Source organism: Lampetra fluviatilis, chromosome 6 (assembly GCF_964198595.1).
Source record: "Lampetra fluviatilis chromosome 6, kcLamFluv1.1, whole genome shotgun sequence".
In the NCBI taxonomy this organism is placed as follows: Eukaryota; Metazoa; Chordata; class Hyperoartia; order Petromyzontiformes; family Petromyzontidae; genus Lampetra; species Lampetra fluviatilis.
Window position 1 is genome coordinate 7,322,812 of NC_136280.1, and position 288,358 is coordinate 7,611,169.

Genomic DNA, 288,358 nt, shown 5'->3' on the forward strand with positions numbered 1-288,358 from the left:
TAAATGCTTACCCCGAGCTCTCATACTCTGATGGTGCATTGTCTTTGAGTTGTGCGCCTTTTGGCATCATCTGGTCCAACACCATGTGAGACTAGGCTCTAAGGAAAGCTGTCTCGGGTGTGGACCAATCAACTTCAAGGACAGTGCATACATTATCAGAGTTATGTTTTTTGTTTGCATTATGACTGCAGGAGTTATGGTCTATGCAAACATGACTCCTTGTAAAAAAAGGTGTCAGTTTTGTTGCCAGATAAAAGGGTAACAAGTAAACCCGTAAAAACAAAGTTTTTCACTATAAATCCTTTATATGCGTGGCGGCTAGAGTTCTCTCGTCGTCTGGCTTGAGATGGCTGCCACCTATGCGTCAGATGATTGTCTGCCACCATTAAGCAATTGGTAATTAAATATTTAATTTGTTTTCCCTAAACAGTGTAAAATTTTGGATTTTTTTTTTCACGAAAATTAATTGTCACACACAACGAGTCTGTGTGGAAAATGTCAGCTCGATTGGATCACGGGAAGTGGGTTAAAAAACGAGCGAAAGATTTGCACGGTCCTAAGCAAGCAAGCGAACTTAATATTAAGGATTTAAAAATATATTCGCCTGTGGAGGACGCGGGGATCGATCCCGCGACCTTTGGCATGGGAAGCGAGGGCGCTACCAACTGCGCTACTCCACCACAGCCTGTGGAGGTGTTACGCTCTGGGCTCTTACACTCTGACGTTCAGCCAAAGCCATGAATGCGTTCTATTTGAATATATGTAAAATATTTTTTTTTTGCCTAAAAAGTGTAAAATTTTGGGAATTTTTTTTCACGAACAATAATTGTCTGGCACAACGAGTCTGTGTGAAAAATGTCAGCTCGATTGGATCACGGGAAGTGGGTTAAAAAACGACCGAAAGATTTGCACGGTCCTAAGCAAGCAAGCAAGCACGCAAGCAAGCAAGCAAGCACGCGAACTTAATATAAAGGATTAAAAAAAACAATTATCAAACCTCCTTGTCCTTCACACTTAACGCCGTGGCTTGTGGATCCACAGCTGCTGGGTACTGGGCTCGTGGTTTAAGTGTGGCAGCAATTGACTTGCACCTCATGACGAGGGCTTTCACCAGGATGAAAATGACACTCCGGTTTAATACCTTGATGTGGAAATTAGCCTTATGAAACGCTTAGCCACCCAAAACAGGAGTTAAGCTCTGCCATCTAACCTCGCTTCGTGACAACATTTTCCAACTACAGTACGGTAATCATTAAGACTGTGATAATTGTGTAAGATATGCAAATGTGAATCGGATAGGGAAATCATGTACTTCACCCTTATCGGCTCACGAGCACTGCAATAGACAGGGAATACCACTGATTGTAACATTCCCACCCTCTGCGTGTTGTCTCCACAAGCATATCCAACAGATGTGTGTGTACAAGGGCAATGGTCAATTTCATTTCTAATATATCTCAACTTTGGATAGTGTCCATTTTCTGTACTTGATTTGACAAAAGGTGTTCGTGACCTCCGCATTTCTGCTGGGTGCAAACTCCATTGGACACTCTCCTCTCTCGTTTCACTCTCCGATGCAACATTTACCCATAACCCCCTCGTCCCTGCTTGTTTTAGCTACGTTTGCATTGAAGTCTCCCGCTACAGGTCGGACTCGAGCATGGATTTTCACAAGCTGGGATGCTGTGAATTTCACGGGTTTTACACACCGCACATGTGAAATACTGGGTCGTAATGATTAATTTCCCACGCGATTCAATGAATTGTCGCAACACATAGTTTTGATTTGATTCAGGAATCAATTCCTTATTTTAACATTGTTGTAAATGTAACCTCTAGTGGCTGGCTAAGTCACGTGAACTCATTACAGCGTGCACGTAAAAAAAATCCCATCGATTCTTAGAGGTGCAATTCAGTGCAAGTATTGTGAACTTAAACATCGATATTAACATGTGAATTCGTTACACCCAAAGTGCATATGCCCATGTGTTCTGCTGTAGTTGCTTCCCATTAGCATATACCGTAATGATTAATTTCCCACGCGATTCAATGAATTGTCGCAACACATAGTTTTGATTTGATTCAGGAATCAATTCCTTATTTTAACATTGTTGTAAATGTAGAAACCTCTAGTCGCTGGCTAAGTCACGTGAACTCATTACAGCGTGCACGTAAAAAAAAACCCCCATTGATTCTTAGAGGTGCAATTCAGTGCAAGTATTGTGAACTTAAACATCGATATTAAAAAGTGAATTCGTTACACCCAAAGTGCATATGCCCATGTGTTCCGCTGTAGTTGGTTACCATTAGCATATACTGTAGCGTGAGCATAAATATTTAAAAAATAATATTCTCATTGATGCCTCGGGGGTTATTACCATCCTTAATGCTACAGATTTGAGGCAGCTTAAGTGAAGAAAATATTCCACTGTATCACTCAACCATGACTCACAAATTAGCAATGCACTATGGTACTTGTAGATTGTAAAAAAAATAAGTTAAAACAGAGACTTTGTTAAAGGAAGGTTGTCTATCTTCGTTAACAAAAAAAGGGTTCGCTTTCCGACATTAACCATTTAAATAATGCACATTTTGTTGAAAGAATTTCCTGGAAAATATGCCTCTTTGGATTTCTTTGAATTGTTAACCACAAAGATGCTGTGATCAGATGGTTTCCAACGTCTCCTGCCAATTACTGTTATACACTATTATATAATTGTTATATATGTACTTTCTTGTAATGTTTTCTATATATTACAGTAATAATAATTGTTTTTAATATAATAAGGCATTTCCTGCGGGTACATTTTATGTATTTATGGAACTCATAGCCATATTTTAAAAAATAAACTTAAAATTGGTTTCACAGAGAGCTAACTTCCTACACATAGAACTGGCCTCCTACGCTCTTCAAGATGTTGTTTAAACATACTTTTAACATATTACTCTTAAAAGTTCCAATACTGTACAGCATCGTAGAGACACATTTTAAAATGTGTATTTCTGATTATAATTTATAAATATGCTTTACTGCCATTTACAGACATTGTGTAATCAATTCACAGATCCATATATTTATACTTGTGTAGTGGTGGTGTTGACGCGTGCCGACAGTGAGAGATCACGGGGCGGCGCGGGGTGCGTGGTTGTGCGCGCTGACACAAGGGGGGGAAATAGGATCGTGGGCAGCGCGCAGTGATTGGTCAACTGGGGTGGGTGCTCTCAGCGACGTCCGCATGAAGGACTATAAAGGGGGACGCGCGGGAGCACTCGGGGAGTTGTTAACCAGTCGAAGACCGAAGACGGAGTTCAAGAGGTAGGCCCTGAGACCCCTAGTCCCGCTGTCCTTGTGAGGGCCGGGGCCCTGTGTGGCTCGGAGGCGAGACTGTGGGACCCGTGGTCTGACGTCCATGTGGGCCGAGACTGTGGGACCCAGAGTCGAGACGGACACCCCGGCTGGGTGTGTTCCGAGAGGCTACGGGGCGTAAGAGCCCGTGTGGGTGTAGCCAGGGGAACCCCGTGGGTTAAGGCTGGAGTTAGCCACCCGTGTAATATAAGTTGGTGTTAATAAAAGAGTGTGCTACCCGTAAGGTCGTCTCCCGCCAAGTTCTTACATTACAACTGGCGTCAGAAGTAAACCTGTCTTCAAAAGGATGGATACTAGGAAGACTACCCGTACCCACGAGCGAGATCGGGAAGACGACGGCGTACCGGAGCCACAAACCTCGGAAATGCGAGGACGAGGAGTTGCCGCCGATGCAGCACTTCGCGGCGATGGCCGACGCTCCGCTCGCCTCCGACACCGGCCTACAGGATGCACACTCCCGCCTGGCGGAGTTGCTGCTCGCCACCACTTCAATTTTGGCAGAAATCACCATTTCAGCAGGCGGGAGGATGACTACGAGGTTGGAGGAGGGAGGGCGGCCGGAGGGATCCCGCCAGAATGCGCTTCGCGCCGAAAGTTTTGAAATTGGCGCCATTTTTGAGGGTCCACCATCGGTTGGCGGGAAGCGTGGACACCACGTGGTCGGAGACCTCCACTCTGCACAGCCCGCGTCATCGGCGCGCGCCAGAGCTCTCCACCATGCGCCTGCCGACGGAGCCGACATTTTCGTCAACCACAGCGGCGCACGGGAAAAGCATTCTTCGGAGGACGACGACCAGGTCTTCCAGCAACGACTGCCCGCGCTGACGGCGTTCAAGGCAGACGGGGGCGACTGGGGGGCCTTCAAACGAAGGTTCCTCGCACATCAAGAAATGTCGGGGTGGTCCGACACCACTGCCCTACGCGCGCTGCCAGCGACGCTCGACGACGACGCGCTTGCGGCCTTCACATCCGCCCCAAGGTCGTCCCGCTCAACGCTCCAGGCCGCGCTACATTTAATGGCTAAGGTGTTCGGACCGCCCTCGACCTGTCGCCACCAGTTCTACGAACGGCGCAAGATGGTTGGAGAAACTACGCTCGCCTATCGCACGGCGCTGTTCGCCCTGGCGGACGCCGCTTTTCCCCGCATGGACAAGGAGGGGAAGGACGCCATGGTGACAGAGCAGCTGCTGGCGTTGGCTCACGACCTGGGAGTCCCCATCAATACGGCGGACGAAATGGACATCTGCTCCTTGGGGATTGCTACAAGTATTCACGCACACGAGGTCCTCAAGCGCAAGCGGACGGTCGTCTGTGCATCAGCGGGGATCGCGGCACCTGCCGCGACGGTCGCCGAGCCTCAGACTGCTACGGCTCGGGAGGAGGCCTTCACCGTGTTGAGACCGGGGGAGTGGAGATCGGGAGGTCGTTCGCCCACACGTTCGTCCCGCAAGCTGGAGCAACCGAAACCTACGACGTCCCTCGTCATGTGTTACAACTGCGGCCTTCGGGGTCACGTCGCGTCCGGGTGCCGGGCTCCGCGTCAGCGCGCCACGGGACCACGTCCGGACGACAACCAAGGCCCCAAGTCGTCCCAGCTAACCCCGGCAAGTCGCGGCACCCCACACGCTTGGTCCACATACACGGCACACTCGGGTCGCCGCTTCGCGGTGGGGGGACCGCGTATGGGTACCGGGGATTCGGTTCGGCGAGGGGGGTTCGTACACGGCCCGAAAGCAGTCGAATGGTCCGAATTGGCCCACAGGATAGTGGCTGCGTCGGCCGGGTCGTCCGTGGTAACGGGTTTTATTGACGGGGTTGAGGTCCGGGTGCTGGTGGACACGGGTGCGTCAGCCACTATCATTTCGGACCTTATTTATAACATCCTCCCCGTCCAATGTCGACCCCTTTTGCCGGTGGACGTACCATTTTACGCGGCGAACGGGGGATCTTTGGGAATCATCGGACAGATTCGGGCGACTATTTGTATTGGCGATATCAAATTGGCGGGTCCTATTTTTGTATCATCATCTCTGGCAGTTCCTTGTTTACTGGGTACGGACTTTCTGGCTAAAATGCCCATTAAAATTCTCGTCGATCAGGCCTGCATTGAGCTTCCATCGGGACGGCGGGTTGCATTTTTGACGAGTCCTACAAAAATACGCACGGTTTGTGCAACGGTTCAGGCGCTGGCAACTCAGACTGTACGGGTGCCCCCGGGATCGCAAATGTTGGTACCCCTTCGATTGAGAAAACCCCTCGGGGTGGATGCGGCGGAACAGGGTGTTCTGTTGGGGCCGTCAAACAGAGCTGTTGGGGGCCTCGACTTAGCGGTAGCTCAGACCATGGTGCGGGCGGACAGGGAGCCGTTCGTTATGGTTCTGAATACGGGGTCGCGGCCAGCCGTAATTACACAGGGCACGGTGCTGGCTCACGCGGCGCCGCTACCCGTCGATGAACAGCTCGTTGCACACGTGGATTCTGGCCTCGATACGCATCCTCCATTTGAGGAGGGGACAGAGTGGTTGGACTCGTTGTGTGCTGGGTCTAGTAACTTGTCTAGTGAGCAGTTGGGAGCGTTGAGGGGCCTGCTACTCGAATTCGCTGACGTGTTTAGCAGACACAAGTACGAGTTAAGGCTGGAGTTAGCCACCCGTGTAATATAAGTTGGTGTTAATAAAAGAGTGTGCTACCCGTAAGGTCGTCTCCCGCCAAGTTCTTACATTACACTTGCAAGGTATAATGGTTGTATCAACATTTATACACATCGTTCATATGCGGCTTCTCATATCTGATCAAGTAAAATCACGCAGAGGGAATACTAAGAGTTAAAAAAAATCCAGCCACAACTATAAATTCCAGCATACGTCATGCAAATTTTTGTTGTTGTTGAGGTTTCTTCATGTTCGTCCCTTGTTTTTCGTGAAATCAGCTCTCTATCGTAATTCAAAACAACTTTTTAAATATTGTAATGTGTCTATTAATCTTGGCTCACCTGACGTCAATGGAAACCGTGCACACTATCACAGAGGACTTAGGTCGGAGAACTGAGCCAAAAATTAAGTTTTGCAATTTTGGATTGCTTTCAGACGTGTGTATGTGTGGGAATCCCTCCTCATGGAAAGTCCACGTTATGCTGTTTAAACTCTCAGAAATCTAATACACCTCTCAATCATAACATCACTCACGTTGGGAATTTTACAGTTATTTTAGATGACTTGTTTTTCTGGCCCACATTTCTGGGTCCATGTTGTGCAGCATGATGGTCCCCACGAGTCTGGAAACCGAGGGGAAGACCTAAGACCAGATAAACTATTAAAATTATGATTTTTAAAATAATTTTATTTGATAAGTGACCTGGCCACAAATAATAGCTCAACGGTGTGGCTTATCACGTGGAAAATTAAATTTCTAAATGTGGAGAGAACATTTAAACTCCAAATATATAGGTGTCAGGGTCAGGATCGAATCAGGGCCCTCCTGAATACAAGGTGAGGTAGTTAAACCTCGCCACTATGGCAGGTAACCCTGGCAGATGGTTTTGTATACAATCTACAGCAGCTGCAGGATCAGGCAGCGGGGTCGAAAGCGCTGGTAAGGTGATTGCATCTACGGCTTTGTCCATGATGACATCTTGATGTTGTGCAAAGCCTCGCATGAATTCCAGGAAAAGTGTACAAAGTACTTTACTTTGTAGTCATATGTGTAACATGGGTTAATGGGGAATGTTAATTACGTAACACGTTTAAGACATTTACAGATAAATTGTTTGATAGTACACCCTCTAGCTACAAAAGTGTTTAACAACATAACCTTTAGAAATAGGTTTTTACCCTTTTAACTGGTACAAAATCTGACACCTTTATACAAGGCATCATGTTTGCAATAACCTCAACACAAGAAGTCAAAATGCAAACAAAAAGATACACCAATGGAGACTAGGCTCTAAAGAAAGCTGTCTCGGGTGTGGACCAATCAACTTCAAGGACAGTGCATATCATTATCATCATCAGAGTTGTTTCTTTTTGTTTGCATTTTGACTTCTTGTGTTGAGGTTATTGCAAACATGATGCCTTGTATAAAGGTGTCAGATTTTGTACCAGTGAAAAGGGTAAAAACCTATTACTATATTTTGCCACTGGTAAAGGAGATCTCATAACATAACCTTTATCTGTATGGCAGAAGTGAACATATTTAATAATTTACTTGCAAACTTTTGTAGAAAGGAAAGATGTCTCCTATGAATAAATAATGCCCTTCGTTTATTCAGGAAAGCCTTGAGACTCGTGGGATGTTTGGCCAATTCCATTAATGAGAGAGGAAACCAAAGTACCTGCAAACAATCCACCCAACAGGAAAACGCCGAAAGGGCTGCACAGATGATTAAATTCGTTGCTGTACTACCATCTCCTGGTCACCTCACAACCCACACATGTTACAGTACCCCCAGGCAGTCGTACATGCAAACATTAACCAGGCTCTACCATAAAATCCTCCTTGACAACAGTACTTCTGTGATCTGATGAGGTGCATTGAAGGTATTTTTACATCCTTGAAGAATAAATGTAGAAAATAAAGAATGAACTTAAAAGTATATTAAATCGTGACTTAAAGCTTTCGTGACTGCAGGAATTCATATTCTTTGGGTCTTTCGGTAAAGCCACGTAGATAGGAAAAATAAAATAAAAGTATATTGTTTAACACATAGGCTTTCGCGACCAATAATTAAGGTTTTGGGGTTAGATTGCGTAAAGATAAATTGTTAACCCACCACCACCATCCGACGCAGCAATTCAGTAAGGTTTGTCATGTAAACAAAACGTGCAAATAAGTTACGACTTTAGCACACCGATGCATTGCAAAGTAAACCCACAACATTTACCATTTAATTACGACGTTTCGCTGGTGATTACAACCAGCCTCATCTGGCGAATATGCCCGACAATAATTCTGAATGGTGAACGTATTTTCATTGAACATTAAAACGGTGAACGTGGTTAGGAAAATGTATGTGCTCTCGTATGTCCGAAAAGTATTGACCGACAGAAAGAGAAACAAGTATTCACACACAAAAACGTAACACACTCTGCGATGGCTCTTGTTTACAGCGCATACACATGATTACAAAACCGTGTGATTGTGCTTTCTCTGTTGTATATAACGCGAGAGATATCAGCGCTTGCTTACCCTACTTGTTACGGAACAATCTTAGATAACTAATCTATCAGTGAGTAAATAAAACAATGGGCACCTGTCAATCAATTTCGGTTTGTCTTTTCAATGGTTCATTCAACGACGAGCTTAAGATATACTCATTTTTAAATGTTACCGTGACACCGAACACAAAGTGTACGTTTACATGTAAAGTATATCATTGCGAGATAAACGTTAACATTGTTGATACATTTAATTCATGTGCAATACAGCATGTAATAATTTTAAGCTAAATATTTAAAGTAAAATTGGTGGACTGTATTTAATAACTGATAATAATGTACTGCTAAAATAATTAGTCCACTGCTAGATGCATATTTCCTAATGCCGTCTTGTTTGATCATACTTCACCAAGCTGCTCAGTTCTAGTAGATACACTGCTCCAACCCAGTGGTTTATTGAGATAATTATCGATTTACCTGTATACTATTAACCTTTCACAAATTCGCTTAATTGTCCACAAATTTTTAGATTTATTTTGCTACTCAAAACCTTAATTGTGGACTAAAATGTTGATGTTTAATGCATATAAGCGGGTGAGCAATTTTAAGTTTCCGACCACAGCAAATGTCTTCAATGAACACCAGAGGGAGCTGTGTGTCCTCAATGCTACCATATCGCAGCATCCCAGAAACGCAATGAAGCTCAAGTTATCTCGGCCAATTATATATATTTTTTTGACAGCCCATTGTAAATGTGAAGTCTGGTCGAACGACCTCATTGACTGACATGGCGTGGGAAGTCCTTAATCCAGCAGTGGATTACGGTGAGTTTAAAAACTATACAAAACTTTGGTTAGGTTCAATTGTTGCTGTAGATGTATTCACATTCTCAAAAGTTATTTGTATTTGATGTCCAAGGATTTTTCCACAAATTATTAAATTCACCTTTTTGTTGGTAGTGGTGATTCTGAAGAGACTACTCGAACGATATAAACTTTCCCATTTATGGTCTTCTCGCATAGATGCGGTACTTAAAAGTGATTCCCTTGCAGTCGATTTTGCAAACGAGATCCGGATCTCACCAATGGGCTCTCACATAGTTTTAATAGGAACAGAACTAATCCAATGGGGATTCAGTACAGGAAAAATAATAGTGCGTTTTTTTTACGTTGTGAATTATTAAAATATGCAAGCAAATACAGCTGTATCAGGTCATTCTCTCATACAATGAACATTAGTTTTAGATACTCTTTGGTTCTTTCGGTAAAGGCACGTAGGTATAAAATAAATAACGACGTTTCGGGCGCAACACAAGCGTCCATCATCAGGTGTGTTGCGCCTGAAACGTCGTGATTTATTTTATTTTATACCTACGTGACTCTCCCGAAAGAACCAAAGAGTATGGATTCCTGCAGTCACGAAGGCTTAAAATCAAGATTAGTTTTAGATTTTTACAAAAATGCGTACTGTAGTTAACATGGTAAAATCTTTGCAAGATGCAAAGGGTTTGTTTCGTCAACCCTTGTTATGCAATATAATACTTTATAGTAATGTTACGTGGAAAGCTAAAGTAGACGTATAATTTTGGCTTGTTGACTTTGAATAAGAAGGTGAAAAACGGACTGATTTAACACGAATTAGCACTCGTCATCATACCCCACATTATACATCAATTCTGATATGCATACAGAGAATTTAAAACATCACACAACATCCAAATGATATACGTCCCGAAGAAGTCACAATAACCGGAACGTCAGGACAATCCTTTAATCTGAAGTGACAATAAAACACACGCACCTGTTGATTAATATTTGTAATTAACATCTGTTATTTCTGCATTCGCTAGTAATACACGGATGGATCAGGGGCTCCACATAATACGGGTCGCGAGATTATTTAACCATACTTCACCCCGCTGATCAGCACAGGTTGGTGAAGGCAGTGCATCGATGGTGGGAGCATCGTGCATTACAAAGGGTATCGATACACTGCCCTCTTCTGCCTATGACGTAGCCCCACAAGCAGCCTATACCACCTGTATTTTTTCCATGGTCGTCGAAGACAGCTATTTAAATGACAACTTGCGCATGAGCGTTGAAAAACTGTGGATGCAATTCGATTGGCTTACGGCACGGTGGCGAGATTTGAACTACCTCGCCTGGTGTACAGGAGGTCGTTCGAACCCCACCACTGACGAAGCCTGTTTCGTTGGAGTTTGCGTGGTCTCTCCCTTCTCCCGTGGTCACGTGGACTTTTCTCCGGCGTCCTCCGGTTTATCCCCCTTCCACATTTTCGAATCAACACGCGTTTAGAGTGCTTCACTGCATGCTACTATAAATTTCCACGTGATAAGGCACTTCGTTGAGCTATCATTTGTATGATTTGTGACCAAGTCGCTTCTGCAAAAATATCTATATAGTTCAGTGGGCCTTATCTGGTCAAATAAAAAACGAAGTTTATAGTTGAACAAAAAAAATGCCACTTCCGTGATGCAGTCTTACAATATTGTGGCGCAAGGTTTTAAAAGGAGGATATTATCCGAGCAGACATTGAATGAAAGTTTAGCAAATGAGCCGTGTAGGCTCCACTTTTGTAAGGCGTACCTTGACCACGAGTGCCTGCCGTTAAAACACTCGGCTGTTCCGGAAAGCGTTCTACTTACTAAGCGTGGCCTTTGTGTTGCCATTGACATGCAGGTGGTGTACAGGATATCCACAATATGCCGGTCACCCACCGTTTAAGCCTCAGGTCGTGTTCGGTTTACCCGTGTTTGTTCAACCAGCACGTGTGCTGCAGGTGCTCGGTGGATAGATTCTTGGCGGCATCGTGAGAGACGGTGACGGCTTGCAGAGAGAGGCCTTCATTCAGCCGTGGATCGGTCACGGTTTATGATGTCTGTTCTCTTTGTTACAGGTCGTATCATATCGGATAATGAACAAGTAAAATGCCACGAAGAATGTGGTGGATGGTTTACCCTTTGTCATGCGAGTAATGGTGAAACGCACTGGTTTTCCTGAGTAAATTGTGACTCAAAGTGAATTCTGTGATTGATGTGACGGTGTGACGTTTTTGCACGTGATCCATCATAGTTCGTTTTGCAATGCAGCATATTTCAGGCCAAATCACCCCTGAATGTGCGCTCGATTGCTTTAGATCTCGGAAGCTAAGCTGGTCTCAGCCTGATTCCAACGTGGATGGATTCCCACCGAGGCGTGCATGGTGTTGCAGGCTTGCGCTGTATGGTGGGCAGGAGATGAGTGTTGAATATCACCCCCTCGTATGCGTGGGTTGTCTCCGGGAACTCCAGTTGCCACCACCCACGCGCCAACCATTCGTGAACGTAAATTTCGATTTAAAGCTTTCGTGACTGCAGGGATTCATCTTCTTGGTTATTTCGGTAAAGTACAATACCTTGTGCGTCGTGTCAACATCGCTACTAGGGAGACAAAGGCGGACGGGCGGGCGTGGTACTGGCCACCCACCCCCTCGAGTGCCGTTGCCAAAGAGTCTGTCAAGGTGTTGGGGGGGGGGAGCGGGGGCGATCTTCCGCAACTCATACAGACTGTGACAGGTTTCACCCGTCCCCACGAGGGTTCATGCACACGGGCTGTTTAGACGCTCGTCCGATTGCGTTAGCGCGCACGCCTGCCAAAGCGCACGCGTGTGCACACGTCGCTCAGAATTATCGGGGGCTTTTGTTGTTGTTGTTGTTGTTTTGTTTTTGCTTTTGCTGGGGGCGCTTGTGAACAGCGGTCGAGGAACGCGCGAGCCCCGGGGGCCAATGCGCATCACTTCGTTTTGCGGGTCACTGACACAAGAGGGCCCCCCGTGGCGAGAGGCGGTGGGGCTCAAATCGCCAAAAAAGACAAAGATCCCCCGTGAAACAGACTGTAGCGGCAAGTGCTGTTAGCGAGCACCTATAAAGGCCGGCACGGCACACGAGGGGGTGGGTGGCCAGTAACCACGCCCGGCCGCCTTTGTCTCCCTAGTGGCAATGTTTACTACACACCGCACCAGGTACTCATTTGAGGCTGAGTCGACCTAGGAGAGAGGCCCAGGACCGGTTCAGATAATCGTCAGTGGGTGTTGGCCGTGAACGGGAATCGAACTCGTGTAGCCAGGTTCGTAGCGCAGCGCGCTAACCGATACACGACCGCTCCCCACCATCACCATACCCATCCACTCACCACACCCACCCACTCGTCCACCCACTCACTCACCACACCCACTCACTCATCCACCCACTCATCCACCCACTCACCACACCCACCCACTCCCCCACTCACCACACCCACCTACTCACCACACCCACTCACTCACCACACTCATCCACTCACCACACCCACCTACTCACCACCCACTCACCACACCCACTCACCACACCCACCCACTCACCACACCCACTCACTCATCCACCCACTCACCACACCCACTCAACACATCCACCCACTCACTCACCCACTCAACCACTCACCACACCCACACTCGCCACATCCACCCACCTACTCACCACACCCACCCACTCACCACACCCACCCACTCACCCACTCACTACACCCACCACTCACCCACTCACCACATCCACCCAATCACCCACTCACGCACCCACTCACAACATCCACTCACTCACCCACTCACCACACCCACCCACTCACCACACCCACTCACCACAAGTCAAGAAGTCGTGCACGCTACATGTAGCCACAATCATCTTTAACGCTGCATTGTAGTCGTGGTGATGATGATGACGACGGCGATAATATTAATAACAAAGAACGCCATTAATTTTGACTTAAAACGTATCCTACATTAACATTAGCTGCTCCGCCCATCTAGAAACCTTTATAAACCGCTTGCCCTCGGAGGCTAACCTCCCTGTTCCTGATGACGACCGCTTGTGTTGCGATCGAAACGTCGTGATATTTCTACTCACTTTATTTTGTATTATTTTATTGTAAAAAAATATACATCTACGTGACTTTACCGAAATAACCGTAGGATATGAACGCCATCAAATGTTTGCAGGAGAGCCACGCGGAGTCGCGATCATCTCTGTCGCGTAAGAGCCCATAAATTGTTGGTGTGTTTAGCCACTTCCACGAATATGTTTTAGTACGTGGTGGGAAAGTGGAGTAGCCAGAGATAATGCAGATCTGTTGAGGCTTCAGCTGACGAAGAGTCAAGAACCCATCGCTATCTTCGGGACAATTCTTGAACGCGGCACACGAGTACAAACGACGACTACTTCACACGCCTTTTCTAAAGACGTAAAGTTGCATTCACCCATATCGCGTGTACACAACAGCCTCTTTAACGCCCCCTTTTAAAGCGTTTGGTCTGTTCGACTCAGATCTCTCCTTCTTCTTTCTCCGGGGGGACCGTTGCCCTGATCGGAACCTTCGAATCATTCATCGTCGCGCTTGTGTGGAGGGCTTCGCGCCGCGATAAATGTCAAAGCAGATGCGAGTGAATTCAGGAGGCGTTCCCGAATCATCACCCCGCGCCACGCGGTGTCTCCACGCGGGGCAGCCGCATGCATCTGCGGTGTCTGCATTGCCCGACAGCCCTGCAACCAAGCAGAAACAAATGTCAACACTTTCGTTACGCGTCGGTATTCTTGAGTCGTTGTCCGCTTGTTTTGCTAAAAAAAAATTTTAACCTGAGCTTACGAGTGGGCATTTAGCCCTGGCAATTGTCCACGAAAGGATAATCTGTTTATTTACTTTGATTGGAAGCTGAACTTGAAAGCGGAGCATTACAGGCTACTTAGTAAACTATGTTTATTTTCATGACTTTGCAATTGCTTAATTTTAAATTCTAGATTTGAAGCTTTCGTGACTGCAATGATTCATATTCTTGGGTTTTTTCGGTAAAGTCACGTAGGTAAAAAAAATAAATTAATAAAAGTTGTATTATATTATTTTATTTTTATTTGCTTAATTTTAAGTCCGTTCGAATGAACGGCACCACGTGAATGCTGCTGCTGCTGCGCTCCTTTTCGCACGGCACATGATCGTAGTGGTGTTTTTGTTTGCGTGCAAACTTTTGAATAACGATGAAACGCGCGCACACTAATTGGACCTCATGGCGGGACCTCGGGGTCCCGAATAAACGGAAGTTAAAATCGTAATTGATTAATGTATCTTCTTGGCTCTTTCGGTAAAGTCACGTAGAATGGAAATAATAAAATAATAAAAATACAACATAATAAAATAAATATTTTTATTATTATTATTTTATTACATAATAAAATATGTATTTTTATTTTTATTATTTTTTTATTTCACTTTCTACGTGACTTTAGCGAAAGAACCAAGAAGATGAATCCCTGCAGTCACGAAAGCTTTAAATCGATTAATGTATATTTGTCGACTCCGTCCCACCGCGCACATGAACGCCGCGACCCGCCTGGCGCGGATCATTGTGCTGTTGTCACGTCGTGTCCAAGCGCAGCAGCAGCGAGGACGAATGCGCAGAAGAGCTGAACAAGCGAATGCTGCACTCCATGCTCGGGTATGGGCAGGATCACAGGTCTTATCCAAAGCTGCTCAAACTGCATACACGACTTAAGTCCTCTATTTGTCATCACGGTATGCGTAACACAGTGAAACTGCTGTCTTATCGATTTAAAGCTTTTGTGACTGCAGGGATTCATCTTCTTGGTTCTTTCGGTAAAGTCACGTAGAATGGAAATAGTAAAATAATAAATCATAAATAATGTATTATGGTTTATTATTTTTTATTTTTTTATTTCCATTCTACGTGACTTTACCGAAAGAACCAAGAAGATGCTCTCTTATCGTAATTATTATTTGTGACCTACCAATGTCTGCAGCCAGGATCAATCGATGACAATCCTATTACCTGCAGATATTTAATAAATGAGCTGCGTTGCACCGTTAATTCCTCCTGTTTGATAATGCTTAGATTGTCCGTATGCATCTGTGCAGATACGTTTTTTTTGCGGTTAAGCCATAGTCCCCACATACCGCTCGTATCAATGCGGATAAGAGGAGCGGCGACCCACTACTCTGTAGAGTAACATTTGTATAAACGTTTGTTACAATATGAACAGCGCATTGAAAACGCGTACTATTCTATGTACTGTTTACAAAGTGCGTTCACAAATCCACACCGAGAAACACGATGATTGACAGAGGGGTGTAAATTATTTTTTCGATAGTGTATTTAAATAGAGGTACTGCAGGTAAGTAGTTTTCAGTTTAAAAGGCATCGTTTAACAAGGCAAACACTTGCCACCATCCTTCAAAACGCATTGGTGAAAAAGAGCAGCGTTTTTGTTACATTATAATATCATGTTTACGCGAGAGCCGGGGACCTAAGGGACCACGTGGTCCCGCCATGAGTTTCAATTATCGTGCGAACCTGAGTCATTGCGGTGTCATTTGAGTACCAGATAATGCCTCGTTAAAGATCCAGGACGATTCATATTCTTAGGTTTTTTTCGGTAAAGTCACGTAGGTAAAAAATTAAAATTAAAATTAATAAAAGTAAAATAAAATAAAAATCACGACGTTTCGGAGGCAACACAAGCTACGTGACTTTACCGAAAAAACCTAAGAATATGAATCCTTGCAGTCACGAAAGCTTCAAATCTAGAATCCAGGACGATTTGTCACGGTAAGCCACGCGCGGTGGTGGCGGCCTGTCTCCTGTTCATCACGATGATGTAATGGTGTCAATCTTCACATTTCTCTCTGGTGGGGGGGGAGGGGAAAGTCATTCCACAGGATAGGCGGTGCTCAATTCATCTGGCCCCTGAGAGGGGTGACGTTGTCGAGTCGACCTCAACTGGGGTTCAAACTCGCAACCGAGATCAACTGGGATTTTGAGTCACGCGATCTAACCACTGTACTGTTAACAACAACAACATTGCTGAAAAGTGGAAAATTCGACGAAAAATGGGCCCTGGTGAATGATCTCATTGTGGAACCAATAAAAGAGGGAGAGAGAGAAGCAGTCCAGGCCGTTATTGTAGTTGGCCAATGCTGTTGGAACTGTGCACTCCCAGAGTTGCCCTGGGGCCGAAGAGCTGTGGAAAGGAAACTTTAATTTTACGCGGAGATGCATATACATGGAGGGGCTGTATCGCCTGCGTTGCTATATTGTAGGATTTAAGTATCCACGAGAAGGCTTATTCTCGTGACTGGTAGGCTAGTCAGTCGATAAGGGCTAGATAGTGTGAAATAAATGGTGTAGGCCAATTGGTTTCAAAGACAATGCATTTTTGAAATTATATTATCAGAGCGTGTTTGTATGCAAGTTTGTCACAAGTAGGTGTGGTTAACGCGGACTTGATTCTTTGCAAAAGGTATCTATTTGGTGTCTTTGACATATTAACACCTGTTTTGTTTCCAGAAAGGGTAACACCTATTCTTCTTTTTCATAGTTTGATACTGGCAAACAAGGTCCCATGATAAATTCTGGTTGGCTAGTGTGCTCCACTCTGAAACCACTTGCTCCTCCTCCCCATTGTTTCATATGATCATTCTAGTTTTTTGCCACTTTTTTTTCCAGGAGTTTAGAGTAAATAAGTGTAATAATAACAACAACAACAACCATAATAATGTAAAGCTTTTTGTCAATCAATTTCTGGACAAAGACCTCCCCGCGCCGCGTCAGTCACGGAGGCTGTTTGACAGAGTCAGAAGTTTATTTCCCGAGCATGTTGAACTTCTTTCGCACCGTACGTAGCCCAACCGTGATAATCGGAGGTCGCGTTGAGCTAGGAAGCTCTCTTTCAAAGGGCGACTCGGCCGGCGGACAACATCAAAGGCATTCCACAATTACAATTCTGTACTTGACCGTGCCGGGCAGTCAGTGTCGGTAGGCGTTGAAGGGGGTGGAGGAGAAAGGCGATGGGTGGGAGTCGGACCATCACATTCCAGTGATGGAGCGAGCGCAGTGCCGAATATTGGGCCTCTCGCGACCCGCTCCTCCCACGCTTGCCCCGGTGCCAGTTGCCAATTTTTTTTCTTCTTCTTCTTCTTCTTCATAATTATCGTTTTATTATTAAACACGAGCCCTGGACAGAGCACGGACGACAAGCCCGAGGCCAGGTGCCCACGGAGAAAGGGGAACGTGATGGTGATTGGGCTCATTGCCCTACTAACGTAGGGGCATTGTTCAGGAACGTGGTATTTTAAGGGGAGGGGAAGATTAGTGAAGGGGAGTGGGGGGGGAGCCAGGGTCCAGCTGCCAAATATAACCATTACCAAGGCCGTAATTTTAATATAAATTGGGGACACACATCCCCCCCAATATTCAAATATGCTCAAAATGTCCCCCCCACCCCCAATATATTGCTATAAAATATATTTCTGTTTATATGATTCTGGTTATAGTTGTACTTTATTAATCCCTAATCTCTGCCATTACATACAATGAAACAAGAAAAGGTAAAAAAGAAAAAAACGGAGCAATGTAATACAATACACTATTTGACATTATTGTAAAAAATAAGTAAAAAGTCCATCTAATGTGTGAGTGAATTTTTGAATATTTTAGGCAAGAAATGGCAGGAAATTAGTTTTCCAATTTAGATTTTTTTTTTTCTGGAGGGGGACCCCCAGACCCCCTGGAAGATTCGGTCCCCCCCAATGTTGACTCCATGGCTACGGCCTTGACCATTCCACAAGCTTGACAGTTTTAGTAACATTTAAAGCATTGTTTAAGACCGGCATGGATGATGATGATGACGACTTTGTTGAGAGGAGGAAGGTGCAGTCTACACCCGAAATGACAAGTTTGTTCGTTGGTTACTCAAAGCGTAGCTGTCGAGAAGTGTGCAGGCGGTACAACTGCACTGCCCCCCCCCCTCCACCACCACGGACTAGAGGGGCCCAGGTGTCAGACTACGAAGAGGAGAGGGGGGGGCGGGCATTGGACAGGCAGCCCACATTTAAATCCTTGCGCAAAAGCCCATGGTAACGCCACCGTGCAAATGGGATGTGGGTTCTGTTTGCATATTTATTTCGTGACAAAGATCTATTGCTAAAGTGTCTGGTAAAAAAAAGTACGGTGCTACATTTGTATTATTTTCAGTAGTCTTATATCTCTAAAGTTTACTTAAACATTCACAATTGGATAAGGCATGGCTCTATTGTTCCTTAAGTAGTTTAAAAAATAATAATTAGCTAATGAATGTGGTAATGTAGAATCGGATGCCCTTCCATGCTTGTTCCGGCCAACGAAGCGTTCCTGTTCCTTCTTGCTGTAACGATACACGTCGCTGATTCTCCTCCAGCAGCACAAAGCAAAGCGCGCATTGCTTGAAATCAATTGCGCTCAAATGTGGCCTGGAAAATGCCGGATCTGCAGCGTATCCTTTTGTGCCCGCTTAATGCACCAATTGAATTACAGTGCGATGAAACGATGGTGTTCTCTGTGATCTGCATTCATAACGGCTGAAAGGAATATCCCAGGAGGAAGTCGAGTCGTCTCCGTGTCATTCAACGTGTGTGTGTGTGACAGCGCGACTAAGTGCAAACGAGGAGTCTCCGAGGACCCAGCTAGTTTAAAAGACGTTCGTTGTGTGAAAAATAAAATAAAAATGTTTTTACCCTTTCTGGAAATAAAAAAAAACAGGTGTCAAGATTTCGATTTAAAGCTTTCGTGACTGCAGGGATTCATCTTCTTGGTTCTTTCGGTAAAGTCACGTAGAAGGGAAGTAATAAAATAATAAAAATTAAACATAATAAAATAAAATATGTTATATTATTTTATTTTATTATGTTTTTAATAAAATAAAATATGTTATATTATTTTATTTTATTATGTTTTTTTTATTATTTTATTACTTCCCTTCTACGTGACTTTACCGAAAGAACCAAGAAGAGGTGTCAAGATGTTCAAACACCAAATAGAATCGTTTTGCAAGGAATCGAGTCTGCATTAACCACACAGTTCCCGTGGTCAACATGCAAACAAACATGCTCTGATAAGAATGATGATGCAATGTCTTTGAGTGCTGGACTCAGCTATTGACCCTCCTCCCATACTTGCGTTGTCTTTGTCCTGTTCGTCTTTTTGGCATTCTCTGGTCTGACACCGGTGAGACTCGGCCATAAAGAAAGCTGTCTCTGGTGTAGGCCAATCAGTATCAAAGACAATGAGTACATTATCATCAGAGCGTGCATGTTTGACACAAGTGCGTGTGGTTAACGCGGACTTTATTCCTTGCAAAAGGATTTTAATTTGGTGTTTGAATATCTTAACATCTGTGTTATTGCCAGAAACCGTATTTTTCATGGTTTGATCCTGGCAAAAAGAGGTCTCATGACGTTCACTGTGTTTGAACTTTATATTGCCCAAACGCTCTCGCTACAAAACTGCGTGTGCTGGAGCACACTCGCCACGGTGTGTGCTCTTGTTGTCCCACTCGCACCTCCGCTTAGTGCGGTTGGCTACGTACGGTGCAAAAGAAGTTCAACATACAGTACACACATACACAAGATGAAGAGCGCGCGAAGAAGCGTGGAGAGGCGCGTGTTTGCAATTACACTGAGAGACAGAGGGACACACGGAGCGGACAATATACCCAAGGGAGAGACGTCATATTGACCGTGACAAAAACAAAGTAAGTGGGCTTGGGCTGGCTGGAGGCGTCGCTGGAAGGGACGATGTCCGGTGGTCCAGACTAGCGACGGAGTGGTCGACAAAGGAGGGGACACACGCGAAGACGTCGACTGTGGAGATCGGAGCGACGAGATCTGTTCGTGCGCAGCAGGAGCGAACGCGGTTGATTTTTTTCCGCACCGCAAGATTGCGAGAGATGGCGACAACCTGGGGAGACTTAAATCCAGCAGCACGTAGCTCATGGTCAATGCTCGACAAACCAGAAACAAACCAAGTGATTTATTTTTTCGAATTCGGCAATAAACTCAATATTTCAAGAGGCGCAATGTACGTGAATGCGAGACGGTGGTTCTTAATTTTTTTTAAAACGTCACAAAGCGGTCCTCAAAGTGGCGCACGCGGCTCCGGAAGCAGCAGGTTGCCGATCTCGGCCCATGGTTATTGATAATGAAATCGGACCCATCCTAAACGCAGTACAAAATGAGGGGACAGGCGCATTGAGAAAATTCGATGGAATTTTTTTGTAATACAAATTCATAGGTGGCACACAACACAAGCAGACAAAATGTCAAAATCTCTGTGTACTCAGCATGTGGGTATTTATTTTTTATTTTACTTTTATTAATTTAAATTTTTATTTTTTACCTACGTGACTTTACCTAAAAAAACCTAAGAATGTGAATCCTTGCAGTCACGAAAGCTTCAAATCTAGAACTGTCATGCGAGTCATCTACCAATACTTCCACTTGCAAAATGAACAGCAAACACGCCACACTTCTGTTGAATAGCTTGACATGTTTTATCTCTGACTCGTTAAGTCCACAGTTGTCTCCTGGCTGGCCTACATCATGATCTTATTCGAATTTATATAGCGCCTTGCACAAGACGCTGAACAGAGACGTAACTATTTGTACAGCAGAATAGTGTGATGATGAGATGACTTGATGAGAGGGATGGTAGGACATGAATATGATGATATGATTACCAGCCATGGCCAATCAACTGCTCCCACCTCCCAAGATCCCACGGTGTCACAATCCACCCAACAACTGTGCACACGCTCATGGGATCGCTCCATCTACCTGGTGGACGTCCTCTCAGATGCATTCCATTCCTTGCCTGCCGCCCTCTCACTGGTCTTGATCAACGGCCATTATCGCTGCTTGCGACGTGTTCTGCCCAAAGCCGCACTAATATATATTAAAGTTAGGCCAGTCTAATATTCTGATTATTCTTTGGTACGTGTCATATGTGTTCACTGATCACCACCTCATGTGTTATAATGGCATACGTGCATTTACAGGGAATAGGCAAATTATAAACAAATGAGTAATAGGTGCAATATTACATCTACATTTTACTCAATTGAATGACCATACTCTATATATTTACAAATTGACAAAACAATTCTGGACCACTGAGGTATATATATACAAATATTTATCGTATCATAATTTACAGTGCATCGTCGGTCGACTCCTGGATGAATGCCTCCTCCATATGTGGGTTGTTGACCATACTTCACCACGCTGGTCAATGCAGATTGGTGAAGTGGGGGCCCTCGAACTGGGTCAGATGTGACTTGCCACTGATGTTAGCCGTGGCCGGGAATCAAACTCAGGTGACTTGGGTTTATAGCACAGCGGCAGCATGGTACAAATTCTTACACTTAGCAGGATCTCGTTCGTGTTATGCATGCGTAGACGTGCACAATTTCTGTGTAAACATTCAGTGGAAATCTCACGCAATGCTCTCTGCATTTAATGTTTTTTTTATTTTATATAAATACTTTTGCAGCCAACGTGCTACCTGTGGTGTGCAGGTTTAATGACTGGTATCGCTCGCCAATTATGTCAGCCCTGGCCGCAATTCCAACCCACGTGACCGAGTGGGTTGGATTTCAGCGCAGTGCGCTAACCGCTGCACCACCACTCCACCCATAAAAATAATATTTACGTGCAGGAAGATACGTGAGTACTTAGAACACATTTTTTATTAAATTCTTCTTCTTAGTCTTCAATCTTGACTTAAAGCTTCCGTGACTGCAGGAATTCATATTATTGGGTCTTTCGGTAAAATCACGTAGATAGGTTCAAAGAAAAAAAAATAACAAAAACCACGACGTCGTCTTCAGGAAAAGGGGGGGGGGGAGTCGGGGGAAGGGGCGGAGGCGCTTGCGTTGCGATCGAAACGTCGTAGTTTTTTGTTATTTTTTTTAACCTATCTACGTGACTTTACCGAAAGACCCAATCATATTCTTCTTCCTTTTTCGTGTGGTGTTTGAAAAAGAAAGCGCCAGGCTGCAATTGTATTTGAATGTTGTGAGCCATTCCACGACAGCTGAGTGGAGTTGGGTGGCCAGAACCACGCCCGGCCGCCTTTGTATCTCAAGTGGGGATGTTTGCACACCACACCGAGTACTAATTTGAGGCTGAGTCGACCCAGGGGAGGCCCAGTACCGGCTTAGCAATGGTCACCAGTGTTGGTGGCCGTGAGCGGGAATCGAACTCGGGTCGCCGGGTTCGTAGCCCAGAACGCCAAACGCTACGCCACCGCTCCCCAACACACAAAGACAAAGATCGCCCATATAGCCTGTACCAGACTGTAGGGGCAAGTGCTGTTAGCGAGCACCTATGAAGGCCGGCACGGCACACGAGGGGGGTGGGTGGCCAGCACCACGCCCGGCCGCCTTTGTCTCCCCAGTGGCGATGATTTTTACACACCGCACCCAGGCACTCATTTGAGGCTGAGTCGACCTAGGGGAGGCCCAGGACCGGCTTATCAATCGTCACCGGGTCGCCAGGTTCGTAGCGCAGCGCGCTAACCACTACACCACCGCTCCCCACACACACACACACATGCGCACATACAAATATCCACGCCACCTTCCACGCGTTGTTGTTGTTGGGACACCGTTGAGAGAGCAGTACCCACTGTCGTATACACGGAGAGAAAACCCGGCCGTTCCTTCGCCGTCGTGATTAAGTAGAAATTGTATTCATAATAATTCAATTCATAATTCCCCGTGCCATTGTGCGTATACTTACGTAGCAACCTACACACGGCCAGCAAATCCGCCAGGAATGTGCAATTCGTAAGATCCAATAAGCTTTACAACAGGGTTCATTTAAAACTGTAGGATTTGTTTCGCTTCCCTTACAGGATTAATACAATTTTCATTGCAGTATTATATTTATTTAATGCCAAGAATGTGTTGTGAAAGTATAAAACGCAGCAAATGGAGTGCGCGTATATAAGCTTCGTGTACATCGAATGTTCGAGGCCACAGCATCTGGAGACAACCGTTCGACTCGTCGACGCGACTAATATTAATTATTGCGGCGAGGAGAGACGGCACTTAGATCGACGAACATCTCCCACGTCGCCGCTAATTATAATTGTTTAGCACACCGGAAGGTCGCAACCGGTCCAAAGTTCGCGCATTGAAACAATTTCTGTGCTGGTGATCCTCGAGTTTGCGAGGCCAATAAAAGGACGCTATACATTAGCACAAGATAGTTTAAAGGTGGAGATAGGGGACGGAAGGTGATTTATTATGTTTTAGATTCGTGCTCTTGTTTGGACGCGTTCCGACTGTAATTATTGCAAAAGCATTTAATTATTATATAACATTACATAATATTAATATTATATTTAATTATTGACGGCCTTTTGCCAATCCGCTACCGGATTATGGCCGTGTCGGTCATGGGAGGTTTTGACCATACTTCACAAAGTTGGTTCAGTGCCACCCAGCACAAGTCTCGTGTGTGTGTGTGTTTAAATAATAACAACGGTGGTTGAAGCAGGATGCTGACGTTAGACCGGGAATAGCACAGCAAGCAGTATTCGTTGGGTCTTTCGGTAAAGTCACGTAGATAGTTTCAAAGATCGAACGTCGTCGTTTTTTGTTATTTTATTTGAACCTATCTCCGTGACTTTACCGAAAGACCCGAAGAATATGAATTCCTGCAGTCACGAAAGCTTTAAGTTAAGACAGCAAGCAGTGTTCTAACCACCGCGCCACCGCTACCAACCCCTCTCCATACCACCACCCACAGGCTGCAGCATGGAGACCGTGCAGGAGAAATTTCAAATGTGGGCGGGAAACATAAGCGCTGCATTACGGCGACAAAACGCATTGATATACAAAGTGAAACAAATGCTGTACTGACGAGAGGTGTGGTCATATGATCTGTCAAACTAAAAACTATTTTTTCAGAAGCGACTTGGTCACAAATGATGGCTCAACGAAGCGGCTTATCACGTGGACATTTGTCGTAGCCAAATACTCTAAACGCGTGTCAATTCTAAATGTGGAGGCAAAGACCTAAGGACCCGGAGAAAAATCCACGCGACCACGGGGAGAGAGACACGCAAACTCCAAATAGACAGGCAGCAGGCGTCAGGGTTAGGTTCGAAGCCACGACCTCCTGCATACCCGGCGAGGGAGTTAACATCTCGCTACCGCGGAGCCCCAAATATAGTATGACCTTAAACATATTCAATATAATTTGGGGCTGGAAGGGGTGGAGTGCTGGGACCAGTATTTTTTTTATTGGAGCGGAGAGGAGGCGATACCAGAGGTTGAAAACCCACTGGCATAGAAGCATTGTCGGTTGACTGTAATGCGCGCGTTGCTGTCAACGTGAACGCGCGCACACGAAGAAGCAACAGGAGAGATTTGAAAAATCTCCTCCTAATCATCATCATCATCAGCGAGGCGATGCGCTCACGTGCCCCCCGCGCGCGGTGAAGCGACACAACAACGCCGCATCGTTTCAACTTCATTTTGCAATCGTTTCAATCCGGGGTGTCGCCAAGGAAACCTGTTAAATGTTCTCCAACGCGACACTCATCCCGCGTGCCCTTTTGTTGCGCGCTTTTCCTTTAAATAAAAAAAAACATGCAACGCAGGCGCGCTGCGCGAAACGCGGAGCGCGGATTCGAGGTGCGCGACGGAGCACGGAGTGCCCTTTAACGGGACGAGCAGCCGCCGCGTTCTGGAAAACGGGGTCCAAAGCGAGCGCCTGTAGCAGCGATCCCTTAAAACGCAAACATCAGGGCTTTATTTCTCATATATTATGTTTTTACAGCTCCCCCCCCCCCAAAAAAAAAAAACTACCTTAACCCACAAGGACATTGCTCCTGACGTAGGGCAGAAATGTTTTCCAGTGTTGACATCTTCGACTGATGTTAAGCCATGGATATGTCTAATTATTAGCGCTTTGGAAAACGCGTTTAAAGCGACTGTAGCAGAGACTCGTGTATGTCCACTCTTACGTCTGACTTGAAAGACGTATCCAATCAGACCTTCATTTTCGCATGGAACATTTTCCGGGGCGACCAACCTCCAAATCTATCGGACGGCTTTCCCACATTTTTTCTAGATTTGAAGCTTTCGTGACTGCAAGGATTCATATTCTTAGGTTTTTTCGGTAAAGTCACGTAGGTAAAACATTAAAAATAATAAAAGTAAAATAAAATAAAAATAAAATAAAAATCACGACGTTTCGGAGGCAACACAAGCTTCCGTCTTCAGGTGGAACCGTCACAGCCACGACAGCTGTATCAAGTAAAAAAAAATATATATATTTTTCCACATTTTCTCGACAATGGGCGAAATATTTGACGTGTCTCAGATAACTCCGTCTGAAATTGCTCCCTGGGCATGTCTATAGTTTGTTCCCTCGTTTCTCCTTCGTCACCCTCGCCTAATCACTGCATCATATAATCTTTTAGGCCATGGAAATAATTGCCCGCAATTCTTGCCAACCTAGAGAATACAAAGCCGTGCGGATTGGTGATCGACCACCACCAGGGCCTGCGAGGAAATGGCAATGCTGAGTGTCACAACCCTCTCGTATACCTGGTGTGGGTTTGTCAGAATCGGAATATTTAGTTATGCTGAAGTAACCCGATGAGCCACGGAGATACTTTTTCACAGTAGAATGAACATCTGTGAAATGGAATGAAATAGTCAATCTTGATTTGAAGCTTTCGTGACTGCGGGAATCCATACTCTTTGGTTCTTTCGGTAAAGTCACGTAGGTAAAAAATAAATACAATAAATTACGACGTTTCGGGCGCAACACAAGCGTCCGAAACGTCGTGATTTATTTTATTTTATACCTACGTGACTTTACCGATATAACCAAAGAGTATGGAATGAAATGGCTTTTATATGAGCCCTGCCATAATATTGTAATAATTCATAACCAAATAATTTGAGCTGGGCTAACCGGTGGGCTAAAGTAGTGAACTTTTTGTCTTTTGTAAACGTGACACATCTTTTGCTGATTGGCCGTGTCGGGTGGTGGAGGGTTACGACACATTTATGAATAACGCGATCTAACCCAAAAACCTTTATTATCAATAATATTGGTCGTGGAAGCCTACGTGTTAAAGTATTACGTGTGTAAAACATTTTTTTATGTTAGACTTATATAGGTTAGATTCGTAACCCGATATAGCTGTCTTTATTTGCCTTCTATGGGCTTTAACATCCCACTCCACAGGAGACACATCACTGAGTTCACTGGCAACGGGGATCATTATCCGTGCACACATGAAGCCAAACACCGGTGAATGGGGTTAGCCAAACACGGCTAAGGAGAACCCTCGTGAAATGAGAGAGAGATCGTGCGGCAAATATATGAAACGTGTCATAAAAAAGCGAAGATAATAGCTAAACAAATGTAAGATCTAGTTAAATTGAACCCTGTTGGCACAGCATTCCCGGTTGTGGTGTGTGATGCAGACAACACATAGCAAATACATCTGGTAAGCCAGCGGTGTTTGTTTTAGCACGCTGATTGCCGATGAACCCCAGAATGGAAAAACCGGTGCAGAGTTTGAAACAAATGCTGCTGTGAACGCATGCAAGGCGTTTCTGAGGTATGTAATTGGTGGGATTCGATTATCTATTAACGCATCAATTACAGTGTGTTGTGTTGAATCCCTGATTCATGAATTGCACATGTTATGAATGAACATTTCAACTTTATTGCCAAGCTTATCATAACCACTGCAATATTACTCACGTAACCTATTGAAATCACGACGAAAAAATATTACAACATACTTGAGCATTACGAGACCTGAGATTCTTCAATCGCATCTATCACCAGCGCACGCACTTGCTGCTGATCTGTGCATACGCACTTGCTACATGTATAGACAAGCCTACGTGGAAGCTATCTCCCTCAAAGCCACAGAGCTCAATGTTTCACTCTCAAAGCTATATCGGCAATTACGGAATGTCAGAATTGTGTACGCTGTTAAGCTCTCGCAGCCACAAAGCCCACACATCATAGGCGGGGGGGGTGGGGGTGTGCACGACTGCATGGACTAACCTCCCACGGGGCATGGACTTCCAAAATCAGGGATCCGGATTATTTTTTGGTTTCTTTTTACACGAGCGTGCGTCTCGTGTGGTGTCCAAAACACGGTGAGGGAGGCGCGATTGGATTTTGAGAAGCCGGAGTTGAGTTGAAAGTGGAGCGCAAAAAGTGGAAGATGATGACACTTGGATGTGGTCATCTCCGTGCAGAGAAGTAACACGCGCAGCCCAGACAGGCGACAAGGGCAACAGAGAGAGAGAGAGAGAGGGGGGGGTGAGTCAGGGAGGAATTAAAGGAGACAGACCTCAGCAAGAGCAAGGGACACGGCACGTCGACCCGAAGCCACGAAGCCACGATGGAAGAAGAGAGCATGTCTCCGCTGAGGGCCGCCGCGTGGGAGGTGCCGTTCACTACAGGAGGTGCGAGCGAGACGGAGCCCAGCAGCGGTCACACCAACGGCGCACGGAGCCTCATGCTCCTCTGCTCGCACGAGAAGAACGGACCCCTGGTGCAAGCCAAGACCTCGCTGCACCCGTCCGTGAGCGCAGGTCATCTCAACAACCAGCAGCAGTACACGGAGCTGGCCAGCAACGAGGGCTTGGCCACGAGCGACCAATTCTGCTGGGTGGGGGATTTGGGAGAGCGCGCCTTGCGTGACAGCCAAGACGCGAGGCCCTCGTCAGACAGCGAAGAGGTGGCCCGGAGCTGCGACAGTGGAGGAGCAGGGGCAGGTGGAGATAGTGGCGGCGGTGGCGGCGTTGGTGATGGTGGTGATGGAGGAGAAGGAGGTGACGGGGAAGGCAAAGCAGTGGCCGAGGTCGTCGGGGCCGATCAGTCGGCGTCGTGCAACTCGGCTCCAGACGGCAACCCGCACGAGAAGACGCTCGTTGTGCACGGCCCGGAGGAGGCGAACGAGAGGGACACGTGGAGCAAGAAGATGGACTTTCTGCTGTCCGTCATCGGCTTCGCGGTGGACCTGGGCAACGTGTGGCGATTCCCGTACGTGTGCTACCAGAACGGAGGCGGTAAGCGGTCAGCCTTGTCCCTGATCACTTTATGAACACCCCCAGCACCGCCGCCGAGGCAGTTATGTACCCACGTGCGCTTCGCGATGGTCTTCAGCAGTTAGCGATAGGACTCGGCAATGATCTCCACGGCGCTTTTATAAGAGTTTCCACGGTGACAAAACACATGGGTACGAAAGTAAATGTATGGGGAGGGGGGTTGGTGGGTTTGTTGTCATCGCGCAGACGAGAGACTTGTTATACAACTGGACAAAACAAGGCATCGTTCACTGACTTTGACAGCGTGCTGCTGGGTGCGTGCGTGCGTGCGTGCGCACATCGACGCAACGGTGTCGGAGCAGACACAGGTCGGAGCTTGTTGCACGCTCGTTTGGGGGGGGTTTGTTTCCTTCTTAACCCCCCACCACACACACACAACACACACGGGGAAAGTTGCGTCACAGTTGCTCTTCCTTCTGTCTATCTGTGGTGGTAGTCGTTCAAACGGAGGTGGGTTTCATGCGAATCGAACCGCCGTGGTTTTGCGTCTTCTGCTCGCAACTTCGTACGTCGTGTGGAACGTCGCAACGCAACTTTGTAGAAAGTGATGCCTTAAGGAGCGCACGATAAATATATTTATTTTTAAGGCAGTGCTTTTTGACGAGTGTGTTGACTTGTTAATTGTGTTTGTGCACCACTGCCAAATCAGCGACAGCATCACCGAATGATTAGTTTTGTGCCCTAATGTAGAGTGGAGCAACTTAATGCGTGCCGTGTTATCGTAGATGTTACGTGGCAATAAAAATATGCATTATTGCATTGATTACGCAACATTGAAAATGAACCATACGGGAAATTAGTACAGATTCAACTATACTTGCTGCCCATGAAGGTAATTACTTTGAGTTCCTTCCGCGTAGAAAACGCATAACCGAATACATTTCAGTAATAAAATGTAAAAAAGAAAAACACCAAGCGTAAATAATACCCATCCTGGCGCAGCGTACAGGGCAGATTACTGACGATCGTACAGCGGCATGTATCAATGTATTACCTGGGTTACACCCTAACTTCATTGGCGAAGTAACATCCTTTGTTTTTGTTTGTATCAGGCGCCAGGGAGGATATTTAAGTAAAGCTTGTTCACGCACGCGGACAAGCCGTACGCCGGCAGAATGAATGTAAGAGGCGGAACCAGATTGTGTGTTCGTTATCATTTTCGTGACCGGATTTAGCTGAATTTCTTTTTTTTATGCCCCTTTTTTTGTAACCCGGAGCCCTCTTGCAGATGAGACTCTGTCCTGATGAGACTCTGTCCTGGTCTCTTGAGGTCTCGTCAGGCTTAGACAATATCAAGTGGAACCAAAGTTAGAGAGCGACGTGGATTTCGCCCGCAATGTGCAAGAATATTAAACAATAAATGTAAGTTTAAGATCAACGACAAAAAATAACGAGTGGAAACAATTAACAGGGCGAAATGTGAACAACAATAAAAAAAAACAGAAAGCAAATGCACACGGTATTTAGACGCGTTTATCGTTTAATTCAGTTTTTGAAACGACTCGCCAGAATTGGTAAAGGACGTGGCTCAGATTTCCCAGAGGCAACCGGAGAGCACGGGCTTAGATATCCCTTCACATGTATTTAAGAACGCACAATATTGTCTTCTTGTTACAAATGACACGAGATGAGATCAGCGATCAAAAGCGAATTTACGCTCAAATTTTCCAACCAATGAACCCAATGTTTCATCAATGACCGACCGAGGAGGTTACGCCAGATGAAGGAGCTCGCTCAGTGAATGTGCCAGGCAGCCAAAGCCACGTGGTGTTAAGCATTTGCGCAGTGGTTAGCTCGCTACTGCGCTACGAAACCACCAACCTAGAATTCGATTCCCAGCTACGGCTAATATCAGTGGCGAGTGATAACCAAGCCGGTCCCAGGCTTTCTGTCAACCCCGCCCTCCACAACCACGCCATTCACCAACTAGCACTGATCATTTGGGTGAAGTATGGTCAAACAACCCCCATGAACGACATGGCGTTAGGAGTGCTTCATTCAGCAGTGGATTGACAAATGTGCTGCAAGTTTTGTGAAAATTAATTAAAGTGGTGAAACGTTCTCTTGAGTTACACCATGATTTTAGGAACGCTCTCTCTCTCTCTGAAACTATACTTTCCCCCATGTCTCTTTGCAAAGTGTGTGTTTGTAGCCATGTCAAATGTGCACAAATGAACGAATCCGTTATGGGCCATTTCGCTGCATGCGCTCTTGTTGAATTTGTATAAAATGGTAATTCCGTGGCGAGATGCTTTTGTGTGTTGTGGCACCAAAGTGCGCATCGACTCTCCGCCGCAGCTGTCGGCTGCGCAAAGTTTGTGGGTGGTGCCACGCTTGTAAGGGGCGCTGCTGCGTGAATTAATGTACGTGTATGTACGTTGAACTTCTTTCGCACCGTGCGTAGGCAACTGCGCTAATCGTAGGTGCGGGGGAAGGACAACAAACTAAACACAAAAAAGCAGATCGAAAGGAATTCGTTTTAAAAAAAAAACAAGGTCAGGAAGATGGAAATCGATCTCCTGGCGAGGCAGTTGAAACAATGGTGCAAGTTTATGAAATCCCCCCTCGGCTCTTCTCGCCGCGGTTGTATAAATGGGTAAAACCAACAGCGTCAGTCGACTGGTGTGGGTAGTGCCACCTTCTCCAAGACCTCTCGGGCCAGCGTATGGGAAAGTGGGCCAAAGTCCGACCGGAGGGGCTTTGTAAACGGCACCCTAGCGTGAAGGGCCTTCTTGCGGCAGTAGGAGCGAACAACAACATCGCGTGGCTGCATCTTTGCCTTCTTGGGTCATATAGTAGTAGGTTTTTACCCTTTCAACTGGTACAAAAACTGACACCTTTATACAAGGCATCATGTTTGCAATAACCACAACACAAGCAGTCAAAATGCAAACAAAAAGAAACAACTTTGATGATGATAATGATATGCACTGTCCTTGAAGTTGATTGGTCCACACCCGAGACAGCTTTTCTTAAAGCTTAGTCTACATTGGTGTTGGACCAGATAACGCCTATCATTATCATCATCATCAGAGTTGTTTCTTTTTGTTTGCATTTTGACTGCTTGTGTTGTGGTTATTGCAAACATGATGCCTTGTATAGAGGTGTCAGTTTTTGTACCAGTTGAAAGGGTAAAAACCTATTACTATATTTTGCCACTGGTAAAGGAGGTCTCATAGTATATTCTTGTGTCATATTCTTAGGTTTTTTCGGTAAAGTCACGTAGGTAAAACATTAAAATTAATAATTACTTTTACGTAGGTAAAACATTAAAATGTATAATTACTTTTATTAATTTTAATGTTTTACCTACGTGACTTTACCGAAAAAACCTTAGAATATGAATCCTTGCAGTCACGAAAGCTTCAAATCTAGAATTCTTGTGTCATCTCCGTACGTCGAGCTCTACCAAGTCTGCGAGCCGAACTGTGTCCCAAGTTTGAGCACCGCAGCCGAAGTTTCGCGCGAGTTGCTTGCTCCACGTGTGTGAGTTGCGTCGCCTCTAATCGATGGTTCGTGTTTTCCCAGGGGCATTCCTGATCCCCTACTGCCTGATGGCCGTGTTCGGAGGCATCCCCCTCTTTTACATGGAGCTCGCCCTGGGACAGTTCCATCGAAACGGCGCGATTTCCATCTGGCGCCGCATCTGCCCCATCTTCAAAGGTTCGCTTCTTCCTCTCGAGTTCCATCCCCCACCCCCTCTCTCTCTCTCCATAAAAATGAATACTTTCTGCAATTACCACCGTCATCGCATATATATATACGAATGCTGCGTTGCAATGAGAGCAGCGGCACAGGTATCGAGTGTGCAGGCGGTGCAACTGCACTGGGGCCCGTGAGCCGGAGGGGTTCTGGGTGAAAGGCATGGGCGGAGTTTGCGGGTTGGGGAGCGCTGGGCACCTTTTATTAATTTATTGTCAGTATCTTAGCATTAAGATAAACATTTTAACTAATTATATGCGCCATCGATTCCTAATGCGAGGGACAAAGCGAACCCCCCCTCCGCCCCCCCAAATAGAAAAGTCAAATTCCGTCTATAGATGCCAAGGCAACACAGAATAGGGAAGGTGGACAGAGAGGAGGGCCTTGCATCAAGGCCCAGGTCAACCACCCCTTGACACCGAATTGGGGATTGTATGAAGGGATTTAAGATAAACGTCTTGACCAATTGCTTTTTTTCATAGGAATCAGAGGTCGCAACCTGGTACCCAATACCCGTACCCTACCCGATACCCGGCTACCCGTACCCGGCCGGGTACGGGTACGGGTAGCCGTTTGCGACTCTGGTGCGGCCGGGTACGGGTACGGGTAAGGAATCAAAACCCGTTTGCGACCTCTGATAGGAATGTAGAGGAGGCACTTTTTTTTTAGTCCAGATTGTGACTTGCAAGTGGGAGTAATGTTTACAATGAGGTTTATGACGAAAGGTAAAATATGCCGAGGGAATAGTGCCGTGTATAAATCTTTTTTCGTTAATTATATATCTTTTTTACATATGACTTCTTGCTATTTCGTGAATCATGTAAAGTCTAATGATGTTCCCGAAGGACTATAAAGATGAAATCTGGCACAAATATAGTAAAATATATGCTCGTAACAGTAATAACCGGAACAACTAGACTTTTAAAATGATAGACTTGTAAACACAACTCAGGGTTTGATTGGTTTCACTAACAGGGTAGATGCAGCCTACGGAACTACATCACGTTAAGTCTCACGCTAAACACTTACACACATATATGTCATTCCCATTATCAGTCAACTAAGTAATTTGTCTCCTTTGGAATGAGATGCTAAAACCCATAGAAAGCAAATGAAGACGGCTTCAATACAAGTCTAACATAAAAATGTCACAAACGTTACAGCTCAAATTATTTGGTTATGCATTATTATGATACCCTTTTCACAGATGTCCATTCGACTGGAGATCTGTGAAAAAGAGCTTCATGGTTCATCGGATTCCTTCAGGATAAATAGAGATTCTCACCATGAGTTAAAAATAAAAATACGTATCTCCTCTTTGCCGGATCAAACTTGGGTAGAGGTCAAACAGGACATTTGTTCAAGGCCCAAAACATCAGAGAGGGCCACGAAATACATTTCACGTTTTATTCAGATTTTTTTTACTTTTAATCCATGTCATTGATTTAATATTCACAACATAAGCAATACTATCTTTACTACCTTCATGAATTTCTGGGAAGGAGGGAGGCAGTCCCAAATCCAACCTCGCCTTTTCCCAATATGAAGTGGCGGCCACTTCTGCAGTCAGAGGTTCACATTTTCAATTGGACCCAAACTAAAACTGAACAATGTTTTATTTTACCAGGCGAGTCCCGCTGAGCTCTACAGCTCTTTTTCAGACGTGACCAGGCCACAAATGATAGCTCAACAAAGTGGCTTATCATGCGGAAATTCATAGCAGCCAAAATACTCTCAAGTATGGTGCATTCTTGTCGGCTCCAATGCAAAGGGCGTTGTTCGGTCCCGTCCTCCGTACACAAGGCTGCATACAGGGAGGTTCAGAGTGGGTTGGGAACAAATACCTGCTCGCATGAAATATAGGAATAGGATAATTTTAAAGTCACTAATACTACCAGTGCAATGATATTACATTATCCTAATATTCTATTTAACAGGGGCTCATCTTCTTGGTTCTTTCGGTAAAGTCACGTAGAAGGGAAATAATAAAATAATAAAAATAAAACATAATAAAATAATATAGTAAATTAAAATAATATAATAATACAATAATATAGAATATTTTTATTATTTTATTATTTCCCTTCTACGTGACTTTAGCGAAAGAACCAAGAAGATGAATCCCTGCAGTCACGAAAGCTTTAAATCGAAATTTAACAGGGGCTGTTTACAAAATACGTACTTTATGATAAGCGGGGTAGAGCGGTGGCAGAGTGGTTAGCACACTGTGCTGTGAAGCTGGTGACGCCAATTTTATTCTCAGCCTCTAACAACACGAGTGGCGAGTGATCAGGGTCACCCCCAATCACCAACCTGCACTGACCAGCCTTGTCAAGTTCAAATAGCCTCCACTACCAGCACGGCATGGGGAGGCCTTAATACAGAAGTAGATTGGAAAATGACTTTACAGTACATCATTGTTATAATTTGTGATAAGCGTGAGTATGCATACTTTTGGTAGCGTTTGAAATTTTATATTGATCTTACATATCACGTGCCTTAATCAATATACACAGACAAGTATACATCCCATGTGAAAGGTAATATCTATTTACACAAAACTGCACCGTTGAAATGTTTCGAATGAACAAAAAATCGCACCAAATAGACGATAAAATCTGACTTACGGCATCTTGAGGTGTTCGCTACGTCATAAAGCAAACACGGCGCACACATGTTAACAACATTTGAGCGGATTCTAGATTTGAAGCTTTCGTGACTGCAAGGATTCATATTCTTAGGTTTTTTCGGTAAAGTCACGTAGGTAAAAAATTAAAACTAATAAAAGTAAAATAAAATAAAAATCACGACGTTTCGGAGGCAACACAAGCTTCCGTCTTCAGGTGGAACCGTCACAGCACGATATTTTTTAAATTTTACTTTTATTAATTAAAATGTTTTACCTACGTGACTTTACCGAAAAAACCTAAGAATATGAATCCTTGCTATCGTGCTGTGACGGTTCCACCAGAAGATGGAAGCTTGTGTTGCCTCCGAAACGTCGTGATTTTTATTTTATTTACTTTTATTAATTAAAATTTTTACCTACGTGACTTTACCGAAAAAACCTAAGAATATGAATCCTTGCTATCGTGGCTGTGACGGTTCCACCAGAAGACGGAAGCTTGTGTGTTGCCTCCGAAACGTCGTGATTTTTATTTTATTTTACTTTTATTAATTTAAATTTTTTACCTATGTGACTTTACCGAAACAACCTAACAATTCGAGCGGATAACAACCGTACAAACGCAACGCTTTGGTCGTGCCTTGCCCCCCGCTGCGCTGTCGTTCGCCCCCCAGGCGTGGGCTTCGCCATCTGCATCATCAACTTTTACGTCGCCTTCTACTACAACACCATCATCGCCTGGGCCCTCTACTACCTCTACTCCTCGTTCACGTCCACGCTGCCCTGGACCAATTGCGACAACCCCTGGAACACGGTCAACTGCACGAGCTACTTCGACACGAGCGGAGTAGCCTGGGGCAAGCACTCCCGCTCCCCGGCTGAGGAGTTCTACACGTGAGTTTTTTTTTTAAAAGTGGAATTACAAAGTTCCTACCCTGGCACAAACAAACAGTTTCAACACACCCGCCACGTGTTTTGCGCGGCGCCGCCACGCCACGTGTGATCCATTGCGGTTTAGGGGTAAAAATAAAAAAAACGGGCGTCTTTGTTTGAGATGGAAGTTAGTGACCCCCCCCCCCCTCTCAGCTGAGGATAGGCGATCATTTCAGCTGCGCGTTGCACCTGTGATTAGCAGGGTTAGCTACGTACGCATACTTGTCAACGCCTTACAGACTAATTCATACCTTATTGATCACTCTGTGCCCTAATACATCTCAACGTTCATCCTACAAAGTCCCATCAAAAGGGAGAAACCAAAAAATGATAGACAATTATTTTGCCCGCATTGAAACGGCTGTATGTCATATGGACCTGGAAACTCAATTTCCCTGTACACGAATACAGGTAAACCGTATGGGTTGACAGGTGTGTGTACGGCGCAAAAGAAGTCCAACATAAAGATAAATATCCCCCGTATAGCCTTAACAGACTGTAGGGGCAAGTGCTGTTAGCGAGCACCTATGAAAGCCGGAACGGTACACGAGGGGGTGGGTGGCCAGCACCACGCCCGACCACCTTTGTCTCCCCAGTGGCGATATTTACACACCACACCAGGTACTCATTTCAGGCTGAGTCAACCTAGGGGAGGCCCAGGACCGGTTCAGATAATCGTCACTGGTGTTGGCCGTGAGCGGGAATCGAACCCGGGTCTCCAGGTTCATAGCGCAGCACGCTAACTGCTACACCACCGCTCCCCATAGAGATCCTCACTGAAATTTTTGTCCAACATACATACATACAGACACACGTGCATTACGAGAGACGGTCAACCGGTGGCAGTGTTTTGAAATTCACAAGCAGAACGAGGTACTTCGCACGCAGCCAATTGGGATCTCCATCCATGAGTGGTGCAAAATGAGGTGGTGTGCCTTTAACCAAATCACCCGGAGGGAGCCCGATTTCGTCAGAGCACAGAAGCTAAGCAGGTTTTGAGCCTGCTATTTGTTGGACAGCAGATGGCATGGCAGCAAAATCCGCTGTTGTACCGGTACCGCATGTCCATGTCCCCACGTATATACTCACCGCTCTTTTAAAAGCTGCTCCGGCCAACGTGAAGTGAGGTCACGACCATCACGCTGTGCGGAGGCCCCCATGCACATCTGGACAGACAAAGGAGCTGCACGTGGCTCGACAGGGCTCAACGTGTCAGCTTTAACACGGGGGAGCATTTGATTGGATGAATGATGTTGCTGTGGATGCTGGTGGAGGGTCGGGAAAGGGGTAGGTGCGTCCTGGGGGGATGCAAATGTAATATTTCACCGGCAAGGTACAGTGGGTTTATACAAACAAGAAAGTTAAGTCCTCAATTGAAGCATTAAAAAAACTAAAGCTGGAAGGCGTTCAGCTGGCTCGTGGCCAGCGCCGCTGAGACGCTGGGTTCAGTCCAGCAGTGGATTGACAATTGGCAACGGAAGTACAAAAGAGATGTACAGCAAATGATGATACTGTGCATGCAAAATGATGAACACGAGATGACATGGCTTTCTGTGCTCCCGCAACGAGAGTCAAACGCCTCCTTCAGTCGAGGCGATGGTAGACACACGAGGTATCCACCCTCTCACACCGGTTCGACTTGATGCAAGAGATATTCACCCTTGATCACCTAGGGATCACTAATGGCACACAGAAGGAGGACCCGGTCCCATGTTGCTGATTTTTTTCTGATCTGACCTTTCCTCCCCCCCCCCCAGCAAGCTATTTTACTTCACCATCCTCTTTCTTTCGTCTTTTTTGCGTTCCTCCTCCTCCTGCTGTAGTCTTCTCCTCTCCGTCTCCCCCTTGTTCGTGTTGCCTCCTGTCTTCTTCCTGCTCCATAGATCGCAGCTGGGGGGGGGGGGGGGGATGACCACGCTCTTGCGCGTGTGCGTCGCTCCTCTCAAAGCGACACGTCAAACACGAACCATGGTGGAGCAATTTCGGCCCTGCAAACCCAAACTGTGGACCGTACTGTAGACCACTGCAGTGTTTGCTCCCTTGAAACGGGGGGAATGCCAAAACTCCACGCCGTTGGTTATTGAGCTCCGGAACAGATTTCCACGTGCAAGCATAGTAAAGGATCTGGAGGGTTGCGCACTTTGGTTGATTGTTTTTGCATTGCCGTTGAAGAGACGTCAATCAGCTTTGCATGAACATCTCAAGCGGTGAGCGTGGCTTTCTCTTACAGTCACAACGTGCTGGAGATTCAGCACTCGAAAGGGCTCGGCGGTGTGGGTGGGCTCAGGTGGCAGCTCCTCCTCTGCCTCTTCCTCATCTTCACCATCGTTTACTTTAGCCTCTGGAAAGGAGTGAAAACCTCGGGCAAGGTAAGCGTCAGATTCTTCGAAAGTGGGGGCGGGGGTACGCGCTCCACAGATCCCTCGCGTCGTCCACGTTTGGCACAAAGTGATCGGCCGTTCACGCGGGGTGGAATACGTTTTCGGAGATTTGATTTGTGATTATCCTCCAAGGGCAATATCCGGTTTCATTTCAGGGGAGAAGAGATTGGTGATAAAATGCCGTGTGTTTTGGCTGTGGGAGCAAAAAAGGAAAATTGAAAGGACAAAACCTGGGCTTCGACAAAAATGTTAATAGGCCAACGATGAAAACCTTCTTGGGCCACTAACAGCTCGCACACTGCCTCTTAGAAACCCCACATTACGGAATCACCTATCACACTAGTCCAGTGAGACTCGGGGACCTAAAGTTGACGATTCCTAAAACCCAAAAAAAAGATTTAAGGGTTTTCTGGCATCAGCGGCAAGAAGGTGAAAAACAGTAACACCTAGAGAAACAAAAACCGGCCAAAATATCCCCAAAAATAACACGCTGTTCCCGAATGCTTCACATGCGTGCAATAGTTCTACTGGATTAGCAAACATGTGAAATCTTTAAAAATAAGAACATCCAAGATACAGTGCTCCTTATTCATAATCTAACGACTACCCTGGGATTGGGAGTCACTGACTTATATTGACCGTGTAGATTTATTTCAGGAACACAACATTTTTGTGGTCACGCATGCGGGAGTGTGCGCGTGTGGCTGAGTACACCCTCAACTTTGTGATGGTTTCGCAAATGATGACCAGATAGCAATCAGTTGCAGTGCACCTCCGATCACCACGGATGGCTACGTACGATGTGAAAGAAGTTCAACACACTCGCACCAGAACTTTTTTGCACGATTAAACTCCGCCCATCCAGTGGATCTCAGTAACCGACCTTGTCTCAGGGAATAATATTCTGTTAAAACCAAAGACACGATAATATACTTTAGTCAGAAAGCGCAAATAAAATATAAATGACTATATTTCCAAATATTCCAGTGAACTGTTGCCGTTGATAGTGAAGTTTGATATCTGTCCAGTGGAGCATCGGACACAGGTTTTGGTTAATTCAACGAGATAACACAACATGAACGGCGTGCGTGAGGGTTGCGACGAACAGCAAGCACAAACTTGAGCGAACATTTTTTCGCAGACCAAATTATGAAACGTGTGGGAGGCTGCTGACTTGCGAGGAACGTACGCCCGTGACATTTTAGTGGCGGAGTTTTCATGATCTCATCGAGCCTGTTTTTTTTTAATTGCCAATAACGTGGTAGATTTTTTTATGGAAAGAGGAAACATAGCCATGTCTCAATAATTATAATAATTTGCACTCATAAGGCGCCTTTCACAATGAAGCCTCAGGGCGCTGTGAATAAAAACAAGACATGTATAAAGGACGAACCAGGCGGCACGAGCAGGGCCCAACAAAGAGCAAATCTAATTAAGAAAAAATATATATTTTTAAGATAACGTTTAAGTTGGGACTAAAAAATGTCAACACTACCCGATATCCTGATCACCCAAAGGGAGGGAGCTCCTCTAAAGGCAAAATAAACGTGGTCAGGATAGTGGACACACCAACCACTTTCATTTACAGAGTGCTAAACACACGCCGTCGTATATTCATTTAAAGTGTTCCCACAACTCCTGACTGGAAACAACGTGAACGATCCTGCTTCGGAAAAGAAAACAACAACACTGACCTTTGAGTTGAGTTTTTATGGGAACATGAGTATGTGATTGTGTGGCTCAGACAGTGGCAGTAAATTAAATGCAAGTCCACGGGTGAACATTCCTGCCCAGCTACAGCCACAGGCAGCTTCTGTGGTCTGCAGGGGTGCAACTCCGGTGTAGGGAGCGAGAGGTGTTCACAATTCTTGACACAGGTGTGCTGTTGAAGGAGTGTAATTTCTGATTTTTAAAAAATATATAAAACTTGCACCACTTCCAGTACAGTATACAAACTACACGTCACATGGCCTAGAGGTCGCGAATTCAGCGCTCGTTGCAGAGCTCCACGTTTTGAATCGGACGGCTGCCCTGATTAATATACTACGGTGGGTGCATTAAACGTGACAATACACAGATCCCGTGACACCATTCGCAATAGGTAGGCCATTGTGTGCCGGTGTTACGGTCCACATTTTCCACATTTGAAGAGTTTCCTGCAACTTTCTCAATTGGGATTACACGTAGAAATAATGTGCCGCGCAGGGGAAGCTGCCGCTGGGGGGGGGGGGGGGCGCCCTGTTGAATGTGTTGAGTTTATCTTGTGATGGAAGTTGCTTATCTCGCTCTGAGACGCCCTCGCGTGAAGGGCACTCGACCAAAAACGAATCATCATTAGTACAGAAATACCTCAAGGCGCCATGATGTCCTCCCTCGAATCTACGGGGTTGCTGGCTGCGCCGGATGTTTACTCATTCACGGAACTCCCGTGCTGGGGTGTTGTGATCTCTGAGTAGGACAAGAGGACATCAGCAGCAACCATCTTTTGTTTTGGACTCACGCCCTCCCCCTCCTCCTTCTCTCTCTGCCGTACTGGAGTCACGCTGTTGTGCGCATGTTTAAATCGCCCGCCGGTCTGCCAGGTGGTGTGGGTGACAGCCACCTTCCCATACGTGGTGCTTTTCATCCTGCTCATTCGAGGCGCCACCTTGCCCGGAGCGTGGAGAGGAGTCCTCTTCTACCTCAAACCAAACTGGAAGAAGCTGCTGACTACAGAGGTGGGTCCCAGCCGTCGTTGCCTCGCTCAACTCTCAATGCGCTTGTGTGTGGGTTTGCGGCCCTGGTGTGATGGCTACAAGCTGGAGTTGAACACGCAGCCTTTCGCCACCAATATTATTCATCGTGAAGGTATTTAAGGTTAATTCTAGATTTGAAGCTTTCGTGACTGCAAGGATTCATACGCTTATGTTTTTCGGTAAAGTCACGTAGGTCACAAGCTTGGTGGTGTTTCATTCTTCACCTGAGGACGGCTGCTTGCGTTGTAGCCGAAACGTCGTGAGAATTATTTTATCATTTTTTTATTTTTATTATTTTATTATTTCCCTTCTACGTGACTTTACCGAAAGAACCAAGAAGATGAATCCCTGCAGTCACGAAAGCTTTAAATCGAAATTTCACGTAGGTAAAATAAATAAATATGTTTGCCTCACTCGAGACAGTAAATCTAGCTGTGACGGTCCCACCTGATGACAGAGACTTGTGTTGCCTCCGAAACGTCGTGATTTATTATTTTATTTCTATTATTATTTCTATTATTTTTTATTTGTTTTTACCTACGTGACTTTACCGAAAAACCTAAGAGTATTTGAGGTTAGATCGCGTAAATATGAATGTGTTGTTAACTCACCACCGCCCGACACAGCCAATAAGTAAGGTTTGTCACGTAAATGTTGCCACGAAAATTTGGCAAGTTGCAAAGGTTGTGTTTTACGCTCCACCACACCGGTGTGCTGAAAGAGAAACTAATTGGCACGTTTTGTTCACGCGACAAACCTCACTATTATATTCTTGGTTCTTTCGGTGAAGTCACGTAGAAAAAAAACATGCATAAATAAGAATTAAAAAATTATTAAAATGAAAGCAAAAAACACGACGTTTTGATCGCAACACTTGTTCATTGATGAAGACCGCTTGTGTTGCGATCGAAACGTCGTGGGTTTTTGCTTTTATTTTAATTTATTTTTTATTTAATTTTCCATCTACGCGACTTTACCGAAAGAACCAAGAATATGAATTCCTGCAGTCACGAAAATTTTAAGTCAAAGCCTTACTAATTGCCTGTGTTGGGTGTAGGTAGGTTTCACGACACATTTACACGATCTAACTCACAAGACACCGTTATTCTAACAAACTGGACTTGAAATCCAGAGGTCTGCCAGTTTGTTTCCTCCGGGCATGGCAAGTGAAACAACGATGGTGCAAGTTTCTGAAACCCTATCACCACTGCCAGCAGTATACATGGGTACACCGCATTTCGTCGATCTGCAGGTCGTGCGTAGTGGGGTAAAGTTTGGGTACTCCCACTTCTTCCAAGTCGTCTGCCCGTTGTACCAAATTAAGTACAAATATTCTCGAAAGGGGCTCTGTAAATTTCTAGATTTGAAGCTTTTCACCTGAAGACGGAAGCTTGTGTTGCCTCCGAAACGTCGTGATTTTTATTTTATTTTTTATTTTACTTTTATTAATTTAAAATTTTTACCTACGTGACTTTACCGATAAAACCTAAGAATATGGGCTCTGTAAAGTTCCCACGAGTTGAGGTCCTTCTGCCAAAAGTGGCGTTATCGGCACTTGCAGTGCAGGGCTGCACTTTTACCGTTTACAATGATCTACAAGTTCATATACAGCACAGCAGAGGTGGGACAAAGTCATTGTTATGCAAGTCCAAGTCGAGTCGCAAGTCATCAAATTCATGACTCGAGTCTGACTCGAGTCCAAGTCACATGACTCGAGTCCACATCTCATAGGTGGGACAAAGTCATTGTTATGCAAGTCCAAGTCGAGTCGCAAGTCATCAAATTCATGACTCGAGTCTGACTCGAGTCCAAGTCACATGACTCGAGTCCACACCTCTGCAGCACAGCGTAAATTCACTGCTTGGATAAGGTCCTCTACATAACCGTGAGAGTCAAGGGAGTTTTATCACCCTACCTCACCATACTGGTCAGTGCAAATTGGTGAATGCAGAAAGTGTACACGTGGGGAGAATAGAAGTTCAGTACAACAGTGGATTTTCTTGTTGCCTTACCCTCATCTGCCCATACCGTAGCCCCATAGCAGCCTATACCAGCCGGGCGTGCATGGGATGTAACCCATCCAAGCACAAATTAGGCTCAACGCTGCTTAGCGTTCGTGATCCGATGAGACCGGGCAGAGTCTGGACATGTTATTTACGTCACGGGTAAATAGAATTGTATAAATCATACTCTTAGGTGTTTTCGGTAATGTCACGTAGGTAAAAAAAAAATTATAATAATAAAAATAATTGAAATAATAATAGAAATTAAAAAATATTATTGCTATCATTTTTATTTTTATAATTATTTTTACCTACGTGACTTTACCGAAAAACCCTAAGAGTATGAATTCTTGCAGTCACGAAAGCTTCAAATCTAGAACGTATAAATCATCAATGATTTAATTAATTACAACTATGTACCGAATAAATAAATTACTAACATTGTATGCAATTGTTGTTTTCTTTAAAAAAAAAACATCTATTTAGTTTGTATTCTTTCAAACGTCATTTCAATCGTGCTCTCAGTGCGATCTCACGCTAGACGGCAAATCCATTGGTAGCACTCACGGATAATTATAAACCCACGTGCTCCGTTAGAAACGGCCCGCAGAAGTGGATTTCAAATACCTGGAGAAAAATACATTTCTGATTTTTTTTTTGCATGAGAAATCTTTGTCACGCGACAGCCAAAACCCAATTGTGTTAAACCTCAACCAACACCGAGGGGTGTTAAAAATATATTTATTTATTTATTTCGCGCGGTCATTGGTTGACTGGGCCACAAACCTCAACTCGTGACTGACACCTGGATCCCAATCCGTGATTTCAGCGGCGCTGGTCCTGAGCCACCTGAACACCTTTACCTTTATATATTTTATTATCTTGAGCACTTACATTGTTGATATAAACGCACTGTACCTTGCCTGAGAAACATTACACATAATCCCCCCCTCCCCCTCGGGCACACCTACTAAGCCTTCCCGACCCTCCACCATCCCTGACAACAACAACATCATCGTCATCGCAATGCCAACATGTCATTCATTAACTGTTGGGACTTCAACGTGAACATGCACAGCCCTTTTGTCAATGCACTGCTGCATGTGGGCCTCCATAAACCGTTTTGGTCACTGGGGTCACGACTAATCTATACGATTACAACTATTTTTTTTTTTACCTGGTAAGGCCCACTAAGCTATGCAGATTTTTTTTCAGAAGTGACCTAGTCACATATGATAGTTCTACGAAGTGGCTTATCGTGTGGAAATGTATAGCAGACAAATACTCCAAAACGCGTGTTTCTAAATGTGAAGGGAAAAACCGAAGGACCCGTAGAAAAATCCACACGACCACGGGGAGAATATGCAAACTTCAAATATACAGGCGTCAGGGTCTACCAGGCGACGTAGTTAACACTATGTAGCACCAATTTTGTTCCTGGGTAGTAAGTTTTATTTCGTAATTGCTTATGCCTAAAAAGTATAGAAAATGGCTATTATTCCACACAAATTTTGATTTTGTGAACAGGACAGTGATCTTTTGAAATTTGCCTATTTTAAATAAGAAAATGGGCGCATTTGTGTCTTTTTGTTCACATAAAGTCAGAAAAAACAACATATGAATCAAAATTAACATGAATTTATACTAAAGTAATAAAAAAATACAACAAAAGATTTAGAAGTGAGTAGTTTTTCGAGATTCACGATTATACACGAATCATCATCCAAATGTAGTCTCCCATTATGTTCTCGTTATATTGTCCTTGGTAGCGGCGTTCAAAGTCCAGCATATCCTGGTGAAAGTGTTCGCCTTGTTCCAACGAGTACGCTCCCATGTTCTCCTTGAATGTATCAAGATGAGCATCAAGGATATGGACTTTGAGGGACATCCTACAGCCCATTGTGCCGTAGTTCTTCACCAGAATCTCAACCAGCTCCACGTAGTTTTCGACCTTGTGATTGCCCAAGAAGCCACGAACCACTGCGACAAAGCTGTCCCAAGCCGCTTTCTCCTTACTAGTGAGCTTCTTGGGGAATTCATTGCACTCCAGGATCTTCTTTATCTGTGGTCCGACGAAGATACTTGTTTTGACCTTTGCCTCAGACAGCTTAGGGAAGAAGTCTTGAAGGTACGTGAAGGCTGCCGACTCCTTAACTACAGCTCTGACAAATTGTTTCATAAGGCCCAATTTGATGTGCAGTGGTGGCATCAGCACCTTCCGGGGGTCCACCAGTGGTTCCCACTTGACGTTGTTCCTCCCCACAAGGAACTCGGTCTACTGTGGCCAGGCCCGCCTGTGGTAGTGCGCCTTGGTGTCCCTGCTGTCCCAAAGGCAAAGATAGCAGGGAAACTTGGTAAAACCGCCTTGGAGACCCATCAGGAATGCCACCATATTGAAGTCTCCGATGACCTCCCAGCCATACTCATCATACTTCAAGGCGTCCAGCAAGGTCTTAATGCTGTTGTAATTCTCTTTGAGGTGCACCGAGTGAGCCAGGGGAAGAGATGGGTACTTGCTACCATTATGGAGCAGCACGGCTTTGAGGCTCCTGGATGAGCTGTCAATGAAGAGGCGCCACTCATTCTGGTTACAGGTGATTCCGATTGCCTCGAACAGACTGGTCACATTGTGGCAGAAGCAGAGCCCATCTTGACGGGTGAAGAAGCTGCAAAAAGGTTGGTGACGCTTCCTCTGATCTGCGACTTGCACACGTGTATCCAACAAGTTCCACTGCTTGAGCCGAGGCGTCAAAACCTCGGCATTAGACTTGGTGAGACCAAGATCTCTGATCAAGTCGTTGAGGTACTTTGGTCAGGGTTGTATGGGTTTTTCTCCTCAGCTCCACCTCTGAAATTTTCATGTGGATCTACAACGCCTTCCTCACTCTCTGACTTGCTGCTCTCTTCTAAAGACGGCTGCTCTCTCTCCGGAGAAGTGGGTACGGGGAGCTCATGGCAGTGTGGTACCGGGGCAATGGATTAAGGAAGGTCCGGATACGTGATAACAGGTGCATTCTTGCCAGTCCGACGTTTGGAAGGGTCCACCATGCAGAAGTAGCAGTTGCTTGAGTGGTCAGTGGGTTCCTGCCAAATCCTTGGGATAGCGAACTTTACGACTCTCTTTTCCCCTCTGTACTATCCTACAAAAATACATTTACTTCACCCATGACTAATGTGTAAGAGATTCTCGCAACATTTTTCATAAATGATATATTTTTTCAATTAAATTGTCAAACTTTTTTAAGTAAAAAACTTTTACAATTTAAAAAAATTTATAACATAAAATTCCGAGCAACAATTTTCCATCTTACCTTCCAGAGTTCTTTTGCATTGCTCGCAGGTGAAATTAGGTGCCCAGGGTTTGTCTTGATATCCAAGAGGCATGCCGAAATATGCCTTGTAGGCCTCACACATCTTAGCAGATGCTTCCACAGAGTACTTTTTCGCTCTGGTCTTGATAAATTGGCCGCAGACAGAGCAAAATGCGTCTGCCGGATGATTGCAGCCTCTTGATGCCATCTCAGAAAAATGCAGATATGTATCCACTTCGGCAGCTGGAACTAAACTGCAGAGGTGTGGACTCGAGTCATGTGACTTGGACTCGAGTCAGACTCGAGTCATGAATTTGATGACTTGCGACTCGACTTGGACTTGCATAACAATGACTTTGTCCCACCTATGAGATGTGGACTCGAGTCATGTGACTTGGACTCGAGTCAGACTCGAGTCATGAATTTGATGACTTGCGACTCGACTTGGACTTGCATAACAATGACTTTGTCCCACCTCTGCTAAACTGAACTGGTGGGCTTAAGGCCCCTGTATTTATACTACTATTTATATTACTCTAAAGTTCTAGAATGTTATAGAAGTTATTCCAAGTTTACTCAGCACTGAATCTATCTGGAATGTTCTGGAAAATAGGTAAATTTCAAAATATCACTGTCCTGGTCAAAAAAGCAACGTTTGTGGGGAATAATAGCCATTTTCTCTACTTTTGAGGCATAATCAATTAGAAGATAATACTTACTACCCAGGAACAAAAAAAAATTGTGACAGTGTAACATCTCATCACTGCGGCGTTTTTGGCCATACAGTACTTCACCACACCCGTAACCTTAATAGACTGTTGGGGCAAGTGCTGTTAGCGAGCACCTATGAAGGCCGGCACGGCATCAGAGGTGGTGGGTGGCCAGCACCACGGGAGTGGGAATAATTACACATTGAGGCTGAGTCAATCTATGGGAGACCTCGGACCGGTTAAGATAATCGTGATCGATGTTGCCCGTGAGTGGGAATCGAACTTGGATCGCCGCATTCGTAGTGCAGCGCGATAACCACTACACGACCGTCTAGCCGAAACAGACTTTTAGGGCAAGCGCTGTTCGCGAGCATCACTGAAGGCCACACGCACGCACACATTTGTGTAAATTGGACAATTGTGGACTTTGGCTGTGATGCTTTGGTAATCTGGTTGAGCGAGTGCAGTGAATAAGCTGGCAAACCCTAGATTTTTAATGCTGTGGGATTACCACCTCGACTAAATACTGAGCAATTGGTGCCAGGCAGGAGGTGCAGAGATGCGATCATTGGAACAAGCAATGGAGAATGCACGAGAAGAACAGTGTAAGGATTGCAGGTGCAACAATGTGGTGGTGGCTGTGCACATGACCTGTAATCCAAGCACTGTGGAGGTGAGAGGGTTCGTGGATCGCACGAAGAACCCCTCCTGTGTGCGTCTTGGTGCCATTACCTTGGCTCGCCATGAGAGGGCGAAATAGCGAACGTGGACTCCATCTGTTCCAACCTCACGGGATCAAGCGTTACCCACCTCCCACACGTGGGTTTCCACCGTGCGATTCAGTTGCCTCCCACACTTAAACGCTCATTAATTGCTCGATAACACCACGATGCGTAGAGGACCGCAGAGCTTTGAGCAAATTTTTTTGGTTGTTGGTGCCGGCTCACGGGGTGGCCGCCTTCCCCGCTTTGCGTGCGGTTCCTCGTGACCTGCGGGTCGTTCACTCTCGGAGCCGACGGAGCGAGCACTGTGCACGTGCACAAGTTGAAATCATCGTCGATTTATCTCACGCGGATTGGTCGGACATCTGCCAGGGGTTTGAAAAACGACTTCATATTTTACTGTGGTGACCGGCAGCGTGAAGGATGGAGGCCTTCATACAACAGTTTATCGACAAAGAGCTGTAAATAACGCGTGCAAAGATTATGGTTATTAACATTAAACACGTTTTTTTTTTCAAACGCACGTGTGGCGAGCCTGATATTCGCACCCCGTTTTCTTTTTGTGCCTATCCCGTCAGCTTATGATAATGTAGTTTGTAACTAATATAAATTCAAATTAATGGTTTTGATGCGATGTGTATTATGAAATAAAAAAAAATCCCAAACAGCGTTCACCTGCCTGGTGATCTATGTACTAAATCACAATGAGTGTGCGCCATCGAAAATATTCAAGTGGGGGGAATATGTTGCCCATCAATTGTACAAGTGCCTTTTTTTCATCTGCGCAGTTCAAACGGCTGCAGCTACACGCGAATTTAATTAACAGCGAGTGCTGATTTAATCACACATCTCATTAGGATAACATTTGCGGGACTGTGGTGCCTCTAAATGCACATTTCAATGAACAACAGCTTGATTATTAGTATTGTAAATCAAATGTGCGCATGCACACTGTGCTGCGGTCATGTTTCTTAAAACGCCGTACGAGTAACGCGATGGTATTGGACGCTGCCGTGGTTGTAGTGGTCAGCACACAGCACGTCGGACGTGAACTCCAGAGTTCACCGTCTGTTCATTCTCCCGGCTTGGCAGTTGTATTAATGTGGCAAGTTTATTAAAGCCCCCCTTTACGGCCAAGAAGTTTTTGTTAAATGGGTATAACCGCAGTTAGTCGATCCGGCAGTTAAACAATGGTGCAAGTTTATTAAAATCCTCTTCTCATGGGGCTGTATAAATGGGTTAAAACCAACAGTGTCAGTCGATCGGTGAGTCGTGGGTGTGTGTGGTGGGGTAAAGAGTGAGTAATCCCCACCGCCTCTTTTTGAAGACATCTGGTCCGGTGTGGAAGCGAGGAGGTGAAATAGCCTCGAGATGGGGCCCTGTTATTGCTCCCTCTTCAGTGGAGGCCCTCCTCTGCCAGCGGTGGCTTGAGCCAATAATCATTAATGCAGCGTGCGTGGAGAGAAAACAAAACGGCAATGCCGGGCAAGATTTACACCCCAAATATATGAATGCATTGAACGCCAAATTGCAATGTTCGTTGTACTTTGTAATTCACATGTTTTGTACTGCAATTCAAATGATAGAAAGCATGCTTTCTTAAAGAAAATGAAACTTAACATAATACACACAACAAATAATTCCTACACTTAAGCTACTGGATAATTGTCCCAGTAAATGAAATGCAATGTATTGATTGGTCATTGAATGTGATCGTGAGTGTAAAATCGACATGTCCTTCACGAAACGACGTATGGGGTTTTGTTGTTTTAAATACTTTGTCGCACATTGTCGAAGTTGCCTCGTGTGCAAAAGTGAGTGAAGCCTCCTCGTGTGGAATTAATGAAAATGCAACGCTTTGTTCCCAGCATGTTTCGTGCATTTGCTTTGCGTTACAAATTGCCTGATGCCATGCGCCAGTGCTTGTTAATCCTATAACAGGATTATGCTTAACAATCCGCATTCCTTTTCCAGGGCCGTGCTGCGAGTGTGCCCTTGTCAACCTCCACAGGAAAGCGAGTAAAACACAACTCAGATTCAAACTAATTTTTTGTACAATTTGTAAATAAATAAAAAATGAGGTTCGACGCTGAGCAGTAAAAGGGAAGGTGGGAAGCGAGAATTTCACCTTTTCAAACTGTGCTCGCTTATTTTTTACGAGACTTACACAAATGTGGAGACAATACTTCCCCGACTTAATCTTTTTCCTGAATGTTTTAAAAACGCAATTGTAAAGTTGAGCGACTTAAATAAAACCTTGATAAAATAGCAAGGTTTTTTTTCTTTTGTTCTTTATACTAATATACAGAGTTTTGTCCTAGTGTACAGTCAACGGTCAAGACTTTCTTTAACAACACTACACTACTCTGTCCACCTTGAAAATACCATGAAAAGACTTGTGTTTTTTCAAGGTGGACAATTTAGCGTTGACAGTCGAGCAACCCCCACGACCAGCACGACATGGCGAGGAGGCCTTCACCCAGCAGCAGATTGACAAACGGCAAAAAAAAATTCCATGTAATTATAAAATTCCATGTAATTTAAAAAATTCCATGTAATTTTAAAAATTCCATGTAATTTTTAAAATTCCATGTAATTTTAAAAATTCCATGTAATTTTTAAAATTCCATGTAATTTTTAAAAATTCCATGTAATTTTTAAAATTCCATGTAATTTTTAAAATTCCATGTAATTTTAAAAATTCCATGTAATTTTTAAAATTCCACGTAATTTTAAAAATTCCATGTAATTTTAAAAGTATTTATGTTTTATTCACACGCGATGGTGCTTGGTTTTGATGTTGTAATTACGCATCCCCCTTTCTTGATCTCTCTAGGTGTGGGTTGATGCTGCTGCTCAAATCTTCTTCTCCCTGGGGCCAGGCTTTGGAGTGCTCCTCGCTTTGGCCAGTTACAATAAGTTCAACAACAACTGCTATCGGTGAGAAAGTGGGCGCGTCAGCCTTTGGGATGCGTGTGCTGTGTTTTTTTTTAAAGTTACATCGCAGGCTTATCCCCAATTCTGTGCTGATTGTGGTATCGTCATCACGTGATGGCACGAAGGATCCATGTTTCACAGAACAATGCAAGCCTTTGTGTGAGAGAATGGCTTCGAGGAAGCGAGAGTTTCACAGTACTGTGAGAGAATGGCTTCGAGGAAGCGAGAGTTTCACAGTACTACCTTTGAGATTTCTTGAACACGTGACCTTGGTTTCACGAGAAATAGCGGGCGGCACTTTCTCACCCGATACGCCACTCAGAGTAATGTCCGCCGCGCGACAGGTACAGTGGCGTTTTTAATTACCGTAAGCTGGAATTAAGCAATATGAAATTTTATGTGATTCATCGCACAATCTTTTGTTAATTGTATGCCTTCTAAAAAATTGCGTATGTGGAGAAATGGCAAATCATGTTGTGGTTTAATTTGCAGCCGAGTGGAGTTTCTTCTTGATTTTAAAATGTAACCATTGCCACGAAGAAGTGATTGCCTTTCATACTGTTGCATTCTTCTGTTTGCATATAAGCTACCGATTATATTGAATTGTCTTAACGTGGTAGATTTGAAAGGCAACTGGAATATGTTGCAAACTCCCTTTTAAACGAAAAATGAATCGATAACGAAATTACTTAAGGTATCCAGTGAATTTTCATTTAAATTAAAATACAATTTTAACTTAGAGACGAATTATATTGAATATCTGTGTGCATACGCAATAACCGGCCAATTGGATGCTGTGTAATATCAAAAACTATTTGCCAACCAGGACAAGCAGTATATATATGTAATGCTATATGGTTAGATACACAATGTGACATCCAAAATACAGGGTTTGTTTTGGGTTAGATAACATAAATATAAATGTGTCGTTAAACTCGCCACCACCCGACAGCCAACTAGTAAGGGTTGTCACGTAAACAAAACATGCAAATTCGTGACTAGTACAGCAGAGTAAAATCCACAACATTTACAATCTGAGTACGACGTTTCGGCAGTAAGTACAACTAGCTTCATCAGGCGACAGCCAGATTTGTGGAGAAATCCTCCTGTTTCGTTCCTTAAATAGAAGGGTAGATGTGTGATGGCGTCATTTGTGAGCCCTTCTTGTGCGAAAAAACCCCTGTACTATGGATGATTTTGGTCGCGAAAGCCTACGTGTTAAACAATGCAACATTAGGTATTTTTAGTATTTACCATGTTTGTATAATGATTCGCTTTTTTACACATCACCGCCCTTCATGCCTGGGAGTGTCAGGTCTTTTACAACGAGATAAGTGACTGACGTCACGTGTCTCATCTCAACACATTTGAAAGGGCACCGCCAATGGCAGCTGTCCCTGTGCAGCAAAAAAAAAAACTCAGCACCTGACCTGCAAATGGGCATTAGTCTGCCAGTATGGGGGCGATCGTGGCTATGCGTTTACCCCAATCAATGAATTTGTGGGTATCTTTTTTAATCATATCCACTAATTACACGTGGATCCTTCTAATAGGCCTCTTCTTGTTGCAGGGATGCCTTGGTCACCAGCTCCGTAAACTGCTTCACCAGCTTCATGTCAGGTTTTGTAATCTTCACCGTGCTGGGCTACATGGCTGAGATGAGGAATGTGGAAGTTGAGGACGTTGCCAAAGACATGGGTATGATTGATTTATTTTCTCTCCTCAGGAAAAAAAAACGTCCAGAGAAACTTCCAACATTATACACACGCAGTGCAACTTCGAATCTACTCGGATGTCTCTTCAACATTTCCGATAACGGTTATATCGCCAATGTTGCCGCACCGTCTGACACACAGCCACTTTCGTTTGTCGACTTTTTTTTACCTTGCAGGACCGAGCCTGCTGTTCATAACATATCCGGAGGCTATTGCTAATATGATGGGGTCCACGTTCTGGGCCATCATCTTCTTCATGATGATGATCACCTTGGGGCTAGACAGCACGGTAAGTGAAGCAAAGGAACGCCATGTAGAGCCAATGCTGTAAAGTTACCGTGGTCAAAACGAGCTCGGAGGAGGACACACGGCACAGTCAGCGTTAAGCAAACTTTAAACCAATGATAAAGTGCAAGCCTGAATGAACAAAGATTCCGGTTCAAAATGTAATGATTTAATGCATTTTAATTTCCCTTACTGGTGTTAAATATTGTAGCGGCATGTTTTGACTCGATGGGAATTTATAAGAGCAGGCTGAACGTCACAGGGCTGTGTCGATGATGAAGGCCTGCAGCCTTTGAATGCTCCACAAATATGCTACGGCTCCACACTATTCAGTGGCAACAGCAAATCTCGTGCGGACGATTGGTTATTTTGCAAAGATTTACATTCAAAATCCCCCCTTAGCCCGAATGCATTTTGTCGACACGATCAGGGAAATATGAGAAGACATTAAATGCTTTGTCTGCAGCAGTGATCGCCGATAGATTTGTCACTGGATTTACCACGGCTGTTGCACCGTGCAACTCACAGGCGGACGCACAGACGTACACAAACGCATTGGCAATTTCCTCGCCACTTATTCTAGTGAGGAGATAAAAAATCACAATAAGCCTGAAACATCGCGAAAAGAGCACCGGGAGGTTGTTGCGCCACGCGCTTGCCTAAAGCGTTGCTTTCATTTCACCGGGCAATATAATTTTGCGTGGGGAAATCACCAAACGGGTAATAAAAAAACAAACCCGATGTCTATCGTGAACCGTCATTTCGACACCTCGTTAGATGGACGCTTCATCACAATGGCTGCAGAACGCCGAGCTCCCTTTGGCTGAAATGTCAAGCAAGCGTTTGTTGTGGTGTTTCTATCCTCCATTATTTGATGTTGGGATTTTGATATTGAATTTTTTTTAAGTTCTACTTTAAGATATGAAGAAGGCACATTTGTGGATTCTTAGAAAGAGTTAGCAAAAAAAAAACATTTTTTGTTAAACACACATGATGCATTTCAATTCTGATTTATACAAAATAATTTTTTCTTCATTTCCTGAAATAACAAAAATGGGAAAATATGCAGGTGCCATTTGGAAGAAATATTACTAAATTAATAAAATAAAATAAATACCTTGCAGGGTTAACTAGACTATGATGTTGCAAAGAGGACGTGTTAGCTATAACTTTAAGAATTTCACACTTGCCGTGCATATACTAAATAAAGTATATGTAGAATAATTAATATACGATAGAATGTAATGGCAATTGTTAGATATGTATAGAAGAGTCCAGCACACGTTGTCGACTTGCTGGAAGGTCGGCTTTTAGTCACACAGCAGTCCACACAGCAGCCCACACAGCAGTTCACACCGTCAGCAGACCACAGTCAGCAGTCAATACAGCAGCAGTCCACAGTCAACCGGTCCACGCAGCAGCCCACAGAGTCAGCAGTCCACATGAAAGGAGATCTCCAATGGACCTGGAGTTTTCCCCGGACCGACTCTTACATCCTCTCACGACCAATCTTTTAAGAACCTCCTTTCAGCCGTGAACCTCTCGGGGGAAGGGAGGGGGGTGGGAATAAAATGAAACCCCACTCCCACACATTCCACATTTGAACTCGCCAGCCGAGTCTCCTGGCCGCGTAGAAACAACCCATCGACCACTGCTCCCCCCCGCCCCACACACAGCGATGGGCCAGTGGGTAACTTAGAGCGGACAATTTGAACGCACGAACGCATGCGTTAGCTTCGGGAAATCATGTCATTTACTAATAGAAAAAAAAAACAGATCGCCTTTCGGCATCGTCTACACGTGAGATTATTCACCCCCTTAGCCCAGCGATTCGATAAATTGTCGCGATTGGAGCCGTTCCGATTCAGCTCAACGATCGAGTACATTTTTCCGTCCCATTCACTACACACTATCTCATTTGAAATGTTTTTAACACGTAGGGCTTTCGCGACCAATATCATCCATAATATTTGCCATATTTTACCCCCCCTCCCCCCCCAACACTCACAGACCCCTTTTTTCGGTCCGCACAGCGTTGCTCTCTCCATCATCCTGAACGAAACTGCAGTATTTCTACATTCATATAATTCACATGAATCCGAAGCAAGTGATTCTCAGCTCACAATTTTTACATTCTCGGGGGGGGGGGGGAGGGGGGGGTGAGGACCGTTCTCTCCATGCCGAGGTGAAACAAACCAGCCCGAGCAACGCGACAGCACTTTGCGTTCGACGAAAGAAGCAGCGGCGGCGATAAACGTTCGAAGTGATTTGCCGGAGGTCGCGCGGCTACCGTGAGACGATTTGAACTCGCATTCTGACATTCCTTCCCGGCGTGATGTGTCCAGTTCGGTGGTCTGGAGGCCATCATCACAGCTGTCATGGACGAATACCCCAGCCTCTTCTCCAAACGCAGGGAGTACTTCGTGCTGGGCCTGGTTACGATCTGTTTCATGGGTGCCCTCTCCACGCTCACCTATGTACGTACCCATGCACGCGCATCTGCGTCGTAGCAAAAAGAGAAGGTCGAGGTGGTCTGCCGCTCTGTGAGCCGGGGGTGGGGGGGGATGAGGTGCTCACCTCGAGTGTACAGCACCTGAGCCAGTGGTGGGAATTTTACATTCTTAATGTCATTCCCCCCCCCCCCTACATCCGCACCTCCAATTTGCGACGGTTGGCTACGCACGGTGCAAAGGAAGTTCAACATACATGCGTACTCAAACCATACATGCGGCCTCCCAGCCTGCCCTCATTTAATAATAAAACAAATATCGTACATTTGTTCTAGATTTGAAGCTTTCGTGACTGCAAGGATTCATACTCTTAGTTTTTTCGGTAAAGTCACGTAGGTAAAAAAAAAATGAAATTAAAATTATTCTATTTTTATAAATATTAATTTCATTTTTTTTTACCTACGTGACTTTACCGAAAAAACTAAGAGTATGAATCCTTGCAGTCACGAAAGCTTCAAATCTAGAACAAATGTACGATATTTGTTTTATTATTAAATGAGGGCAGGCTGGGAGGCCACCCCTCCTGGCTACTGCCATCCCGAACGTGTTGTCGATTTGCTGCACAGGCCCATCTCCGACAATCAGCTCAAATGTTTTGTTGCCAAAATGTCTCGCTGCGTGCACTGGTATGCACCAGTCTTCCGTGCGTTCAACCTGCAGCTAATTTGAAAGAAATGGCTTTTCGTATTTATTTTATTATTCAGCCGTTTCCTTACTTTAAAATGTCACGAGTTACTGTCATTCTGAGTGTCTGCTGTTTTCTTCCACGGTACTTTGAGCACGTGCTTGGCTACGTACGGCGCGAAATAAATCCAGCATCCAAACATGCATACGCATACATACACATGAATAGAGATATTCTTGCTGTCGATATTCATGTCCGCATAAACAATCGCTTGGCTCCCTGTGCACACTCGCTCGCTCGCTTGTGGTGTTTGTGATCGTGGTGGTGGTGGTCTGCAGGGCGGGGCGTACATCGTGAAACTGCTGGAGGAGTTCGGGTCAGGATGCTCCATCATCGGTATTGTCCTGCTGGAGGCCATCGCCGTGTCCTGGTTCTATGGTCAGTGACTGCGAGCCCGTCGTGCCGCGCCGGTTAACGTCACACCCCTTCTCCCGAGTGTCGGGTGGCATCCCGACCAGCCCCGGCCTCGCAGCTTGGGCACTCGTGGAATCTGCCCAGATCGCGAATTCGTGCGGGGCGCCCGCAAATGTATGAGGTTGCAGGGATAATCATTGGCAGAGCCAGGATTTTCAGATCGGGGGGGCAACCCCTCCAGCAACGAAAAATTATAGGAATTGTTAATAAATAAGGACTTGTCCCTTGCTTTTTATTCGACGTGTGTGCGACGATGGGGCAGCCATCGATCGAGGGTCGAATTCGAACCGCTTTGTGTGATCGGCATCGCGCTCGATGAAGGTGAATGCCTTCAGGGAAGTCGTGGACTGTACTGTATATGCAACTGCGCACAATTATGTGAGTCACTTATAACCGCTTTGCCGTTACTTATTGCCAATTATGGACTCAGACTATTGTCCTATTATCTCATAGAGTCCCTGGCACGTAATAATATGCTACACAGTGGCAGTGGGGGTCGCAAAATGCCGATTTATTACTAATAAACCCCAATGATCCGATCGAAATGAGGGATTTCGATCGGATCATTGGGGGGGGGGGGCACGTGCCACCCCATGGTCGAGTTCTACAGCGGGCTTTTTTGAACAGCCGCACACTTCGGGGTTTTCTGGCAATGTCTGGTGGTATATTCTTTGGTTCTTTCGCCAAAGTCACGTAGGTAGAAAATTATTAATAGATTCTACCTACGTGACTTTACCGAAAGAAACAAAGAGTATGGATTCCTGCAGTCACGAAAGCTTCAAATCTGGAGGTATATTTACCAAAGCTGTTATGGCGAGCCCCAAAATGTATGAGATACGGAGACGATTATTTCACAGTTCTGCAGGTGCACCGTAAGGGAAACACACTCGCGAGCCACGTGATGAGTAAACCGATGATAGAAAATGAAGAGTTACTTTCTGTGTTCACCTGGGGTAACATTCACGTTAAAGTTGAGCATGTTCTCCCCTTCAACAGTTTTGCATGATAAATGGTAACATTATTGGATATGTGAGTGCATTTTAGGATCTCGTTTTTAGCATTTTGCTATTTTATAGTTGACTGCACTATCCCCCTCATGCTTTTCTTTTCTTATGACCAAGCATTATTTTATCCAAAGTTTCTGTTTACGGACTACGTGGCAGCTTTGCCCATCTTACTAAACATGACCGAAGGTTAAATCAAGGTAAAAAAGTCGATGAATGTAAGAGAGAGAGAGAGAAAAAAGCTGATTCAGATTGTGTATCTCGAAAGACAACTACGTTTTAAATCGTTTGCGTTTGCCATCTTGGTTCGGATTAATTCCACGAAATGCAAAAGTGATCGCCGCGTGGTTTTATTTCTGTTTTCGTCCAGGCGTGAAGCGTTTCTGCGCCGACATCCACTCCATGCTGGGCTTCTCGCCCGGCTACTTCTGGCGGCTGTGTTGGGTGGCAATCAGCCCCCTCTTCCTCTCCGTGAGTTCCCCTTGCGTTGCGCACGCGCTCGAGAATGACATCTTCTTCACGCCTCAAGTTTTAATTTCGATTTAAAGCTTTCGTGACTGCAGGGATTCATCTTCTTGGTTCTTTCGGTAAAGTCACGTAGAAGGGAAGTAATAAAATATAATATTATTTTATTACATTATTATATATTATTATATTTTATTATAATATTATATTATTATTTTATTTTATATAATTTTATTATTTTATTTTATTATGTTTACTTTTTATTATTTTATTATTTCCCTTCTACGTGACTTTACCGAAAGAACCAAGAAGAGGCCTCAAGTATATTTCGCCGCAACCTGGGTGGAGAACTCGGGTAGACCAGAAGAGAGTGGAGAACTCGGGGAGAGACAGAATTGTGTCTCATTTGCACGAGTGACCCGGGCCACCAAAATGACAACAGCAGACTCTTGATTATACCACGCTCATGACAGGGAGGGTGGCCGCTGGTCATTAAAAATCGCGGATAATCCAAAAATATCCATTTTCCGCAAATCTCTATGGCCAAAAAACTACCGATTGACCGATCGATGATGCGCATGCTCAGTGATGACACTTTGCTGTCCCCGCGCAGAAGACTCCCGGCCACTTAGTGGATAGCAGAGCCACGCCAATCAGCATCGATCAATCTCCGCCCACTGTTGTAAAGATATGCAACTATTGTCCTGGAGAGGTGATCGCGTCGATTTCGGATTAAGCGGAGCACATATTTGTTCGGTTTAAGCACGTTACTTGAAATACATTTTTCCCCAAGAATAAGAATGTATAACTGTTTTTCAAATTGTTAATTTGGGCTGAAGGGAAAATCCATGAGTTGTTAATTTATTATTTGGTTCTTTCGGTAAAGTCACGTAGAAATAAAATAAATTTAATAATAGAATACGACGTTTCGATTGCAACACAAGCAGTCGTCATCAGGTATAACTAAATTTGAGAGAGAGACAAAACACAGACACCCAGAGAGACACAGTCTCTGTGTGTCTATGTTGTGTGTCTCTTTCTGTGTGCCTCTGTATTGTCTCTCTAATTTTAGACAGGGCAAATAATTTACACCCTAAACCAAAGCCACTTATACTGGGAAATAAAATCTCTTACGTAAAAATAAATTTCGAATGAATCGCAATTCATTTATAGCAATGTCACATTCATGAAAAATATATTTAAAAAATGCTCCGTACCGTACAATGGCCACCCACACATTTTCAAAAAATTTCCCCAACTTTCAAATGTATGGTGAAATGCCAGCAATATCCAAAGAATGCTAGACAGCATTACATTATAAAAATAACGATCACCTGTGACCCTTGGTCAGGCTTGCCTTTTCCGTGTCAGCTGTGGGGAATGTGTGACCATGCTTCCCCAAGCAGGTCGGTGGAGATTGGTGAAGGTGTGTTCAGAGGGGTTCCAGGCCCATTTGAGATAAATGCATCACGTGATTATAATTGTGCGTTTGTTTACTTCCCTGTGCAGTTCATCGTTGTCAGTTTTCTGACGGGATCCAAACCGCTCAAGCTGTTCGACTATAACTTCCCTGACTGGAGCATGATCCTGGGTTACTTCATCGCAGCATCGTCCTTCATGTTCGTGCCGTTGTACATGGCTTACAAGATCCTGATCACGCCTGGTACCCTCAAGCAGGTAAGGAAGTGGCTGTTCACAAATGCGCTGGTGGAACTTGAGAAAAATGTAAAGCGCGTTGAAAAGCACACGCCTGATCACCGGCGAGGCCTCTGGTCTTTGGGCCGTACTTGTACCGAGTAGGATCCTCTGTATTGTCATCACAATCAGATGTTTTCTATCCACCACTGGATGAAGGCCTTCCCACCCCATTGCACACCATCATGGACTTGCGTTGCCGCAATCCACGTAGCACCCCCTCAATGAGCTGATCTCATTGCTCCATCTGCATGGTGGTCGTTCTCTCCGGCATGGACCCTCCTTTGGCTGCGCTCTGATTTACATCTGCTCCACGTGCCGAGAACTTCGCTCTGTACCTGGGGTCACCGAGCCTTTGCATGCGCTCTGCAAAGACCACGGAATGCCCTCCCCAGCATTGGTGAGACAGGCGAGCTCACTCGCCCGGTTTAGGTCTTCTCGAAAGTCTCGGCTGTTTCGCCTGGCCTACACTTTCCACGTATGACCAGTTTCCCTGGATGAAATGCGCCTTACAACTGTAAATTATTTTTGTTTTTCCGTCACCATCTTCCCTTCCAATGATGCGTCCTGCCTAAAGGTGCCTTTCTTTAAAGTCAATGTGACGTTTCTCTGACGAGTGTATGTGGCTTCATCCACCCGTTTCCCTTTCTGTCCGAAGTCTTGACTAGCACAGTGAGGTATGGTCAAAGAAACCCTCCGCGTAGGCCGTGTATTAATCCAAGGCAAGAATCCAAGTCTCCAGAGAAGCCGGGTAGTCAAGCTAGTAACGCATACCAGTGGCGGCTCCTGCAAAATCTCTCAGGGGGGGGCAAATGTCTGGATGATTTATAAGGATAAGGTCCACCCATGCAATGGATTAATTAACAGCTTAAGCATGTAAAGGCAACTTCACTTCTTTAATATTAATCAAAAATAAAGTGACTCTTACAATACATCTTGTTTGTTTCTATACTCACTATTAATACAATCCACTAAAGTTTATTTTATTAAAGATTCCAATAGGTGGCGACAAATTATATTGTTGGATGAAACGTGCTTACGTATGATGACGTAAGCACGTTAGTGCGAGCCCTCCCGGAAGCCATAGAGAATGCATTGCAGCGCCCCCCGTTCGAAAAAAAACATCTTTGAATGTAAGTCTATGGGGCCACTCGGGGCGATTCTCAGCCAGAGTGAAATCGCCCAAAAAAAGGCGGTACTCCACAGAACGTGACATGACGCTGATTGGACTATATCCAGAGGCACAGTGATGGCTAGCGTGACTCTGTGGTTGAATGACATTGGTGGTGCGTCGCCCAATCGCCCTAATGAAGAAACCGCCCCTGACGCATACGGACAACGCGTAGCGGCTCGTAAGCCGCGTCAGCTGCCGTCGAATAAATGCCTTGCTGATCTCCGTTGTTTTTCCCGTTGCGCAGAGGCTGTACGCGAGCATCAAGCCCGAAGAGGGTGGGATCGTCAGGTCCCAGGAGCAAGTCAGAATGACTGTTATCCCGTGAACGTGCGGTCCTTTGAAAGGGGCTCCAGTTTTTTTTCTTTCGGTTGCATTCATGCAGTTTTTTTGTCATGAAGGAAATCCAGTAAGGTTGAGTCGTCTAGCTACCTTACAACGCTGCTCCGCTTTGGGAAATCTGTGCCATTTCCCTCCACTTGCTTTGCAAGGCGTTTCGCATGTCGATGATGATGTTAGCACTTAGGTGAGCCTGCAGAGGATGAAGCAGAGGTTGAACTAAAAGGGAATTGAAAGCAAACTAATGAAGTAATAAAAGTGAATGTTAACTCTTTTTACCGGAATGTATTTACACAGGTATAATTTAGTGTTATATTATACTTTCAGATATTTTAAATGTGAGGCTTTTTTTTTGGTTATTCTTCTGCTAAGTGCATATGCCCCGTTGTAATTAGGATCCGAACGCGATGTATTTTGGAATCCCGTCATGCCGCATCCGACTCGGCAACTCCGACGGTAAACAAAATGGCGGCGCTGGCTCCCAGAACCAACGGGAAATTGTCAGACGCTCAAATAAAACATTTGATGCGTGCATAAGATGGACAGCCGCACATTTGATGTAAGCACACCGTTTGCACCTTGGGTTGGGGTTTAGTTCCAAGATGAAAGTAACATTCAGAACGTTGAGAGGAAATAGTTTACCAAGTCGGCGGGGGGGGGACAGGCAAGCTTTTATCTCATCGCGTTTCATTTGCAAATACAAAAATAAATCAAGAACTGGAGATTTAAAAAAAGGTCATAAGTGTGGTTGGTGCAGCAAAGGTCAGCATTGCAAGTCTCTTGCACATGTTCGCATGTTCGCATGTTCACGTGCTACCACGTAGGTTTCGCAGTTTCGCTGTGTAGCTCTGCAATGTAATTTCGGGTCGTACCGCGTGTTGTTTGGCCTGAAGTCCGACGTTTCCCCCCCACACCCCCACGTGCTGGAAGCTGAATTGCAAAAGCTCCCCAGCACGTGTAGGGAAAATGTCGGACAGTATGCTGCTCAACGTGTGCTGTACAACCTGCAAACACATCTGAGATTGATCTACTTGGTCTTCACGAAGATGAAGTGGACAGGGGGCATTATAAACGTGTACTTGATACAACAGCACAGGCTCTTCGTGCTTTTGCCATGGCCCGACTACTCACGCGATGTTCTATTTACCCGCCGGGTTTATAGTGAAACGTGTCAGAGAGAGAGAGAGGTTTCCGATGTACGTCTTAGGCGCTGAGATTGTGTTCACCTTAAAGTCAGGATGTGTTCACATATTCTCAGCCAGTGCAATTTATGTTGGCTGCTCGACACAAATAAGGACACTTTAAATGACCGCTACTCTGATGCTGTTTTCGTCTGCCCATTGTATTTGTGCAATTAAAAACATATATAAACGTATATAACAATACAGTTAAGTGCCAATGATGAACATTTATTTATTATGATTTTATTAATAAAAGCCCCCATGCTTTGGGAGCTGTCAGTTCAGTATAACCTAACCTTAATGTCAACCTGTCTGTGTGTTTCATGCTACACCAATGTCAAGAAGACAACCTTGGGTTAAAGTTCTGGAAAGGGCAAATACATTTGTGGTGTAAGGAAGATAATTTTAAGATATTATGGTATATTCGTGTTATATGTGTAGTGTATTTGACTAAAATACACATAATTAAAAACTACGTAAGAACATTTTCCAAGGACTTTGCTGAATCTCCCTGGACAAAGAATCGTGAGTGTGGAAAAACAACGCACAGAGTGATCTAACAAGCTGAAATAAAATATTCGATTAAACTCATCCTATTACATCCTTATCATCACGTCTGCATTCTTTACTGAAATGCCATCTCGCAGGATGGAGTAAATTACTTGGAAATCCTACGAAAGCTTTTCTGTTAGTGGCCTCCTAATGGCCGTTGATTCTATTAATACGAGGCAATGGAATTAGTGTTAAAAAACAACAATGTTGCTCTGTATTATACAGCTGCGTTTATTACACTTTCGATAACGTTCAGGTCTGAACGTTCCTTGCGTTTCCCATGCCGATTGTAGGAAACGGCGTGAGAGAGACATGATACGTGGAGAAACATCGATGGGATTTGTATGCGAGCCAAGCGTAGTGTAATTGCTTACCGCTCTGTACGTGATATAAAACCAAACGTTAAGACTGTACCTTATCCTCAATACGTTGACAATTTATTTGAATATATCTGCATGAATGTTAACCCTGGTAAAAAAAATATCAATTTATGTACCTTATAATGTTGAACCGTATTGTAAGTAAAGAATTCTATCTGGTATGTGTGTGTGCGCGCGCATGTACGCATGTAAGCGTGTGCGCGTGTGTGTGAAAATTAAAATTGATGTGTAACGTTGTGAATTTGCATCATACTTAGTAATGTAGTAAGTTCCTCCGCCGATAAACAAAACATATATTAAAAACACAAAACGCTGATTATGTTGTGCTTGTTGAAATCGTGTTGAATCACATTGTCAAGAACCACAATTATGAAATCGGTGGAAAATTGCATCGATGTGCCCTGCGTCATCTGCTTCCTGCCGAAAAGGTTGTGTGCGTACCTTTTGAGCTTGTTCGACTCGGTTTACCGTGTCACAGTATTGAGGTCATCCCTTTATGTGGCAGCAAATTGTAGCCAGTGCCTCTATATTTCGACGTGACCTCAACGCGTAAAGTGTAAGGAACTCCTCTCGTGAGAAGCTGCGTGGACGCACAGTAAATTGTATTGCAATGCAGTGTTTCACAACGGCGCATTCCTCATGAGCATTAAAATAACCATGTGTCGCATTTAAACACTATAATATCCCAGAGTTTGGATAATAGGATACAAAAAGCACGCGATATTCAATTTGCGGGAGGTGTGCTCTGGGCTACATCAAGCGCGGCTCAATTTTATTTATGACCTCTTAAAGACCCCTGTTAAACATCAAAACAGGCCGGTATGAAAACCTCTGACAATTTATTTTTCATTCATGAGCCCCATATATATGTTTTTCTATATAAATGAACACAAACAGTGGGATCTGTGTCTTGCACCAGATGGCAAGCAAGAACAAAATTAGTATAATTGGGTAAACCACAAAAGCAAATTACGAATACCGTAAAATAAATGGTGTTCATCTGTGTACACTTACAGCACACTCAACAAATGAAAGAACATCTCTTAAGTATGACAGGAAACCTTGAGAAGAAAATAATATCATCGATAACTAATATAATTGCTTCGGGTTATCACCTACAGCAAGCAGAATGGCATTATCAATGTAACTCGTATCCTGTGAGAGACATTAACAACTATTAGTATTTGTGTGTAATTTGACCAAAAAAATGTTTAAGAATGTATCAAAACCAACATTTAAAACGCTCGCAATTCCCTGCAGACCCAGGGCATTCGAAATAAGCGAGCTAAAGAGCTCATTAGTTTGGTATTAGGAAAAAGTCTTGCGATGATGGATTTTTGAAGCTTGCCAGAGCTGAGTGCTGGCTAAGAGGACTGGAATCAAAATTGGGGTTGTGCTTATATTTACGATTGATTCAAAGTGGCAACAATGAAAACAATCCTACACCTGCAATCGTCAAGCACAGGCACAGTAATAATACAAAGTAAATTAATGAGAAGAAAATAACTGCCCTGTATGACCTTAAAGCGAATGAAACATCAACAGGCCGATGCACACATCTCCTACATGAAGGGGAAATGAACGATACGCCAAAGTGCGATTGTGACCATGTAACCCAAACTATGGACCATCTAGTAAACCACCGTAGTCCGTGCTCCTTCAACGAAGAAGGAATGGCAACGCGACACCAACTCTCACCTGAAGCCCTCTGGTCGTGGCTAGCAGAGCCAAACATTGGCATTTAGCTCATGAACACATTTCCATATGCAAGAAAATATTACCAAAATAAATACAAATGACCTTGGAATCAAGATGCATTGCACGCGAAATATGGTTTTAAAGAAATGTTTCATAACCTCAGCTTTATTTTCTCACGAGAAACATGATGCATAACTGAATACAATAAGCAATATAATCATCTTCCATTTCCAAAATATTGCATTAAATGTTAAATGTTGAGCACGACCTGAAGTTCGGTGAAGGATGTTGTTGAAATTTTTGTATAGCATATATATTTGCAACAATAGGCAATCATAGCCATACTGCATCAGTGAGTTGTATAAGGGTTAACCTGGTATACAGTTGCCCTGGTCTCCTGCACCAAAAGCGAAACGCTATTGCATCATGTCCATATTGGTTTCTACATCATCGTCAAATCAGCTTGCCCATGGTGACGTCGTGGCTGTGACAGCAACGACGTCTGATGGTAAAAACGCAACCCGAGCGCGGCAGTGCCTGTGTCCGGGGTAACGCGTGGTATCTGTCATTGTACATCAAAGGCTGGGAAGCCTTTTTTAAATCATTTATATTAAGTTCACTTGCTTGCTTGCTTGCGCGCTTACGACCGTGTAAATATTTCGGTCGTTTTTTAACCCACTTCCCGTGATCCAATCGAGCTGACATTTTGCACACAGACTCGTTGTGCGTGACAATTGATTTTCGTGAAAAAAATTTCCTAAATTTTCTACTTTTTAGGAATTTTTTTTCATTTTTAATTTAAAATACCAATGTGATAAAAATGAAACTCTTACTCAAGAAAAACATAAATGAATAATAAAATAAAACCGATGCCACGCATGTAAAGGATTTATAGTGAAAAACTTTGTTTTTATGGGTTAATTTTTCTACCTGAAGACCGAACAAGACTTTCAGATGCGTACTTTTTGGCGGGCAAGCTCACCGTTATTTAACACGCGCACAGCGCCGTTGCTTCTGTTACCGTGTTGCCAAGGTCGATGCAATAAATATATAAAAACTACTGTGTTGTTGCCAGGTATAAAAAAAACATTCCCCATCCAGTACCCGATTAGCAGCACTCGAATGCTTGCAGTGAGGAGATTGATATAATCTGTAGGCCGTTTCGAAGTGATAGGTCTCATATGGCTGAAGTCCAGATGAAATAAAGTCATGGGCCATATCGGGTCTGTGGACCAGATGTTCCCCATACATTGGTCTGCACAGATACCAGCAGTCTTGCTTAACACTGCTTCTCTGAGTCTGCCTACCGTAACGCTTATTTATCACTTGTACAATTACGCCATCCTTAATATCGTCGCGTAAAACTTTCAACGGCTGTGCACAGACTTATCTTGGAATTATTTACGTTTTTGTAAAAAAAAAAATAACTAGGGTAAGTAAATGCGCAACCAATGGCACAGCAAAACGTAGCAAGGACGTGTGTTTACAAACAGTTAAAGCGGTTTCACATTGGGATGAAAAATAAATAGAACAATATTTATTTTAAAAAAATAGTCAAAAGAAATTAAGACTCGGGTAAGTACCCATTGAGATTCGAAATAAGTTTTCTCCAAATGTCACAAATATTCATGAAAGCTATCCGCAAAGTCTTGAATGGGAAAATAAATTCGCGGCCTCATGATAACTGACGCCTAAGGCCAGGAGATGTTTCGTGGCATCTACTTGCAAAATCCTTAATTACTCAGGACACACGGAAAATATACTGAAGCTACAAAACTCTTGCCAAATCGCCTAGACTCGGCTTGATCTCAAGAGATCTCTGAAGCTAAGTATGGCACTTAAGTATTTTAGAGGTCATGTCCAGCTTGGTCGCTGAACATTTCATTGTTTTAAAGATAATGTGTCAGTGGATCCGGGTGTCGGCATACACACAACGATGCACGTGGAGACTTCTTCAAGGTAGGTTCCGTTCTATTACCAAACTCCAACTCCAAACCTCTACACAAAAGGCATCACACTCGGCTTCTCATTCCACGCTATGCATAAAGAGTGCACTTGTCCATAACTCCCAAAAAACTAGCACCGAGGAGAGACCAGGGGATGCGTATGCATGTAGGGTGGGTGGAGGTGGAGGGATTAGCAGAGGTGTCAATCACGGATGTTGAAATTCAACAGCACTGACCTACGTCTCTGGTTTATTGACCTGGTCAAGGCCTATTATACCATCAATAGGCTCGTGCTCTGGGTTATTATTCGTGCTTTTGGAGTTCCTGACCCTCTGCTCACAACAATTAAGTAACCGTCATGACGGTGGGCAGGCCCGGGTAAATCTGAATGACTGTGAGTCAAAGACATTCCCTGTTCACCTTGAGGTACGACAGGGATGTCCCCTGGCTCATGCATTAAAAACAAGTATTTCAACCACGTAGTTCGAGAAGCGTTTCCATGGCTGTAACAGAAGAATTTCCATCTGGTACAAATAAAATGGGAGACTGATTTATGTCCAAGTACAGTAAAGGGATGCTCCCTATTGGTCAACTAGGTATGCTGATAATCGGATAATTGCTGCTCACTTTGAAAACGAGTTGGAGTCTCAGCTGCTGAACCTGGAGCATGCCACCAAGAGACGGGGCCTTACCATTAGCCTCACCAAAACGAACACCTGCCTGGGTATTTTATGCCATCAAATACACCATCCTCTCAACTTTCCATAAGTTATGGGCCAGTTGTGGAGAAAGTATAGAAGTTTCTGGATCTGACCAACTACGGGTTGGCACCAGAGGTCTCACTCCGAATCAGTCGGGTGGCATTATCTTTTTATCAGCTCCATATTGTTATGTGGAAACTACCTGGCTTGTCACTCCACACAAAGCTTCGTGTCTTCTCGGCCACAGTTATGTTTTCTCTTCTCTACGCTTGTGTAATGTGGACTCTTCTAATGGCACATCTGCATTGGTTTTAAACATTCGGGCCGTCCTGCCTACGATCCGTCCTGGGATTAACCAGACTGCATTGTGTGAGGAGCTCTCAGATCCTTGAGATATCCGGGTGCAGTCCCATTGGTGAGCTCCTCCGGCAGGCGAGTCTGCATTGGCCGGGCCACGTAGCCTGTGTGCCCAACCACCGCATGCCCAAGCAGCTTCTGGATACAGGGGATTAAACGGGCATGGCAGAGGCAAGTGGAGAGATTGACTCATGTGGTACTGAAAGATGTGGAGCTGAGTGGTCTTGCCAAAGACCGGTACTAGCGGTGTCAAGATCTGCCTCTGTGGAGTAGGCTCGTGAATGACTCTACTGGGCATTGGAGGCAGTCGCCCTCCAACAACAAGGGAGGGTAGGGAGCGAGACAACAAAAAGCAGATCGTCAGGCAGCTAACACACAGCAAGTCGGCAAAGTGGAGAACGCAGGTGGTGCATCTGCCAGTCATCCTATTGAGTCAACCCATGGCACTTGGGTCTGTCCCGTGACCTCCTGCCAGCGAGCTTTCCACACTTAATGTGGCCTCAAAGTCCAACCTAGCACTGGCACAAGTGCTGTAGTGATGTCACCGCCACTTAGTGGCTAGTGGTGGCTCACTCTATTGCCTAACTATAATTCTTTAATAATGAATGGTAGATAGACACGCTGTAGATTAAGTCTAGTAATATGAGTATAAAAGCTGAGTGAGATGTAGATAAAACGTGCAGGTTTTAAAATAGCTATTGTTTAAAGTATACTGTACTGTATATTGCACATCTCAGTAAGCATGCTTCGTTAGCCCGACGTTCCCTGTTTGCTGAGATGTGTATATATGTAAACAACTTAAATACATTACTGGTTTTTCAGAAATTCTAAACGTGCAGGTTCGTAATAAGAATGCAAAAAATAAATCTAGAATATAAGGTAGGTGTCGTGAGCTCCCTCAAGGCAATAAATACATAAATAGCGAAATCTGGTGTGGACACAGAAATGGAACAGTGTTGTAAAAGCCTCAACACAGTTTCCCATAATGCTTAGGTGTATCTTCGGTGTTCTTATGGCCGTGGTGGCGAGATGTTAGCTACCTCGCCTGGTATACAGGAGGTAATGGGTTCAATACCGACCCTGATGCCTGTATAATTGGAGTTTGCATGTTCTCCCCGTGGTCCACATTTAGAAACACGCGTTTAGAGTATTTGGCTGCTATAAATTTCCACGTGATAAGCCACTTCGTTGGGCTATCATTTGTGGCCACGTCACTTCGGAAAAAGAGCTATATAGCTCAGTGGGTCTTACCTTGTAAAATAAAAAAAAATATGATAGTTTCGTTTTAGTCTATATTCTACATGATGATTGGAATGTTAACAGAACATGTATTTAATATATTGTAGTGTAACACATTATTTAGTGCTGCTGCTGCTGCTGCGTTGGTAGTGATGCACAAGCACAAATGAACAAAGATAAACTCAAGACAGTTATCAATAGCACCGCTTTCAAAATCTCAAAGATATTTTAGCCGGCGTGTCACGTGATGGCCCTTGAATGGCAGCGCCTCTCGTGCACCATGAAAAAGGGCCATTGCCCAAAACGTCACTTATCAAACATTTATTTTAAAGGCAGTACTGTCGTATTATTGACAAATGTATTGAGCCTCTTGTTGTTGTTGTTCTTATTCTTTCGTGTAGTATATTTTTTTAACAGTAACATAATGGATCTGTCATAGATTTTGACATATGAATTGCCATAAACCAGAGTCACTGATATTTTCTCATTAAAAAAAGTGATTATTTTGAATGTGCTTCGAGTGACTGCAGGGTCCACGTTAACTGAATAAGAATGATACAAGACTCACACATTGAAAAGCATCGATTTAGATGCAGGCGATTCAATGCATGTACCGCGAGCTTTCAAAAAATATATATATTAATCGATGCATTGTTGCATCATTGTACCGGTGATGTTTACTGCTGACATTTCTGGGTAAAAAAAACAAGTTGGAACTCAAGATTAATTTCACAAGCAAACGGTGCCAATTCAAAGTTTCACAAATGGCCTCAGTTCACATTCGACAAAAAAAAAAACACCCGATGGATCCCACCTTTTTAAAATCTACGTGTCTAAGTCTCTACCTTTTAATCTCTTTGTTTGCATACAAAAACTACGGCGAGGTTTAAGCTCGCAGTCCAAAAAAGGAATTCATCCCTGGGCTCATTTAATTTCCTTTGACGGGTATCTGTTGAACAGATATCCTGGCTGCGAGAAATAACACAATAATGGCACGGGATCATCGCTCAGAATAATGTATAAGCGGCCGTGCCTTTTGCAGGAAATTTGCTTCAAACGTGATTTGTGCTCAATCGAGAGTCAAATCTGATAAACGCTTGTCAAACGCAGGCAGTAAATGGAATGGTTTACATCTCTCCACTCGGTATCGGATGTGAAACAAAGCTGACCCTGCACATCCCACGCTAATGCCGAACAGGGCAGCCACACTTGAATTCTTCTGCCAAAAGTGGTTTGTGTCACCTTAGAACATTGTTTGGAAAAATAAATAAAAAGATGGTTATAAATGAAGGCAAATTGAAATTATTTATTTGCCCCACAGTTCCAACAAATTTGAAACGACCCATTTGATACGTTATTTAATATTGATATTTAATTTCCTCCCTTTTTTTGTACATCAAAACATTATTTCGTTCATATTTTAATGTCAGGAATTGTATCCGTGGAATAAGCAGATATTTTCAAATGCCCGTGAAAAAAATGTTGGGCGTTATTGATTCAATGCCCAACAATAAAACACATTTAACTCTGAAAAGTATACACATTTACCCACAGCGTTGTAAACGCTCGGTGATTGAATCTGCTTTATTGTATGCTCTCTGCTACTTTTGATTTATTAACTCTGTTGATTTTTTTTTAAGTGCTCGATAATATCAAAGGTGCAATTTTTCCCTTTTCAAAAACTTTGACAAAACAAGCTGCCATCACGAGCTTAACAGCGCTTGCCCAATCCACTTACGCCAATTGTTCACAAGACAATATCAATTGAAAACAGTAGCACGGAGGATCTAGTTGCATGGAATGTATTGGTATTCGACATTTTTCAGGGTTCTTATCCCGCTAATAAACATTCACGTACATCCTGCGTCTCATCATCATCATCAGCCACAATCGAGCCACTTCTGGATGGAAGGGCGCCGCAGTGGCGAGACGTTAAATATCTTAGCCTGGTATATATTTGGAATTTGCATGTTCTGCCCGTGGTCACGTGGATTTTTCTCCGGGTCTTCCAGTTTTCCCCTCCACATTTAGAATCAAATTCTAAGGTTTTCGGTAAAGTCACGTACGTAAAAAATTTAAATTTAAATGATTTTTTTTACCTACGTGACTTTACCGAAAACCTTAGAATATGAATCCGTGCAGTCACGAAAGCTTCAAATCTAGAAATTTAATCAACATCGCGCGTTCCCAGTATTTGGCCGCAATACATTTCCACTCGAAAAGCCACTTCGTTGAGCTATCATTTGTGATGACCAGGTCGCTTCTGAAAAAATAACCATAGAGCTCAGTGCGTCTTACCTGGTAAAATAAAAATAGTTTTAATAGTCCTCTTGGTTCTTTCGGTAAAGTCACGAAGAAGGAAAATAATAAAATAATACAAATAAAACATAATAAAATACAATTCTCACGACGTTTCGGCCACAACGCAAGCAGCCTTCCTCATTCTTCACCTGAAGACGGCTGCTTGCATTGTGGCCGAAACGTCGTGAGAATTATTTTATTACGTATTATTTTATTATTTTATTATTTTCCTTCTACGTGACTTTACCGAAAGAACCAAAAAGATGAATTCCTGCAGTCACGAAAGCTTTAAATCGAAGTTTTAATAGTTTTAAGCCTCCGCCCAAGCCGTTACAATCCCTCAGTCCCGCACAGCAACACTCCATCTAGCTTCTGACATACGAGCTGAACTCGTCGATTTTTATCTCAGGAATGTTCCGTCCTTTGGCTGCCAGTCCATCATTAGTCTCAACCACGAGCCCTCATCACTTCCAGCAACGTGCCCTGCCCAAGGCCACTTACGTTTCTGACGTATTCGAAGATCATAGCACAAGTATTGTCTCCTGCATAATACAGCTGCTGCTTTGGGCACATTGGTATGTTGTGTCTTCATTGTTAAGTTCAGTTTTCCAAAAAGCAGTCAAACCTTGTCTCATGTTGATTTTGGTCCTCCTTCAGTTATCGTCCTCGCTACACGTACGGTACTCTGATACGTGTTTTCAGTCCGTTTGTGTCCCTCCAACGGGTATGTTATACATTTGAACGTATTGGCGGAACACCGGTGCGTGGTATTAAAAAAGAGCACGTGTTTTTCGCAATAATAAAAAATAAAATTCCCGCGATTCGTAACCCCGGTCAGAGAATCTTGCAGGGCGCGTCAAAATACGTTCTCGCAAAGTTGAAGCAGCCAAAAGACGAACGTCTTTTCAAATTTTTTATTTGAGCCTCTTTTTCTGAGGACCGGCGTGTGTTTTGCCGCACCGGTGTACCCCCAATACTTCCATTTGGTTTACAGAACGTTGTTGCTTGTCAATTAAATTTTTGCTCAAATGTATCCGGAGCCCGCCTTTGCAGCCTTCTCGAATACGTTGTCCATCACCTCCTGGAATGGAAACAGCTGCACTGAAAATTGCACGACAAAAAAATATCGAAGTACATATTCACAAGCGAGTCAAGCAAAGTTATCCACGGCCACATTAGAAGATGACGTTGAAAAAAAGGCATTGGAGTAATGAAACCGTAAACATAAAGAGATAAGATATTAATCATCTCTGATTGGCTGTCGACATAGCCATGATGCCAGTCAATAGAATCCCTGTACACATATTTGTCCTGTACAAAACAAAGACACACAGTATAGCCTTAACAGACTGTGGAGGAAAGTGCTGTTAGCGAGCACCTATGAAGGCCAGCACAGCACACGAGGGGGTGGCTGACAGCACCACGCACGGTCGCCTTTGTCTCCCCAGTGGCGATGTTTACACACCGCACCAGGTACTCATCTGAGGCTGAATCGACATCGGGGAGGCAGAGGACCGGTTCAGATAAACGTCAATGGTGTTGGCCGTGAACAGGAATCGAACTCGGGTCACCGGGTTTCGTAGCGCAGTGCGCTACCTGCTACACTACCGCTCCTCACTTCATCCTGTACGCACACACACATACAGACGCGTCGGGTTAGAACATATTTCATTTACACATATCTGGAGCACGCTGAAGAAGGCATGTTTCAAAGTGTTCTGTATTAAAAGCAAAAGGCGCTGAGCTTGTTTGGCACAGAGACGTTGCTATGCTCTTTGGAGCTGTGAGCAGCAAATCTCCTCCTCTGTCGGTGAGCTCACGAACGCAAAAACTCCAGACCAGGTGACCCGACCCCATACAAGGGAGCTACTTCTGTTATCGTTAGACGCGTGCGCAAAAACGTTTGCTTTGGTTTATATACAAACTAGCTGTACTACCCGGATTTGCCCGGGACTTGGATCCACCACGCCCGGCCGCCTTTGTCTCCCCAGTGGCGATGTTCACACATCACAGCAGTTCTCACTTGCCGTGCAAAAAATAAATGCATTATTGAGCTCCCCCCAACCCCCCCCCCCCCCAAATGTGTATTTTCATACCCACATGGCAAATTTCAAGTTTGTTGCATGTCGGGAAGTACGCTAAACATTTTGAACAGACACACATATCCACAACTTTGCCTTTTACGCATATATATGGAGATAATGTCTTACCGAATGAGATAATATTTTCACAGAAAATGCACACTTTCGTCGATGCGTTGGTGAGGTTTTCAGGCAATGACTCTCCTGCACAGAAAAAGAGACCTGCTGTGAAGAAGGAGGACCACTGCCAATGCATTATCGCAGCAGCAGCAACAACAACAGCAAAAACCGATGCTGCTTCGTAGTTTGACCGGACACCCTGCACGGCACATTACAGACACGTGCCGAAGCGGTGAGAATATTGCAGGAGAACAAAGTCGGTGCACACCGTGCTGCCTTTCATGTTGTTGTGCCCCGAAATGCTTGCACATGCTAATGAATGCCCCCCCCCCGCTTCTATCCCTGCTAAATGACTTATTTATAATTATTTAACACCCCCCAACAAAGGGTCAGAGTGCACTGGCCGAATAATTAAATTTGCTTGCTGAGCATGTGCCTTTATTAATTTATTTAGTTGCTTGCCAAAAAAGCTTTTATCCTTTAAATCGTATCGGGGCGGGAACGTAACGCTAGCCCTGGCATCTCTTCGTCGTCACCTTTTTGACACACATCGTCCGTGGTGCACATCTTGCTTTAGTGTTTACTAAGCACAGCACTCTATTTTTTAGGTTTGCACTCAAAGAAGAAAAAAACTTTTACAGTTTTGCATTCAAGGATCAATATTAAGGTTTTTGTAATGCACCTGCACAGCCTCAACACACACACACACACCTCTAGAGAGACCTGCAATGTTGTTTATTTGAGTTCACCAGATTGATTTGTGTAGCAAAAAAACAGTCAAATTTTGCGTCTCACTTTGTGTAAAATCTGCGTGAAATAATTGTGGCAGTGAGTTCCATTGTGCAAGATTAATTCTTCGAAAACAAAAAAAAATTTGTAACACATTCGTCGATGACCCTGTGTGGCCTTAAAGGTGAAAACAAATAATGTAATGGACGTTATCTCCGGCAATGATCCTTCTGCGTAACACATTTCCCAAGACGTCACTGATGATATTTTTTCGTTTTTAAGGCAGTGTTCTTGACGAACGTGTTGACTTTTTTGTTGATGTTAATTGTGCTTCTGCACCACTGCCAACCCACCAGCAGCATCACCAAATGATATGTCTAAGAGAGGGATGATTGTACTAGTCTAGTAATAACAATAGAGTTAATTATTTAAGGCCCTTTTTTCAATCCACAGCTGGATGAAGTCCTTCCCACGTTTTACAGATAATTAAAACCTTCTGACCATACTTCACCACATTACATGAGTCGGGGTTGGAAAAGGCAGGCCCAGGACCGGTTCAGATACCACTTGTCACTGATGTTAGCCGTGCCTGGGAATCGAACTTATGTTGATGGCTTCATAGCTAAACCACTGTGCCACTGCTCTCAAAATAAGTCTGGCGTGTGTAATCAAATAACAACAATAATTTAGTGGAAGTATGATCATTTTGATGATGATATAATACTCTGGCATATCCAGCTATAGAAGCTAGACGAGCATCTTAATAACTACTCCAAAGACGCCTGCTTCAAATGTCGTGCACATGTTGAATGCATGAACCTGCTACCAGTAAGCTATTGTGCCTTCTCACGCTTAGGGTAAGATATAGATTAAATAAACCACCTGCATAATGATCCTTTCGACACTTTGCGTCGGTCTTTGTGTTACGTAAGTTTTGCCGTAGAGCTCACACAACACTATATAGCTGAGTAGGAGCAGTAAGTGCCATGTGCCCATAAGAAAGAGAACACTTATACCACTGAGTCTGATTGTAACCATGGCATTTTGCATAAAATATATGAAAACACTGTCTTCATGCCTGTCGTTATCAATGTAATAAAATCATAATTTAGATTGTTACTTATAATGACTGACATTGTCTTGGAAATCTACGGCCATATGTATATTTAACGCGCATCCAAAGGTCGAGACAAATATCCTCCTATAGCCTTTAACTGTCTGTTGGTGCAAGAGCTGTTAGTGAGCACCTATTAAGGCCGGCACGGCACATGGAAGGGGTGGATGGCCAGCACCATACACTGTCGCTTTTGTTTCCCTCGTGCTGATGTTTACACATTGAATACGATACTCATGTTAGTCCAAGTCGACCTAACCCCGAACCTGTTCATATATTCCCGACTGATATTGACTGTGAGCGGGAATCGAACCCAGCATACTGGGTTCTTAGCGCAGTGCGCTAACCACGACACTACCACTCCCCCACGTAGCGTGCATGCACGCGCAAGCCACAAATACGGGAGCTTAGACAGAGCGCTATTGTTGAAAATGTTAAAGTCTGCTACTTTTCTGATCATCTGAGGCTGCACTTTATGGCAATAACATCTATCTGTAAAAGATAAGACGTTAGGCGCTGTTTATAAGCCGCAAAGTCCTTTAGCTGATTTTTTTAGCAAATAACCTGTTCCAATATCAGCCGGTGCAGCATCGTGAGTGCCGCTTGCGTGCTAATCCTATCAAGTGCGCCCGCAAAATAGGAACTGTTATCTCGTTAGAAGAGAGGGGGGGGGGGGCTTTTGATATTTGTGTTGCATCTCTCCTCGCAATCTGCCGAGGAGTTATTTAGAGGATACCGTATATTTACGGGGAAAAAATTGGGGGGAGGGAGGGAGGAGTGGCCGAGGAAACTTTTCTTTGACATTTGAGTTGCGTTGAGCCTCGGAAAAGCCAATCGATGAAGAGATAATTTCGTGCAAACAGCGCTGACCCTCGTCTCTGACCTCTGCAATTTCTCTTTTGCCTGCATCGTTGGAGTATTACTTATGCTCGCAATTCAAGGGGCTAGTATTTGTTATAAGAGATTGTCATTGCACGATAAATGGCCGCGGTAATGGATGCGTTTCATTTCCTGTCACGTTTGTAGAAAAGCAGAACAGTTTAGTCTTACATATCAACACATTTTTTCTGATTTTCCCTTCCTCGCTTTTACCTTCCCATTTTGTACTTGCTTTAAAATTAATAAAATGCAATTTTCCTTATTTTTTTTTAAAGTTTGTTGCATTTTCCTACTTGGCTTTGTCGCTGTCAATTTACTTTGCCAAGATTACGTCGAATGATCTCATTCTTCAGAAAAATTCAAGGTAAAAAACATAATTCTCTATTCATAATTAATTCAGTCAGCCGTGCGTTTGATGAGTGATACAATTTTGGAAAACACTCGTTTTTAGCCTCTATTTGCTTTCGTAACGTGTTATGTCAATAATGGAAAGATAAACTGCAAACACAGTACAAATGAAACCTACAGAAAATGCATTACGTCATCGGCATCAGCTATGATATATTCGCTGCTGGATGACGGTATTCCCAAGTCATCGCCATTCTCACAGTGTACCGATGCAACAATACAATAACGACCGCCATTCGCCACTTAGTGGCTTTGACGTCACCACGATGCTTGTGCCAGGCTATGTGCACCTTGAGGCCACGTGAAGTGTTGAACGCCCACTGGCAGGTCACGGGGCAGACCCAGGTGCCACGGGTCGACTGACTGAGATGACTGGCTGATGCACCACCTGTGCCCCCTATTGTGCCAACTTGTTGTGCTTTAGCCACCCGCGCTCTGCTCGTTGTTGTGAGCGTTGCTCCTCCGCCCTCCGTTGTTGCTGGAGGGTGAATGCCTTCAACTGCCCAGTAGCAGCGGCCTTCACGAGCCTCCTCCACAGAGGCCGATCTTGACACCGCTGGTACCAGTCATAGGCAAGTCCACTCAGCTCTACATCCTCCTGTACCACATCACTCCATCTCTTCTCTAGCGCGTGCCGAGTTCGTTTAGTCCCCTCGATCCGGCCGAACAAAAGCTGTTTGGGCATGCAGTGATGGGGCATGCGGGCTACATGGCCCAGCCAACGCAGCCTTGCCTGCCAGAGGAGTTCACCGATGGGACTTTGTCCAGATCTTAAACCCAGGATTGATATATTACATTGCATGATTAAAACTACCAATTTGTAGGTGTACTGTACACAAATACATTCTTATTCTCTTTTAGGTGTAATTTACAATTTAATTAAATGCCTTGGAATTGTTTAACATTTTCACATACTGTACTTAAAAAAGTCAAAAGGTTTACAAAACTGATTCTTCCAAGTGCATAAACATACATCGTTTTCCCAACTGTCTTGATTCCTATCGCCAATTATTTGATTTCTTACAGCAGTCAGGGTTTGGTATACAAATGTAACTTCAAAATAAGCCAAGTAGTGCACTACAATAAGTTGGTTAGATTTTTAGCTAAATGAAATATTGAAGAATATAATATCACTCGACGATTATAATAAAAAAAACGAATCCACTAACTTACATGTATAGAATCATACACTCTCAGGGCCATTTTCTTTATTCAGGATTTGTTGATGTATAAAAAAAAACCCCAGGATAGTGTAAAAGGGAATACAGTAGAATTAATAATACGTTTTTATACAATTAATGCCATTTTGAAAAAAAAAATCACGAGCAGATGATTTTGGAAAATGTTATAAAGGTAGCTCCTATAAAGATGATTTCTGTACATGCAGTTAGGAAAAGCGATTTGCACTCTGAGACGCACTGGCTAAGAAACCGACTCCCCGGGCTGTACAAGCCTTCACTGCGTAACTTTTTTTGGTTTGTTTTATTTTGTACATATAAAACACAGTGCTTCGCGTCCAGTAATATTCTGCAATAAATCTTAGATAGCTCTCAATATGTGAAATGTATATAAAGCATAATAAACCACGATTTGTCCACTGCTGGACTATGTAAGCTGTCGCCATCTCTCACAATCTTGTGACGCAGCAATCCATCTCGTGCCTGCTGTCCGTGAGCTGCTCCATGTGCCTTCCGCCTTCAGGCCAGAGCAGAAATTATAGCCCATCCTTTAATTATACCGATTTATTTATATGGCTAATGTGAGTCACTAACGCAATAACCCCACCCATTTCAATTGGTTATCACATGAAGCCTTTGGAACCAAGAAAGTGATGCCAACTCAGGTGGTAGCCTACACTTAGTAAAATATCCAGTCTAGGCTCGTAGACTATTTGGTTGCTACTCAGTCTCAACCACCGGCCGTCAGCTATTGTAGCGATATCGCAGTAAGATGCATCAGCATTGCGTGTTCTCGAGAGAGAGAGGCTGACCCACAGCAGACAAAAAGGGAAATTACACCACTGAGGCCATACACTTGTATTTCTGACAGGTGTGACATTGAATTTTGACAGGATATTCGTCAGATGTTGATCATCATTATCATCAGCCATGGTCAATCCTCCGTTGGATGATGGCTTCCCAAGCCATCGCCATCAAATGCCTCGTTTGTTAGTTGTGCAATATTCCTTAAGGACCCTTGTCTCTTGGAAATTTGCCTCACTTGATACAGCAAATCTGGCTGTGACGGTGCCACCTGATGACGGAGACTTGTGTTGCCTCCGAAACGTCGTGATTTATTATTTTATTTCTATTATTATTTGTATTATTTTCAACATTTATTATTTATTTTTACCCACGTGACTTTACCGAAAAAACATAAGAGTATGAATCCTGTACTCGTTCTCTGCAATATTGACGTTTTTTTGTTGTTCCTGTTGTGCTCTCGCAGTACCACGGATCTCCCTTGTAAAATAACCGATAAAAAAAACTGTCCAAACGGGATCATCGGCGTAACAAATACAATTTACTTAAACAATCTGACGGCGATACTGCGATGTCATAATGATCTAATTCACTGCCTTGGTAGATGTCCTCTCGGATGTGTTCCATTCGTTGGCTGCCACTCCATGATTATTCTTCACGGTCGACCACACATATCCCCGTCTTTATCATGACCCTTTTTTTGCCAGTATCAAAGTATGAAAAGTGAAAATAGGTTTTGCCCTTTCTGGCAAAAAAACGGCCTTCTTTAGAAGGCTTTCTCTGGTGTAGGCCAATCAGTTTGAAAGAAAATGCATATATTCTCAAAGCATGATTGTTTGCGTGTTCACCACAAGTACCTGTGGTTAATGAAGACTTGATTACTTGCAAAATGTATCTCTTTGGTGCTTGAACATTTTAACACCTGTTTCATTTCCAGAGAGGGTAACAACTTATTACACTGGTCAACAAAATAAATAAAACATTTCTGGCCTGGACTTTTGCAGCTGTTTTAGACTAATTTCAGGGTGCTGATTCCAAATCTGATCTCAGATTTGCTCTATCACATCATTTTTATGCTATCGGCATACCCCATTTTCATTGATTTTACCAGAACTTAAATGTGTCACTTATGATTGAAAGTTGTTGCGAGTCAGTGACTGCTTTAGTGTTAAAATATGGTGTTGTATTTTTAGGAAAGTGTGTTTATAATATCATTTTATGTAGATATCCACATTTTTTAAATATTTTCCTTCTGCAGTTTTTATTGAAAAAGCTATATTTTATATCTCAAAAACCTGATGTGATAGACCAGATTTGGAATCAGCACCCCAAAATTACCTTAAAACCGTTGGAATACCTTATGCCAGAAAAAGTGTGTTGACCAGTGTTATTTTTCATACCCCTGTAGAGCGGTTGTGTCAGCTCACTTATCTTTACAGTTTGAGTGGTGTCATTAACCTGTGCATGCTTTCGCATCCACGTGTTCCTCCTCCTCTCGTGTATCTTCTCTATGCTTCTTAGCGCACTTTTTAGACGTTCTCATGGTTGATAGCCCAGAGGACCAGGTGTAAGGTAATTCCACCCATTTACACTTACATTTATATCTCTTTGTCAAAAAAAAGTTGCTAGTTTTGAAAGTGTAGAAACTAGTCTCCAATTGCCTCAACATTTAATGGTAACACCATGAAATGCAGCACTGTACACGAAATAAGCTTACAATAAACAAAACTGCCGTTTTCCATAAGCGCTTACACTTGCCAAAATAGACTTAAATACGCAGGAAATCACGATAGATTATTTTGGCGGAGTGTAAATGTTTTATTTTGGCAAAGAAGTTTGGTCAACTTCCCCCCTCCCCCCACGTGATTGGCACAGCCGGGGTTAGGCCTTTATCTAGCAGCGGATTGTTCATTATACAGGGTATCCAAAAAGTCCCTATTTTATTGAACGGATGGTATTTATAGGGATTTTACGGAAACCCTGTAATGTAGATTATTGTATGTTGTGCCCTATACATACAAGTCGCTTTGTTAAAACGTTAACATGTGTTCTTCACACAGCAGTATGCATGTTGAGATATTGTGATTACAATTGCAGTAACCAAAGTCAAATCAGTGCACATAGCCTAAGACATTTAAACATTATATTTTGTGTATTTTTATTGCACAGTCTGTCGTCGAAGACACGGAAACACTCGGTCATTTTTCCGATTTAAAGCTTTCGTGACTGCAGGGATTCATCTTCTTGGTATATATGCTCCAAGCATGGTGCTGTTTCATTCAGACGCTGTCGCCTCGACAGACCTGGTTTTCACCTGAGGACGGCTGCTTGCGTTGTGGCCGAAACGTCGTGAGAATTATTTTATTATGTTTTATTTGTATTATTTTATTACTTCCCTTCTACGTGACTTTACCGAAAGAACCAAGAAGACTCGGTCATTTCTTTTTTGTGGTCATCTAACAGCGCGGCCTTTCTTGTTGAACGCTTTAGGACTCTACAAACACAATGCAACAGCGCACGCTAGTGGTTGGACGAGACGTGATGATTAAAATAACAATATATTTAATTACTTATCTAGCGAGGAGAGCCACAATGATTCGTCGGACTCTCTTTCGGGAGGGTCGTGCATTGTTTTTTTATTTAAAGATGCGTTCAGCCAGTTAATGATGAGTTGTTTATACGCGATGCCCACGATAATGGAATTTCACAACAGCTGTGCACGGTGATCCACCACAGTGCCGGGTTACAGGCAAGCCACGTGCAGAGCCACCGCCAAAAGTAAGAGTTGCAGAAAGTGACTTCCAGGGGCAATCATAACAGCACAGTATATCCATGCTGGATGAATAACACCAATAATAATTAATTTATGGTCACAAATCACAATACCAAATCATCCTGAGCAGCATTGCCGGATGATCCTAGGGGCAAAAAACATATGCAACGGGCCCCGCGCTAAATGCTTTCAAGCTAATCAATTCCGGTTCAGTGATTCAGTGATTCTGCACTTGCTCTATTACTATAGTACTATACTGCCTTCAACTTTTATGAACGACAGGGTGTTCAAGGTTAGCGATTTGTCTATTATCTGGCTGTATAGCAAATGAAAACGTACAATTAGTTTACTAAGCAAGTAAAAAAAATAGTGTTTTCATATTTAAGTGTTTATTTATTTAGGGCCCCTTTATAACATATGCCCCGCACTCGCTTAATCCAGCACTGCTGAGCAGGGGTTGAGCCTTGATGCTGCCCTTAGGGGCCGTCCATAAATGACGTCACGCTATGTTGGCCGATTTTTGACCCCCCCTCCCCCCCTCGTCACACGGCGTCACAAAAAGTCAGACCCCCCCTCAAATATGACGTCTCAAAGCACTGCCCCCCCCCAAACATATTTCCATTTTGAAAATAAAACATGCTTCAAATCACTTTAAACTATTGTCATTGTAGTGCGTATTTAATGTGGCGCTGCACTCTGATGTATGATGTTGTAGGAGAAAACACGTATTAAAAAGGAGGCGTTGGAAAGCTGAAATTTAGCATAAAATTCACTTGGAAATATTCAACGTCTAACTAAAACTGCAGATGTTCAGAATATGATATTGAAATTATCTTATAATTATAAAATATTAAAAGTAATTATAACTATAAAAAATACTTGAAACTTTGTAGTAGAACGAAGCAAAATGGAGAGTACAATAATAACAATCACATATTCATTCCACAGAATGAAAAGCCCTGGTAGAATCATTAGAATCAAAATGTTTAATAACAATCATTCAAAAACATTACAAAATGTATGCTTCTCCATTCTCCCATGGAGAAGAAAAATGCTCCTTCATGGAATAAATAAAAGGTGACCTTAGTAAATTTAAATAATCAAATAATTAATAATGAAAATGAATACAATTAGTGTTGTTATTCGATGTAATTAATATTTATTTAAAGTTGCGCATTTTGATGTGACGTCACATTTCTCAAACCCCCCCTCGTCACACAACGTCACAAATGTCTGACCCCTCTCCCCCCCCCGGTGCGTGACGTCATTTATGGACGGCCCCTTATGGGTCTCACCACAACGCGTGCGGTGGCTCTTTGGCTGCCCCCTTGCGGGCAGTCGTTGGAAACCCCCCCCCCCCGTAAATCTTTAAACAATTCAACGTAAAGATAATCGATTCAATATGCCAGGGGGTGGGTCAATATGGAATGTCTTGATGGCAACAAAATGTGCATTCAAACTGTACTGTTAAATAATAACCAAGGGTGGCTAACAATTAATAGACGCAGTTTATTCCATCACTTTGTGTGTGTTTTTAAAGTCAGAATTTGTTTTGTCATCTACTGCATATACCTGCTGCTGTGTTTGTGTACAAGTAGCTCCGCGTGCATATTTTTTAACCCATAACAGTTTACCCCGTATTCTTGTACATGGACATTGCGTTTTCAGGTCCATACGGCGTACAGCCGTTTCAATACGGGGCACATTTATATTGTCTATTTGTTTGTGTTTCTCCCTTGTGATGAGACTTTGCAGGATGAACGTTGAGATTTATAAGGGGTGACCGATAAGGTCTGAATTGATCTGTAATAAGATAGGGCACTGATAAGGGGTTGACAGGCATGCGCGTGTGATGGGGCACTCGAGATATTTTGGTAAAAGATAAAAAAAACCCAAATGGCTCTTCTTCTTTGAAAGGTTGCCCGACCCCTACTCTCGACTCCACGGCACATACATTTGTGTGACACGCGTTGTGGGCAGTAGAGGGCAGTGCAGCCTCTAACCACCAACCCGCACTGACCCAGCGTCGTGGTGATTCCGGCAAAGTCTGATTTCATAACCTCCCCGCGCCCACCACCGTCTACACAAATCTCATCCAGCGGTGCACATGGGCATGCCAGCGACCTTGCAATTATAACAACAGCCGCCAAGGGTAGGGGAACACGCCTGAGAGGGCATCATCCACTGGTGGGTAATGAAACCACCTCGTTGTGCAGGAGCTAGATGGATTTTGATTGTCGCATCCGAATAAGAGTTGACGTTGGACTTAGGAAGGGCTTCTCCAGCAGTGGATAGACCATGGCTGATGACAATGATGATGCTAACCTACTGGAACATTGCTTCTGAGTGGCGCCGTCCCCTCTGGCTTTTTGGAGTGACCCTGCCACTTTATTAGACGAGTGCCATGGAATGCACTCCAATAGCAACAAAATCAATAGACATCCTCTCTGCAGTGCATTTTGTAATTGCATTGCTCCCCCCACCACCTCCTGCAGGAAGGGATATGCAAGTCACCACCACTGCAATGTTTAACATGTGTTTAACTCATCTCTGTCACGAATGCCCAATTATATTCTTGGTTCTTTCGGTAAAGTCAAATTTTCTTGCTGTGGATTTCACACCTGATGATGATTGCTTGTGTTGCAGTCGAAACGTCGTGATAATTTTTATTGTTTTATATTAATATTATTTTATTATTTCCCTTCTACGTGACTTTACCGAAAGAACAAAGAATATGAATCGTTGCAGTCACGAAAGCTTTAAATCAGAATGCCCAATTGTGAATGGCCAGTTCGTGTTGTACTGCCGGCTTGTGACCAGATCAAACGGGATGTGCTTCATCTCATCAGAATTCGGAAGCAAAGCAAGTTTGAGCCTGGAAAGTGCTTGGATGAGTGAACACCATTCATACAGCGGGCTGTTTGTTGTAGGCTCTCTTGTCACTTGAAGGGCAGTGTGGGAAAAAAATGTTGTAATGCACATCTATGGTCTCTGCCTTTATTGACCGGAATGAAGTATTAATTGAGAGGGCCCTCATCCAGCAGTAGATTGACAATAATGATGTGCACATCTACTGGTAGCACGGTTGGCTACGTACGGTGCGAAAGAAGTTCAACATACACACATACGTAACAGTTATGCACTGTGTTGTGCTGTGTCCATGCATAAAAAGCGTACATTTTACCAAATGTCTGGTAAAATACTCAATGTGAAGCAATGCTAAAGGAATAGTCGTAACAAGCGAGCTACATACAGAGCTAAATAGCTCATAGCGGCATTAATTATATATTTGATTCATTCCACATTGAACATTCCATCAGTTATTGAATTTATGGAACGTCCAATTGTTTCTTAAGTCATCTTTGGTGTGTTCCAGACCTCTATTGCTTCTGGAAGACAACTACTGATGTCTTCTTGGTTCTTTCGGTAAAGTCACGTAGAAGGGAAGTAATAAAATAATAAAAATAAAACATAATAAAATCATTCTCACGACGTTTCGGCCACAACTACTGATGTGTTCCAGACCTCTACCGCTTCTGGAAGATATCTACTGGTGAGTTTTAGACCTCTACTGCTTCTGGAAGACATAGACTGGTGTGTTCCAGACCTCTACCGCTTCTGGAAGACATCGACTCGTGTGTTCCAGACCGCTACCTCTTCTGGAAGACAGCTACTGATGTGTTCCAGACCTCTACCGCTTCTGGAAGACCACTACTGGTGTGTTTTAGACCTCTACTGCTTCTGGTAGACAGCTACTGGTCTGTTCGAGACCTCTACTGCTTCTGGAAGACAGCTACTGATGTGTCCCAGACCTCTACCGCTTTTGGAAGACATCGACTGGTGTGTACCAGACTTCTACTGCTTCTGGAAGACATCGACCGGTGTGTTCCAGACCTCTACCGCTTCTGGAAGACAGCTACTGGGGTGTTCCAGGCTTCTGCCGCTTCTGGAAGACATCGACTGGGGTGTTCGAGACCTCTACTTCTTCTGGAAGACATCGGCTGGTGTGTCCCAGGCTTCTGCTGCTTCTGGAAGACATGTCGAACACTTTCATGGGGTTCACACAACAGCAATAAAAACACGGGAAGACCCTCACATCTTGTCTACCAGGTAGAGTAGAATTCATCCGGTTGTTTTATTTCCACATCTCGTCTGCTGTCGTTGTTTGTACACCCCTCACCGGTAGAGAAGATATGTCGGATCCGGATCCAGCTGTCGCCGGTTCACCCCCCCCCCAAATCCCACCCCTCCTCCCTAACCCAACCCCTCCCAACATCCCCCCCACCCTTCCCCAACCCCCCCCACCCCCCAAGCCTTCCCAACCCCACCCCGACCTCACCCCTCCTCCCTAATCCAACCCCCCCCAACCCCCCCACCCTTCCCCAACACCCCCACCCCCCAAGCTTTCCTAACCTCAACCCTCCTCCTCAACCCCCCACCCTTCCAGGCCCCCCAACCTTCCCAACCCCAACCTCACCCCCCAACCCCACCCCTACCCCACCCCCCAACACCCCCACCTCCAACCCCCAACCCCACCCCAGCTTTGATAATCTGGAGCCAGAAGCGCCCGGGGTCACGTGACCGCGTGGGGGAGTGGTAGGGAGGTAGGGAGGAGGGTAGGGGGGAGGGTAGGGAGGAGGGGGGAGGAGGGGGTTAGGGGAGGGAGGAGGGGTTAGGGGAGGGAGGAGGGGGGTTAGGGGGGAGGGAGGAGGAGGGAGGGAGGAGGGGGTTAGGGGGGAGGGAGGAGGGGGTTAGGGGGGGGAGGAGGGGGTTAGGGGGGGGAGGAGGGGTGGAGGAGGGGGTTAGGGGAGGGAGGAGGGAGTTAGGGGGGGGAGGAGGGGGTTAGGGGAGGGGGAGGATTGGAGGGTGGGGGCCAAGGCACCGGGATCCGGGTTCCGCGAGCGGCTCCACCACCACCGCCGCCGCCGCCGTCGATCGATCGCTGCAGCCGCCGCCGCCACTGCCGCTGTTGTGAGCGCGCACGCCGCGCCGCAGGTAAATCGCAGCCGTGACAACTCCCGCGGCAGCCGCTTGTCGCTAGCCGCTCGTCGTTCATTGTTCGTTCGTTCGTTCGCCGCAGTCGTTTACCGTTGTGTCATTTCGCGACCCATTGTCGCCGCTGGAATGTTGGCGCGCGATTCGTCGTCTTCGTCGTCGCCTTCTCCGGCGTACCACCACGTCGGCTCGTGCCGCGGCTCCCGGCGATGTTGTTGAGTGGACACACACAACACACACTACACTACACACGTGCTGTGTGTGTGTTGCGTGTGTGTTGTGTGTGCTAACAGCACTTGCCCACACAGCCTGTTAAGGCTATACTGGAGTTGGTGTTGGTGGTGGTGGTGGGGGGATCTTTGTCTTTGCACTGACAGCTGCGGTTCCAGCCACGTGTTAAAGATGCACGCGTGTTTGTGTGACATTCGGGCGGATTGTCACCACAAGCACCGGGGGGGGGGGAGAGACAAAGGCGGCCGGGCGTGGTGCCGACCACCCACCCGCACGCTCGCAGCACTTGCCCCCAGCTGTGTCCGATGCTTCACGGGTGATCTTTGTATGGCATGACCAGCCCCCCCCCCTCACCTTGTTCAATCCACTGCTGGATGAGAGCCTCCACCATGTTTTCCTGAGCTTGTCAGTGCCGGTTTGTGAAGGCTGGGAGCATAGGGAGTAGAGTACAACAGTGGGGTTTGCTGCATGTTGACTGTACCTGGTCTCCGCTGTCCACTGCGTAGCACAGACACCGCGATCCGCCTATGGCAACCTGTGTGTGTGTGCTGATTGCCCATACAAACACTGTCCAGGGCCAAGCCGTCGCTGCTTAGCATCTTGAGGTGCGCCGCGGTGGCTAGGAGATGTTGAATACCTCGCCTGGTGTACAGAAGGTCGTGGGTTCGATCATGTCCCTGTAGAGATGTTAACCACCTCGCCAGGTGCACAGGAGGTCGTGGGTTTCCATCCTGACCCTGACTTTGTCAGCTGTATATTTGGAGTTTGCGTGTCTCTCTCTCATCATCATCACGGTGGCTAAGAGATGTTCACTACCTCGCCTGGTATACAGGAGGTCGTGGGTTTTAATCCCGTCCCTGACGCCTGCTGCTGAATATTTGGAGTTTGCGTGTCTCTCTCATCATCATCACGCTGGCTGAGATGTTAACTACCTCGCCTGGTACAGGAGGTCGTGGGTTTCCATCCCGACCCTGACTTTGCCTGCTGTGTATTTGGAATTTGCGTGTTCTCTCTCATCATCATCACAGTGGCTGAGGTGTTAACTACCTCGCCTGGTATTCAGGAGGTCGTGGGTTTCAATCCCGACCCTGACTTTGCCAGCTGTATATTTGGAGTTTGCGTGTCTCTCTCATCATCATCACAGTGGCTGAGATGTTAACTACCTCGCCTGGTATTCAGGAGGTCGTGGGTTTCAATCCCGACCCTGACTTTGCCAGCTGTATATTTGGAGTTTGCTTGTCTTTCTCATCATCATCACAGTGGCTGAGATGTTAACTACCTCGCCTGGTATTCAGGAGGTCGTGGGTTTCAATCCCGACCCTGACTTTGCCAGCTGTATATTTGGAGTTTGCTTGTCTTTCTCACGGTATCTAAGAGATGTTAACGACCTCACCTGGTATACAGGAGGTCGTGGGTTTCAATCCCGACCCTGACTTTGCCTGCTGTATATTTGGAGTTTGCGTGTCTCTCATCATCACGGTCAGCTAAGAGATGCTAACTACCTTGCCTGGTCTATAGGAGTTCGTGGGTTTCATTCCCGACCCTGACTTTGCCAGCTGTATATTTGGAGTTTGCGTGTCTCTCTCTCATCATCATTATCACGGTGGCTGAGATGTTAATTACCTCGCCGGGTATACAGGAGGTCGTGGGTTTTATTCCCGACCCTGACTTTGCCTGCTGTATATTTGGAGTTTGCGTGTCTCTCTCTCATCATCATCACAGTGGCTGAGATGTTAACTACCTCGCCTGGTATACAGGAGGTCGTGGGTTTCAATCCCGACCCTGACTTTGCCTGCTGTATATTTAGAGTTTGCGTGTCTCTCTCTCTCTACCCATGGTCGTGTGGATTTTTCACTAGATTCTCCGTTTTTTTCTCCCTCCCAAACACATTTAGAGTCGACAAGCGCTTAAGAGTATTTGGCTGCTATAAATTAACCACGCGATAAGCCACTTAGTTGAGCGATTGTTTGTGGCCAGGTCGCGCCTGAAAAAGAGCCACAGTGCGTGGGCCATCCCTGGTACAAAAAAAAAATACCAAAAATTGTTTACAGATCAGCCACGTGTTTCGGGTGATTTGGTCCTTGGCTGTATGATATAAACACCCGTGACATGTGTGCACCACACACATACACCTCTCACACGTACACACACGTGTACGTGTGTGTACGTGTGAGGGGTGTTTCGTGATGACGGGGAGTGGTGGCGCAGCGGTTGTTTGGTTGCTTGTCGCTGCTTCCTGGGTTGTTCGTTTCCCGGTTTCGGATAACACTGTACGGTAGTTAACGCCGCGTGCCACACATTACCAGGTCCCCCTTTCAGTTTCCTCCCCTACGGCGACTCGGCCATAAATGAGTGCGGCGTCGTGCCATCACTGGGGGAGATAAAGGCGGCCGGGCGATGTGATTGGACGCACCGCTACGCGTGCCATGTCGGCCTTCATAAGTGCTCTCCAATAATAGCACTTGGCTTGACAATCTCCACAGCTGCATGGCATGGCTGGATCGGTGTATACTGTATATTGCGTTCACGCGAGAAAGTTTTTATTCCGTCTATTTTAGAATCATCTCGTGGTATTGTGCATCGCGTTGTCTGTACACGAAGCTCCACTTAGCAGGGTGGTCCAGGTGTCTCGTGACCCTCGTTTAATTCTCTAAAAGCTTAATATTTTCAGAGTAAGGTTGGTTTAAAACAGAAATGAATATGCAAAGGAACAACATTTTTCGGGGTAATTTCATTGGGGGGTCACAAGACATCTGGACCCCCGCCCCATCCTTTTTTTTCCAAAAAGATGAGACGCCTTTTTTAAAATGAGACAGTTGTTTGAAATTGTGTAATCATACAATGTTGAACGCGAAAACAAGGAAGCATTATGTAATATTGATTCTTAGTTGTTTGATCATTTTTTCAAATGGCGTGTGTTCTGTCTCCCTGGCATTTGTTAACTCGTATGAAGTTTACCCGTTTTTTTTTTGGCCAGAGCTATTTCAAACCAAGGTTTTGAAAAAATTAACCCGTAAAAACAAAGTTTTTCACTATAAATCCTTTATATGCGTGGCATCGGTTTTATTTTATTATTCATTTCTGTTTTTCTTGAGTAAGAGTTTCATTTTTATCACATTGGTATTTTAAATAAAATATTTTTTTTTCCCTAAAAAGTGGAAAATTTAGGAAAAAATTTTTCACGAAAATAAATTGTCACGCACAACGAGTCTGTGTGCAAAATGTCAGCTCGGTTGGATCACGGGAAGTGGGTTAAAAAACGACCGAAAGATTTGCACGGTCGTAAGCGTGCAAGCAAGCAAGTGAACTTAATATAAAGGATTTAAAAAGAGACTCCAGCTCTCAATGGTCTCATAACTGCTCCATTCAATTACCGTATTATTACTGTGGTGGTGGTGCTTGCTGCTGGTGCTGGTGTTGATCTCGTTGTGTGTATTGTTGTCCCGGCATGTGTATCCTCAGGCTGTGTGCAGCAGCAATATACCCCGCCGTGTGCCCAGGGTAAATGGCGCTAGTGACGGTCCAGCGGTCTCCCACCCCGAGCACCACGTCCAGTCCCAGTGTATCGGTGAGCGATGATGACCCTGTGTCGGTGTGTGCACAATGTCATACCACGCTTACAATCCAACGTGACAGCCACACGGCCTGCAAGATCGCAGATGATCTATGATTTTCATATGCGAGGAAGAAAGGACTTTGCCTGAAATGTCATCTATTATATAATTTTACTTTTAAGGGGGCGTGATTGACGAATGTATATTTTAAACAATAATTTTCAGAGACGGTCCATGGTAATCATATACAATGCTTGGTGATTGTGGACAATGTGTGATGCTTGTATTCACTCCATCATGATTCGTAAGTACATAATGGTTGTAGACAATCCTTGACAATTGCAGACAATATATGATTTTGGATACTCTGATAATAGTAGGCAATCCTGTACCTAACCATAGGCACTGGCCATGAGTGTACATTCATGAACCTCAATGAAATAACATGGTGAGTGATACCAGTGAGCAATTAATGATTCAAATGAACAACCTACAGTACATAGTCTACAGATACACCTGCAAGACCCACAATGAACAATCAATGGAATACATGGCAACCCACAATTACGATTTAGCGTGCCATTATATACACACACAATACGTGTGTAAAGTACACATTATGTTTACACTACCTGTACTAAACATGCCAATTCAGAGTATACTGTACACACAGGAACAAATCGGCATTTGCCAGTACAGTTCAACTTTTCTTAACCTTCATATTATCCATACCCCTGAATAGATCTGGGCGTCTCAATATATACGTGCATTATTGGAACCTTATGGCGGTGATGCAGTAACTTTTAGTCTGTTGATGGTCAGCGATGCGGCAATCGACTCGTCTCGACGAGCTGTACACGATGCACTATTCAAAGTAGAATTTTTCGATAACAGATTTTTCATGCTAATATTTGGCGTTTCGGAGTAGCACTGATTTCGCGGAGTTAAGTACACCCCTGGAAAAAATTGTCCCAGAATTAAAATATTTAATTGCCTCGGCCATTGTGTATTATTTGGTACCCCGGGGTACCGCCATATACCTGGTGGGTAAGAGAAATATCCTGAACATTGCTGGCAAATTCATTGTATTGTCCACTATTATCTGGATTTGATGCGACCCTAACTGACCCCGAAGTGGTCTGCCAGAAGTATGGCCATTCTTCCTATGCTGATATGAGGAGAATCTGGAACTGACTTAAAATTCTGCCTCTTATCTGAGTTCTTCCTTATTTGTTTGAAATAGAAAAAAGGGTAATATGCAAGGGATAAACACAAAAGGTTCTGCTCATAGGGCCTCCAATTTCAACACACAAATGGATTTATTATTCATTATAACAAAAATTGTCATTTTAAAATGTTTGTCAATCAACGACTGGGTGACAGCCTTCCCCATGCTGTGTCGGTCATGGGGTCATGGGTTTATTTCAGGATGATGGTTGTGCTCAGGCCTGATTCAGATGTCACTTTCGACTGATTTTAGCCATGGCTGGGAATCAGACCCAGGCACATCAAACTTAGCAGGTTCATAGTGCAGCAAGCCAACTGCTACACAACCACTCATCTCATATGCAGTACATTGCCACCTTGTTATGTTAATTACTAATGTAGTGTTATTGTGTGTGTTTAATATTATTTAAAAGACTAAACAAATAAATACTTGTAAATATGTACCACAACGATTGCATACATTTGAGAGTATTTTACAGACAAGCTTCAACTACCATCTCCATTTGTTGTAGGTAGGCACTGTATTTTGTGTATGTTCTTTCATGTCCATGTATTCACGTGCGTCAGTTGGCCCTAGTAACGGCTAAACTATTACTTGTGTTACTTTTGTTGTCCATAGATACATTGGGCATTATTTGTTTTATTTTTGTTAAAGCATGGGCGTTTTTTTTCTTTCAGCAAACACAATTGTTCTTTTAAATGACTGTTCAAATTAACGACACATACTCACATGAGGCAAAATGAAAAACACCCTTGTCAAACTCTTTACTTTGGATATCAGTAAATTGAACTTTATCAAAGGGAGTAAGGAATCGCTCAACAAATGTTGGGTAAGCTGATTGAAGTAGCTATTCAGTACACCATTGGGAATATGTTTAAAAACAAAACTTGTTACAAAAGCCTTGTTTTAACTACAGTAATATTTTTTAGTTTGGTTATTTACACTGGTCAGTAATGACAGTTCATTGCTGTCAGATATCCTATAGATATTCATTACAGCCTCGGTTACACGTGTCACTTTACTGGTTGGATATGGTGCTCGTGAATGCAAAGTCATCTATTTTGTTTCCCCCGTGAAATATCTGAAATCCGGCTTTGGATTGACAAAGTGCTGTAAGTTATTATTCAGTTGTATCCTCTGAAATCTTTAAAATGTCAGTGTCGGTTGATAGTTCATATAATGAACAATTCATGTTGAGAGGTAAAATAAATTAAAGTTTCGAGTTTATCTTGTTTAACCAGGTAAGAACTCAAGATATCAGGATAAGTCTAATTTGCAAGAGTGACCTGGGTCGCAAACAATATTTGGGCCTGTTATATGCTTCTGTGCATTCAGCATGTATAAGCACGGAGACATCACAATGATACACTCCGTGACTCCTGACACAGTTATCTGGCTTGGCCACCTGCATGTGAAATTGTAGTTTTTTTTCTCTCCATCTACATCAGCCATACGAAAGAAGGAGCTCGCGAAGAAATGCAGCTGAAGAAAGCTTATTTCGTATAATCAATCGAGAAATCTTAAAGCAAATAAGGAAGTTTAAACATTGCACGTGCTAAACCACCAAACAGTGAGAAAAACTGAGTGCATTGATAAGCCTTCTAATTTCCTTTCACATGCCCTGCAACAGCACAGGTTGGGTGGGCGGGGATAAATGATATCTGCACAGTTTTCCGAATTTAATTTTTTTGGACCACAAATGTCAACACGCATGATACAGTTATTGTATTATACTAGTAGGAACCTCTTGGTTACACCAGCCCACAGGGGATTATTGTGTCCGTCCGTCCTGCATCAAAAAATGGGAGGGGGGAGGTTGGGGAGGGGCTGGGTGGGGAGGGGCTGGGTGGGGAGGGGCTAGGTTCTGAGGGTGGGGCTGGGTGGGGGGTGGGAGGGGTGGGGCTGGGTGGGGACGGGCTGGTCACCCCGTGGTGCCCTTATAAAACTCAACGTTTAACCTACTCACGTCGGCTTGTGCCCGCCCTTACAATGGGCCATATTTGCGGAATACACCACGCCGCCGTTGACCCTGGCCATTGACCGAGCAACCCAACGTTGCTACCAGCTCCCTCCGCAGGAATGTGTTTAAGGAATCACTTTTGTGATTGTTTGCTGTTGTAACTTGCTGACACGCCCATTCTGGACAATATGCGAAAAATTGCTTTGTAGCTCATCGGATTCCTCCTGCAGTCTCAATAAAGATTCTGATGTTTTAAAAGGAAAAACTAACTCACAAATAAGCCCTTTTCTAAACTGTATTAATGTGTTTTTTTTTGTAATTGAAAAAGAAGGCAAACAAAGTCCGCCCAAAAATGTGGTATGCATGTATAAATAAAGTGCTCGTAGTCATAAGGCTGGTTTTTTTAGTTGTCAAGGAAAATTGGCAGCGGGAGGCGTGCTTTTTCAAGGCCCTTGGTCTTAAATGCAAAACAGCCGCCTCGATGCCTTTTATTACATTTCTGCCCGACGCTACTGACAATTGGCGCAGAAGCAATCGTTCTACTGTAACTAATGTGAATATACACATTTTCTATGGTTATTGGGTTGGGTTAAAGATAACCAACTGCCACTTGATTTGAACATGGGATGGGCAGGGCTCTGTAAATATTTTTTTTTTAAAGGCAAGGCATGATTATTTTGATCATGAGTCAAGATTATTTTTAAAGGCCTGTCAGTTGTAAATGCCACGAGGCACATGTGATTACATAGCTTCTAAACAATTATCCAAATTTTTGTGAAATCAGAAGTACAGTATATTATATCAACAGGCCTTTAATGCAAACAGTTAGTGCTTTGTTTGTTTTCCACCCAGCCCATTTAATATTTTCGACAGTGTTTATACATTGCTGGCATGCTTAGCTGGTTATGCCTGATGGAATATTTTCTGTCAAGCTCTATTCACTCAGTTTAACACGTAGGCTTTCGCGACCAGTATTTATATTAAAGGTTTTTGGGTTAGATCGCGTTATTATTATCATCTATTCACTCAGATAATAATTAAACGAACGAAGGAAGGTGTAGTTTGGAATATTACACTTTACTTATAACACCACAGTATTTGTAATTATGGAGTATTTTGAATACTGTAAACTGTGTTTTTGCATGGAAGTGTTTACCCTCCATTTTGTCCTCCTGGGTCACATCGCCTTGAGGTGTCTACGTCCCGTGGTGGTCTGCAACGTGTGGGGTTTATCTCAATGCGAACAACAGTTTACACAATCTCTGGGCTCTCCGTGCATCGCGTTATTTCCAGCCGCTAAACTGCTTTTTGTGTTTAGTTGTCTTCCCCGACACCTCCGATTAGCACGGTTGGCTGCGTCATGGTGTGAAAGAGCTTCAATATCAATACGACAGTTTTTGCCGATGTAAGTTGTTGTTGGGTTTTTTTTCATTCATACGCCACTTTCGAGAGCGTGTAGCAAATTTCGATTTAAAGCTTTCCTGACTGCAGGGATTCATCTTCTTGGTTCTTTCGGTAAAGTCACGTAGAAGGGAAATAATAAAATAATAAAAATAAAACATAATAAAATAATTCTCACGACGTTTCGGCTACAACGCAAGCAGCCGTCCTTTCAGCGTGTAGCAACTTTGCAGGATTTGTTGTGGCACGTGAACATCGACCCGGAAGTGTTTTTTTCTTGTGTGTGACCTCGCTCTATGAAGTGCTCTATTGTTGCCGAAAACACCTGCCACTCGATGATGATCACCCGCCCACCGACTGTGCTTTAAACCTGCTTAGCTTTTGGGATCAAGCAAGATTTAATTCCGGGAGATGATAATCTTAGCATAACTAGTAAAAGAGGACATCATGCAATTATGGTGATGATAATTAATTGATGGACTCTCTTGCTTTCTTATCCCTAAGTGATTTATGTTATCATTTTTTTTTACACGTGGTGCTTGTTACTATTGGCGAATCAGGTTGTCGTTTGAGCTGAGAGTTTATTGATCATTGAAACGTATAACTCGCGAATGAATGTTTTTTTGTTTCTGTATGAAGAAAAAATGTGAAACAGATATGTTTTCCCCAGATGCCTCTAAGATTATATACACGTGTTTTTTAAATGAATGTCCGAGATGCCGTCGACTGAAGCGCCGTAGCAATGACATGGGCTCGTGTGCACATGCTCGATGGATTAGATAGTGGCAGCTTGAGGCGGCCTTCATCGAGCAGTGGATTGACCATGGCTGACGATAATAATGGCGACAGAGTCGAAGATTTTTGTGTATTCTTGAGAATGTAATTATTTGCCACGTTTCCTTTTTTATATTCAATCAATTGTCACGTAGAGCACTAAACAATACTTACCCAAAGTTTATCTTCAAATAAAAATCGCGTCTTTAAATGCCATTTATTTTTACGTCAAGCCAAAACACCCCCATGTACAGTCGTTTTGAATGAAGTACACTATCTGAATTCCAAGCTCTCGTGTAGTGGGGTTATTGACAACCATGCAGCTCGTGAAAAGATCCAAGTTTCATTTGTAGCCAGGAAATAAACTCATTCCTGCGGAGGAAGCTGGTAGGAACGTTGGGTTGGTCGGTCAATGGCCAGGGTCAACGGCGGCGTGGTGTATTCCGCAAATATGCCCGACTGTGAGGGCGGGCACAAGCCGGCGTGAGTAGGTTAAACGTTGAGTTTTATAAGGGCACCACGGGGTGACCAGCCCCTCCCCACCCAGCCCCACCCCTCCCACCCCCCACCCAGCCCCACCCAGCCCCACCCTCCCCACCCAGCCCCACAATCCCCACCCAGCCCCTCCCCACCCTCCCCTCTCCACCCAGCCCCACCCCTCCAATTTTTGGATGCACGACGGACGGACACAATAATCCTCTGTGGGCTGGTGTAACCAGGAGGTTCCTACCAATATGATGAGAGTTGTGAAGGGTCTTCTAGTGAAGTCACTAAAGATGCCGATATGCTCTCTCTTTTGTCCTTACTAACTGCTAAGTGTTCACAAGCGTTTTGGAAGTCACCAGCTGTGCACCAGGTCAGGAATAAGCCTAGAATTAAACTGTCGAACACATGCATTAGCTTTAACAGCTGTTGTAAAAATGTCGATATCGTTACAGTGCACTTGTGTTGTACTTAAATACACCCCCACAGTTTTATTACGGTTAGTGCATTATATGTTTTTAATAAATATATAAATGTGCCATCATTTTCAGCGCTTTGTCCATCCGCTGCTGGATGGAGGCCTCCTCAATGTATTTTCGTCAAGGGGGGAGGGGTAGTAATTGACCATGTGATTGTTCGTTGCGTTGGTCAGTGCAGGTTAGGTGTGGGACTCAGGGCCGCTGTTTGAAATCACGCGCCACTAACGTGAGATGTGGCTGAGAATCCAACTCGGGTTGCCACTCTTAGCGGCGCAGTGTGCTGAACGCTGACGCTGCCCCCTCCCCCGTTGATGTCAAATGGATTATAACGTGGATGCTAATGCGGTGTAATACATGTTGTTGCGCAGTTTATTTATGGTGCGATGGAAAAGCTAAAACACAAGTATTATCTTGTGCCAATGCTTCCCTGGAAATGTAAAGTCCTCTGCTGTTGGCTTTAAAATATCTGGTGACAACTTGCACGCAGCGTTGTTTGACTTGCCTGTACAAATGCTATTTACTCTTGAAATGTTTTGGAAAGTCCATTGCCTGCAGTTGCTTTGGGGTGGAGCTCTTTCTCATGAATAGCTACTGCTTCACTCCTGCTCCCTAGGTCTCTTTATCATAGAGTGCAGCATTAAGGCAATGGTAGGATTTCTTTGATCGATATATGGCTATGAAAAATGTATCATATTTTTTTAAATGAGCCAAGGTGACTAAATGCTCCTGTTGGAATTTCACCAGTTTTATGTGCAGCAAAATATTGCAATAAGCGTTGTACTGTACTTAATGTGCCCCTGATGTAAAACGTAATGCTGTAGCTGGAAGGTATTTAACAGTGAACACTTATACATTCAGTTCCTGTCAAAAGTCAACCGCGTCCCTGCTTGAACGTCCACGGTGCAGCTCCTCTGATGTGCGTTTGGGTTGTACTGCATGTTGTGTTCGGCACGATCTCTGACGTTTCGCTCCACGTGCCGGGGAGCCACGAGATCACGTGCAGTAAAACGTCTGACATGCCTAAAATCACGTGGTAGAACTCGCAACACATCGGAGCACAACAGCGAAGAACACATGTAGTGGTATTAGTAGTACACAGTGTGTTTATTATACTTTGTGGCTACATTTTAGTCTGGCTTAACATGCTGCTCTTTTTGACGAACATCACACTGAAGCTGTTGTCCGACTTCAGAGAATGAAAGAAAGGAACCATTGTGGTGTGATGGGCATGATCTTTGTGCAATTCAGGCACATGAAAGCAAAACGTTTGACATTGTCTGCCCAATATAAGAGTATTGAGAAACTTTTCTGTCAACTAAAGGGCAAATCTCATCGTTTGGCATAATAATCCAATTATTTCATTTTCATGGAATTTCATTTCTTACATTATGACAAAAATCAGTTTGTCATCATGCTTTCCAGTAACATTGAGGTTTTGCCGTAGTGTTGTTGAAGCACATACTATGTACAAGTTGGTATCTGGGTGAGCAAGATCTTCATAATGTAATGTCGGCTTGTTGAAGATTTATTGGGTCCAATCTGCACATTGGCTCTCAGAAGCAAGTCACCGCCCTTATGTGATTTCACAATTGCTATATGTTGGCCTTCACTTGTAAAATAATGTCTTGGGAGTATTTAAGCCCATATTTAACCAGACGGAACATTACTTTCATTAGTGGGTGCATTCATTTGATAATGGTATACTTCATTAAATCATTGAAGCATTGCCAAATACGGTGGCATGTACCTTCTTCTTTTAACGGGCTGATGGAGCCAAGCAAGTAAAACCACCGGTATAAATGATAATGGTTGCTTTGAAGTTCCTTGTTGCGTATTATTTTATTTAATACTATTTCCACTTTGGTTTCTATTGTCCCCCCCCCCCCCCAAATTTTTTGTATAAAATATGAGTTCTTGACACTGGTACGATGGAAATATTTCCATTCAGAGCTCCAGCAGCTAGCAATGCACCACTGTCGTAGAGAATGGCCGTGGAAGTTGATGTCAGAAAACGACTTGTCAAGTCGCTTCAATGGCACTCTTTATCCTTGTATGTGGCTGCAAGTCGACGATTTTTCGCATGTTGGTGACTGGGCTGAGACCGTCAAATGGCTGCACTTGAGAATCTGGACAAATCACAGATGGGTACATGAATGGGGCGCCATGGTGGTCGAGATGTTAATTAAATTTCCTGGCATACAGGAGGTTGTGGGTTTCAATTCCGACCTTGACACCTTTATATTTGGAATTTGCATGTTCAATGCGTGGTCGTGTGGATTTTTTTCCGGGTCCTCCGGTTTTTCCCTCCACATTTAGAAGCAAATGTTTAGAGCATTTGGCTGCTATAAATTCCCACCTGATAAACCACATTTTTGAGCTGTTATTTGTGATAGCCAGGTTGCTTCTGACAAAGAGCTATATAGTTCAGTGGGCCTTACCTGGGTGTTTAAATAGTTTATAGAATGATAAACTATGCCCACAGTGGTGCAGACCCCTTGTTATAGCATGGCATTAGTCCTCTTGGCCTTCCAGCTCCCTATTTCAATACCCAGCTTACATAATGCGTGTATCTGTTTTATCTGATGAACTCTGGAACAATGTGTGCGTTTTCATTCCTTCCATTTTGTTCATTTTCTGTGCATATAAAATGTAACAAATATCCGTAAAGACTAAGAGTTCTTAGGGGCCGTTCATAACTGACGTCACGCACCTAGGGGGGGGGGGTTGAGAAATGTGACGTAACATCAAAATGCGCAACTTTAAATAAATATAGGCAACACGTTCTACTTAATTAAATAGACTTTTTAATAAATGTTTTCTCCTACAACATCAGAGTGCAGCGCCACATTAAATACGCACTACAATGACAATAGTTTAAAGCGATTTGAAGCATGTTTTATTTTCAAAATGGAAATATGGTTTTGGGGGGGGGGGGGCAGAGCTTTGTGACGTCATATTTGAGGAGGGGGGGGTCTGACTTTTTGTGACGCCGTGTGACGAGGGGGGGGGGTCAAAAATCCGACAAAATCGCGTGACGTCATTTATGGACGGCCCCTAAATAAAGGGGAAACCCCCATCGGTTTGTTTGGCTAGAGGATGTCACAGTACTCGCGATTTCTACAGACAAACTACGGAGACACGAGTAACGTCCACATTCATGTTGTAGAATGATTGTTTTTAAGGACATAGGCCGCACATAAAAAATCGCAGGCAAGTAAGTGTGTTGCCAAGTGAGTCATACACTTCATACCTTTAAGCAGCAAATATGTAATTAATTTCTAGTAATTGGCGCTTCCACAATGGAGGGATTTCACAACAATAAGCTGTTGTCCACAAAGCACGGTTTGGCTTTTCATTAGACGCACAGTGTGTGTGTGGTGGTGTTTGTCTCTCTGCTGGCCACCCACCCCCTCGTGTACCGTTCCGGCCTTCATAGGTGCTCGCTAACAGCACTTGCCCCTACAGTCTGTTAAGGCTATACGGGGGATCTTTGTCTATCTTTGTCTCTCTGCGAATATAATGCACTCACTGTCACATGTCATTGCTTCCTTGGTTCCACTGCAGTATTTAGTGTTTCTTACACACTGAGACATCGTTATCTTTTGAACAAGCTTCAGTTACATGTCACATTATGCAGCTCCTAGTATTTGAAACAGTGAAAAGTTCAACGCACTGTGTATTTGTAATTCAATATCACGTTTATTTTTCCACCCTATTTGCCCATAAGTCGCGTTTGATGTTGAACAAACACATTTCTGTTATATGATATTTTAAAACATTTTTTATGAAAAGGTTATATGGTTGTCAACGAGTTCTTTCCCGTCTTCCCCCACCTGACCACTGTGTCCTATATATGACACGTGTGCACCATGTGTTGAGTTTTAATAAATACAATGTTATGACCCCTAAGCACTGTCTGCCGGCTTAGTAATTTGAGAGACTCGCCTATGTTTTAAAGGTGAGTTTTCAAGCACGATGCTTCTTTTGTTCGGGATTTCGTGTAGAAAATGGCACGGGCAGCCGAATGTATGATGTCATCGTAGTTTGACAAGGAGATCTGGTTTTATTCTCATGACTGTTGGCCGTGTGTGTTTACCTAACCCAGCGTTCTCTCCCCGTGGGATATATACAGCACTGTACCATGACCCCATTAAACAAAGCAATGGAGGTTGCACTTCAGTTTCACAAGTAAAACAACGTGGGTTGTAAAGTTACTGCAATGGTGACAGGAAACCAAAGCCTCGTGTTGGGTATACACCCGTGTAGAGATGTACAAGCCCTTTGCTCAATCCACTGCTGGGTGAGGCCCCACCCCCACGTGTTTGACCATACTTCACCGCCCTGGTGAGGTGCGGTTTAGTGAAAGATGTTGCGTAGATATTGGAGCATGGTCCCAGTGCAAACAAATATGTTGCTGCACTGCACTGCTGACATTGTAGTCCCGCAGCAGCCTGGACTATACTGTTCTTTGGTTCTTTCGGTAATGTCACGTATAAAGATAAAATAATAAATTAAATACTAGCATACGACGTTTCGATTGCAACACAAGCAATCATCATCAGGTATAAATGAAATAGAAACACAAAACTAGTATACTTAGAAATGTATTGTAATACAACAGAGAGTCGGATAACATAACAGTCAACACCCTACCTGGTTGATTACGTTCTTCCTGTTGCAATCGAAACGTCGTATGCTAGTATTTAATTTATTATTTTCTTTTACACGTGACTTTACCGAAAGAACCAAAGAGTAATTCCTGCAGTCACGAAAGCTCCAAATTAAGTTTGGACTTTACTGTGTCTCACGTCGTCAGCTCAAACCTCCCGTGAAGCACGTGACTTCTTCTGTGTGGCCACCCGTACTCTGAATCCCTCCCCTCTTGCCCCGCCCCCTGTGAAAACGCACACCTGCTTCGTGGGTGTGTCGAGGCCCAGTGTTACCCTCTTTCCTATTCTCATCCCATTTTTCCAGCCCCTTTGGTCCCATTTCTCCTTTCTTTCCTCCCTCTTATGCCCCATTCGTTTTTCTCTCTCTTTTTTTCACATACATTTTATCTCGATTTAAAGCTTTCGTGACTGCAGGGATTCATCTTCTTGGTTCTTTCGGTAAAGTCACGTAGAAGGCGCACTTCCCCCCTTCCAACCCAGCTTAAATATACGCTCCAAGCGTGGTGGTGTTTCATTCAGACGCTGTCTCCCCGACAGACCTGGTCTTCACCTGAGGACGGCTGCTTGCATTGTGGCCGAAACGTCGTGAGAATTATTTTATTATGTTTTATTTTTATTATTTTATTACTTCCCTTCTACGTGACTTTACCGAAAGAACCAAGAAGATACATTTTATCCTTGACTCTGTATGCTCGTGTGTTCAACTTTGCGCCGTACGTAGCCAACGGTGCTAATGGGATGTGCGGGGGGGAAAGGACAACAAGCTAAACGCAAAAAAGCAGTTGTAAAGAAATGAGTTTTCAATTTAGATTTAACAATGCATAGCTTCAGTGGCTTCCTAATATCGGAAGGAAGAGCCTTCCACACGGCCACAAAAGCACATTTGAAAGTGTGTTATGCATGTGGTAAAGAGTTGTTTGTATATCACATGTATACGTCTATGTACATATATATGGCAGCTGATATGGTGTCATGGTTAGCACACGTACTGGGCTTGCATTACAGAGGTCGCCAGTTCAATTCAATCTCACTGGCAAAGCCATTGAATTAATGGGACTGTTTCTTAAATCCCCTCTCCTCCACTCACCCCACACTGCAGTCTACCCACCAAGCATTATAATAAATAGGTACACCCCAGTTTGGCAGGTCACTTGCGCTGGGGTGTGATGGGGTAAAGTCCAGCTAACTCCCACCTCTTCCAAGACATCTGGCCAGCGTGAAACGCGATGAAACTTTCTATTTTTACCAGGTAATGCCCACTGAGCTATACAGCTCTGAAGTGTGAAAGGCCTCCACTAGAGGGAGCTCTAGACTGTTTCTTCTGGACAGCTCCCTCTGTGAAAATAAAACAGAAATTGTTTTCCTTTTTACGTAACTTTAAAAAAATTTGTTTTAGATCGCGTAAATATCAATGTGTCGTTAAACCTGCCACCACCCGACACAGCCAATTAGTCAGGTTGGTCAATTAAGCAAAACATGGCAATTTGTTACGATCTTGATTTGAAGCTTTCGTGACTGCAGGAATCCATACTCTTTGGTTCTTTCGGTAAAGTCACGTGGGTAGAAAAATAATAGATCACGACGTTTCGATCGCAACACAAGCAATCGTCATCAGGTGAGACAGACACAGTGGTTCTCCTGCTGTTCTCCTGCTGTGGTTGTCTCACCTGATGACGATTGCTCGTGTTGCGATCGAAACGTCGTGATCGATTAATTCTCTATCTACGTGACTTTACCGAAAGAACCAAAGAGTATGATTTGTTACACGAGTTCAGCACACCGGTATGTTGGAGAGTAAACCCACAACCTCCCAGTATGATGTTTCGCCAGTAATTACAACCAGCCTCATCAGGCGACATCCAGAGTTACTTTATGTTGAATTTACTGAACAGTATTCCAGTATTACATGCACATGTACAATATTGATTCTTATTTATGAGTGTAACAATGCTTCCATTCCTTGTTGAACCATAACACATTCTACGACACTCACCACATGTACAATTAAACATGGAGTTACAAGATACAATCAAATCGACTTACGAATGTGTCTCAGGAACGTAACCCGTTCATAAGTCGAGGACTGCCTGTACACTGTTTAACCTTAAGAAGCATTAGTACATTAGTGCATGATCACTGAATGTGTGCATCTGGACCCAGAGCTGTTTAAACTATAACAATGCGTCTCTTGCTGCACCATGCAGAGTTGCATATGTGTACATGAATCGTCTTTGAGAACCAACTGCATATCTCGTATTCACGAAAGTTTTAAGTCAATATTTAACTGCATATTTGTTGCCCGGTTTAACAGGGATGCTTCCTTTTGCATTTGTTTTCACAGGAGGTGGACAGTGGCGATGAAGAGCGTAGATCTCAGCATCGCAGGTATTTCTCATACCAAAGATAAGCTGAGCGGGGGAGACATGTTATGCACAGAGCACAGCATCTTTACCGCAACTACTGTGCTGTTCGACGCATCACCTTTGTGCCATATCTGGGACAATATTTCCTTTCCCGTTCCTATTACGTACGTGTACGTCGACAGTTTTTTTCTTCCGATTCCATTCTGAAGGCATTTGTGAATCGTCTTGAATGGGATCGGAAGAAAAAATAAAATAAAATAACTTTTATCGGTGCAGAGGTTCCCCAGAGGGCCATGAGGAGGAGGGAGTGTGACGCAGTTTGGCACCCGCTATAATCGAATGTGGTCATGTCGCTACAGTTCTCTGCGGTGAGTTCAATGTCTTTAAAGTCAACGGCGCTGTGCCTCTCTAAATAAAACCAACACTAACCGTTTGCACGTTCAAATGTTCAGCGGTGAACGGCACCCACTGTGCGTAACCAATGGGAAATGGTTATGCACAGAGACATACATCAAATATATATACAGGTACACAATACGTAAGTATATCGTTTATCACTCTCTGTCATTTCGCTGCTGGATGAAGGTCTCTGCATAGCGTGTCGAGATTGTTTGACCATACTTCACCCAAGCTGGGCTGGTCATTGTGGGTTGGTGAATCGGGTTGCCTGCCACCGACCTGTTAAGATATCACTCGCCACGGATGTCAGCCATGGCAGAGTACGCTCACCACTGAGTCTTCTGCTCCCCTGATATACGTGGAAGGTCAATCGGCTGCACAACATTGTGGGAAAAATCCACATTGCCAATCATCAAGGTGCACGTATATGGTACTATATGTAATGATAAGATGATAAGAGAAGCACTAAATCATTGCCTATCCTATGCACAGCCCTTTTATCAATCCTCCCCTAGATGATAGACTCCTCGTGCGTGTGTATGACATGTGCAGCTTGTAAGCGTAAGCACTGGGGAGACAAAGGCGTCCAGGCGTTATGTTGGCCACCACCCTCCCCTCGTGTCTCGTAGGTGCTACACGCTAACAGCCGTTGCCCCAACAGTCTGTTAAATGCACGAGGGATCGTTATATGATATGTACAGCTGTCCCCCCCCCCACCTCCTTGTTCAATCCACTGCTGGTTAACAGCCTCCCACCACGCCACCCTGTGCGGGGGTGGTGGGGTAATTTGATCATACTTCTTCACAATGGTCAATGTGTGTTGGTTAAGGCGCAGAGCATAGATGTGAATGCATACAAGTACAAAATAGACTTTGCAGCACTACTCTCTACTGCCCACCACGAAGCAGCCTATAGCATCTTGCTGTGCATGTTAGTTGCCCAACCAAGCACTTCCCAGGCTCAATTTTGCTATGCTTAGTTTGTTGTCCTTCCCCTGAACCTCTGATTAGCAAGGTTGGCTACGTACGGTGCGGAAGAAGTTCAACATGCATACATAGCTTCCGAAATCTGATGAGCTCAGGTGCTTTGGGTCTAATTTTGGGCGTAGGTACTCAAGCCTTAATCAGAAAATAAAAATGATAATACTCTTTAGGTCATGTTGTCTTTTTAAGGTTGGTGTGTTTGCAGCATATCGATTCTTTGTTTTGTACATTGTTGTTTTACGATATCGCTACTTCACCACTAGATGGCAGATTATAACAAACGTCCGAAGAAACAACATGCTTCACACATCGTGTTAACATCTCTTTCCTGTAAACAAAGCCACTGTTGATGTTTTAAGCATCTATGTCAGGGACATGCATTTGAAATCGGTGCATATAAAAAAAACCCCATAATTTATTCTTTATTATGTGTTAAATTGGGGCATATTTCACCTGGCCAAGTGGCTACGTGGTAGAGTGAGCTGATCGAATTCAGATCCTGATTGGTGGGTTGACTCAGCCCATCATCCCACCAGGGTCGATAAAATAGAAACAGCTTTGCGGGGAAGTCAATAATGATGATTCTATCGGGAGACTCGGCCCCACCAGAGGAATGTGGAAATTCCACCACTGGCTCAGAGCTGTCAACAGGAGATGAACACACCAGTGCTTATTTGAAAAGGATATCACTTTGACTGTGCACAGTGACGTTCCTTCATTTGTACAGCTTTGTGGTTAGAAAGTACAACACCTAAACTCTGTTGGATATCTTCTACTCACAGCCGCCCCTAACCTTCAACTGTATCCTCCCATGTCCTGCTAGCCAGAAAAACTTGTTTTTTAATACGTGGTATGAAATATTCTTGCTTCTTTATTCTTCTCATTTAACCTTCACATCTCTCAGATGTCCGCGGTGATGTCACTACCGCCACTTACGTGCACATGCGCGCCAGGAATCCAGGCGGAAAGCCAGCCAGCAAAACTTGTTTGGAATATACACTCGTATGATTTGATTACTTTAGCAGTATGTTCAACGTACCTGTGTTCTCACAACTCTTCCCATATAAGTATACGCAATTAAAATAGCATACTCTATATAATTTTCTACACTACATTGGCTTTTCATTTTTGTTGCATTGTTTACTAAAAATAAGTCTGCTATCACAGCTCTTGCATGGAGTGGTCATTAAAAACATGGTGTTTCGATCCTCTGCATTGCTCCTCTCAAGTAAAAAGCTTCTGTTTAAAGAAATCAATAGCCATGGTTGCCATGAGCATGCTAATGGGTTTTATTTAAAATTGAAATGCTCTTCTGGTTTGAAAAAGTAAGGTTAATATGTAACATCAGCACAGTAAATAAAATGTACAGTTTTTTGCTATCTATATAATGCACTTCATTTTTTTCTTTAACAAATGTACAACCATTAAATTATGAAATATAGTGATAGTTGAACCGTGCACGGCACAGATATATATTAACAAGTTGTGTAGCGGTGGTTGATTAGTTACGCACAAGATATGTGTGAGATGTGTGAGCATAAGCTGCCATGGCCAAACATAATTCACTCCTGAGTTATCAGGTGTAGGTCTTATGTACATGTACAACGCTTTGGGCAATTCACCGCTTCATGATGGTATTGCGCCATGCTGGTCAGTGCAGGTTGGTGAAGGCAGGGAACCATAGAGGTACAGTACAAGAATCGAATTTTTTTGCATTGTCCATCACGTGGCACTGAAGTTCTGGTCACGGGGTCCATAGAGAAGTGCTCTGATCACTGTGCCACTACTCCCCCCTCATTAGCATACGCAGAGCATACGTTGTGAAAGCATAATAATGGCTTTTAATAGACGAATCGCTGCACCGCCGCACGCCTAATAAGCAAGGCACATAATGGTCCTTCAAGTTAACCTACTAAGGACGTTGGCTTGTGGCTTAGCGTGTGGCCTTGTTTGGCGAGGAAGCAGCACCTAACTGATTGACACTCACAGCTGGTGTTTCGCTGGAGCTCGGGTGAGGTTCTATAAAATTGCTAGTAACGTGGGTTAACTCCTTTATGAAAGCCTGTCCTTGCATGGGCCCAGAAGGACTTTTTGCACCACACCCAGTGTTTAGGCAAATGAGTCACCGTGGGATTTCCAGATGCGCCCCAGTTTGGGAGTAGCCCCCAATAGATTTTGTCAAAATATCTTCCACTGTTAATTATCATTGACATTATGTGGGCAATTACCAGTCATGTGAATGGGATATATCTCAGGTTGGCAAAACTCTACTTTATAGCCAACAAATATTTCTATATGCAGTGGCAGCTTCGATTGTTGATATTTGATGGTTGATTTATGTGACTTTTACTCCAAATTAATAAAGGTATAATGATTTGGTCGCCCCAACTACGATTAATTTGAAGAATGTGTTTTTTTAAACAATGTAGTGAATGATCGTGCCTCCACTGGCTACAGGGCTGACGTTAACCTATTACCTACAACACATGCATTTTTACGGAAAATGTTCATTCTTGCATTTATCCCAAGATTAACAATAGATATGAAACGATGCGTTTTATACACTACAAATAATTAATGGTTTTCACCCTTTAACCGAGACCAATGGATGTCTGCGGGGACACAACATTTTAATACTCATTGTTTTTTCCCGGTAAAGTCACGTATGTAGAAATAAAATAAAATTTAAGTAAATTAAAATAAATCACGACGTTTCGAACGCAACACAAGCGCTCATCATCAGGTGGAAATGGGGTAAAACACATCGCGAGGGAACACACGGGGGACACCACGTACATAGCACATAGAGAACGGCAAACTGCATGGAGGCAAATACAGAAAGAAGATGGGAGACGAGAACTCAACAAACCTTAGAAACAAAATGCGATGCAAACCAGTCGGCCAACAACACAGTTAAGACACTAACCTGGTTGACCACGTATTTCAAAAGACTGCTAAATTTTTCGTGTTAATCTTCTGGGCTGAACACACCAACGTAAAACAGAGGAAAAGGACTCGAACAGACACAAGGTACATACACAGAGAAGACACACAGGGAAAGATGTTTTGGGCAGCCCAGAGGGACAACCAGAGCAACACCACACCAAGAGACATACACACACATTTAGAGGCACACACAGAAAGACGCCTAATGTTGATTTAAGTTTAACATTGTTGCCTCTCCTCTATCCAAACCTGCACAATTTGCCCGTACACGTCTGGCCACCATGAACGTGTCACGGGCCTGCAAATGAAGATCCAGCAGTGTGGAATTGACGAGTGTACTGTACATCCTAAGGTGCAGTGAAGCTTGTGCTATTCTAGATTTGAAGTTTTCGTGACTGCAAGGATCCATACTCTTTGGTTCTTTCGGTAAAGTCACGTAGGTGAAAAGAAAAAAAAATGAAAATAACTAAATTAAATCACGACGTTTTGGAAGCAACACAAGCTTCCGTCATCAGGTGGGACAACCACAGCAAAAAACTGAATTACTGTAGTGGGCAGTGAAGCTTGTGCTATGTTTAGGAAGTTCTCCTGTACGTCCCATATATGTAGCGTCTGCGCGCAAACGTGCATTGAAGTTGTGCTGTCAAGGCTTATATTTCTTGGGTGTAGGAATTGCTTCAGAATTGGGGTATCTGGAATGAATTCGATTTCTCAAGCTGGTATAAGCTTGTTTTTTTGTTTGCTAATACAGCAAAGGGGTTTAATTAAAGCTGTCGTCTTCTGATGAGATCTGGGTGGATCAACCTTAGCTTCCACAATGTAGGCATATTCTGGAGCCACGTGCAATTGTCTTACGAAATAATTTCTGCTACTTTTAGGAACCAGTAATGCATTGCTCACAAATTGAACAAATGGTTATTTTTTTCTGCTTTCAAGACAAATACTTAATCCAGTTTGTCATGTACGAAGATAACATTTTCTTCAAATGCAGTGACACTCCTATCGGTGAGTCTCAATGGGATCTCACCTTTTATATAAACATGTTGATTGATTCATCTGTGGCTGTCTCACCGACAATTCTTTATGTCTGCAGTATCAGGTCTCGTCACACCCATAACAATTCTCTTTTTCCACTGAACCAGCGATTATCACGAATAAGAGGAATAAATCGTAAACGGGCATTACATTCATTCTGTCATCCGTAACACTTGCTTATGATAGAAATGAGGATGAAGATGATATGGATGATGGCTGAAGACAATGATAAAGATGTGGATATCTTCACCGACTCTGGTGTTGTAGTACAGTGGCATAACCACCGCATCACTAAATTCTGAATGCTGCACAACATTCATAGTCTTGGCAATTGTCATAGGTATTAGTTGTGGATAATAAGGGTTTTGATCACGGATAATACGGCGACAATTCCTCATCAATAATTTAGCTTTTTCTGTAGCCTATCGCTTCATTGCAGATGTTTATCTATAATCTCTAAGCGCATATAATTTTGCAAATGAGCCTATAGCTCTGAAACATTTGTTTACTTATTTTTTATTTTTGTAGATCTGTAAAGTTATCTTCTTAACAAGATCGCATTCTTATGTTATTTATGTATTAGTTCTGGAAAGTTTTAAAAGTTCACATTTGAGTCATTTCACAAATAATTATAAGTCTTTTTTGAATTACAAAATATATGCTTTGTAGAAATATTTTCAATCTTCTTGAAACTAGTTGACATCGTTACATTTCTAAATACTACACAGCACAGTATTTAAGATAAAAAAATATTTAACCTTTATATACAGTACACACTTTCTGGCAAAAGGATATATTAGGTTCAGGGGGGAAAAAACCCCATTAAAGAGCCACTTCACCAACTGGATTACATTGTAGTTTCCCATTATGTGGAATAAGTTGACATTGGAAGTGTGTATTTTATAGTTTGTTGGACCATCCAGAGTCCCCCTAATGGGACCTTCCCCCCAGCCCGCCCCCTTGAGCATGCCACCACATGCTGCTCGCTGGATATTTTGAGGCTGTGGAGCAGGAAGCTCTCTGCTCAGTTGCTTTGACGCCGCCGACTGAGGAAGGCAGGTCCAGAGTGAGCCACATGCATTACTGGCTGGCCCAAGTACTGCAATCCTAGTGGGCCATGGTCCATAGGCTGCAATCAGTAATACAATGGTACCAGGGTTGATGAAACTGTAAGTTCGCTTTTGAGATTTTGTTTTAACAAGTCTTTGAACGTTATATGGCTTGCGTGCTGTGTTCGTGACAATGAAGGTTTCTCAGAATTATTGATGATATAAAATCCGTATGCATGCTGTTTAGAACTCTTTCAACGTCGTCTTGAATCAGTTTATATAGGTCAATATAGGCTGATTGTTTTATAATTAATTAAATAATTATGCCTTTTCTGTCTACGTGACTTTACCGAAAGAACCAAAGAGTAATTCCTGCAGTCACGAAAGCGTCAAATCAAGTTTGTTTTATAATTTAAACAATTTTAGCTTTTAAACGTCTGCTTTGCTGGTTGTTTTTCAACGTTGTTTAGTTTTCTTTTTAATCAGAGCAGATCTTCAATTCATTACTGAACACGAGCATTTTTTTCAAACAAAAGTAAATCAATCTGCCTGTATATTTAGTTTGGTTTTGCAGCATTACAATTTGTTTCAAGTGGATTTAGATCGACGAAGAGGAGGAAATTAAATTACTCGTCAAGCGTCCGAATGGAACACATTTGTATGCCAGGCCACCAAACGGGATGCTGATGGCCCGTTTGACTAGCGGAAGGGCTACGTGTGCTTAGGGTCTCTTTCATTCGCCAGCAGACAGCGGAGTTTGCGTGCACGCATTATGGTCCTCTGTGCAGAGGACGGGGACAAGGGGACTATCATGCCTTCCTCAGTCTCAGTGTCAGGCCCATCGTTGCCCTGCGACAGTTTGTTGGGCATGCTGCCGTACTTCCAGGATAACTCCATCATCGTGCAGAGTGACGTTAACCAACCGTAAGTACTGACGTCGTGTGCCGATTGTTGACGTGCAGAGCATTAAAAGCAACTCGGGCAGTACCGCGGCTTCAAACAGGATGGTACCAAAAAAAAATCTACCGTTAAATATTTAGTACGCTTGTGATGGTAGTTTCACATACGTTAGTTCACGTTTGGCACGAAGTTAGCTGAGCAATTATTCATTGTATTCTTGTGCTTTTTAACATTGTAAAGAATGTCTTCTGATGATGCAGATAGGGGAGAGATTTGGTCTGAACTGTGACCCTCCCTGTGCTTGCCTATCCATGCGTATTGGGCAAGATCACAGCAGCTGCAGTCTGTAGACATCCACTGCTGGCAGAATTGCGAAAACTGATGCACAGCGAGCAAGTGCTTTCGTCATTATGTGCGGGGTTTTTTTTGTTGTCCCAGGAGTGCCAGAGGGCATTGGGCGGTCGCAAGGGGAACATGCAATGACGCAGTCTTTGCGTGTTGGAAGCACGACTCCTCCACAGCAGTGGCTTTCTCACCCGTACCCTCTCGGGACTGTTGGTAGGAACTATGCCCTGAATGTGCATGCAGTGGAGTGCACAAAAATCACACCATAACCCTTATGGTACAGTTAGTTACTCGCTGGGAGTAAAGATTATTTTTCTATTCCCCCCCCCCCAAAAAAAAAAATTCTTACATAATACAAACCCAGGATTATTAATGTATTACTGTTGTTGTTGTAATGTCATAAGTACACTGCTGTATATTCCAAACAAATGATGGAATATGGAGATGCGTGACTTAGTATGGCATTGTTTTTTTTCCCAATAGAATGCTCACTCATCTGAGTAGTGTTAATGGTTCTTATGTAAGCACTGTTAGGGGACCTGCTTTACATAGTTATCTCAAGGCTGGACAGTCTGTTTAATCATAATAATGATGAGGTTTCATCAGAGCAAATGTGTAAAGAGTACATGAAACATTTAGTTTTACTTCGCTATATACATGGCTGCATTTTTACTATTTATATTGAACCGTTTAAGTGGGCATAGCTTGTCTTTAAAACTGAAACGCATTCACGGATAAAAGTTCACCAATCTCCAAATGTAAGACACAGTAGTTCCTGTTTACGCGAGCCCACAGAAAACTTTTTTACGCTGAGGCTTGCGGTTAACTGCATGTGTGACATGCAATGCGATTTTTTATTTTATGTAATAGGCATTGGTCGTTGAATACATCTTTTTTTCCCATCAAAAGTTCTCAATGTTCTGAGCCTGAAAGCAACGCAAACAACAAGAGTGTTGTGCGTAGTTCGCGTCCAACAGATGAACATCTTATCAGCATACAGTGGCTTTTTTGCAGTCTGGACAGGAAAGAGCTTTAGTTGAAAAAAACAGGATTCTAAATAGCTGACTCTATTGTGCCGTAACCACATCGCGAGCACAATGCCCCTTTGGGATTAAATAGAGAGAGAGAAAAACTTTAGAACAAATTATTGCTGCTGCATGATTTGTCCTGCTTCAAATCAGCCAATGACTCGTTGGACTTTTGGTCCTAAAAGCAAACGAGAGCACGATTTTTGTTGCGTGTGTTTTCAATCAGAGTTGTTATGATATTCCAGGGAGAAACCATTGCATACATTAAAGCAAATTAGTCGTTGCACTTTGCAAGTTTCCATTGAGATGTCTGTTGTAATAGAGCCTTGGTAAATTTTGTTACTTTATTGTGACTTTTTTGTGAGAGATAGGAATAAAAATGTGGATTGTGGTCTCTCCACCAGTGTGAACCGATGGTGGACAGAGATAGAGCTGAAAACTTTTCTAAACCTGCTTAAAACTGCAGTCCTGTAGGGTCGATTAATTTAACGCGTTTATTGAAAAAGCGCAATGATTCTGCATTGATAGAATGGAGGCCTCATTTGTTTGTTTTAAAAACCTTGTATTGTATTAAATAGATCATCAATTGTATTGATCATTGCCTTCGAAAAAAAGGGGTTTTCAATTATCCTATGTATTATACTCATGTTCACATTGTGTTCTACAGTTTCCATGTAACCGACCTCTGATGCTGCACTGCTTAACGTTTTAAATGAATAAAAATACATTTCTGAAATATAAGGACACTGTCGTATAATTGTAAATTTGAGTTTATAATTAATACATGATGGAACAATTGGCACGAAACATTCCAAAAGTATTACAGCGTTCACTGGGCCCACATTGGCGAGGTCCTGACTAGAGTTGGGATATTCCCATCGTTCCTAGCCAGGAATCATGATTTGATTCTCGGATGAAATAATTCCTAATTGGATCATGGGCCTGGCAGAATTGTGGAAATGTGGAGAGGTGTGGTGGTGGTGGAGGGGCGGTGTGGAACCCTTTGTGTCGCCCGGTGTGGCAAACAGGCAAAGAGCAAGGGCACTTGCGGCCGTTGTCATGGCATCTCCATTGGAAACGTGGCTCATTCTTTACGTATCACGCTTAATTAGCGATACCGGCCAGCTGATAGTGATCCTGATACCAGCCGATTCTGGCCATCTGGAATCACTCGTCCTAATAATTCTGTCAAGCTGGAATCAGCGATGCTTTGCTAGCTAACCTAATCATAGCTGAAGATAGATGGGTGATATTTGTAATGGAATCATGCTAGAATGACATATTGAATGGGTCTTCATTGGCAGAATTCCCGGTAAGAATCTCATTACGATGAATGGAGGTTTTTACGTGGGAATCCCCCACGGAATAATTGTGCTTTCTGCAGGAATCATCCAGGGTGAATCACCTGCTTAATTTATTTACTGAAATGTAGTGTATGTCGTGTGTTTTTTTTTACCTCATTTCACCTGAAACAGTTGTCACCGTTTATCTAGTGCAGGAAACGTGAAAATCCAATTTCCCCAAAATAAGATTAGATTTTAGTGAAGTATTGTCATACATTTTTCTTTCTCTCTCCCTCCCCGTTTTTTGTTTTTTTTATGAGTTCCACCGATACAGTATTTCAGAGCTGACGATGGATTTTACAAGCATGGATCGTTTTTACTGTCGTATAAAAACCAGCCGTACAGGATTAGTAGCTGGTTGGACCTCTTTTGAAACGTCTATTGAATGTGCGCCTGCTTTCCTGCAAACCTGTAGACGATTACCTTTCCAATTTGAAAACATTCCTACGATGTTATGTTTTCACTTCTCAATTGTGTGTTCAGTGAGTTCGATCTAGTTTTCCCTTTCTGACAGACCAGCGAAAGCATTTACAGACTTGTATTTTTCTTTTGTTCATTTAAAGCACAGATCACCCAGAATGTACCGATCCCGTCCGAGCTGGGATGATAGGCAGGGTGGATGGAGGCTGGACATCGCCTGGATGGGTGACTACCATGCCTGAAAGACAGGTGTAGTAATAGTAGGAGGCTTTGTGGGCGGTAGATGGCATTGCGGCGAAATCCACGCTTCTGCACTCCACCGCACTTTCACCAAACCACACGGACCAGCGTGAAGGAGTATAGTCAAATAACCCCCACCACCACCACCACCATGATTGGCATGGTGTGGGGAGGCCCCTCATCCAGCTGTGGATTTACAGAAATGCTCTTTACATGTACAGGTACGAGAGTCAGCTTCATGACTACAATAAAGTACAGTTATTACTGTTCAATTAGCATGCCTACTGCTGAGCTTATGCGATCTCGTTGGAAGGGTAAGCCCTCCAGCTATGCCACACAGATCATCCCTTCCCTATATTTAGGCAGCCAAGGAAGGGGGGTATGCTGGCACTGTCAGCTTGGTGAGCCTTCCCTTATAAAGAGTGGAAACGAACTCCACTGTGTTATACGTTCCTTTGTGCGTACCTATGCATACCTGGCTGATTAGTCAAGTCCATTTGCTGGTCAAGTACAGTAATTGACTTCGTACTGTAAATTGTGTAGATGTACATGTGTGTGTGTGTGTGACACTGTACATGTGTAATACTGTGGGGAGCGGTAGTGTAGCGGTGGGCGCGCTGCGCTACGAACCTGGCGACCCCGGTTCGATTCCCGCTCACGGCCAACACCAGTGGCGATTTTCTGAACCGGTCCTGGGCCTCCCCTAGGTCGACTCGGCCACAAATGAGTACTTGGTGCGATGTGTGGACATCGCCACTGGGGAGACAAAGGTGGTCGAGCGTGGTGTTGGCTACCCACCCCCTCGTGTGCTGTGCTGGCCTTCATAGGTGCTCGCTAACAGCACTTGCCCCTACAGTCTGTTAAGGCTATACGGGGGATCTTTTTTGTGTAATACTGTACCATTCGACTTCGATGGAGCCTGGACGTAAAATGCAAAGGCCCATTCGTTGCAGGGGAAGGATTTTAAATATGTGGACACGACTAGGACACTTCATTGGAAAACTTGTCCGTGATATTTTCAGACATTGGCCAAGTCATGTAAAGAATGCTATTACATCTTTTAAATACACAATTGAGCACACTCAACTTTTTTTAAGGCATCTCTGCTGTTGCTGAGCAATGCAGCTCACTTTCAATGGTGGCAGTCATAAGGACACAAACTAGCATGCCATTGTTTCCGAGACAAGGAGGGGACTGTATACAAGACCATATTGACTCATGCCCAAGGACAACTGCTGTATATGAAATTGTAGCTCTTCAAAAAATGTAAGACTACGAATACTGACCAGTTCTTTACGGTGAATCTAGTTTTAGTAATCCTGGAACTTAAGATAGTTAACAGTTGACATTGAATAACATTCCCTAAACTAAACTACTAAATCTTCTTGGTTCTTTCGGTAAAGTCACGTAGAAGGGTAGTAATAAAAGAATAAAAATAAAACATAATAAAATAATTTTCACGACTTCCCTTCTACGTGACTTTACCGAAAGAACCAAGAAGATGAATCACTGCAGTCACGAAAGCTTTAAATCGAAAATTAAACTACTAAACTAAACAAATTTTGACTCTTTGGTTTTTTCGGTAATTTTGCTGGAGCAGTCACACCTGGTGACGGATGCTTGTGTTGCTTCCGAAACGTCGTGATTTAATTTAGTTGTTTTATTTTTATTTTATTTTGTTTTCACCTTCGTGACTTTACCAGAAAAAACCAAAGAGTATGGATCCTTGCAGTCACGAAAACTTCAAATCTAGAATTAAACAAATTTTTATATAACCAGGTAAGGCTCACTGAGCGATATAGCTCGTTTTCTGAAACGACCTAGCCACAAATCATAGCTCAACGAAGTGGCTTATGTCAGAGGTGTGGACTCGAGTCATGTGACTTGGACTCGAGTCAGACTCGAGTCATGAATTTGATGACTTGCGACTCGACTTGGACTTGCATAACAATGACTTTGTCCCACCTATGAGATGTGGACTCGAGTCATGTGACTTGGACTCGAGTCAGACTCGAGTCATGAATTTGATGACTTGCGACTCGACTTGGACTTGCATAACAATGACTTTGTCCCACCTCTGGCTTATGTTGACATTTATAGCAGCCAAATACTCTAAACGCATTCTTCTCAATGCTGAAGGAAAAACCGTAGGACCCGGAGAAAAAGCCACGCTACCACGGGGAGAGAGAACATGCAAACTCCAAATATACAACGGGCGTCAGGGTCGGAATCGAACCCACGACCTCCTGCATACCTAGCAAGGTAGTTAACATCTCGTCACCTTGGCACCGCTTACACAGATGTTGTCTTGTAGGATATACTCGCCGCCACCATAGGAATGTAGCCTTTCCACAACTGGCTTAACGCTGGGTACAGAAGGTCAGTGTCCGCCCCATGCTCGTTCGAGTGCGAAACCACTCTGTCTCTTGTGACACTTGAAACTTAGGTGAGCTGGTCATTGCATTAACTTTTCTGCTGACTTTTGGTTCATGTTTTGCTTCAGGCTCACACATGCACTTTAATATTCAGCTCTGTGATATTAGTTTTGAGTTACTTGTCAATGACGAGGTGTCTTGCTTTAATGACAAAATTTTCAGCTGCTGTAATTGCATAAATGTTTAAAGCAATGTTGTTAGAATAATGTGGCATTGTACCTTGTGCTTTCCCATACTACTGTATCACGCAGCATCATTTTACACATTATGCAGTGTATGTATATATGTTGAACTTCTTTCACACCGTACGTAGCCAACCGTGCTAATCAACATGAACTTTGGCTAAATTGGACTTGTAATAATTAATCAAGCTTTAAGTCAAGATTTAAACAAAGCAGTTACAATGAAATGAGCTTTCAATCTGAATTTAAAAGTGCAAAGCTCTAGCATCTCCAGAGGGCCACAGAAGCACATCTGAAAGTGCGCGATGCGGCGACCGTCTTTGTTTGATGGCTACCCAAAAGCCACTGCGAGGATGACCGGAATCCGAGTGATGGTTTAGCTTCTTGACGACATCAGCAAGGTATTGTGGCTCATTTAACGTGACACATTTGTTGCATTTCCTGATATTTCAGATGATACTATTATCCCTTCCGTCATTCATTTCCCCAAGCCCAACTGATTAACCTAATTATACTCGATTCGATCTCTTCAGAGAATCAGAATGGTACATTTCATATTAAATTCTAAGGCATTTTCAAAATTATCACTTTTTATGCTCGCGACTAATAGAATATCCCAACAGTTGAGGTGACCTGCCACTGCTGGATGTCGACGCAGATGCCCATTAAAATGGGTTCTCAAATCCAATGAGTTGGTGTTCTCATCGCGGTCCCCAAGAAACACTGTGATTATATAAACTTCTGCAGGCCGTCGTCTGACACAGGGTAATCCACTGCTCTTTGAGAGTTCTCGATGGAATGTCTCTTAACACGATTGTGCGATTGGGGAAAAATTGGGGAGAAAAACTAAAAAAATGCCACAGGTGGATTAAGAGAGAAATCAAGTCTGAATTAACATTCTGCAATTTTGTGTTGCCAAAAAGGACCAGAGACTTCTATTATTGGTGTGTTGCTAGGCCAGTTTTAGATGGTGCATATATATAGTCTGGTTGTGGGTCACTCACTGCTGTGGCGGGTTCCCAGTAAAGCTTGGCATAATGAATGTTTATAAGTGTCTGTGTCTGACCTGTGTAGAGATGTATATCGTCTGTCATTCTCAACTATGGTTCAGCACAGTGTTGTATACTTTGCTCCTAAGCGGACGCCTATGTCTTTGAAGGGCTTTATTAAAGTGACAGTGCTGTAAAATTAGTGGTTCCGTGCAGTTTTTTTTCCCCCAGCGTTGACTCGGCAATTTCATTGATTTGCTTAGCCATTGAATTGACTTGGTAATTTTCGTGAAGCAACCTGATTATAAGTTGTTATGCGTGAAAACAATTGATTGCCTTTTCGTTGATGAAAGCTATTCAGGTGAATAGTACTTGCAATATATGGGGCTGTATGTGGCTCTGTGATGTTGTTTATCAGAGTGTACAGCTTGTAATTAGGAGGTCACAAGTTCAATTTGTTGGTGGGTTTCAATTGAGTCCTCTTACCCTTCAGGATCTATTGAATAAGTACCAATGTTGAAAGTCAAGAGTGCTTTTGCGATGTTTATATTATGGATACATCAGGGGTCGGCAACCATGTCGCCCTTTAAGGACCGCTTCGTGACGTCATTTATTAAGGGCCGTCTTGTAATTCACATGAATTGCTGCGGCTGTTGATATTGAAAGTTTTTTTACTGAATTCGAAAAAAAATATCTCTTGCTATTTTGGTTGCTGACCTCTGAGAGATCCTCGCCACCATGAGCGACGGTGCAGTGGCTTAGAGCACTCAGGTCCAAGCTCAGTGATCAGAGTTTGATTTCCGGATACGGTCATCGTCAGTGGCGAGTGATGGCCGAACCTGCCTGGGCTCCCCCCCCCGCCTTCACCAACCCGCAATGACCAGCATGGTGAAGTATGGTTCTACAACCCCGTGACTGGCACGGCATGGGAAGGACTTCATTTATCATTTGATAGACAAGGGACTGACTTTCTTTGTTTCGATACCACCATAGGAATGTGGAATTTCCACCTCTGGCTTTGGATTTTAAACAAGAAATGGTTACCATCTCACACTGGCTTGAGTGGGGGACAACGCTTTCACTTTTTTGGTATGAATCGACTTGTGCTAAGAGTGTATTGGTCATTTTAACGCCATGCTTTTGGCCTTATATAAGTGTCCGTATGAGTGGCAGAAATACTGGCACTTGTACTGGATGTACTGCGTACTGGTATTTGTTTCCATTGCTTTGGAAAAAAGATTACTCAATCACTGGCGAGTTGAGTTGTGGTACCCTGTGAAGGACTGTGTGTGCCTGTTTAGGAGTTGTCTAGTAACTCGCTTCAACATTTGCTTTGCGATGCCTTCGATGTGAAATGTTTATTGTGATTGCACAATTCTAAAGGAAACATGTTTTGGTGCTGTGTGGTTCATTAGGCACTGGCTGTAGTGATGCATCGATTAATCGATTAAAATATATTCCAATGCTCAGGATGAAGGTATTGAATCGGGCTTGTAATGATCGATTTTTCCGATTCGCATACATTGTGTATTCACATGACCCCTGCTTCCACAAAAGGGGCTACGTTTACTGTTTGCTGCATTGCATAAGGTAATAATTATAAATAATTATTATTTATTGCGTTTTAATCTTGCCACGGAATTGTGACAGCAGAATCACTCGAAAGGATTTGTTTTAATCTTCCGATTAGTTAACTATGAGCATAGCTTACAATTGTCATGTCATTGCTGATGACGTGCATTGTGAATGTAAACCAACTCTCGTGATATTTGAGCTTCTCAAAGACTCAAAGCAATCAATACTTCGGCCTGTTAAGCTATCGTGAACTGTACAATATTGAAACCTCTTCCAGTGTTGCATGGTACTTGTATAATAGCTAACCTAGTAAGATGTAAGATATTAGTTGTTTTGGATACGTTTAGTCTCGACATTCTACAGGATGTGTGCGTGTCATTTGCAAAGATTTATCATCGCTGGCTGAAGCTTGATATTTGCCAAGTGGCCAGGCAGAGGTGGTTGTGGCCTCACTAGGGGTTTTTTTTTGCTTGGAGCTCTGAGATAACCCCGCAGTCATTAGGTAAACACCCTCTTGATGGTGCTTTCCCTGTAGACTTCACTTTTAACTTAATCTTTTAACAGGTGTAAGAGGTACCCTTATTGATCCTTACATCTCTTTATAGCCAGCTCCTGCAATACTAGTGGGCACATGAACATAACGTAAACATTTGTGTGTGCACATTAATTCACATTATTTAAAAAAATGTACTCCATTTAAAAATTTGCTACAACTTTATCATACAAAAGTCGGGCTCCTTTACGTGTACGGATGCCCTTGAAACCACGTTAAATCTTAGTCGTTTTTTTATTAAACGATCATCACATTTTTTTAACGATCTTAAATAATTGTGCCCATTTTAAATTCTCACTTATTTAAATTGTGGCAGATACATCTAAATCCGTAAGTGTCATTATTGTATATTTTAGTTTGTTTTACACGTGGAGTAAGTTGTATCCCGACACAAGTCGACTACGTCAAAAATGGCACAATACTTTTGCACGAGAAGGATATTGAAACGATGCTATCGTAACCCAACTTGCCCCCTCCGAGTTCCCTATTCTAGAGTACATTAAGTCCTCCTTGCAAATAACTTATTGTGTAAATCCTGACACGTGCATGTTTGTGCTTTTGTGAATTTCAGCCTGAGCGAGAGCTTCTTTACGGTGAAGGGAGCAGCGCTCTTTCTACCGCGTGGAAATGGATCTACATCACCACGAGCCAGTCACCGGCGAAGCAAACATGCAGGTAATGGAGACAAAAAAAAACCTACAGTCGACCAACTTTTTAATCCATGCTGTACGGAATTAATAATCAATCTGTTTAATCCCCTCCCCCCGCCCCCATTTTAAATAATACAAACGTTTCAAACTAATTTTAAGATTAAATTGAGGCACGTTTATTATTTTGTAAGTACACCCTGTAAAAGTACTACATGGAAGGGGTGGAAGTATTAGCCATCTCAGATTTTGCTCACAACATAATCGCAACCAATGTTGGCGAACTACGTGTACATGTGAGGCACAAAACACTTCACAAACAATGCAAATAATTGTGGATAAAGATTGAGGAGCGAAACTCAAATCAAGTACAATTAGTTGGCTGTGGAAGAGTATAAAGGAAGCACATCAGAGCACGTATATCTCGGGCAATTACTGTAAGTTGACAAGTTAAAATGGTGAAATCAAGAGTCGAGCGAGAAGACGTTGGAGCATTTTTGTGAAGAAAAAATATTCGGCAATAAAAAGCGGCGTACCAGTGTCCTTAAAGAAGAACGTTTTCTGTCAGTTTACATTACGTGCCATGATGTGTGGATTGAAACCGTGTAATCTGACAAAGAACATGGAACAAAAGCTGAAACGTACTCAAACAATCTTGAAGAAATGCACGCTGGGTGTTGCAATGAGAGGCAGAAAGAGTTGACACGTGGCTCGGAGGACAAATCGCAAAGTATAGAACACCTTGACTTTAGAAGAGTGAAGTGGGCTTGAGTAGGACATTGCTAAAAGGCATGATAGCAGATGCACAGGACTGATGACAGAATGGCAGTCTTAAGGAGTGGGCATGCCCAAACAGGATGGTCACCATGGACATAGTGCAATGAGCTCGTGTCACTTGCGATATGGATGCTGCCATCACAGCAACTTTGGAAAGGCCTTCTTCATCCAGCAGTGGACAGAAGAAGGCTGATGGTAGCTTGTAAAAGTGTAATCTTATTGTTGCCAAGACCCCGACTGAAAAGCTTTTAGAAGTCCAGCATGTTGGAATGTTTTTTATACACATTGTCTTTGTGCACGAAAAGAATACTCGGTATAATTATACATGCTGTGATTATGAAGAAGCTAACTTAAGGGGGGTAAGTTGTAAAAGAGCTGACTGCAGCACCATTTTCATACCTCCTGTGCTTTTGTGTTTTGTATAATAGCAGTGGAACATTCAACTCTGGGACACACTTGACACAACAGGTTCTTTTGTGTACCCTTTCCTTTCATTAATGAACAAGCGGAGAAAGATTACATCTGGCCTGTGTAACCCGCTAAATCGTAAGAACCCTCTACACTTTTATAATGATCCTTTATATGCGCTGGAGCTCATGTCCAGGCCACAAAAGGTTGCCTCTAATACTTGCATCAGCAATAGATGAGAAATAACGCAAAGTGCTTTTGCTTGGCAGACTGGGGTCTATCTTCTTGGTTCTTTCGGTAAAGTCTACTCGACAGACAGTCTGAATTCAGACTGTCTACTCGACAGACCTGCTCTCCACCTGAGGACGGCTGTTTGCGTTGTGGCCGAAACGTCGTGAGAATTATTTTATTATGTTTTATTTTTATTATTTTATTATTTCCATTCTACGTGACTTTACCGAAAGAACCAAGAAGATGAATCCCTGCAGTCACGAAAGCTTTAAATCGAAAAAGACTGGGGTCTGTGCGGGTATTCCACTGTGGTACTTGAACTCTTCAGGACAGATTTTTTTTTTTGCGCCAGCTTGCTTGTAAACAACCCCCGGCTGTGATCACTGGCGATTCCCGAACCGGGCCACGTGTTCCGCAAGTCACACGGGTTTAGAGTTGAGAGAAGAAAAAAAATGTGCTTCCACTGAACATACTACCCACTTTGTTTGTGAAGTATCTCTAGTGTTGCCCTTTTTTGTCAGTTTGTAATTATAAAGTTCTTTATTAACATGCAGTTGCCCGCATGTTGAGCATACTTACACAATTAACGTTGGAAGTAAATAGCGTTGAAATAGTGTTTTAAAAGGCGTTGTATGAAGTTTACAACATGACTGTCAATTTTCTTGCTGTGGTTTTCACACCTGATGATGATTGCTTGTGTTGCAATCGAAACGTCGTGAGAATTTTATTGTTTTATTTTTATTATTTTATAATTTCCCTTCTACGTGACTTTACCGAAAGAACCAAGAATATGAATCCCTGCAGTCACGAAAACTTTAAATTCGAAATTTATGTCTGTCGTTGTTAGGAGTCAAAATGTGGGTAGCACAGAACGTGGTGTTTGGTTAAAATGCCTTATGGTCAAGGTGTTATAGGGATTGGGTTACATGTGTATTCATTCCTACAATGTTTAATACCTCCTTTTATACGTTCTAGGATCTAATAATTTAACAAAAATGTTGGTGAACTTTTAAAAATAATATTTAATGTGTTAACACACAGAGTTAGCCAAAGCGACGCTATTTGGAGTGTGTAGGTTACGTAACAAGTATTATTATATAAATTATATATTTAAAAATTTAATGGGACAGAAATGCTTATTATTGTTATTATTCATTAATTTATATGTTTATCTGGAACAAATATTCACGTCAACAATATTTTTTATAAACATTCTCATTTAAAATGTGTAACTTGAAAGTTTGGCCCAGTTTCACCTTTCATGACAAAGTATTTAATTTTATTTAAATTATTAAACCATGATTTTGAAGGTTGGTATGGTATGTACATACGGTACAACTCGTGCATGCATCAGTGTTCTTGAATAAGTATTTATTCTACTATCGAATCAAAAACGATCTTAACCTCGCAATGTTCAATATCCTTAATGCAGAGTACACGAACTTCCGTGGGTTCTTGCATAATTGGGCACGCGTAATAAATGTTGTCTGTCTTTAAATATAATTTGAATAATCTCAAACGTGAAAGGTGATGAAAAGTTTGGCTGCCCGCCATTTACCTCGTTACAAAATAATAAACGTTTGTATGAAATTCACTTAGCGAATAGATTAAATAATATGTACTGTTAATTTTATGTTTAGGCTTTCATGAACAATTTCATTATTCATAATTGGGATTATTTTTGGTTAGGTCGTATAAAAAAACAGTTGTCAATCGTGTAATGTTAAATGCAAGAATTTAATTGCTGCGTGTGTTTTGTTTAAGGTTTGCTGGCTGTGTACTGTTGTTGTTTTAAGCAAATGGCCTGCAGTTCTATCTTTGCTTATTGTTGCGTGAAATCCGTGCCTTTTCCACCCACGATTATTTATTTTTCACCCATGATTAAATGTACTCGGGATTAATTTGAAGCGACTCTTTTCTTTGCAAGGGAACAAAGAATGCTCATTGGCTTCATCCTTGCACGGGATCTGTTCACTGAGGCGTAATGTTAAAATAATGGTGTTTGAAATGTGTTCTCTTGCGCTGTACTGGAGTTGAGACACAACATTGACGCATTATATTTATATTACTCTTTTTTTGGTTATCTACAGTATTTGCTCGTGCCATCTGTGCCTCGCGTTGTGTTGTTGAAGACCAGCTTTTATCTACCTCCCTGCGATTGCGCATTGATCAAATATGTAAATGGCGAGAAAGACCCCCACCAGAACAGAATCATATTGCAGGCTGGAAAAGCGTACATTTCAAACAAAACGAAAAAGTGCAAAAAGCACACAACAATTTGTGCATATGCATAAACACCCCATCAGCATTTCCAGAAGAAGTGCATTGTGGTCCCCTTGCCTAAAATCACCATCAAAGTATCATTTAAGAAAATGTGACCGGCTGACAGCAGCCGCGATGCAGGGAAAGACAACCATGGACTGGTTTAGTTCTCATTTGTACTCGTCACAACAGTATAAGCCACCACTATTTTGCCAGCATTGGAATGAACAACGCGGGGATGCACCTTTACTTAGTCCATACCTACACTTTACATTTCTAGATGGCTCCGATAAGTGTTTTGTTTAAAAAGTTTAAGCAAGAGACTGAATAACAGACTTTGTTGAGTGTCCGTGGAAGCGTAGTTAAGATCGCGTGGAGTATTTTGAACGCTGGCATCTTTGTAGAAATGTGGTGTTTTGGAAAGAAGACGTGTTGAGAAAGAGGAAATGGGGGGGCCCGAGTTGTGACGGGTGGCCGGGTGGGGGCGACGGGACGTCGAGACATCTGCTGTGGAAACAATTGAATCCAAACTACAAATGTTTCTCACAAACTGGGTTATTTTACCTGCACTGTACGGCATTCAGGGTTTGTTTAACCGCCCTAGTCTCGATACACTTGCATTGTTTCATGCCTTAGCAGAGCCTACAAGACGATGCTCATACAATTGGCCCAACTTTAAATGTATATTTTATAACAACAGTTGTGTGCAACTTTGTATGATGAGAACTCTTGCCGCGATTTCCATCACAGCCTCCATCCACCCAGGTGTAGACCCAGTGATGTCACACCACTCTGCAGCATCTTCACAGCATCTTCACAGCAGACACCACCACATCTGGTCTCACCCAAGACTACTACTCCTCCTCTCACTGACTCTCAAAGCTTCAACATCTGCTCACACAGCTCCTCGAGAACAGAGACGGGTCACTGTAACGCGTGCTTTCAGATGCGCCTCTGCGGCCGTCTGGAACGCTCTTCCTTCCAATATTAGGAAGCCACCGGAGTTATGCGCTTTTAAATCTAGATTGCACACTCGTTTCCTAGAATTGTTTTTTTGTATTTAGTTGGTTGTCCTTCGCCCCCGCACCTTCGATTAGCACGGTTGGCTGCATAGAAAGAAAATTAATAAAATAATAGAGTACGACGTTTCGATTGCAACACAAGCAACCGTCATCAGGTAGAACTAAATTTGAGAGAGAGACAAAACACAGACACGGAGACACACAGACAGACACACAAGCAGAGAGAGACAACACGGAGACACACCTGATAACGGTTGCTTGTGTTGCAATCGAAACGTCGTATTCTATTCTTTAATTTATTTTCTCTCTACGTGACTTTACCGAAAGAACCAAAGAGTAATTCCTGCAGTCACGAAAGCTTCCAAATCAAGTTTGGCTACATACAGTGCGAATAATTTCTACATACAAACGCATAACCCTCCCCCAACTCCCTTCTTCACCCCCCCCCCCCCCCCGTTGTCGTGTCAAGCTGTAACAACTTAATAATTAATTCCTGATTAACATATCTCTCATGTTGAGTCCTTTGTCAACATTGTGGCTATATGGAAGCTCCCCCCCCATGTATTAGGGTTGTTTCTGATCCGACTTCACATTTCATCTGTGCAAGTTGGTGGTGGAGGAGGCACCCAGGCCAGTTCAGATCAGAGGTCGCAAACGGGTTTTGATTCCTTACCCGTACCCGGCCGCACCAGGGTCGCAAATGGGTACCCAGACCAGGTAAGGGTACCCGTTCCCTACCCGTACCCTACCCGAAATGAGTGACAAACGGTTACTCACCAGTGATTCACGGCCTACCCGTACCCGTACCCGGCCGCACCAGGGTCGCAAACGGCTACCCGTACCCGTCCCCGGCCGGGTACGGGTAGCCGGGTAACGGGTAGGGTACGGGTATCGGGTACCCGGTTGTGACCTCTGGTTCAGATATCCCCACGCCACTGCTCTTAGCCATTGCAGGGGAATTGAACTTCCGTGGTCGGGCTTGGAGTGCAGTGCGCTAATTGCTGAGCTACTTCTTCCACCCTTCAGCTAATTAATCCATTCCCACTGGCCATTGTGTCTCCGTGTTTGCCAGAATGCTCAGACAGGCCTTTTAGCCAGAATGTGATGTCCCCAAGATTACCCAGATTTACATGAGGGTGTTAGGAGTTGATTAACCAACTTAATTGAGGAGCTGATTCTGAATTCCCAAGTTGGCATTCCTCTGTGTTACAAAAAAGTTTTCACTTTTTGAAAATCAATGTGGTCAGTTCGCTATACACTGGTGCGTAGGAGAGGTTTGAGCACTCAAAGTAAACATCGCAAGGGTAATTATCTTCTCGCGAGCTGAAGTGATGTATGTGTAACGGTTATGACAATACGTTATTGTTCGATATGCATAGGTATTTGCAATTTTAGACCAAATCTAAATTTATTTATTACACCTTACCTATCATATAGTATCAGCTCCGTAGTTTATTAGCGGAGAGCTCTGTGTGTGTTTGAGTTTGTGTGACTGGGGAGCGGTGGCGTAGTGGTTAGCGGGCACGTGCTACGAACCTAAGTTCGATTCCCACTCACGGTCGACGCCAATGACGGCTACCTGAACGGTTCCTTGGCCTCCTCTAGGCCGACTCGGCCTCAAAATTAGTACACGGTGTGGTGTGCAAACATCGCTACTGGGGAGACAAAGGCGGCCGGGCGTGGTGTTGACCACCCCTTAGTGTGCCGTGCCGGGCCTTCGTAGGAGCTCGCTCACAGCACTTGCCCCAGTCTGCTGCAGGCTTTACGGGGATGATGGTTGTTGTGTGACTTGCACCAGCCTTCATCAAAACAGGGGGGAGTGCTTCATAGTTGTCGTCTGTGTCTTCACGTGATGCGCAGAGGGTCATAGGGGGTGGCTTGCGGAGTGGGCTGGCTGCCTGGGTGGGTGGTGGTGGTCAGAAGCTTGGGTTTGTTTGTGTTTTGTTACTGGCTGAAACGGCACTTGCGTTCAACCCCTCCCATTCATGGAATTGTGACATCACGTGTTGCCGAGCGAGTATAAAAGAGATGGACAGGAAGGCGGGGGTGGCAGTGAAGGAAATGCCCGTTGCGTTATAGCTCTTCTTAGGTCTATTAGATGCTACGTTCAGCCACGTTCTGAATCGGTGGCTTATAAGAGAGTAGTTTGTTAATTGTGATTATTTTATTCCTCGGACAAGCGTTACGTTGTTTCACACGCAGAAATTGCTCGTTGTAAATCGGGGTACTTGCATTGAGTGCTACTGGTGGCGAGGTTGTCGCTGCAGTTAAAATAAAAAGAATGTGTTCAGCATTTTTTTGGATATGATGACGGGGAAAAAAAACCTTAGCTTAGTGACGATTTATACTCAATCGACCGATGTTTAGCAAGTTTTCCTGCTGCTTGGAATAGTTTACTGTAAACAATGGTCTTGTACAGCGAATGTATGGGGGAGGTATGCATGTTGGTGGCAAAGTCACATGAGTGGATTGCCCAGGAATGGACTCCCAAAAGGCGAAAAATCTCAAGTAAGGCTCTGGAAACGTTTGTTTTCGTTTTATCTTATTGAATTTGTATTTGGTTTCAAAATTCCTGGGTGGTGTTTTAAATTAAAACAATGTTATTCGTTTTCTCAATACGTTTGATTATGTTCAAGTCGTCGGATTTAGCACATGTCAGGAACTGTATTTTAAATGACAAATATTATTTTAATAACGTGTGTTTGTGTGTATATATGTGTTTTATTATGTGCACCTAGCCTGGCACAAGCTCTATGGTGACGTCACCGACACTTAGTGGCGAATCGTGGTGCTTGTGTTAGCATCACAGTTCCTATGATCACTGTTACATTGTTTTTATAGCTTTATTTAGGTGATTTTGAAAACGTTTTGGTTTAGCCATGTTTATTGTAGTACAGAGTTAGCCTGATAACTTTAATCTAAATTGTCTTATGGTTGTTATTGTTTGACTTGCATCCCACTGGGATTTTTGCACACAGCGTTGAAATGCGGTGTTTTTTCTGGAAAACTTTGCTGTCTTTTCCTGGATTTTTCTGTTGCGTGTAGTCACTTTAAGATGTTTCATGTTTTTGTTGCGGTTGCACCCAAGTCCAGAGCCGCATGGCTCACAGGGTTATACCTAATCAATGAAACTGAAAACTGAAGCATGTTAAATGATTATTGGATTGTAGATACCCCGTTTTGTTTCTATGGTTAGTCCTCTAAGTGTGTCCCGTTTTCACTGCCCTACTCAGTAGCAGAGATGACCGGACAGAAACGCTTTGTTGCCAATGGCTTTTCAACCCGCTTTTCTTTTTCAGGTGATCTGCAGCAACATCTGCAGGCCATGCTCAACATCCTTCGGGCAGAGGATAACATCAAACTTGTAAGAACACAGATCACATCGGCTTTAATCTGAATGTAATCGGTACAGTAATACCCCGATTTACGTCTCCCCATTTTACGTCGTTTTGCAAATACAGTACGTTGACACTTTATTAATACTTCTTTCCGATTTGCGTCGCCGCAAATCACACTTATGTTGCTGACAGTATCCATCCATCCTTTCTCGTATCAGTCGCCTCCTCCTACCCTATAAATTACTCTGATTTATGTCGTTTCGGTATACGTCGTCATCCACCACGTAAACCGGGGGTATCACTGTTTTTTTTTAATATGCAGTTCTGAATGTACTATCTCAGTTACTACTGCGTGAAATGCTACACCGCTGTTGTGAACATAAACATCTGGCTTGTGTTTCTCTCGTATTGTTATTCCTGTTTATTATTTATGTATTTTATTTTAAACGCTTTTCACACATCCAGGTGACATCAGTCACTCAGGATATGGGAATAGCAATGTGGCATTCTCACTTTTATTAATGCTTGTAGGCATGATAAATACTGTATTGACAAAATGTACCTTTTGTTAATTATTATCAGGTTGTCTAACCTTTCTACTTTTAAGAAGAAAACACATCCAATAATTATCAAAACTTCTGCAGTCTGTTCCTCTAATTGTGAGCCATAGTAGGCCTCGGTTTTGAAGGTAACATTATACGCCAGAGGTCGCAAACGGGTTTTGATTTCTTACCCGTACCCGGCCACGCCAGGGTCGCAAATGGGTACCCGTACCCGTACCCGGCCGGGTACGGGTACCCGTTCTCTACCCGTACCCTACCCAAAATGAGTGACAAAAGGTTACTCACCAGTGACTCACGGCCTACCCGTACCCGGCCGCACCAGGGTCGCAAACGGCTACCCGTACCCGGCCGGGTACGGGTAGCCGGGTATCGGGTAGGGTACGGGTATCGGGTACCCGGTTGCGACCTCTGTTATACGCCCAATGTATTTCCCTGTACCCCCTTGTAAAGACGCACATATGGACACGTCCTTAGTACGATATGAAAGCCTGCCCCATAACAAGCCGGTCATGGGGGTTTTTTGACCATACCTCTCGCCGGTTCAGTGCAGGTTGATAAAGTAGATGGTTGTTGAGGTGTGTGGGGGGCAGGGTTGTTGGCCGGTTCATATATCTCATCACCACTGATGTTAGCTCTGGCCAGGAATGAAACTTAGGTTGTTGGGCTCATAGCACAGTTTGTATGCCACTGCACTACCAATCCACACGAGTGTAAAATTATTATGGTTAACCTTTACACGATGATTCATCTTTTTTTTACGAAGGCAGATTGACTTATTGCACAACGCACACATTTAATGTTTTGCAATATCGGAAACCTGTACTATGATGAGTAATTCAATATGTACAGGAGCTTTTATTATTATTATGCTTGGTCTACCCACGAAAGCCTCACTGATTCTCCGGACTATTATTCAGGAGGCTCCCGGCTGAAAGATATTCCAATTGCTACTATATTGCTGCTCATACAGTCACAGATTTGAATAAATACTGCCATCTCTGGAATGTAGATATTGTTCAAAGCATAGCACATTCGGTCAGCACGGAAGACATTGATAGCTAATTATATTACAGAAAATTAATCGGTACTTGGTGCTGGTCAGAGTGCTTAAAAAATGGTTTGGTGCATAAGCGCCAGCATACATGTTGCTGTGCGTTAAGCACTTGGGCAATGTACACTGACATTCTCACGTAGACAGAGATTCTTAGTGACGCCACCCGGAGCCAGTTGATCCCTTATCAGCACACAACTCCGCATGATGCAATGCATTCTGCTTTGTGGTGAGGGAGACATCTTTCAACAAAATCTCAACACCAGCATTGATGAGCTACATCACCCGGGTTGTATTTCACTCGTACAGCACTGTGTTTTGAAATCATGCTAGTTACAGGAAACAAAAACACATACTGGCGAGGTATTTGGCTTGTTTATTTTTTGTTCATGAAACAAAATAGAGGAAGACATGCCATCCATCACTTGAGACGTAGCTTTCAGATAAGTTTGTTTTGTTACGCCCCGTTTGCCGAAGTGATCATAACAATTTTCTTTGGCGTCGGCGTGAATAAATGTGCGCCCATGTATTCAACACGTTTGAAAGTAAAGGCACACAAGGTTGGCAGATGATGCCAAGCGTAGATGCTTAACTGGTGAAGACACACTGGAGACTGGGTAGCATGGTGAGTCTACCACAGCAATGTCAAGATAAAGCCCATGTTACGTGGGTAACATGTGTCATGTAACATTGAATGAATGCCCTTCCAGAAAACCCTGCCACTTTGTCAGTTAATGTGTCCATTGCAGTGGGTTCCTGTTACAGCACTTTCCATACATTTCCCCATGCTGTGGTTGCATAGGTTGTTCTTGCTATTTCCCTATCCTTGTAGGCAGTGCGGCTGGAGAGTGGCTATCCCCAACGGACGCGCTACATGGTGGTGGTTTATACCAACGGAAGACAGGACACGGAGGAGAGCATTGTGCTTGGCATGGATTTCCCTAGCCGCGAAAGGTACCAGCATCCAAAACTCTAGGCTTGCCAATGTTGCTGCGTGTGTTTTGAATTCTTTCCGACTGTCCCTGTAACGGTTCAAAGTTGGGTCACGTGTATCCTAAGCCCGTGGAGAGGAATGGCATGATGCAGAGTCTTGGGGAGGAAAATGTGACAGATATTAGTTGAATGCGTTGGCTGTTAAAAATTGTACGTCAAGTAAACAAATCATGCGATGTTTTTGTTATTCAGCTTGTCAAGTACTATTAAATTAAACAGTTTTAAATCGGATTTAATTATCCCCTACTATTGGCACAATAGTGTCATCTTGTAGAACCTAATTTATCTTTTAAAAATACTTATTTTCTGGCTTAAAGATAAGTATGTCTGAAATAAATGTTTTCACTTTGGCTTAAAAAGGGGCTATAATTTTCTTCATCAATATTGTGCATGAGATGTTGCTGCTTTACAAGAGATGCAATGGCTCAATTGCTTTGAAATATTGTTCTGAATGAAAACAATCACAGGTTTATTGATTGTTTTGTTCTTTCTCTCTCTCACCCAGCAACACGTGTACGATTGGTTTGGTTTTACCGCTATGGAGCGACACAAAAATTCACCTCGATGGCGATGGGTACGTCTCCTCTTTGTTTGACAACTGCGCAGTTATACTGGTAGGAACGAAGTGGACCAGACCACCAATAGATTAATGTGTCCGTCCGTCCGACTGTCCGTCTGTCCGACAAGATGGCCGCCCGCTCCCCCTGCGATCCGTGAACTAAATGAACTAAACAAGATGGCCGTCGCATCCGGCGCAGCCAATGACATCGCCTGTTGCAATCCTTGCTCTGTGGGCGCGCGAGTCAGTGGGGAGGGGGGTGTGGACGTCATCGCTCACCCCCCATGCACAAATCATTTTCTTTTTAACTCCTCTATACCCGGTCGATATCCCTGTACCGGTATTAGTATTATTCCTACCAGCCCACCCCGCAGGGTCCTGTTATTTTATAATCGTGTGGTCGATAATGACACTTGTTTTACTTAAAGCAGTGCGCATGGCCAGAACTTGTAGCCATTATGTTTTTTGTAGTGTTATGAAATATACAGGTGGATAATTGCTTACAGGTTGGCAGCACTTTATACGTCGTGCTGCTCACGGGGGCTGCATGATGGAAGTGATGTCACATTGTGGCCTTTTACAACACGGTGGAGTGGCTGGGAATCTTGTTACAGCTTGCTTGTTTTCACGGTAGTTGGTTTGTAATATTTGTTTTCTCATTCTGTTCTGCAGTGGCTTCAGTGTAACAACAGTGAATCGGACACATATATTCAAGCCTGTCTCCGTGCAAGCCATGTGGTAAGTTAGTTTTTTATTCTTATGTTTTTTATTGGTTTTATAAGTAAGTTTAATTTATATAAATTGCACGAGTATCGATTTTATTTGTGTACTTTTTAGCCAGGTTTGTGATCATTATTTCAATAAGTCGACTGCACTGATGTGATTTTCGACGATGCTAAAATAAAATAACGTTCTGTGTTGTGTACGTCTTTTAGGTCCGCACTCCAGTGTTTGCACAAGACATGTGAGATGGCACGGATAAATAACTATTACCCTGGGAGTCTGTTCCTTACATGGGTTGGTTATTATGAAAGTCGAATCAACTCTGAGCAGAGCTGCGTGTATGAATGGAACGCCATGCATGATCTGCAGTCCATGCGCTCCGATTCTCCTGTACTTTTCACTGACCAGTAAGTTCAGACAGTACGCACACAGTTAATCTTTAGATGACTATCACACCCATGAGAAATGTACTTCAGAGCAACTGGTACTTTGATTGCGTGCAAGGGAGGAATTATGTGGCACTTATCCTATGTTGACCAGTGTAGAATTGCACTTTTCATCTTAAAGTTAGAACCTCATTGATAGAATCCTAACAAGACGTTCAAACAATAGCTATAGTAAAAGTACTAGCCAGATTTCTAGACTTGCATATGTCACATTGTTAATGATTAACTTTTGTGGTTGCCCATGAGGCTGATGGTGTCCATATGTGAGTGAATGTAAACTCGCAAAGCCCCACAATGTAATGTTTATGGTGTCACAGACCCACAGAGCGGGAAAGAACAGAGAAGCTGCTCCGAACAAAGCTGAGAGAAATAATGATGCAGAAAGATCTGGAGAACATTACATCCAAGGAGGCGAGTGGAGTTATTTCCGAGCTCAATTCCAAGTTTTAAAACTGTATACGAACCTTATGGCGGGACAGCCGGGGTCCCGAATAAACGGATGTCAACATCGTAATTTATTTTTGGCGACTCCATCCCCCGGCGCACATAAACGCCGCGACCCACCTGGCGCGGATCGTTCTGTCGTTGTGTCGTCCAAGCGCAGCAGCGAGGACGAATGCGCAGAAGAAACAAAACTTTTAAACTTTGATTAGCGCATCGTGTAGAGCTCGTCGAGAGGAATAGATTGCCGTATCGTTCGCCTTCAGCAGACATAAAATGACATCGCAACGCAATTTATGCGAGAGCCGGGGGCTTATGGGACCCCGGGGTCCCGCCATGAGGTTCATATACTGTATGTATGTTTCCTACTCGCTCTCGTATGTTTTTAGCTTTTTATCTGCATTGGTTTTAATAAATCGTCATGCATATACTTAACCAGAATCCATTACTTACAATGAATTAAAGCTTTTAAAATATTGACATATTGGGATATTGAGATGCCAGTTTACTGTATTAATGGTGGAATAAAGGTGATCAGTAGCTTCGCCATACAAAATTAATTAACAGTACACTATTTTGTAGAGCCTGATAAAAAAAAAAATTACGTTAAAGGTTACCATATTTTCATCTTTTTTTCTTTCAATTTCATATTCCAGATCCGCACAGAGTTGGAGATGCTGATGAATTGCAACCTGAAAGAATACCGTGAATTCATTGACAATGAGATGATTGTGATTCTGGGACAAATGGACGGTGCATCGGAAATCTTTGACCACGTCTATCTGGTATGCCTTGTGTCCTGACGTGTGAGTGGGCCTTATGTAAAACGATTTCTCTCTCGCTCATTAAGTGCATGTCAGTCATAATGGCGGTTATAAACCCATACCTGATGATTTGCTTGTGATGTTAAAATGCATCTCAGTGTTTAAGAAATACAAAAATTAATATCCACACTTCACCATGCTGGTTAGTGCAGATTGTGTTAGCCATGGCCGGGAATCAAACTCAGGTAATCGGGTTCAAAGTGCAGTTTGCAATAACCACTGCGTTACTGCAGTGTCAACATTGTTTTATAAGTGTAAAATTTGTCCAGTTCAACAAGTTTCCTAGTTGGCTATTGAGAGAATGGACATGTTGTGGCATCCATTAAATCAGCAGTGAATTGACAAAGGGCTTAAAAGTATGTTCAATTGAATATCTACTATAATGCCAAAATGATCACAAATAGCATCGTCTTAAAATGATTTGTTTCGTCTATTCAACTTTATACAATTAGAATGTTTCACTGCCTTACTAATTAATAAACTTGAATCTTTGTAAAATATGACTCTTTTCTCGGCACATGTTCAGTTTCACTTACTCTACACATCTGTCAAATAAAACAATACACAACAGCATCTATAATGTGCAGCTCAAGATCTAAGGCTCAAACACTGCTAGCACACTTGGGGGCTGGTTTAACATTTTAGATTCTTACACGCGAAACAAAGAGAAGTGTTGGTTCTTGCATGGCAAAACAACAGTTGCCACATGTAGCATTTGGAAGCCAGGAATCTTGTGCACTGAAGCATAAAGACATTTTCTTGGTTCTTTTGGTAAAGTCACGTAGAAGGTAAGTAACAAAATAATAAAAATAAAACATAATAAAATAATTCTCACGACGTTTCGGCCACAACGCAAGCAGCCGTCCTCAGGTGAAGACCAGGTCTGTCGGGGGAATTCATTCAGACGCTGTCTCCCCGACAGACCTTGTCTTCACCTGAGGACGGCTGCTTGCGTTGTGGCCGAAACATCGTGAGAATTATTGAATTATGTTTTATTTTTATTATTTTATTGCTTCCCTTCTACGTGACTTTACCGAAAGAACCAAGAAGATGAATCCCTGCAGTCACGAAAGCTTTAAATCGAAGCATAAAGACATTGATTGGGTTTTGTGCTGTTTCTTGCAGGGCTCAGAGTGGAATGCATCCAATTTGGAAGAGCTGCAAAGTCGAGGGTAAGCTCTGCTCAGTTTTTTTTTAAGTTGTCCATTGTCTAGCAGCGCTAAATGTTAATGCTTCCATTGTGTTCTAAATTGAATGCGACATATTACATGTTGTGTAATGAATGTTGTGCGTGGCCCATTTTTGGTGTGTTTGTTGACGTAGTCAAATTGTTTGTTTAATGGTTTCTTGATTGCGATCCAAAATGAGTGCATTCTTGTTGTGTTACAGGGTGGGATACATCCTGAACGTTACTCGGGAGATTGATAATTTCTTCCCTGGTCTCTTCGTGTATCACAATATCCGAGTGTACGATGAAGAGGCTACCGACCTTTTGGCTTACTGGAACGACACATTCAAGTTCATTTCAAAGGCCAAGTGAGTTGTCTGGCATGCATGTTGTTGTGAAGAACGATTCTGTTTTTTGCCAACTTTGTACACATCACGAATAGGGAGGAATCGTGTATGTGTAAATCTAGTCTGCTGTTTATATGGCAGTGTAGTTGGCAAATGTTCACTGCTATAACTTGGTATACAAACACTATTTGGAAGGATATTTAACACATTACATGGGTTGTAATCATTAACCCTAAAAAAGGATATTTAACAAGGGGGGGTAGCAGTTAAATGATCAAATCCTTTTTATAATCCATTTGCACTGCCCTATGTCTTTGCTCACACCATAAATGTTGTGTGTGTGTGGAGAGAAATCTCTTGCTTTTACTCACTATTATTACGATCATGACCATGATTCCTGCTGTGTCAGGTCATATATATATCTGTATGTGTGTGTGCGCGTGTCTACATTTTTCCGCACAAACAGAAAGAGCGGCTCCAAGTGCCTGGTGCACTGCAAGATGGGAGTGAGTCGCTCCGCTTCCACCGTCATCGCCTATGCCATGAAGGAGTACGGCTGGAGTCTGGACAAGGCGTTCAACTTTGTCAAAGAGAAGCGCAACGTTGCAAAGCCCAACGCGAGCTTCATGCGACAACTGGAGGAGTACCAGGGCATCCTCGATGCCAGGTGGGTAGCAGAACCATTGCTGCGCGAGTGTGATCCTCCAGGTGGGGGGGGGGCCCACACTGTTTCAAGTTTCATTTATTAGGTGTAGCCCTGTGAGCCATTCGGCTCTTGAATCGGGTGCAACCGCAACAAACAAAAAAACAAAAACATGAACATGAAAATATCCTAAAGTGACTATGTTCAAACAGAAAATCCAAGAAAAGACAGCAAAATATTGCAGAAAAGCACCGTACACCAACACTGTGTGCAAAAATCCCAGTGGGATGCAAGTCAAACAATATAATGTTCCCTCTCCATGTGGCCTCACCATGAAGACCACGATTGGATTGTCAGGGGCATTGTCAGGGGCTGCAAAAAACTCAGTGCTGAAAAGAACCATTGCCGTGAATCGTATCGGTCTAAACATACATCCCGTAATGAAGATGCGGTTAAGATTCACATCTATGCAAAGTGAATTGGCATTTACGAGTACAGACCCGGTTTTGTTCAAGTGTGATAATGTGAAAGGACCATAGGTATTTCAGAATATCAAAGTATATGTATTGCATTTTACTAGCAACTCGCTACCAAGTTGTTGAATTAGAAATGGTACGTGAGTGGCTGTGATGTGTCTCAAGTTGTGACACCAGATTTGAAAGGTAGATGTTGGTGTGTACCAAAAGGATACAACCATTAAGTGAATTGCTGATTGTTCCACCTGCCAAGATCGTATTAGCACGCAAGTGTTTTCAGCAACCACAATATGATATTCAGTGTTAAGTATTCAAGGCTTGTCATGTGCCCACATTTTATCTGCTTCAAAAAAAAGAGTACGCCATGGAAACAGTCATGTGAGTGTGTATTTTTAGTCAGGCATGGCAGTCTATATTTTGGTTAAGTGTTTACTCTTATGGCTGAGCATTGGTTATGAAATAATGAACTTTCCAGTGCATATGTGACCTTAATGTGATGTTCAAACTTGGACAAATATTTAGTAAATATTAGTATTTGTCCATGGGGTTTCAAAAATAAACATCGACACCAACGATGTTGACTTGTCAAAATGATGTTTTAATGAATCATAACATCGCACAAAAAGTTAATTTTTTTATTAATCAAAGCTCTTGCAAATGAAGGTTAAAAACAATTTATATAGATTATCAAACTATAAATCCACGACGGTACTATATAAAACAACAAACTACAAATCAGAAGAAGGGTCAGGCAGGGATATACTCTCTCGCCAAGGCTATTTTAAGAGCCTCGAAGCTTTTTTCCAAAAACTGTATTGGAGAATTGAAAGCATACAAATGAGGCTACCAACTTTGAATCAAATGGTGAAAGTGTTTTATCATTTCGGAATCTCTGACATAGTCATTATAACGACCAAATAGTACAAAATTACAGGCATTTTTGAATAACTTAACAAATACGTATGCAAAGTGGCAGTCAAGATGAATACAAGCAAAATACATTTTCGTAACAGAAGGGTGCAGGCAACTTGAGGCTCCAACGGAGTGCGTATATCTACATTAATGTGTGAAGGTGAACCGGGATAATAGTGATGAACGAAAGAGTCGAATGAGGGCAGGTTGAAGTACTTTTGAAGGATTTTATACGGTCATGAAAAAGGAGCATACTGGACTTCTTATGGAAGAACAATTTTTCAGTATTCAATACTGCTAGCTATGCCACGTATCATAAACGAAATGGAACAAAAATCTGAAAAATTACACAAACGAGCACGGAGAGAAGGATGCTGGGAATTGCGTGAGAGACAGGGCAATAATGTGGATCAAAGAACAAACGCAAATCAGAAACGTCATAATGACTGTTGAGAAAAGTAATTGGGTGTTGGAAGGAGCGCACACGTCCAATGCTTTCATGGCCAATGGGCAGGAGTGGTGACGGAGAACGGCAGCCAGTGGAGGGAACTGCCCGAGAGGCCAACTGTCGAGGAGATGGAGCTTTGAGGATTATCTCACGTACGATGTAGGGAGGTCTTCATCCAGCAGTGGATAAAGAATGGCAGATATGTGCTTGGTTCTTTCGGTAAAGTCACGTAGAAGGGAAATAATAAAAATAAAACATAATAAAATACAATTCTCTGAGAATTCTCTGAGAATTGTATTTTATTATGTTTTATTTGTATTATTTTTTATTATTTTATTATTTCCCTCCTACGTGACTTTACCGAAAGAACCAAGAAGATGAATCCCTGCAGTCACGAAAGCTTTAAATCAAAATAAAAAATATAGTTTTTTTTATTCCCTTCCACGTGACTTTACCGAAAAGAACCAAGAATAGTAATCCCTGCAGTCACGAAAGCTTTAAATCGAAATGGCAGATATGTAAACAGTCATTTAAAATACACATTCGTGCTAAAAGCATCTCTTGCCCATCGCCATGTCATTATGCTGTGGACATGATTTGCGATCGTAATGGATTGTTGCCCATTATGATATAAACATGTATACTGTAAATGGATTCTGGTATACAGCTTTTCCTTGTTTTCTTTTCTCAACTATATGTTTTAAGTACAAATAATATCACTCGACTGTTGTGCAGTCTCAATTTTAACTTTTTATTCCAGGAACGTTTGTCTTGCACATTAGTCTTGGGGACATATTCTCGTTTTACATCGGTGTCATATGATGATGTTTACACTGGCCGTACTGGGTATAACATTACCTCCTCGATTTTCTCAGAGATATAGTGTCTGACAGGACTTAATTATACACTTTTAAATTCCTTCTTAAATAATGAATTGAATTACATTTCTGTGGTTAGATAATTAAAATACATTTAATCCCTTAGAATAGCGGGGGGAGTGTTTGTGCAGTGGTTAACGCACTGCACTGAACCTGGTAACCTTAACTGATTTCTGGCCACGGCTAACGTTCAGCTGTGAGTGACATCAGAACTGGTGCTGGCCACCCCCACACCTCTTCATCATTGTGGTGAAGTATGGTCAAAACAACCCCCGTGACTATGGGGAGGCCTTCAGCGAGCAGTGGGCTTGACAAAAAGCTGTGAATTAATTAAGCAACAAGTTCGAACAGACTAGATAAAGAGATGTAACTGTGGTTTCATCTTTGTTCAACTGAGTGTATTTAGGTTAGTGTTCTTGTTCCGTTGGTATTAAGTAACACGCTGACAGCTGAGAATCTGCGTGTGGCCTGCTGGCTTGTTTATTATTGTCGTTGAAATGCTGTTTTAATTGGAACACGTTCCTCGAAACGCCACGAGCAACAATTTGTTGTTGCGCCTGCCATTTATTTTACCCTTCCAACACTTGATTAAATACAATTTTTAAGGCAACCATGAGACTACTTATAGCTACACTTAGGAAATGTGCCAATCTGCCTGTCTGGCCACGTACACTCCACATTACATAACTTCTCCAGCGATGTTGATGGATTATTTCAGACAGCGAAGCAATACCATTACCGAGATCTGTGTATCTTTTGGGAAAGACTGGCAATGGTGGTGGTGGGGGGGGGTACCTTCGTGTTTAGAAAGGAGAAGTCATGCTGCATACCAGCAAGATTAGCACTTGTGTGTTAGAACACGAGCGTCTGGGTGCGAGTTCTTGCGCCATGTGTACGCGTCTGTGCGTGCGTTTGTGCATACATGCTTGTCTGATAGGGTGGGAAAACCTTTAAAACAATTAGCGATGTCTCGGTGGGCTGAGTTGCCATCGTCTTTTTTATTGCTTTGTTATAGCATTAGGATTTTTTACTATATTCTCGGTCATATGAGCTTTGCTTTCATATGCAATGCAGTCACGCGGTTGTTGAGTGACATTTGTACGTGTTCAGCAAAATCTGGGGACAGCCATGTTTTCAGGGAAATAAATTCTCATTAAAGTCAGAATCTAGAAAAAAATTTTTACAATGCCATAAAACAAACTAGGTACATTTAAAGGAAACATTTCTTATAACAAATGTAAAGGCTGCATTTATACGCATTCGGTAACCATCCTGCAAACTCTGGTCATCCTCGCAGCAGCTTTTGGCTAACCATTTAACAATGCTCTTCCGATATTAGGAATCCACTGGAGCTATGCACTTTTAAATCAAAATTGAAAACTAATTTCTTTAGAACTGCTTTTTGTGTTCAGTTTGTTGTCCTTCCCCCGCACCTCCAATGATCACAGTTGACTATGTACAGTGCGAAAGAAGTTCAACATACATACATACATTAATTGAGCGTGCAATTATAAGCTCCGAAGAGATGACGTGCGGATGGGATGTTGAGTTGTTTTTATGTTGTTTTTTACTTTGCAGTAAACAAAGACACAATAAGCTATGGCGCTCGCACTCGGATAGCAACTTGAGCGAGCGTCTCATCAAGCCTTCTGGCGGCTTGCAAGGATCCAAGCACCACATGGTACGCAGACCACGACTCTCCTCCCATGGTCCGCAGACCTCACCTACATAGACACGTTTTACGAGGGGCAATTTGTCCGATTACAACCCGTGTCATTTTGCTTTAGTGTCACCAAGCAAGTGCTGTTTTTTTTTACTGTGTGGCTTTTTAACAATATATTTTTCTGTTAATATTTTATTAGCTTTTAATATTTACTCATTTCAATTTTATAACACGTTAAATTACTCATTCTGCATTTCTAGGTAGTTTATATTGTTCATTGTCTCATTTCAAATGAATCCATGTTATTTTCTGTACACGCGAAGTTTTACGCGCAGTTTTTTTAATGCAATGTACACGGATCGAAAGCGATCGATTCTCACGCACAATTCAATGCGAGTATCATGAACATAAGAATGGAAGTTTATTTATATGCCCTAGCATTTATCCCTTTTTGGGGGAATAAATTATAGCGAATTACCCTTAAATTTACAGTGGCAGCAAATTACTTTTTTACGCGGCTTCGCGTGAAAAAGTTTTATTGCAATGCTGCGTTTGTGTGCGTTATTACTTGCGTACTTGTCACAACCAATTTGTTAATGCAATCGAACATCGCCATCGCTTTGCAGGCTGGGGGAACGGGCGCTCTCGGACACCGCGGCCCAGAGGAGCTGTCCCCATCGCACGAGGTTCAAACCACTCGCTCGCGCTCGTTCACAAAGGAGAGCACGTTCTACCCGTTCGAGCTGGGGGACACGGGAATGACTGGCATCACCCGAGGAGGAGATGGTGAGGGTTTTTACCGTTGCATTGTCAGCAACTCGGCTTTTACGTAGGGGATTTCCCCCCCCCCCCCCCCCATCGTTTTATAGTGTTGGCATAAGGAAATGTGCAATGTTTGTACGTGCTTTGAACTTCTTTCGCACCGTACGTAGCCAACCGTGATAATCGGAGGTGCGGGGGGGGGGAACGGACAACAAACTAAACACAAAGCAGGCTCAATGTGTGGCTATTAAACAAGATTTAAGGTGCCGCATTTGAAAAGTAGTACAACTCAACTAATGCTGGCCTATTTTTGATACTAATTGTGAAATCGCACAGGGATTGTGAAAATAATATAAAGTCGCGTATCAGTGTCCACTTTCTTACTTTGCATATATAGCAACACATTGAATTGCGTTTTTGCGCTGTAGAACAACACACATACACGCCTACAAACACACATTGTCAAATGATTATTGCAAATCAAAACAGAAGTCAAATGCTGACATACACTGAACATGTGTATTCTTAGGTTTTTTTCGGTACAGCTATCGTGCTGTGACGGTTCCACCTGAAGACGGAAGCTTGTGTTGCCTCCGAAACGTCGTGATTTTTATTCTATTTTACTTTTATTAATTTAAATTTTTTACCTACGTGACTTTACCGAAAAAACCTAAGAATATGAATCCTTGCAGTCACGAAAGCTTCAAATCTAGAACCGAACATGTGTATTGCAATTTGGTTGTCACGTTTGTTTTTTTGCGTGTTCAGGCAACAACCGCACGTGCCTGGACGATCCCCAATTGTTCTGCCTGTCGAGCACCTCCAGCTGTGCAGCAGCCACCGCCATGGCGTGGCCCACGGGGAGCGGCCTTGCAGTGTGGCCTAAGAGCCCCGACGAGGAGCAAGAGGTTGCCGTCGCCGGCCACCAGCATCCCCAGCCCGAACCGTCGCCCCCGCCCATTGGTGGCGGCCCAACAGAGTTCACAAATGAAACGGGGGATCACGCCACGACTGTGAACGCAGAGGTGACATCGACGAGCCATCAAGAAGGCTTGACCGTGGTGGCGGCGGCGGCGGCGGCGGTGCCTCAGAGAGGCAGTGGGAGAGCCGCTGAGGAGGTGGTGTCCTCCGCCGCGCAGAAGCAGCCTGGACCCCCCGCGGCGTCAACGTCCGCCGCTGGACATGCGGCGGCGGCCCCCTTGCCAGAGTCGCCTCCGCAGACGTGCTTGACGACGAGCACCGAGGACAAGATCGACTTCTTCAGCGCCATGGAGAAATTCAAAGGTAACTATATTTTTTTTAACTACGTTAAATTATGATCATTTTTAAATTGTGAGCGTTAACGATACGTGAAGTTTAAGCAGTAATATGCCACATGTATGTCATTACATTGAATACTTGACAATTGTTCACAGCGTGCAATTTTAATTAATACAACAGACCTTATAGTGGCCGTTATTGTAATAGAGGCGATCACAAAATCGCCAGAAATACGCAAGGCCTTATCGTCTCAGAAGCTAAGCGGAATGCAGCCTCGTGGATATTGCTTTGATGGGTGACCACCATGTGCAAAATGTATGGCATTGTGGGCAGTAGAGAGCAGTGCAAACAATCCATTCTAGTTCTTCACTCCTCACCTGCGATGACCAGCATCGTCAAATATGGCCAAAATCCCATTTGACCCGCCAGGAGTTGGGAGGCCTTTATCCAGCAATGGATTGACAATTGCTTCTACCTGCATATCATGATAGAACTTTATTTATAAGGCCATGCCCCTTGCTTTATACCCACAATGCAGGGGAGCCGTGGTGGCGAGATGTTAACTACCTTGCCTGGTATGCAGGAGATCGTGGTTTTGAACCCGACCCTCACGCCTGTATATTTGGAGTTTGCATGTGCTGCCCCTGGTCGTGTGGATTTTTCTCCAGGTCCTCCGGTTTTTCCCTCCACATTTAGAAACAAGTGTTTAGCATAGACTGCTATACATTTCCACATGATAAGCCACTTTGTCGAGCTATCATTTGTGGCCATGCTGTTTCTAAAACACCGCTATATAGCTCTGTGGGCCTTAGCTGGTGCAATAAAAAAAATTGTTTAAGTTTAGGTGTTACTTGCTTGATACTTCACCAGCCTGGATATTGGATACTGCTATAATACACACATTGGCCACTATGGTGTAAGGCTGATGTTGAAAACTGTGCTGCTCTGGTCTTTTTTTTGGCTTGTCATAAATGTAGAGCTCTCCCAGGAGAATAAAGGCCGGGAGAGACTGATGTCCCGAAGCGAGGAGCCGGGCCCTGCCATACGTTCCACCGGAACTCGGCTTAGCGTCTCGGATGCAACGAGCGCGTCCACCGACAAGCGCAATAGTCAAGAGGTGGACGTGAACAACACCCAGGATGATGCCGCTCCCAATACCAGCAGCAGTAACAGCAACAACAACAATAACAACAACAATAATAACAACAACAGTGACCTCAAGGTTAGACAATACCGTAACATTGTTTGGCTTTGGTTTTGTTAATGGTAATTTTGCTCCTAGATGCATGTTTAGGCATTGATTAAATGTACTTGCTCATAGCTTTGAATCACAATTGATGCTTGAGTGTTATTTATATGTTAGAAACGATTTCATTTTTCTCAATGTTATGCTATTTATTTGCTTTCGTTTCTCGTAGGTTTGTGTTCTTTGAATAATGTTTCAAAAGAATAACCGATATTTTGTTTTGCTTATTGTTGCTCAGGAACTCGTGAAGATACTGAATCAGGCTGAAGTTCCTCCTGTTTCCGTAAAAGAAATTGTGACTGGAATGGAGTCCTCATCGGCAGGATGGAGTCAAGGCAGTTCTGCTGAAGTAGCAGTCTCTTCCCCTATGCTGGTAGCTAGTTGCACTAGGGAGGACGGCACTGTATCCAAAGGTGCAGTTCCCAATCTTACTGAAATGGTGCGACCCATCACCGTGCCATCTCCAGGTCATTGTCGTAAAGGGTCATTAGGTCACGATTCCACGACGTCCTTCGGATTTTCTCATTGCTCGACAGGAGCGAGTGACATTTCTCAAATCACCGAAGGGAGGTCGACTCAGTCCAGGTCGGACGCGCCTCACACTGAACGGGACCGAGACAAATCCTCCAACGCCTTGGTGAACCTGAGGAGGTCGTCGAGCCTGCACACCGACCGCACCATGATGCACGGGACTGTGCGCCGTGCCACCAAGGAGCTGGAGGAGCGGTTTAAGGAGCACGAGCCCATGGCCAGCAGCCCGATTGTGGGAACATCGCTCAGTCGCAAGAATTCCCAAAACGACGGAAAGATTGGCCGCGACTTGGTGTGGAAAAGCAGAAAGGGGGAAGAGCAAAGTGGTGAGGTGGAGGTTAAAGCCGCGGCGACTCAGAGGAGTGTGCAAAGAAAGCCAGATTGGAGAGAAGATGAGCAACATAAAGATGATATACAAAGCCCCGATCAGGAGCTGGATGCCACTAAGACTGAAGATGTTGCTGTGGTAATGCTACAAAGAGCACAAGAGGTTTGCCCATCTAAACTTAAAGAAGCGGAGCCCTTCAAAAGTCACGAGCCTGTTTATGCCAAGCTGAGCGAAGTGAGCCCTCTTGTGTCCAACGTGGAACATTGCGAGGTAATCATTCCAGAAGACATTGTGGTCGATTCGCACTGCGATGATGCGAGTGATGTGGCGCCACCTGCTGCGGAGAGGGCAGACGCACAACCCCCTCAGAGGACAATAGAAATCATTGAGTATACTCCTGCAGTCTTCAACCCTGCCATGAAACATGGCAAAGGCTCCGGTGAGCCAAGCACTGTTGACAGTGAGTCGGACAATAGGGCCAGTATGGAAGTTGTGTTTGAAGAGAACCCAGATGGGAGTACCAGTTTATTACTTCCATCACGGAGGCCATCCAAGCTTTACCATCAAGAGTCACTGGTGTTTCTTGAAGAAAAAGGCCTAGTGAAAAAGCACACGAAAGAGCTCAATGAAAAGCTGTCATCGCCGTCGAGTTCCGTCAAAGTGGCACTGGTTGGTGATGAGGCAGCTTCCACGGGCTTTGCGAGGCAGGGTGAGGAGCACGTCACTAACTCGGATGAAGATCTCGCCGAGCATAATGCCGACATGAGAACAGGGAGAGACGTCGAAATTCCACCCAGATCAACCCCATTTTGCTTACTCTCCTTGTCCGTCGCGGTTAGGGATGCACCGACGTGTGAGCATCCAACGGCTTTTATAGTCCACGGTGTCACAAACACCAGCACGGACACGGACACTGAAATTGACAGCAAAATTGAATCAGAAAAAGCGGTGGAGTGCAGGAATGTAACCGAAACGGACGTTGAAAATAAACACGGAATTTCCGTGAAACCACTTGGCACCAGCGAAACTTTAGTGCACGATAAGAAATCCAGTAGCGCACCTCGGCCAAATCTCCAGCTCTTCTCTCCCACGCCGTATGTTGGCAGCAGCATAGATAGCCTGCAGATTGGTGTTCATGATGCACTGTCCAGTGGCCGTGTCCGGCAGCAAGCCAAAGAGATTGAGTCGAAAAACCGTCAAGCTGGCTTGACCACCCCTTCTCGGATGAAACGTTCACACTCTCTGGCAAAGCTGGGTTCTTTCGGACTCTGCCAGGAAGACATGAATGACGAGGCCAGCTTGGATCCCGTGGAGCCAATGGAACTGAAGCGTGTCCTTTCAACAGAGAGGTCTGGGCAAAGAGAACCATCGCAGGGAGAACGTTCGAGTGTGATTATTTGCTCAACCAAACCAATTGACATTCTGGCGCACGATGATGGTAATCGGTCACAGTTGCCTGTGTTGCAAACTCAAAGGGTTGAATCTTCGGCGGGAGATGATGCACATGGTTCACAGAGCATTGTGACTGCGGCAACCCAAGACGCGGGGTCCTCCGTGCAAAGACAGCAGCATGGCAGAACCCATCCGTTGCGACGCTTGAAAAAGACAAGTGAAAAGAAGCGCACCACTAACCCTCTCTACAACACTGTATGATGCCAACCGCGGACAGCATCCAGGGAACTTGAAGATATTAAGTCCACTCGATCAAATACTCACGAAGCCATCTTCTATGTTGGCAAGGCTGCCCTGATGCTTGAATATGAATCTAGAGCTAATTTATGTGTACACACATGCTTGGTGATAAACAAGAGATTTTGGCTTCATATCAGTATCAGCTTAGTGTCTGTATGCAACCTGCTTGCATATGTGAGCCAAGACTGGAAGACCTAACCTTGAAAAGCTGCACTTGCAACATTATTGGGATATGTGTGGTACTGTTGCTCATTCCCGAGTGTGTGTACAACAAGAGTTCAGTTTGAAGAGGGAAACAAACTGTTTTAAATATATAATTCTGATTCAGGGAGTGTGTTACTTTGTAATTTATTGAGAGCTTATCGGCGGTGTGAATTTTAATGGTGATTTGGTGAAATCCTGTGGAAATTTTCCTGTGGACTCGCAACGTATTTTTGCGTTGTGGCACTGGCTGATTTATCTGCTGAAACATTTATAAGTAAATGTGCATTTTATATAAAATTCTGTGTATATGGGTGTACGTGTGTGTGTGTATATATGTCAAGGGAACGTTTGCCTTTTGCACACATTGGGTGAGTTCTCCTGGCCATTAGTGTGGATGTGATATAAAAATCTCAGTGGATCATTTGTTGATTTTTTTTTGTTTTGCACAGTCAAGTTTGAACCCAGCCTAAAACAATGAAGGTGATGTCGCTGTTGGGGTGCTATACCATTTCTAGTTTATATGATAATTATTCTCATTGATATAATTATTGATAATTATTCTTATCGGTATACTCGGTGACCAGAGGAGTGAGGAAGGCCATGTGGAGGTGCTTTTCTTGTTGTCATTTAACCCACACATGAGAACCTATCACCTTAAAAATTGCCATTCGGTGCGTAAGTCCCAAAAGTACTTGCACGCAAATTGTAATTTAATATTGTAGCAGTTATTTTTTTTATATATACACACCATTCAGCGATTGCTACCAAAAATGTAGTCTCTTGTAAAGGTTTTTGTTATGTAATTATAATCACTCCAAGTTTCTAACAAGGATGCCCATCGCCCCCCCCCCCCCCAAGTTGGAATATTTCTGAAGGTTTTGTGGCTTACTGTGATAGGTTGTCACTGAAGCGCGGACGCGATCTTGAGCGTCAATTATGTTTTTTTACCATGATCAACCCAGTGGTTGTTGTTGTTGTTTTCCCCCCATACCAGAAAAAAAAACCCCACAATTATGAAGGTAAACTCCACACAGTGAGATGGGTGGACACAATCATTCTACTTCACGTGTTTTTCTGGTCAATTGTTTACATTGTTTTATCTTTTATGCAGACTGTACATGTGTATTTTATTTAGCTCCCAATTCGCGTGTGTTTTAGTTGTATCCAGCTGTACAGGTGATTAAGCGCAAAAGACTGCTTGCTGCACACTGCAACATGAGCCTCCGTTGATTTTTGTTGGTGTGTGCTTAGTTCAAGAGGTGTAAATGATCCTGTATTTCAGAAGTTATTTTTTTCTCGAGGCAAAAATAATTGCACAGGGGGATTTTGGAAACATCGGTGTTCCCCCCCACACACACCCCCCTGTGATGTTTGCTGGAGGTGACAACATTATTTTACTCTTATGTGGCTGTGAAAATGTGTATGGTAAACTAGACAAAAAAAAGACAATTATTTGTATTTTTTATTTGAGCATTTTTTTATGTTTGTGTCTTGTTTGAAGAAATAAATTTTGATAAAGTGTACAGAAATTTTCACCTCGTTTCTTTCTTTTGTTATTTGGAATACAACTCGCATAACATTGCCTTGTTTCCCAATAGCAATGCAGTGTTATTTGTGAATCCAGTCAGTGCGAATAAGCACATTTTATTTTGCATCGGTTTTAATATTTCTAAGAGTTCTGCCATCTCCTTTCAACAATTTGGATCCAAATATTACCATAAGCATTGTCAACATGGTACCTTGAAATTGCAATTCAATCTTTGATGTGTATATTGAATATTGCACTTTGGCAACAGTGTACAAATGTATATTCAATTGTATACGTCCCGGCACAACAGACTTGGCAGATAATTATATTACATTCATCAGCAGTCACGATGTAGAAATTACCACCAAAATGTTGAAAAGCAAGTGGCATTAAACAATGATTTGTAAGGAATAAATCACGACGTTTCGGGCGCAACACAAGCGGCCGTCATCAGGTGGGGAAGCTTGTGTTGCGCCCGAAACGTGATTTATTTTATTTTCTACCTACGTGACTTTACCGAAAGAACCAAAGAGTATGGATTCCTGCAGTCACGAAAGCTTTAAATCACGATTGATTGGCAAGGAAGTCAATGATTTGTAAAGGGAGACATTTAAACCGTAGCTGAAAACGAATGTGCAGTATGGGCAAGTCTTGGCCAGATGGTACATGCTTGCAGAAAGGCATCCACTAGAGGGAGTAGTTGGGACGGCTCTAAAAGGTATTTTTTGTCCAACTTTTCCACCCTTGCTACACTGCACCACGGTAACCTGCCGATCGACTGGTGGACGCATTTGTACTGATGGGTGGACAGAGGTGGGGAGGGGGGTTTAAGAAACCTCAGATATTGATGCAAGTCCAGTGTGCAAACCGTCACACAGCATAGAAGCATCCCGAAGCTGTTGGTCGTCTTTGAAACTACGCCAAATCTCCAGAATAATTTCAATTTGATTCTGGAGATAAACACGTTTGATATTAAGCGTGGTCAAGCTTGATCAATGAGAAATATGTTTTGGTTTAATATGCTGTATGTGAATGGGTAAATTAATCCTCATGGTCGCAAAGGATCTTGCATTATATGTTTAAAAGGCATCGACAAAACATGAGTTTAAATAGATTAATATGTATTTTTATACAAACATCGATTACAAGTGATGGCTTGTCTTCGCAATGAAACTAAGCGTCCATCTTTTAGACAGACATTTTGCCTGTACAAGTGATAAAAAAATCAGGTGGGGAGATGGTTATTTTCCCGTAACTTTTCAAATGGTTTACAGTCACGCAGGTAACTTGTGAATTATATTTAAACTCGCCTTTTGCCCGTCCAAGGACGGGTGTATTGCAGTAAATCTAAAACTTACAAGCGCAAAGCAGCCCGCGACGTGATATTCACTGCATCAATTCGTGTGCAATTTGTAAGAGCGCGGTGACGCAGACCTATTTCATTTAAAGGTTATAATCCCTTGTTCACCATGACGTCCTTTTTACTTCGATGTCTCAACAGCGTGACGGAGATCACGTGACGTGAGGGTTCTGCCTTTGTAGTGACGGTTGTGAGTTGACGCCGAGGAGGGGGGAGGAGTCGACCCCCCCACGTGTGGAGTGACGTCACCCGCTAATTATTATGAATGGGGGGGAGGGGTCCGTTTTGAGGACGTCACCTTATAATGATTATTAATGAGGGGGGCTGTTTGGTGGAGTGACGTCACCTGCTCATGGTTATTAATGAGGATGGGGGTCCATGTGGAGTGACGTAACCTGCTCATGATTATTAATGAGGGGAGGGTGCTGCATGTGGAGTGACGTCACCTGCTCATGATTATTAATGAGGGGGGAAGGTGCTCAATGTGGAGTGACGTCACCTGCTCATGATTATTAATGAGGGGGGGGGGGTGTCCATGGAGGACGTTACCTGTTCATGATTATTAATGACGGGGGCTGGTTGACGTGGAGTGACGTCACGAGCGTTGCACACAGACATTCTTGGGTCATTGTAGTAGGTAATAATGGGGGGTGTCCATTTGGAGGACGTCACCTGCTCATGAATATTAATGAGGGGGGCTGGTCGATGGAGTGACGTCACGAGCGTTATGGACAGACATTCCTGGGTGACTATCGTAGGTATTATCTTTGCGTATAATTTACAAAGTTCAGGACAGTTGTGCACTGCGTTTGTAGCACAGGAATTGGCAAACAGGTTGTTCATTTATTGAGTGGTTATTGTGGACAAAAAAACATAAATAATAACGAATACAGGTAACACACTGCAGTATTTTTGGTCGATCCTTAACGCCAGTTTACATTACCAGTTCATATAACCTCATACGTTTACAATACAGCTGTGAGACAACGAAAAGCCTTATCGTTTACTTAGAAAAAAAAACTATTGGAGTACATTGCTGCAAGCACAACAGCCTCGCGAAACGAGTTAATGAGTGCCCCTTGGACGCAAACAAAGCTAAAGTCTTTACTGTGGGTGGTGGCAGCCTCTTCCTTGGGACCATGTAGCTGAAAAGTTCATTTAACAAAGGCAACATATTCACGTGTAAAGTAATTCCTTAAGGAACACGACATTGATATGGCCACGCACATGGACATTCAGATTACACTTTTGTATCAAAATAAGAAATGCTTTCTCAACAGTTAAGATACGTTCATTCTACAAAAAAATACGCAATTTTTTTGCTCAAAACATGGCAAAATTAGGACATAATACTGCATATATATACACACATTTCTTGGCTTTAAAGAGAAAAATGTAAGCTTGCTGCTCGGAAGTTTTCAGTCAATCTTGCTGCAACAAAAAAACAATCACTCGCCCAGCGAATGAGTCTCGTTGCTATCCGGGCACAAACGAGGCTTTGCTATCACATGAGTGTGACGAGCTGAGCCCCTGCTGCTGGATTGCAGAGGTAGGCGAGTGACAGCTCGTCACCCAGGCTGCTGTACAGCGGCGGCGTGCTGAAGATGGCACTGATGCCGCCCGCCGCTTTGCAATCGGCTGTGCTGGCAGCGCACGTGTAGGCGGGCGACGGGGCATCCGTGTCGGTCACGCTGCATGCAGCGTGCTCCGATAGGCAGGGAGAATGGCACAGGGAGTCCGATGCATTGCCCAGGCCTTCCAAGGAGAGGTTGTCCTGCTGGTAGGCGTCCCACAGGCTACCTGCAAACGCAAGAGTGACCTTTCGATTTAAAGCTTTCGTGACTGCAGGGATTCATATTATTGGTTCTTTCGATAAAGTCACGTAGAATGGAAATAATCAAATAATAAAAATAAAATATAATACAAATTCTCACGACGTTTCGGCCACAACGCAAGCAGCCATCCTCAGGTGAAGAACAGAGCTGTTGGAGTGACAGCGTCCTGGACGTGTCCTTTCAGTAAAGTCACAGAGCTGTCTTTCCGACAGACCTGTTCTTCACCTGAGGACGGCTGCTTGCGTTGTGGCCGAAACGTCGTGAGAATTTGTATTATGTTTTATTTTTATTATTTTATTATTTCCCTTCTACGTGACTTTACCAAAAGAACCAAGAACAAGAGTGATCCTCAGTGTATACCATAGCAAGATAGAGGCTTTCGCGACCAATATTATTCATGAGAAAGTTTTTTTTGGGTTAGATCGCGGATGTATAAATGTGTCTTTAACCAACTACCACCCGATAGTGAATTAGTAAGGTTTGTCATGTAAACAAAACGTGCCAATTAGTTACAGCTTAAATCTACAACATTTAAAATTTGAGTACGACGTTTCGCTGCTAATTACACCCAGCATCATCGGGCGATTTTGGCAGAATTGCCCGAAAGAAGCTTGTATGTATGTACGTTGAACTTCTTTTGCACCGTACCCGTGATAATTGGAGATTGCGGGGGAAGGACAACAAAACTAAACACAAAAAGCAGTTCTTAAGAAATGAGTTTTCAATCCAGATTTAAAAGTGGCTTCAATGTCGTTGCAAAGTTGCTGCTGCCACAGGGGTTGTGCTCTTTTTTGTGTAACAAACCAAGTCGTAAAATAATTGTTACGAGCTCGTAACAGTAGTTTAATGTGTTTATAAGAGACACACCTATGACGTGAAAAACCTGGAATGTGCCCAATCTCGTTAGATCTTGGAACCGAAGCAGGTTCAAGCCTCGGTGATGCTTCGATGGGCCACCATCAGGCACAACAGGTTATTATGAATTTTTAGTTTTTTTTTTCATATTATAGGCTGCAAGGCTATGTGATGGACAGCAGAGGAGAGTGCAGCACAATAAATGTTAGCGTGGTTCTATGTTCCTTTCTTTCACCAACCTGCGCTGACCATCGGTGTGGTGAAGTAATGTAAAAAATAAAAAAAATAATAGAAATCAAATAATAATAATAATACATCAATTAAATCACGACGTTTCGGAGGTAACACAAGTCTCCGTCTTCAGGTGGGACCATCACAGCTAAATTTACTGTATCAAGTGTCTCCGAAACGTCGTGATTTAATTGATTTATTATTCTTTTATTTCTATTATTATTTTTATTTTTACCTACGTGACTTTACCGAAAAAACCTAAGAGTATGAATCCTTGCAGTCACGAAAGCTTCAAATCTAGAAGTAATGTAAAACAACCCCCACGACCCTGTAGGACATAGAGAGGGCCTTCACCTAGTCCTGAATAGCCAAAAGGCCTGTAAATGTATATAAAATAGACATGCCACTAATAGATCCACTGCAAAGGAAAACCATGTCGTGTCTTGTATTTGAGATGCAAACCTGCTCAAGGGTTGGTGCGCATGACTTCCACGTGCACATGTTAATCACGATGGCTGGGAGAGAAATGAGCATGAACGTTCTTGAAATGAACTCTACCATGCAGCCAAGAACGTCTGATTAACCTCCAAAAGAGCCTCAACAAAAAGCAAAAGGCACGGCCACAAAGAGTATTTTGGACAATATGTCCAGATGAGCCTCCATCTGAGGCTGCCTTGGCTCCCTCCTTTTGAGACCCCCCCCCCCCATCTCAGATCTGAGATCTGAGGGCTGTCCGACCGTATCCATGAATCTCCAACACCCTGGCAAAAGTGCTGCAAAACACCAACTCACTCTGAATCTCCAAGTCGATGATGCTGGGGTTGATGGAGTCCACTTCCATACTGTGATCTCCAGACACCAAACCATCGCAGCCGTTTTCCTGCCTCTGGACCTGCCCGTGTTCCGGCGTGCCGTGCGAGGACGCGGAGACGACGGGCTGGGGACTGTGGAGCACCGCCATCTGGCAGGGGCCCGGACACGGGTCAGGGCCATCCGAAGGCAGCCTGGACCGCCGTGGGGAGCCAGCGGGCAGCGCCGCCATGATCTGCGGCGGAACTCCCTGCGGAGGCATCGGATTGGACCTGGGTGCAAACCCGGCGCTGACGGACGAGCTCATCTTGTCAGCCTTGTCCACAACCAGTCTGTCCAGTGCCTCTGTTGTTTGTTGCATGCAAAGTGCAAAAGAAAAGGGGGGGGGGGTGGGGGGGGGAAATTAAATGATGAAACCCGATGCGTGAGCTACGGTTATTGGATTCTGAAATTTCCAGAGACCTTCTCAATGTCGTGTAACCACCACTATGGAGTGACTCATGCTGCCAGCTACGGCTGCAAAGTTTGGTCGATCATGTTATGGATATCGTTTGTTGTTAAATTTGAATCACAGTTCCTATAATCACTGTTACATTGTTTTTATAGCTTTATTTTGGTGATATTCAAAACGTACGGTTAAGCCATGTTTGTTTGCTGAAGTACGGAATTGTATCTAAATTGTCTAATGGTTGTTATTGTTCGACTTGCATCCCATTGGGATTTTTGCGCACAGCGTTAATGTACGGTGCTTTTTTTCTGGAAGATTTTTACTGGTTTTTCCTGGGTTGTTTCTGTTGCGAAACGTCACTTTAAGATGTTCTTTGTTCATGTTTTGTTTGTTGCGATTGCACCCGAGTCAAGAGCCTCATGGCTCACAGGGTTATACCTAATAAATGAAACGTTGTATTGTTCACTGAACAAATGCAGCCAACTGCACTGGCGGACAAACGTTCGTCCTGCTTTAATATTTCCAATTTGTAAGGAACAAGCTGAGTTGCGAATTGTGATTATTGTTTGACTGTATTTGATGTTACGTCGTAGAGTTGATAGATGTATTTCATGCGAGCGTGTGCTCGAATAAGAAGAAAATCATATCCAGCGGTGGATTGACCGTGGTTTATAATGCTGAATTTGCTGGAAAAGAGAGCTATTCAATTTAATTCCGTTACTGCTTCATTTAAATATAGTGTGGCAGAAATCTCACGGTATTTAGGCACTGATTTCTATAGCAAAACAAACATTGCATTAATTGAAGTTTCCTCGCTATCCCATTCACTTAATGCACATGTGAAACACGACAGTCACATGAAATAATTGCAGTGTTTAGACAAAGGAAACCGCGTGGTAACGTTGAGCTTATAATTGTATCCTTGTGCCACACGATGTTTGAGTTATATAATTAGAAGTAAAGCCTCAAGGGCCCTTTCCTGTAAGATCAGCAGTTCGCAAGCATTGATTCACGCAATCCTGACTGCTGATGAGACGTTCTACGTCGAAACCAGTCCAGAGTTTGCTTGTCTCGGAATCAACACGGCTGAAATCGCGCACTCCCAGAAGGCCGTATGGCCGATGAGTTGGCTAAAAAAAATGTTTTTATTTGTTTATGCGGAGAGACGGATATGTGAAGGACACATTGTCTGCTTTACTATTTTGTTTATGAATGGACCACTTCACTTCACATCTCGCACCGAGTAAATGCGTTAGATCTGTGCGGTCATCGTCAGCAGTGTTCCCAAACTACTTTACAACGCAACACACTCCGAGCTGTATTTGTGAATCACGATATGTGCATTACACATAGATGTCTGACGGATGTATGCATTCTGAACTTCTTTCGCACCGTACGTAGCCAAACGTAGCCAAACGTGTTAATCAGAGGTGTGGGGGAGAAAGGACGACAAACTGAACATGACACGGCAGTGTGGAGGGCACACAGAGGTAGGCCTCGCACACCTCTCTCGCCTGCTCTATGTGCTGTAAACAAGTGCCATGTCCCAAAGCACATCACCCCTTGCATACTACTGTAGTTCTATATAAGGGGCCGTCCATAAATGACGTCACGCACCTAGGGGGTGGGGGGGGTCAGACATTTGTGACGATGTTTGACGAGGTGGTGGGGGGGGGGGTTTGAGAAATGTGACGTCACATCAAAATGCGCAACTTTACATCAATATAGACAACACGTTCTACTTAATTAAATATACTTTTTGATAAATGTTTTCTCCTACAACATCAGAGTGCAGCGGCACATTACATACGCACTACAATGACAATAGTTGAAAGCGATTTGAAACATGTTTTCTTTTTTTTGGGGGGGGGGGGGGGCAGAGCTTTGTGACGTCATATTTGAAGTCATTTATGGACGGCCCCGAAGGCGGCGTTACGGATGAACGTGTTGGGTTTCTCCGTACGCACGACTGGGGTGACATTTACAGGGCACGGTTGGCAAAAAAAAAGACATCGCAGCTGCAATAAATACCGGCGGTTGTTTGACAAGACAAGAAATGAACACATTTATTGCTCACGACTCTCATTTGCCTCACGATGACTGTCATGAACTCGGCTATTTACAGCACCACTGTGGTGATGTCACTTACTTCATCCCAGCCCTTCTCCCAAGGAGGTTGGGGGGGGTGTTGCATACAACAACGCAGGCGGGCGGGGTCTCCACAGTTCATGTTAAAGAGACATTATGCCCTTAACAGAAATGAGTACCGATACCACGGGTCGGCAACCAAAATAACAAGAAGAACCACTTTTGTGGAATTCGGAATACAAATCGCACCCCCACCCACCCCCCCCGTCAATATTTCAAGAGCCGCAATGCACGTGGGTAACATCATCACGCAGTTCCTTATAAAGAGACGCATGTGGATCCGGAGCCGCGGTTTTGCCGACCCCTGACCTATAGGGTTTGCTTTCGTCTGCCGTGCATTAGACTCAAGCTCTCACTCCACGTCCATGAGCAAAGGCTGTGCACACTTGTCGCTTAATTGACGATACAAATGAATAAAGGGGGGGCTGAGCATTCAGGGAGATAGCCCCCCCTCACCCCACTCTCCCAATACCCCCCGCGAGGCTAGCTTCGACCGTCTCCCGACTTTTACCGGGGTTGGCCATGCTCCTGCGGATGGCGACGGGGTCTTTGCGCTTCCACTTCTGCATCTCCTCGTCCATCTTGTCCACCTTGGCGGGGTTCAGGGTCCAGAGGCAGCCCTTCCTGGAGGAGCCTCCGCTCGCCTTGTTCTCGATCTTCTCGAAGCACTTGTTGAGCGACAGGTTGTGCCGCACCGAATTCTTCCAGCCGTCCGGCGCAGTCTGCGGCGAAACACAAACGCAAAATGTGGCAACGTTCGAACAGAGAGCGCCTGACACTGCATTGGCAGCGGTGAAAATAATGATGAGTACAGATAACAACAACTCAAAGCGCGTGTTAATAATGCTATCCTAGAGAGGCACGCGTTTTATCGGTGGCGTTTTGAGCAATGCTTCTTCTTTGTACAGCTGTCTGCTATGAACGACGTTCAATGCCAGAATACGTTGCCCGAGGATAGGTTTTGAGTTAAGATGAAGCTGAAACATCCTGGATTTTACCATCGACAGGAGAAAATATTAATCTGGTATAGTTGCATGCTTTCAAATATTGTTTTTACCACGAGCCCATTGGGAAATTAACCTAAACAAAGTGTTCCAAATATTAACGTCTACTTAAAATAATTACATAAGTCAAATAGATGTCAATAACCATAGATATTTGAATCTAAAGACTCTTGATAAACACCCCACGTAATTGCCTTCACACCTCACACATATATTAATCAAATTCACATGAATACCTCCCGCTCCTACTGCAGTACTATGTACACATATAATGATAATTACCTTAAAGAATTCACGTGCCATAACACTTCCAGATATGAAACTGAAAAATGTATCTCAGTATACTGGAGGGACTGGTTTATAGTTACATCAGTTTTCGTGTGTCATTGTCTCTGTCAACATTACATCAATTCATTTACATTCAAATAAATACGTAGTTTCAAGGTCTGTTTATGTACGTTGCATCATGGGCAGTCTGCTGCATATATAATTTGGAGCTTTCGTGACTGCAGGAATTATTATTTGGTTCTTTCGGTAAAGTCACTTTACCGAAAGAACCAAAGAATAATTGCTGCATATATGTTTACCTTGAAGTAGGGGAAGTTCTCGGTCATGAAATGGTAGATATCGCTGACTGGCAAGCTTCCATTTTTGCTGTTCTTCAGAGCCATCGCGATGAGGCAGCTGCAGGACAACGACACCGAACAGCGCGTTCACAAGAGTGGCCTCGGCACTCCTGATCAAATATTTTAATTGAAAAGAAATCCCATCCATCATAAAGGTGTTTTGGGTTAGATCGCATAAGTAATACAGCTGGCACAATTGTCTGATGATGCTGGATGTAATTACGCACGAAACGTCATCCTCAAATTGTAAATGTTTGAGGATTTATCCTCCAACAAACCGGTGGGCTGAAGTAGTAACTAATTGTCAGGTTTTGTTTACGTGACAAACCTTACGAAATGGCTGTGTCGGGTGGTGGAGGGTTAACGACACATTTATACTTATGTGATCTCACCCCCAAAACACCCCTTTATTATGAATAATATCTGTCGTGAAAACCTACGTCGTAAAAGGTTACCGATACCTGGTCTAGGCTGTATCAGACATGGGTAGAGTTTGCGCTGGGGAGGGGGGGGGGGCATTGCCCCCGTACCCCCCCCCCCCCCCCCAAATGGACACCTTCATTATTTATCTTCAGTAGTTTACAATTAAGATAAAACTATTATTTAAATATATGCACCCGCGATTCATAATGTGTGGGACAAAGCGAACCTCTGCCCCCCCCCCCCCCCAAATAATATTAAAGTCAAACTTTGCCTTTGGAATGAAATTTAATCAGAAAATACGTTGTTTGGAAGAATAATAAACCAAATTATTTGGTGATGCTACATTGCCAATGCTGCACAAGAAGGGCCATTGCCCAAAACGTCACCTTTTATATATATTTTTTAATGTAAGGCAGCGTTATATAAAAAGATATATTTTGACAAAGCCATGCGTAATGTATGCTATATAGATATCTCGCGATTTGTAAATGACTCAGCCTGCTCAAACGTGTACCCCGTTGGTTGCAAGTCGTAAAACATATTATTTTTGCCAGGTTTAGTCACTTTAAAATAATCAAACATTGGTTCGGAGTCATACAATTTGTCCTGATTGTATTCAGTGCACCTGGCAGGGCACTTGAAAAACCAGGTCTTCAGGTTTCAAAGTTTGGAGTATTCGCGATGCCCCTGTATACTGGTGTGTGTGTGTGTACACCTACTGTAATTCAAATGGATCAATTACAGTATAATCGATTCGTATATTCACAATACATTTATCAAATCGCATTGTCTAAGAATTGATGACAGTACGCCCCTAGGCAGAGAGACCAGGTGTGCTTATATTAGAAGTGTGCTTGTATTAGTAGTTGCTCACCCCCCCCAAAAAAAAACTCCAGTCCTTGCGACTCACCAATCCACGTCTTTCCACGTTTACTAATTTCCTCGTCCCATTCAAATACAAATGCACTCGTTCCACGCTACACGCGATGATTGTTAAACACATCCCACGTGGCGCGCTGAGCAACTGACGCTGTCTCTGGTCATGTGGAGCACGCGAACACACGGAGCACGCGAACACACGGAGCACGCGAACACACGGAGCACGCGAACACACGGAGCACGCGAACACACGGAGCACGCGAACACACGGAGCACGCGAACACACGGAGCACGCGAACACACGGAGCACGCGAACACACGGAGCACGCGAACACACGGAGCACGCGAACACACGGAGCACGCGAACACACGGAGCACGCGAACACACGGAGCACGCGAACACACGGAGCACGCGAACACACGGAGCACGCGAACACACGGAGCACGCGAACACACGGAGCACGCGAACACACGGAGCACGCGAACACACGGAGCACGCGAACACACGGAGCACGCGAACACACGGAGCACGCGAACACACGGAGCACGCGAACACACGGAGCACGCGAACACACGGAGCACGCGAACACACGGAGCACGCGAACACACGGAGCACGCGAACACACGGAGCACGCGAACACACGGAGCACGCGAACACACGGAGCACGCGAACACACGGAGCACGCGAACACACGGAGCACGCGAACACACGGAGCACGCGAACACACGGAGCACGCGAACACACGGAGCACGCGAACACACGGAGCACGCGAACACACGGAGCACGCGAACACACGGAGCACGCGAACACACGGAGCACGCGAACACACGGAGCACGCGAACACACGGAGCACGCGAACACACGGAGCACGCGAACACACGGAGCACGCGAACACACGGAGCACGCGAACACACGGAGCACGCGAACACACGGAGCACGCGAACACACGGAGCACGCGAACACACGGAGCACGCGAACACACGGAGCACGCGAACACACGGAGCACGCGAACACACGGAGCACGCGAACACACGGAGCACGCGAACACACGGAGCACGCGAACACACGGAGCACGCGAACACACGGAGCACGCGAACACACGGAGCACGCGAACACACGGAGCACGCGAACACACGGAGCACGCGAACACACGGAGCACGCGAACACACGGAGCACGCGAACACACGGAGCACGCGAACACACGGAGCACGCGAACACACGGAGCACGCGAACACACGGAGCACGCGAACACACGGAGCACGCGAACACACGGAGCACGCGAACACACGGAGCACGCGAACACACGGAGCACGCGAACACACGGAGCACGCGAACACACGGAGCACGCGAACACACGGAGCACGCGAACACACGGAGCACGCGAACACACGGAGCACGCGAACACACGGAGCACGCGAACACACGGAGCACGCGAACACACGGAGCACGCGAACACACGGAGCACGCGAACACACGGAGCACGCGAACACACGGAGCACGCGAACACACGGAGCACGCGAACACACGGAGCACGCGAACACACGGAGCACGCGAACACACGGAGCACGCGAACACACGGAGCACGCGAACACACGGAGCACGCGAACACACGGAGCACGCGAACACACGGAGCACGCGAACACACGGAGCACGCGAACACACGGAGCACGCGAACACACGGAGCACGCGAACACACGGAGCACGCGAACACACGGAGCACGCGAACACACGGAGCACGCGAACACACGGAGCACGCGAACACACGGAGCACGCGAACACACGGAGCACGCGAACACACGGAGCACGCGAACACACGGAGCACGCGAACACACGGAGCACGCGAACACACGGAGCACGCGAACACACGGAGCACGCGAACACACGGAGCACGCGAACACACGGAGCACGCGAACACACGGAGCACGCGAACACACGGAGCACGCGAACACACGGAGCACGCGAACACACGGAGCACGCGAACACACGGAGCACGCGAACACACGGAGCACGCGAACACACGGAGCACGCGAACACACGGAGCACGCGAACACACGGAGCACGCGAACACACGGAGCACGCGAACACACGGAGCACGCGAACACACGGAGCACGCGAACACACGGAGCACGCGAACACACGGAGCACGCGAACACACGGAGCACGCGAACACACGGAGCACGCGAACACACGGAGCACGCGAACACACGGAGCACGCGAACACACGGAGCACGCGAACACACGGAGCACGCGAACACACGGAGCACGCGAACACACGGAGCACGCGAACACACGGAGCACGCGAACACACGGAGCACGCCAGCTATGGCTGCAGGGTTTTGGTAGTACATGTAGGTAGTGGATTAAGAAAGAGATTATATTATTTATCATAATTATAATACGTGCTAGTATGTATTTGTGCTTGTTGTTTGTAGATCAAAGGACGTTGGCTACATTTCATTTGGTACCCTGACTTTTAATTCAGGTTGGGATCAAAGTTGGAGAGACTAATGTTTAATTACAGACACATCCTCCTTTTTAGCAGGAATAAATAATATTAAGCCATTTGTGAAGCCTGCACCAACACTGTAAACACTCACATTTTATATCCACAAGGAACTAATTGTGTTGATCTGATATTTCATCCGGGGCCTCAGTATTCTTTGCTGACAAGTACGTATGTTCTATCATCAGTGTTATTTTTTTTAAAGGCAAAGCGCCTTTTTTTTGTATGTTGTAGCAGGAGTTTGCACAACGTTGGAGACTTATTGAAAGCCGTTTAAGTTAATTTTACAATAGAGTACAAAATGACGAACTCGTGCATGTGCTGTTCTCTTCAGGCATTGGCATTTTAATAAAATGGCCAGTGACACAATTCCAGCCATCAGCCTGGCTGGGTGTTGGCTCTGCGTTCTCAACAACACCAATAATATTGATATTTTTCGTTATGAGGTTCTGAAGCAGAACACACATACACCCCCCATGTACCATTGGAACCTCATTTGCCAGTAAAAATATGATAATTGTTTTTTTACCCTTCTATCTGGCAACAAAACTGACACCTTTTTACAAGGAGTCATGTTTGCATAGACCAATCAACTTCAAGGACAGTGCACATTATCAGAGTTGTGTATTTTGTTTGCATTATGACTGCAGGTATTGTGGTCTATGCAAACATGACTCCTTGTAAAAAGGTGTCAGTTTTGTTTCCAGATAGAAGGGTAAAAAAACTATTACCCCCCATGTACTTTATTTAATGGAATGGCTAATGCAATACAAATGAGTGTGTGACAGGCAGCTCTGTGAAAAATTGTTTCTTTATCGATTCATCACTCCCGATGCGTCAGTTTTAAAAGTGCATGTGCGCACCCAAATTAAATGGCACTTTATCATCGTGCTCCGAGACACCTGCAGAGGCCCTGCCGATACTTCCTGATGCGTTTCATTCACAGACATTTGCTGCAACTCAGTTGAGTAATTTAGTTGCGTGCTGTCTCGTTGTTATACGACCCATGTTGGGAACTACCTGTGAATGTATCATCATTAGACCTCTTTTGGCAGTACCAAAATATAATAATAGGGGTTTTCCCCTTTTTTCTGGCAACAAAAAAGGACAATGCATACATTATCATAGTGTGTTTTTTTGTTTGCATTTTGACTGCAAGTATTGTGGTTAATGCAGACATGAATTCTTGTAAAAAGGTTTCAGTTTATTGCCAGAAAAAAGGAGAACAACCCTATTATTATACCTGTGAATGACTGATTTTCTGTTTCTGTTTACCTGATATTTCTTATTGCTTGCATCACAGTTATGTCATAAACTGGTTTCACCTCTAAAACCAGTCTGGGTGTGCACTCGGTCTGGAATGGTCAGAAGTGAAAACTGGTTTGGGCCTTTGGAGACACCCAGCATTACAGTGCAGCACATCGATCTGGTATGTGGCTATGGGCTGCCAAGAGAGACAACAGCCACCGATCTCGTCCCGGAAACTCTTAAGCTTGGCTTAGGATCAGTGAGTGTGTCGTCGCTCTGTACATGTACTTATGCGCGCAGCCGTTATCGTCAATCCATTCATGGATGACGGTAATTCAAGCGTATTTCACCGCGCCGGTCCGTGCGGGTTTGTCGACGCCTTCAGAGTGTGGACGTTGTGAGGATGTCACACAGCGCGACCCAATGGACGTTGCCACATTGCCCTTGACATGGCAATGTAGCGTGTACACAACACTTGATTTTTTTACGCTATATGGCGGTCGCCCATAGAAGCACCGTACAAGCATCATCCAGCCTTGAAGCTGCTTCGCACCCGAAGCTCCGATTCGCTCATTGAGTGTGTGCGTAATCGCCGTGATGAGATTGGGAGGGGGGTGCATTCCGGGTGATATGGCCACAGGTAATGTGTGCCTTACCTGTAGGAATATATGGGCTTGGGGTAGACTTTATGCTGGCGCCCTTGCATCGTGTGGATCTTGTGAGGGGAGTATTGGTGGGAAGCATACCCGTTGCTGTACGGCCGCATCGCAGGGTAGGGCTGTGACACGGACGGGCACGCATATCGCAATACGCTTGGGTTACGTGACATAGTTACATTTGACCATTTCAAGGCTAAGCACATCATACACCTCCGATTTTAGTACGGTTGGCTACGTACGGCGTGAAAGAAGTTCAACATACGTACATGAATTACAGCTTTCTGGTAAATATACAAAGATATTTCTTACGAATTAAACCTGATTGTCAAATGCTCATAAATGAAATTTGGCCAAACATTCCAATTTAGGGCCATTCTGAAAAAAGAGTATTAGGGCTCGGTGAGGCTTCCCTGCATAAACAAAGTGCGTTTGGTAATTGATTTTTTCCAGTTTTTATTTTATTTTGCCCATTTGGTGTCATGTCGCTAATTTCCGTTCGGAAACTCCCGCAAAGAGCGACGCGTCACCCCTGCGTTAAGGAAGCGCCTCTGCAAGATGACGTCAAACTTTTTTTTTTTTGACGGACTGGCAATGAAATGTTGTTTGACCTTTTTTAGGTATGATGCAAGTATTTAATCTGCACGCTGCATCGGTTTTTGTCGTGTTGAAACGTATCCATATTCTCGTCTTGCATTTGGCGGCCATGTGTGCGGGAGCTAAATGCCAATGTCGAGGTCTGCTAGCCAGGACGAGAGGGCTTCAGGAGAGATTTCGCGTAGTTTTGCTATTCCTCTTCCGTTGAAGACGCGCAGACCAGAGGTCGCAACCGGGTACCCGTACCCTACCCGATACCCGGCTACCCGTACCCGGCCGGGTACGGGTACGGGTAGCCGTTTGCGACCCTGGTGCGACCGGGTACGGGTACGGGTAGGCCGTGAGTCACTGGTGAGTAACCGTTTGTCACTCATTTCGGGTAGCGTACGGGTACGGGTAAGGAATCAAAACCCGTTTGCGACCTCTGGCGCAGACTATAGTGGTTTACTATATGGTTCAATGGTTTACTGTGTATGTTGAACGTCTTTCACACCGTACATAGCCAACCCCATGACATTGTATAAACACCATTTACTTGTACGTGTATTTGGACACGTTTTTTTTCTAATCTCTTGCATGTTGGTGCCACATCGCAGCGGTCTCCCACCTTGTTAGAAATTGGCATTGATGTCGGAGTAATGAAATGTGGTTTTCTCGGTGAGCAGGTGTTCCGCTGAGACACCTTAATCCATTCAAAGCACCCCGATCTAATGTTTAATCCTCATCTTCAAAGACCGTCTCGATACAAAAAGTACTGAGTCGGTGAAATTTCGATTTAAAGCTTTCGTGACTGCAGGGATTCATCTTCTTGGTTCTTTCGGTAAAGTCACGTAGAAGGGAAGTAATAAAATAATAAAAATAAAACATAATAAAACAATTCTCACGACGTTTCGGCCGCAACGCAAGCAGCCGTCCTCAGGTGAAAACCAGGTCTGTCGAGGTGACAGCGTCTGAATGAAACAGCACACGTGCTTGGAGCATATATATAAGCTGGGTTGGAAGGGAGGAAAAGGGCGCCTTGACAAAAGAATATGCCATTGGTTGGAAATGGTGGGTTCAGTGTTAACCCCTCCAGACACTATATGCCAGAGGTGTGGACTCGAGTCATGTGACTTGGACTCGAGTCAGACTCGAGTCATGAATTTGATGACTTGCGACTCGACTTGGACTTGCATAACAATGACTTTGTCCCACCTATGAGATGTGGACTCGAGTCATGTGACTTGGACTCGAGTCAGACTCGAGTCATGAATTTGATGACTTGCGACTCGACTTGGACTTGCATAACAATGACTTTGTCCCACCTCTGCTATATGCCGCTAAATTCACCACAATAAAAAAAAACTGACCACATTGAATCGTGACCGTGAATTGTTGAATTCATAGAATAGTGAGAGGAAGAACTTGCTACATCCACAATGAGAATGACATTGATTAATATTTTGTTTCGCAGTACACTTTCAACAAAGAGTAAAATCGACCACCTGAATACATCCTCGATGTCGGTTGCAAGCGGGAGGATAAAAAAGGCCTGTAATGATATCAGCAAAATCGGAAGAGTGGCACGTCCAGACTTGGGTTAGGGAAATAAGACTTTGTCATCCAATGTCGCCTAATCTGGGCTCTGCCAAAATTACAGGGTCACATTGTGGACCAGGTCTGTGATCTTTGCATCAACCCCAGGCCCCCTCCCTCACCTCGCGTCTACCATCCCTGCATGAGCCCTATACTTGAACCCTATGCTTGCATGAGCCCTATACTTGCGCGGAGCTAAATGGCGGTTGTTAGCGATGGGAAAACTGCATGAAAGGAGAAGCGACACTGTGTATTATACTGTACGTATATCCTGTACGGCTTAAGAAACCATGTGGTGTTATGTAATTTTCGTTCAACATGCAATTTTATATTTACATCATTAGTTCAGCTTTATCCGCCTGCTTATGCAGCAAGGGAGGTCGGGAAGTCCCTATACCTCCTGTGAGTCCAATGTTGGACAGGAACACAGATACTGGTGACCCGCACCACTGCATCGTTACACCACACTTGTTTGCCTATTTTTTTTTTATAAAGTGGAACGACGTGCATGCAATGCTGTCAACATCTGTTGATAAAATCGTGTAGAGATTCCAGCATGGCACGTTATGTTAGTCAATTTAAAATGAATTTGAACACAATCGAGTTGTGAATTATATATTTTGTCACCAAATGTTTTTTTTCATACCCAACATAAGATTCGACTTTGCAAGTTCTTGGTGCGGCGGGCGCCAGTGGTTTGTGCACCCCTCGCGCGCTGTGAACCCGGCGACCCGAGTTCAACTCGTGGCGACGGCTCGCATTTGGTGGCGAGCAATATCGGAACTGATCTTGGACTGACCAGCGTCGGGGGTGTCTGGCGAAATGAAAGCCGTGACCAACTCGGCACGGGGAGGCCTACATCCGGCAGTGAATTGACCGAGGTCTGTCCGTCAGAGGTCGCAAACGGGTTTTGATTCCTTACCCGTACCCGTACCCGGCCGCACCAGAATCGCAAACGGGTACCCGTACCCGGCCGTACCCTATCCGATACCCGGCTACCTGTACCCGGCCGGGTATCGGGTAGGGTACGGGTATCAGGTACCCAATTGCGACCTCTGGGATGAAGCCATCTTGCAGGCGCGGGTGGGTTGATTCTAGGAACGTGAATTGTGAGAAGAGACAAGACGTTGGGAAATGAGTGACAAACGGTGACTCACCAGTGACTCACGGCCTACCTGTACCCGTACCCGGCCGCACCAGGGTCGCAAACGGGTACCCGTACCCGTACCTGGCCAGGTACGGGTAGCCAGGTATCGGGTAGGGTACGGGTATCGGGTACCCGGTTGCGACTTCTGCTGTCCGTACACACCGTCGAGTTGGTCTGCATGCACTGTGCGGCAGTGAACACGTGCTCGTAGATGCTTCTGTTGTACGCACCTCGTGGATTTGTTGTACAGGCAGGTAGTTGCGATGCTGCTCTTGCATGAAGCCTAGATGTTGGCCCGGAGGCACAGGATGCATTGAATTGCCATTCACCACTCTGCTGCCCATGTTGTACTCTTGTGTCTGTTTTGGGGGGGTGGGGGGATGATTAATGCAATTACAGCAAATGTATATTCATTTAATGATAATGAATGCATTATTGTAGTTGCCCAGGTGAATTTGGGCATTAATTTTATGAGTAATGCACGGACATTACCAAGATATCGTGCAAACAATGCCCCTTGGTTTTGTCACGACACGTAGCACCATGACTCATTTAGCAACATTTTTGTTCCTTACTGGTCACTCAATCAACAAGCACCATGTCGCTTCCATACCACTCTTCTATCACTACTCTTTGATTCTTTCGGTGCAGTCACGTAGGTATAAAATAAAATAAATTAAATCCCGACGTTTCGGGCGCAACACAAGCGTCCGTCATCATGTGGGACAACCACAGCAAGAAACAATTTGCTGAAGTGGGCAAAAGGGGCTGCTGCAACAAGAGGCCATATAGGCAAGAGACAAGGGGGGGAGAAGCCAGGGAGGAGAGACAGGGAGGGTGGGGGTGTGGGGTAGGGTGAGTGGAGGATTCTATCACTATGACCAAAGTTACCATTCCCATAAACTTTCATTCCTTCGACCATTTTGAGAACTGTCTACCGGACCGTTTTAGTTCATCCGTGCTGTGTTCAACCACCGTATCGCAGGAATAAAAAAAAAATTTCCTCAGACTTGCTCAGCTTTAAAATTCCCTCCCATCGTCTCTTTTTCACAAGTTTCTTTATCACGTAATAAACCGGGTTGTTGTATTGCATGATATTTCTAAGTTTACTAGGTTTGTTTTCTCATTCATTCGTACCTGAAGACGATTGCTTGTGTTGCAATCGAAACGTCATATTCTATTATTTAATTACTTTTCTTTCTACGTGACTTCACCGAAAGAACCAAAGAGTAATTCCTGCAGTCACGAAAGCTGCAAATCAAGTTTTCTTCATCAACCCGCTAAATTTTAAGAAACATGTGCATGATCATGGATTCCAACTTCAACAGTCCCGCTTCTTCGTTTGCTGGCCACTCGGCATTTTGAGCCTTTTGTGCCCGTGCTCATCAAACGTGGTTTATACAAAAAAAGAGAAAAAACAACCCTTCTAGCCTTTCTCCATTGTCTCACCTTCGTTTCCTTGTCCATCTGAAAGGCCTCCAAGGAGGAGGCGCCTGGGAAGGGGCCGCCGCCGTAGAAGCCGCCATTGTGGGCAGCAGCAGCAGCCGCCGTCGCCTGCCCTCCTGCCTGTGGCGCCTGGTGGTACGGGGGCGCCGTGCTGCAGTTGGCGCGTCCTTCCCCGTCGAACGACACGAGAAGCAGCGGCTCGGGCAGGGACTGCGCCCGGCGCGGGTAGTGCAGGCCGTACGGCGGAGGCGAGTGCGTGGGCGCGTGGCCCGCCAGGTGCTCCGCGGACTGGTGGCCTAGCGCAGGCCCCGCCTTGAGTTGGCATCGCTCGTACGGCGGTGGTGCGGCCGCGCCGGCCGCGGCGGCGCCGTACAGCGAGCGGTTCGCGTCGGCCGAGCCGTAGGACGGCGCGTCCACGGACGCGGCGCAGTAGAGTGGCGGGAAGTCGAAGATCTGCTGCGCGCCGCCGTAGGCGAGGTTGGGCGTGCCGGGCAGGCTGCCGGTTGCACAGGACATCGTGTCGCTACCGTAGCCATTTTGGTTCGAGAGCTCTTGATCTCTCTGCTGTGGGGGGCGGGGGGGGTGGGGAACAAATGAAAACGCGTGATTTCAAATACATGCCACGGAGCAGATTCACAAACGGCTACGTAGTGTGTTCGTAAAGATTTTCTGCCGATGACTGGCTAATGTCGCTAATTCGTGCACATCACATAACGCATGTGAGTCTAAGTTAATGGTGTTTCATTTTCTTTTGGCGCTCCGTCAAGAATGCACTAGATCCTTCATCACCTTTTAATTATTATCATTACCAGTGTGATAATTTGAGGCTGTCGATGGGGGAATGTATCATCACATTTTCTCTTGAACGAAGACATTTCCTTTGCATAGCCCCTTGTATACTTAACATGAAAAACGAAGTCATTTGGGAGATGTGAATGTTTAGCTAATCGTGAACACTTACCAAATGTACTGAGAGACACCCATCGCCTTGCAGTCCATCAGTGTGCGTGTTCTGAAATGCGTTGCTCGCTTGTGGGATGTAGCTCGATTTTGAAATGTGATCTCTCGTTGTGGAAGGAGAGCTCTGGAGACCTGTAAGTGCAGTTCACACAGTGTAACCAATAATGAATCTTAATTGGTTGGGTTTTAACACAGCCTTTTTTGCAGTGATTGATAAACAGCTGTTAACATCACCAGCTGTTAACGTCATTAAATGGCTGGACTTTCTCTGACATTTATATCTGAGGAATGGGACCAAACGTTGTGCGAGAGTTCATTTAAAATGTTTTTTCTATTTAAAATCGTTGGTAGTTTTCCCTTAAATACTCTAATATTACACCTTTTAGTTTTTTTATTGGAATTACAGTGTTTCCCATGCGTATCCCCAACGCACCGCGTTTCCCCACTCGGTTTGTTCTTGTCTCACGAGGAAATTCGTTGGCCTGCGTGAAATTGACTACAAAAAAGTTAAAAGTAATTTTTCTTTTCTCAGATGATCAATGAGATCGTGCTCCTCTCCTCCCATTAACAGCCCTGTGCCACTTGGTGGCAATTACACATTACTATGATGGGGGTAAGTCTCTCCACCCACTGTTGACTTCCCCACAAAGTGGGCGATGGGCTGAGTCACCCACGGACCAGGAATTGAACTTGCAACCTTCTGACTGTGAGCCAGTTGCGAGCAGATCGGTTTGCCGTTGAGCCTCCCGGCCAGTTAGGCCAACAAATATAACTGTATGAAAATGTATTACCATAACTTGTCATCCTAAGCTTTCAATTGTACAAAATATGATGGATTAAATCTTTTAAAAATCATTGACCCTATTATTTTTAACACCGCTTTTATCTTGGCTGTTATTTAAATACGTTTTCTTTTTTAAAGAACCCTCCGGTTTAAAGTTGAGCACACTTAATTACATTTAAACACTGTATATACATCCTCCCTAATTGCCTTTACTTACCAATTAGACAATGCTTTACACAAAATAGCAATTACTGTACAACGTACAGTAAGATTTTTTAAACATGACTTAACCTCATTATTGTCTCCTGGAGGTCTGGGACACCGGTGATGATAGTAACACTGAGCAATGGTGAAAGGTTGAGGAGTCATCCCTGCAATTACTTTCTCACGCCAAACTGCTGGCTGCAGGGCCACCACTTGAGGGAGCCTAATAGGGAATTTGGTCTACTCTTCCACACTACTGGTCGGATGTTATGGAAGAGACGGGAGTACTCATGCTTTACCCCCAACCACAATTTGACAGTCATGTACATGGTGGTCCAGGTGTCTTGTGACCCCCCCCAGCCCCCCAATTAATTGAACCTGAATTTTTTTTCTTTGTATATTAATTTCCGTTTTAAATAAACCTTTACAAATCTTCTTGGTTCTTTCGGTAAAGTCACGTGACTTTATCGAAAGAACCAAGAAGATGAATCCCTGCAGTCACGAAAGCTTTAAATCGAAATTTAACCTTTACAAATGTTACGTTTCGCATATTTAAATGGAGTGGGGGGGGGGGGGGTCACAAGTAATCTGGACCACTGTAATAGCACCAACATATTCTGCTGTGTGGACAGAGGTAGCAATGAATTTGAGGACACCTTTCCCCCTGGATTGCAAGTCCAGTGTGCTAACCATTGCACGGCTGCAGTATTCAGTTCCACTTCTGTATGGGTCCGTCGACTATCTGCACTCTACAAGGAAGCGTATGTATCCATGACAAGAAAAAAATATAAATTTGACTGTCAAAACGTTCCTGGTTTTCTCGGAGCCCCTCGGTGTAAAGTGCGGTTTGGGACTGTGAATCGGTAGGGATCTATCTTCTTGGTTCTTTAGGTAAAGTCACGTAGAATGGAAATAATAAAATAATAAAATAAAACATAATAAAATAATTCTCACGACGTTTCGGCCACAACGCAAGCAGCCGTCCTCAGCTTAAATATACGCTCCAAGCATGGTGCTGTTTCATTCAGACGCTGTCTCCCCGACAGACCTGGTCTTCGTGAGAATTATTTTATTGTTTTATTTTATTATTTTATTATTTCCATTCTACGTGACTTTACCGAAAGAACCAAGAAGATGAATCCCTGCAGTCACGAAAGCTTTAAATCGGTAGGGATCTCTTAAGAAGGGAAGTCATTGCTCAGGAGGTAATCCACAACATTTACCTTCCTGTTCATTAAATCTTGTGGATTGTTTTTTTTCAAAAGATCGGCTACTGTACCCAAAGTTAACTGAGTTAGAGTTGTTCATTTGTGCTTCCTGAGCACCCCACCCTCCCCCCGTTCTACTTTGCATAGAATGGATAAGTGATGGTTGGAACTACATGATCATCATCAACGCATTCCAGGTACACGTGTATGCAATACTCTTATTTAATCCTATACGTTCTTTCTAACAAGTGGATTATTATTGTACTGTCACAATTGTTGGGGAGCATGCATGATTTGAGGTATGAGAATAACAATTTGTGAACAGTTTTGAACAGCATCAACAAGGTTGAGTGCCTAGATTCCTATATACATTCCTTGAACAAATTAAGTTGAGTATCTTTCAAAGTTTGCTGCTGAATTGTTAGTTTGATTTGCGATGTACTTGAATGAATCAAGCTGAATGGATTGACAATTGATGTTTCGTTCCGTTATGCGCATGTGTTTGGTAGAACGACAAGCTCCTAAAGAGTTGTCCAGATAGAAAGAATCGCAGCCGCGTTGCCTCGGTTAGTGTCCAGTGGCAAATGCGTTTGGGAGGAAGCATTGCAGATATTCGTCACGTGAGTCGGTGTCATGCTTTTTTTTTCATGCCACAGCTTCCCAAAAGTGGGGGTATTACGGCGTATGTAATGAACCGCCTCTTTAAAAACGAATTATTCCCAAAAATGGACAAAATTACCATTACAGAGGCAAGCCATCTTTTTGTGCTCGTGCCACTGCATGGCAATACGAATATAGTTCTAGATTTGAAGCTTTCGTGACTGCAAGGTCGTACTCTTAGGTTTTTTCGGTAAAGTCAAGTAGGTAAAAAATAAAAATTTAAGTTTTAGTTATACTATAGTTTTAGTTATACTATAATTTTAATTTTTATTAAAAACATTTTTTTAATTAAAATTATAGTTATACTATAATTTTAGTTATACTATAATTTTAATTTTATTTTTTACCTACGTGACTTTACCGAAAAAAAACTAAGAGTAATACGAATATAGGACACTCCGCAAGTTGTTTTTCTTCCTCTTTTAAAGCACAGTGTTTAAAAAGTATACATCGAAATAACTGACCCCCCGACCCCTCGCAGCGATTTAAAAAAAATGCAACAAATAATTTTTCCGTCTAATTTTTTCACCATCCCAGTTGTATTGTTCTTAGTTATTTTTTTCTATTTTTATTTTGTATATCGTTTTGATCGCTCCATTAGTCTACATGTAATACTGTATTGGCATGTTAATTGCATTAATTATTAATAGTAACATTTCACAAGCACGATTCAATGTGTCTCAATTAGTGTAAGAATATATATTTTTAGCAATGAATCAACGCATTATGCATTTATTTCGGTGATTTTTCTTTCTGCTCAAATTTGCAATGAGGTGATGCTCAAACCCTATTCGTAGCCCTCACCCAGTGCTGGAAATTCCACATTCCTACTGAGTGAGCGAGTCTATTCATGGGACAACTACTTTTCGCTTACCCCCAAAGTGGTACAAATTTTATTGACCCTCGATGGATGATATGCCGAGTCAACCTGCAACAAGGACCCGAACTCGCAACCTTCCCATATCCAGTGGCTTGCTTCGCCACGGAGCCACATGGATAATGAAAATTAACAAACGTGGTGAACTCGACAATTACTAACGTCTAACTGACCTGTTCGATGGTGATGCATATCATTGTCAACATCGGTGATTGATTCCATTCAAGCAGCAGCAGCAGCAGCAGCATTACCACTCAATGATCAATACACACCACAGTGAGTGGGTGTACTCGCGGCAAAAGTACATCAACTAGCAAGTGTGGAACGTGATCTGATCTGTTGAGCTACAACACTCTGAGACGAGCACATGGCAGGCGGCAGATGAATACCGTGACTTGGATCGGCCTTGACCCCAACCGCCACGGGCGTCCGGCCCGTGAAAACCTGCCAAGTTGATGAAATTTTGACAAGCTTTATAATTCTGTTCCCCGCCATCACAGGTGTGTCAGAGTATTATACATATATGTGTGTAGGCCGTATACCCGAGTTGTTTTGCTTTTGTTTGTTTTTACCTAAAAAAATTTCGACGTGCAGTCGTCATGATTAATCAGTTGGGTGCATGAGAGGTAGTCATTTGTTTGTGTTAAGTATCTAACTAAGATGCGTTCATCATAAATTATTGGGATACGTATTTAATGTACTGTTTTTTTAACGGACCCTGAACTATACGAGAGAGAGAGAGAAAAAAACACTTGCATCACTACAGCAATCTTAATGTCACATACCACATTACTGAGTAAAAGGACAGCAATTTTGGAAATTTAAACTACAATTGTCATTGTAGAAGCTCTGGATGAAGAAAAAGAATCCAGCAATGGAAGTCGTTTTTTTCCTCTTCTCTGCCTTGGATCGTACTGATTGTATGGGGGGACTTGAACAGAAATTGTCACAGCCAATTAAGCAACACATGACAATGCCTGTGAGCTTAAGATAACTGCCACTCCTCCTTAAAGGTTGGGACTGCGAACCTTTTGACACCTGCCAAATCCAACATCTGTTGCACTTTTAAGGTGACTGGTTAAGTACAGCGCTGTCATTGAAAATGAACACCATTATGCCTCATGTTTCGTATACCTATAAACTACCTTCGTTGAAACTCGAATTGTATTGGTTACTCGTGCTGGATGTGTTTCCACCTTGTTAGTCATTGCGTACCGTTCTAGTCGATGGCTTTCAATGTAGGCATTAAGGGCATTAAGGACAGGATGGCCATTCACCGAGGAGATGGAACGATGAAATGGGTTCGTGTGCAGGTGCCAGGCAGATTATTTTGGCACAGGATCCTGAGAGACGGTGATGGTTTGGGGAGACCTTCATCCAGCTACATCTATTTTGCTGTGAAGGCGCACAGGCACTCTCAAGCAAGGAGTCTTTTAATGAACAAAAATGCTCAAGCGCTTAGAAAATGTTAAACAAATCTAGAACAACCATTTTTGCATTAATGCACATTCAAGGTCCTAAGTGCAGTTGTAAGGAAGGCAAATCTCATGTATTTTACACTAATCCTGGGAGGCCCCTTTTACGACTAGTATGAATATGCCCCCTTTTTGTGAGGTTTTTTTCCCATGTCAATCTATTAGCGGCAGCTGAAGAATGCATGGGGGGGCCGGTAGGGGCAGTGGCAATAGCTGTCGAGTGTGCAGGCGGTGCAACTGCACTTGCACTCACGGGCCAGAGGGGCCCAGGAGTTGAGCTACAAAGAGAGGGGAAATTGGACGGTGAGCCCCTTTTTGTATTCCTTGCATCAGCTCGCGAGCAAGACGCGTGGTCAGTGCGACATGAGGCTCGTGAGAGACGAAGACCACCGAGGACGAATGTCACGTGGGGTGAGCGAGGGAGGCAGTGTGGGTTGAATGACGTCAACGAGGCACAGGGAGAATCGCAAACGGAGGCACCGCCAGGGCTGGTGACGCGCCGAGTGAGGGGGCAGAATTGGCAGTTGGCGACGAGCGGAAGAGGTAACGACGATGATGATGGTGACGATGAGATGGCAATGCAGAGGGGTGGTTGGGGAAAGTGTAGGGGGTTAACCAGGGCCTTTGGTGAAGGTGAGGCGAATGGCAATAGCAATAAAAAACATTTTTTGCCTATTATCAATTTTGTCTTTTAAAGCTGTACAAATGTTTAATTTTAAATAATTGTACAGTTTTAAGCAAAAAAAGTAGTCAGATATGCGAGTGTGTAAAGAGTTGAGGTTTTCCTTTATTTGAAATCTCATCGCCTAAACTTATGATGCCACTCTGCTCTTAAGCACAATGAAGGTGTTTAAATACAATTGAGCGGTCAAAACTGCCATTTAGTCGTGGCACGTAAGAGGAAAAATTGGGTTAATTCGTTCTTGTTAAGCTAATCCCAATTTAGAATCTCATCTGACTGTGAGAAGAGATGTAAAATAGACCATAATGAGAATGACCGGAATAATGGTTTATTTAAAAGCTATGATACACCCTGGGTTTAACAGTTATTAGAGAAAGTTCATATTACTCCACCCTTGTCAATTACCAGCAGAACATTAGCAATTAAATTTTACATAGCAACAAGGGTCATGAGCATGTAGAAATGTGCCTACCGCTAAAAAATGCTGAATTCTGCTCAGGATTCTCGAAGCATGTCCTAATTGAATAGTATCTGTTTAATTATAGGTAGAGATCTTTTTATTTTATTTTTATAATATATTTTTTACATAAAATTAACCATTATTATGCGCTATTCAAATGATTTATAAATGCATCAGTATTCATATTTTAAGGCCAATTACAGTAAACTGTAAAATAAGCAAAAAAAGTCAAATGTACAATGTTTATAATCTAACGAAAGACAACTCGCACCCAAAGACCAACACGGTAAACAAATGATAAACCTCTTGCATACTAGACCAATCAAGGTACACTATCTCATGAAAAAAAACTGCAATTCTGGTACCACTGACACATAACATATTATTTGCATCAACATCACCATTATCGTCATCATAAGCCATGATCGTTCCACTGCTGGACAAAGGCCTCCCCCCACTCCCCCACGATTCCACTACGTGTCGACAACACGCTGACGCGCACACGATGAAAATACGTGCCGGACGACGGCCTACTCGCGGATAGCCACACGGGGCAATCTACGAAGCTGCCGTCACAGAGGCACGCGGCTTGAATCGTTCGAGTGGCCGTACCGGTCTTTGAGCCACATGGTCCCTCCTGCCGGTAGCGCGGATAGTCGGGGCTGGGCTCGCCGGCCTGTCCGCACGTGGCCCAAGTTGTGTCTCCGGGCGCCACTGCCCCTCCGCACTCCAGCAGGGAAGGCAGCGTTTCCAGCCTGGCCATGTCTGACCTGGGACGAAAAAAAAGTACAGGACACGTACACGTACAGTCGGTCAAGCTGAAACAATGGTGCAAGTTAAAAAAAATTAAAAAATTCAGAAATTCTTCTGACTCTGTCCACCCAGCAGTATAAATAGGTACACCCGCAGTCAAAACGTTTTATGGGGTAAAGTGTGGTGGTATACCCACCAAGATGTTTGGCCAGCATGGAAGAGTAGGCCAAATACCTTCTAGAGCAGTGGTTCTTAACCTTTACTGTAGTCTTGCACCCATTTGGTTCTCATTCTTTAAAACATATATATTAATAAATACATAGGTTTGATGAAACAAAGTAGTTGTACTAACCGTGCTTAGTTTGTGTTTCGATGATTTACCTTCTAAAAAAATCTGGCCACGTCTCGCACCCCCAGGGGGTGCCGTTCATCCCAGGTTAAGAACCACTGCTCTAGAGGGGCTGTAGAGCTGCGTTTATGTGAAGGGCCTTCCATCAGCAGTGGTGTGAGCAAAGCAATTGCAGGGCGGCACCTTTATATTTTACATGTACAGCCCTTCGTCTTTCTGCTGCTGGATGAGGGCCTCGCAACGCCATACAGGTGGGTGGAGGTTATCTGACCATATCTCACCGCCTTGGTCAGGTGTGGAGCATGGACGTGGGAGCACAGAAGTACAGCACAACAACAGGTTTTTGTTTTTCTGCACTGCCCTGTGTCTCTGCGCACCGTGTTAAAGGATCCCATTGGGTGGAGATGGACGGCTTCATTCCATTGGGAATGGATTCTATGGAGCTCGCGTACGGGCACCTATATGGCCACCATTGTACTCGGCACGATGCAACCGGCATAGTGCAACTCGCTCATGCCTCTACATCACTACTCCTGCTCCAGTAACAAAGGGGAGGATGACTGCCCGTTCGGAGGAATATTGTTTACATCAACTGGGTTGCATTGTGGCAGAGCGCTTCCAATCATAATGATCTGGGTTCAAATCCCCGCTGGAATCAATTCGGCCAATAATCCCAACAAGGGTTGCTAACAACAAAAAGGCACAACTGTGTAGAATGTTACAGTTGTCCTATAGATAGACTGGCCCCTTGCCATGGGAATGTGGAATGACCAACAAAGGATCAGGGCCATGAGCACGGATGCATGCTTGCTTTATACAGGGAGAAGACCCCTGGCGTTTGATCTTTAGCCAGTTAACAATACAGTACTTTCACAATCGGTTGTTACCTATTTGATAGGTAACGTGGTTTGTCAAAGCCCACTTTCAGCACTCTATTTTCCAAACTGAATATGTATACTGCATGCATTATATATTGCTGGCATTATATATTGCTGGCATGATATTGCATCGGACGGCGTTACGTTTCTGCCGAAGAACAAAACAACCCCCCACCCCCAAAAAAAGGCAGCCCAGGCTCCTTAAGACGATTATCGATTTGTGTAAGTTGGTAACAAACGCCACGGCAGTCCCCCGACGACAAAACCCCCGACGCTTGCGTGGGGCCATCCAAATGTCGCGAGAGCTGTCGTGTCGTGTGCCGGTGGAATGCTTCCCGTTGTCCTGTGGAAGCGCCATGGTTACCCAGCTGAAAGCAAGACCACCCCCCCCACCACCTCATCCAAATCGGAAACTCGCAAGCGGCGACCCACCGCGGCAATAGAGCTGCCATCTGCCCTCGCATTAACCCAGTAATCCACGACAACCACCCCCTCCAGCGGGTGCCACGCGCCACGGCCCCATCGCTGTGACGGCACGCGCGCTTTGGATGATTTTTTTTCTCTTCCCCCCATGCTTCTTCTTCCTCCTGCTCACTCTGTCGTCGTAGCTGGCCACTGCTGTGATTGGGGATGAGCAAATAAGCTATTGGCACAATTAACATGACAATTGGCCCGTATGTCAGCTCGCTTTTTTTGGTGGCCTTTTATCTCAAGAGTGGCCGTTGAAAGGGCTTCACCGGCTCGTGACCTTTTTTTTACTTTGAGTCAACTTAAAGTGAACTCCCCGTGTCCCTTTTTGTTTTTAAATCGGAGGCAGGGGAAAAAATAATAAATGTTTCCGCCCGTTTGACACGTTGGGGCAGTTTACTTGCCAACCCAACGGTTAACAAAGTTTTTTTTAAATTAAAATGTAAACCTGCAAGTATTTTAAATTTACCTTGAAGAAAATCTACAACGTATTGAAATGAAATATTTAATTTCATATTAATATAATTTTAATGCGTACCGAGCGTGAATTGATAGTTCTAACCTCATTTAATAAACATTAAATTCACTTTCTGCACGTATAATAAATCCAGATGCCAAAATGTTTGCCTGATATGTAGTGTAAAGTTCACTAGTTTGATTAATTTACACTTAGTACACATCTACAGGAAATGCAGCCTCATAAATGTCCACGTTTTGACAACTTTCCACGGCGTAATTTTCCCGTTTTATAAACCTCGCTAACCATCAGCGACGCGTTTGTTTTAACTCGAGCAAGTGTTTCGCCGTGCGCGCACAAAATCACTGACATCGGTAGAGAGAGAGAGAGAAGGAAGGAAGCGGTTTTACGCCGGCGAGGAGAGAGAGAAACACTCACTTGACTTGAGCCCAGCATTGCATCTTGACGGTGGTTGACGGCAGGGCATACGTCGCCGTCGCCTGCGCGTATGTCGAGTTTGACACTGGCATCTCCTCGTCGTCCGACACAGTGAGCCATGACGCCTCCTCGCTTAAAGCTGCTGGGAGCAGCCACTCTGCCATTGCCAGCATCTCACGAAGTCGAGGTGATGCACCACCTCCGTCGCCGAAAGATACCAAATGAAACAAAAACACTCTCCCCGAAAAACCCCCCCCAAACTCTGCGACGAGGAAAGTCTGTAGTAGTTCAAACTTGATCTGATCTGTAGTAGTTGTTGTTGTAGCAGTGCGCGGGTAGTGCGCAACTTGTGGACTTGGTTATGATGATCCTGCTGTGGCGGCACGCTAATGATAAATCAACTCGTACCCGCTCTGCCCCTTGTCAGCAAAGCGATCGAGTGTGGCCCTCTTGGTGTGCCTGGGACCCTTCCACACACACACAGGCACGCGCAACTTCTTTTAACCCAACGCGACAAGACCTCCTCCCGTCTTACTTTAAATCAAGTCGCACACTGACCCGGAGGGCTTCGGCGTGTGCGTGTGTGTGTGTGACAGGGGGGAGGATAAAAAAAAACCTGTGATCGTTCCATTGGCTGAGACGCTTCATGTGCAGGGGTGGTGGGGGTGAATGGGTGGAGCGATAGTGCCATAGATTTTTTTTTGTACATGACAAAAAAAAAGTTAAGAATGATGATCCATCAACAACGGATTGTCAGATTTATTAATTTTTTTTTCTACCCCGGGGGGGAATTCTAAACAGGTGAGGGGATCTGTAGCTTTCATAAAATATTTTTTGTTTCTCTCCGAGATGAATTAATTAGCAGATAGAGGTGTGTCGAGGCGCGTGCCGGTTAGTTTTGTCTTCTCAGCAGCTTGCCTCCTCTTTCGACTCCAAAGTTATTCCTGCACAATAGGACTCCCACTGGGTCCCTCCATCACACGCATCGCACACACACACACAGAGAGAGAGAAGTGTCCCTTGTGTGTTCGATTAGTGCCTCTTCGCATTGTTCAACTGGCGTCATCTTTCGTGACAATAAATTTATGTTTTCCATTATTTAATCTAAGGTGTCATACGATTGCGAGTTTATTTTTTTTGGCATTATGTCCAGAGTATAATTTAAAAATGTTCCGAAAATCTGGCTCTTTGTAAAGGAAATCTACCGGACGATGATGATTGTCAGAATTTTCTGGCTGACATAAATAAGCTGGATTCCGACTGTAAGGCGTGTTCTCTCGCCTGGTGTAGTTTGATATGTTGTCTAAAGAGGTGCGGTGGACAAGTATGCTTTCTTTTGCAGTGTGGCTCAATTTACCCAACAGCAGCAGCAGCAGGAAGTCACAGATCGGTGTCATTGTTGGGATCGGGCATATTTGTGAGGTGAAACAGGAGGGCCGGACACGTCAACGGCGGCTCTGTGAGACGTGGATTCGTAGCATGCGTGCCTACAGTGCCATTCATCGAAACACGACTCCTACCTTTTGTTTGATACACGTACGGCTACTGTTACTCAAAACCAGTCGTGGATTCGTGAATTTTATGTAAGTGTATTGGGCAAAGGCAATTATTTATGTGACTAACTTTGCAGTAATCGTATTTTGCTTTGGATCGGTTGTTATAAACTAACATTGTCAATTTGTTTTGCAACGTGTCACAAAATGGATACTGTTGACACACTAAATATTTGCATATGTGTGTAACTGATGTATTTATTTAGTAGAATTTCCAGTTTTATTTTATTAATAAGCTACAACCCCCCTTTTCACTCATTTCCTTATAAGCTATTATCTCAATTCTCTATTGCAAGCTGCTTGCGCTTTAGAGTTACAGGGCATATATACAGTGCAAGTGTGCAACATACGTGCTGTGCATATATGTAACCTTGCATCTTAACATTCAATTGAAAAAACATTAAGGGGCCGTCCATGAATGATGATTTTGGACGATTTTTGACCCCCCCCCCCTCTCGTCACACGGCGTCACAAAAAGTCAGACCCCCCCTCAAATATGACGTCACAAAGCTCTGCCCCCCCCCCTCAAAACCATATTTCCATTTTGAAAATAAAACAAATCGCTTTAAACTATTGCCATTGTAGTGCGTGTTTAATGTGGCGCTGCATTCTGATGTTGTAGGAGAAAGCATGTATTAAAAAGTCTATTTAATTAAGTAGAACGTGTTGTCTATATTTATTTAAAGTGGCGCATTTTGATGTGACGTCACATTTCTCAAACCCCCCTCTTCGTCACACATCGTCACAAATGTCTGACCCCCCCCCCTAGGTGCGTGACGTCATTTATGGACGGTCCCTAATGAATGTCTACATTCAGGTCATTCATTAAACGTGAGGGTTGTACATGGTGGTCCAGATATCTTGTTATCGCCAATTAAAGTCCTTTGCTTATTCATGTTTTCACACTTATTGGTATAAAAAAAGTTTTAGAGAATTAAATAGGGGTCACAAGACATGTGGCCCACTCTTTACAGCTCCTTGTAAAATAGAGACAAAAATACTCATTAACTGACTTTGTTGTACTCAGAGAGCTTATGTTTCATCATGTTCAATGCCTGCGGAAATGCGTTGCATACAGTACTGGGTCCAGTCTAACACCTGACATTGACATCTCTAAACCTGGGTCAAGGTTGCATTAAAGACAGCGCCAGTTGATGTAAAGTGTGTAGTTATACCAATTATAATTTTCCTGGAACCAAATTGCCTGCAAATTAGAGTAACTGGATTACCGTACTTCAAGAGAAGCATAATTTAAACGCTGTTAACATGTTGCATCACCAAGCACCTATCATCAGCTACGTCCCTTTTAATGTTATCCCTTTCGTGACTGCAGGGATTCATCTTATTTGTTCTTTCGGTAAAGTCACGTAGAAGGGAAGTAATACAATAATAAAAATAAAACATAATAAAATAATTCTCACGACGTTTCGGCCACAACGCAAGCAGCCGTCCTCAGGTGAAACCAGGTCTGTCGAGGCGACAGCGTCTGAATGAAACAGCACACGTGCTTGGAGCATATATATAAGCTGGGTTGGTGTGCTGTTTCATTCAGACGCTGTCGCCTCGACAGACCTGTTCTTCACCTGAGGACGGCTGCTTGCGTTGTGGCCGAAACGTCGTGAGAATTATTTTATTATATTTTATTTTTATTATTTTATTACTTCCCTTCTACGTGATTTTACCGAAAGAACCAAGAAGATGACTCTATATTTTGTTCATTGAAACTAGGAAACGCTATTGCCAAGATTGTTCCGGTGACAGTGTTAGATTGCAGAGCCCACAATGCCAATGCCCTGGGACTGAATTGTGTCCTTGTAGTCTCCACCACTAGAGGGGGCTTTCTATTATGCTGTGCAAGTAAATGTTTAAAAAGAAAAGTAAATTTCTACTCTGCAAACATTTTACTCCCCTTTGGAGCAATATATAGTGGAGTTTGTTCAATATATATTTGTAAGTTAATATTTTTATTCGGTTTTGTGCTTATTCTTTTTTTTGTTGCTGTACCAAATTTACTTTTGATTCATTTTAATGTTCCATTGAACATTCCACCAATATGATCAAACGAGACAGCACGAGTCATTTGGTGAGGAGGTAAGGACAAACAACCCCTTGTAGCCAAATGGCATTGGGGCAGCTTTAATCCAGCAGTGGATTGCCAAGGGAGTCTGCTTATTATGAATGTACGTTAACCATAGTTAAAGCCCTTGACAAACTGTCGAAGATTCTAGTACCGTCCAGGTGCTCCTCTACTTACGAACGGGTTAGGTTCCAGAGGTCTGTTCGTAAGTCGATTTGTTCGTAAGTCCAACTTTACTCCTGTCGATTCCAAACGCACTAAACACGGGGAATGGCTTTAAAAGTTGTATAATCTCCTGTAGACGTAGATGCCACTGGTTCTTCATGTTCTGCAGATGTAGATGCTACCACCGCCATCTATTGCAGCGGCGGTAAAACTTATGACTCTCGGTCCGAACAAGCAACTGGACAAATGGACAGGTGTGTTCGTGCCTCTGAAAGTTCGTAAGTCTAATGCTCGTAAGTAGAAGAGTCCCTGTAATTACAAATGTGTGATGAACAGCATGTAAATCAGTCCTTTACTGGGGAAACTTCATGCCCCACGTGACCCATCGTTGAAGTGCAACGTAACTTTTTCACAAACTCTCACGACAGAGCAATTGAATGGCGATGTCGCCAAGAAGGGAATCTCTTTGAGTTGCTCTTCCTTCATTGGTCATGTGAAATTATTACCAGCGTTCTTTTGCTTCACAGGTAAACCATGACATCCCTTGAGCAGCAGCAGCAGCAGCAGTAGCTAAAAAAAGTAGATTTCTAAAGTAATAATAGAAATAAAATAAAATATTTCTATCATTACTTTTATTAATTTTAATTTTATTTTTTTACCTACGTGACTTTACCGAAAAAACCTAAGAGTATGATTCCGTGCAGTCACGAAAGCTTCAAATCTAGAATAGATTTCTAAAGCATAACGAAGGAAAGGTGCAGCCCTGCAATTGCCTGCTGCTGCCGTCGTCATCGCTACTAGGGGAAAGGCTTCACATGGAGGGAGTTCTAAAGAGGGGCCCTTCTAGAGAAGGTAATTTGGCCGGACTGTCGAGAAAGAGGTGGGATTACCCATATTTGACCTCGGCACACGAAGTTACTCAGTTGCATTGTTCGGGTGGACAGAGATAGAGTTGGGTGGGCGTGGTGCTGAAGAATCTTGCGCAATTGTTTTGACTGCCGACCGGGTGACCTGGATTGCAAGGCCAGTGTCCGTTCCATAGAATGTGTCATACCGACGTTATAAGTTCCCATGCTAAAGCGGGTACTCGAACATTTGGTAAAGACATTCGTTGCATATCGTGGACCAGATATCTTGTGACCCCCGATTAATTTACCCCTCACTTTTAGTTTTTACTTTGCATATTTATTTCTGTTATATATATATACTTAAAACATATAACGTTTTCGAGGATCAAATGGAGTCCCAGGACATCTGGACCACCCCTGTAGGTTGGTCACTTCTTTTGTACCTGGAGATGATGTCATTTTCTATTACTGTGCAATCAAAAAGAGCCGCAGTGCCATAATTGCACCAATTTTCTACAAATCGGGACACGTACCTTGATGTGGTTATAGTAAGTTCACCTTGTACTCTCCCATAACTTATTAACGTCTGTCTAGCCATTATTGTGTAGCCACTTTGCACTCAAATCCCAAAATAGTCTTAAATAAATTGGCAGCAAGAGAATTGCATACGAACCCTCTGTGCATGAAATTACAACAAAACTGTTGGTAATGGTTTAGCTTAGTGAGTAAACATGTTGCATCTCTCGTTGCGGTACATTGAAGGTGAGGGTAAAGGTGCAGCCCTGAAATGTCTTGCTCAACGCCTGCTGCCGCAAGGGTCTCGACGAGAGGGAGCTCTAGAGAGCGGGGGCTTTAGAGAGCTCCCACTAGAAGCTTTTGGCCTCCTCTTCCACGCTGGCCGGACGTCTCGGAAGAGGTGGAAGTCACTGCTGTGTACACATAAGCAGGAGGATTTAATTCATAACTGCGCACCATTTATTAAATTGCCACGCCGGGAATTCGTATTTTTTTTCAGTTTTTCAACCTCCTATCTAAGAAGAAACCAGAGCCACACATCGCAAAGCTGGATGTTAACAAGACCGTGATTAATCAGAGTAACATCACAATTTCTGACACTCTAAAAACGGTACTGGCCAAAGGACTAAATTTCGCCGTCACCCCTAAATATATACCAGTAGAGGATATGATTTCTCAGATTGATGTAGCCCTCAGAGGCATAGGACACATCCATGCGGATGTAGCAAGAGCTGAAATGGCTACTATTCTTAAGAATGCTAAGAAACCCACTAGTAACATCAGCAAAAACGAACGCTCTGAACTCGCGGACCTAAAAAAGAGAGATGATATAGTCATCCTCTCGGCAGACAAGGGCAATGCCACGGTCATCATGGATAAAGATTTATACAACAACTAAATCCTGGACCTTCTTAATGATGGGAGTTACTCCAAAATTAAAAACGATCCCACTAAAAGCCTAACGACGAAAACCAACAGTATCATCACGAGTTCGACTTCCCTAATCGAACCAAGCAAACGTCCCTCTCTAAAACCATCGGCGGCAAGACCTCCCAGACTCTATGGTCTTCCCAAAATCCATAAGGAAGGCACCCCGCTACGACCCATTGTGTCGACGATAAACTCTCCTACGTACAAACTAGCCCGTTTTCTATCAGATACTCTGCTCCCTTTCACAGGCAAGACCTCTTCGGCAGTACTCAACTCAACCCAATTAGTCTCTATGGTTAAGGACATGGTACTATCTCCTGATGACATCCTCGTCAGCTTTGATGTAGTATCTTTGTTTACCAAAGTCCCAGTACCGGACACCCTAACAATAATTGAGGACTTAGTCCAACATGGATTGAATTCTGATGCACCTGCGCTGGTTAGGCATTGCCTCACCAACACCTATTTTACCTGGAATGGCACCTTCTACAAACAGAATGAGGGTACCCCTATGGGCTCCCCTTTGTCACCAGTTATAGCCAACATGTTCATGGAAAAGTTTGAATCAGACGCCATCCAGACATCCACCCTGCGTCCTTCCCTGTGGAAGAGGTATGTGGATGACACTTTCGTCATCTGGCCACATGGCCTCCCAGCATTGAACCACTTCTTGGACCACATAAATTCTAGACACCCATCCATCAGATTCACCATGGAAGTGGAGAAAGACGGTAAACGGATCCTTGGGACATTCTGTCTACAGGAAAGCCACCCACACAGATTCCTACTTGAAACCGGATTCCCACCACCACCCATCTCAAAAGAATTCTCTCATAAAAACGCTATACCACAGAGCCCATGGCATTTCTGACAAACACCACCTGACCGGTGAATTAAGACATGTACATCGGGCCCTCAGGATGAACGGATACTCTGACCGTACTATCCGCCAAGCTGTCTCTCCCACCACACAGAAACAGCCACATGAAACTCTGACCAAAACCATCACGTTACCATACATAGCAGGCGTGACCAAAAAGATCTCCAAAATTCTAAACAAACATAAGATCCAAGTCCGATTCAGTACAGTGCATAAAATCCGTGATCTGATTCCATCTGTGAAGAATGTCGTTCCTGACTTACAGTATCCTGGTGTCTACAAATTGAGTTTCATTTGTGGTAATTGCTACATTGGAGAAACGAAACGTCATGTTTCTGATCGTGTCCGCGAGCACAAGTCAGATCTGAAACACGGCAGAACTGATTCTTCTGCCGTTGCCGATCATTGCTACAACTCGGTGGGCTCTCATGAAATTGTCTTTTCCGAGACCAAGGTTCTCTGCAAACCTCCCGGCTACCATCAAAGGTTTGTACACGAAGCCATACAAATATACAAACACAGACATAATTTCAACCGTGATGATGGGTACAAACTTAGTAATCATTGGAAAGATGTTATCAACCACGCAAAAAAAGACTTAATTACACTTTTTTGGACCATCTTATCTGACAGGCACTATTTTACTTTACTTTACCGAGTGTTAACATCCCCAGTTATTTTTTAACAGTACTCTCTTCATTGTTCAGCCAGCATTGGTATAAACATGGGCATTTTCGTTATTTTGTCTATCATGTGTATCAGACCTCCCCTCCCCCTCTCTGTCCATTGTGTTGGCGTGTGCAGCAGCAACCGCGTCCAAGCCGTCGTCCATTGTTTTGGCCCCGCCCCCCCTCTCCCTCCCGATGCGTTGTGCTTAGCACTCCGTGCTGTCTTTGAGCCCCGCCCCCCTCCCTCCCGATACGTTCCATTCATTGGCTACCACATTCTGATGAGCCCCCCCCCCTCTCCTCCCCCCTTCAACTTGCTTACAAGGGATTACATCTTGAATCATTGCCTCACTTGATGCAGCTTATTCGGCTGTGACGGTCCCACCTGATGACGGAGACTTGTGTTGCCTCCGAAACGTCGTGATTTTTGTTTTATTTTATTTTCATTAATTTTGATGTTTTACCTACGTGACTTTACCGAAAAAACCTAAGAATATGATTCATTTATGAGATATAACCCTGTGAGCCATGTGGCTCTTGACTCGGGTGCAACCGCAACAGACAAAATCATGAACAAGAAACATCTTAAAGTAACTACACGCAACAGAAAAATCGAGGAAAAGACAGCAACGTCTTCCAGAAAAAACACCGCATTTCAACGCTGTGTGCTCAAAATCCCAGTTGGGATGCAAGTCAAACAATAACAACCATAAGACAATGTAGATTAAAGTTATCAGGCTAACTCTGTACTACAACAAACAAACATGGCTAAACCAAAACGTCTTCAAAATCACCTAAATAAAGCTATAAAAAGCTATAAAAACAAGAATATTACCGGCGACCTCTTGATTGCAGGTTCGTTGTGCTCACCGTTGCACCACGGGTTGTCGTTCCTCGAGTTCACTGACTGTTACAAAAAAAAAGTCTTTTCCGGAACCGACTCTTGCACTGAGCCCCAGCTCTAACCACAGTGTAAGATGTCTGGCTCTCTTAACTATTAGATGCATACATTATACAGCACGCAGCTTATCAACGGTGGATCTTGTGCATCGGGGTAATTGACACTCTCAGCGTAGTCACGTTGCAGTGATGAAGTGAATTAATAATTAGCGCGCATCGTGTTTCATGAAACATTAATCACCTGCAATGATTTGCAATGCCAAACAGAGACGCTCTTAATGTATGTTTATGATCATTAGAAGGGCCATTTGCATGACTACGTCAGAATAGTGTCTAAATGGCGGTGTTTTATTTAGCACAATCTATACTTGGTACGACACGTAGTCCTCACCGTGTCGATGTTGGCTGCATATGATAGTGCTTTCGTGGAGTTTGCTGTGTTTAATCTGCTCGGATGCACGTGGGCTTGGTGGATTGTTTTTGCGTCGTGGAATTGCCCTCGTCCAGCAGTGGATTGATCACGGTTGATGATAATGAATCGTTTGTGAAAAGGAAACATTTTGAATTCGTCAAAGGGTGTCGGAAGAAGCTCCACGCCTTTCGGGCATTGCTACACTCTGAAGTGAAAATAACAAAACCATCATCACCATCCATTGATAATGGTGTTTTATAGAAGTGCATTAATTATTTTGGTAACGGGACGTACTTTTCAACGTGTGGTTGTCAACATATGTGCAGTCATGGAAGTATTTTTTTTTTAGAAAAATAAGAAATGAAACAATCACAGCATCAGAATTATTTTATTGCACAAAACCATACTATACAGTACACATGCAATTATAATGTTCATTTAAAAAATGTATTATTATACCAAAGCTAAAAAGTTGTTATCAACAAAGCACAAATATATAAATCTCGGATTTAAGCTTTCGTGACTGTAGGAATTACTATACTCATTGGTTCTTTCGGTAAAGTCACGTATGTAGAAATAAAATAAACATAAAATAGATCAGGGTTTGCTGAGTTTGCGTCTCCCATCTTCTTGCTGCCTTTGCCTCCGTGCAGTGTGCCGTTCTCGGTGTGCTCTGTGATGTCCCTCGGTGTGCTCTGTGTGTGATGTCCCTCTGTGTGTGATGTCCCTCTGTGTGTGATGTCCCTCTGTGTGTGATGTCCCTCTGTGTGTTCTGTGTGTGATGTCTCTCTGTGTGTGATGTCCCTCTGTGTGTGATGTCCCTCTGTGTGCTCTGTGTGTGATGTCCCTCTGTGTGTGATGTCCCTCTGTGTGTGATGTCCCTCTGTGTGTTCTGTGTGTGATGTCTCTCTGTGTGTGATGTCTCTCTGTGTGTGATGTCCCTCTGTGTGCTCTGTGTGTGATGTCCCTCTGTGTGTTCTGTGTGTGATGTCTCTCTGTGTGTGATGTCCCTCTGTGTGCTCTGTGTGTGATGTCCCTCTGTGTGTTCTGTGTGTGATGTCTCTCTGTGTGTGATGTCCCTCTGTGTGCTCTGTGTGTGATGTCCCTCTGTGTGTTCTGTGTGTGATGTCTCTCTGTGTGTGATGTCCCTCTGTGTGTTCTGTGTGTGATGTCTCTCTGTGTGTGATGTCCCTCTGTGTGCTCTGTGTGTGATGTCTCTCTGTGTGCTCTGTGTGTGATGTCTCTCTGTGTGTGATGTCCCTCTGTGTGCTCTGTGTGTGATGTCTCTCTGTGTGTGATGTCTCTCTGTGTGTGATGTCCCTCTGTGTGCTCTGTGTGTGATGTCCCTCTGTGTGTTCTGTGTGTGATGTCTCTCTGTGTGTGATGTCCCTCTGTGTGCTCTGTGTGTGATGTCTCTCTGTGTGTGATGTCTCTCTGTGTGTGATGTCCCTCTGTGTGTTCTGTGTGTGATGTCTCTCTGTGTGTGATGTCCCTCTGTGTGTGATGTCTCTCTGTGTGTTCTGTGTGTGATGTCTCTCTGTGTGTGATGTCTCTCTGTGTGTGATGTCCCTCTGTGTGTTCTGTGTGTGATGTCTCTCTGTGTGTGATGTCCCTCTGTGTGCTCTGTGTGTGATGTCCCTCTGTGTGTTCTGTGTGTGATGTCTCTCTGTGTGCTCTGTGTGTGATGTCCCTCTGTGTGTTCTGTGTGTGATGTCTCTCTGTGTGCTCTGTGTGTGATGTCCCTCTGTGTGCTCTGTGTGTGATGTCCCTCTGTGTGTGATGTCCCTCTGTGTGCTCTGTGTGTGATGTCTCTCTGTGTGCTCTGTGTGTGATGTCTCTCTGTGTGTGATGTCCCTCTGTGTGTTCTGTGTGTGATGTCTCTCTGTGTGTGATGTCCCTCTGTGTGTGATGTCCCTCTGTGTGTTCTGTGTGTGATGTCTCTCTGTGTGCTCTGTGTGTGATGTCCCTCTGTGTGTGATGTCTCTCTGTGTGTTCTGTGTGTGATGTCTCTCTGTGTGTGATGTCCCTCTGTGTGTGATGTCTCTCTGTGTGTTCTGTGTGTGATGTCTCTCTGTGTGTGATGTCCCTCTGTGTGTGATGTCCCTCTGTGTGTTCTGTGTGTGATGTCTCTCTGTGTGTGATGTCCCTCTGTGTGTGATGTCTCTCTGTGTGTTCTGTGTGTGATGTCTCTCTGTGTGTGATGTCCCTCTGTGTGTGATGTCCCTCTGTGTGTTCTGTGTGTGATGTCTCTCTGTGTGCTCTGTGTGTGATGTCCCTCTGTGTGCTCTGTGTGTGATGTCCCTCTGTGTGTGATGTCTCTGTGTGCTCTGTGTGTGATGTCCCTCTGTGTGTGATGTCTCTGTGTGCTCTGTGTGTGATGTCCCTCTGTGTGTGATGTCTCTGTGTGCTCTGTGTGTGATGTCTCTGTGTGCTCTGTGTGTGATGTCCCTCTGTGTGCTCTGTGTGTGATGTCCCTCTGTGTGCTCTGTGTGTGATGTCCCTCTGTGTGTGATGTCTCTGTGTGCTCTGTGTGTGATGTCCCTCTGTGTGTGATGTCTCTGTGTGCTCTGTGTGTGATGTCCCTCTGTGTGTGATGTCTCTGTGTGCTCTGTGTGTGATGTCTCTGTGTGCTCTGTGTGTGATGTCCCTCTGTGTGCTCTGTGTGTGATGTCCCTCTGTGTGCTCTGTGTGTGATGTCCCTCTGTGTGTGATGTCTCTGTGTGCTCTGTGTGTGATGTCCCTCTGTGTGTGATGTCTCTGTGTGCTCTGTGTGTGATGTCCCTCTGTGTGTGATGTCTCTGTGTGCTCTGTGTGTGATGTCTCTGTGTGCTCTGTGTGTGATGTCCCTCTGTGTGCTCTGTGTGTGATGTCCCTCTGTGTGTTCCCTCGCTGTGTGGTTTTCGCCATTTTCACTTGAGGACGAGCGCTTGTGTTGCGTTCGAAACGTCGTGATCTATTTATTGTCATTTTATTTCTACATACGTGACTTTACCGAAAGAACCAATAAGTACACAAATACATACTTTCTGCAAGTATTTCAATTGCCATCTACTGTGACGAATGAGTAATGTCAGCGGGTTTTTTGTTGTTGAATAATTCATATTCTAGGTGGTGGTCTTGGGGGTTACATCTGTGTGAGTGAAACATTATCCTTGCCAACCCCCACTACCTACCAGTGTGGTGAAGTATGGTCATGCCCTTTCCCACATTACTCTGGCTCACCAAGAGAAGATACTAAGTAGTTGCAGCATCATAAAAAAAACAACTAATTGTGCTAGTTTTCAGACACTGTAATCAGTCACCCTAAGTCGTGATGATGCGTGCATCTAAAGCAGTGGTTCTTAGTCTTCACTGCAAAATTGCACCCCTTTGATTCTCAATAGTATTGTTTTCTTAAATAATGTTAATACATATCTAGGCTTCGTGAAACAAAGTAGCTGCCCTTGCTTAATTTAGGTATTTCGACGATTTACCTTCTAAAAACCATCCGGCCACGTCTCGCAGCCCCAGGGGGTGCCGTGCATCCCAGCTTAAGAACCACTGCTCTAGAGGGGCTTTAGACCTTCCTTTTTGTGAAGGGCCTTCCATCAGCAGTGGTGTGAGCAAATCAATTGCAGCCCTGGCTGTTGACGATCATGGGACTCGTATGAAACGCAACAAAGTGACGAGCGCGAGAAAAGTGGTTTGATTTCACGCGGCTTTCATTGAGCACCTTTACCACGTGTGATCACGTTAAAGTTGAAATGCCGTAACGCGAGAGTCGCCGTACAAGCGTTTCATTATTTAAACGGGCTCCATGTATAATGCATTACGTAGCGCATAGCTAAAGACGGCTGCGCGAAGATCGCCCGGTGACATTTTGATGCAGGCCATCGGGGAGTGTGCCAAGTGCTGCCTCCAAATTGCTCCTCGGCACGGCAGCGTGGGCTGGAGGCCACTACGATGTATCTCGAGGTATGGTGTTGCTGCTGCTGCTGTTTGTTTTTTGAAGCGTAAGTGGTGGTGAGTTTTTTTATCAATTGAAAACTTTCGTGACTGCAGGGATTCATCTTCTCGGTTCTTTCGGTAAAGTCACGTAGAAGGGAAATAATATAATAAAAATAAAACATAATAAAATACAATTTTCACGACGTTTCGGCCACAACGCAAGCAGCCGTCGTCAGGTGAAGAACAGGTCTGTCGGAAAAGTTTCAGACGCTGTCTTTCCGACAAACCTGTTCTTTACCTGAGGACGGCTGCTTGCGTTGTGGCCGAAACGTCGTGAGAATTATATTTTATTATGTTTTATTTTTATTATTTTATTATTTCCCTTCTACGTGACTTTACCGAAAGAACCAAGAAGATGGTGGTTTTTTTTGCAGGAAAAAAAATAACACTTTGCAAATCACTACTATATTTTACCAGTGGCAAAATATAGTAGTAGGTTTTTACCCTTTAAACTGGTTGTACGCCTTTTGGCGTCATCTGGTCCAACACCAATAGAGACTAGGCTCTAAGAAAAGCTGTCTCGGGTGTGGACCAATCAACTTCTAGGACAGTGCATATCATTATCATCATCAGAGTTGTTTCTTTTTGTTTGCATTTTGACTGCTTGTGTTGTGGTTATTGCAAACATGATGCCTTGTATAAAGGTGTCAGTTTTTGAACCAGTTTAAAGGGTAAACATCTACTACTATACTTTGCAAATCTTCAACAGTTGCGTGATCGCGAGCGCAACATGCAACTCGCGCGACAAAAGTAATATTCCAGCGATTTGAGTTTAATTGCGGTTAAAAAAAAATGTTTTGACAGTACGCGACAGTCGGTGTGAAGTCGCGCCGCTCGCGGATCAGTTTGGGTGTCCGCTGGCCCGTAGCTCTCTTGCAAGAATGTTTTGATGATGAAAGACACTCTCCGAAATTCACCTCTCAATAAGGATACATTACTCTCTCTAAGATGTTCAACCTATTGATGTTGCATTGAGGCTCTGCGCGTGCGTCCGTTTTATTGATTGCTTTGTGAGCAAATATTGCCGACGATGGTGAGCACTGTTGTCTCAAAACTCTGTGAACTTGCGATAATCTGATTGGGTATTTAGACGTCAAAGGTTTTGATGTGAAGCGTGTCTTCTTATGCATGCCAGCTAAGATAATTGTATAACATGAGACGCGGAAATGCATATATGCACTGCACAGCGTGCATCTCTTATGGTCGTAATGACATGTGCCTTTGTGACACATGCTTTATTCATGACTGAGCTGTTACTATTCAGTCAGATAAAGCAACCTTAGTTAAGACAGTGGTCCCGATGAATGATCTAATGAAGCCATCGAAGGCAACCACAAAGTGAAACTAAATAGCCTGACAAACTATATATATAACATGCTCATCTTTAGACATGTAAACCTGCCGGGTCATGCATTATTTAAATACATTAGTTTATTTATCTCCTATGTGATACAGGAGAGCTCCTCTCTGCTGTGGTGATGTGGGGGGCACATTTTAGGTATTTCTTATTATCCGCTGGGTAATTCACGAATCTACTCCCCTTGTCTGTGGGAAAACATGTGCATACTGAGGGCAAATTTTCTGATGAACTCCTCTTAGCTGTGCAAAATGTATGGATAATCAGAATATATTCCACAAAGCAGGATGGGAAAAATTGCGAGTGAGGAAGAATACGGACATGGATGGTAGGATTTTTCACAGCTCATGCAGATAATAGGAGTCGTTCATAATAGGATCACGGATAATAATGCGAGTTCTCCACTTGGCACTTTATATATATTTGAACGTATTATTCTCAGACGCGATATTTAATCGTTAAATTTCATGTCATGCATTACAGGGGGGGGGGGTGGTGGTGGGGGGAGATACCAAGTTCAGGGCACTCTGTGAATAACTTGTGGATGCATGCAGGTCTCGCTGCTTCTGGCTTTTGGCACCTTTCCCGGGCACGCGAACCACTGTCCCCCCCTTCGCTTCGTCCTTGCGGGAGGGGTCCTTCAAGGCTGCGGCTGACGCTGGGAGGAATGTTTTGACATTGCAGGCGCGCTCAAGGAGCACAAGTCACTGCATTTTTACAAGGAATGCGACATTTTATATATTTAAAAAAAATGTTTTCAATATTCACTCTACCGCTCTGAAGTGGCATGGCCAGCTGACATGTGTACCAACGAGAGCATTGATTGATTCTAGATTTGAAGCTTTCGTGACTGCAAGGATTCATATTCTTAGGTTTTTTCGGTAAAGTCACGTAGGTAAAACATTAAAATTAATAAAAGTAAAATAAAATAAAAATCACGACGTTTCGGAGGCAACACAAGCTTCCGTCTTCAGGTGGAACCGTCACAGCCACGACAGCTGTATCAAGTAAATGAGAGATTTCAGGAGCTACCACTCCGTTTATATAATGGTTGGAGAGGGGGGAAGGGCCAAGTACAGCACACTTTTTATTCATATGGTAAGGTGAGGCTTAAGAGGGTGAGCCTTTGTTATGGAGAGGTACGGTTTGTGACTCAACCTGGCCTACCTAACAATAGTGCGTTAATTGGTCGCACTTAGCATTAATTGGTCGCACTTAACCCCCGTGTTGTCATGTGTGCCAAAGATCCACTCATACATCCAAATTCTATATACACAGTACGGTCTGTTTATAGATACCCCGATGAAATAATAGGGAGGCCTCGTAGAATAAGAGAGAAAACATTTTACAGTGGGTACCCCGGAGATCGAACTTAATTCGTTCCAGAAGGCCATTCGAACACCGATTTGTTCGAACACCGAATTAATTTTCCCCATAAGAATGAATGTAAATTACATTAATTGGTTCCAGACACAAGAAATATCTCATTATAAAGCATTTTTACACGAAGTTTACAGTAATGCCATGCGTAAAAGCATACAAAATAACAAGAAACACAATAAATAAATGGAATAAATGAATAAATATATGGAATAATTGAAATAAATGAACATTGAACTTCACTTTACCTGTAGTAAGAAGAGTTGATAGCTTGAGTGGAAGGTGGTGAGGAGGAGGAGGTGGTAAAACCTTTGTCTGAGCAAGCGTCATGCACGCTGGCCATACGCGTCTCAGCTGTACAGGTTCTTTCAAGTCGCGATTGCCCCGTTCGACCTCCGAATTTCGTTCGGTTTCCGGGGCAAAAAATGTTCGGAAATATCGTTTGAACACCGATTTGTTCGAGTTCTGGTGCGTTCCATCTCCGAGGTTCTACTGTATTTCAGGGTCCTCTCCACGGTCCCCACCACATCCATTAAACGCGTTAAACAGTTTGACACTCTGCCCTGTATAATATATTTAATAACCTGTTGTGATGTCAATAAGAGAGTCATTTGTAATGAATGGAGTATCTACACTTGGATCGACCTGGATAGCGTCGTAAAAGTATACTTGCCCTGAAACCTGTAAAGCTTCATTACTGTTATTAATGGGGCTGTTTAAAGAAAGGGCTGTGTAAGTGTTTTTGGAGTGTAAATGACAGTAATTGCCATGCTCTAAGGTAGGGGATTTTCAAATTACGAAGGACAAAATAACGTGAGACAGCGAAGAGCATTTCAAGACCATTCCATTTGGCTTCTATAATTAAAAGTACATCTAAGCTGGATATCCTTGAATTAAAGAGGTTTTTAATAGTTCTTTTCATTAATGACATCACAGATTTGTTTAGAATAAAAAAAAACTCAAACAAAACTTGTATAAATATTTATTCCTTTGAGCCAAAGATTAAAACAACACACATCAATGATTTTGTCCAAATGCATTATATTAACCTCAATAGTCATGTAAAATTAATACTCGAACATCATTACATTCATCACCATTTTTTTTGTCAAAGTCTGCTGTTTTTAGCCACAATAATTTCTTCCCAGGGAACCTTAATTTGTGCTGAGGTTAAATGGAATGTGGCACTCACGTCGAAATATTAAATTATTGGTCAGAATATGCCACAATTTCAAGGGAATATAATTTAATAAGCAAGTTGCACTATAATTGTATAATGCCTCAGACACCCTCTGGGCCACACATAGCCAAACCCACTAATTCTAGGGGGAGAACAGCATGCATGTTTGTACATTGAGCTTTTTGCACATCGTACGTAGCCAAACGTGCTATTTGGACGTGCATGGGAAGGATGTGGCGAAGAGGACAAGTCCAGTACGATGCAAATGCCACACTAGGTTCGCCAAACGTCAGCGTGTGATTAAAAGTTTCCACTGCAGGATACTAAAACAACTACTGTATACAGTTACGTAGTGTAGCCGTGACGCGTGTTATTTCAGTGGAAATTACTCTGATAATTGTTTTTTTACCCTTCTATCTGGCAACAAAACTGACACCTTTTTACAAGGAGTCATGTTTGCATAGACCGCAATACCTGCAGTCATAATACAAACAAAAGACATAACTCTGATAATGTGCACTGTCCTTGAAGTTGATTGGTCCACACCCGAGACAGCTTTCCTTAGAGCCTAGTCTCACATGGGTTGGACCAGATGACGCCAAAAGGCGCACAACTCAAAGACAATGCACCATCAGAGTATGAGAGCTCGGGGTAAGCATTTACACCATTTTACTGGCAAATGAGGTTCCAATGGGGAAATTACTCTGTTAACCGTTTGCTTGTTTATTACTTCATACGTGTATTGAAGATGACATTGTTTCTAAAACCCGCGTGCAATTCTAACATGTAACGTAATGAAGCAAAAACAGTTGTAAACTTTACCTGTGGTAGTTTAACACGTAGGCTTTCGCGACCAATATGATTCATAATAAACGTTTTTGGGTTTAGATCGCGTTATTTATAAATGTGTCGTATCCCTCCACCACCCGACACGGCCAAGCAGCAAAAAAAGTGTCACGTTGACAAAAGACAAATAGTTCACTACTTTAGCCCACCGGTGTGTTGAAGAGTGAAACCACAACATTTACAATTTTTTTGAGTACGACGTTTCGCTGGTAATTGCATCCAGCATCATCGGGCAATTCGCCAGAATGGTGAGAGCAGCAGCAGGGTGACGTCACCTGTGGTAGTTCAACATGGAGCACATATAACAAGCGGTGGAGAGGTGGCACAGTGGTTAGTTAGCACCCTGAGCAGCTATGATTCCTGAGATTGATTCCTGGTCATGGCTAACATCAGTAGTGAGTGCTACCTACAACTGGTCATGAGTGGCCACTTTCACAAAACTGCTGTGACTGAAAATCATCATGAGCGTCGTTATGGAGGCTATAAACAACAACATAAACAAGCGGACAATACGTGTCCTTCACACAACCGTCTCTCCAAGTAAACAAATACAAGTTTTCTCGCACAATTCATCAGACGCACGGTCTTCTGAGAGCGCATACTTTTTAGCAGTAGTGTCTGAAGGTATGCACTCCAGGACGGCTGTGCGGATGATGGCGAGGTGTTAACTGCCTCGCCTAACATACAAGAGGCCGATACAGCTATCGTGCTGTGACGGTTCCACCTGAAGACGGAAGCTTGTGTTGCCTCCGAAACGTCGTGATTTTTATTTTATTTTACTTTTATTAATTTACATTTTTTACCTACGTGACTTTACCGAAAAAACTTAAGAATATGAATCTTTGCAGTCACGAAAGCTTCAAATCTAGAATTAAGAGACCGTAGGTTCAATCCTGACCCTGAGTTTGCATCTTCTCCCTGCGGTCACGTGGGTTTTTCTCTGGGTCTTCCGGTTTTTCCCTCCACATTTAGTAACATGAGTCCGGAGTATTTGGCTGCTATACATTTCCAGATGATAAGCCACGACTTTGAGCTATCGTTTGTGGCCAGGTCGCTTATGAAAAAGAGTGGGACTTGGCTGGTAAAAAAAAATGTAACAGCCAAAAAAAAAGATTTTATTTTTTTTAATTCACGTGGAGAGATGGATATGTGAAGGACACGTTGCTTATTTATTTTCCTCGGAATTTTTTTTTAAATATGATAAAACTACGTCCATGATTGACTCAAAGTGGGAAGGTCTTTATTCAGTAATGGATTAACAAGGAACTGCCACAATAATCGAAATGATTATGAGTTACGTATAATGATTTAAATATGCTTTCGACTGCCAAGAGCGCTCTGTTTGTAAATCAACTAAGAAGTGCTGAGTTATGTTGATTTGTTCCAGTAGTCATCTCTAACTCACGTACTTTGTGTACTCATAAATATAAACCAAAGTGCCACCAGTTTGTTTTTCAGTTAAGCTCTGCTGTGGAGGTTGGGTCATTCCAGGAAAGTAATACTCAAGGCTCTTTAACTTAATTAAATTGTTGTTAAATTAACGCTTGTCGTATGCAACGACGACACAATTGTTTGATGAGTTGCGATTTTCCTAAAACAGTGTTAATATATACATTTAAACCATTGGTCATATATTTAGTCATGAATGAGTGAGTCCATATTGAGAGTATGTATTGCATGTCCTTCAAGCGTTTGCTTTAAATGAAATTTTTAAAAAATATCTGCAGTCGCTGTACTATCGTGAAATGGATATGAGCGAAGGCGTACAGCACACCGTGTAGGCATTGATCTCATAGAGGCTGACTCATATTTCAGAGACAGTGTGGCTCACCTTTCAGTCAAGGCAGCTGAGACCGTGGACAGGGTTTCATCGTGAGCTGTGGTTTCTGCCTTCCCAGTGGCAGGGTTTGTTACACCGTGGCTTGGTAGATTATCTAGATTACTAGTGGTGGGGTAAAGTGGTGGTACATCTGCCCGTCCCAATGCCGTCTGTTCCATATGAAAGGGGCAGAAATGTGCAGACAGTGCAGAAAAACAGAAACTCATTCGTTAATAACACTCTCTTATAATAAAGAAATAGGCAACAGGTGATTTTTTGGGCAATGGGCCTTGTTCAAAGCAGACTGTGCACAGAGATGGATTGACCCCTCCTACAACACCTAACTCTGTTCAAGGCTAACTTTTTCAAATCTGTAATTGCTAAACGAAATCCACACGACGGTGCAGCTCCGTTACAATGATATACAGTAGTCAATGTGCCATTGGGATGTAACAATACCAATTCCCTCACCTAGCTCACCTTTTTTTTTTCTCAGCCGATTACTTTTATTCTCAATGAAATGAAAAAGCACACGACACATTAATTTATTGATACGATAGTCAATGCTGCACTGGGTTCATATATACCTTAGAATGACTCTACAGCTCAGTTGCAACTATATACAGTACAGCCGTCAATGTGCCAGCAGGGAATACACATAAACAAATATTATTTAGTCCCCCCTCCCCCAACAATATTTACAAATTCCAACAACCCAAATTGATCACGGAGGCTCTGCGGTGACGGTGTAAGAGAACAAAAGCCACATTACGATTGCACGAATTATGGACGAACGACTCGGATACACTTTCAGCTTTCACATATTCCACAGCAGCAGGCTGCTTTGAAAGATAAAATGCGGCCACACGGAAAGGAGCGTGGTTGTGGATTTGGTTCAGCGGGTAACGCGTTTGCCTGCGACGCGGGAATATGCTTGCACTGGAATCTCAAGCCCTTTTAGCTTCCCAAAACAACACAAGCATGTGTGTGTGTGAGCATCCTAGAGCAGATGGAGCTGACTTCATCGGTCGCACACTCATTCCGGCCATATCTCTACTGCTGCTTGTTAGCCATCAACATTTCCTCCGTGGCTTTTCCACCTTATAAAGGCGGCGATGCTTGGTGCGCATTCGATTCGCTTTGCGCTGCGCCGGTTGCGAATTTGGACGCAAAGGCCACGGGCCCGCTTGCTTCGAGTTGCCAATGGCGGTTAGTTTAATTTGTTTTAATCGCCGTCCTGTTACAGCCTCAAGCCTCAGCTTAAAAAGTGTAATGTAGCTAACTGGTGCTTCTGTTGGATGTAACTACGACAGCTGGTAAGATTGTTGATTTTGCTTTTCTTAATTTGATAATGATCATGTTTTGATGGTTTTTAAAGACGAGTGGTAAAATGGTTGAACAAACGTCATGCCAGTTGTCATTTCCTGTTATTGCAATGCGGTGATTTATTTATTTTAGAATGTGTAAGAAAATTCAATGATATTTTTTTCGCATGAAAGAAGTGTTTACCTTGTAGGAACAATGATTACACAATGCAGAAAATGCTTAATTTAATTAACTTTTAATACTCCCTTTAATGTATAGCAATGTTCTTTACTTCGTTGAAATGAAACTAATTCACGAAATTAAATAAACAGTCGATCATCTTAAACGTGAAAATAATTACAATGTTATTTCTTTCATTTCATACGGGAAACTATATCGGCATCAATTTAAATTGCACAGCCTGTGAGCTTACGAATATGACATTTACTTGGAGCTTCTGTAAGTGTAGTTCCTATCAGCTTGAAAACATACAATAAAATGAATGCAACTTAATGAAAAGCACAGTCGTTCGCACACTGAACTATGAACCCAGCAGCCGAAGTTTGATACCCGGCTCCAACAAACATCGGCTCCAGCAAACATCGGCTCCAGCAAACATCGGTAGATAGTCCATAATAGAGTTTTTTTGGGTGAGATCGCGTACATAAATAAATGTGTCGTTAAAACCCGCCACCACCCGACACAGCCAACTAGTAAGGGTTGTCACGTAAGCAGAACGTGGCAATTCGTCACTAGTACAGCACATTGGTGTGTTGGAGAGTCAAGCCACAACATTTACAATCAAAGTATGACGTTTCGCCAGTAATTACAACGAGCTACAACTAACTAACTGGTGAAACGTCGTACTCAGATTGTAAATGTTGTGGCTTGGCTCTCCAACACACCGGTGTGCTGTACTAGTATACTACACTATACACTACACTATACACTACACACTAGTGCTGTACTAGTGACGAATTGGCCACGTTCTGTTTACGTGACAACCCTTACTAGTTGGCTGTGTCGGGTGGTGGTGGGTTTAACGACACTTTTATATATTTACAGCGATCTAACCCAAAAAAACCACTATTATAGATGATATTGGTCGCGAAAGCCTACGTGTTAAATTGGTGTATAGTACCTTAATATCTGAATCAGACCTGTGCCCCCCCACTTCCTACCCATCTCTCACCCCAATTTCTCCAACTCGCACCGACCAGCGAGTATGTTCAAGTAAGCCCCATAACTGACTTCGTCCAGCAGTGGATTTTAAACAATTATAATTACTGTGAACAAAAACAATTAAACCAGAAGGCAAAAGTGTCAGTCCGTCGTTCAGATCCTTTATTATTCAAACAAGATGAGAACAGAACGAGACCACTAAATGCCTCTCTTCAAGAGTTGGAAGAGGCAAAGGGTGCAGTATTCCTTGTTTGTATATATGTTGAACTTCTTTGAAAGCGCACGAAAGCCAACCCTGTTCATCGGAGGTTACGAAATGTCTTGTAGGAGCACACCCGTGAATGCGCCCCCGCCCCCCTCTGTCTATTTAAGGCCTCGCCACAGAGACGATCTCCCTCTCTGTGCCTGTGTTACTCTCTCTCTCTATGTATCTTGGTGATATATGTCTGCTTATATGTCTGTCTATAGTTTTCTGGTTAGATTTTTTTTGTTGCTATTTCATTTATATCTGATGATGATTGCTTGTGTTGCAATCGAAACGTCGTATGCTATTATTTAATTTATTATTTTATCTTTACACGTGACTTTACCGAAAGAACCAAAGAGTAATTCCTGCAGTCACGAAAGCTCAAAATTTAAGATCACATTTTCCCCGTCAACAAGGCTCGCTTGTGAGAAGGACCGTTCGCAAAGCGTGCCGGGGCTTTTCGTACTTTGGCGGAGCTGCGGCGTGTCGATGAAGCATCAGGCACGCCTGGCAGGAATTGCTGACACGGGGGGTATTCGGCGTAACGCGCTTGGGACAGGTAGAGGAGCCCATTCCTCGTCGTGCAAACTTGTTTACCTTCATCGACAAAGCTGGCTTCCTGCCAAGCGTGTGAAGTTCATTCGTCGAACTTGCCTTTACGATTGTGGAATGTTACACTTTTGAAATAGTCGTCTTCGGTTTCGCTTTATTCACTGAAATTTAAATGCGTATAGGTTTTTCTTTTTTAATACCAGGAAAACATTGCATCAATGTGAGAGCTTTTTTCACTAAATATTGTATACATACATGCGAGTGGAATTAATTTGCCAGTGCTAGAATTGTACCTTGTGTGTATCATTCTTGCATCTATTAAGCCGTTGATTGGGGATTGTAAAATATTGTGTATTAATTGGGCTCTGTTTAGAATTATGCCTGTTGCTGAACTATTAATCCTTCTCTAGCAATTCTTGTTTTCAAAACTAGAGGCATCATTTGAACATGATATACACAGTTTAGAAATAGTGGAGGGGCACCACTGTGACGAGATGTTAACTACCTCACCTGGTATGCAGGAGGTCATGGGTTTGATCCCGACCCTTGATGCTTGTATATTTGGAGTTTTCACGTCTCTGTTCCCGTGGTCGTGTGGATTGTTCTTCCTGGTTCTCCGGGTGTTCCCTCCACATTTAGAATCAACATCACGCGTTTAGAGTATTTGACTACGATAAATGTGAACATGACAAACCACTTCGTTGAGTTTCCATTTGTGCTCAGGTCGCTTCTGTGGGCCTCACCTGGTAAAATACAAATCGTTTTATTATCATTAAAATACTGTTCATAATTGTGAAGAAAACACTTCTTCTTGGTTCTTTCGGTAAAGTCACGTAGAAGGGAAATAATAAAATAATAAAAATTAAACATAATACAATTATTATTATGTTTAGATTAATCCCTGCAGTCACGAAAGCATTAAATCGAAGAAGACACTTATTGGAAAGGTTTTGTTGAACTGTTTTATTGTAAGAGACCGCATGTAACATTTTATATGTGCAGTATTAAGGTGTAACATTTTACCCAGTGATTCGTAATTTCTTCCCCTTTAATGCAACATATGAGCATAACGCCAGTCACATTTCGAAATATTTATTTCGATCAAGTAACAAACGTGCAAATTGTTTGTTAATACCATATATATTCCGGTTCTCATTATTTTTTTATATATGATGCACAACAACAAGCGAAGCTACTTTCAAACAATTAACCGATGGCAAATCTCGCCACAGAGATATCGGCACGTGACAGCGGAACAATGAGGGCAGGAAAGAATTAGTTACAAGCACGTGCACAGGGCCACCGGCTCTCCCGTTCCTAGTGCATTACCAAGCCTCCGCCACATTTACTCTGCTCTGGCCCTGGGGGGATCGCGCGCACATGAATGCAATCGCAAGTCACACATGAGTACATCGGAAGTCGTTAAAACTTTTCCGTGCCACGTGTCTTGTTTGTAGGCTGTTAGGACCGCGATAAAGGGCAGATGGTCCAATCCGCTGGCAAAATACAAGTGTCACTGCCCCGAGAACAAAATAGGTTGCGACCTTTGACCTTGTCCAGGCTGACCCCGCGAGACCTCTTGGCTTTGGTTTTGTTGTTTGTTGAGCGCGCATCGACGAGTCGCATCAAATGATTTCACCGGCACAGGGACTGATTGCGAATTCAGAGACTGAAGACGAAGGGGGGGGGGGGTTTGTGTGATTGTTTGTATTGTGCGGCACAGCTACACGTGTCTGGATGACATCTGTGGAGGGGGGGAGGTTCTTTTTGCAACAGGAGAATTATTTAGTCATAAAGATTAAATTGTGTTGCTAGCAGATAAAGGAGAGTGGGGAATCCCCTCTGTATAAAGGTTAAAGCTATTAAGGGGGGGGGGGGTCATAAAGTGATGTGTTCTTTATTGTGGTATTGATATGCGTAATGTATGCGTACTAACCATATTTAGTCGACCAAATGGACTTTGATAATAAGCTGCTCATCACTGTTTCGGTAACATGCAAATGTTACTGCAACAGTGCCTACAGTCATATTAAATGGTCCTTAATTTCTGGGCGTAATTTCAATTTTACACATATACACACGCACACGCTAAAATGCACCGTGGCAATGTTTTTCATGAGCTATTGAAAGGACACAGATTGAAACATTACGTATTTTTTTTTATATAATGCAATACAGCACTTCTGGTGATAACATTCTGTACAGAATGGTCCAGATGTCTTGTGAACCTCAATTCATTGACCTCGACCATTTTCCCCTTTGCATGTTCATTTCTGATTTAAATAAACCTTACTTAAAAAAAAACTTAAGTTTTAGAGAATTTAATAGAAGTCACAAGACATATGGACTACCATGTACGGTGAGTCAAAATAAATTACATTAGATTGGTACAGCTTTACGTATACTGTGCATGTATATTTAGTTTATTTGCAAACCGTGTATGACATTATCAGGTTGAAGGCCTATTAAATCCAATACAGTATTTTTGTATCTTTGGGTTACAAGCAATAATTTATAATGTCCAACAATAATAGGTAGAGAGAGGGTGTGTGTCTATGTGTGTGTCCCTCTATGTGTGTCTCTGTCTGTTATCTTTCTACTTGTGTGTCTGTCTGTGGCTCCGTGTCTGTGTTTTGTCTCTATCTCAAATTTAGCATTATTTGGAAGAACGTTAATCAACCAATAGGATGTTGACTATTGTGCTAGCCGACTCTCTGGGTTGTATTGCATTACATTTCTAAGTTTGCTATGTTTGTTTTTCTCATTCATTCGTACCTGATAATGGTTGCTTGTGTTGCAATCGAAACGTCGTATTCTATTATTTAATTTATTTTCTTTCTACGTGACTTTACCGAAAGAATCAAAGAGTAATTCCTGCAGTCACGAAAGCTTCGAATCTAATATTAGGTACGTAAGTGCAGACGAACAAATAACACACTCATAAAAATGAGCAAAGTTTAGGCAAATTTTGTTTTGTTACTAACAATAGAATAATACCAATTATTTACTCATCAAAGCCTCAATGAGATTCAAGACACGTTTCGGGATGTCTCGCCATTCGCCATGAGTGAGAGTTGTGCAAGTTGGAGAAAATCGCAGTACCCGGAGGAAACCCACAAACATTGTGTGCGGTTCACACATATGGGATTCTACACTTTATATACTGCACTGACATCTGGTCACCTCGCAGCCCGAACAAGTTTGTGAGATTCACGTGGCCGTGATATTCACCAATCCGTGCCTCCAGAGTGCTGAACTACAAGTTTGTGCCAACTGCACCCTATTGCACACTCGTATGTCCAACGACAATCGCTTACAAAATACCTTTAGGCTATACATTTCACGCATATCGTTTACTAATTATTAGTACAGATATAGCAAAATCACCGAGAGCGGTGGTATACAATCTCTCTCAAGTCACGGACGAATTCTAACCCTTGAACAAACATGTTCGCAGGCCCAAATGTGCCAACAACATGTTTTTCCAAATTAAAATTACCCTAAAAGCTCTGCGAGTCAATCACCCACCAATGTTGATGAGTCGTGAATACAATCTAAATCGTTGTGCAATGGGCGGTAATGTTTTTTTTTGCAACAGATCCGCAGGCCACTTTGCCGTGGATTTGTGGTCCGCACACCACAGGTTTGGGAGCCACTACTACAGAGAGCCTCCCAAAATGTTCTAAGTGAGCATTGAGTAATTTTTTTAAAATATATATATTTCAGATAGTCGGTAAATATTGTCTGCATTATTAATCTCCTAAATATTTACGTTCATGATTGCCGATGATTGATTTAATATGTATTTGTTACGTTTGATCCAAATGCTGTAATATGTACATATTGTAATACATTATAGCGGTGGCTGTTGATTGTAATGAGTTAAGTTATCTGACAAAAAAAGGTTCAACATTTCAGTCTAATGCCAAATACAAATCAAAATGTCACAATAACATGAGTCCAGTTGACAACTTTAAGGTACAGTATTTTGGACATAATAGCCAAATAACCATGAGGACATATACACATCCTGCACATGACATTATTGTACTTTTATATACATTAACTGTATGTATATTTTGCATTACATTGATGGGAATACAATTGTGCCAAATGTTTGCCCATGTCGACCATAACAGAAATGTTCATTATTTAGTCATTAGATGTAACGAAAAACACATTTATTGATGGACTGCGTGTTATCTTGGTGTGGTCTGGGACTCTGGTTTTGCTGTCTTGCCCAAGCTTGTTAAATCAGACCTATATGAATAACGTATTTTTATTATGTATTTATATTTAGTGAGTTGCTTACGATTTTCTATATTTCGCGCTCCTATCGTCTTTTTGTGTTGTTTGTTGTTGTAACTTCTTGATCCGCCCATACTGGGCATCTGTGGATAAAGAGCTTCATAGCTCATCGGATTCCCCCTACAGTTTCTGATTGTGACATGTGTCAATAACGTCGCCTTAAAACGAGATATATATCACAGGCGACAGTTCAGCCAATAGCCCTTCTTCATAACACATTAACAGAAAGCCCAGAGAGATAGTGGACAAGAGATGGAGACTTGCACTTTACACTGTTGGGCCTGATAACAATGAAACATGCTTCCTGATTAACAGTTTTAAATTTACATATGCATAGTTGCCTATTCGTGAAGTTAGCCACTAAAAATAGATATTACGCGTACGGTCTCAATTTCCAGAATAATCAGAAAAACTCGAAATTCAGGCCTGATTACGACAGTTGAGACGATATCAAAATCGCCCCGTTGTAGATTGACCCCAACCCCGTTGGTGATGGAGCTGATGTGACGCCACCTCTACACTTTCCCCGCCACAAGTTTTCACGTGGCATCGGGCGATGTCACTTTTGTTAGCATGAAGGCATTCTTAAATTTGTGCATCACGGAAGCCGTCCAAAAAATCTAAGAGTCGATACAAATGTCCGAAATTTCCTTTCGACATCTGAAACCATGTTGTTGTTTTTATCCCCACTTCAAAACGCATTCCAAACGGAGATAATAAACAAGTGTGTGGGAGATCAAACACGACACAACCTGGGAGTTCATCGAGAGCTCACAGTAAACATAACGTAGGGCTAAACCTCAATACCGGTATTAAAATAACATTTGCGACAATTGTAAATTATCCATTGTATGCAGATAACCAACACCATGAGCAAAACCATGGTATCTGCAAACTGCAGCCACCAGCTGTTTACTGATGGCTATCTCTTCAACTCATGATGTGCCTACTACCCACCTTGCATGCACTTGTACTCAAGTTGCATAATCCCTTAAAACCATTGCTCTTTTTAACTACATCGTTCTTTTAATGTTTGTTTCTCCTGAACCATGTGAATGTTGAACAATATGGTATACATAATAATAGAGTAAATGCCTCCCTGTCTCTACCCAGCATTTCACTTATAGTTTGTAAACGGTTTTGTCATTTTCTTACACGCAGCTTCAACATAGAGAGCAACGTTTAAAGTTAAAGTGGCAAATGAATAACATTTGTACGGCGTTTCTCTTTTTTGTTGCATTTAAAAGACAATCTAAGAGATGCTCTCTTTATTCAATCGATGCGATCTGATGTGACGCGAAGCCATGACCTCGTTTGACCTGACGTGTGTGTGATGTGTGCATGCATTGCATCCACCCCTCAACATGGACTTGCATGAATCGCTGTGTGTGTGCGCGCAGTGTATGCCGACTTGTGCCCTTTGGCGGTGTACGTGTGTGTGAGTGGTTGGCACGTGAGTAAGTGGGGAGCGGCGTTGTAGTGGATAGCGCATTGCGCTACAAACATGGAGACCTTGCTTCAATTCCCTGCCATGGATCACATGAGTGATGAGTCATATTGGAACTAATCCTGAGCCCCCCCCCACCCCCCTAGGATGACTCAGGCTTAAATGAGTACCTAGTGCAGGGTGTAAATAAGTGATATTAAAAACTACTTTTTTTTAAACACGCTTTTATGAAATGTACGAGTAATGGAAGAACTCCACGACTCCAGGAAGTGGCCCCGAAGCTTGCCATAACGTAAGGGGCCGTGGCCAATTACAGCCAACGTCAGTTTACCGTGGACAATTAGGCCCAAGCCGAAATTTAACATATAAAAAATATTGTTTAAACATATTTTTTATTTTTTATGATAGAATATAGTATTGTCATCAGTATGACATAAGTATACCGAGTTTGCAGTCTATACCACATTGGGAAGTGGGGTAAAATTGAGTTACAAGATTTGAGGATACAACGACAACAACAACAACGTCAACAACAACAGACAGAGTAAGTTAAATGAAAGCGTGTAAATAAAACACTTGAACTGGCGACACAAAAATGGAGGGACGGCCTACTTCTGCATCATGTGCACTATGCCTGCTCCTACTCTGGCAGGTGGATCAGAGGTCAGAGCGCAGAGGTCATGGGTCTCAGCGCAGTCACCGATGACTGCGCACACAAAAAAAACCATCACGCTAAATTTGAATCTGTAATTAAAATTTGGCTACATTCTAGTAATGATGGGAAAGGGATTCCTGTATGGACGAGAGGTCATTTGAATGGATTTATTTCAGAAGTAGCCATAATGTGCACTTCCATGGGCCGTTTAGGTTTCCACTGCTCGGATGTGTTGTTATTTTCGTGACGCAACGTCGATAACACACGTGGGATGAAGCTGGGTAATAAGATCCGGTAGAATGTTTTAAGAGACGAGTTAGGAAAGTTCACGTATACGCATGGATTCTGTAAAAAAAACATCCAGATATAAATTCTGCCCTCGGAAGTATTTCTTCATCAATATGGAAGCTAATGGGGTGCTTGTCAGGGCAAAACACAGGTTGCATATTTGCAAATAGTAACTTTTGCTCTATATTCTTAGGTTTTTTCGGTAAAGTCACGTAGGTAAAAAATTTAAATTAATAAAAATACAATAAAAATAAAATAAAAATCACGACGTTTCGGAGGCAACACAAGCCTCCGTCTTCAGGTGGAACCGTCATAGCACGATAGCTGCCTCTCACTTGATACAGCTATCGTGCTGTGACAGTTCCACCTGCAGACGGAGGCTTGTGTTGCCTCCGAAACGTCGTGATTTTTACTTCATTTTTATTTTATTTTACTTTTATTAATTTTAATTAAATTTTTTTACCTACGTGACTTTACCGAAAAAAACCTAAGAATATGAATCCTTGCAGTCACGAAAGCTTCAAATCTAAAACTTTTGCTCTGGTTTGCGTGTCCAGGCGTTGGTAAATTCGGCAAGTTTTCAATGGAGACATTCTTCAATAGTAACTTCTAACGCCGAAGGCTCGTTCACATTGGACCATCTTTACGACCACAGCTCGATCGCCCGTCCCCCTCATTACGGACGGATAGAGCTAACGAATTAACGCTTTCAACCTTCATTGGAAAGCGGACAAACAAAAAGCCCTCAGCTCCGACTCTGACAATGCATGGGCTCAAAGGAGCTCTTTGTGTGTGTGTGTGTTTGCCAGACATGGTGCCGATCACCCACCCCTCTCGTATGCTGTGCCAGCCTTCATAGGCTTCGCCCCAAAGTCTGTTAAGGCTATCAGAATCTGAATATTTATTGATACTGGACGAATCCGATTAGCTATAAAGCTCTTTTTCACAGATGTCCAGTAGGAGCGGGTCAGAACATTACAACAAGAAACAATACAAAAACACGATAGGAGTGCAATGTTTTTGTTATTTAAAAAAAAATATATAGGCAAATAAAATTAAACTTATTTTTTTCATCTTACCAGGTAAATCCCACTCAGCTCTTAGCTTCTTTTTAGAAGCCACCTCTGTCACACATGTGGAAATGTATAGCGGCAAAAGTATCTAAATAACACTGTGTAGCAAACATTTGTTGTTGTTGCTGGGTAGTAAGTGGGTGTTAGTTCCTAATTGCTTATGCCTAAAAAGTACAGAAAACGGCTATTATTCCCCACAAACTTTGCTTCTGTGACCAGGACAGTGATATTTTGAAATGTATTTCTAGATTTGAAGCTTTTGTGACTGCAAGGATTCATATTCTTAGGTGTTTTCGGTAAAGTCACGTACGTAAAAAATTAAAATTAATAAAAGTAAAATAAAAATAAAATAAAAATCACGACGTTTCGGAGACAACACAAGCTTCCGTCTTCAGGTGGAACCGTCACAGCACGATTGCTGTATCAAGTACTCAAGTACTGTCACAGCACGATTGCTGTATCAAGTACTCAAGTACTGTCACAGCACGATTGCTGTATCAAGTACTCAAGTACTGTCACAGCACGATTGCTGTATCAAGTACTCAAGTAATTGATACTCAAGTACTTGATACAGCTATCGTGCTGTGACGGTTCCACCTGAAGACGGAAGCTCGTGTTGCCTCCGAATCGTCGTGATTTTTATTTTATTTTTATTTGACTTTTATTAATTTTAATTTTTTTACCTACGTGATTTTGAAATGTACCTATTTTCAATGAGAAAACGGGCGAATTTGTGTCTTTTCGTTCACAAAAAAGTCCGGGAAAAACACAACATATGAATAAAAATTAACATGTATTTATACTAAAGTAAATACAAAAATGCGTTATCAATCGTGGTGTTTGGCGTGGGAGGAGCGGATGGGGGTGGGGAACGATGGCTGGCATCTTTTGTCTTTGCACAACGCTTTGACGACCGCAGGTGGTGGAGGGGGGCGTGCGAATCGACCCGAGCAGCCGGCTCACAGCCCGGGACCACGTGGGCGTGCAGGACCTCATCCTGCTCGAGGAGTTTTCCAGCGAGGAGGCCTTCCTCCACAACATCAGCCTGCGCTTTGCCAGCGATCTCGTCTACGTACGGGCCGACCACTCTGCACCTCGCCATGCGGCTAAAAGCCACCGCAAACCGGAATTTCGGGCACGAGGAAAAATAATGTGGCCACGTTTTTTGTTTGTTTTTGTTGTTGTTGAGAACGTTACGCCTTCCATGACAACGTGGCACCTGTGCGTTGCGAGCAGCCATTTTTTAATACAGATGATGATATGATGCTCATGGCTTTGTGACATTAATATAAACCCTTTTGAGGCAATTATCCCTTTTTTGAGAGAATGTTAAAACAATGTAGCTTTTTTGAGACGAAGGTTACCTTCACAACATCAGATTCCATTTTGGGTATGCCCCTCTGCATATTGGTCTGGGGTAAAATATGTATAAGTCCTGGCAGTTAAATTTCGATGTAAAGCTTTCGTGACTGCAGGGATTCATCTTCTTGGTTCTCAAATCTCAAATTTCTCAAATCATTCTCAAATCATTCAGACGCTGTCTTCCCGACAGACCTGTTCTTCACTTGAGGACGGCTGCTTGCGTTGTGGCCGAAGCGTCGTGAGAATTATTGTATCATGTTTAATTTGTATTATTTTATTATTTCCCTTCTACGCGACTTTACCGAAAGAACCAAGAATATAATCCTGGCAGTCACCCTGTTTTTAGTAAAGGTGTAGCCCTGGAAGTGCTAGCTAACACCACTACTGGAGTAAGGGCCTCGACTACAGGAAGCTCTACAGAGATCCACTAGAAGTCTTTGGTCTCCTCTTGCATGCTGGCCAAATGTCTTGGAAGAGGTGGGAGTAGCAACATTTTACTCCATCACACACCACCCTATTTGCATTGCTGGGGAGGGGAGTTTAAAACTGTGGAAATGTGTTTCAACTGTGTTGAGATAAATCTATCAAATCTGCGACCATGGGAGTCCATTGTGATAACCATTATTCTCCATTACATTTTTTTTGCTATATTGGCAATTTTATACGATGGGCCAAAAATAAACATTACACCATCATCATGGCATTGCTATGTAACATAAAAATAGCAGGCTTTTATTTCAAAGGAATGTTTTTTTAGAGTAGAAGAAAAAAATTATGTAACTATGCTTTAAGAATGATGCAGACTACTAATGTCTACCCACATCTCAAAGAGTACCAAGACTCAGTCACCATCATGAGGAGACCATCACTCAACAGCATATAGACAGTGGCTGATGATGATGACCACGACGACGACAACATTGCTGACTTTCACGAGTGATTAGATCTTCATCAAGAAAACCCTAGAATAACCCTTTTATTTTGTGAGCAGCCACGAAATAGACCCAACTTCTACGCCACGTGGAGCTCATCAGCGCGACACTGCGTGTGGTTGGGCAAACAAGGGGGGCTCCCACGTGCCACTCACTCGAGAGGCCCAGAGGGCCAGCGACGAAACACCTGAGAGCCGGTCCCGTTCGCTCGGGTGGTGGCGAGCATCATGCGTAGGTCTGGGCAGCTTGCGGGCTATTGCGGTTAATGCCACGTGCAGATGAGTTGATGGGTGGGGTGGGGGCTGGCAGATCTCGTACTCCTCAGGCCCCGGCTTGACTCGCTTGACCGCAAAGCACACGCACGTGGAGGCGCAGCCCAGACACCTGCCACACGTGCGTAGAATGCACCACCAACCTTCCACGTAGCTGCGGGCTAATGCGATGATTAATTAAACGAACTAGAATGTATCAAAAACGTTATGTGTGTATATATATTAAAATAATAAAAGGTATTTGGGCAAGAGCATGTTCCAACCGATTAGGGTGCTGTGGAATTCCGTAACCTAATTTCGCCGAGAGAATATTTCGTTCGCGAGATGCAAATTGTCTGAACATTTTCTCGCACAGGTATTATTGTGCACGATTGTAAAAAAAAGACAATGTTAGAAATCCCGTGATTAATGTAACGTACGGTTTCGTGATGCTCTTAACTTTCATTGTCAGGGATTTCCATAAAAGTTGGCATGAATATATATTATTTCTCTTTCAGACATACATCGGTTCAGTGCTGATTTCTATAAATCCTTACAAGGACCTTGGACTGTATGGACCGGAATATATAAACCGATACCAAGGGGTTCATTTTTATGAACTTGCACCTCACATGTGAGTACAGTACTTTAATTGTGTTTGCTCAGACGAACAATGGTGATTCTATGACTTACAAGCCATCACGTAAATACTGCGTATCCGAGAGGATCAGTGAAGCAAATATAAAATGCACGTATGCAACGAAGCATCGATTCATTGTTCATTATCAATTATGCTCAAAATACATTAATTAAATTGTGGGCATGAGAATCAGTGTGGAAATTATTAAGGTAAACCGTGCAGCTATAGAGACCACAATAAAAAAAAAACATAATATAGCCCTGAATTACTTGCTTGAATTGTGGAAATTTATTGAATCACGAGGGGGTTGAATTGTGAAAGGCCTAATACAGAGAGCGTTTAAATCATGCGTTCAAACATTTCGCTTAGATGAAGAATATTAACTCCTGTCATAATTTCTCGTTATTTGTTTACTTATAAAATACAACTAATTAAATTCTGCATGAAAGAAATCCACACGTAGCAACAACGTTCTCAATAACTTTATAGTGTCGCTTTTTTGGAGTGTGTGCATATGCTATGAGACATCTCCTTTACCAGGGGCAAAATATAGTAGTAGGTTTTTACCCTTTCAACTGGTACAAAAACTCACACCTTTATACAAGGCATCATATTTGCAATAACCACAACACAAGCAGTCAAAATGCAAACAAAAGAAACAACTCTGATGATGGTAATGATATGCACTGTCCTTGAAGTTGATTGGTCCACACCCGAGACAGCTTTTCTTAGAGCCTAGTCTCCATTGGTGTTGGACCAGATGACGCCAAAAGGCGTACAACTCAAAGACAGCGCACTATCAGAGTATTGAGAGCTCGGGGTAAGCATTTACACTATGAGACATCTCCTTTATTAGTGGCAAAATATAGTAGTAGGTTTTTACCCTTTAAACTGGTACAAATTGACACCTTTATACAAGGCATCATGTTTGCAATAACCACAACACAAGCAGTCAAAATGCAAACAAAAAGAAACAACTCTGATGATGGTAATGATATGCACTGTCCTTGAAGTTGATAAATAAAAAAATATTTGCCCTTTACCGAGGAAAGCCTCACAGAGTCTCAAGACTATTTTTCAGGAGGGTTCTGCAATGGGATGTGGGGGCCACTACCATTAATTAAATAAATAAATCAAGAATCAGTTTCTGTCATGTCATCTCCTGCCCACCTTACAGCACGTTCATGCTATCTCGTTAGTTTCAAGTATAATATAGCTGCTATCATTCGATCATAAATCGGCATATGTGCAGGTGCTTGCAAGTTAGTAACATCGCAGAGCTGTGAGAGATGGCGACGCCTTGGGATAGGACTTTATCCAGCAGTGGATGATCACAGCTGCTGCTAATGATGGCGTTATCAATGTGCAAGCCATCGGTTTCTGAAAATTCTGAAGCTCATTCCGTGTAATTTAAACATCTGCGCAATTTGCTTCCGGCATAACAGCGCAGCGATGTAGCCGTGCTGGTCAGGGACATTGTGATGATTTTTTTTGTCATTATATGAAAAGAAAGTACAATGTCTTCAGGCCATGTCTTGGAGAGACAGTGTAATACAGTAGTTTCATTACGATGAAGTCTCACCGATCCGGTAAAGCTGCATGCTATGCAGCTTGACACCAAGCGGTTGAGTGTAGATCACGTTTCGAGTTTTCTATTATATTGGAGCATGTCAAGTTCAACTTTCATCATGGGTATCTACACTAGAAGAAGCTTCATTTGCCCATTAGTCAGAGCGCTTTCTTGGGTAATGTCCTTATTTTTTCTGTAGAGTCTTGAAAGGAATCTTGCTGACCAGATGTAACCAGAGACCTGTGTTTCTTGACCTTTTATCTCGGACCTTTTATTTAGGAGGTGTTTGTGGTTAGCTCACTGAGCTGTGAACCTGGCAACCCGTACTCGATTCCGGCTTACAGCCAAAAGCAGTAGCGAGTATCTGAACTAGTTCTAGACCTACCCTAGGTCGACTCAGCCTCGAATGACTACCTGGTGCAGTGTGTAAATATCAGTTTAGGAGCCGAGCGTGGTGTTGGACACCCACTCTCTCGTTTGTCTTCATATGTGCTGGCTAACAGCACTATTGGACATCAGTGAAAAATAGCTTTTATAGCTAATCTGATTCCTCCACTATAAATAAATACAGTATTCTGGTTCTGACTTACCCTGACAGTCAGTTAAAGGCTATACGTGAGCAATTTGTATTTTTCTACCCCGGCAAGAAAGTGACTAAATCGTGTCACACCAAGCTAATGTTACTGTGGTTTTTTTTGTTCGAAATTTCTTAACGCTCCTGCCATTTCTATCTTTTGTTTGAGTTGAGAGTTTGACACTTTCGGAAAATTAACAAAATCTGGATATTGTAAAAAAATAAAGTACAGGTAAAGATACGACCTTGCAATTACTTGCTCATACCACCTGCTGATAGAAGGCCCTCTACGATGAGAGAGCTCCTCCACTGGAGAGAGAACCTGTGTAATATTGAGAGTGTTTTCGAGTATCATATTCTCCTGCCACGGTTTGGCTTGCAGAAATTCCGTGACAGTCCAGCTCAGAGGTTGTTTGTCTATCCCTCAATTGAGACACCGTGCAATTTAAATAGTAATTCTAGATTTGAAGCTTTCGTGACTGCAAGGATTCATATTCTTGGGTTTTTTCGGTAAAGTCACGTAGGTAAATAGCAATCCAAAATGCCGAGGTCCAGGCATGGCAGTTGTATGCTTCTTTAATTCGCCCCCCCCCATCCGTTCACCTCTCTCCTCACAGCAGTAAAACATGGGTTCAACACAATTAGTCGGCCGTCTGGAACGCTCTTCCTTTTGATATTAGGAAGCCGCTGGAGCTATGCACTTTTAAATCTCGATTGAAAATTTACGTCTTCAAAACTGCTTTTTGTGTCTAGTTGGTTGTCCTTCCCACACACCTCCGATTAGCACCGTTGGCTACGCACAACATACGGTACAATCAAAGTCAAATGTAAGATCGTGTGCGGTAGTTAAAGTGTGAGTACTCCCACCTCTTCCAAGACATCTGGCCGGCATGGAAGAGTAGGCCAAACACACCTTCTAGAGGGACTCTATAGAGCTCCCTCTAATCGAGGCCCTTCCACCAGCACAGGCACAAGCAAGCAATTGCAGGGCTGCACCTGCACCATGACAAATACGATGGTAATCGATCGAGACATTCCGTTTAAACGTCGATAGTGTTCCCGCGTTTGAGGATAGGGCATTTGTGGTGAGTGCTATGTTCTGTGGTTTCCAGTGCTCGCAAACCCATCGGCATCATTTACAATGAAGGTCCCACGCAAAGTGAAATCACACCGTGCCCACCTGGTGTTCCTTCCTCGACAGATATGCACTGTCGGACCACGTGTACAGGGCCATGCGCTCTGAGTACCGGGACCAGTGCATTCTGATCACAGGAGAGAGTGGAGCTGGCAAGACCGAGGCATCGAAGAAGGTTCTGCATTTTCTGTCCAACGTTTGTGAGGCCAGCCCCAGTGTGGACAGCCTGCGTAACCGCCTCGTACACTCCAACCCCATCCTGGAGGTCACTACCACCCATTACACCCCCCCCCGCCAGCGCCATTGGATGTATTTGTATACTGCAATCATCAGCGTCACCGCCAGCACCAAACAATCACATTTCATCTTCTTGGTTCTTTCGGTAAAGTCACGTAGGAGGGAAATAATAAAATAATAAAAAAGAAAACATAATAAAATAAGTTATATTATTTTATTCTATTATATTATTTTATAATGTTTTATTTTTATTATTTTATTATTTCCCTCCTACGTGACTTTACCGAAAGAACCAAGAAGATGAATCCCTGCAGTCACGAAAGCTTTAAATCAAAATCACATTTCACGTTTACTGTACAACATCATGTATATTGTACGCACCTATACAGCCCTTTTTTTCCAATCCATTGCTGGATGGGGGGTGAGGGTTGTGGGGGTTATTTGACCATACTTCACCGTGCCGGTCAGTGCGGGTTGGTGAAGACTGGGGAGCATACATGTTGAAGCATAGTACAGCACAACAATGGATGTTGCTGCACTTCTCCCTGCTGACAACGTGGCCTTGCAGCAGCCTCTTTTATGCAAATTCTTAGGTTTTTTCGGTAAAGTCACGTAGGTAAAATGTTTTAATTAATTAAAGTAAAATTTAAATAAATTAAAAATCACGACGTTTCGGAGGCAACACAAGCTTCCGTCTTCAGGTGGAACCGTCACAGCACGATAGCTGTATCAAGTGAGAGAAATTCCAAGAAAACAGTCCTTGTATATATACTGGTTGAGGGTGGGAGGAGCCAAGGTAGGCCCTGAATATTATTTTTGTGAGGTTCGGTGCGGCTGAAGCACGCTTTTATGCATGGCGGTGTCCCATCCGGGCATTATCCAGCTTCTGGGATCTTAAGAGATTGAGTGACTTCTGGGGAATTTGGTTACGGACATTTCAACATTATAGCCACCTTCGTACCATCTGAATCAGCCCCATGATGAGAATAGGCTTAACCCTATCACCAGACATCAGCTTGTTTTTGTCATTGTCATGAACTCTCTACAATAGTAAAAGCACGCAAACCTCTCGTGTGATTTACAAATAAGCGAATGCTACCAATAACCTCCAGTGCTCTCTTTTTTAACAGGCCTTTGGGAATGCACTGACATTGTGCAATGACAATTCCAGTCGTTTTGGAAAGTACATGCACATCCAGTTTGACTTTACGGTAAGGTGTCCGTTGGTGTTTGTCTCCTTCTGCCACAGCATTTTGTAAACGTACCATGGGGTGGTGAGCCCGTGACTCGCCAGCCACATGGAGCTCCCGAGCAGTTCAGATGCGGTTCAAGAGAGACACAGCTCATTTACCCATATTCCATGTACAGGGGCTCCTCTACTTACGAACGAGTTAGGTTCTGGAGGTCTGTTCGTAAGTCGATTTGTTCGTTAGTCCAACTTTACTCATGTCGATTCCAAGCACACTAAACACGGGGAATGGCTTTAAAAGTTTTATAATCTCTTATAGATGTAGATGCCACTGGTTTTTCATGTTCGGCAGATTTAGATGCCACCACCGCCATTTATTGCGCGGTGGTTTAACTTATGACTCTCGGTCCGAACAGGCAACTGGACATATGGACAGATTTGTTCGTAGCTCTGAAAGTTAATGAGTCAAATGTTCGTAAGTAGAGGAGTCCCTATAACTTCATTTCTAGCAGGAAAAAAAATCTGCAAAAACGGGAGCGGCCCAGGGCACTTACCCCTGACAGTGGAGCCAGACATTAGTTCTCCCAGGGGCACTCCCGCTGATATCTCAATTAAAAACTGCATAGCCAACCGGCGCCAGCGAAGCCGATCATAGGGTCAGAAACTTGAGCCATGCCTCTACTATACATTGTGAAAAAAATGCCCTCAAAATAAGTCAAAAAAATTCATGCATTTTGTGTTCTTTAAAAATGTTTTCTTATTTCTAAGCATATATATTTTTCAAATTTCATAAATGCATTTATTTATTTGCTGTACCTGAACTTCAGAAAATAAGGAATGTCGATTGCAATGGTTTGGGAAAATATCGGGAATGGATGTTGGAAGGATACCACAGCATGGCGATGCTTACCAGAGTAGACCGAACAAGCAGTAGGGACGGAGCAAGAAAGCGCCGGTTAGACAAAATGAATAAGGACGTGGAGTAGAAAGGTTCAGACATTAACGATGCATTAGAATTAGTACAGAACGTACACCATTGGAGGGACTTTATTCAGTTCCACCATCGTGGAAGCTGACGCAAGGGATGGGAATAATATTTGTTTATCTGTGTGTGACTAATCCAACAAGACTTTGTGTGTGTTTTATAGTAAAATGTTGCCTTGTTTGGATTCAGAGGGAAAGCAAAAACGATAATTTGTGCAAAGCCGTCTCTAAATACAGAATGACAGGAAGGCAAACACAAATGAGAACTAATGCAGTTTTTATTGTGCAAGATAATGTCTTCTGCACTTACATAGTGCCCCTTGCATTTTTATTTCATGTAAAAGGCCATCAAATGCACAAGGTTTTGCAGCAATAAAGATACAACTTTGATTATGAGCATGTGAACCTTTAAAAGTATATAAACCTGTCCACCTAAGTACAGAATACTGGAATGGAATCAGAAAACAAAACTGCGTTGCGCAATTATTTTGAGGAAATGTGTTTATTTGCTTCAAAGGACAACCTTTATTCTTTACAGTAAAGATATTACAACATCCCACTCTTTAATTATATTATCCGATCACGATATTGCTCACCATTGTATTATTATTAATGCATATCGTTTTCTCTTCTCAAATTTATAATTGAAAAGCCACAAATGAGTTTTTTTTCCTGATCATGTATGTTTGTTTAAAAAAAGGTTGCTGTATCTTCAGCGACAGCTTCTTTTTTTCATGCCCGATTGAGATGATCAATTCATAATGAAAAAATATTACAATACTTCTAAAGTTTAATACTGTACATTCTTAATTGGGTGCCACTGAAACTTCAAGTTTGTTATCTTCAAGGCCACGCCTCCTGGTTTTTTTTATTTGCCTATTAAAAAAAGTTTTTTTTTATTTTACCAGTTAAAACCCACTGAGATATATAGCTCTTTTTTCAGAAGCGACCTGGCCACAAATGGTAGCTGAACGAAGTGGCTTATGACGTGGAAATGTATAGCAGACAAATATACGAAACCCATGTCGATTCTAAACGTGGAGGGGAAACCCAGAGAACCCGGAGAAAAATCCACGCGACCACAAGGAGAAAATGAAAACTCCACATATACAGCAGGTGTCAGGGTCGGGATCAAACCCACGACCTCCTGTGCACCGTGCGAGATAGTTAACATATCACCATGGCGAGTTTAAAGACAATCCCTCAATATTCACTAGTTGCTCAACGGAGTTAATGCATTACTGTCAATTACAGTCAATACATAGAGCCATGGTAGAGACGTAGACGCAGAGAAGAAGAGGAGGGTATTCTGAGCAACCTGTAAATATGAAAAGATTACAATGACATTCTCGTCCGTTGACTTTGAAATGAACAAGTTGATAGCAGACACTTACACCACAGTGCGTAGAGCAATAGAGCGTGACATAGGTTAATCCGCTATCATTAGACCTATCAATCAAATTCGCAAAAGTCTTCCTCTGCTCTTTGCGGTGTCATGCCAAAAGGCGTCATCTGGTCCAACCCATGTGAGACTAGGCTCTAAGGAAAGCTGTCTCGGGTGTGGACCAATCAACTTCAAGGACAGTGCATATATTATCAGAGTTATGTTTTTTGTTTGTATTATGGCTGTAGGTATTGTGGTCTATGCAAACATGACTCCTTGTAAAAAAAGGTGTCAGTTTTGTAGCCAGATAGAAAGGTAAAAAAAACAATTATCATATTTTTTACTGGCAAATGAGGTTCCAATGGTGTAGAGGTGACTCTTTTTAAGCAGATGAACGTGTCCACAAAGTTCAGCCAACTCTCACGACCATTTGAACATTAGCATTGTGCACTTTTGAAAAACTTAATTCTTACTTTGTTTACATTTGTAAAGGACACTTTAGTTATTGTTTGATTATTATATGGCCATAATCATGTACTGCCTTGCGTTGCTGGATGAAGGCTGTGTTGTTATTCATGCGTGTGGCCACAAATCGCCGTTTTGGTCAATGCAGTTTGGTGAATGGGGTATGACCAAGACGGGGTCAGATTTCATTCCGCCCTAATGTTACTTGCTGCTGGAATTTTATCTCATATTGACCTGCATTGACCAATGTGGTGAAGTATGGTCAAACGACCCCATTCAGTGACACTGCATAGGGAGGTGATGCAACAGTGCAAAACCAACTCACCACTGCTGCCCGACTATATGGATGACATCTGATTGCATATTGGGTGGCCTTTAGAATATTGTAGTAATGTAAATGTACTCCCCAAAATCTATTTTAATTGCGATAAATGTCTTACTATTATTATTTGGTTTTTATTCTCGCAATTTGATGCGTTAAATATAGCAAACATTGTCGAGGTGAATTGCAGTAAATTTACATCGTCTTTCACGACGATCTTTTAGCGAAACGTGAAGGTGAGTTTCAGAGGCGCTGCTGAGCCCGCTGTGTACGAGCTGGGCTGGCGATTATGCTGGCCCACTCCAGCTGCGCTGTTTGATGTGACTCACCCAGGCAATTACCCAGGCTGACGAGGGCTATTGGCACTCACAAAGGATTACCCCGGCTTCCAGAAACAATTTATGATTTGATCCTTCCCTATGGCAGAAGCAGCCTGAGAACTTGGCACAGATGGTTTTAAAGTAATTCCTTGACAACCCCCCCCCCCCCTCCGATAATTGTTTTAACAAAAGCATGTTTTGTTCACGCGGTTAAGTTTAAGATTTTGAATTTCACGTCGCATTGAATGCACGTCCTGTGCACGGAAAAATGGGTCGACATTTTTGTTTTACAAAACAGGTCATTGTAAGGTTTGAATTTCGTTTTTCAAAAGTGCACAATGCTAATGTTCAAATGGCCGTGAGAGTTTGCTGAACTTTGTGGACACGTGCATCTGCTGTCACAAAGCGAAAAAAAATCTTAAAACGAGTCACCTCTGTTAAGTGACACCGCTAAGAGCAGAGGAGGACTTTGCGAATTTACTTGTTGATTGATAGGCCTAATGATAGCGGATTAACCTATGTCAGGCTCTATTGCTCTACGCACTGTGGTATAAGTGTCTGCTATCAACCGACGAAGGAAAGATGTTGGCAACTGTAATCGCAATGGAAGCCTCCAATTGTAGTATCCAACATACCTCAAGATTTGTACAGGTAACACATTTATTAAAATATCGGTCCTAGCGATAAGTTGGCAATTGCACAAACCTGCGGTAGAAGTTGGCAAATCCATCAAGAGACATTAATGAAAAGCATTCTTGGACTGAAGAATGCAACATGTTGGATGCCTACACCATTCGTGCTCTTGTGCAGTAATTCAAGAATATGACAAGATTATGCCTCGTAAAAAATCATGCTACATTACTCCAAATTAATTTTTTGCACTTGCACTTCGGGTCAGCTTGGGCATGATACGTGATTTCTTTTACAGAAAGCCATCGCTGTTTAAACATTTAATGCAGGATTTGTGTTGCACACTATGGTGAATTAAAGAGTTTTATTCCTACACAAAATCCATATACAGTACGGTAACACAACACTATCTCAGAAAGTGTTTTTTAAATTATATATTTTCAGAAATGTGTTAGTTGTCAACGTCCTGCTAACGTTGTGCTTATATTATATTTTATAATTGCGCGAGTTATTTACTTACTTCTTTTAGCTCTGTGCAGCGTCTTGCGACCTCTGGGTTCAGCACGCTTTATAAGTTTTCATTATTATGATTCGCTTGATTCCCCTACACTTGTAGTCGAGCTAGTGAGATGATGCTTCCCGTTTTTTTACGTTTGTCAAATTTGAATCAAGATGAAGATAACATTCTCACGACGTTATCGATGTTTCCAAAATTAAAGCCACCAATGAGATACTTATTGGTATGCCTGGTGGGAAATGCTACGTCTGTAACGAATTGGCATGTTCTGTTTACGTGACAACCCTTACTAATTGACTGTGTCGGGTATGGTGGCGGGTTTAACTACACATTTATATCAACGTAATCTAACCGCCCCAAAGAACCTGTATTACGTATGTCTGTCTTGTTTGCCTCTCACGTCTCAGACGTTTTTCCAACCAAGCAGACGGTGCGATGGGAATTTTAGCTGCGGCAACATCTCCCCCGGGGCTCGGCTCGAGCAGCTCTTAATTGTCCTGTGTTCACGTGGTCACTGGTCCAGGGCACGCCCGTAGGAGGACACATCCTGAACTTCCTACTGGAGAAGTCACGGGTGGTGCTTCAGCACGGCGGGGAGAGAAACTTCCACATCTTCTACCAGTTGCTCGCTGGCGGACGAGAGAGCTTGCTCGACCGTCTGGGACTAGCGCGGGATCCAGCACGTTACCGATATTTGGTGAGCGTGCGGTGCATGGATGAGTGGATGGTACTCGCGCCGCGGTGGTGAGATGTTCGCTGCCTCGCCTGGTATGAAGGAGGTTGTGGGTTCGATCCCGACCCTGACGCCTGCTGTGTATTTATAGTTTGCGTGTCTCTCTGTCTCTTCCCGCGGTCGCGTGGATTTTTCTCTGGGTCCTTCGTTTTTTTGCTCCACATTTAGAATCGACATGGGTTTAGAGTATTTGGCTGCTATAAATGTCCACGTCATAAGCCACTTCGTTGAGCTATCATTTGTGGCCAGGTCGCTTCTGAAAACGAGCTCGATAGCTCAGTAGGTCTTACCTGGTAAACATTCAATTAATTTAATTTAGTTAAATCAAACACACATTTTGTTGTGATATTTCCACTGCCCAGTGGTGCACAAGCAACAATAACTCAACACATTGCATTTCGATTTAAAGCTTTCGTGACTGCAGGGATGCATCTTCTTGGTTCTTTCGGTAAAGTCACGTAGAAGGGTAATAATCAAATAATAAAAATAAAATACAATTCTCACGACGTTTCGGCCACAACGCAAGCAACCGTCCTCAGGTGAAGAACAGGTCTGTCGGAAAGACAGCGTCATTCATATTTTTATTATTTTATTATTTCCCTTCTACGTGACTTTACCGAAAGAACCAAGAATATGAACTAAACACATTGGTCAATTAACACTTGCTTATAATGAGGAATATATATATATAGCACAGCTGATGTTTTGGGCAGTGACTGAGAGATGCTATGAAGAAAGGCCATTGTCTAAAATTTGCCTATGAAATATAGTCTCTATATTTCTTTAAGAGCGGTGTTAATGATGTATTGAGTATATGTAAATTACATACTTGTTCATTAAACATTTGATTACAGGAATGGTGTTACATTGTTTAAGACAACTGTTGTAAATATATTTTCGCCATTGGCAATGATGTCCAATTGAATAAAATGTGTTTAAAGTTATAGGCAACTGGTAAAGGTGCAGCCCATAAATTACTTGCTCATGCCGCTACTTGGAGCACATGCCCTGTATACGTTGTCTGAAAGTGCATATCTGCCAAGGAAGGAGCACCAGTAGACTCGGTATGATTTTATTTCGCCTTGGACCTTCATTACCAATGATGCACATGGGAGTTTGCCAGCACTGGAAACCACAGAACATAGCACTCGCCACGAATGCACTATCCTCAAACGCAGGAACTGTATTGCAATTGAAACGGAATGTGTCGATCGATTTCCGTTTTATTTAGAAGGGTAAAGGGGCAACCCTTCAACTGCTTGCTAATGTCACTGCTGGTGGAGGGGCCTCCAGCAAATGGACCTCTATTGAGCTGTTTTACAGAGTTTTAGGCCTACTCTTTTCACTGGCCAGCCATCTTGGATTAGGTGGGAGTAACCCACACTTAATCAGTGTATCTAATTAAATGCTGTAAAGCGACATTTACAGTAAACGTGTTTACTGTGCATTGTAATAACCCAAATTAAAATACAATCTGTTTGATACTGTTAAACATTATTTTTTATTTCGAATTCACTTTTATAATATTGTTCTTTACATTGATTTAAAAAAAACCCATAATTCTTATCTTGACAGTCGCTCACACTGTTGAGGGAGATGATTCCATCAAAATGCTTGTGCTTGGCATAATGCATGCCAAGAAATGTCCCGTAACATTGTCTTGTCCAAACAAGCTTGCTAAATACCTCTCAACATTAAAGAACGTTGCGGGTAAGGCCGAGCAGTTAAATTCAAATTATGTAAACACCCATACATTATATTTGTCTGTAATCTCAAGAAATATTTGTTTTCCTTTAGCATTTGCACATTTTTGGACAACTAATATATTTTTCGATTCCCCACACTTTGTATTTATTGTAACACGAGAGCTTATGTCACATCTACATTTTAAACAGTGCCCTACGCTTAAGCAATTTTTATTTACAAGCAGAGGTGGTGTCCAGACGGCTCAGATTTCAGAGTGCTGAGCTGGCACAGCGGAGATCATCCTTCCTAGGATTCGAATCGGGGTTTCAGCCGCCCGTGATAAAACTAGATTCTCAGGTGTAGCGAGTTGATGATCTCAACCTGGTTTACCAATGCCGACATACAAAAAAGATAAAAATCCCTTTAAATTGTGTTAAGCATTTTTTTTAAACAAGTGTCATCATCATTACTTGCATTTGGCAGGGTGTGAACGTTCTGCCTCGCTACTGTGTGGAGCAGAGGCCATATGAACAATTTTCAGACGTCGTAGGGGAGAAGGCAGTGCGGGATTGGAGTTGGGAAGGGAAGCGGTCTTGCAGATACATTAGTCATCAAGTGTAGTGGAAATAGCGCGAAGCTCTGGTACTAATCCTGGGCTGTGACGGTACCACAGTCTTCACGACCTACAGTCCTTGACCTCCCAAGGTCCACCACTTTACGATTCAAAGCATATGCAGTCGCCTCGTGTTTTACGCACGCGTTCGATTAATTTGCACGTATTTTTGTTATGCGCGCACTATTGTTGAAATCACGTGCTCTTGCGCATTGGCCATGGTGTACGGAACACGCTGCGAGCTAATCGTTAGTCAGGCAACAAAGTTCAGTGGCGATGCTGCCTGAAGTGCAGTACGACAGCAACAAGCGTGGGCAGCATTGGCATCTCCTTCTCGCGCGCGTGCCGTTGTGAAGATCTTGTCCACGTGAATGTTGTCTTGTGCATGAATTTGCCTACCAATATGTCCGGTAAGCATTTCACTTCGTAAAAAAAAAACTATTTTTTTACTCGTCTTTTTTTCTTTAAATAGGCTGCTACTATCTTTAATACATGTATGGTAGTATTGTAAATATATCTCCTGTAACCGGTGAAATATGTAGACGTAAGAATAAGGTTCGATCGCGTGCTCTCCCTAACCCCAACCATTTACTTTATTTCATATGGGAAAATTATGTTTAACTTACACGATTTTGAGTTTCGCGCCGTTTTAAAAGAACACAAGCCCCGCATAAAACGAGAGGTAACGTATGAGCAAAACTCCATTCTGCGTCTTAAAATAGAAATGTTTTGTCCGGATATTTATTTTTCAAACCCTAAACATATGCTGCTAGATAATAATGGTTGGCAAGCCAGTGTGGATACACAGAACGTCTATCTGCTCATACATACCTTTTCCCATAACGGTCTCCAACAAGGCATAAAGAGTTGTCATGATTGCCGATATTTCCCATGAATAAGCAAACGAAGCCACTACACGCTGCATTCACCTGATGGTGGGCAGTCACAGACCAAGGTGCCATGGGCGATTTGACGGCACCGGAGTTGAGAAGCACTGGTCTGAGCATTACGGTGAGCTTCCATACAATATACACCTGCTTTTACACGTGCAGCTTGCGTCAACAAAAAAAAAGAGACATCCTGATTTACCACCGTGCCAGGTATCAATCAACAAAAAACTGCAGGTGTGCGTCAGTCAACATTGAGGCACCTCGATGGACAAAGTGAGGGCACGCCACAAGCTTTGCATGGCAGGGCAGAGCAGTCGTGGATTAAAGACCCGAATCCACAAAGCAGAGGTCGCAAACGGGTTTTGATTCCTTACCCGTACCCGTACCCGGCCGCACCAGGGTCGCAAATGGGTACGGGTACCCGTACCCGGCCGGGTACGGGTACCCGTTCCCTACCCGTACCCTACCCGAAATGAGTGACAAACGGTGACTCACCAGTGACTCACGGCCTACCCGTACCCGTACCCGGCCGCACCAGGGTCGCAAACGGGTATCGGGTAGGGTACGGGTATCGGGTACCCGGTTGCGACCTCTGCCACAAAGCCTCCAGGCTGAGTTTCTCTGACAGAGGCCACACCCCCAGATAACACTCCCCCAGAGGCCACGCCCCCAGAGGCCACGCCCCCAGAGACTACACCCTCCTCAAGGTCAAGGACAAGAGCTGGGCACATGTCCTCAGGCCAGCATAGGGGTCAAGGATTGACCTCAGGGACCCGAGACTCTGGCGATTGCACCAACACCTCTGAGAAAGTGTGTTCATATATCACCGGAACACAGGTAGTGTGGTCTGTGACACAACCACAGAGGCGAGGGCTTCAAAATGAAGCTACGTACTCTTGGAGTGAGTGCTGTTCGTGAGCACCTACAAATGGGCAACATGTTTCACAATGAGGTAGTGCTGCAAGAACTATGCCTGGCCGCCACTGCCTCTACAGTATTTGGGTAAATTTCGATTTAAAGTTTTCGTGACTGCAGGGATTCATCTTCTTGGTTCTGTCGGTAAAGTCACGTAGAAGGGAAATAATAAAATAATAAAAATAAAACATAATAAAATAATATTTTAAAACATAATAAAATAATATTTTATTATGCTTTATTTTTATTATTTTTACATAATAAAATAATATTTTAAAACATAATAAAATAATATTTTATTATGCTTTATTTTTATTATTTTATTAAAATAAAACATAATAAAATAATATTTTATTATGTTTTATTTTTATTATTTGATTATTTCCCTTCTACGTGACTTTACCGAAAGAACCAAGAAGAGGAGTATTTGGGTACCTTGTTGAAACAAGGTACCCAAATAACTTGCTAATCTCGTCGAGGAGCATAAACCATCGCGTGAATTCCGCTCATCCTCGCCGCGGCTACTGGCTGTCCATCGAACTACGTGGTCACCGCATCGCGCGCTTTCAGATGCGCTTCTGCGGCCGTTTGGACTGGAGCTATGGACTTTAATACGTAGATTGAAAACGAATTTCTCCAGCACTGCTTTTTGTGTTTGGTTTGTTGTCCTTCCCCCATCACCTCCAATTAGCACGGTTGGCTACGTACGGTGTCAAAGAAGTTCAACATTCATACGTACAATTCTGTATGTATTTTCGGCTGAGTAGACCGAGAGGAAGTCCAGCACATAATCCACGTGGCAGCGATGTGCGTGGCACCAATACACTACCACTGCACCGATACTCCCCAGGCGCTCACAAAGCCCTCCCCCCCTCCCCCTCCGCCTTTAGCCTTATAGGTAGACTACACGCGAACACAGCTTTTGTAAATCTAGATTTGAAACTTTCGTGACTGCAAGGATTCATACTCTTAGTTTTTTCGGTAAAGTCACGTAGATACATTTTTTGTTAATTTAAATAAAATAATAACAAAATTTTTTCAAATAATTTTTTATTTTATTTTTTATTAATTTTAATTTCAATTTTTTACCTACGTGACCGAAAAAACTAAGAGTATAGCTTTTGTAAATAATCTTCTGGTGACATCTTTGTTCAAGATGCCTACCTCGCCACGGTGTTCACTCCCATTACCCGCTTGTTTTGTCAAAACGAGTTCACATTACGTGTGCGCAATGGCGTAATGGTTCTGACATCATCTTACTTCAGCCACAAGGGTCAAACCGCACATTAAAGATGACATGATTTATGTTTCAGAGCGGTTTTTTGTGATGTATCGTAGATATTAATGCGGACAAATAGTATATATGAAATGTTTTTTTTTACAAGATGTGGGATTTATGTGAGTTACTTTCTTAATGTTTCCCAGTCCTCTGTGTTTACGAATAAAGATGGAATTGTGCTCTCTATATATACACACACATTTTATGCATACACCCCTCTTTTAAATGTCTGTTCGAAAAATTGTGCTTTTTTGCAGCTACGAAAGAGATGCCTCGTTTGAATAGATGAACGGACCACGTTATCTCCGCGTTTATCCTACTGCCTGTAGAATTCACATTGTTTATTTCATCCACGTTTTTTTTTATTCTCCCAGGGTACATTGCAATTTAAATATTGCAGTTATGTCATGAGACGGAGAAATATATTTGTTTAACTCTCAGAGAGAGAGCGAGAGGGCGCAATGTTCCACCTTGTGGCAGTCGCTTTCACACTTGGAACATACACTTTTACACTTATTTCTTATTTTACTCGCTGAGCTATATGGCTCTTTAGTAGAAGCGACCTGGTCACAAATGCTGGCTCAAATAAGTGGTTTATTACGTGGAAATTCATAGACAAAACGCTCTAAAAGCGCGTGTTTATAAATGTGGAGGGAAAAATTGGAGGACCCGGAGAAAAATCCACGCGACCACGGGGACAGAGAGACACGCAAACTCCAAATATACAGGGGTCAGAGTTGGGATTGAACCCACGACCTCCTGTATACCAGGCGAGGTAGTGAACATCTCGCCACCACCATGGCACCCCGACGACATGCAGATCGCCTTTCTTGCACATTGATCCAATTGCCTTTAATTCTCACGTATAGAATACGCTCAATTAAGGGAATACTGAAATCGAATGTGAAGTTGTTGTACAGTCATGCAAGACGGTTCTGAGACCTACACTTGAACTCACTATACTTGAGAACCAGGGCTACACTATCAGGTGGCTGCTGGAATTTGAAACCAAGATTGCAGGGGGTGCTGGCTGGCTCCGTGCCCTGACTCCTGAGCCAGCTACCCAACTTCCCGCATCGGTGTTCATCTTCGATTGGTGGCAAGGGCACTGCCATAGCATTTCACTCTCGCTCGCTGTCGTTTCATCTTCATGCTTCAACGTTCATAAATGTGACGCTCGATGAATGTACGTCCGCGCGTAGAACTTCTTTCGCACCGTACGTAGCCAACCGCGCTAATCGGCGATGCGGGCTGGGTGGAGGAAGGACAACAAACTAAACACACATGTCTCTCAACAGGGTGAGGAGGCCAAGGTATCTCCGTTGAACGATGTCGAAAATTGGAGGGTTCTCCAGGAGGCCTTCCACACCGTTGGCTTTGATGAACCACAGATCGAGGTACAGTATAAGCATCACCCGTATTTATTTATTCATGCATGGGTACAGGTAACCTAGGAGGATGTTGCCGTCATGAAATGGCGACAACTCTGGACTTGCAGAGTTGTCGCTCGATCTCCCAGCGTGACAGCTGCAAACAATAGGCACGTCTCTTAACTCCCATGCCCACCAAAACTTCCGCGCACCTGTGAGTATAAATCGGTACACCACAATCGATCGGCGGGTTGTGTGTGGTGGGGTAAAGTGTGGGGACTCCCACCTCTTTCAAGATGTTTTTCTTGCCCAGTGTGGAAGAGTCGGGGAAATAAACTCTCGAGGGGGGCTCTCTGGAGCCAGAGGCGTAGCTAGGGGGGGGGCAGGGGGGTACATATGTCCCCGGGCGCCAAGGTAAGTGGGCGCCAAAACGAGGCTTACAACGTTACATTATAACTTATTGCGGCAGCCTGAAACGACTGCACAAATTTCGATTTAAAGCTTTCGTGACTGCAGGGATTCATCTTCTTGGTTCTTTCGGTAAAGTCACGTAGAAGGGAAATAATAAAATAATATAAATAAATATAAAACTAAACATATTATATTATTTTATTATGTTTTCTTTTTATTATTTTATTACTTCCCTTCTACGTGACTTTACCGAAAGAACCAAGAAGATACTGCAAAAATCTACACCTCAACCTAAAAGTTTATATATCCCGCCACACACGTCTGGAGCTGTCTTTAGTGGAGATCCTTCCACCAGCGGTGACGGAAGCAAAGCAATTGCGCGGCTGCGCCTTTGACCTTTTACGCGTGCAGTGCTGTATACTCACGTATGCATATAATTGTATTGTGCTGACAAATGTATGTTGGTGCAGACGCATATGTGTTAGCCACCTGGTACTCTACAATACGAACAGCCACGGTTTTATTTTTAAATCCTTTATATTAAGTTCACTTGCTTGCGTGCTTACGACCGTGCAAATCTTTCGGTCGTTTTTTAACCCACTTCCCGTGATCCAATCGAGCTGACATTTTGCACACAGACTCGTTGTGCGTGACAATTTATTTTCGTGAAAAAAAATTCCAAAATTTTCCACTTTTTAGGAATTTTTTTTTTTATATTTAATTTAAAATACCAATGTGATAAAAATGAAACTCTTACTCAAGAAAAACAGAAATGAATAATAAAATAAAACCGATGCCACGCATATTAAGGATTTATAGTGAAAAACTTTGTTTTTACGGGTACATTTTTTTTAATACCTTAAACCAAAGATCAAAATGGTGTGAAATGTCAACGGCCGCAGTTACAATTCAAGCAGACGCAAGTCAGTCGAACCATCAGTAGACGCGAGCATAGAGGGCCACATCGCGCTGTGGATACCTCGTTCCCTCTGTGTAGTAAAGGAAGGCGGCGAGGGCGTTGGACTGCCGTGGGTGGAATGGGATTGTTTAGTAAGGGACTCGGAGAAGAGAGAGAGAGTGCAGAAGAGTAGCTCGCGGAGCTAATGAGAATTCGGTAGAGCATGGGCTTCTTGCGTGACTCACCAGTTGCTGGCTCGCTGTGCGCACACACGGTGCATCACAACGAAGCCCGCGCCCCTCTGCACGCATGTACATGTTCTCCGATCCAGATGCTGGATGTGTGACACATGACACGGGCATAAATTTTCTTTTGGGACTAACTCACAGGGAACAGCTATCCATTTGTACTTTAATCGCGGGCGCGTGCGCGCGCGCGCGTGTGTGGGGGGGGGGGTAGAATGCCTGGACATGCGCCGGCACGCTGAGCTGATGACTCGTCAGTGCACCGATATTTAAAAGTGATGGGAAGCTCCGCCCGAGGGCTCCGTTTTGTTTTCGTGTATCCCGAAGAGCCTCTTGTGCCAAAAGAACCGTTTGCCATTTAAATCTGGAGGAGCGTTTTCTCTCCCAATGCGTTCAGATGGAACCTACATATTCATCTTTGGGTTATACGTTACGTTTCAAGCGTAAAAGTTGTAATTACAGTTTAAATAAAAACAACAACTTCATTATGAATACGGTAGCACGGACAACCTTGCAAAGGTGATGTTTCATCTCAAGGAATATTTCCAGGTAAATTATGCAATAAGACAACACAATGAGAAGCATCCACATGGGGTTTGTGCGTTAATTAAATGCTTGTATTGTTACGGTGGGGGAGCGATGGCCCATTGATTAGCGCAATGTACTTTGCACTGCACTCAGGTGATCCGAGTTAGATAATACGAGTGTTGAGTGATATCTAAACCGGTCTTCCCTTTAAAGCTTTCGTGACTGCAGGGATTTATCTTCTTGGTTCTTTCGGTAAAGTCATGCAGAAGGGAAGTAATAAAATAGTAAAAAAAAACATAATAAAATAATATTTTATTACGTTTTATTTTAATAAAATAATAAAAAGAAAACATAATAAAATATGATTTTATTATGTTTTATTTTCATTATTTTATTACTTCCCTTCTACGTGACTTTACCGAAAGAACCAAGAAGACGGTCTTCCCTTCACCAACACCCACTTAGCGGCATGGTGAAGTATGATCAGACCACCCCCATGACCAATATGGTCGGGAGAGACATTCATCCACAAGTGGAATTAGCATAGTGCTGTGGATGATTACACTGGTCAAAACATTTTTTTCTGGCATAAGGTATTCCAACAGTTTTAAAGGTAATTTTGGGGTGCTGATTCCAAATCTGTCATCAGTTTTTGTCTATCACATCAGGTTTTGAGATATCAAATATTGCATTTTCAATAAAAACTGGAGAAAAAATATATTAAATGAATGTGGATATCTACATAAAATGATATTATAAACACACTATCCTAAAAATACAGCACCATATTTTAACACTAAAGCAGTCACTGACTCGCAACAACTTGCAATCATAAGTGACAGAGTTAATTTCGGGTAAAATTAATGAAAATGGGGTATGCCGATAGCATAAAAATGAGATGTGATAGAGCAAATCTGAGATCAGATTTGGAATCAGCACCCTGAAATTAGTCTTAAACAGCTGCAACAATCCAAGCCAGAAAAAAATGTTTTTTTTGTTGTTGACCAGTGTTATTATTGTGAGTACGGCAGTTGGCTGTGAATTTGTTGAGATTAATATTGGTGGTACAGCTGTTGAACATAATAATAAAAATGGAGGTGTATTAGGGTGCTGGGACCATTTATACGTGTTCACTTTTATTTGGGGTCGTAAACCCTGGGGTGAACGCAACCCCCTGGGCATGCGAGATTCTCTTTCTGGGGGGTGCGAGACATGGGGGTATTTTTTTTTTAAGGTAAATTATCGAAACATAAATTAAGCACGCACGGGAACGTAGGTACAACTAGCTTGCTTAATCAAACCTATGTATTTATTAAAAAAAAATTTATATTCTTTGGATCTTTCGGTAAAAAAAACTACGACGTTTCGATCGCAACGACCGCTTGTGTTGCGATCGAAACGTCGTAGTTTTTTGTTATTTTCTTTGAACCTATCTACGTGGCTTTACCGAAAGACCCAAAGAATATGAATTCCTGCAGTCACGAAAGCTTTAAGTCAAAAACATTTACTGATTGAGAACCAAAGGGGTGCAAGACTGCATTAAATCTTAAGAGCCACTGCCATAGATTAACTATGAACAACTGCATGTGTGTATCCTCCAAAACCGCTAACACCTATCTGCCAGATCAAAAGCTAATTCATACTGACATGTTGGTCCTGGTTTAGACAAATTATAAATAAACAAATGACACTGACATTTGCAATGCATATCTTGAATGTATGGTTGTTGTTTTTTTTTATCTCAACAATATGCATCCAAAGTAAATTAATAGCTTGGTCATTGTGGTATCCTATGTTAGAAATAACGTATTTACTGGTAGGAACCTCTTGGTTGCACCAGCCCACAGGCGATTATTGTGTCCGTCGTGCAGGGAGGGGCTGGGTGGGGAGGGGAGGGTGGGGAGGGGCTGGGTGGGGAGGGCTGGGTGGGGAGGGGAGGGTGGGGAGGGGCTGGGTGGGGAGGGTGGGGAGGGGCTGGGTGGGGAGGGCTGGGTGGGGAGGGTGGGGAGGGGCTGGGTGGGGAGGGTGGGGAGGGGCTGGGTGGGGAGGGTGGGGCTGGGTGGGGGGTAGGAGGGGTGGGGCTGGGTGGGGAGGGGCTGGTCACCCCGTGGTGCCCTTATAAAACTCAACGTTTAACCTACTCACGCCGGCTTGTGTCCGCCCTGACAGTCGGGCATATTTGCGGAATACACCATGCCGCCGTTGATCCTGGCCATTGACTGAGCAACCCAACGTTCCTACCAGCTCCCTCCGCAGGAATGTGTTACACTGTGGGCTCTAGCGTATGTGTAGTCAAATTATCCATGAAGCATCTGCTACTCGTTTATTGCAGTGCTGCGGATGTTCTCGTTGTTGATGTTCTGGTTGTCCGGTGTCTGCAGACGCTATTTGATGTCATCGCCAGCGTGATTCACCTCGGCAACACGACGTACACCACGAGCACGACAGGTTACGCGCTGATTACTGACAGCACTGAAATCCACGTGATCAGCAAGGTAAGAACCACAACGTCCCTCTTCAAATAAAATATTACCGCTGGTGTAAAGTTACAACACGTGCATGCGGTACGTGTTCTTACAAGATAAAACAACTGCGCATGGCATTACTTCAGCTCTCTTTCGAAGTGAACCTAGCCTGGCGCAGGTGCTGTGGCAGACATCGCCATTCAGTGGCGTATTTGCTTCGTGAATTTACTTGATTCGTTTTTGATTTTGTCGTTTTGGTGACCCAGGTCACCCTGTCTCGTGTGTTCTCACCTGGTGACTCAAAATGAACGTGACCAGTAAAATGACAAATTCATCTCATGCGTTTTAAAATAGACCTAATGTTAATAAATAAGGACGCGTTTCAACCCGTTGTCAATCCACTGCTGGAGGAAGCCTTACACACGCACCGTGTCAGTCCTGGAAATTGTTTGACCGGACTTCACCCAGCTGGTCAGTGTGGGTTGATGTAGGGGAAAGGCCAGTTCACATGTCACCTCTAAGTGATGTTAGCTATAGCCAGGAATCAAACTCAGGTTAACGAGTTGATCACACAGTGCACTAACTGCTGTGCCACCGCTAATTGTTCATGTGCTTTATTAATTGATATAGATTTATTAGAATATATACTGTATTATTGCTGTGATGCTATATGGCACCGAGGTAGTTTTTTTGTGCATCAAGAATGTGTGGTTCGCTGTGTTTCATGTGGAATTCAGCTGTTGGACATTTCAGAGGAAACTCTCAAAAGTGCACTCACCAAAAAGACGATATCAGCGAGCGGAGAAGAAGTAAGAATCACTTTTAAACAAACCACCGGTTGAAGTGAATCTTAACATCTCGATTCGTATGTTCCATATTTAGCATTTATGTAAATGTTCAAATAAATGTCGGTGTCCTTTTCCAAGGTTGCTTCCCCATTTTTAGATAACAATCAAATTAGCGTATACAGTTTAAGCATTGCACGCGACTTCGTGAAATAACGGCCCTTCGTTAACGTGACATCCAGTTACGATTGCACACTGTGTTAGGCTGCATCAGTATGTCAAGGGGCACAGTCAGGACAACGACCTTTCCATGTGTATCATAAAATAAAGTAAAATGTAAAAAGGTCTCATTTGCAGCATTTTGTTATGTAGGCTAGGCGTAGTCACAAACCGCACCTCTCCATAATAAAGGCTCAGTCATTTGTTATGTAGTCTATTCGTAGTCTCAAGCCGCACCTTACCATAATAATAAAAAGTGGGCCGTTCCTGGCCCCCCCCCCTCAACCATTATATATACGCAGTGGTATCTCTTGTAATCTCTCATTTACTTGATACAGCTGTCGGGCTGTGACGGTTCCACCGGAAGACGGAAGCTTGTGTTACCTCCGAAACGTCGTGATTTTTATTTTTTATTTTACTTTTATAAAATTTAAATTTGATTTTTTTACCTACGTGACTTTACCGAAAAAACCTAAGAATATGAATATAAAATGTCCCCGTCATATATCGTTAAGTAGACATATACACACACCACTGCAGCTCTAAACACAATCGCTAATTATTAACTGTGCACGGCGTTGTGGTTTGCCTGCTGCATCATAACGGTGACTGTGGCATTTTTCCATTTTGGAAAAATCGCTACTAATTTGAACATTCCAAAACTAATACGTTAACAAAACAGCACGCTCCTCGACATGATGGCGCACCTCAAAGTGGCCGACATGTCTGCAAGACTTGACGTGCAGCAGATGAAATTAAATAACGATTAAAGGCACCCTTCTATCTTTAAGAAACGGCGTATTATGTGGCATGGCACGCGCGCGTGTGTGTACATTTTTGCGGTTTGATCCGCGCTGATCCATTTAATTCTTTAGCTGCACTAAATACCTGCACAACGTCTCTCTCTGCCTCTGTCCTGTATTAACCTGTACCTTCAACACCCCATTTGTTTAGATTTCTCCCTCAAACAATTCTCGGCTTTTACATTCGCATGAGTTGTCGCGTCTCACGGGCCACCCGTAGCTTTGTAAACGTTGCAGCTCTCTGGCCTGTCGCACCATTTTTCACTTTTATGTTTTACTGACGTTACGGACCAGTTGGTGGAGCAATTTCTCCATTTAAAGGCGGTTGAGTCAGACAAAATGGACGAACTCATTTGACCCCCTTAGCTAACCACAATGTTCTGGCCAGCTCCCTCCAACTTTTGTGAAGCAGTATCTGTATCAATAACCTGCGTTTTTCACCAGTAAGTCAGTGGCGCATGGGATGTTGTCACGGTGCTCAACGGACAGCAAGCATTCTAATTATGGTTACATTTAGATGATGATTTCATGTTCATATTCTATACGTGAGTGCACAACACACATGTAATTGGTATATGCATATATGCAGTGTAGCCAGTCACAAAGTAGTACCCAGTAAACTTGCATTTGGTTGGAGCTTTTGGACTAACGTTGGCCCAATGTTCCATGTTTATTGGGTAGTGGATCGACTGGCCAGACTAACGGTACTTTTAGGATTTGTAGGGCTCATCGTTCATTGCAAAGGCTCAGAAATCCAAAGGCACTTTTAAAATTTACGGGGTTCAGTGTTAATGTGTGAGGCTCGGAGCCAAAGATACGTTTGGGGGTTGTTATAAGCCACTTAATGCCTGAGGCTCAAAGAGACTATTCAGAGCAGCAATGCCATTGGAAACACCTAGTATATGTTAACTTTGCATATATGCATTGTACGCTCAAAAAGTGATGTACGTACACAATTATGGGACCGTTTTTGCCAGGATCAAAATGATGAAGTAAGAAGAATAGGTTGTTCAAACACCATCTTGACGTTCAAACGCCATCTTAACTCCTGTGTTATTGACAGAAATGGTAAAGCCTATTATTCTTCTTCTTGGTTCTTTCGGTAAAGTCACGTAGAAGGGAAATAATAAAATAATAAAAATAAAACATAATAAAGAAGAAGAAGGGATATAATAAAATAATAAAAATAAAACATAATAAAATAATTCTCACGACGTTTCGGCCACAACGCAAGCAGCCGTCCTCAGGTGAAGAACAGGTCTGTCTGAAAGACAGAATCTGACAGACCTGTTCTTCACCTGAGGACGGCTGCTTGCATTGTGGCCGAAACGTCGTGAGAATTATTTTATTATGTTTTATTTTTCATTATTTTATTATTTCCCTTCTACGTGACTTTACCGAAAGAACCAAGAAGATTAATCCCTGCAGTCACGAAAGCTTTAAATCGAAACCTATTATTCTTTTTTCATCAATTTGTTCATTCGTTTCTCAATCCGCTTGTCCTGGTGAGGGTCGCGTTGGCAGCATGTTGAGTAGGGTGGTCCAGACCTCCCTTTCCTTGGCGATGGACTCTAGTTCTTACTGAGGGGTTCCCAGTCGTTCCCAGGCCTGCCGAGTGATATAGTGTCCTGGGCTGGCCCCGGGATCTGGCAAAAATGTCCCGTATATATAACTGCTCAACCCGAGTTAGTTGTGGTTTAATATTCGCATTGCCCTTGTCCTGTTCGCTTTTTGGTGTTCTCTGGTCTAACACTGCAGGTGAGACAAGGTCATAATGAAGGTTGTCTCGAGTGTAGGCCAATCAGTTTCAAATACAATGCAGATATTATCAGAGCATGTCTGTTTGCATGTTTTGCCATAAGTATGTGAGGCAATGCAGACTTGATGCATTGCAATAGGTATCTATTTAGTGTTTGAACATCTTAACACCTGTTTTATTTCCCGAGCGACTAAATCCCATTCTTCTTACGTATAAGAAGATGTAAATGTAATAGTTAATAATACGGACAGAAAACGATTTTGAAATAGTGGAAAATATGTTTTTGTATTTTAATTTAGAAACTCTCTCGGGTTTGGGATGACAAGTTTTCCTGCAGTAGTATGTGCCATGTGTTTGCACGGTTCAAAGTAGCATTTCAGTAAAAATTTAAGGTTACGGGGTAATGCTTTGTCCATAAGTTAACAATGAGCATTGTATATTATGTATTGACGTTACGCAATCTTTTAAGGTAATGTTGCATTTTGCCACTTGAACACACAGTTTGCTCGCATAGTGTCAAGATTGGAGTGTTATATCATGGGACCTCTTTTGCCAGTACCAAAATATACTAATAGGGGTTTTCCCCTTTTTTGGCGTCATCTGGTCGAACACCATATGAGACGAGGCTCCAAAGAAAGGTGTCTCTGGTGTGGACCAATCAGTTTCAAAGACAATGCGTAAATTATCAGAGTATTGTTTTTTGTTTGCATTTGACTGCAAGTATTGTGGTTAATGTAAGCATGATTCCTTGCAAAAGGTATCAGTTTTGTTGCCAGAAAAAAAGGGGAAAACCCCTATTAGTATTGGAGTGTTAATTAGTTAAAGACCCGAAACCTTGTCTTGAGTGCTGGTAGCAGGAATATCCAGCCAAGCCTATGGCCATGGGGCTGCCAGGGGAGCATGGTATCTCTAGAGAAAGCACTGGAGCTCATCCACACCCACTCATAGCCTGCTGCCATCAACTCCATCAAGTGCCTTGCTTTAGAGCATTACAAGCGAAAACAAATATAAGCGGGACTCTATTCTGTCTCCACGTATAGATATAAAATATATTCCTCAGTCCATTGGCCTATTGGCCATCTATACCAACATTATCAAAGAGCACTTGTCCATAATAGAGGTTTTTTGGGTTAGATCACGTAAATATATAAATGTGTCGTTAAAACCCGCCATCACCCGACAGAGCCAAGCCATAACATTTACAATGTTGTGGCTTGGCTCTCCAACGCACCGGTTAGTGCTGTACTATACACTACACTATACACTACACACTAGTGCTGTACTAGTGAAGAATTGGCATGTTCTGTTTACGTGACAACCCTTACTAGTTGGCTGTGTCGGGTGGTGGCGGGTTTTAACGACACGTATATTTACGTGCTCTAACCCAAAAAAACCTCTTTTGGATGATATTGGTCGCGAAAGCCTACGTGAGCACGTGTCCAAGCAACCAAACTCTAGACTGGTGTTAAAAATCATACGTGCTCCCACCTTGTGCCCCATGTGTAATTGTTCCTGTCAAATAGGATTTTTTTTACGTGGGGCAAAGGTTGAATAATGACCACTGTCGTGATCAAAGTGCGTTTTACTCACCATGTAAAACCCAGTCAAAGCGAACTTCGATATCCACCTCAGTGATATCCACCTCAGTGGATTGAAAGAGGGCTGTATATTAGTATTAGAATGTAAGGGTATGTTTTTCTCATTGTTTTAGTTTGCTAGCGAAATCGATATTGGGAGGGACAGCGTCCTCGTGTTTTAAAAATGTTAAATTTCCATCGGCTATTTGTCCTATTAAAAATAATAATAATTGCGTGACCGGATAATCTCATAGTAAGTGTACTAACCACTTATCTGCTTTGCATTGGGGTAAACAATTTGATTGCAGAAACATATCGAGGCATTCTCAAAGCAGAAAATCTGAGCAATGATAATAATTACTCTTTGGTTCTTTCGGTAAAGTCACGTAGGTGAAAATAAAAATGAAAATAAGAATAACAATTTAAAAATATAAATAACTAAATTAAATCACGACGTTTCGTAAGCAACACAAGCTTCCGTCATCAGGTGGGACAACCACAGCAAGAAAACAAAATTACTTGCTGTGGTTGTTCCAACTGATGACGGAAGCTTGTGTTGCTTCCGAAACGTCGTGATTTAATTTAGTTATTTATATTTTTAAATTGTTATTCTTATGTTTATTCTTTTTTTCACCTACGTGACTTTACTGAAAGAACCAAAGAGTATGGATCATTGCAGTCACGAAAACTTAAAATCTAGAATGATAATGATTCTGAAGAGAAGGGCACTTGTTTAATATCCAAGTCTCAAAATTCCACAATGAAGTTCCGATTCTTGTCTGGTCCCCAGACTGCTAATCAAAATGGTTACTGCACATGAATTAAGATTGGGTGACCAACCACTAATTAAACATTAAAACATCGCACGATTACACCATTGGTACCTCATTTGCCAGTAAAAAACATGATAATTGGTTCTTTACCCTTTTATCTGGCAACAAAACTGACACCTTTTTTGTGGTCTATGCAAACATGACTTTTCGTAAAAAAGGTGTCAGTTTTGTTGCCAGATAAAAGGGTAAATAACCAATTATCATATTTTTTACTGGCAAATGAGGTACCAATGGTGTAAATGCTTACCCCGAGCTCTCATACTCTGATGGTGCATTGTCTTTGAGTTGTGCACCTTTTGGCGTCATCTGGTCCCACCCATGTGAGACTAGGCTCTAAGGAAAGCTGTCTCGGGTGTGGACCAATCAACTTCAAGGACAGTGCATACATTATCAGAGTTATGTTTTTTGTTTGCATTATGACTGCAGGTATTGTGGTCTATGGAAACATGGCTCCTCGTAAAAAAGGTGTCAGTTTTGTTGCCAGATAAAAGAGTAAAGAACCAATTATCATCGCACGATTACATAATACGAATATCTGAAATGAATTTGCTGAAATACAGGGCGACTCACTGTTAATCTAAACATTTACTGCTACTGTTATTTGGTTATCATCTGCAGTTAGCATATTTACGTATGTCAGCACTATAACAGATAGGTCGTAAATTGCATCGGCAGACACGACAGTGTATTAAATCTTAATTTGGAGCTTTCGTGACTGCAGGAATTATTCTTTGGTTCTTTCGGTTAAGTCACGTCTAAAAATAAAATAATAAATTAAAATAATAGCGACGTTTCGATTGCAACACAAGCAATCATCATCAGGTATAAAAGAAATAGCAATAAAAATCTAACTAGAAAACTATAGACAGACATAAGCAGACAGACATCACAAGGACACACAGAGAGAGGACACATATCGGCACAGAGAGAGGGGTCGTTTCTGTGACGGTCCCTTAAATATAGAGAGGGGGGGCGGGGACGGAGAGAGGGAGGGGGCAGAGAAAATTATCATATCAATGAGTGTACGGCAACGTGTTGCTGCTGCGCAAGCAAGATGACGACGTGGCACGTGACTTAACCGAAAGAACCAAAGAATAACGACAGTGTATTGCCACTTGTCGGGACTTGCCCAGTAGGCAATACCCATGTTTGATACCTGCGGATATTTACGCAGGTGTGGCTGGTCTTGAGGGCTTGGATTTGTACCAAGGCAGACTATGCCTCGCAAATAAAATGAATTTGATTTTTCAAGAAGCATTATTCAGGCGTTGTTACTGACCAGTCGTTAAAGTATTACCTCGAGGTTTTCACGTGCATCGATAGCAGTTTAGCTAATGGGGAAGGTTATAGGGCAAAACTTTACGTGATATTATTACTAATGTAGGTGGGGTGGCTTTTTTGCACACTGCTTTCGTAATCTTCGCAGCTTGTCAAATCAAAATACCATAACCTCCAAAATTATTCCCTTTGATGCAACTTTCAAACAAATCGGTTTTCCTGGACCAGGTGATTGCCTTCTGGAACAGTGGCACCTGGTGATTTACCGAAGCTAATTTTAAATCTCAGCTGGGTGTAGCAATGTTGTCCATTGATGGACTCGTGGTGATTGATTGAAGAGCGGAATATCTTGCAGGTGGTGAGTCCACTGGAGCCGGTACAAGCTGCCCATGCCCGGGATGCTCTGGCAAAGGCAATATATGAGCGAGCTTTCTCCTGGCTGGTGGGCCAGCTCAACAATTCACTGGCAAGCAAGGTAATCACAGAACACTTGTTCTGTCCCCTCAGAGATGCGTCAAGGCGATTGAGCCATTTATAAAGCACATCAGCAGCGTGCTGTGAGACTAAATGATCATGATTTGCAGACCTTTGTCAACACACTGTTGGATGGAGGCCTCCCCCATGCCATGTCTATCATGAGGATTGTTTGACCATACTTTGCCGTGCTGGTCAGCGCGAATTGGTGGAAAAAGGGAGCAGGAGTCGTTCAGATTTCACTTGCCACTGATGTTGCTGGGTGAATGTGCGCGGTGTGCGGACAGCTGCACGACTGCTCCACCGCACATTCACTCGGTCTGCAGTCAGAATATTTAATTCTGAATTAGAAGTTTGCCCTTTTGTACACCACGAGAAAGGGGGCAGGCGGGGCAAATTAACCGGGAAAGGGAAGGGATGCCACGTCGGGGAGAAGGAAAATGACCGGACCGAGAAGTCGGGGATGAGAGGGTGATGATGAGCGGGGAGGTCAGAGAGGGGGGAGAAGGAGCAGCTGCTTTCACGGGGAGGGTGAGCGGCGGGGGATTGAAGGGGGATTGAAAATGGGGGGTGACACAAGTTGCGTGACTTACAGAAGGCTTGAGTTGTAGGGTATTCTCAATGCTCGGTTTAACCCATTTTCTGTTTAACAGAGAGTCATCAACACAGTATTTTGTGTATGGTTACATGCACATGATTGAATACATTCGCCACAAATGTGCTGTAGCAGTGGGCTGTATACGGCACTGGTTTCTGTACTGTTGATTAGGTTTGATTTTTTACTATAACTGTAAATGCAAAAAAATCTGACCTTGCGGTTTTGCAGGAAGGAGGGAGACATGCGGTCATTGGTTTTCTAGACATTTATGGATTCGAAGTGTTTCAACATAACAGGTGAATAATCCTTTCTTTAGATTTTGCACAATAATAACAATCGTCATCACAGACCTAAAGTGACATTGACAGACTTGTTCTATAAATACAGAATCTGTTTCGTAGAAATACAATCGGCTGGTCAATTTTTTGGAGGAAAGTGTCCAGAAAAGTGCTGTACGTACGATTTTAGCTGGGGGGGGCAGCCTTTATACCGTGCCCCCCTAAATAATATCTTTGATGAGCTACTTGGCTGGTGGACACAAGCCCCCCGTTCATGCATTCTCCAAAATACTACACAATTGTTCACATGTGTTTTCAAATGTTTCAGCAACAACAGCCCCCGGAGTCAAAAATAAATGCATCCGTACATTTTGCAGGAGTGGCTTGAAACTAAAACGTGTGGTTTGCTCAGTTTAAAGAATTTTGAAAGTAGTTTCCCATTCTCAAAACACATGACTACTAATTAGGTGTATGGCTTTGTCTTCATAGTGTATGTGTGGCTTGATAATGTGACGCACGGTATTTGTGCTTGTGTGTCATGCATAGCCAAAGTCACATTGATTTTAAAACTGATCCCTGAGGCGGTGCTCGTATCTTGTTGACAGCCCTCAACTGGTCGTGGAATTTCCATATTCCTATGGCTGGGGCATGTCTGTCCGTAGAACAACCACTCTTAACTTCGCCACAAAGTGGTGGTTATTTTATCGATCCTGGCGGGATGATGGGCTGAGTCAATCCAACCAGGATTTCATCTCGTAACCTTCTGATTGCGAGGCCGCTCACTTTTTTAAATCAGCTGCGTTATATTGTGGTTTAAGGGGCAATTAGTAAGCCAGCATTAATCTGCTTTATTGTCTGACCCTCTTTTAAGTTTTGAGCAGTTGTGTATTAACTACTGCAACGAGAAGCTTCAGCAACTTTTCATAACTCACACGCTGGGTACGGAGCAAGTCGAGTATGAGGCAGAGGGCATTGAGGTGAGAGACACATTTTTATCCATACTCTTAGGTTTTTCGGTAAAATCACGTAGGTAAAAAATTTATAAAAATAAATAATAGAAATAATAGAAATAAAATAATAAATGGTGATTTATTATTTTATTTCTATTATTATTTCTATTACTTAATATTATTTATTTTTTACCTACGTGATTTTAATAAAATAATAAATATTGCTTTTTTATTTTATTTCTATTATTATTTCTATTATTAATTATTATTGATTTTTTACCTACGTGATTTTACCGAAAAACCTAAGAGTGTGAATCCTTGCAGTCACGAAAGCTTCAAATCTAGAATACATTTTATCCAGTCAACGTGTTTTTTTTAAACCTCAACTCCACCTTTGATTCGTGATATTTTCCTTGTGTAGATAATAACAATGTTGATGATGTGCTCTCCGGTTTTGTGCGTGGTGAAGTGGGAGAGCATTTTATATTTCGACAACAAAATCATTTGTGACCTGGTGGAGCAGAAACACGAAGGCATCTTGGCCATTCTGGTAAGTGTCCTGGTGGTCTCCATTGGTCGATGTAGCCGGAAGTGCCCAACGGCTAAAGTGACTGCGATATGGCGATGTAAATAATTACAATATAAGCAATCATTGCAATCAATTAATTGTTAGACTTATTCCGCAGTAATTGACAGCATGGTGATTATTACGTCATGTTCGTAACTTGTGTGGTTAATGGACTGTTCCTCGTGTAACTGACGATACATGCGTTATAGGCATTGTAATCAGTAGAAGACCTAGGGGCAGGCTGATGTCTAGTGAACTCCAGGACGGCAACGCGACAACTGATACGATAACAACGTGAAATACAATTACAGTAATTTCTCATTTAACGTAGTAGATTACGTTCCTGAAAAGTGCCGTGTTAACTGAAAAACGCATTAATCCGAAACAATATCCCTATCGGAAGTAATGTCATGATAAAGTTTGGCAAGGTACGATGTTCACACACACACAGTAAGATGGCAGTACAGAGAACTGAGATGAGGGTACGCCGCCGCGTACTGTATCATTCCACGCGTATACGGGACCGTCCATAAATGACGTCACGCACCTAGGGAGGGCGGGGGGTCAGACATTTGTGACGATGTGTGACGAGGGGGGGGGGGAGTGAGAAATGTGACGTTACATCAAAATGCGCAACTTTTAATAAATATAGACAACACGTTCTACTTCATTAAATAGACTTTTTAATACATGTTTTCTCCTACAACATCAGAGTGCAGCACCACATTAAATACGCACTACAATGACAATAGTTTAAAGCGATTTGAAACATGTTTTATTTTGGGGGGGGGGGGGGCAGAGCTTTGTGACGTCATATTTGAGGGGGGGTCTGACTTTTTGTGACGCCGTGTGACGAAGGGGGGGGGGGTCAAAAATCGTCCAAAATCACGTGACGTCATTTATGGACGGCCCCTACCCAGAATTCCCATACCGCTCAGCCACGCAGCTCAAAAAAGTAGTATGTCGTTGACGGCTGATAGGCTGTGTTATAATGGTTTCGCGTTCCGCGTGAAAACGGTGCCCGTTCCGCATTGTGCGAAAAGTGTTACGTCGTAGAAGAACCGGGCTATAGCGAAAGTCCGTTGTGTGAACACGACGCGTTAAACGAGGATTTGCCGTACACAGTTCCGGGAAAGTTGATATTGTGATAATCGTCATATTGTGAAATTCGTTATCGAATTGTATCATGAAACAATTATATTCCAGCAACCCTACGAACAATTGCTTCAGGGTTAATCTCGTAATTTTTTGCACAATGTTCAACAGTTTCATCTGCCGCCACATTTACACGGGATGACAACACATTTAAGCGTTTATTTATCTGAGCTCATCTTGGCCGTGGGAGATGTCTCAAAATAATATGATGTTGATGACCTCACCTCTTGTAGCTAGACAATAAACCAGTGCTGCGGCAGCTTTTTCTAAATCTTGCACAATTGCTCTCGATGTATTTTCTAACGATGCAATATTCCTCTATCTAAGGATGAAGAATGCCTTCGCCCAGGAGAAGCTACTGACCTCAGCTTCTTGGAGAAACTAGAGGGGAGAATTGGAGGCCATCCCCACTTCTTAACGTAGGAAACTCATCCGATCTCAAAATTGATATATTGCATATTGCGCAGGATAACCCAAACAATATAGGGGTAGAGTGTGTGTGTAAGTCTGTGATAGTGGTATCTTTGTCACGCTTATGTGTTTATCTATTGCACAACAAACTATCGCATTTGATTGTTGAAACGAAAGGAACGTGAAACACAGCCACGAGGGCATGAGTTTCGAGAAATGGGATCGGCTCCCTATTTGGACCGGCTAAAACTCCGATATGCAATGCAGTCTTCGTATCGTCCCTGACCGACCCACCCACCCCTGTATACATCTATACTCTAAGAGAGTGATGACGTTTCAGGGGGTGACATTGAAATGTATATGTTCGACGTAGTTTGCCCGTTAAATGATTTTTGCCCACGTGTTTACGTCAATTGTGGTGTTGTTTTGAGGATGTGCTCCTTAAAGCTATTTATTGAGGTGCCATCGTGGTTCAGATGTCAAGAGCCCTGAGTTGGCATTGATTAAATCCTCGATTCTGGGCAGCCATCCCATGATTCAAACTGGGTTCTCAATGGTATTACGTTATGGATTGGTCTCTCCTGGTCACCAAAGACTGCACACAATAAGTATAACCCGTAAAAACAAAGTTTTTCACTATAAATCCTTTATATGCGTGGCAGCGAACTTAATATAAAGGATTTAAAAATATATTCGCCTGTGGCATGGGAAGCGAGGGCGCTACCAACTGCGCTACTCCGCCACGGCCTGTGGAGGGGTTACACTCTGGGCTCTTATACTGTGACGTTCAGCCAAAGCCATGAATGAGTTCTATTTGAATATATGTAAAATATTTTTTTTTGCCTAAAAAGTGTAAAATTTTGGGAATTTTTTTAATTGTCTTGCACAACGAGTCTGTGTGCAAAATGTCAGCTCGATTGGATCACGTGAAGTGGGTTAAAAAACGACCGAAAGATTTACACGGTCGTAAGCAAGCAAGCATGCAAGCAAGCAAGCACGCAAGCAAGCAAGCGAACTTAATATAAAGGATTTAAAAAAAACATCATCTTGTATTTGGTTTTGCACTTGATTTATCTAAATCAGAATAAGAATCTTTATGTTCGAGGAATCCGATGAGCTATGAAGCTCCAGCAGGGGTGGGTCAGAAAGTTACGATAAATAATATCAGAATCAAATTCCACTGCTGAGATTTTAAAATCAAAATGGTTTTTATTGATGTCGACCTCGACAATCTCAAAGCTTGTGAGAAGGCGTGCATGGTAAGAAGGTCACTTTAAGGATGTATAATAAATCCTTGGAGCTATTCCCTGAACGCACAAGCTCCATTGCTCTAAGATTTCTGAACTGAATCTTAACCTCACGTAACATAAGTGATCGAACAAATGGAATAAAATGGGGAAATGTCAGCATATGTGAGACAAAATTTGTTCGTTTATGCATTTACTTGCAGCCACAAACTTGGCGATCATAAGAACAGAAGAGAAATCAAACGAGATGAATTCCAACTGCGGCATTATGCTGGAGAGGTTAACTACAACGTGAAAGGTCAGACAAGCAGAGGTGTGGACTCGAGTCATGTGACTTGGACTCGAGTCAGACTCGAGTCATGAATTTGATGACTTGCGACTCGACTTGGACTTGCATAACAATGACTTTGTCCCACCTATGAGATGTGGACTCGAGTCATGTGACTTGGACTCGAGTCAGACTCGAGTCATGAATTTGATGACTTGCGACTCGACTTGGACTTGCATAACAATGACTTTGTCCCACCTCTGCAGACAAGTATACAAAAATAAGTACCGTACCATTTAAAAACTGTTGAATTAAAAATGTGGTACGTGAACGCCACTGTACATCGAATTACTTTATGTTACGTCACATCTTCGTGCTTATTCTACTGTGGTTATTGACAGACTGAACATGTCTTTACATTTACTTTATTTATCAAAAGCTTTTAGCAAATGCGTTAGAATGTATAGTTTATGAAATTAAATGCAGTTTAATTGCTAAATAAAATTAGCACACAAAGTTAATAATCATGAAAATTTATCGACATTGGAAAATTGGATGAAGGCCTGCTCATGCCATATGGTTAACAGGGGGTTGTTTTTACCATACTTCACCATGCTGGTCAGTGCAGGTGGGCAAAGGGGGCCCCTCGGCTGTATCACACATCACTCTCTTGTGATGTTAGCCCAGGCCGGATATCAAACTCAGGTCACTAAGTTCATAGGACAAAACCGGTAACCTCTTCGCCTCTGCCACAACGAGCTCTGGTTGGCACACAAGTTTATTAGCTTGCAGTGTAATGTTTTGTCAGTTTAACACGTAGGCTTTCGCGACCAATATTATTCATAATCAACGTTTTTGGGTTTAGATCACGTTATTTATAAATGTGTCGTAACCCTCCACCACCCGACACGGCCAATCAGTAAAAAAGTGTCACGTTGACAAAAGACAAATAGTTCACTGCTTTAGCCCACCGGTGTGTTGAAGCGTGAAACCACAACATTTACAATTTTACCATACTTCACCAACAATTTTTTTTGCAAATGTTGTGGTTTCACGCTTCAACACACCGGTGGGCTAAAGCAGTGAACTATTTGTCTTTTGTCAACGTGACACTTTTTTACTGATTGACCGTGTCGGGTGGTGGAGGGTTACGACACATTTATAAATAACGCGATCTAAACCCAAAAACGTTGATTATGAGTGTAATGTTTTATTTAGTTCACACCTAAAACAAGTATACAAAATAAATTGATATATTGTTCTGTATCGCCATCATCATTACCTTCGACAACCATTATCTATCAACTGCTGGATGATAGTCTCCCAATGCCAGTCTCTCGCAGCATTTCGATGTCATAATTCTTACTCATTGTCATTTTTAATGACAAACAGTAATTTGTTAGAAAACTGTATGCGTTGTAACTGATCATTCGTGTTTAACAGGATTCCTGGACAAAAATCAGGACCTACTCTTGAGAAACCTAAAGGAGGTTTGTTTTTTTAATGTCATTTTGTTTAAAACTTGGTTGTGCAAATTAATGTCTTCTTCATAGATGATTTGTAAGTCACACTTGTGCAGCACATGGCGAACAAAGGGGTGTCAGGTGTAAAGTGAATTATCAAAACATTTTCTGAGTCTGGGTAACCACATATTGTGCGTGATAAAACTATACTTTCACGGGTTATTGTTTTTAACATTTCGTCATGCACGTTAGTACACTTTGCGGTATCTATAATATTTTTTCGCAAGCAATGTTCTTACTGCAGTGTTCTTAATTGCTCGCCAATGTATACACCTTGGTGCCGGTTTGGTTAAAGGTGTATTGTGGATTTTTTAAATTATTATTTAAAAGGGAAGGTCACTGGGTAAGTAATCCGTACCACCTAATCCTGTTGTAAAAAAAAACATGAAACTGTAGTAAATGGAGGCCCCTTTTTTGTCATTACATCACAGCTAATTGTAACAGAATACACTTAATGGGTATTCATATTCTTTGGGTCTTTTGGTGAAGTCACATAGATAGGTTCAAAGAAAATAACAAATTAATAAAAAAACTACAACGTTTCGATTGCAACACAAGCGGCCGTCATCCCGATCGAAACGTCGTAGTTTTTTGTTATTTTCTTATTTTCTTTGAACCTATCTATGTGACCCAAAGAATATGAATTCCTGCAGTCGCGAAAGCTTTAAGTCAAGGTTTCATGGGTATTGTATTACTGACAATTTTCTGAAGTAATGGGAGTACTGGCTGTTATTTAATAATGCATTCAATTCATTAACTTGAGATTAGAGGGCAAACAAAAACGCAGTCGTTTAGTTGTCTGGAAAAATGTATTGTTTATAAAAATTGGGCAATCCTATGTGAAGTTAGTTAATTGGTAGTGGCCTTTTCCTGATTTCCATCAGTTTTAATGTCACTCTTCACAGAAGGCAAATGACTCAGTTTACTGATGGTGGGGATGTATGTATGTTGAACTTCTTTCGCATCGTACATAGCCAACCGAGATCATTTATGTGTATGTATTTATCGCAAGACTTAACGCAGTTCAGCACCTGAATATGACTATGCCCTAAGAGTGATACCAGTCAACCTTTGGGCTGAATATTTGGGAGCCTTAATAATCCAAAAATGGTTTAAAGATTGTTTTTAAGTTAAAGGCATTATATTCATAACCCTTCTGGAAAGACATTTACAATTTTACACCAGCCAGCCACGATCATCTGTATATGTTATTCGTGTCAACGATGTCAATAATTTCCATATGTGCATGTGTGTGTATGTATGTGTGCCTTCGCCACAATTAGGTCATGTGTGGAGCTGGAAATGTGATAATCAAGGAGTGCTTCTGCCCCCAAGAACTGAACGAGAAGAAATGGCCAGGAACTGTAAATACATAATTCAATTTTATAATCGAGCAAAAGTTATAGATGTTTGTTTACGCGAAGCACACTTGAACCAGTTCTGCACATTTTCATCTGACATATTTCATGGTAAATTTTGATAGCGGCATATCTGTGGGATGTTTTGAATGTTCTTTTTTCAAATTAGATTGGTGCCCAGTTTAAGAGCAGTCTGGGGAAACTCATGGAGATCCTGATGTCCAAAGACCCTTCCTACGTTCGCTGTATCAAACCCAACAATGAAAAACAAGCTGGTAGGTAAACGCCCACCCATTTCATTGCCTCATGTATATCTTTATCATAATACTGGGTAATTCAGTCAATTCAACGCCATTTTGTAATTCTATAACGTCTAATCGAACACGTGACTAATGTACCGTTTCATAGAGCACGCCCTGAAGGGGGTTCTCTTCCCTTAATGAGGACGTCCAGCGAGGAGATTGGAGCTATGAAATCAGTTTTTACTGGTAGGAAATCCTGGTTACACCAGCCCACAGGGGATTATTGTGTCCGTCCGTCGTGCAGGGAGGGGCTGGGTGGGGAGGGAGGGGCTGGGTGGGGAGGGGCTGGGTGGGGAGGGTGGGGCTGGGTTGGGAGGGTGGGGAGGGGCTGGGTGGGGAGGGGCTGGGTGGGGAGGGTGGGGCTGGGTGGGGGGTGGGAGGGGTGGAGCTGGGTGGGGAGGGGATGGTCACCCCGTGGTGCCCTTATAAAACTCAACGTTTAACCTACTCACGCCGGCTTGTGCCCGCCCTCACAGGCGGGCATATTTGCGGAATACACCACGCCGCCGTTGACCCTGGGCCATTGACCGAGCAACCCAACGTTCCTACCAGCTCCCTCCGCAGGAATGTGTTGTGCATGTGCCAGGTGTATTATCACATCACAGGATCGTGAGAGGTGGCGGCAGCGACTTGGGGGGAGGGCTTCATCCAGCAGTGGATTGACCGTGGTGGATGATGATGAAGGATCGGTGCAAGATACGCTTAATATGACAACGCGCGGGTCCGTGACACAATGACAGTTTTGAGTTGTTAACTGCTGCCCTAAGGCTTACCCCCCTGAACACTCTCAGCATTACAGAATCGTTTGACACATTGACCCACTGACTGCCTGCTCGGTGCATGAGGACAGTTGAATTGGCTGCGAAAATGCCGTTGCACAGTAGATTTTGGAGATTCACACTCCAAACCCACTCCACAACTTTCACCTTCCGCTCAACTTTGTTCATATCATCTAATTTCCCGAGCTTGCTCAGTAAAAAATTAAAACGCATGAACTATGATCTATCACAGATCTGATAGTGGTGTTTGTTGTTGGCCACTTGGCATTTTTGGGGCCTTTGGGCCTGGGGTAAGCAACTGCGTATTCATAAAATCGAAAGTCAATCTTCTGTCTGACATGCGGCGATGAGAATGATGTCAAGTTATAGTTGCCAACTATAGTGTAAACAAAACGGTGACGTGTGCTCTCCTTAATCGCAAGTGGAGTTGTTGTGGTAGCTCTTGTAATTGTTATTTATTCAACATGTTTTTGAAATGTTTCCTCAATTTTTACTCCAATTGTGCTATCAGCATCGAGTCGCGAGATGAATAATCCTTTCACCAGAGCAGAGCAACGCTTTATTTGTGTTACCATTTTTAACGTTAGAAGTTACATGATTACTTAGGTGGTGGTGAATTGATTAAAACACGCCTGTACAAGATCCTCAATTTCTCGCACGCGCGTGACAAAGTCAGCAAAATGTTTTCTGTTAAATATTTCCCGCCGTGGCGCATAGGGGCGATAGAAATTGAGACGATGCCAATTGAGTCGTGAATGTTGAACCCATTCTGCCTGTTCCGGTGTAGATTTCGCTCGGCTTTTCAGAGTAAAGTTGCCACCTGTCCTAATTTTCCCACGATCGTCCTCGATTCAAAAGCTAGGAAGTCTCCCCAGGACTATAAAAACCCTGGTTTTTGTCAGTTGCGTAATCATGTTGCGCAAACTCGAGACAATGTGGATCTCTCCTCTTCTGGTTTTCTGAGATATTCTTCTTCCCATGACATGTCCCGCTTATTAAATCCTTTATATTAAGTTCGCTTGCTTGCTTGCGTGCTTGCGTGCTTGCTTGCTTGCTTACGACCGTGCAAATCTTTCGGTCGTTTTTTAACCCACTTCCCGTGATCCAATCGAGCTGACATTTTGCACACAGACTCGTTGTGCGAGACAATTAATGTTCGTGAAAAATGTTTTAAAAATGTTTACACTTTTTAGGCAAAAAAAAAATATTTTGCATTTATTCAAATATAACTCATTCATGGCTTTGGCTGAACGTCACAGTGTAGGAGCCCAGAGCGTAACCTCTCCACAGGCCGTGGCAGAGTAGCGCAGTTGGTAGCGCCCTCGCTTCCCATGCCAAAGGTCGCGGGATTGATCCCCGCGTCCTCCACAGGCGAATATATTTTTAAATCCTTTATATTAAGTTCGCTTGCTTGCTTAGGACCGTGCAAATCTTTTGCTCGTTTTTTAACCCACTTCCCGTGATCCAATCGAGCTGACATTTTCCACACAGACTCGTTGTGTGTGACAATAAATTTTCGTGAAAATGTTTTCCAAAATTTTACACTGTTTAGGGAAAACAAATTAAATATTTAATTATCAATTGCTTAATACTGGCAGACAATCATCTGACCCATAGGTGGCAGCCATCTCTAGCCAGAGGACAAGAAGACTCTAGCCGCCACGCATATAAAGGATGTATAGTGAAAAACTTTGTTTTTACGGGTTTACTTGTTTTATGTCTCAGAGGTGACAACTCTATTCAATAGCAACTGCTGTTGACTTTAAATATTCACGTATTTCTCGCAAACATAGTAGCAACCATGGGCACGTTCAGAACATTTGTAGTGGCCAGTGGAACAAATGTGCGAACAGTGTTTGGAAATATCCATGGGCAGTAACGTGGCCCAGTGGCATCATGTTCGCTGCTCGTTGCAAAGTTTTGCGGTTCAATCCTGGCGGCCACCCTGGTTAATGCTGCAGTTGTTTAAACCGTAAAAAATATGCCGTCTAATTCATAGTGGACGTTAAATATCCCTCATGACGTGTGAAATGAGTAGGCCATTGTATATCGGTATCATGGTCCAAATTTGCTCAAGTTTTGAATTTGCCCTGTAAATTACTCAATTGGCAATACGCATAGCAATCATTGCCCCCTAATTGCAGACTAACGCACATGAGCAAGCCAGGTGCTGAATCACCTTCTGCCCCACAGTGACCACTGCCACTGGGGGTACCCCTTTCAGAAGTGTTGAAATTAGATATGAAGTAATTTGCTTATCTATATATATAAAATCGCAAATCTGTCTGTCTGTCCGTCTGTCTGTCTGTGTGTCTGTCTGTCTGTCTGTGTGTGTGTCTGTCTGTCTGTGTGTCGCCGGACCATACGCAGTTTCATTGGACGGCGGTTGCCCCTGGCAACGGGTAGCGACGCATTCGCTGCGGGGTGGACGCCATTTTTAATTCCCGTTAAAAATATGCGCACGCATTAACACGCGACTCTGAGGTAAATTCATCAAAGTTTCACGTCCTCTTCACTCCCCCCCCACCACAATGTGTGCAATTACTATTATAGGGTCGGTAGATAATAAAATTATAGCGATTAGACAGTATTATTGTAGCGCGGGGGGGGGGGGGGGTAACGGCCCCTGTACCCAGCCTCAGCCGGGTGGGCAATTTAGGCGAGGCCGGAGGCTCTGCACGGTACTAGGCCTCGACACCCCACCACACTATAGGCCGTACATATTACTGCACAGCGGCCCAGGAGATCGTGGCTGGGGGGGGGGCAGGGGTAGCAGCCCATCTGTGTATATATGTAAGGTTATTAAGAAATATATTTTTCACCCGGGCAACGGCCGGGTACTTATGCTAGTTGTGTGTAAAGCACTCTGAGACACTGCTGCGTAAGGGAGGGTGCTCTATCAAACACAACTCAATTATTATGCATTATTGTTGCATGACTATTACAGTGCACAATGTATGCAGACTGCTCAGTTGACAATGTGATGAAACAGCATCATGTTCGCAATTGAGCTTCCCCAAAGGACAACAACTGAACGAAAATTGTACTTACCGCCTCCATGAATATCAATTAGCATCATCACCCATTATGGGGGCTCTCTATCTCTCTTTTTATTTTTTTTAAAACGTATTTTGAGAATTGTGACAGATTAGTTTGACTTCATAATGAGACCGGTGGGACGTCATGTTGTATTTCTCCCTCTTCTCCGCTGTGACTGACAAAAGTGGAATATATTTCAGCAACTACAACGATTCCCAGCGACTCTTGCCATGCGAATGTTTCACAAGTGAAAGAAGAAGAATAATAATAATAATAAAAGTTTCTCGCTGGGTGGGGCAACACCTGTTTAATTTGTGGCAGTGTTGTGGTCGCAACCACAAGGACACCTGTGTCAAGATGCGGATTGAGCAGCCCTTGTGGCGATACGTTCAGCGGTATCGCAACACGTGTTGCATTTTCGGGACCGTCGAGATGCATTTGCTATTGATGTATCACGCCTACGCCTTTAGAGATTTGAAAATCGTTCAACCTGTGATGGTGTGTGTGTGCGTACAATGATACGGTGCGACGGTGTACGTTTTGACTCGCTGGAGACTGAGGTGTAGGCAGATATGCGTGACAAAAAGCGTTGGATTTGCCAACATCATATAGAAAGATCATGGTTACAGCATAAAACAAATACTGCAGTGCGTGTGTGGGCGGTTAATCGGTCAGGGCGGATGTGCGACGTTGTTCTGTATGCTATGTTTGTGTTTGCAGTATGATGTTGGCAACTTCATCGATAGTGTTACGACATGTTGTTATTTTTTTGTTACCAACTAGGGCGTTATTGGGAGCATAGGCAGAGTTTGGCTTCTATATTTGGGGGGTGGGGGACAGGGGGTTCGCTTTGACCCTCACATTAGTAATCATGGGTGCATATAATTGTATTTATTTATAATCTTCATTGTAAACTGCTCAAATTAAATTAATAAAAGTGTACAGTTTGTAAAGGTGTCCAGTTTGGGGGGAGGGGCGTTGCCGTGCCCCCCCCCCCCCCAAAAAAAAAAAAACTCCGCCCCGTGATTTGGAATCTACCGCTGGATACCCAAAGTATAATCAGGGATGCCTGGGGGAGGGGGGGTACATTGGGTACTGACGGGCATGGAAGCTCATGGAAAGGGGAGGGGGGTGGGGGCATTGGGGGGGTGGAGTTGTGGGGGGTGGGTGGATGCGTCACAACTAAATATATTCAGGTGCATAGTAACCGTCAAATAAGTCTCACTCTCAAGTTGATTTGTTTTACAATTTGAAAACCCAAGAGATCAGGATGAGTGTCATTTGCGAGAGTGACCTGTGTCAATATACAACAACAACATCACCATTGGAACCTCATTTGCCAGTAAAAAATATGATAATTGTTTTTTTTACCCTTCTATCTGGCAACAAAACTGACACCTTTTTTATTTTGACAGTGCATACATTATCAGAGTTATGTATTTTGTTTGCATTATCACTGCAGGTATTGTGGTCTATGCAAACATGATTCCTTGTAAAAAAAGGTGTCAGTTTTGTTGCCAGATAGAAGGGTAAAAAAAACAATTATCAACAACAACATCAACAACAAAAACATACCATTTAACTGGTAACCGGTATTGGACAGACGTTGCAATGCTGAAAAATTACCTGGAAATTACTCAATTGGGATGACACACAGCTATATCGCCCCCTATTGCGAAGACCTGGTAGGACACGCCCGACAAATATTATTGAGACTCACTGAGGTTTTGCTGGGCACACAAATACTCTTAAACAGGAGAACCCAGAGAAAAATCCACGCGACCACGGGGAGAGACACATGCAAGCTTAAAATATACAGCAGGCGTCAGGGTCAAAATCGAACCCACGACCTCCTGCACCCTGACCAATTTTATTTTCACCACTACGCTATCGTGTGTCTCCAGGCCCTTTTAAAGAGTTAATATGTAACTGTCGGTTACTGCCCTTTTTTGTGCAGCTCACCAAGTTCATCCCCATATAATAGAGTAGATACTTAAAAGGGGCCATTAAAAAAAAAACCAAAGTATCAACTAATTGGCATTAAAATAAATAACCAACAGCGCCTTTGACGCACAGAGCAAGGCACTGCGGGCAAGGGAGCAAGGCTGTTATGTGCCCCTTAGTTGCCCACAACAACATAAAGCGGCATGCGTGGGGCGGTCTCTATCTGCTCTATTCATGTTGCACCGCACTCTTGGGACGTTGACAAAGTTGTCCTTTGTGCTGACGTCTCTTTTGTTTCAACTGCTATCGTATTCTTTGGTTTGTGCTGCGCTTTACGATCCCTTTTGGCGCCCTAGGTCACTTTTGTTGCAAATGAGAATTGAGTTTGAGCGAAAGGACACTTGGACACTTGTCACGATAGCTTCGCTGCGGCGAGTGGGGAGGCATTTTGTCCACGTGGGTCACCGGGGGCCACGACACCGCCTTGTTTTGCTTCCAAACACGAAGAGATCCTTATTTTTTATGAAACTTGCACTTTGTCGCGTTTGAGATGTGGATTTTGGAGAAGGATGCCGAGATGAAAAGATGGACAGAAATGAAGAGCAAATTGGAGAGATCTGGAAAGGCATCAGTGAAAGAAGAATGGCAAATCGATGTCAGCGGAAGGAGTGAGATGAACCACATTGGACTCGTTCTGCGAGGGGGACGGTTCGTTGAAGAAGGAGGTCATGGAAGGCAGAACGGAACAGGAGAGGAATTGGAGCAAAGCTGGAGGACTGGGATGTCGGAGGAGTTTAAGGAAGGGTCACTTGTGGAAGTGAAGAGAAGGGCAGAGAACAGTGAAGGATGATTGATCATGGGTGGCAGCCAAAGGACCTGCCCTCAAGGCAGAGCACCAGAGGAAAATAAGGACACTTCATCCAGTCCGAAACGTAACATAACATGCAGGTCGTGAACTTTAACATGTGCAAGTATTGTTTTTTTTTTCAATTGTCTTTTTTCCCTCTGTGGTCATTAAGGTCCCCACCCACCACAAGCTCCTAATGAGCAGCCCCCACTGGGAAATAACAGTAATACAAATCTAATTGCAGTAGGGGGAGCAGTGGCATTGTGGTCAACACGCTGCGTGAAAGCATCCCCAGGTTCATAACAATTCCGTGAATGTATGGTGAACATCTACAGGCCCCCCACGCCCCCCCCCCTCGACGACCTCTCCTCACTTGTTCCTAACATTAATTGACTGGTCTGGTGAAATACGGTAACACAAATCTCTGCATGATATGCATCCCATTCTCTTTGGTTCGTTCGGTAAAAGTCACGTAGGTAGAAAAAAAAAATTATGCGATTATTTTTTGTTTTATTTTATTTTTATTTTATTTATTTTTATACCTACGTGACTTTACCGACATAACCAAAGAGTATAGATTCCTGCAGTCACGAAAGTTTCAAATCAAGATACATCTCATTGCCAATCCACTGCTGGAAGAAGGCCCTCCCCTCGATCTCATCACCTGTGCAGGTTTTTTGTACCATACTATACTACGGGTTCGTGAAGTGGGGGAAAACCCAGGACCAGTTCGGATATCGCTCGCCAGCCACGTCAGCCGTGGCCGCGAATCGAAAACGCGTTGCGCTAACCACTGCGCCACCGCTCCACCAAATATTATTATGATTAATATAGCACTGTGTATAAAGCGTGTGTAAATCACTCTGGTTAATTCAACGTTGAATTGCGTGCGTTTCACCGTAGATGCGTTTGACGACACGGTGGTGCGGCACCAGATCAAATACCTGGGTCTCGTGGAGAGCGTGCGTGTCCGGAGGGCAGGCTTCGCATACCGCCGCAAGTACCACTTCTTTTTACAGAGGTACTGCCGGGTGCCCGTGTGTGAAAATAATCATCGTCGTCGTCATTATCCTTAGGTTTTTTCGGTAAAGTCACGTAGATAAAAATTTTAAATTAATAAAAGTAAAATAAAAATAAAATAAAAATCACGACGTTTCGGAGGCAATACAAGCTTCCGTCTTCAGGTGGAACCGTCACAGCACGATAGCTGTATCAAGTAAGAGCTACTTGATACAGCTATCGTGCTGTGACGAAACGTCGTGATTTTTATTTTATTTTACTTTTATTAATTTGAATTTTTTTATCTACGTGACTTTACCGATAAAACCTAAGAATATGAATCCTTGCAGTCACGACATCTTCAAATCTAGAAGTCGTCATTTTCATTATTATCAGATCATCATCCATCCCTGAACCGCAGTACTCATGGGGTTGCCGTCGCCGATGCCTCGGCTGTCAACTTTCATGACTCTTTCCCTTCGCAGTCATTGTCAGTTGTTGCACTGGCGTCCTATCAGTCCGTGTTGTCACATTTGTCATCCAATTAGTCTCGGATCGTCTTCAACTTTTTCCTTCGGCCATGCCACATGAGATGATGGCGGTTATGATGTTGGATCCCCTCCCCACCCACCCACTTCTGCGATGTGTCCATCAACAGTACCTCGTTTCGGTGATTTCAGCTCAGATCCAATTTGATCTGTACGACATATCAGGATGAGGATGATGCTGGTGGTAACTGTAGAACGCAGCATAGCTGAGGGAATGTGTCGGTGAATTTCCTCGCTTATTTGACATTATAAGTAGGTGGCCGCCGCATTTCTACCAACAGGTCCGGAGCATATTCCAAAAGCATTAATTCTAGATTTGAAGCTTTCGTGACTGCAAGGAATCATATTTTTAGGTTTTTTCGGTAAAGTCACGTAGGTAAAACATCAAATTAATGAAAATAAAATCAAATAAAAACAAAAATCACGACGTTTCGGAGGCAACACAAGTCTCCGTCATCAGGTGGGACCGTCACAGCCGAATTAGCTGCTGTGACGGTCCCAACTGATGACGGAGACTTGTGTTGCCTCCAAAACGTCGTGATTTTTGTTTTTATTTTATTTTATTTTCATTAATTTTGATGTTTTACCTACATGACTTTACCGAAAAAACCTAAGAATATCCCAAAAGCAATTGAATCCCTGTGTGCAATTACGCATTTTGCTTTGATGGTATTTTAAAATCCTTTATATTAAGTTCACTTGCTTGCTTGCTTGCGCACTTACGACCGTGCAAATGTTTCGCTCGTTATTTAACCCACTTCCCGTGATCCAATCGAGCTGACATTTTGCACACAGACTCGTTGTGCGTGACAATTTATTTTCGTGAAAATTTGTGTTCAAAATTTGACACTTTTAGGAATTTTATTTATTTATTTAATTACCAATTGCGTAATGGTGGCAGGCAATCATCTGACCCATAGGTGGCAGCCATCTCAAGCCAGAGGACGAGAGGACTCTAGCTGCCACGCATATAAAGGATTTATAGTGAAAAACTTTGTTTTTACGGGTTAATTTTTTATGCAGCGACTACAGCGATCGCTACCCGCCATATCAAAAGGGGCATTCATGGTGTTGGTGAATTGCTGATGACTCCTTCATAATCGTTGGCTCTCGACGTGCTATACGCCTATGGTAAGTTTGTGACTAACTCAGAAGCCTTCCCTTGGGCGCGTCAAGTCAGAGCAGAAACAGCGGAGTCTACATTGGCATTGGCGGTGTTACGGAAAAATGTTCTCAACCACAGTGGCATGCTTCTGTGTATGCTTGTGTATGCAAACACACGCGCACCCACCGCAACCCGGGGGAGAGTGCCAGGGCTGTTTGTGCTCATGTCTGTTTTCCAGTCTTCCGTTCGTCGTCAGGTCAGTCAGTATCACCTTATTTAAACAGGAGATGAAATCGAGGCACGTGAAACAGCGTTGCCTCTTTTGTATGGGCGATCTGGGTGAAATCATAACCTAAATGCGACCCACTCAGTTCACAATTTCACGGGGCAAGTGAGAAGCATTTACGGTCTTAATTTCAAAAAACATGTTTTTCACCGGCGATTATGAATTTAATTATCCACGGGTCATTATAGCGTGTGTTTTTAGATGTGTATACACTCATTGGAATACAGGTTTGTTTGTGTTTTATTCCTGCTACTGACCAGTAACACGACAGACGTATATCTACCAGGATAAACAAGTGTAACATATTATTTGGGTCTTTCGGGTAAAGTCACGTAGATAGAACAATAAAATAATTAAAATGAAAATAAAGTGAATAAAAATAGAAAATTATAAAAACATCACGACGTTTCCCCCCACCCCCTCTCGAAACTTCGTGATATTTTATTATTATTTTTATAATTGTATTCTATCTACGTGACTTTACCGAAAGACCCAAAGAAAATACATTCCTGCAGTCACGAAAGCTTTAAGTCAAGATTTAAGTGTAACATAAGCATAAGAAAAATCACAATCCCTTTATAAAGGATGTACAAATCCATACTTTATTTTCTTTGCAAACGTTTCTAGGTTGAGACTTATCCAGGCAAGAATTGTTAATATTTCATGCTGCCTCTGTGGTACGGTATGTTCTGGTTATTAATATGGAATTTAAAACAGGTTGTCACATTTGTTTAGCATATTCATTTTGAAGCCACTTGTTGACACTTTAGATATTTTGTTAAATGGCCCCTTTCTAGTATCTACTCGATTATTATTTTCATTATATGGGGATGCACTTTAGTGAGCTCCACAAAAAAGGCAGTAACATATAGCTACATATTATCTCTTTCAAAAGGCCTGGAGACACGCACGATAGCATCGTGGTGAAAAAAAAGAAACGAAAATGAAAAAAAAATATATGACCCCTGCCAAATCTTATACAGCGTCTTTGGGGGTTTGAGCACCTGCGCAGAGCAGCGGAGAAGGCATCGTCAGTGCAATAAAAGAACAGAGATTGCCTGCAGCCTTTCAGAGCCACCACAGATATTACGTGAAGATCATAAACTCCACGATACTTTTACAATATTTCTTTAAACAATGGTTCACAGTTCTTTTCTCCTCGGATATGTTGTACAATCACAAGGTCTGGTATGTATGGTATTACATTCACCTGTTATCCGGGTTGCTCATCTGACCCAAAAATAAGCCCGGGTGCAGCTCCTCTTGGGACAGGGGGGCCATGAGATGCTTCTGGTGTGGTTGAGCTTCCAGAACAGTCATTTACGCCGCAAAGGAAAGTCGACTAATTGCTAGATTTGAAGCTTTCGTGACTGCAAGGATTCATATTCTTGGGTTTTTTCGGTAAAGTCACGTAGGTAATTTTTTTTTTGATACAGCAAGCAAGCTGTGACGGTTCCACCCGAAGACGGAAGCTTGTGTTGCCTCCGAAACGTCGTGATTTTTATAGTTTTTTTTATTTTACTTTTATTAATTTAAATTTAAATTTTTTACCTACGTGACTTTACCGAAAAAACCCAAGAATATGAAAGTCGACTAGTCTGTGCCCATGGGATATTTTGTGGTGCAGTGCACACCTCAGCACCTCCAGCATGATAGAATATTCACAAAATGTGTTATATACAGGGTGTTTTAAAAAGATGAACCAATTTTCAAAGTAGTATATTTCACGATGGCAACATGTTACAATTACACGAAAAGTTACAAACGGTTTAATAAGTTATCAAGTTTTACTAACCATTTTATAAATGCTCTATGTGCCCTCCACCTGCTGTACGGACAACATCGAGACGATAGTTGAATTCGTCCCAAACGCATCTCAAATTGTATTTTTAGACTGAAGTCACCGCTGCCATGATTCTGTTTTTGAGGTCATCCAGATTAGTCGCTAATGGTGGCACAACAACACGGTCTTTTACGTATCCCCACAAGAAAAAGTCGCAGGGTGTGATGAAACGCACGCTGCACCGCAATAATGGATTCAGTTTTGCTGAACTGCAGAATGCAAAACGCCCCTTGTGTGTTGCGGGGTCGCCATCTTGTGAATGACTGAGGCTAGGGGCTGTTTGTGCGCTGGAAGAGGCATCTAGCGGTCATCATTTGAAACTCTATGCCCCGCCCTCTTTCTATGCCCCGCCCCACCCTCTCTCTATGCCCCGCCCTCTGCATGCCCCGCCCTTTCAAGTGGTAAGAGTTTCATTCATGGGCGGTTCGTGGTTGCAGAGATATAGCGATTTCAAATCGGGTCCATGTATTTCAAACACCCTGTATACAACTTCGATAACTGTATTGCCTTCATTATTGGAACATTATACGGCAACTGTCTACACACCGAATATTTCAGAATAGTTGCCTCTCGGAATTTCACTACGGTTGAACAGTGGAAAGAATGCATTATTGCAATGGAAATGGTGCAAGCTTAAATCTCGATCAGGGTCGACTCAACACTTCATCATTGAGGCTGATAAAAATGAGTGACAGTGTGGGATATCAAGAGTGATTTTCATGTGTACAGCCTCGGTCCTGGCAGACGAATGCACTGAGTATACGAGTGTCGTTCCATACTTGTTTGACATGGAATCCCCTTCGTCTTCAGTCTAATGTATTCATCTTTGTACTGATTATTTATTACAATAACGTAACAATGCCAACTATTTTTCACTGGAAAAGCGTCACTCACTCTCAAAACTGCTTTTCAGGAACGTCCTGGATTGGGATGTTTTGGAATGGGGGAGTAAACTGGAGTACCTGAAGAAAATTCACGCATACAGGGACGTGGCACTCAAAAGCTAAACGCGTGTCGATTCAATAATCTCCACCACGCAGCCCCATGTCCACAACACCTGGCATGCCCCTTGCTGGGCTCCCTTCCAAGTTTTTGCCAGGCCCAAAATATCTGCTTAGCTTTGTGAGATCCTCAGAGGTCAGTAGTGTTGAGGATCCATGTTATTTATATGGGTTTATTATATTGTGTTTCTGTTATACAGGGTGCGTCAAAAAAAATGTTAACACTTCTGAGAATTTGCAACAATACCACAAAAAAATGTGCCTCCGGGCTCTGGAGACCACTTGGAAAAGATTCCAGGCACGTGTTGACAACGATGACGAACAAGTGGAGACCCTTTGACTTTTTGAAGCTATTAACATACATTTGTTATCATTTCGATTTAAAGCTTTCGTGACTGCAGGGATTCATCTTCTTGGTTCTTTCGGTAAAGTCACGTAGAATGGAAATAATAAAATAATAAAAATAAAACATAATAAAATCATTCTCACGACGTTTCTTCCACAACGCAAGCAGCCGTCTTCAGGTGGAGAGCAGGTCTGCCCTCCATCCCAGCTTAAATAGTCGCTCCAAGCCTGGAGTGTGTCATTCAGACTGCCTACTCGACAGACCTGCTCTCCACCTGAGGACGGCTGCTTGCATTGTGGCCGAAACGTCGTGAGAATTATTTTGTTATGTTTAATTTTTATTATTTTATTATTTCCATTCTACGTGAATTTACCGAAAGAACCAAGAAGATGTGTTATCATGTTACAGTGTATTATCCGTTATGTTTCCATTACAAACGACAGTCCCATATAAGTGTCAAAAACATTGTAAGCACCCTGTATAAGAATGCACTGTCATGGCAATCCCAGATGGCGACATGGGGTTCGGATATACAGCAGGGTACATTTTGCTATCCAGGTCTCTTTCGATCTCCCAGGTACAAGTCGCTCTGTCCGGAGACGTGGCCCCACTGGAGAGGCTTGCCGGCAGAGGGGGTAGCCAAGCTCGTGAAGTACATTGGATACAAACCAGAAGACTACAAAATGGGAAGGTAGTTTTTGGAAACTTGTCATCGTCAAACTCAAGTGGATTAATGTCAGATTTTTTTTCCAGTTGCGTACAACATCGCCGCATGCTCGCGCATTACAGACAATCACAGACTACCTTTTTGTTTGTTGTTGAAGCTGCTCTGCACAATATTGGGCAAATGAAAAAGCTCGTGTTGTGGTGACGTTACGTGAACATTTAGCACCGACACCTTAGTAAGGAGTGGCGCCGCCGTTCATGTACTGCACGACGAGGCTGGCAGCCTGAATTCCATTCCAGACCCACGGCTAGCATCAGTGGCAAGTGACATCTAAACCATTGCTTGGCCACTCGCCTTCACTGACCCGTCAATAACCAGCGCACAGCATGGGGACGCTTTCATCCAGCAGTGGATTTCCAACATGCTGATATTATTATTTGGATTCTTTCTAAGAAGGTGCACGTATTGTCCGCTTGCTCAATCTTCAATAATCCTCTGCAGCGATCTCTGCAGGCATTGTGCTGCCACCTCCTGGATAAAAACGGAAACCCCTTTAACTCATTCTAGATTTGAAGCTTTCGTGACTGCATGGATTAGATAGTTTTTTCGGTAAAGTCACGTAGGTAAAAAATGAAATTAAAATTAATAAAATAATAAAATCACGACGTTTCGGAGGCAACACAAGTCTCCATGTCCACGTACACGTGCACCCCGTGCTCTCTTTTAGCCCCGCCCCCCCTCCCGATACGTTCCATTCATTGGCTACCACATTCTGATAAGCCCCCCCCTCCTCCCTCTTAACTTGTATTTAAGAACTTGCATCTTGGAATCCCTGCCTCACTTGATAAAGCAAATCTGGCTGTGACGGTCCCCTTTAACTCAACCAAACGTCCTGCCAGCCAGGCAAGCCACGTGGCATATACATAGAGCGCGAGACTCGGGGCCAAGATGTTTGTAGCACACGCGATAATGTGTGATCCACCCTGTGGTTGAGTTGCATTGGATGTGCGCACGTCCTTTTTGCGATGATGTTGATAAGTCAAGCATCCCATTGGAGACAACGTGGTCGATTCGAGCGTAGATAGAAAAGCAGTGCAATTTACATATTTGTACGATTAGATGCAGATTTGTGTCTTGTTCCCACTCACAAATTTGGTTGAAATTTCTTTCCTTATGAGCACATGATTTAGAGCCGCAATATCGCATGCCATTGTGGTATTTTTTTGGTCTTGCAGAAAATGTCTCTTCTAGGTCCGTGCAATCCCCACGACTGGAGGTCTGCCGTGTTAAAGAGACTTTATATCTAAATGTAGGGCTCATTTGAAGTAATCTATACGAGTGCTGACCTACGTTAAATGCATTATCATTAAAATCTCGTAAAAGTTTCAGGGTTGTGCTCTGTTGTTCGGCGTGACGTCGCTCCGCGTAGCGGGAGCTTCTTCAGGATCTGCGGGGAATTTAACTTCTCAACGCAGGTTAACTTTTTTTTTTAATTTCTGTTGCAGGACTAAAATCTTCATCCGTCACGCCAAGATTGTTTTTGCTACAGAGGAGGCATTTGAAAAAAAGAAACAGATTTTAGGTAACATCGAATTCACTCGAATCCAGCCACTGCACTATCACACGTTCAGGGTGGCCATGATTCTACAGCATTCATAACTCCACGTGTGGATATTGAGTGATCATCAACGGCACACTACAACACTGGATATGGATGCGTGTTGAACTTCTTTCGCGCCATGCGAAGCCAACCGTGCTAATCGGAGGTGTAGGGGAAGGACAATAAACTAAACATTAAACACAAAAAGCAATTCTAAACAGATGTTGGTTGAATTTGTCAAATCTTGAGATGCCGTTTTCGCCAATGCCATGGCATACATGAGGATAAACTATTCATCTCCACCACTCTGTGTGAGTGTGGGTGTTTTATAGACATAGCTCAAAATGCTGTCTAATCATAGTTATTTAATAATGGATGATACCTCTGTATAAAACCTATGTTTTCACGATGCATATTATATTTAATCCATTCATTTCACGACTATGAATGCTTTTTTTTTAAATCACATGTGAATGTTACATTGAAGTTAACGTAAAAACAATGAATGGCCCCACCTCATGACAATTTCTCAATCCACTGGGAGGTGGTTTAATCGATTCCTACTTTTTATATGAAATGCTATTTTCCTATCATCTACAGCAGGGGTGGGGAACGTCCGGCCCGCGGGCCGTGTAAGGCCCGCGAAATCATTTGGTGTGGCCCTGCCAAGGCAACCGCAGGCGGGACTCGAAATTCAATAAATCTAGGAGCAAACATGGAAAAGCAGTTGCGAGTAGCAACATCATCAATACCAGCTAACATCACACGTCTCACCAAAGAGAAGCAGTTCCAGCCATCGCATTAGGGGTGAGTTAATTCAAATGTTTGACCAAATTTAACAGGCTAATTTTTAAGTTTATAATTTTGTATGGCCCGCGAATGATGTTATAAATATCCAAATGGCCCTTGGCAGAAAAAAGGTTCCCCACCCCTGCTCTACAGCCACACGTGATCAATTAGTCATGGCATTTCTTATTAACACACGTGGCATTGCTTACACACACGTAACATAATTCTACACTGAATGGACAAAAAAAACTTTCTTTAATGTTATTCCCGCATTGTAAGAGACGAAATAATGAGGACCGGTTATGTAAATGAGACTCAAACACCGTGTGTTGATTAAAGGCCTTAATTAATTCAGGCAGTGGCTTAGTTCTAATGAGATTTAAATACCATCACTCTCTTGTTGAGCCTTCAAGCAGTAGTGACAGTGCCTGGAGGTGTGTGTTCGATTGCCGACAACGTGTTTGTTGTTTTGTGTGGTATATTTCTACCTTATTTGACATTTCTGGCATACAGTTGGACCTTTGGCCGCTAGAAAAGTACATGGCGTTTACGGATTAGCCCCCAACGTACACCTCCGTAACAATCCGATGCATGTCTGATAGTTGTGAACCTGTGTATCGCCATGGGTGTTTCTTTCAGCAAAATATTACGTGGAAAGAGGGGGGGTCCTATTTCTGAAATGTCACAACATTGGCTATTCCCGAGTTACTTCTTCCCCTATATCACAGTGTTTAGGGTCACGTTGTATGCCCTGCCTGTGCAAAATCAGACTCCTTGCATAGGCGGAGTTTGACTTCTATATTACGGGGGGTGGGGGCAGGGGTTCGCTTTGCCCCTCACATTAGGAATCGCGGGTGCATATGATTAATATATATTTTAAAAAATCTTAATTGTAAACTACTGAAAAAAAATTCATAAAGGTGTCCAGTTTGAAAGGGGCATTGCCCCCCCCCCACTGCCGCCCCCCCCCAGAGGCGTAGCTAGGGGGGGGCAGGGGGGTACATATGTCCCCGGGCGCCAATGTAAAGGGGGCGCCAAAATGAGGCTTACAACGTCACATTATAACTTATTGCGGCGGGCGCGGCAGCCTGAAACTACTGCACAAATCTACACCTCAACCTAAAAGTTGAAATATCCCGCCACACACAGCCTACATGTCATGTAATTACATTTTGGTACGCGCGCCTATTAAGAACTTACATGGAAGAACGTCCCAAACAACAGACAGGCGCAGTCTTTCAGCCTTAGTCACTGGCCTGTTTTTTGGTGGCAGAAACTACGACGGCCTGAAACACGCTGGAGTGCACAATCAGAAGCTGTTAAAGCTATTTATGAAGGACTGGATGAACTAGTAGGGCTGCTAGACAAATTATCGGAGGACGTAACTATGACGCCTGAAACCAGAAGTGATGCAGAACATAGTAATAGGTTTTTACCCTTTCAACTGGTACAAAAACTGACACCTTTATACAAGGCATCATGTTTGCAATAACCACAACACAAGCAGTCAAAATGCAAATAAAAAGATACAACTCTGATGATGATAATGATATGCACTGTCCTTGAAGTTGATTGGTCCACACCCGAGACAGCTTTCCTTAGAGCCTAGTCTCCATTGGTGTTGGACCAGATGACGCCAAAAGGCGTACAACTCAAAGACAGCGCACTATCAGAGTATTGAGAGCTCGGGGTAGGCATTTACACTATGAGACCTCCTTTACCAGTGGCAAAATATAGTAATAGGTTTTTACCCTTTCAACTGGTATAAAAAACTGACACCTTTATACAAGGCATCATGTTTGCAATAACCACAACACAAGCAGTCAAAATGCAAACAAATATAAACAACTCTGATCATGATAATGATATGCACTGTCCTTGAAGTTGATTGTTCTTTTTGTTTGCATTTTGACTTCTTGTGTTGTGGTTATTGCAAACATGATGCCTTGTATAAAGGTGTCAGTTTGTTGTACCAGTGGAAAGGATAAAAACCTATTACTATATTTTGCCACTGGTAGAGGAGGTCTCATAGTGATGCAGAACAGTTATAGGCATGCGTATTAAATTTTAACTTCATAGTTTTATTACATTTCTGGAATGTCATTCTTGGAAAAATTGATCGTGTTCAGAAACGCTTACAGGATCCTACTATGAATTTGAAGGAAGCAGCAACTGATCTTGAATCTTTGGAGCATGAATTTGTCAAGCTTCGTGATGATTTGAGCCAAGTTGCTGTAGTAAACGCCAAAACAAGATGCACAGCCTGGGGGATCGATGTGGACAGAAGAATTAGGCGACGTCGGAAGATGCCAGGGGAACTGGCAAGAGATGCAGGACTTTCAGCAGCAGAATAAATTGTGCGCGTTATGAAGAGCGTATTTGATCGACTTCAACAGGAGATGTCAACACGGTTTTTACGACTAAAAGACCTGAACACAAAATTTTCATTTCTGCTGGACGTCAAAACTCTTCTATCCGACACAGATGTCGATGCAATTCGTCAAAATTGCACAAATTTTGGAAATTTCTATGACACCGACATCAATGGCCACGAACTTTTCACAGAAATTGGAGATTGCAAAATGCTGCTCAGTAACCGGAATGAAGTTCTACCAGAAACTCCTTTGGATCTTCTTGGTTTTATTGTGTTTTATGGAGACGACATATTTCCGAAATTCACTGCAAATTTGATTAACAATAGCAGTTTCAATTTCAAGCTGTGAGCGGTCGTTCAGCAAATTGAAACTTATTTTGTCGTATTTGCGTGCTTCAATGGGACAAGATCGTCTCAGCGATCTTGCTCTTCTTAGCGTTGAAAGATAAACATTGGAAAAAACAGATTTTGATTACGTGATTGACCAGTTTGCGACAGTGAAATCAAGAAAAATTTATCTTTTGTAGACTATGTCAACTAGTCTACGACAGTGACTGAGTGAGCCATGTAATATAATTTCTATAAATTTGCTTCTTTAAATGCGTTGAATTAAAATTTAAATTGTTATTCCTTATTCAATGTAATAGGAAAATGTGATTAAACGGGGGGGGGGGGGGGGGCGCCAATTTTATAGTTCGTCCCCGGGCGCAAAATATCCTAGCTACGCCTCTGCCCCCCCCCCCACAAATTCCGACCACGACTCCTTGTATATATGGAACGTTGGGCCAATGGTTAGAACCACACACCAACGTTGAGCTCAACGTCGTCGCATGCTTACTGGCCTTGCGCTTGCTGCTTGGAACACAGCAGAGGTCGCAAGCGGGTTTTGATTCCTTACCCGTACCCGGCCGGACCAGGGTCGCAAACGGGTACCCGTTCCCTACCCGTACCCGTACCCTACCCGAAATGAGTGACAAACGGTTACTCACCAGTGACTCACGGCCTACCCGTACCCGTACCCGGCCGCACCAGGGTCGCAAACGGGTACCCGTACCTGGCCGGGTACGGGTAGCCGGGTATCGGGTAGGGTACGGGTATCGGGTACCCGGTTGCGACCTCTGGAACACAGGCCTCCCACCATTTTATTCCATTTATTTCCTTTTCTTGCTCGTGTTGTCAAGTCGTGGCGTCTGAACGATGAGGTGTCGTTTCGCCACTTCTTACACCGTCTCCCTCCGCTTATCGTTGCCGGCTTTCGGTCTCTGTTGCAAAGTTACATTTGTCTGTGGCGCTCGGTTATTCTCACGATGTGGCCTGCCCATATTTACCCGTGATTTTTCAGACGAGCCGAGTTCCACAACGCACTCACCAAGACTTGCCACGTTGTGGCACACTTGCAATTTTGTTTATCAACGGCTGAAATGAATGTAAAATGGAGCTGAATGCGAACTTGCGTTATCCCCGTTGTAATTTGAGTAATCGGGGAAACCAGAGGTTATAATACTGGGATCGCAGAGCAAGTGGAGACTAGAAATTATTCTAACACCAACACCAATCTCTGGCCATGTCTATGTAGCTCGATTGACAACCAGTTATGCTTCTGTAAAAATAACCAAATCATCCTGAACGGAGTGGATTTAATCAACTCTATAAAAAGCTAAGCAGTTTGAGCCTGGATCGGCATCAGATGGGAGAGTGCCTGGCAATAACAGGCATCGCAGGTTCGGGCAGTAAGGTGGCTGGGATATGCCAATGAATTCATGAATCTCTCTGTGTGGAGCTTTGAGTCCTTCCTTCTCGTTTGAGTGGTGGGTTTTCTCCATGTGCCTAAACGCTCGTTAACGGCATTGGCCAAACATTGCCATGCAGGACCATCCTGAGAAAAAAGAGGTCGTTCTATGGGCATCATGGGTAAATAAATGACATTATTTTTACAGTATAAGCTGGATATAAGCACACCTTATATAAGCACCGTTGTCATATAAGGGGAGGCAAAGGGCTACTTCTGATACAAGCACACTACTGCGTATATAAGCAACACGCGGCCTTGCTTCCAAGAGGTTGTGCTTATGTCCTTCTTATGATACAGTCTAATAAAAACATTCCCTCTTGAGCACACCTGTCTCAGGCATATGATCGCAACTGCACTCGAGTGGTCGGCGTGGAGATGATGCGCGTGTTGCACTGCCGCATCTTGCCTGCGTAGCCGTGTCGCTGTTTTGCCTTTTCAGCGGCCAAGATTCAGGCACGCTACAAGGGCCACTGCCAACGAGTGGAGTTCAAGAAAACAAGAGGCGCAGGTTGTAACAGCGCTGCTGTTAAATTTCGATTTAAAGCTTTCGTGACTGCAGAGATTCATCTTCTTGGTTCTTTCGGTAAAGTCACGTAGAAGGGACATAATAAAAGAATAAAAGTATTAGATTATTGTATTATTATTTTATTATTCTATTCTATTATTATATTATATCATAATATTTTATTAAAATATTATATTATTTTAATATAGTATTTTATTATATAATTTTATTATTATACTATGTTATTTCATTATTTTATTATGATTTATTTTTATTATTGTATTATTTCCCTTCTACGTGACTTTACCGAAAGAACCAAGAAGATGAAGCGCTCCTGTTGTTGGGAGTGGCGTGTTTTTTTGTTTTGCTTTGCCGTGATGCGGGTTTTCTCGAAGTTGTTCTCAAGTTGCTCTGAACGACACTCGTTGACGAGTCTCACAATCGCGCACTTCGGCTGCTGTACCGTCAAAAAAAAACATCCTGGGAAAAAAGTGAATGGCTTTCAAAATGAATTTCAAATGTCTGCACGTGCCTAGCCTTTGTAGAATCCTGACGAGACACTCAACTCGGTGGGAATTGATGCAAGAAGAGGTTTTCCCCCTTTTATCTGGCAACAAAACAGGTGTTACAATTTTAAAACACCAAACTGAAACCTTTTACAAGGAATCATGTCTGCATTAACCACAATACTTGTGGTCAGAATGCAAACAAAAAACGTACTCTGATAATATATGCATTGTCCTTGAAACGGATTGGTCCACACCAGAGACAGCTTTCTTTTGAGCCTAGTCTCAAAACGGTGTTAGACCAGAGGACGCCAAAAGGCCAATCAGTTTAAAAGACAATGCATATATTATCAGAGTATGTTTTTTTTGTATTCTGACAAGTATTGTGGTTAATGCAGACATGATTCCTTGTAAAAGGTTTCAGTTTGGTGTTTTAACATCTCAACACCAGTTTTGTTGCCAGAAAAAAGGGGAAAACCTATTCTCATATTTTGGTACTGGCAAACGAGGTCCCATGATGTAATTGATGCAGTCAGGCTGGCTCTCACAAACCAAAGCCGATTTTGTTTTAATAGAAACAAATTTATCGTACAAAAATGGAACGGCTACGTTGAGATCACATAACATGAAAGCATACAGTTTTTTAGAGAACTCACTCTACATTAGTTGCACATCTAGCAGTCGCGTACAACTGTCTTCGCTGTGTTTGTCCCCACCTGATGACGGACGCTTGTGTTGCGCCCGAAACGTCGTGATTTAATTTAGTTGTTTTCATTTTTATTTCATTTTTTACCTACGTGACTTTACCGAATAAAACCAAAAGAGTATGGATTATTGTAGTCACGAAAACTTCAAATCTAGAATTACAATTTTTCATTTTCAAGCTTTCCTTTGTGTGACTTACGAAATGAAAAGTCGCAGACTCTGTAATCGCTCCTCGTGCGCCGTTAATGAATTGGATCGGCGCAGCAACGCTGCTTATTACAACAAAGGAACGCATTTAATTTCAAAATATACACCCACACAAACGCTCGCATCTGTTCACAGCTGTCAAGCTGGCGGCTCGCTGGAAAGGACACATGGTGAGAAAGATGATAGCGAAGCGCAAATGGGCTGCAGAGGTGATTAGGAAGTATGTGCATACAGACGCGTCGCATTGCACTGCTGTACGTCTCACACTCGAACCCGAACCGCAGTTGACACCTTTTTCCCATGACACACACACTTCTTAATATCGTTACGGTGCCGTGCATATAATCTTCACGATTTGTGGCACTCCTCGCTGTCTGTGTGATCTCTGCATTCATAACATTATCACCATGGCATGCTCTACTATCCGTTATGGTATCGCATGTGTATATCATTGCATTAATTACATGACGGTGATGTTTCTTATTGTCTTCAATAATCGTTACCGTAATAATTTATCGTCGTTATTGTTACCATATGGCATTTTATATATATACATATTTTTTAAAAATAAGTGTTACGATTGGTTAGAGTTGTAACGATGCATCACTCACACTGCAGATGCCGTGGATTTTGTCGCAATTCTTTTTTTATTACATTGGTGAATTATAATGGTCACGAGCGTGACGTGTATGAAGTTCGCTTCTGAACCGATGTTGCTCGATGAATAGATGCGTTGACACCTGCAATAATAATCGCTGCTTGAAAAAAGAATATATGTTCCATGCCGACGTCAGACAAATGTGCTTCCCAGGTGTTTGTTTTATATGGTTTGTCACCCAGTAACCTGAGCGTTATTTCTGCTCACGGTCGACATGAGTGGCTGCACCTCTTATCTTCAGGAGCACCTTATTCATGAGCGTACGTGCATCTCTCTGCAGCTTTGTTCAGGGTTTTAGAAATCGCCACAAGCCTCGATCGGAACAAAACGAGGAATACTTTGTGGGTGTGCGCGTCATGTACCTCATGTATCTCAAAAAGAACCTGCCCAAGTCCGTTCTGGACAAGTCCTGGCCTGAACACCCCACGGCCCTCAAAGAGGTACAAACGATTCACTTCATTCTCACCTGCACCGTGAATGCCGTATTCGCTGCAGCATTGAGGCACTACCTCAGCCCTCTAGCCTCGAGCGTATATTACACCGTGGGGAGGAAATGATCACGGTTAAGGCATGAGCCGTTGTAGAGTCGGTGCTTAAGTGTCATTAGCAAAGCAGCCGTGCGCCGTGAAGTCGAATGCCCTCTGGGCAACCGGCGCAGTTCGCTGGCCAAGCCACAGAACACTGCACCTGAGATTTAAAAAACCTTGAGCTTTTAGTTTTCGCAAGACTTCGGCAATAGCACAAAGGGGGGTCCAAGAAAACGAACACATCCGTGTGAATGGTTCCACGGCACCTTGTCATGATTGTTGTAAATGCATTTGAAGATCGATCTTTGTTGATCGGCGAATTGCGACCGCACCCTGCAACCCAGCTGCAACATTCACCTGGTGGGAGGTCGCCGTTTCTCCACTGCTACCCTCCATGGCCAGGAACTTCCTCCCCCAAGTCCGTGCTATTGACTCGCTCTGCCCCTTTTTAGAGTCTCGGCACAAAACCCCTCCTCTGCTCCGTTACTTTCAGTTTTTTTCAAGGGGGATAAATAAATGCATAAACCTCCTTTCCCCACAGTCACTGGCGGAGCCAGTGAGGGGGGGGGGGGACAAGCGGGCCCCCCAATGATCCGATCGAAATCCCTAATTTCGATCGGATCATTGGGATTTATTAGGAATAAATCGGCATTTTGCGACCCCCACTGCCACTGTGTAGCATATTGAAACGTGCCAGGGACTCTATGAGATGATAGGACAATAGTCTGAGTCCATAATTGGCAATAATAAAGCAGTTATAAGTGACTCACAGAATTGTGCGCAGTTGCGTATACAGGACACGACTTCCCTGAAGGCATTCACCTTCAGCGAGCGCGATGCCGATCACACAACGCGGTTCGAATTCGACCCTCGATCGATGGCTGCGTCACCGCCGCACACGCATCCAATAAAAAGCAAGGGACAAGTCCTTACTCACTAACAACTCCTCTATCATTTTTCATTGCTGGAGCTGTTGCCCCCCCTACCTGAAAATCCTGTCTCCGCCAATGCCTAAAGTACTTCCCATTATCCCATTGCTTTGAGAGGCATCTTGAAAATGCATCGCCATGTGCAAGCTACATACGTCAATTGTATTAAGCTGCGCCAAGAGGCACGCAACTTGCATGCATTGCATATTCACTGAACGGTATTTAATGACGATCGGATGTTTAAATTCACTGCAATCTGCCGTGATATTAACATCACAGTCGGTCGTCAGCTCTCCTCTTCAACTCGTCCTCATGCGGTTGCGTTTACTCGAAAGCGAGGTGCAGGTGTCAAAACGTCGCGTTGATTTTTTTTTGCCTAAACATATACATGCACGTATATTTCGCTTTTATGGATTTGCAATTTCAGACCTCGGATCTGCTCAAGAAGCTGTGCATGAGAAACATGGTGTTCCGATACTGCAGGCGGCTCCCCAGTGAGCATCGCTGCCAGGTGACAGGTGCCACGATGCTCGCGAATCCGAGGAGAGCTGGGACGAGTGGTCCATTAGTCGACCACGCATTGTCCATCAACTTGTTACTTTTTGTGGACATTTCCTGGTCTATCAGCCAATGGGTATTCAGCTTGAGCAATGTTTTTTTTAAATAAGAAATTGAGGGCCGGTTTTGGACTTTGGGAGTTTCATCAGCAGGGCATGACCTCTTAAATAAATGCTACTCGGTGGCATACTGTTACGAGGCAAGAGCCCTGTTTTATTTGTGGTAAAATTGAGTCTCGTCTTTGTGTATTATTAAACTATACACAATCCACCACAAAAATCGCACGATACAATTTGTACAGTGTTGGTGTGCTTCGCTGAACGAACGCCAGTGTTCATTAAAACCTTTTGTCTAGAACGTCAGGAGACTCAGCGACTGTTGTTTTACAGGCCACACACTGCTGAAAGAGGCTTAGCAAGTTGAAACTGTTCCGGAGTTCACTATGATGTTCAAAACAACATTAAAAAAACTATATTTGTTATCAATAATTTCCAAATCGTTGTGCTAATTATCTTGTGCATTGGGTCATAGGTCAGTGCATGCTATCAGTATGTTGTAAATCAGTTGGCTAAAAATATATCTTTTATGATTGATTGCACAAATCAAGATTCTAAATAAATCTATTCGATACTTTCAATTGCCATTTCATCTGCGAAGCGTAACATTAAAGCTCACCACGTACCTCAAAAGCAAGTGGATGTAATGGGCTGTCAACAATAATCCAGTTAGTGCGTTATCTATGATAAGGGGAGCTTTGACACAAATTGGTACTAATCGGTATGGAAAGTAAAATTCAATAACCCTTATATATGTCGCATGAGTCTGATTACAAGGATACCTTGGGCAATTATTTAAGGTGGGCTTTGATCAAAAGTAGAATTGAGAGGCTAACGAGAACAGCTTTCAGTTTTTTTTATACATATATTTTAAATTGAGTTTTTTTATATATGTAATGAAAAGCAAATGTGCCCAGAATAACGTTTTCCATTAGCGCAAATCACCTGCTGTGATATATCGATCGGAAACATGAACTGAAACTACAATATGCTTTTAATTACCACAGTTGGAGCAGAAGCTGGTGGCAAGCCAGATCTTCAAGGGCCAGAAGGATGGATTTCCCCAAAGCATTCCCACACCATTTGTGGACACACGACTCAGTAAGCCTTCACAACATCCAAACCGGTACAGGTGTAATAATACTCTGGAGACGGCTTGTGGAATCGGTCCTTTTATTTACTTATCTCAGTTCACAAGCACTCCCCGTTGCTGGCAGGCAATGGGAAGTGGGCAGACAGATCGCAAGAGATGCACCGCCACGTGGCACTCGGAGCCCTGCTCGTGCGTGGCCCCTCTCTCTCTTCGTTCCTTGTCTGACCACGTGTCCCTCGGCTCTTCCCTTATTTAATGCCTGGGTCACGTGGTATGCTCCAGCCAATCCTTAATAGCCTGCGCTGAATGTTCCAGATTCCCCCATCAACTCCCGGGACCACGCCCCTGACTTGTCTTCCCATTGGCTGAGGCCAAGACCAGCAGAACCAATCACCCTAGCTGACATCCCTCGATCACGCCAGGGCCATGCTCCCAGGCTCTCCCCCCATTGGCTGTAGAGCAGGACCGGCAGAGCCGATCACCACGTGAGCCGGACATAGGCTCTCATTACACAGGTATTAGATTGACCGTACCGAATATAGTGACCACTAGTAGCTGCAAAGGTTATATGAACTAATCACGTAGAAAGTATCTGTGATGTTTCACATTTCAAATATGCTTTATACTGTTCCCCATACCAATCAAACGGTGAATAATGCGAACACGACTTTGAAAATATTGTGCAGCTTAATAAAAAAATACAAATTAAATACTACTCAAAACCGAAGCATGTCCTCGCATTCAAATAAAAGTGAGAGGCGCTCACCGCCACTGAATGTCAGCGTTGCCTCCTCCCTCCCGGTAAGTAATTACTTTCGAACGTGTAACATCAGAGGCCTTATTTTATTTGCTGTGGTTTTCACACCTGATGACGATTGCTTGTTTTGCAATCGAAACGTCGTGACAATTTGATTGTTTTATTTGTATTATTTTATTATTTCCCTTCTACGTGACTTTATCGAAAGAACCAAGAATATGAATCCCTGCAGTGACGAAAGCTTTAAATCGAAATCAGAGGCCTTGGTAGAGTAGATCTCATGACAAATTACAGTCATAGGGTCGATCATTACATTTTTTGTGTAATCAATCATAAAATACATATGCATATTGCGACTCGTTTTAACCAAATTTACCAAACCCGCATCGACCAGTGTGGTGAAGTATGGTCAAACAAGTCCCATAAACTGCATGCGCTCCCATTCGAACGTTGTGTGAGATTCGAACGTTCTTGCTGAGTTCCATTATCACATACGTGTCAACCCCACCAAATGAAGTGATCGGCTGACGATATAATTAAGCTTTTTTTTTTACCCACAAACCGTTTTTCAAAACTCAGACCACTTTTGTAAGACGTTTGAAAAAAAAGATGTTGACGCAATTTTTGTGTTGGATATCAGTGTGCGGTAAAAGGGTAACATAATTGATAGCCAACTGCCTAAAATGGTGAGATTGGCAAGTATTAAGTATCGATTTAATTACTTGGATCAATCCACAGCTGGATGAAGGCCTGCCCCAGCAGTCACCATCTCTCACGATGATCCTGCAATGTAATCACCTGGCACCTGCACCCAAGCCGATCATAATTATATACTGTACTTGTGTCTTCATGTCCTATCTTATAGGTAACTCAACCATCAATAAAGTTGTCCTGCAAGCAGTGGGCCAAGAGAGGATAAAGGTATGTAGTGCCTTAAGCAGATCATCCCTACTTGAAACCAGCCTAGCAGTGGAAATATCGAGTGAGAAATCAAGGACTGGTGAAAACTCATTGGCATTACTATTTTTCTTTATTTTGTACCGAGATATATAACTCTTTTTCAGAAGTCACCTGGCCACAAATGAAAGCTCAACGAAGTGGCTTATCACGTGGAAATGTATAGCAATCAAATATTCTAAATGCATGTTTCTAAATGTGGAGGGGAATAACCAGAGGACCTGGAGAAAAAAAATCAACAGGACCATGGGGAGAGAGACACACAAACTCCAAATGTACAGCAGGCATAGGGGTCGGGATCGGGATCGAACCCACGACCTCCTATACACCAGGCGAGGGCGTTAACATCTCACCACCGTGGCACCCAGTGAATTCAGGGAAGTTCACATTAAGCCCTTGGATTGGTGGTGGATGCTGGGGGCATGGGGGAGAAGTGTCCTTGCTCATTATTGAGACTTTCTAACTGGGCTGGCCTACTTTTTACTCCTGTAAGCAGGGTGCAAATTGGACTCTGAGGATGGCTTTATCAGACTTCTGGAGAAAAAAAGAAAATAGAATGCTTTATAAAGGTAAAAATTGTATGTTGAAAGGTCATTTTTGTGTTGTCGATACGCAGTACGCCTGTCCTGTGATGAAATACGACCGGCGAGGATTCAAGCCAAGGATTCGCCAAATGTTGCTTACACAGGGCTGTGTGTACATCGTGGAAGAATCCAAGATCAAACAGACAATACCTTACACCAACTTGAAGGGTAAACCTGTTGAATATATAAATCGTGATTTTAACACAAATGTCCTGTAATGATTTTAAAGTAGATAAATATAGGATTGTAAATCACTCCAGAGTGATCAAGTGAAGTAATGAAGTTTTGCATTTAAATAATTGCTGGGTGCATTGTTAATAAAAAAAATTCTAACCCTTTTCTTCCAATTTCTATGGCTAGGTCCTTCTGCTAGCATTGGAATTAGAAATTAGTTACAGGGCTGCACATTTACATTTTTCATAGTAATCCACAAAATAAATACTTCTTGGCATGAATTGGCATGTTTTGTTTAAGTGACAAACCTCACTATTTGGCTGTGTCAGGTGGTGGCGGGTTTAACGCCACATTCATATTTACACGATCTAACCCAAAAAACCTCTATGATGGATAATATTGGTTGCGAAAGCCTACGTGTTAAACTGATAAATACGTCGATGATTATTACGTGACTTTACCGAAATACCCAAGAATATGAACCGTGAGTGTTCTATGTTTCCCTTTCTCCCTTTGCTTTATGGAAGATGTGTCATGCAGTTCACTGAGCGATGGCTTCTTCATCCTGCACATGTCATCGGAGGACAAAAGACACAAGGTGGTGATTCCTCACTGCCAATTGGCTGGTGAAAAACACGTGTTTGGGTGCTGTAACATAATTAACCCTTTGCGTTTAAACGAGGGTTTGATAGCATCGTTTTGGTTACGTTGCCGTTAACCGAATGGATAGAATCGGTCATCGGTTTGCCACACCCGTACAAATGTTCATAGCGACAAAGGTAATATGTAACTAAGGGACACACGGAGGGAGCTGCCGTGGTGAAATGGTTAGTAAACTGGACTTGCAATCCAGAGGTCACGGCAGTTCAAATAACGGGGGCATTTATTAACACCCCCCCCCCCCCCCACGACTACCCCCCCTGTCCAACAAGTGGTATAATGGATACTTAACAGTTAATTCTAGATTTGAAGCTTTCGTGACTGCAATGATTCATATTCTTGGGTTTTTTCAGTAAAGTCACGTAGCTAAAAAATGAAAACTAAAATTAATAAAAGTAAAATAAAAATCACGACGTCTCGGAGGCAACACAAGCTTCCGTCTTCAGGTGGAACCGTCACAGCACGATAGCTGTATCAAGTAAGAGCAATTCCAAGAAAACAGTCCAGCTATCGTGCTGTGATGGTTCCACCTGAAGACGGAAGCTTGTGTTGCCTCCGAAACGTCGTGATTTCTATTTTACTTTTATTAATTTTAGTTTAAATTTTTTACCTACGTCACTTTACCGAAAAAACCCAAGAATACTTAACAGTTAGTCTATTGTGCAGGTTGCATTAAGTGGGGGCAAAGTGTTGGTACACCCACCTCTTCCAACATGTCTGGTCCGTGTGGAAGAATAGAATGTGTACTCTTTAGAACTGCCTCTAGTGGAAGCCCTTCCACCACCGGTGGCATGAGAAAGCTATTTCAGGGCTGCACCTTTACCCTCTTACCTGAACTGAGAAGAGAAAGGAGTTATTGAGGCTGCTGTAGGTGCTTGTGAGACGGCTGCCGCTAGCCAATCAGAGTCCGCGCACGCCGTGCCGTTTGTATGTTAGTGCGTGCCAATTGGTGGATTCATTCCTACAATTCCACAGGAAATGGTTACCGGTTCCTGACATTTGGAACCTGTAATCGATACTTCGAGAGGTTCGTGTTTTTTTTACAGTTGTTATCTCACGATACTAATTTAGATGCATGAGGTGCCCTTAACAATTGGATCTCAGAGCGCCGTGAATATAAACTAAACTGTTTTTATTTTAAAGGAGGAAAATAAATGAGAAGTAACCAGGGAGATAGAGACTAAAGAGACAGGTAGAGAACTAGATAGAGAGAGGAGGCCTTGTTATGCAGCTGGTGGGGGTCTTCAGCCCGGACTTAAACGCCTCCATTGGGACAGGGAATCCCAGAGCCTGGGCACTGTGCTGACAAAAGCCATGGTGGTCACCCCAGGTCACACTGGGTAAGACACGATGAGTGGAACTCGGAGATCTCAATGGAGTGTGCGGCTAAAGCAACTGCTGAATAGATGGTGGAGCAAGCCCATTAAAATCCTTGAGCAGCCAGCCACAGTTTAAATGCGGAGTGCTGTAGACGGTCATACGATGTCATGCGGTGTGCGGCGTTATGCATCTCGACAGCTTTGTCCATACCGAACACGTTTTTTTGGAGTCTGAAGTAAAGTACAGTGTGTGAACTGTCAAAGTTGACGTTGAGCATGCTGTGACTGTATGCTTGTGTTTTTCAGGGTGACATGATTCTGCAGAGCAATTACGTGTTTGAGACTTTGACCAAACTCGCACTTCTCGCCAATAAAGCCACATGCGTAAACATTTGCTCAGGAAGGTAGGGTGAAAACTTGCGTGCCGTTGTATGAAGCATATTAATGTGCGTGTGTTTATTTACATCTATTGCAACTATCCCACTTGTGTAACGGATCATTTGCGACATCATGAAAGAGTGAGTGCCCCAGTAGAATTTTTTCAGTTACCAACGTAACATGCACACTGGGTATAATGACTGAGCTCGCGAGTACCTTCTACTACTCTTTGAAAAAAATCTGAGAAGAGAGTGGGTGAATTCAAATTTCCTTGCCTCAATATTTCAACGTTAAAGGGGTTCCTGGCAGAGGTGGGACAAAGTCATTGTTATGCAAGTCCAAGTCGAGTCGCAAGTCATCAAATTCATGACTCGAGTCTGACTCGAGTCCAAGTCACATGACTCGAGTCCACATCTCATAGGTGGGACAAAGTCATTGTTATGCAAGTCCAAGTCGAGTCGCAAGTCATCAAATTCATGACTCGAGTCTGACTCGAGTCCAAGTCACATGACTCGAGTCCACACCTCTGGTTCCTGGGCATAAAGGTGAGCACAACTGGGCTTGCAATCTTAGAGGTCGCCATTTCAATCTCCAGGTATGGCAGTGGAAGCAATCTGGGTCACGTTTCTTAAATCCGCCCCCCAGCCCACCCACCCACCCACCTGTCTCTGTCCGGCCAGCAGTCCAAAAAATATTCACCACATTTGGCCGATCGGCAGGTCCTGTGCGATGGGCGTAGAGCGCGGTTACTCCCACCTCTTCCAAGATACCCGCGGATTAACACCGTTGGCTACATATGGTGCGAAAGCAGTTTAACATACATCCACGTGGCCAGCATTGAAGAGAAGGCCAAATGGCCTCAAAGAGGGGCTCTTGAGGGCACCATGTAGTGACGGTTGCTCTGCCAACAGTAGCGTGAAAACTCAATAGTAGGGCTATATATTTACCTTTGAATGTTAATGCATCGTCTATGTATTGACTTTAAGACTTTGTATTCTTGGTTCTTTCGGTAAAGTCACGTAGAAGGGAAATAATAAAATAATAAAAATATAAAACAATACAATTCTCACGACGTTTCGACTGCAACACAAGCAATTATCATACTGTGGATTTCACACCCGATGATTGCTTGTGTTGCAGTCGAAACGTCGTGAGAATTTTATAGTTTTATTATTTTATTATTTCCCTTCTACGTGACTTTACCGAAAGAACCAAGAATATGAATCCCTGCAGTCACGAAAGCTTTAAATAAAAATTTAAGACTTTGTTTGATAAAAATGAACTTGTGTTTTTTTTACAGTATCACCTTCACTGGGCCTCAAGGCAAGGAAGGCAATGTTGATTTTTCTACAGGGCCTCAACACCTTGTGTTTAAAGACAAACGTGGACATCTTTCTGTGGTAAGAAATATCGTCTGAATTGTTGTTATTTTAATACTTTTCAGTCGATAAATGGGTCAAAATCAGTGGAATTGGCACAATGGTGAATTAATGGTATTTTTTGGGACAGCCATTGCTTGTAAAACACGTGATGGTATTTGAAGTTGCAGAAAATGCACTTTTTTCTCACAAATATCTGACATTTATGATTCAATAGCTAGATGTGCATTTATATTTATACATATAAATAAAAACCTGATATCTCAAAGCCAGCTATTATCTTAAAATGGCATAGGTGATGTCAAACCTGATATCATGACAAAGAAGTGTTATTCTAAACATGATTGTACTTTCTATGGCTCTGGCAGGTGGTTCCCAAGCCCAGCTGAACCGTCTTCCTGATAACAAAAAACCCTCATGTTGTACATTCAGCGCTGTACACGAAAAGCAGTCGGACTGGATTTTTACATTTTTCATTATTTTCCCCATGAGATGCAACGCTTTGCCTCTTTGTATTTGCAAACCTCCGATGTGTGCGCCTAATTAATTTCACGCACTCAACCGTTGCTATTGGAGCATTATGGGGAAAGAAAATATAAGCAAAACTCCGTTCCGTGTCTTCATGTGTAAATATGAAAAAGTTTTCATCCATCAGTTTTCCAGACCGATGTTGTCAAGCGGCATGTGTTTACACATGCGAAACCTTGAGCAGTTTCGAACTTCTGGGTCTCATCAGCAGAGCTATGATTGTTAAACATTGTTTTGGATTACCAGATGCTATTGGTGAGATCACTCCATGTAATTGTATGTTAGATTGTCAAAGTATGTAGAGTGAGCGGTACGTTTTCTCTGTTTTGAGTTTTATTCAAATGTGTAAATTCCTTTTCTGCTCTTCTATAGGCCAAACAAGACACACGTGCATGTGATGGACCGCTCACTTATGCTTTCCAGTAATGAAATATGAACTGAAAATGGTTGATTGGTGTTTTAAATTGTAACGTTATATATTTTTACACGTAATACTTTGTACATATTGTCCTGTATATTTTTTCTCATTAGAACTGTATATGTGTAAGCACACTTTGTATATGCGAGTCATTCGAAAAAATATCGTACTACATGCTTCCGTTGTGGTCATTTGTGAATGTAAAAAAACTGCGATAATATTCAGTATATTAACTGTTCGCTAAATTGTTTGATAATTGTAGATTTTGCAAATGTTGAAGTCATGTATGAAATATAATTGTAATTTGGCAACGGTGTTTGTTTAGAAAACGTATAAATATAATTATTGGGAACACTTCAGATTTAACCCAGCAAATATTTGTTTAGACCTTGTCATTATTTAACATTTAGCCACATTGGTCTATGTCAGGGGTCGGCAACCTACGGCTCCGGAGCCGCATGCGGCTCTTTACGGGCTGCTTCTTGACGATATTTACGCATAGATGCATTGCGGCTCTTGAAATACTGAATTTTGTACCGAATTGGAAAGAAATGGCTCTTCTTGTTATTTTGGTTGCCGACCCCTGGTCTATGTATTATTGTTTATTATTGTGTGTTAGTGTGAATTATTGTGTGATAGTGTGAATTATTGTGCGCATTGACAACCAAAGTGACTTCCACTTAGGGGTGAATAAAAAAAAACAGGCAAGCAGTAGCTCCGCGGAATGTATTTTTATTATTATTAAATCTTACACAGTTTTAATTGCACACACAGGAATATTGCTGACAAACTGATCGTGATGGGACCATATTAGTAGTGTTTACCGTTTTTCACAAAACTAATTATTTATACGTCAAAGGCATAAAATAATTAATGTGAAACAATAAAATCACCTTGGTAAATACTAAAACAACTTGACATTCATTATTTTCTCTGTTTTTTCAACAACAGCGATGTGAGTCGTGATGCACAGCATCGTTACATTGGCGTGTGGTTGTGCGAATCATTTTACGGGACTAATCACTCGCCTTTATCAATGTCCCATACGTTCGTGACAGAGCGTGGGATTTGCTCTTCAATAATAAAACTGCCTTTGATCGGGACATCATTGCAAAGCGGTCACAAGCGGGAGTGAGGACCGTGCTTCTTCTCCAGTGCTATCTGACGAAAGATGTTTGCCAGCTCCAGGGCACAGCCCCAGTGGATTGTCACCCCATAGCCACCGTGGCCGTAGTTGTGAATAATCTGAAAAACAAAAACACAGAAATGTCAGGACAGACTCAGGCGTGGTTCGTCCACTCGGGGTGTTGGGGCGCCGCCCCACCAAGCAAATGGAGATGGGAAAATATTTTTCTAATAAAAAAAAACTTTTCTATAAATTATTTAGTCGTGTTTTTTTAATAATTAATGATTATTTCAACATTTTAAGTTGTTTGTATTAGAAACCACTGCAACAACACAGTCTGATGTGTGCCTCAGGGAGGTCTCGGGGCAGCTGTGAAGGTGTGTCCGAGTGAGAGATATCCCTTCACTCATTGAGAGCAACTTCGCATTGTAGCCACGCCGTTTGAGACCCATTCAGGGCGGTGAAAAAGGTGACCATGGCTGCAATGACGATGTCACAACGCTAGGTTGCAGTGTGCAAATATAGCAGGGCACGGCTCTAGGTTGTGTAGTGTGGACTTTGAGGGTGGTGGGGACAGCATTTTAGTGCGTATAAATGCCTACCGTTGGTAGATAAGACAGTTACATTACTTTCACGGGAAAGCCAATAACATGACGAGATTTTTCTTAATCAGACCACCATATTTTCAGAGGTCACTCACAACAGCCCCACCTAGTGGCAGTGTCACGAGCCCCCACCGGACAGACAGCCTTGTAGAACTGATAGCTGTGCATGTATAGTGCATTTTACAGTGCACTTTTTATGCAGCTACAACTCGTATGTATGTAAGTATATTGAACTTCTATCGCGCCGTACATAGCCAACTGTGCTACTCAGGTGAAGCAAAACTTGGTGCAAAGTGAAATAAAAAAATGGACAGCATTGATGTTTCGAGTGACAGCATCTATATTTTGTAATGAGAGCAGCAAACATTTGTATCATTCGCGTACATTTTTGAATGCTCAAAGATTAAACCTGCATTGCCTCGAACCACGCGTCTTGAGTGCGTAACTGCGTTGCTACCCACTGAGTTGGCTGCCATATTGGGCTGGAGGCCCCAATTCTTCAGGCCAATTTCTATTTTTTATAGACACGGGGCATGGCCTGAATTCCAAAAGCAGAATTTAGGTTGAGCACGGAAACAAACGCTTCAATCAAAAATGTTATTAATCCTCCCTCCTTCCTCCTCCTTTCTTCTCCTTAAAATCACCTTGTAATATTGTCAGCCAGCGCAGTATTGATCGTATACGAACAAACATTTCTGGGAAAGTCTATTTCCAGGAAAAACACAAACCAATTCTTTAGCGATAAGTATCTCAGAAGATTATGGAAATACCATATTATTAACCAACTTGAGTTGTTCATTGAATCGAGTTGGAGGAAAAGTCAGGCCAATTAGATTACCTTGGAGTCAACTTCATTTGGCTGATCATGGAATTAAAGCAAAACATTGCGATAAGTGGGAACACTATGAGGACATATAATAGCCCTCCGATTGTATCAAATTAGGATGACTTTGCGAGGTCCTCATCCAGTAGTGGATAGTCAATAATAATAATACTTGCATTTTTCACAGCATAATTCATGAGAATTGCATTCCATAACGCTGTACATTTATTTTATATCAGGACGAAATCCTATCTACAGAAAAAGCGCCCTCCCAGGTCTTCATCCAATTAACCGCATCACCCATTACCCACGGCATTTTACATAATTAATCTGTCAGTTCGGAACACCTACCAGCGTGCAAAAATGTGATGAAATTGTAATTGTCATCACGAGTGAGTTTATTATAATTCATTTTTTTTTTACAAAACTGTAGTTCGTTACTAACGTGTTGGATTTTTTTTGAAGAAAGTAACATGGCCGTTTTTTTCCCCTCTTCCTTTAATTGTGAAACGCAACTTCACCTCGGAATGTACTGCTCCTCCTTGCCTGAGGCTTTCTCGCTCCAGGCGAATCGCATGCCTGGCTGGCCGCAGTCCAGCCCATTCTTCCACGAGGCGAGCTTTCTGAAAAGTCAAATAAATGACCGTTTTAAGCCAGCAAACGTGTCTGCTCACTGTCAAGCTACAAAGCCGATGGGTTTGTCATCACAGACCTTTTTTTTTGCTGTAGTTCTACGCTCGTTATTTTGTTTTACCTGTTGTTGGCTGTCCTTATAGTATGCACATTGATGGCAAAATGTTACACTCTCTAAAAGAAAGGCATAACATGTGAAGGTGCAGCCCTGCAATTGATTGCTCACATCACTACTGGTAGAAAGGAAGTATTAAAGAACCCCTCTTCCATGCTGGCCAGACGGTTTTGAAACATTGGTTAGTATCCACACTTCCGTATTTCATACTGCATTTTAACTATGCACACACTTCTGTTTCATATAAAAACTCCCAGCACTGGCTCTAAAAATGTTTCATTTAGTTTCAAAGTAAGACGACAGCGCGAGGCGGAACAGTCATTTTTTTTTTATCGAACTATAGCTGTGTCCAAAATCTATGAATTCATATAAACCGCGTTATCTCAATTATAACACAATCTCCCCCACCCCCTCCCCGTCCCATATTTTAAAGCAAAAGTTGGGGGTGCATGATGTGTGTCTTGTTTGACCAGATCTGTTTCACTTTTTTTGACACCGGGTATAAGTTTTGGGTGCCTCTTTTATTCAAGTGTATCTTATAATCAGAAGAATATGGAACTAATGACTGGCAACAATCATTCTAAAGGTGTAAAGGCCACGCAACACAAGAAAGGACGTTTCCAACTCACGCTCAGGCTTGGCACGAGGTTGCAGCAGCCCTCCCAGATATTGGCTCTGTCTTTCTTGTCGATGTCTTGATTCCAGTTTCCCACCTGAAAGCAGCCACCCAAGGCAACCACGCCAGAGCTCCTGGACAACGCAATTCACAAGAGCACTCTATGTAATTGGCAAGCTTTGGGCAAAAAAAAACAATGTGCAGAAACGTAAGTTGTATCCGTGTAATGATATTGGCGTTAACTTACCCTGGCAAGATGTAGGGAGTTTCATACACGCCTTTATTTGTGTCGTGGGTGACGATGAAATGTTTAATCCATGGAGCAAAGACCTTTTGACGTGAAACGAACACAGTGCATTTTGACTATTAGGAATCCATTTTATAAATGCTGTTTTAGAGAATAGCATAGACCGGAACATACTCTCAAGCAATCAAATTTGTACCATCAGACATTACATTTCACGATTATTCGCCCACTTTCATGAATTGCATGCAATCTACCACGTGTTGACACATCTGTAGGACTATAATGAGTTTTGAAATTGCCTTCAAGAAAAGTAGCAGGTAATTGTCCACAGCAGAAAGAAACAATTGGAACCAATTTGTCTATTGCATCCGTACCTTTCACCCCTCCGGTTGATCCTCCCACACTCGATTGTCAGATCATTTTCAAACCAATGTACAGCATATTCACCTTCCCGTGTCTTGGCACGTATGTTTTTTTTTGTCCACCTGTAAAATGTGTGGCGACGTCATTCATCGTGTCCTGTCTGCGCCTTTGCCAGGCGACCCTGTCCATTGATGCATTGTCTTCCGTGTCCCTCAGTGTCCCGGCCTTTTGTGGATGTCGAGCTCCGTGTGTCCGTACCTTCATCAGCTGCCCGCGAGCGGGCTGGAGAAGGGGGTCGGGCTGTAGGTCTCCTGCCCACACGCCGGTGCAGTTCAGGATCACGTCGTAGCCCGCGCTCAGCTGTTATTAGAGCCACGCAATTGACAATTGCCGATTCATGCACACGACAAATAGTTGCAACGTAAAAAAAAAAATTGTTCAGTTTATCATGAAACAAGGGTACGATATACTACGTGATTCGTGAAAATTAAATGTTACCATTTGAGAAAATTACTAATCGTGTGCCTAAACTACTCATGATGTGCAAATTAAACGCTTGTACAAGTGGCTTTTTAATTTGTTTGGCTAATTTGGGTGGTGGAGCGAGGGTTACACAACAACAACTTGGCAGGATCTTTTAAGTATTTTGACACAAATCTTAATTTTGTTTTATTTTGTTCAATGCCTTATGAAACACTAGTGGGTAATAAGAGCATTTGTATGTGTACGATATTTCAGTGGGTCACTGCATTGAGTTAATTTGACGTTTGAGGAATGAT

The 288,358-nt window shown here is 43.4% G+C and overlaps 5 protein-coding genes across 10 annotated transcripts in view; 3 read left to right on the top strand and 2 right to left on the bottom strand.

The window, feature by feature from the left end:
• The first annotated feature begins 27,585 nt into the window (after positions 1-27,585).
• On the top strand, positions 27,586-63,284 carry LOC144933106 (sodium-dependent serotonin transporter-like). The gene is made up of 13 exons (XM_078857643.1): positions 27,586-28,489; positions 32,057-32,191; positions 35,531-35,750; positions 38,020-38,158; positions 40,753-40,887; positions 50,488-50,591; positions 52,159-52,286; positions 52,480-52,592; positions 54,934-55,065; positions 56,062-56,161; positions 57,572-57,672; positions 59,176-59,343; positions 60,780-63,284. Exons 1-13 carry the CDS (start codon positions 27,820-27,822, stop codon positions 60,858-60,860), a joined length of 2,226 nt encoding a protein of 741 aa, XP_078713769.1. The 5' UTR covers positions 27,586-27,819; the 3' UTR covers positions 60,861-63,284.
• A 22,909-nt stretch (positions 63,285-86,193) lies between these two features.
• LOC144933107 (protein phosphatase Slingshot homolog 2-like) lies at positions 86,194-146,751 on the top strand. Of its 5 annotated transcripts, XM_078857646.1 has the most exons (19): positions 86,194-86,307; positions 90,001-90,106; positions 103,429-103,472; positions 120,444-120,547; positions 128,519-128,583; positions 131,004-131,125; positions 131,670-131,738; positions 132,396-132,461; positions 132,659-132,853; positions 133,210-133,303; positions 133,990-134,118; positions 135,283-135,329; positions 135,547-135,693; positions 136,139-136,339; positions 140,608-140,710; positions 141,319-141,478; positions 142,223-142,738; positions 143,692-143,936; positions 144,199-146,751. In XM_078857646.1, exons 2-19 carry the CDS (start codon positions 90,044-90,046, stop codon positions 146,470-146,472), a joined length of 4,644 nt encoding a protein of 1,547 aa, XP_078713772.1. In that variant the 5' UTR covers positions 86,194-86,307; positions 90,001-90,043; the 3' UTR covers positions 146,473-146,751. The 5 variants fall into 5 exon arrangements, with proteins under 5 accessions (XP_078713772.1, XP_078713775.1, XP_078713770.1 ...); XM_078857644.1 differs by lacking the exons at positions 86,194-86,307; positions 90,001-90,106; positions 103,429-103,472 and adding exons at positions 109,836-109,982; positions 110,610-110,786; XM_078857649.1 differs by lacking the exons at positions 86,194-86,307; positions 103,429-103,472 and having other exon boundaries at positions 90,032-90,106.
• Positions 146,752-151,107: 4,356 nt separating this feature from the next.
• Positions 151,108-178,852, bottom strand: LOC144932951 (uncharacterized). The gene is made up of 10 exons (XM_078857350.1): positions 178,689-178,852; positions 175,958-176,115; positions 168,997-169,127; positions 168,039-168,599; positions 166,820-166,948; positions 163,271-163,392; positions 157,522-157,618; positions 156,442-156,652; positions 153,317-153,679; positions 151,108-151,403 (listed from the first exon to the last, which is right to left on the bottom strand). The coding sequence occupies exons 1-10, from the start codon at positions 178,850-178,852 to the stop codon at positions 151,108-151,110; spliced, it is 2,232 nt and encodes a 743-aa protein (XP_078713476.1).
• A 29,025-nt stretch (positions 178,853-207,877) lies between these two features.
• On the top strand, positions 207,878-282,494 carry LOC144932952 (unconventional myosin-Ic-like). The gene is made up of 31 exons (XM_078857351.1): positions 207,878-207,910; positions 210,183-210,335; positions 212,327-212,442; positions 215,794-215,992; positions 217,095-217,175; positions 222,299-222,478; positions 229,190-229,288; positions 233,725-233,838; positions 234,546-234,617; positions 241,418-241,537; positions 242,363-242,430; positions 243,284-243,389; positions 243,832-243,912; positions 245,413-245,504; positions 246,947-247,041; positions 248,455-248,501; positions 249,818-249,898; positions 250,062-250,167; positions 257,707-257,824; positions 263,509-263,622; positions 265,104-265,180; positions 270,593-270,661; positions 272,212-272,296; positions 273,015-273,174; positions 274,618-274,701; positions 275,812-275,905; positions 277,520-277,575; positions 278,228-278,363; positions 278,897-278,967; positions 280,655-280,732; positions 282,474-282,494. Exons 1-31 carry the CDS (start codon positions 207,878-207,880, stop codon positions 282,492-282,494), a joined length of 3,006 nt encoding a protein of 1,001 aa, XP_078713477.1.
• A 1,326-nt stretch (positions 282,495-283,820) lies between these two features.
• Positions 283,821-288,358, bottom strand: part of DAO (D-amino acid oxidase) — a 17,048-nt gene continuing 12,510 nt past the window's right edge. The window contains exons 7-11 of one of the 2 annotated variants that reach the window (XM_078857650.1): positions 287,838-287,939; positions 287,217-287,299; positions 286,983-287,103; positions 286,127-286,228; positions 283,821-284,296 (exon numbers count right to left, since the gene is read on the bottom strand). In XM_078857650.1, the coding sequence (XP_078713776.1) occupies positions 284,171-284,296; positions 286,127-286,228; positions 286,983-287,103; positions 287,217-287,299; positions 287,838-287,939 (534 nt within the window). In that variant the 3' untranslated portion in view covers positions 283,821-284,170. The remainder of the gene's footprint in view (positions 284,297-286,126; positions 286,229-286,982; positions 287,104-287,216; positions 287,300-287,837; positions 287,940-288,358) is intronic. The other variant, XM_078857651.1, reaches the window with a different exon arrangement.

Bases quoted from the DNA above. Each gene is read 5' to 3' on its own strand.
- LOC144932951 (XM_078857350.1), bottom strand. From the start codon at position 178,852: ATGGCAGAGTGGCTGCTCCCAGCAGCTTTAAGCGAGGAGGCGTCATGG. The intron at 166,949-168,038 runs GTGAGACAATGG...CCCCCAAAACAG, and splicing joins AGATGGACAAGGAAACGAAG to ACACAAGAGTACAACATGGG. The intron at 157,619-163,270 runs GTAAGGCACACA...GTTGTCCTGCAG, and splicing joins AAGCCCATATATTCCTACAG to CTGCCTCATCGCGATGGCTC.
- LOC144933107 (XM_078857644.1), top strand. From the start codon at position 109,960: ATGGTACCAGGGTTGATGAAACT. The intron at 128,584-131,003 runs GTAAGAACACAG...CTATCCTTGTAG, and splicing joins CAGAGGATAACATCAAACTT to GCAGTGCGGCTGGAGAGTGG. The intron at 133,304-133,989 runs GCGAGTGGAGTT...TTCATATTCCAG, and splicing joins AGAACATTACATCCAAGGAG to ATCCGCACAGAGTTGGAGAT.
- LOC144933106 (XM_078857643.1), top strand. From the start codon at position 27,820: ATGGAAGAAGAGAGCATGTCTCCGCTGAGGGCCGCCGCGTGGGAGGTG. The intron at 50,592-52,158 runs GTGAGAAAGTGG...TTCTTGTTGCAG, and splicing joins TTCAACAACAACTGCTATCG to GGATGCCTTGGTCACCAGCT. The intron at 56,162-57,571 runs GTCAGTGACTGC...GTTTTCGTCCAG, and splicing joins CGCCGTGTCCTGGTTCTATG to GCGTGAAGCGTTTCTGCGCC.
- LOC144932952 (XM_078857351.1), top strand. From the start codon at position 207,878: ATGCCTGCTCCTACTCTGGCAGGTGGATCAGAG. The intron at 250,168-257,706 runs GTAGGTAAACGC...GTTTCACCGTAG, and splicing joins CAACAATGAAAAACAAGCTG to ATGCGTTTGACGACACGGTG. The intron at 257,825-263,508 runs GTACTGCCGGGT...TCGATCTCCCAG, and splicing joins TACCACTTCTTTTTACAGAG to GTACAAGTCGCTCTGTCCGG.